At 34.6% G+C, this 215,698-nt stretch overlaps 5 protein-coding genes across 5 annotated transcripts; all 5 read left to right on the plus strand.

Moving 5' to 3' along the window:
• Window positions 1-24,087: 24,087 nt before the first annotated feature.
• LOC129928957 (uncharacterized) lies at window positions 24,088-46,370 on the plus strand. Its single transcript, XM_056045562.1, has 15 exons — window positions 24,088-24,240; window positions 24,352-24,390; window positions 26,455-26,544; window positions 26,692-26,754; window positions 28,362-28,479; window positions 29,352-29,461; window positions 29,578-29,617; window positions 30,237-30,325; window positions 33,000-33,043; window positions 33,174-33,283; window positions 35,638-35,750; window positions 36,600-36,737; window positions 38,582-38,636; window positions 38,817-38,980; window positions 46,242-46,370. The coding sequence occupies exons 1-15, from the start codon at window positions 24,088-24,090 to the stop codon at window positions 46,368-46,370; spliced, it is 1,455 nt and encodes a 484-aa protein (XP_055901537.1).
• A 108-nt stretch (window positions 46,371-46,478) lies between these two features.
• Window positions 46,479-64,763, plus strand: LOC106077270 (transient receptor potential cation channel subfamily M member 5-like). The gene is made up of 9 exons (XM_056045459.1): window positions 46,479-46,741; window positions 48,547-48,607; window positions 48,976-49,107; window positions 49,239-49,493; window positions 50,009-50,189; window positions 51,322-51,472; window positions 59,304-59,464; window positions 63,027-63,120; window positions 64,368-64,763. The coding sequence occupies exons 1-9, from the start codon at window positions 46,662-46,664 to the stop codon at window positions 64,456-64,458; spliced, it is 1,206 nt and encodes a 401-aa protein (XP_055901434.1). The 5' UTR covers window positions 46,479-46,661; the 3' UTR covers window positions 64,459-64,763.
• A 13,046-nt stretch (window positions 64,764-77,809) lies between these two features.
• LOC129921833 (uncharacterized) lies at window positions 77,810-95,135 on the plus strand. The gene is made up of 8 exons (XM_056004960.1): window positions 77,810-78,062; window positions 82,225-82,305; window positions 83,057-83,111; window positions 83,782-83,852; window positions 84,752-84,802; window positions 87,366-87,401; window positions 92,706-92,746; window positions 92,889-95,135. Exons 1-8 carry the CDS (start codon window positions 77,840-77,842, stop codon window positions 92,910-92,912), a joined length of 582 nt encoding a protein of 193 aa, XP_055860935.1. The 5' UTR covers window positions 77,810-77,839; the 3' UTR covers window positions 92,913-95,135.
• Window positions 95,136-102,025: 6,890 nt separating this feature from the next.
• Window positions 102,026-195,089, plus strand: LOC106052197 (transient receptor potential cation channel subfamily M member 1-like). The gene is made up of 34 exons (XM_056004107.1): window positions 102,026-102,271; window positions 109,452-109,878; window positions 110,017-110,046; window positions 113,883-113,972; window positions 114,322-114,439; window positions 117,140-117,249; window positions 117,365-117,404; window positions 118,851-118,939; window positions 119,670-119,713; window positions 119,853-119,965; window positions 131,223-131,329; window positions 133,391-133,528; window positions 144,078-144,132; window positions 144,331-144,497; window positions 148,926-149,032; window positions 149,138-149,404; window positions 150,344-150,404; window positions 160,491-160,622; window positions 161,034-161,276; window positions 161,695-161,875; window positions 167,457-167,604; window positions 167,896-168,056; window positions 170,042-170,135; window positions 170,898-170,941; window positions 172,189-172,233; window positions 173,938-173,984; window positions 176,353-176,366; window positions 177,975-178,405; window positions 181,308-181,394; window positions 183,842-183,892; window positions 190,066-190,116; window positions 191,924-191,959; window positions 193,496-193,536; window positions 193,662-195,089. The coding sequence occupies exons 2-33, from the start codon at window positions 109,792-109,794 to the stop codon at window positions 193,525-193,527; spliced, it is 3,420 nt and encodes a 1,139-aa protein (XP_055860082.1). The 5' UTR covers window positions 102,026-102,271; window positions 109,452-109,791; the 3' UTR covers window positions 193,528-193,536; window positions 193,662-195,089.
• Window positions 195,090-200,234: 5,145 nt separating this feature from the next.
• LOC129928958 (craniofacial development protein 2-like) lies at window positions 200,235-205,798 on the plus strand. Its single transcript, XM_056045563.1, has 2 exons — window positions 200,235-200,264; window positions 204,578-205,798. Exons 1-2 carry the CDS (start codon window positions 200,235-200,237, stop codon window positions 205,796-205,798), a joined length of 1,251 nt encoding a protein of 416 aa, XP_055901538.1.
• The last annotated feature ends 9,900 nt before the right edge of the window (window positions 205,799-215,698 follow it).

A 215,698-nucleotide genomic window follows, 5' to 3' on the forward strand; every position in this document is an offset into this window, starting at 1 on the left:
TGTCACCATAAGGATAAAAGCTGCTTATTTTTGTGCGTTTTGTCTGCTGGTCAGTCTGTCCGTCACGTTTCGATAAAAAAAAATAGAAGCTAATGAAAATCTGATTAAGCCTTCCTAAAAATAGCAATAAATTTAAATATCTATAATAGATTGTTCGGATGTTCTTGTGAAAAAGAAAGCAATGCCGAATATTGTTTGTTTGCTGTTCTAACTTATATTACATTTAATTTTCGTGCTTAAATGTTGCAAAAACTCACGATTGATAATATGTTGTTCCGTTTTTTTAAGTAAATAGTAGAATAATGCTAAATGAAAATCTCTATACCTACTTATATTTTATACCCTAACCCTAACTACTAGACATAATTTACCCGCGGCCCGCAGGTCTTAATTTGCGTATCACTGTCGATAAAGTCACTGGGAGTGTTTTGTAAACAATTAAACGAAATAATAATGCTATAAGAAAGTGAATGCGTGAATTAAAAAATAGTATTAATTAACCTGGAAGACCCAGTAAATGTCTACTTCATTTTTTATGTAATTTTTACCATCAATACCCAGTGGTCCATCTATGGAACACAAGGGAACACAAGGGAAACAACTATTATGTTAAATTTTTCTTCTTACTGAATAATATCCCTTTTGCATATAGCTACCTCCGTGTCAAGTTGGGAACTCAAATTTCGACTGAAAAAAATATTTAATTACTGCTTTATACAACGTAAGACAAAACGTTTTGTAAGTATTAAATATTTAAATAATGTATTTAATAATTATATATAGTATTTAATACGAATTAGTTCTCTGTTTAGTATTAATTACATTTTTAAAATCATTGGGTCATGGGTGACCCATTGGGGATTTAGTGCCCGAGCTCGTCAGTCTAGATCTTCTTTACAACAGGACCAGCCAAAAGTTTAAATTAGCACCGAATCTGAATTACGTTGTGCGGTACGGCAGGAAGAACCAAGCGGCGCAGACAGAACGTTTAACTGTGAATGCAGCCGGTACCTAATTTTATGTGCCGGTATTTTTAAGTGGGCCACACTTCCAGTGTTGTCTTGTTTACTTTTTTTCTTAATCACAGTACACTCAAAAGTGTTCAATCCAAAGTGTTTTACTAAGAAGGTAAAATTAGAGAAAAAAAAAAAAAGGGGAAAAAAAAAATGAAAGCATGGGAGGCGTTAATCTTCACAACTGTTTCATTGCCAAGCATTCATTTCACATAAGATCAAAGCGTTGGTATTTGTACATATTTTGGCAGACCATACGCATGATGTTTGTGAATGCTTGGCTCTCTTATCATCAGGCATGTCAGCTCATAGGGATGTCTAAAAAAGATGTGTTGAACCAACGCAACTTCCATACAAAACTGGCATCCCTTTTGATCAATTTACATGCGCATACACAAAAAAAAACGAGGAAGACCATCTTTAGAAGGTGCAACTGCAGGCCCATCAAGAAAGAAATCTGCCTTGAGACCTATGCCTGAACCAGAAGTCAGAACCGATGGCTTTTTCCACTTCCCAATAAAAACGGAAGATCGCCAGCGCTGCAAGTTGTGTAGCATGAAGACACACAACATTTGCGAGAAGTGCAAAGTATATCTGTGTTATACAGAGCTAAGAAATTGTTTTAGAAGTTTACATGTTTCTTAAATAAAATTTTCTAACATTCTAAATATATTTTTTTTATTTTCATGAAAATATAATGATTAATACCAACATAACCTAATACCAACATAACCCAGTGGGTCACCCGTGGAACAAATTGAAAAAGTAGGTCAAGGTCACGTGACGTTAAAAATTAATGTTGATATTGAATTATCAACATATTATATATATGTATACCAAAGGAAATAGTTTTAGAACCACTGTAAGATAATGTGGGACTTCAATCGACCTAAATCCATTTTTTAATAATAAAAACATTTGCTTGTAGGTCTACAAAGATTTATATCTAGAGTCTAGATATTATTATAAAAGATTTAGACCTACTATCGTAAGTGTGAATTCATTAACTCAAAAAATGTAATAATTATTGTATGTTAGTATATTTAATATCCCCCGTATAGAGCCTCATGTAGCCTGTCCAATCATAGTGTGTTAACATAGCGGTGTGCACGACACATGAAGGGGTGACTAAAAGCGATACAATATTTTTTATAATAAAATCGAACGCGTGAATGTAATTGTTTATATAACATTGTTTGTTTCATTTCATGTAGATCTAGAATCGACATAATTTGAATGCCACAGCAGTCTAGTCAATAAATAAAAACTTTGAGCCTATGTAGTAAAAGACTATACACTTTGTTGTCACTTTAAGGTTGTGTTTCCCTACATACTGTAGCCTGTAGTATTGACCTAGATACCGAGCCTTGATGAATGACGTATTGTGAACACGTCTAATGTATATGTGTAGCTATGTAATCAGGTCTAAATGCGCATGAGTAGATCTGAAAGAAAAAAGTCAATTTAAAGTAAAGACTTAAAATTAAACCTAATCGGTAGTTGTAGGGTAAAATACTTTAAAAACACAATTGAAAAAAATATATTATGTAAGTAGTTTATTTGTTTAATAATATGCCTTTATAATGCGTTATATTAGACCTCTAACTTTAATTTCATTCGTATCACTACGCGGTGGCGAGTTATGGAAAAGTGTGTCAATGCGGCTAAAGCTTTTCTCGCATTTAGAGCGAACGATTTTAGGTAAACAATGTTTTGTAAACTCATATTTGAAGGTTTATTTTAATTAAATAATGAAATGAATAGACACTAATTTGTATGTCCATGTGTAAAATTACAAAATTATGTTTTCTTTAATGAGAGCTAATTTGGATCTAACATCTCTTTCATCATTTAGACACAGCATGTAAACATGGCCTAGATCCACAAAATACTATAGCTGTAATAGATATGGTCTTTTTTTGAGGGTCTTAACTTTGTTTTAGGGCTACAATACATACACTACGGTCTAAGTTAGTACCCAAGAAACATTTCTGCCAGGTTTTATCAAGATTGGTCAAACGGTTTTTATTTATATTGGTCACATACATACATTGGAAAATGCGTCATTATAGTTTAATTACTAATACCAATATGCTCCGTATTTTCAAATTAAATCACATTTAAGTCAAATGACTTTTTTTTTCCAAAAATATCGACAATAGGCTGTTCAGGATTTTAAAATAAGAAAGTAATTTACTAGAAACAAATTTTGAAAATCACTTTTTAATCAAATTTTACATTTAATCGTCCTGCTGAGACATCACAAAAGACTTATTATCGGTAAAGAATGTTCCGGATTCCGTTCAGACAAAAGAAATCGACCAATATTACTTTAATTTATTACAAATTGTTGACAAATTATTCTGAATTTATTATGAAAACTCTACTAACACCAAAAAAAAAAAAAAACTATTTGAAATCCCTCTTCAAATAAATAAAACAACAACAAAAAAAATTCTTTGTAACACTTCACAAAAACGTATTTACGAAAATCAGTTGTTTTTATTTTAATGCAGAATATTTTATGTGTATTTATAAAAATGTTGTTTAATGTTACTTTTAGTCTATTCAGTCTAGCGGGAGGTTTGGACTAGGAAGTAGATTATCTTTAACATTAAAAAAACATCCCAAACATGTAAAACATTTTTAAAGAAAATATACACCATTTTTTACGACTCCTAATGAACCATAAATATTTTTACTTTCGACAATTTTAAAAAAAAAATTACAAATTACAAATTGAATATATATATAAATGATAGCTTGAAATAATATAGTGGTATTATCTGCCAAAATATACCACAATTTGTTACTGTATGGGGACAGTGAACAAATATATAGGTGAGTCTTAAATGACGTGCTCGTCGATGATTGTAGACTTGAATGACGTCAGATTCTGGGTCGAGTTGACATGTACAGGCACATCAGTTCCAGCTATAGTACCTCCGGGTTTGTCTCTGCTGTCTTCTGTTTCATCCACGCAGATGTACAAGGTTGTAGATGGTGATGTTAATACTGGATCTTAGGATGTCAGCAAAAATGTACAATGAAGCATTGACCTTGCTGTACAGATGTTAAGTCCCAATTAATCAATGACAAAGTAAATTATTTAACAAATATGGTTGTAGAAGAAATGATCAGTTTCTTGAATTTACTGCCTTGATAGCAAAAATAACTTCCATGTATAACAATCCCAGTCGTGTGTAGCGGTCAGTGTGTGTTCAGGTCAACAGGTGAAAAAGTGCAAGCTCAGGCCAGTCCAATGACAAGGGACTTGAATACGTGTGACTGGTCTCGCTTGAGTGTTAACGTGTTGACTGGCTTGTTACAGTTTAAATAGTAAATGTAGAATAAAATCAGTTGAAATGCTATCATAGTCACCTTAACTTGTACTTTTGAGAACAATCTTGACAGACTTCACTATTTGAATAGCGATCTTACTGGCGAAAAATAAGTCCGTTTTCTTGAGTTCCTGAGTGCTCCAAGAAGTCCGTGCTTGTCAAGGACACATACTGGCTACCAAAGACGTAAAAAAGGTTAAATGGTGTAATGTTGAAGAATGCGAATGTCGTGGAATGCTGGGCTCGTGCTTCATGGAGTACTCTTGACACGTGAGAAACATATATACCACAAATTGACTTAAGTCCGTTTCAGCAGACAAATATAAAGTTTATTATTTGACAACAATAATAATAATACTGCACTTCTTGTTAAAGCTACAAGTCAAGAAAATCTTATCCGCATAACAGCGGTATCAAAAAAATCCAATACTTAAACTCTCCAGAGTATATTAAAAATCACTCCCGCATCTCAGCGAGTAACACTGTACAAAATCATACAGAATAACTACTAGAAATACATGTCTCAAAAGACCACTGGCATGAACTGCCTAAAAGTTACTACCTAACTGTAAATACTGCTCGACTTTTCTAAGTCGCTACTGTCCGTCCCGGACCAAATTACTACTTGACCGCTAGGTCCATAGGATCACATGACTGAGTTGACTGAACTCAAAGTCAACTTTATTCATTCTACTTCCTGTTTTCTACATCAGAAATGCCACTTCTCTTAACCTCTTAACATGACGTGAACATTAAATCAGGCAATGTCAACTGAGACTGTGACAATATATATATATTGTTACAAATGACTGTGATAGGTAGAGGTCAACGTATGACCCCGGCGAGATAACACAGCAGCGGGTGTTCTCTGGAATGTACATGTATCAACAAAGACAGGATGTGACGTGTCCTTAAGTGTTATTCCAGAAGGTACTAGCAATGTCCAGTGACAGATAGAGGTCACAACTTGTGACCCCGGCAGCCGATGTTTTCTGGAATCTACATGTATAAACAAAGAGAGGATGTAACGTTTCCTCACGTGTTATTCCAGAGGATACTAGCCGTGTTTGTGCAACTTTGGAGATGCGATTAGGGACTCTATATAAGCCAGAGAGTTAAAGTGAATGTCAGTCGTGAACGAGTCGTGAGTGAGTCGTGACAGTCAATACAGACAATTTAAGACGTGTGCGGCTCTAGTGGAAGTGAAATGTGTACGACTCGATGCAAGTTAAACTAGGGTAGAGTTAACTGGAGTGGACTACTGTCGTTAAAGTCTATACAGCGAACTACAGTGGACTTGAGCCGTTACAGTCGATACAGTGGATGTGCGGCTCTGATTCGGTAGAGTTGAGTACGACTTGGTTCAGCTTTGGGAGACCTGGAGCGACACTGGGAAGTGTGTCGTTGGTCTGTTCTGTGGAATACGGCTCGATTCAAGTTAAGAATAGATGAATTGCAACGAAATGAAGAGATGAATTGCAACGAGGTATAGCTAACTGTAAACTGACAGATACTGTACAGTCTTCTACGCTACATGTTACAGTAACGAATTGTTAGAGTTAATAGTCATTAAAGTTATATGAAACTAAAAAGTTTAGTCGTCAAGTTCTTTGCTGTGTTTCTATTTGTGTGCCAACTAATACATCTAGCCAGAAGATTCAGAAATACGTAACAATATATATATATATATCCCAAATAGAAATCAAAACCGTTTGACCAATCTTGATAAAACTTGGCAGAAATGTTCCTTAGGTACAAACTATAACCGTAACGTATGTATTATATATATATATATATATATATATATATATATATATATATATATTCATATATTAGTACCCAAGGAACATTTATGCCATATTTTATCAAGATTGGTCAAACGGTTATGATTTCTATTCTTAACATACATACATACATATATAGATACATAGATACATACACCTTACTTTCTACTTTATAGTATAAAGAAGAAAATAATATGTGGAAGATCATGGGCGTAGCAAGGATTTTTCCCTAACCCTCCCCCCCCCCCCGCGAAAAAAAAATATGTATATGTATGTATGTTTGCGTGTATGTACATAGTCGTTATTACATTCTGACCTTTCCTGCTTTCGGAAGACGTTTATTGGGCCCTAGGATAGGCTCAACCTGGAGTTAGTGGGGAAATTGTAGACTCCCCGCCATTGCCAGCAAGGGGGTCTGGGGGAGCGATAGGAGCTCTAACCCTACCCCAGCCCCACCGCCAAGCACTAATTATGATATTGAAAGCCAAAAAAATGCATATTCTGAGGTATCTACTATTTCAAAAACCTAATGCGCTATTGTTATGACTTAGACCCTCCCGCGCCGTTCGGCGCATTTGCCGTCAAGCTGTATCTCTATAATGGACTTTAAAATCTGTCTTAGCCATCTTTGTTGAGCCACATTTAGTGTTTTTTAATTTTGGCAGATGACTTTCACTGCACTTTATTGGACTCCCGCCACTGGTAGAAATGTGTAACCTCTCTTGAATACGCTCTTGGAATTAAGTGACTGTAGTTTGTTTTACATTTTATATCGAAAAGGGAAGTTTTATCGTCAAAATCATCTGTTGGAGGTTTTAAACTAAAAAAACCTCTGGAGTTGTGTTGTTGTTTTTTAATTCAAAAGCCCATTTAGCTACGGTCATAGAATTTAGTAACTGTAGTTTGCTTTAAAATAATATTGAAGATAGATGTTTTCCACCTCAAAACTCTCTGTAGGGGGATTTTAAACTTAAAACCATCTGGAGGGGTTTTAAACTTTTTAAAAAGCCATCTTTAGGAGAGGGAATTAAACTCAAAACCCAAAATTGTCTTGGCTACGCTCAAATAATTTTAGTGTGTAATTTTGTTTTTTCATATTGAAGAGGGGGTTTATCGTAAATTTTGGAGGGAGTTTAAAAATCAAAATCTTCCATAACTGTGCTCGTGACATTTGGGGCATTGTCGTTTGCATTTTTTTTGTCTTGTTTTATAGAATTTAACTGTGAAAACCCCTGGTTGGGGGGTTTTAAACTCGAAACCTCCTGGTAGGGGGTTTTAAACTCAAAAGCCCCTTGGTAGGGGTTTTAAACTCAAAAACCCCTGGCAGGGGGTTTTAAACTCAAAACCTCCTTTGCTGTGCTGGGGCAAGTGATAGTTTAGTATTGAAATCTAACATAAAATAAACAAAATCAAAAGAAAAAAATAAATCACTAAATTCCGTTCCCACCCCCCAAACCCCCCCCCCCTGGCTACGTCCATGCGGAAGATTTTACAACTCAATTTATTTTCTTATTTGGTTATATATATATATATATATATATATATATATATATATATATATATATATATATATATATATATATATATATATATATGATCTTAGGCCTACAAGCCCATTTCAAGACGTCTTGACAAACACGAGGTTGATCTCAGGACTACAAGCCCATTACAAGTATATATATATATATATGAAGCCGACATTTACTGAATACGTTTTTTTTTTACTTTGCTACGTTATGTATGTATGTATCTATGTATATATCTATCTTTTTATTTATCTATCTATCTACCTCAGGGCGCGGGGACCCCCTTATGTCTCCCCCACACTCCTCCACACTGGATTGTTCAATTTTAAGTTGGCTATTTTAATGTGTTGTTTAATAAAAATAGCTCAACTTTATAACAAATGTTTACACATTTTTCATTGAAACTGACGCTATGTACACATGGTTAAGAACCTTGTATCACACAGCATTTTTAAAGTAAAACTATTTACATTCCAAATAACTATAAATAAGTATTAAGATTGAATATATTATTTAAAACATTTTATTTTCTATATAAGTTTGCTCTTTAAAAAATGATCTCGATAGGTCGGGTGGTGTCGGACGAGCATGGGCGCAATCACCTTTACCACACCACTAGATATTTATTTATGTATTTAGAATTATTAATTTCCTCTTCTATTTTAGTACTTTTATTTGCCTTTTTAATTCTCTTAAAATGGAAAAAATGTGAAGAAAGTGTTAAGTAGAAGTCAAACTTACAAGTAATAAGTTTGTTTGTAACTTAGTGAAGAGCTCTTCCTTCGTGATCGATCATTTCTTTTTAACTCGAAGATGAGCACATTTCTCATATACTACGGACTCGAAGATGAATGATAAGTCCAATCCTCCGTTTTTAAAAACCGGCCGCATACGTGGTGTGGTGATCTAATAGACGTCAGGTGAGCCGCAGTTTGCCTACTGTATAGATATACTGTTGTATGCAAATGTGACATGAAGCTACTCAAAATTGACACTAGCAATTGGGGAACTATAGGCACTGGATAGATCCAGCTAAAGAGCAAGCAAAGCATAAATGAAGGGTCGTGGATTACAGAAGTTGCACATACCAGAAGTGGAAAGTAGGGAAAAACGTAACGGAGTCATGTGATCACATATGCCCGACCATTAACTGCTTTTTTTACAAACGATTATATCAACTTTCTATCTTTCTATTTGGTAAAAAATTGAACAAGTTATCTTTCTCAGGCCTGTTCTTCAATCAAGTTGAGAATTCGCACAAATATCCATTGGTGTAAACAATAAATAAATAACCTATGTGTCAATTATATACTGGTTAATAATATTTTTTTTTAATACCACAAGGGAAATTAATCTTTTAGTTTTCACGGATGATTAAAAATGTTGAGTTTTGTCACATTAAATAATTGTACATATTATTTCTCCCACAACCATTCTTGGATCAAGTTAAAACTTTAAACAATTATTTTATGTACCTAAACACATAAATCAATTTGAAAATTAGCCAATAGTCAAGTGATTAATTTACAGGATTATTTTTTTTTTATATTTCGCTTATTGTATTATATTCATAGTAGCTTGTTAAGATCTGGATACGTTAGGAAGCGTTATTCTTTCCCCTATATTAGTGATTGGCTACTGCCAGCGGGCCACATCCTGTCTGTGAAAAGGTTTAATACGGCCCGTCACATGTTTTATGCATCAAATATAACGATTTCACTCATACCATAATAATTTCAGATTTTGATACGAGTTGAGACATTGTGCTTTCAGTTACTTACACAAGGGTGATTATTATTCTTATTATCTTGTGACAATGAAATAAAAATAATTGCATTATTTTCATTTCAATTCTATTTTCATTAAAATTTATGTATGCATTTCTGGTTCCTGTGTAACACAAAAATGAACATTTTGAAAGATTCCCATTGTGTTTTATTTACTTTATTTTTGAACATTGTTAAGGCGTCTTTTGCTATTGCCCAACCACCTTTTCAGATAAAACGTTACAGACTTAACAACAAACAGAGAGCAAACAAAAAATAGTCATTTTTAATGCAGACATGTAACCAATGCTATATCAAGTATATTCACTAATCCAAATAGTTCCCTTTGTATTTTTCATCTCAATCGTTTGAAAACAGGTTTTAAAAACTGCACCAGTCGGTAATGAAGTTCAACTAAACAGCACTTAACGTCTTACCACTTCATTTCATTCATAAAGTTCTACACCGTTTTTAAAATATATGGAAGAACGAAAAGAAAAGAATCGACGACAAGGGCTAACGTGATACCATATTACAGACTTTATTGATTAGTCACTAGCCTGGAGAATACAGTGGCTTAAGTTCAGTAACTATAAAGAAAATGTTTTATTGTTATGTGATCGGATTTTAAATTCTTTGGAGATAATAAAAAAGTACCATTTCAGTAGTCTTATTAAAAAAAAAAAGCCTACTTTGTCAACTTTCAGAAAGTATATATGTAAGTTAACACGGTTTATCTAAACTTTTACTTTTCATTAAATAAACTATTTTTTGTTTAGAAACTGTGAACATTTTAAGAAAGTACTTGGAAATTTGAGCCATATTCAGGTAAAAGTGGTTCAGTTCTTTTCAACTAATCGACTTCTTCTTAGAATTTGACTTTTTCCTTTTGGTTCAGCGTAAGAAAATTAAAACGTTCGCTACATTGTACCAGATCTTCCTTTCCCGTTATGCAGGTGTTAATGAATGAAAAGTTGGGGAAATCTTTTGAGAGATATTAAGTACAATTAGAATACTAAGGATCTCGCCGCTCTGCGCTTATAATTTATCCTCAACGGTCAAGGCGTGGTGGAAGTAGGGGAAGTCTATGGACGTCTATTGACTATTTCAATACTTATAATCATGCCGCTGATAACTTATATTTTCCGTTATCTTTATTGGCCAATCGTTTCTTGAATATGAGCTTGTCATTTCAAACCCTGATATAACATTTAATTTGTTCTAATTAATTAATTAATCTAATTAATTCTAACTTCAAGAAATACGCAACAATGGCCGAGAAATAACAAACGATGTACAGAAATATGAATTAATTCTGTACTTACTAAAAATAGCATATCTTATTGTTTTTAATTAACAGCAAATACAATATTTAGATGAGCTATCTATAGATGTTATATTTTAATGTTTTTAATGACATTGTATTTTATTCTCATGTAGTAGTAATATCCCGTGTATGCTACCCTGCTTCATAGTGGCGCCCTGGCGGAAACAGTCGTAGGAGAAAACGATTAGGCCAAAGGATAGTAAAACAAGACCCGTGGGGGTGCCTAAGGGGGTGCAAAAGCATCCTCATTCCACTTTGCGTAGTAGTAAAAAGTTTCCAACAACTTTGTCACAATCCAGGCGCTGTTCCTCAAGGGACCATTACATAAATGGCGTGTCCCCCACGGTTAGCCTGGTGTACGTTGAGCTGTCATATATATATATATTGCCCTGGGTGTGGCAAAATATGTAGATAACAGCTGGGGCTAGGTAGTCACAAGAAATGCTGCATTTCTCATTGATCGTCTCACTCAAAAACAAGCCTTATTATATGTATATTTATATATGTTGAAATAATTAAAAATTTAGTGTTGAATACATAATAAGCTCTCTTCCCCTCTCTCTCTCTCTCTCTCTTCTGCATATTAATCTCTCTGGGGGCTTGCTGGATGAGTGTTAAAGCGCTTGATTTCTGAACTGAACTGGAAGTTTTTTGGTTCGAATCTCGGTAAAGACTAAGATTTGTATTTTCGTGACTTCAGGACGCCTCAGTGTCCACCCAACACCAATGGGTAGTTGCTTTATTTCTCCTACCGTTAACCGTTTGCTCAAGGAAACAGATGACCTTGACATTATCTGTCCAATAGATCCCAAGGCCTGAAATGAAGTACTTTACTATCTACGTTTAGTCTATATTAAGTTGTGCTTAAAAACGTGTCATGTTTATATAATTGTAGAGTCCTCAATAACCTCATTTTGGAATTAGTCAAGTTGGCTGACATTTAGTTCTAGAGTTCGTCTTGCTCATTGTAGCGTCAATGTCACCTTATCGAGAGATGAACACACCATAAGATTGATTTCATGCTCTAGTTCCTGGGCCGATGACAAATGGTTCATTTGAATAAGCTGCTGTAAATCTGTTCTTGGAACTTCATTATAGGTTTGTTGTCATTAGTTACCAGAATGCAAACTTTTTGCTTTTGTTTTCAATGAGAATAAATCTATTTCCAAGGCTGTTTAGGTGGTGATAAAATAGTTAGAAAAATTTTTTTTAATAAGAAGTACATAAGTATAGAAAATTTGTTATAATAGAAAGACATTCATTTTAACAAACCGTTGCAATTATGCAGTCTAGGTAAATATAAATGTTTTCTATCTTTATTTTTAAATAGCAGTATATTAGTTGATTTTTTAATATTAAGGAAAAAAATGTAATATACTTACAGAGATTTAGTAATTAATTGTTGGTGATTAATTATTTTGTTTTATATTGAAAAAAGGGGAATAAATTATACTTAATGAGATGTGGATATATGTATGGATACAATCCCCTTATTAGGTTTTGACTTGTATTTTCTTCCATTTCCCATTTACAGATCAAGTTGACATGTTGCATCATGACTATACTTAGTCAATGCTAATACACGAATCAATCCAAAAAATTACCAATTAGTTAATCATTAAGTATTATTTAATTCATTTCGTTTTATATAGCAGAAAGGGAAATTAGCGGTTCTTTTCCTTAAATAAAGTTTGTTCTTCGGCTTGTTTTTTTTTTATATAAAACAATATCCGGAACAACTTTATAGGAATAGTATTGATTATCTAAAACTCTGAAGGAACATTTAAACATTTTAACGTGATTTACAGAAACCTCTTGCTGCTGAATTTTATTACCAAGATGTTTCCAGTTGCAGCAGATTTCGTTTGTTATTTGGCCTCCAGTAGGTATCGTGCCAAACAACTTACTAGGAAAAGAAAATACTGTCTTTCGTCTTTGGTACAAGAACACAGTGTACAGTGGTTCATTGACTTTCACAGATCCGATTTTCTAATGAAAAATACATCCTCGGTTTTATTTTTGTTTTTTTGTACACTGAAACATGAGTTTTTACACGGCCACCAGATGTATATGTACAGTAGCCTATTGTAGAAAAAATGAATACGTCATCGTCAAACTTTCTGGATGCTGATTGGCTGAAATTACTATACGAGCTAGGTCACAGTACAAAACAATCACAGAACCTCTTTTTTTTTCTATAGCGCACTAAAGTAACAGTATATTTTTTTAACACGTACACATTATTTTATACTGTACTGCGACATAACAGTACCGTATGACTACGTACACAATGATTTGATTCGTAGTGTCCGGCAACGTGTTCTTTTATTATGCCAAGGTGAACCGTTAAACAGTGATAGCCGGTTAGAATGTACAGTTGATAGAATGCCGTCTCTACCGAAACTGATTGGTATTCGAAACCAAAAATGTCATTTTCATAGCTTGCTTGCTAATTGGTATCATATAGATGCCAGGAAATGTTGAGTAAGAAGTTTTAGTTTATGAGAAGTGGTCTGGTTTTCGAACGCAGGGCTCCCTTAGGCGCTTGACCTGGGGTGGTTTCGCCACTTGCCACCCCTAACGCCGCTACTGCTGCGACTTATCCGTGTTGACGTACATTTAATAGCCGATCATGATATTGCGCGATTCTCCAATTAGAGACTACCGAAAGATCAAGCATGCCCAGGACATAACATTATTATTATAATCACACATTAACTTCAGTTATAACATTATTATTTTCTTATATTTTTTATAATACACTATATCAGTGATATGCAAATTAAGATCAGCGACCAGCGGGTAATATAAGGCTACTGTATTTATGAAGATAATTTTGCTTTTTTTATAAACTTAAATCCTGCCATATATTTTTATATTGCAATTTTAATATATAACTATATTATGTTTTTGTCATTTTATTATCATAATGTGAGTTGCTATGATGATAGCTTGGATTGTAGATAGGTTTTTATCACCATTACAATATATGTAATTGTGTGACCTGATAGTTGCGTATCGTTGTTCATTATTTTTATTTTATTTTATTTTAACTTTGTATTTGCACTTACATTTATATCACTTTTCAGCAAACGGGACATAGTAAGACATTTGATTTTATTTGCATTCAGTGTTAGGATTGTAACTTCGAATGCCTTTATAGAACTTGTGCTTATTGGCAAACTACTTAAATTGTTGTAAAATTCTTATCTGATGCGTTTCGACGTTAGCCCTTTACAATTGCCTCCTGTGCATCGAACGCTTCAATAATGTTTTGTCTAAACTCTCTCTCTTCCCAATTAAACTATTTTTCACCTATTTTTGACCAATGATTTACAGTTTGTTACGCTGAATCGACCACCCACACACACACTTGTGGACCAATATAGGCTCACTTTTCACTTTGTCGTCACCACCACTAAAAATAATTTTACACACGTAGCTTTTGGTTGGGCCTCCATTTTTGTTATAATTCTGGCGTCTTAAATATTGTTATAACCTTGTCATGCAGACGCGATCCATGATAGTGCTGATCGTGCGTGCTAGTAGAATCTAGATTGAGAAGGATTTTGATATTAATGGAAGAAGAGAACAAGTTTCGAAAAAAGTCTTAAGCTCATGAAGATACAATGCTCAAGGCAGATGTAGTTTTATGTATGTGTGATGTCCTTATGTAAAAAAATGTATATCGTTGAGTTGCATCAGTTAAGTTACTACAATATATTTTTTTAACGTTTGCCCACTAAATACAACATAATAAAGTTAAACATATATTTACTTTTTATACAATTTTATAAACGTATTCAGTGAATGACAAACAAAATAATTTTTTAAACAGTGGCTGCAAATGCAGTTTTCGCGCCTTAAGGAAAGGTACTCACACACACAAAAGTTTAAATAGCGTTTAAAAAAGAAATAAATTTTGATCTTGAACTTTTTAATAGCTTGCAAATAATAAGGATACAATGACTGTTTATGTGGAAACACAAATTCAAAATCGGCCCCTAAAGTGGTCCGCTCCGGCACAGAAAAAGGCAGATTTACATATTTTTAGAAAGAATATCAGAAACTATAAACTACAAACTATCAACAGCTACAACACTATCTCCGTCATTACAAAAAGAAGAGACCTCCTTTTGTATTGTTAATTCGTCTAACGACTAAATACCACAGGATAAGAAGATTTATTAATGTTACTATTAATACATTGTTAATAACTATATGTATTCGATGAGCTGATAGTTATATGATAGTTATTAAGATATAGTTAAATACTAGGTGTCACTTACGGAGAACGCATCAGTCGGGTTCTATTTTATTGTTTGCTTGCTTCGCTCATGAGGGGTTACAATTAAATTATACTTTTAATAACAATTATTACTAAACACACTTTAACTCCGACTACCCCTGGGATATAGATAATACTTGAATATCCAATAGAGCACTAATAATGACTTCAACAAGAATAAATATTACTACAAAACCACCAGTCCAGGAAGCGACTGTCCAACATTTCTGGACCGGGGATAAGATCTCACTAAGTAACACACTTTCTCGCACATTCATCGAAGACTAAACCATTCAGTTTATAACACGTGCAAGACTATTTACATTTATAATCTGGGAGTACTTAAACAATGGGATATAACGATCATACGAAAATATCAAAGTAACATATTCACTCTCGCCATACCTCCCCCTGAGAGCGTAACGAATGAAGAGATTAGAAACAGGATTAATACAGCTATTGGACCCCACAATGACCTGCTAACCATTGTCAAAAAAATCAAACTCTATGGCCAAATCAGAATTTCCTCAGGACTCGCAAAGACCTTTATTCAGGGAAGAAAATAATGAAGAAGATAGAGAAAGCGACATCAAAGAATAGACGGCCCTCTAAGTGAATGAAATTATATTAAAAGCAAAGAACAGAGAGTAATGGAGAAAAAGGGTAGACAGATCTTGTGTGATTCCCCAATGGTCTAACAGATTAAGGGATAGGTGACGGTGAAGGAGAAGTTAAATGTGAACCTGGCCTAACAGATGTTATTGAATGATTATCTAATTGTTCTAATTGGTTTGTAAATGACCTCCCTCCCATTTAAAGCCTCAACAAATATAACTCTTCCCTGGTATAATGCTCTTTAGTTAAGTGTTACAGATATGAAACACTGCTTTTTAATTGTTGTTTTAAATTAAGTTCCAGTTGTATGCATACTAAATATATCTTTTTCTGTTTAAAAATAAAAGTAAACTTTAAAAAAAAAATTCAGTGTAGGCTGGGTATTTCTTTGGGCTTTTAAAAAATATATAATCCCCGCATTTTAAAGAAATTTTTAGACTCGGCAATTTTTTTAAAATACTGACATAAAAAGAAATTCTGAGTCTCAAGACTTTAACCAACTGAAGACTGTAACCGGAATATCCATGGGACAAGGTGGGGCTGGCCAAAGGTTCATTCTCCGCCATCCACAGAGCTCTCCAAATGAAACTATTCTGCAGTAGAAAGCTTAAGGTGGATTGTGCCCTGGGTATGCCCTGTGGAATCGTCACATCCTGGATCTAGGCCCCTTTACGCTATCACATTCACCAGATCCAGAAAAAAAAACGTCATGATGGGTTTATATTCAGTAGTAGAGTGTAGTGAGACATAGACCTCCGTCTGGTATAGTGCAGTCCAGACATCCGTCAAAAAGCACATAGGGGGGGGGGGGAAGGTCCACTTTTATTCGCTTAGTGAAATGCAAGTGAAAAGATTTAAAAGATTAAATTACCATCTGAGCAAAATAAACCCCACACAACTTCCCCTTTGCAGACACTGCGCCCACTCTTATGAAACCGTAAACCATATCCTCTTTGAATGCCCCTCCCTAATCCACCTTAGGCAGACCCTTCTTCCACTACAGCCCAACATAACCAACACCCTGTACGGCAGTGCTGAACAACTGAAGAAAACATCACACTTTTTTTCCTTCGCACAGTCTGCAAAAGAGCTCACAACTCAGCAGCAATATAGCTGGCTAGAAGAAGAAGAAGAATTAAAAATATTTAACTTGTAATTTTTAAATTACTTAACTTAGTAATGCAATTTTTAAAATATTTTTTCTACAAATAATCTAAATTTGTTTGCATAAATGCAGTAAAAATATAATAAGAGATGAGATCTAAACAGGAAGGACTTAATTAAACAAAAGAGGTGTAACATAAAGGTATTATATTAATAATTTGCACTGTAGGGCATCAGTGCAACTCTACTTGTGTTTTACGTAATCAAGGGAGTTCTAATATGTCTTCCCTCATAAACATTAGTTTGTTATTCTGTAACACGAATAATCTAGATGGGCCACCAGCGAACCCAGAACTTTGGAGTTGCGTGTGCGATTTTTTTTTTTCCAAACCCTAACGCCCACTCAACCCTAACTCTATCCATAAACGCACGCACAGCATTTATATAAACTAGAGTAATAAATTCTAATACAAATAGTGTGGTTTTTTAAATGAAAATTCGTACACTTTCCCCTAAGGGGGGGGTGGTCGGCCTTTTGCGGGGGGGGGTGATAGCCCCTACCACCCCTTCTCCTTGAATTGCCAGTGACAAGGGTCTCTTGCGTATATACTATATATTTTATTAATGTTCAGAAGTCCCATCATTACTAATGTTCGTTTAAAAGTTTAGGCATGTAGATTTTATGTACATATAAAGTATATTTTTATTGTATCACTCTAAAACCTAAATGACCAGTCTGACTTAAGCTTAACATTGCATATAAAAAAGAAACATTACTTAACAAACAAACAAATGCATGTACTTTGTGTAGAAAAGATCTTTACAATGGCAAGCATACATTGCAGTAAATATAATGCCATTACATGTTTATAGTCGATCCATTAACACTATTTATTAATTCGAGGTATTGCCAGGATGGCCTGAGTTTTAAGTTCTGTCTATTTTCATTCCTTTATGTCTAACCTTGTTTGTGTTAAGACTAAGACTAGGACTAATACTGCTTTGTTGATTACAAGGATTTTTTTCTCATATACAGACAACACAACGAAACATACACATATTATAACAGACACAACAGAAAGAGTGCATTCAGCGACTACACACAGACATCTTGGTTCTTTTTACGTTCCCTGATCAACGAGTAACTTTGGTAAAGTCTGACCAAGTTAGGTACGAACGAGTTTTTGTACCGCTTTGTTCTTGTTTTTATTGACAGCAGACGTTCACTTCGCGACTACCTGACGTAGTTCTGTTGGAGGTGGTGGCTGTTGTCTTCCAAGATTTTTGCGTTTTTTTTTTAGAATTTTTTTTTTCAAAAAGTTCATTTAAATATGGTAAAGTTGTGATTGTAATTTTGATGCCCTTTTTATGATGTTTTCTAGACGGCACAACAGTATATATTGGTCATAAAACACTTATTTTTTATTTTTTTTTTTGTTAAATATTTAACTTTGACGAATTTTAAAGTTTACTTTCTTCTATTTGTCAAGAAAAAAAAATGTATATAATTATACTTATACTTTGGACTTATTTAGGCCGTAAACTTCTTTTTGTTTTTTTAATGACCTCTAACGTGCTATAGAAGACGTGCGTCCTAGATTAAAATCGCTAAGTTCAACCATCCATTCAGCCCTGGCCTCGAGTGAAAGAAGAGATCTATCCAAGCTTAACAGACAGCTACCTAACGAAACGTTTCATTGAACTGTTCAATCAGCTTATCGTGGCCTATTATTCTTAACGAGATAATTATCTTGGAGTTAGTACTTCTTATTTACATAATCAGTGTCAAAGTAATGACTGTACGTCTGCAAGACTAACAGGTCAACTGGAACTGTTGTCAGGTAAACTACTGAATACAAGCTTGACATTCGAAGTTATTGCTGTACTACTATTCATACCCAGAAAATATATTTGTACATGAGTTTAGTATATATATATATATATATATATATATATATATATATATATATATATATATATATATATATATATATATATATATATATATATATATATATATATATATATATATATATATATATGAATTGCAAAATTGTTTAAATAAAAAAAAAACTTTTATAAATCTATATCAATTAGTTTAGATAAGTTATCTGTTTAAATTTGTAATAGATCTAGACACGCATACATTAATGCATATATACACATATGCACACACACATACATACATACATACATAAGTACATACACACATAACTATAAGGCTTGTTTGCAAGTCCGAAGATTAGTGATGAATGCAGCATTTCTCTTGGCTACGCAGCACCAGCTGTGATCTACATATTTTGCCACATACATGTTTTACAAATATATACCTACTTATAAAATTAATAGTGATAGTTTTTAGCGGAAAGCCGCTTTTAGTTTTTGTGCTCTATTTGTCTGTCCTTCTGTCGCAAAAACTTCCATAACAACAATATATAAGTCATTGGTGCCGTTACTTTTGGAAGAGTCTTTTTTTTTCATCTTGTATGCTTCTGGTGCTACCTGTTTGAACTGAGAGACAGACACATTTACTGCAGTTATCGCTGTATACGTTGGCACAGTGTCATGGTTTCCTTTGCAAATAAACCTTATCCTCTTTCTGTTTACATATTTTGTATTGCCGAAAAAAAATGTTTTAACGATAGGTAATGGTGTAGCTGATAAGGCTTTGTGACCGACCTTGGTGTCCGCGAAAGTATCCGAGGAAGCCTAATTATGGTACGCTAAAAAATTCACATTTTCTGTCGCTAAGCTTCCAATTTCGCTCAACAGATATCCTTAACGATTCCGGTCCATATCGGAATACAGGTATACACGAAAGTTTTTAGTATGCACTATGGAAGAACCGAGATTTTATGACAATGTTCTTAGAAGTTAGTCTATAAATACATGCAATGGATGAAATACTTTTTGGTCTAATATCAGATGTTGTGGCTGAAAAAACTTTATCATATATCCACTTGTATTGAGTAAGTTCATTGTATTTTTTTCTCAATATCTTGGATAGTTGTAATTTTAGAGGATATTTTTAATTGTTAGAAGTAGACTATATCTATTGTTACAATAATATTGTTTTAGGGCCAGTGTCAATATGGCTTGAAACCATGTATATTAACTATGACTGTATCATCAAGAAGATAGAGTTGGTATATCTCAAGAAGTGAGGAACTAGAGATTGTTGTACAACAAGCAGTTGGTGAGTTGAGACATGTACAGCCGTATACTTCAAGATGATCATTTAGTCACTGCATCAGTAATGACAAATTTTGGATGTTTAGTGGAGTATATGCTAAGCAACAAGTATTTGAAGTGCACTTAATATTGCATAGGTATGGTAGGAAGGGGACAATAGTTTTTTCTTTAATAGCCTCTGTAACAAGAAAGTTGTATCCACGACTTTGAACCATAGGTGGCAGCTTGCATCCCCATTAAAAATTCCTACGGGCGCCCATGTATGTCTTATTCTGCTTTAATTTTATGTATACAATTTGTTTTGTAATTTTGCATAACGATAGAGCTATATCATATTGCTTTTTTAGCGGTCCCCCGTAAAGGGAAAAAGCCGCTATTAGGTTTGTGCAAAATGTCCGTCTGTCACACTCAAATATCGAAAACTAGAAGAGATATGAAAAATATTATTTCACCATTAAATGAGGCTTGAAAAGTTTAGGTGCAACGGCTTCTTTGGTTTTCTAAAAGCAAACCGTTTATTTTATAAAATTAAATTTTAATCAGATTTTCAATAGCTTTTAGTATTTTTTTTCTCGTTATTAACATGACGGACAAACAGACTGACAGACAAAAAAAAGCGTCTTTAATCCTTATATATATATATATATATATTCTGATATACATATTTAATCTAACTAGCCCATCAAATGAAATGCTACAATATCTCACTCGGTGCACCAATGCTCGTATAGAAGACATTTTTTTTAGTCTAACTAGTCCGTCTGACGAACTGATGGAGTTAATTCTTTAAAAGAAATGCTAAAATAAATCACTCGGTGCGCCAATGTCTATGAGCCCTCAACAAGCTGCTCGTATAGATGATTTTTTTTAGTCTAACTAGGCCGTGTGACTTAGTGGATTTTTTTCCTGTGACGTCATATGGAATAAATTCTTTAAATGAAAAGCTAAAACAACTCGGTATAGTAATGTTTATTAAACCTCGTAATGTGACTCGCATTTTCAAAACAAATATAAGCTAGATTTAGATCTAATCTAGATTTTTTACACTAGATCTAGATTTTTTTTCACTAGAGAGATTTTTTACACTAGATTTAGTTTTTTTTTTTTTACACTAGAGCTAGATTTTAAAAACTAAATTTAGATTTAAGTTCTAATTAAATTCAATGTAAAATCTAGATCTAGAATTTCTTGTTCTAGTTTAGAATGTTTGTTGTTTTACATGTTTCGGATGTTCTTTCAGAGTTAAGGTCCAAACCTCCAACAGGACGACGGGGGATGGGAGCGGGCAGGGTTTGAACCTTGGACCATCGATGGATACAAACGACAGTCCAGCGCGCAAACCGCACAACCAGACAGCCATAATTTAGTCTAGATCAAGTTCTATAATTTTAATTTCTAGACTTAAAGTGTAGACTTTTTTTTCTAAAGTCGAGATTGTCAATGTCAATATTGCAATGTTATAAAATACTAACATTAATCTACTATTTTAAAATTTAATATTTCAATTAGTTTATTAATTGATTATCTAGTGTTTTTTTCTACATAAATCTTATCTAAATTACATCTATATTATCCCAAATATATATTTTATATCTAGATCTAGTAGATATAGATCTTGAGAATGCTAAATTAGAAGTTTAATTTTGGTAGATCTACATCCTCATTCTAATTCCATTTAAATGAAAATGCTCTGACATAGTTTACATATCCGGTAGTTGTCATTCCGTAATAGGCTATTAGTTTGTAACCAGTTTGTCATTAAGTTAAGAGCAATGTCTGGTTGTGCGGTTAGCGCGCAGGAATGATTATTTCTACGTTCTGTTTCATACCATGCGTGTTGCCATCCTTAGTCGACCAGCGGGAGATTTTACACGGGGGCCGCCTCTGAGTTTGTGTGGCAACACAAACTTTACTTGTAATCTTGTTATTTACTCATTTACATTTGTTGAATTTATTTTCATGTAAATAAACTTATGTTATTTTCATAATAACACCTCTGGGCGTCACTTGTCACTATCATAATTTGTTTCTAGGTTTCAGACATCAACAAAAAAGCCATACATGAAATCCAGTTTAAGGTTCGCGGAAGTAACCTGTTGCCCTGTTCTACGCTAATTCGGAAATATAGTTTATAATCGGTGACTGTCAATCGCCATGTAGCTGTGGTGTCTTATCCAGTTTTGGATTTAAACTGTATATTAGATGATAGTGTGGGCATCACCTATAGTGGAAATTTTGTTAACTACGCGCAGGTTCGTTTTGTAGCCGATACTGTCAAATTTGTTAAAAATAGATAGCATCCTTACAGTTTAAGAATTGATATGATATATATTACAAAATATGCGATAGTCTATATTATAAATAGCCCAATGTCCTATTGTGTATAAAAAAAATACTTTAAATCTCATATTATAACGTACTCCATAACAGTAAAATAACTTTCTCCAAAGTATTAAAATATGTATACTTTGCTTTTTTTTTGTCGACTTACGCATCTATTCTGATTTATCAAACATTTTCTTATGGCAAGCATGTGTACTAACTTCCACTGCCAGAGAGTCGAATTTCATATAAATAAATATATATATATACTAGACATATGTTACCCGCGACCCGCGGGTCTTTATTTGTGCATTACTGTCGATATAGTCACTGAGACGAAATAATAATGTAATAAGTAAAGCGAATGTGTCAATGTAAAAATAGTGTGAATGAAGCTATCAGATCAAAATAGCTAATAGGGGAAAATCCATTTTTTTTTAAAATTAAAACATTTGCTTTTGAATAATCTAGTGGATTGGATTTAGATGTATGTTAAACGTAGCTAATGATCCTTTCACGTTATTTCTCTTTCGCTACGAAAATAAAATTAGGTTTGCGAAAATGGTTTACCCGAAGTCGATACATTCTTATCTATTAAAAACGAAAAGAGCGATAGCATTGTTAAATGAATGGGATTATAAAGTGAACAATTAAACGAAATAATTTTTAGTACGCGATTCATGAATGAATATAGATCTAGGCCTATCTCACCTCGGCTTCGCAGCTTTCGTAAACGAATGTAGATTTAGAAAACCAAATTTGAATGTTTATTTGATCAAAATATGAAATGAATGGACTTTAATTAATATATTTATACGTTAAAATAGTTGGATTAGAGTTTTAGATCTAGGGATGGTATTATAAAGTGAACAATTAAACGAAATAATTTTTAGTACGCGATTCATGAATGAATATAGATCTAGGCCTATCTCAACTCGGCTTCGCAGCTGTCGTAAACGAATGTAGCTTTAGAAAACCAAATTTGAATGTTTATTTGATCAAAATATGAAATGAATGGACTTTAATTAATATGTTTATGTGTTAAAGTATAAAACTATCTGTGCTAAGAGAAGTTTTATCATCTTAGAGTTGAATTAGAGTTTAAGATCTAGGAATGGGATTATAAAGTAAACAATTAAACGAATTAATTTTTAGTACGCGATTCATTACGGTATTGTCTAATGAAAGAATGTTCGTCAGGAAATCTGTAGTCACAGATATAAGGAACTAATTAATGTAAAAAATGCTTTTGAAACACAAAATTGAAGGTTAATCTATATTATAAAATGAAATCAATGGATCTTCTTTTGTATTTTCACAAAATTGAAGGTTAATCTATATTATAAAATGAAATCAATGGATCTTCTTTTGTATTTTCATGTGTCAAAGTAAAAAACTATCTGCGCAAAGTGTATTTCTTAAAATTAGATCTAGGTCTAAATCCTTTCATCTTTTCTCATGTCAACATTGTAGACATGGCCTAGATCCATAAAATACTATAGCTTTAATAGAGTCGGACAACTTTATTTTTTTTGAGGGTCTTAAGTTTGTTTTAGGGCTACAATACATACACTACGGTCTAAGTTGGTACCCAAGGAACATTCCTGCCTAGTTTTATCAAGATTGGTCAAGCGATTTTGATGTCTATAAGTAACATACATGCATACATACATACATACATACATACATACATACATACATACATACATACATACATACACCTCACATTCTACTTCATAATATATATATATATATGTTATATACTTTGCATTAACTAATAACAGTTTCGTTGTTTAAAAAAAAATAGAAATGGAAGGAGATGATGAAGAAAAAACTAGAAGCATTATTGATGCAAAGCGTAAATTGAATTCAGACAAGTCTGTTGCAAAGCATACATTAAAATCAGAAAAGCATGATGCAAAGCATACATTGAAATCAGACAAGTATCTTATATTTCATAAAGTATGTATAACGATATATATTTTTAAAATACATAAAATATAAATTGTTTTTTTTTAGATACTAAAAATCAAAATACTAATTTTAATTCACTCAAGTGATACATTTTTGCAGAAAGATAATAACAACACACAGTTGAACAAGAAAAACAAGGTAATATTATGTAGCATTTCAATAATTCTAATTAATTTCATTAGCTACTCACTTATTACATTGCACAATCACAATCAAAAGGGGTGTCGTGGCTTCCAAACCGGAGAGTTCGAATCCTGATGAAGACTGGGATTTTTTTTTCGGGATCATTATGGAGTCCACCCAACTCTAATAGGTACTTGAAACTTTTATGTATGTATGTATGTATGTATGTATGTATGTATGTATGTATGTATGTATGTATGTATGTATGTATGTATGTATGTATGTATGTATTTAGGTATGTATGTATGTAGGTATGTATGTATGTATGTATGCATGTATGTATGTATATGAAAAAAAAATTATCTAGTCATGACCAAACCGGCACACCAGGCATTTGCCCGAATGCCCATATAGCCAGTCCGCCCCTGAACATATGCATGTTGAAATCTTATTAACATTTGCGATCATACTTTATCAAATGTTTTGAGATAATTTTAATGTATTGTTTTAAAAAAAATATATGGTCATGGTCTCTATCTTTCTATCTATCTATCTATCTATCTATCTATCTATCTATCTATCTATCTATCTATCTATCTATCTATCTATCTATCTATCTATCTATCTATCTATCTATCTATCTATCTATCTATCTATCTATCTATCTATCTATCTATCTATCTATCTATCTATCTATCTATTTATCTATCTATCTATCTATCTATCTATCTATTTATCTATGTATTTATCTATCTATCTATCTTTCTATCTATCTATCTATCTATCTATCTATCTATCTATCTATCTATCTATCTATCTATCTATCTATCTATCTATACTTTAATACATATATATTGAAAATGTTGTCAAAGACTTGCTGGAGAACGGAAGAAGACGAGTAACAAACTCCTAAACCAGAAAGCTTCAGTCTGGAGTGGTTCGTTAGCCTAGCTTTGCTACCATCTACAAGATGGAAAACTCTGAATTTATACATCTGCTGCATTTCAGCTTAACCCAAACATTTCGCAGTCAACCTAAAGAAACATATGGCGACCAATAAGAAGTTTGCATTAAACAGTGCTACCCTTGCGGAGTCTGCGATGCCAGTGACTTTAAACTAGATCGGCACTTCTTTTTCTTACTTTTCGTTCCTTTGGATACATCAGCTTTCTGCCTATCCTACCCTGTCTATCCCCCCTCTCTGTATATATGTACGGCAAAAGGCGATAGAATGCCTGGCGTTTTTAGGCAAAATACGAAATGATTGCCAATTTCTTATATTGCCTATTCCTTGTTTAGAATGACTAGGCATGATTACTAGTTTTGCGTCAGGCAAAGTATAAAATGTCTTGATTAGAAATATTTTGATAAATTTAAACACACAAAAAAAATATTAAAATACATTGTTTAGAGACGATATCTGCATTGTACTACTTAAAATTTAATACAATATTAACAATAATTAATTTTAAAAATATTTGGTTCAAACCGGTTAGGAAACCGAGACCAATCGTCACAGAAGGCCAAAACACTGACCTGTAACGGGGGCCGATTTATAGTTCGTGTTTCCACACACACTGTCTTTGTAACCTTGTTTCTTTTTACTTTACTTGTTGTCTATTTTGTTAAGTCAAAGAGGACTGCTTGGCCATGATATTTTCTCGCAAGCGATGAAAGTGCCCGACCCAGCACAGCTGTCGAATGATAATTAAAGCTTTTATACTGAACACACCGGCCTCCAACATAACATAAGTAAAAGAATGACGGCTTAGCATAGTTGTCCTCCCTAATAACAATTAAGATCAACACAGGTGCCATTTTCCCTTCTATGTCATAGCGGAAAGTAGCTGGTAGCAGCTGATCTAAAAAAAAAGACAGAGAAAGCTGGGTCTGCATAGTCGTGTGAAACACTGCACTCGTGCTTATTCTTTGTAAGACTATGAAATTGTGTTAGGTCAATTAAAATACTTAGAGAGAGTATTTTGTAAATATATTGATAGAAATGTAAGAGTCAATTATTGTAACACACAAGGATCATACAATTGGTTGTTATAATTCTAACTTTTGTTATACTCCAAGGATAATGAGTCAACATTCCATTGCTGTTCCAGAAGAAATAAAGTGAAACCAAAGTCTGAAAAGAAAGAGAAGAACGAGAATGAATTTTTGGTAAATGTCATTTTGATTTGCACTAAAAACATTGTTTATGTATATATTGTGTTGGCTAGTTGACATTAAAGTACAAACATATATTAAAACCAGCGTAAATAAAATATTAAATCTTAAAATAATCTTCAATGATTTTTGTAATTTAAGCAAGTTTGTGATAGCACATCTAATCAAAAGGCTGATGATAAGGATACTGAAAAACCAATCAAGGTAACAATTGATAAGACAAATGTATTCTTTACACATACACTTTGAGAAGTTAACATAAATGGCAATGCTCTAAGCTCTATGAAAAGCTACCAATGTTTCCAATTATGTAAATAATTAGTACATTACACGTGATCAAAACATTGAGTGTGCTTTATCATTGATAATAGGCAAATATTTTTAAATAGTTCTTTGAAAGATTGGATTCTTTACTTGCGAGTGATGGGGAAAGAAAAAAGTATTTAAAAATAATTTTTAAAATAAAAATATTTTTTTTAGGATGAGGTGCTAGACCCTTTCTACGTACATTTAGTCAGGAATAAAATATGGAATTTCATTTTTAAAAGGTCATTTGTAAACGGCGTAGATCTACTCAATCTGTGTTTCTGTCTGTCTGTCACAGTTGTGTACACCTTATTTCTCTCACTCTCCATTGTGGAATCCATTTAAACCTTTTACTATTATCCATTGTCCCTATCAAAATATAAATCCATTTTGTCAAAGAACAAATAATTATTGGTAATTAATTTATTTAGTTGGAGTTGATAAAAGGAAATATTGAGAAATATGGCTAGAAATGTACAGTTCCTTACCTATATAAAAGCTTTTTTTTTAATTTTTAATTGTAAAGTTTAATACCTAACTGACTGACATATAGGTTATAAACTTGGTGGTGGCACAGAGAGGGGTAGTGGTGTGTGTGTAGTCAGCCGACGCAAATCGCCCCTGACCAGCGCAAGACGAGCGGTCAACCGTGACGAGCTACGAGCGGTCATCCGAGTCGAGTGTAAACAGGACGGTTCGAGTAGGATCGGCATCGTGAACAGAGCTCAGGAGCGTCACGAGAGTTGTAGTTATCTGACCACATAGAAACGTCGAGCGGCGTTCTGTCCGGTTCGAGAAGGCCAGTAGGGACCCTATATAGGAGCGGAGGTGTCGCAGTCAAGACGGTTCAGAAAGCGGGTTCACGACAGGAGTTCAGAACACGGTCGACTACAGCACAGTTCAAGGTGTGGTTCTGTACGGAGCATTACGACGGTTCAGTGCGGAGTACTGTCAAGTACAGTTGAGACGAACGGCGTCTTGATCTTGGTCTGTGATCGAGTCCGACACAACGAGCCCAAGTGTGTGAAGTCAGTCCCGAACTGTTGAACCCAGTGCAAGCCCGGAACGAGTCGGAGAGGCCAGTGCAAGACTTGATACGGCGGAACGGTGTTATCGAAGAGATATTTGTGCAGTCTTGTGTTACGTGCTACCAATTGTACAGTATTGGCTGTTTTTTATTCAACCATTAAAGTGTTACGTTACTTTGGAGCCCTGAGTTGTCAAGTTCTTTAAGTTGGTGGTGTATGGTGCAGTTTGCAGAGAGCCTGGATAGTGAGATTCGTAACAATATTGAGAAATATGGCTAGAAATGTACAGTTCCTTACCTATATAAAAGCTTTTTTTTTAATTTTTAATTGTAAAGTTTAATACCTAACTGACGGACATATAGGTTTAATTGCGGCATTATCCCTTTCGGGGGCCGCTAATATATGTTGTTTTTTTAAAGCATGAACGTTTTGTCCTAATCAACAAAGCGAATATATTTTATTTTAACATGTTAACAGTTGATTGTAAAACTTGTTGGGTCGGTTCTAGAAGAGTCTGATGAAGGCTACAGTATTGAATCTGAACACAACCTTAGGAATTTTCTTTTCATGCTTATTAATTTATTAAAAAAGGAAGGTAAGACTAAAGTAATTACAAATGATTGTTGAGTTTATGTATAACTTATTGTGAATAACACCTATGCCATAGAAAACACTATATGAAAAAACGTGTAATTGTTTATTCATCTCGCAACTGGCTTATTTATTACAGAGATTTAACATTTCAATCAAACTACTTCTTAATGTTTTATAACAAAGCTTAAATCAATTCACTCGGTATGTTTGTCTGGAAACAAGTTTCTACACTTTATTTATCCCACAACCAATCTTGTATTACGTGACAATTGTGCCTACTTATTTCTTGTACCTGACAAATAACAATTGATAAATTAAATACATTGTTTGGTATCGAACAGGGAAAATAACATTTAGTTGACAAATTTGGTGGCATAATTTGAATTAGTCCCTTCATGCTTTGTTTAGAGAAGTAGGCCATGACTTCCAGGAACAATACATACCTATTAAACCTTCTATTTTCATAAGCAATTTGTTGTCACGGTGGTTAGAGTTTTGGCTTGAGAAGGCTTGAGTCCTCGAAATCAAGACTTATTTTTTTTTATATTATTATTAATTATATTTATTTAAAAAAGCGATTAAGGTAATCTTCACCCAGATACCCCTCCCTCTTCCCTCTCCTTCTTTTCCCAACTAGTCGAGGTAAGTGGTAGACTCATAGCGCTTGTAGAAAGCTAAAAGCATGACATTGCGCTAAACTAAAACATTGTTTTAAAAAAATATTTTTAATCGCACAGATTTATTAATGTTAGTCTAGATTCTAGATCTATTACCAATTTAATTACAAGACTCATTCAAACTAAATGATAAAATTAAATTAAATTTTAGCTTTTTTTTAAACGTCTTTTGAAATAATTTTGTTTTGTTTTTCAGAATGTTGTCTTGTTTTGCCTAAAGGAAATAACAACACTTTGTATGAATTAGTTGAAACAATTATACATACTAAAAGCAAAGAATATGAAAATATTAAGTTTTCATCAGAGGTACAAATTAAGCGATAATTAAATTACAAACGTAAATCCTCTTTTAAATGGTAATTTACTGTTATTCAAATTATGTATTATAAACTTTAAGTTCGTTTTTAATTGTGTATTTACAGGACGACATTGTGAAATTAATAAGTGACTTCAGAACTATTGGTATGTTTTGTTGAATTACACTTTATTGCTTACATTAGAGTTTTAAGATATTATATATATATGTAAATTTAATTTTAAATTTTAAATACAATATTAAATTGTATATAAACATATTATATATAGAACAAGCGATCTGTAACTCCAACACATATCTGAATAGAGCATTACATAAAAAGGTTTTCTGTAAATATTAAATCCTATGATGTCTGCTATTTCACTAGCGATTTTTAAAAAATGCTCATGTCATACTTTTCTAAATTTGTAAATTTACATTAAATATATCTAATTCCTTTTATATTCAAAACTATTTTACTTATTGCATATTTTAATTTAAAAAAAAAAGCTATGCATATATTGCGAACTAGGAAGAATACAATATTTAAAGCTCATAAAACGTCCACCTGACACGCCCGCATAGAGAGCAATGTCCAATAATTTTAACAATGGAAAATTCATACTAATAAGAATCCAATGCATCAGACTTTTTTTACTAGCAAAGATGACATTTTGTATAACAAAGTTATGGATACATATATTTTTTGTATTGATCAACTTAACTATAAATATTAAATAACAGTTTGTTTGTTTATCAAAGAACTTTCCCAATCTATTTATGTAGAATGTCTCCTTGTTCACAACGGAACTCGTATGGATGGTAAAGAACTGGAAGAGTATACCGATAAGAATAACAACATAATAATTTTGAAGGTAATTGATTACGAAAATGCGTCTAATTGATACTCGTGAAAAAAAAAAGCTTTGTTAAATTAAAATGTCTTTACAAATATTGTGTTAATTAAAAAACTGCGAGGGAAGCATTAAAGAAAGGTTTGAACGTTTCATCAAAGATATTTATGTATTTTTATGTATATTTGGATTTTTACTTTGGGGATTCTTTGGATGCCTCTGAGTCTAATGGGACACCTAACATAAATTGGGAAAAAATAAAGGTTGTTGGTATCTGGCCACATGACAACCTTGTTAACCGTGAGCTATAGAAACATATGACTATTGATTACTAGGACTGAAAGGGAAAGTTTACTCTCTTTCTCTCTCTCTCTCTCTCTCTCTCTCTCTCTATCTATCTATCTATCTATCTATCTATCTATCTATCTATCTATTTATTTATATGTACATCTATATCTATCTATCTATCTATCTATCTATCTATCTATCTATAACAATATTTAAACAATGAACAGAAATTCCAAACTATGGACAAAAAAAAAACAACAGAAAAATACAACAAAAATATATTTACTAATAAATGAGCTTCATAACAAATATCTATGCCAAAGTAGACCACTAATAGAAATGTATACATTTTTTTTTGAAGACATGATAAAATGAACGTATATAATATGGCTACAACATTTGGCAATAAAACGTTCTGCTTTGGAAGTTTGCGTATTCATAATCACAACTGCTGATAAACAAGACTTGGAGAAAACCCTAACTGACGAGAACACAGACTACTTAAATAGTACAGCACAACAAATATTAAATTTGTCAATTGAGTCCTTGATTAACAGACTGTACTTTTATTAACTAAAACATTAAATATACAATATATTGGCGAGTCCAGCCATCAATAAACACAAGCTTAATTTCACATAATCCATTATACAAATCAATAAAATAATGCGAACATTTGGCGTAGCCCAGTGGGGGCGGGGGTTGGGGTTCAACCCCCCCCCGAAATGAAATCGGAATTTAGTGACTGATTTTTGGCTCTGATTTTCTTTATTTTAGGTGAGATTTTAATACTAAACTATCAATAACCATAGCACAGCAAAGGAGGTTTTGAGTTTAAAACCCTTTACTAGGGGTGTTTTGAATTTAAAACTCCCTACCAGGAGGTTCGAGTTTAAAACCCCCTACCAGGGGGTTGGAGTTTAAACCCCCCCTACCACGGGTTTTTGCAGTTAAATTCCCCACTTCTATAAGACAGCAAAAAAATGCAAACGACAATCATCCAAATTTTACGAGCACAGTTAAGGAAGATTTTGATTTTGGAACCCCCTCCAAAATTTACGATAAACCCCCTCCTCAATATAAAAAAAGAAAAATTACACACTCAAAATTATATGAGCGTAGCCAAAAGGGTTTTGAGTTAACCCCCACCCCCTCTTCAGTAGGGTTTGAAGCTAAAAAAATACCTCTTCAATACTCGGTATAAAAACGAAAATTACACACTCAAAATTTTAAATGGGATTTGACTCAGTTTTGAGTTTCATCGGCGTTTGAAGCTAAAAAATACCTCTTCAATATAAAAAAAAAAAAGAAAATTACAAACTCAGAAATCTATGAGCGTAGCCAAAGGGGTTTTGTGTTAAAACCCTCTGCAAGCGGCGTTTGAGGCTATAAAATATATCTTCAATGTAAGAAAAAAGCAAACTTCGCATTCAAAATGCTATGAGTGTTACCAATAGCAGTTTTGAGTTGAAACCTCCTTTTCAGAGTGGTTTGATAAAAAAAATACCTCTTCAATATAAAAAAAGCTAATTACACACTAAAATTATTTGAGCGTAGCCAATCCAATCGGGGGTTTTGAGTTTAAATCCTATCCTACAGACGACTTTTTAAAAAGTTTAAAACCCCTCCAGATGGTTTTGAGTTTAAATTCACCGACAGAGCGTTTTGAGGTGGAAAACCTATATCTTCAATATTTTTCTATCTATCTATCTATCTATCTATCTATCTATCTATCTATCTATCTATCTATCTATCTATCTATCTATCTATCTATCTATCTATCTATCTATCTATCTATCTATATATATATATATATATATATATATATATATATATTTATATATGATTAGCCATAAATTAATTGGTAATAAAACGTTTTATTTGATGTATAAAAGGAAAATAACTTCCTCATTATTGAGTGATATAGTTGTGAGTGCTGAGATGTTGCCTTTAGATAAGCTTTGTTGTTTTAAAGATTTAAAAAAAATAAGTTGCTTGTTTTGCATTTTTTTGTCCTTGTGAAAATACGGATAGTAACTGGAAAATAGAACGGCGCGCAGGATAAATAAGGTTGAGCACCAATGTTCTAAAGTGGTGGATACCTCTATAATTACAGGGCAGCTGCTGTTATATATTAAAACACTATAACTTAACGTGTGTGTATTATTTTACAAACTAATGCTTTTGTTTTTCTTATTATTTTTTTTATTTTTATAAAATGCGTAATTTGTATTTTCCATAAACAGAAAATATCCTAATTATCTATTTGAAAAGACAGAACAGAAGCTACTAATTTGCTGGCTTAGTATTTGATATACATCTGAAATATAAAATGAATACAAAAAATGGTGTAAAAAAACATGATATGATAAAACGATTTAAAATGTAACATTTATTTTAATTTCAGGAATCTGAAAATTCAACCAGCTTTGAAGAAGCCTTAAATGATAAGTAAATTGTGTTTATAATAGACATTCTTTCTATTAACTTTGAATTTGAATAATAACATCTAATGGTTGATCAGTTACATTTTAATTGTACTCCTTATAAATATCGATTTTTTTCCGTTTACCATATCTAGTGACGTATTGAAAGGGAAAGGCAAGACTGGGAAGAGTTACGTCACAATCGACATAAAAAAAACATCGACCGAAACTTCCATTGCACAGAACATATTAGATTCCTATTTGTGTAAGATCTTGTTACGTATTAACCGACTAAATTATACTTGAAATAAATAATATTTAAATATATACTTATCTGAATAAGAAATTTCTTAAATAATTAAAAGTTTAGATAAGAATAAATGATTGAAATACTATTTTTAAATATATAATACTTTAAATATGTTATACTTTAAATATTTTCACTAGCCCCTCCCCTAATGATTCGATTGACGCTAAATTTAAAGCGTTAATTTAATTATCATTTTTAACAACATTTAAAACAAAACATGTCGGTCATTGTTTTTTTTTTGTTTATTTTTAATTAATAAGGCAACACACACATACACACTATCGTAACCATGTTTTTTACTTCACGATTATAAAACACGTGCGTGTTGTATCGTTTTAGTAATATCACGTATAAATTTATTAACATTATTGCCCCTCCTTCTATTATTATCGCCCTACCATCAGACTTTTTATTTACTTTATTGACAAACTTGGCCAATGACCAACTTAACAGTGTGAGTTTATCGCCATTTTGTTCCATTCAAATAAAGCTAAATATTTATCTAGATAGAACGAGACGACAACATGGCTTTGTTGACCAGTCTAATTCACAATATTCTGCTTCAAACATTTTACAGAGACAACGGTCGTGAAAGAATAAATTGAGTTTCGGCACCGGACAATTTTTATTTTCGCAGAACAAACACATATTTCAAACAGACCATTTTTATGGATTGAATATAGCTTGAAGACAACATCTTCAAAAGCTGAGAGTCCTTTTCTACAAGTTTAGAAAACGCACACACTCAATCATAATGGTAACAAAGAAATGGTTTCAGTCTTCACACTTCCGTTCTCCGTATGTACCAAATTGTGTAACACTTTCTTCACATTCAAATTCATCAAGAAATCACACTTAATTAAGATATGTAGAACCAATTACTTTCTTTATTATATTCTATCAAATTTGTATTTCATGCTTCAGTCTTTTTGATTTTTATTTCATATGTATTGAAATTTGTTGCATGTCTAATATTATTACACACATAATTTTCTATTATGCTATTACAGATACATGACATAAAATTGTCTTTCAACTTTAGCTTTATATATATATTGCAATTTGTTTCACATTTAAAACTACTACCCTAATGATTTTCATATAATATAATAATTATTTATCAGGTCTCAGAATTGACATTTCATATGTAGTATATTTTTTGCATATAAATATTTTAACATATACGCAATTTTTAAATCCATACAAATGGTTAAAGAGTACGGGGGGTATTTTGTCACGTATTAATTTAAAATATTACATAATTTAAAATAAACTATGCCAAGGAAGGGATAACAAACTGCATGTGTCGGAAATACCCATGGCACACGCTAATCAAGCCATGACACACTTCATTTAAATAGGTGACACCTTACAGTAAGTGACTTTGATGGGTTGAAACAATTTCATTGGTTAAGCCAAGTGTCAAAAGTAAGGTCAAAAGGGTCGCCTTGGAGAAGCAGCAGTCTGTGATGTAAATCTTGTATAGATATGACTTATTTAAATTTTGAGTTAGAATTTGTAGAGATCAGTCTTGTATTTGTATTAAATCTAGTAGTAAAAGTGAATATATCATTATTGAACTTTGAAAGAAAGTTATTGTCTGAAACATTTTATTACTGCACATAGTGATCCCAAGTTTTGAATCAAATTTCTGTATTTGATTTAAAAGCGATCATCATTTATTAAATATGTATTTAGATCAAGAGAAATACATCTATAGAATCCTCGGTATCACGGTTACTTAATATCAGCGCCCCTGAAAATTCGGCAAAGATCAACAAAAAGTTCAACTAACAAAATTGCAACATACAACATGGACAGTTAAGCTCTTTAGCAGTGACATATTTAGCTGTGATAGTACCTAATATACTATTTTGTTATTCGCAAATGCAAGAAAATATATGTGAGACTTTTAGTATTAGTAGTGTGTATAGAAACGCACCATAGATGTCGGACTTTGAACACTACGTGTGACGTCGGTAGAGATTAGAGACTACCGATGTACATAAAGTTAGTTTGTGATAATTTTATTTAGGGATAATACGTATTTATGAACACAGACTTGACTGTGGCCTTTTCAGTATTAAACCATCATTTGTGAGTTATAAAGGTTTGGACTTAGCATCTTGGTCTTGATGGGCTTCAGTTCTTGTTAGTCGCACTGAATACACCCGCACAAGAAACTCAGACATCTCCAGAGTAATCTGTGGAAGTCAGAGAGACATCAACAACTACAAGACAGTAGGCTTATCACAAATAATAAAAACAAAGTAATTCATGTAGCTATTTTATTTCTTTGCGCCTTTTAGGTAAAGGTATTTTAGCATCTACGGATTTTCTTATACTGTGCATTCGGCTGAATCAGTTAGATCTTGCAGTTCAACATGGTGGACTGTGGAAGCTCGACTCACCGAAGTCTCAGGTATTTTAGTTTTATTCATATTGTTCCTAATTTAGATTATAAAATCGAAGTACTTCAATATAAAATAAAATAATGTTAACATCTAATGCCTTATTAGACTGAATGACAAAATAAGTACAGTTATAGATGGAGTGAAGTTAAAACATGTTTATCATTTCTATCCAAGTATAAATTGATCTCTATAGATTTTTATAGAAAATTAACAGTTAATGTATATTGATGAGTAAAGAATTAATAGCTCGTTGGCGACACGAGTAAAAAAATTAACCGTTTTAGTTTTCCAAAATAAAAAGTAAGTAAATGTAAATTTGGCTTGTGCACTAGCGATAGATCTAGAGTTAACATCGGTTGAATTCATACTTAGCGTAATTAGAATTTATTTCGCGGGTGGGGAATGGGTGTGGAGTAAAAAAGTTTTTTTTTTTATTTCAAAACTTATATCAACTCACTCAGTCTGTTTGTCTGTCTGGTAAAAAGTTTTTACACGTTATTTCTCCGGCATCCAATCTCAGGTCAGGCTCACGCGGCTCACGTTAACTATTGGTAATTAATTATTTGTTTGGTATGTCGAACAAGGAAAAAAAAATTATTTCACTGAAGAAGTGGTAAAGGCTTATTTATTTCTCTTTAAAAGTTACCATTCTAAGTTACAATATTTAACTGTAAAATCTTCTATAGGCTTAAGTAAATGACTAGCAGAGTAGTTAGCACATCGCCCCAAATTGGCGTGATCCATAAGTTCGAATTCAGGTTGTTATCCTGTTTATTTTTAGTGTTAAAAACACTATTTCTATGCTGCTTGTTTTATTTTGGTTAACAACTATGTCTTTTTGTGTCAACTCATTTAAGGCTAAGGATGACAAGAAGAACACCAGAAAACAGATTGTATTGCTTTCAAAAAATCTTGAGCGCTATGAGTTTATCAAATATCTTATACAACAAGGAATCAAACTAAAAGAATATTTAAAAATAGAGGATATCCTTGACGTAAGTAATATTTTTTGTTTAGAAACTTAAAGGTTCAAAAACAATTCGTTTTTTGTCTTTGTCCTTATTTGCATGTAATAGATGAGAACTATATATATAGAGGACAAGCGCATCCCGAAAGTCATCCTCTATGGACAACTCGCGACTGGCACAAGAAAAACTGGTCGCCCCCACCTCCGTTACATAGATGGAATAAATCGTGACCTCAAATCAGTGAACATCAATACTGACAATTGGGAAGACATAGCTCTAGACCGCACCAGATGGAGAGAGGCAGTGACCAAGAAAGCTATGGACAGTGAAAGTACATGGGTCTCAGCTCAGGAAGAAAAACGTACAATCCGAAAAACGGCCAGCTCCTCTACCATCAAAACAACAAAAGCCACCTTAATCTGCGCTATTTGTGGACGGGAGTGTCTCTCCAAAATAGGGCTCCACAGACACATGAGGAAGTGTGCTCTGAGATGAACCATAGTCGTTCTACGACTGAAGGAGGCCAATGATATATATATATATATATATATATATATATAGTCACATTCTGTAGAATACACATTTACATGAGTAAAATAAAGGTCACAGGCCTCAGGTCAACACATGACAACTTTTGACCAATCTGGGGTTACAAACTTCAGGCTGACACTAGCCACTTTTAGCCAAAAAAAAAAACAACAAAAGGGTCACGATGAACTATAGCTTCATAGAATCCCACCTATAGACATCCGTTTGGTAAAGCCCATCTGATGATTTAATACAGGTTGAATCCCTCAGAGACAAGGCTAAAAAATATGTAAAGCCCATCTTATGATTCAATACAGGTTGAATCCATCAGAGAAAGGTTACAAAAATATGTCACGTTTGGGAGTACCCCAGGATGCAGAACATCAGGTTAAAAATATACTGCCTGGAAATCATTTGAGGCTAAATCTACTTATAAATACCTTAAATACTATAATACTAAAGATATACTTAGCCCAAAAATTTCCAGAGCAGGGCACACTTCTCGGAGTACCCCATGACACACGACCACTAACAGAGAAAAATACTATTCACAACACAGGTCAAGTGGTCAAGCTGGTAACTCAGGAGCAAGTGGCAACTAAGCACAGTTTGCAAGGCCTTTTATAAACTACATAAGGGGAATCACTCCTAACTATATAACTAATCAAAAATAGTTAGTTCCCCATTATGTCACAGCCATATAAAATTAACTCTCAAGATTCTGAAATGTTTTTCTTAAATTTAAAACAAAGATTTTTTTTTAATACTTTCAACTTCTATGAAAAACTAACTATTGTAAAAGAAACGCAAGCTTAAAATATATAGCCATATTGCAAGTATCACTAGACTTGCAAAGACCTTCCTTCAGGGAACATTACCAGGAAAAAAAGAAGAGGCAGACAGAGATAGCGATGGGAAGACAACATAAAAGAATATAAGGGCCTACCATTGATATAGGATTTAAACAAGGCAAGGACAGGGGGGGAATGGAGAAAGACAGTCGACAGATCTTGCTTGGTGCCCCAACGGTCCAACAGACTAAAAGATAGATAAAGGTAAAAAGGTAAAATGAAAAAGATGTGGCTGATACTAGATTTTGACCACAAGAACCGGTTTATTGTCTGTTATAAAAATGTACGATAATTAGACATACATAACAAAAGGTCTTTCTATCTAACAGTATAACATCTTGCTAAGTTTGATCTACATTTTCTTTAATATTTTGTAGACCAAAAGGAATGTGATTCTATAGTTCTGATACGCAATGCATCTAATGGCTTAAAAAAATTGAACACAAGGGTCGGCGTGCTAACTTAATATTTTCTTCTATTTATCTCTTATAGGATGCAAAGAAAGACATAACCCATCTAAAAGATAAATATTTATTTCAAACAAAAGGTTTGTGTTTTTTTTTTCATGTATTTTTTAACATCTACCATGAATTTACAACATAGAGCCTCTAGATAAATTATGTAAATAAAAAAACAGGGGATTATTTATTTACATACACAGTTCACTAATCACACTGAGAGCTATTAAAATTATGTCAGGGAAGCATGATCTCTATTTTATTAATAGAACTTGATACAGAAGAACAGGAAAAACAAAAAAGCGATAATAATGTAGATGAAACTGATCAAAGCTCAAACACAAGAGATGATTCTGAAGAATGTAAGCTTTTTATCTGTGCAGTTCTAACTGAAAATTTTAAGTTGGCTTTAACATTATGGAGAACATTATCGGTAAGTGTAAGCTAATAACTCTAAGTTAGTTATTCTTTTCTTGATGGCAATGTAAATTTGAAAAGAAAAGTAGAATCGTCGAAAAAAAGACATCAATAGTTGTTTTTTTTGTTGTTGTTTTTTTAAATCAAAATGCATATACCAGCTAAAAAAAGACTTAACAGTTTTAAAATAATTTATCTATTTATAAAGGTATCCTTCACTTCCGTTGAGCCACCAAGATCCCTACTTTAGACATCTGGTTTTTTTCTTTAAAGCTAAGAGAAGTAACTAAACGAAGAACAAGATTTCAAAGAGAGTTAGTGTTATCAATCAAACAAAATCAGAGGCAGCCCCCATCGAATTCACCCAGGACTAGAAATATTCAAGCGATATTCTTGTTTTGATTGTTTAAAGTTAAAAAAAAACTCATTTGGCGTTATTTTTCACTTAAAAGCAAACAGAACAACACATCGTCAATGATAAGACTTTTATATTTCTTCTGGAATTAGAATTAAAAAAAAAAAGCTCCCTTAAAACTGATAACATGCGATTCGTACATTTCCCCAACTATTGCGCTTCATATTGTTACGTATTTCTGATCTTCTGGCAAAATGTACTAGTAGGCACACAAATAAAAACACTGCAAAGAACTTGACGACTCACTTTTCAGCTTTAAATATCTTTATTGAATAATAACTATAACAATTCGTCACTGTAACATGTAGCGTATACGTCTTACATCGACTGTATCGACTGTAACGGCTCAAGTCCACTTTCTTCTACTGTCTCGCACAGTAGACAACAGTAACGACGACTGTACTGACTCTTTTCACATCAACTCTCTGGTTTAAATAGAGTCTTTAATCGCTTGTCTATTGTTGCAAAAACACTGCTAGTATCCTCTATAACAACATGGGAGGAAACATCACATCCTGTCGCTGTTTATACATGTCGATTCCAGAGAACACCTGTTGCAGTGTCATCTCGCCGTAGTGACCTCTAACTATCACTGTTCATTTGTAACACTACCCCCTTCGTCCTCTGGAACAACACGTGAGGGCACGTCACATCTTGTCTTTGTTTACACACATAGATTCCAGATAACACTCGGTGCTGTGTCATCTCGCCGGGGTCACACATAGTGACCTCTACCTGTCACTGTTCATTCGTAACAATATATTGGAGAAGAAGAGTAGGAAATAAAAAAAACAACGCAGAAATAAGCTATTCCTCATGCTAGCTCCAAAATCTTCTTGGACCTGAATATATAGTTTTACTTATTGGGTTTTCAAAAGACAAAATCTTCTTTTTTGAATTAATGCCTGCATTTTATAAGATAAGATATTATAAATCTAGATCTAGATTATTTAATTTGTACATCTATACTAGATCTAGAATAGACTAGATCTGGAATAGATTTACATCTAAATCTAGACTAGATCTTTATCATTATCATCATTAAACTCCATAGGAGTGAGGACTTGAGAGGCTCAAATCCTCTCTTGCAAAGAGCCACCCTGGACAGAAATTCTGCTGGCATACATGTCGCCATACAGGTCGATACTTTTTGGTTTCCCAGACCTGTATAGACGGAGATCAGTAAGTCTTGGGCAGTCAAAAAGAAAATGAGACACGGTTTCCTCTTCTTCCCCGCAGCGAGGGCACGTGAATCTAAATTTGGCCTATGTTATATAGCCTGTTCAGGCTTTGACAGCCTCCAAGACGGAGAAGTGCGGTCAGGGCGCCTAATGCTCTCCCAGACTCCACTTGCGTTTTCTGACTTGTCCCAGCACCACTTTTCCATATCTGCTTTTTGAATTATAGCCACAGCATGATGAAGATTCACAGCTTGTTTGGTGGGTGATGTTTACCCTCCCTGGTGGACCAAGAAATCTAAATCTCTGCTAGAATTCTTATCACTTTACACGTTTAATCTTAAAATTACTAGTTCGAGCCAAAATTTTGATCAGGATTAGTAGGCCTACTGGATAATAGTGTATACTATGATGTTCACACCATATTCACTTCTGTTTAAATAATAAATAAAATGGATTTCGTATCAATTTTTTTTTAAACAACCTTTGAATCAATATTCTATTTCATGGGTTAGTAAATAAATGGAAAATATATTTTATAATGAGCCATCGATACTTTTTCCATTGTGACCTTAGATGCAAATAGTTTCAATGAGGTAATCCATGAATGGAGCTTAGTTAATGAAGAAGACTTTGACATTTTAGAAAAAAATTATCTCCCCTAAAGTTTTTCATTTAATTAAAAGTGACACATAGTCAATCTCAAAATCAAATGGTTTATTTTCGAAAAGAGAAAAAAAGTAGCCTTTTCATCAGAACTTTGAATGATATAAAATATCATGATGTCCGATATTCAATTTCTTTTGTTTTCGATATCTAAACTGGACGGATGGAAGAACGGACAGACGGACAACACAAAACTAATAGCGACTTTACCCTTGCGGCGGCCGCTTAAAATAATGACTAAACAAACACACATAAGTCACAGACTTTCATTACCTGTCAACTTTCCTACTTAAAAAAGGTATGGTTTACAAAACACACATTAAAACGTTGCTTCTTTGTCCTGTGTGTGTGTGTGTATGTATTTAATCATCATTACATACTGACCTTTCATTCTTCATTCGGACGTTATCTTGTGCCCTATAATAGGCTCTACCTTTAGTTAGTGGAATGACAGTACACACCGCCATTGATAGCTAGGGAGTCTAGGGGAGTACTGTGAGCTCCCCCAGCGGGGTTTCGGGCTGAGCCCCGGATCCAAACATTATTGCCGGTATTTTAAGCTTTAAAAAATGCATATTCTTAGGTATCTACAGTGCATTAGCCTGCTACTCTACCACTTACAAAAATCTAAAAGCACATCCTCTCTTCACTGCACTTAATTAATAGAGTCCAGCGACTGGTAGAAAATGGTAACTATAGTTTTCTTTAGTTTTTGTATTAGATGGGAAGGGTAACCACAAAAACCCTTTAGGCTACGCTCATGAAATTTGGTGACAGTAGTTTGCTTAATTTTTGTTTGGTTTAATTGAATAGGGTTTCAGCCTTAAAATCTCCTGGAGGGGGGATTTTAAGCTCAACCCCTCTCTCCTTGGATGCGCTGGGGCAGTAAAGTTTCTTTTTCAGACAATGAGGTCTGAGGCATCTGATTGTTTGAAACCTCATGTGTTATATTATATATGTAAATCAAATTTTCTTCAAATATATAACGTTTGATAGCGTATCGAAAACTTGATGTATGCTTGCGTAGGGTTACGAAATGTATTATATTTTACATGCATGATGTCTGAAAATTATAAACAATACAATAGCAGCATTAATGAGTTTTAAATGAATAAATTATGAAAATTTTGATTCTTTTTAGATTACAGAAGTTACTTCAAAAAGTAAGATACTTACTTTCGAAGCTTTTTATATCTCAATCTATTCATGCATGTTGTTCTGTCACTTAAACTATGCTAAGTCGTTGGTTTTCCTGTCTGACTTAGGAAACCCATGACCAATTATTTTAAATATAAATCTCCTTCCATTATCGAATGTGACAGCGCTATATAAAAACAGATGATTATTAAAAGAATTTCTGTTATTAATGACTTCTGGTTCATAATATGCATAAGTTTGTCATTAACAAGGTTACAAAAGACAGTTTGTGTGGAAACACAAACTCAAAATCGGCCCCCGAAGTAAAATGTTTTACATAATTCGGATAATCCTTCAGAGTTGAAGATAGTTAACTTCCTAGTCCAAACCTCCCGCAGGACGACGGGGGATGGGAGCAGGCAGGGTTTGAACCTTCGATCGTCGATAAATCCAAACGACAGTCCAGCGCGCAAACCGCACGACCAGTGGTCCACCCAGGTAGGCTTCAATATTTTCAGAAAGAAAATCCGAATGAAATGAGAGATAAGAATGGAGAAAGAAGGTGAACAGATCTTGTGTAGTGCCCAAACCGTCCCGCAGATCAAAGGATACGTGAAAGTGAATGTAAAGTTAGATGTGAACCTGGCCTAACTAGTTTGTGGTCTATAGGACAGATGATGTAAAGTTCATATGTTTTTGTGGCATACGGTTAACGAGGGTGTCATGTAGCCAGCACAACGACCAACCGCCTTTGCTTTTCCTCAACTAATGTCAGGTACCCATTAGAGCTGGGTAGACTCAGAAGTTGAAAAGCCCAGTCTTCACCAGGATTCGAACCCGGGACCCTCGGTTCGAACTAAATAAGTTAATTGTTTTGAAGAGGCTCAATCTCATATTCGAATCCTCAAATAAAAAAAAATAAAAATTTCCGCTATATAGAAAAAATGTTCACGAAAATGTTGTTTATAAGATTACTATTCGTCTTAAATTAGGTCTAACATATAATGCATACTAATTAGCTTTTTCTTATAAAAAACTGCTTGCATAATTAATTTTAAAAATTAGAATTTTCGCTTTCAGGAAAAAAAAAGTAGCCGTTGCATCAGAACTTTGAATGGTCTAAAATATTGTGAAGTCGGATTTTCAATATCTCTTCTAGTTTACGAGATCTAAACGGGACGGACAGACGGACAGACATTTCGCACAAAACTAATAGCGTCTTTTCCCCTTTCGGGGGCCGCTAATAATAATAGCAAAAAAAATATGTAGATCTAGTTCTAGAGTGAGATTTTTTTTTCATACATGCAATAATATTTTTTGTGTGTAAGCATAACTGTAGTATTTTTAGATTTGTTTTTACAAATAAACAAAAAAGAATGCTTTATCTTTACAAATCGCAGTAAGACGAACTCTATATTGATATTGAGATGTGAACAAGTTGTGTGGTTTTCAATTTCGCGCCTCTGTGTGTTTAAGTTAATTTCTATTAAGTATTGTTAAAGAGCTTATTTTTTTTTTTGTAGCCCCTATTTTTTTTCTGCGTTACACCAATGTTTTCTAACCTCTCTCATCCCTCGTTTTCTGTAACATTTTCAATGGAACCATCAAATGATTGGGGATGGAATGAGGAAAAACAAGTGGGAGTGCCATCAAACGTTCATGCTGACCAGCAAAATGATTAGGCCAAACACAACCTCAAAGACATCAAAGCAGACTATGCCGCTCGTACATATCAAAAAGTACTGTCTAACGTTTTGCAAACGATAACACTTACAGTGTATAGTTTGAATTTTTAAAAATATTATTGTTGAATTTGAAACACAATTAATTGTAAAAAAGAATTAATGAAAAAGTAAATTAAAACGTATTCGGGCATCTGTGTCTTGCTGCTGTCAAATTTTTGTTTAAGTTGTCTGCATTGAAAAAAAAATTCTTTGGTCGCGACCAGACCGGCCCATTTGGTGCCGGCCCACCAGGCATTTGCCCGTTTGCCCATATAGCCAGTCCGTTCCCTGATCGTGCACAATATACTTCACTCTCTGTCTACTAATTAAATGACAAATCAATTCGACTCTACACTTACTTTCTTAGGCAACATTGTCGTATATTTGTACGATTATACGTTACCTAGATGAGTTCGCTAAGATTACTAAAGGACTGGAAAGAAGCTAATGTCAACCCCTCCCTCCCCTATTTAAAAAAAAAAGATGAAAAATCAGACCCATGAGACTACAGACCAATACCACTTTCCAGTATCACATGTAAAATCCTAGAACACATAATATGTAGCAACATCATAAACCGCTTCGACATGCATAATGTCCTTACTCTATACCAACAGGGATTTACAAAATATAGATCATGTAAAACACAACTAATAGGACTAATTGATGATTTTTAAAAGGTTTAGACAATACTAAGCAAAATTTTCCCAAGACTTTGCACAAAGTTCACTACCATAGTTCGCTTAAAAAAATTAAATATTTCTGCATTAATGGTCCATTGCATCAATGGGTTAAAGATTTTCCGATAGGGAGAGAACAAACTGTAATAATAAATGGCTCTAAATCAACACCAATAACAGTAAACTCAGGTGTACCTCAAGTAACAGTCTTAGGACCACTACTATTTTTAATTTACATAAATGATTTACCAAATTGCATTATTTCAGGAACAAAAGTCAGAGTATTTGCAGACGATTGCATAATTTATAGAACAGTGATTCCCAATTTTTTTTGGGCTCGAAGACTTCTTGTCATGTTTTCCAGTTTTCGGTAGATCCCCTGGTTAGCTAATATTTCGGAATTGCAATTTTTTCAGATTTATGAACTTTCAATGTGTTCTTTCAATGATTTCTAAGGGACAATAAGAATTATGTTTATTATTGGTCTAATAGAATATAATCCTCTTTTTGGGACCCCTCAATTCAAGAAAACATTTAGAAACTGGAACAGACACAAGATAGATCAGTGAGATTCGTAACAAACGAATATTCACATTTGACTAGAATAAAATCTTTTGTAAAATCACTAAATTTAGAAAGCTTTCAAGACAAAAGACTGAACCATAATTTGATTGTCGCTATTTAAAAAAAAAAAAAGCCAAAATCTCAGGCATTAGCAAAGAATGTAGATCTTTAATAAAAAAAAAAGGCTTAAACTAAAACGCGAGCAACACTGCAACAGATCTGAACTTGTCTTGTTTGCGGCTAGCTTGCGATGTGAAGACTTCTTTGCATTCATCAAGATAATTAATGAGATTTCGACGCCGCTAAAACAAGTCTAAAAAAGTTCGACCCTATAACTATATCTAGCTATAATGAACACGTTATCCACCTTAATCCTTATTAACAAAAAAAAAATAATTACCAATTATTAATTCACTAATTGTTAATTTTGTTATTGATAAGAAATACCATTAACAATTATTTAAGAGGACTAAACCCGAAAAATTAAGCCATATTTATGAAAAATTAAGGATTAGATCCCTTGTTGATGTCAACAAAAATATTGAATTATCAATAATTAATGGACTAATTTTTTGTCTTTTAATTGATTCATGTCTTGTCTATGCCTATGATTAGTTTGCAAAGTTTAAACTTGATTCAAGATTAGGTATTGGAGAAATACATACCTTTTATCAGACAGACATACAGGCAGAGTGAGCTGATATAAGCTTTGTAACAAAATATTTCTCCATTTCCCTATTTTAGATTATTATTTGATCTCAAATAAAATGCTAAAGAGAAATCTGGACTATGAATGTATATAACGTGCGATATCGTATAAATTGTGCACTCTAAAATGTACTATTTTTTTGTAATGAACAATTGTAAAACTAATTTCCTCACGGATAAAACATTTTTTTCTTTTTTTTTTTAGAGACCAACTATAGCAGCACTGTATGCCATAGAAATAATTAATGATCTCAAGTTATTATATAAAAATGATCTCACTAACCACGTTTCTAAACTGGATAAAGAAATAAGATTTATACATTTTTTTAATTAAATATATTTGTTTTTGAATATAGTATATACTCATTGAGATTGAAGATTATATTGTTGTTGTTTTAACAGAGTTTGTTAACGAAACTCTTGTCACTTTTCTTTCAGAAACTTTGAAAACTTGGCCATATCCACACTGAACAAAACCTACGCTACAAATCCACACATTGTTTATGACTTGCTCATCTATAAGTTAAAAGGATCGTGGAATGGTTACAGCTGTGTGGACTTAGCGTTACTTAACAATCTTGGCAAATTTTTATCTCAAACACCGTGCATCCTGCTGAATAAAGAGATGTGGAACAATTGCACTGTTCCATCACACAGTAGATCTGAACAACCAAAACCGGAACTGGCAGAAACATCGAAAAAAAAGTAAAAAGTTTAATTATATTCTACTTTGAGGTGTTAATTCTAAAAACAAAATACTACAAAATGTAATTAATTATTTTATTACTATTTTTCTAGACAAAGTAAATTTAAGTTATTATTTAGAAATGAAAATGCTCATTTACGATGCACACACACTATTAGAAAATGTAGGTCACTTGTGTTTAAAAAAAAGAGGAAGAATTGATAAAGCGAATTATTTCAATAAGCATATAGTAGTTAGTGAAAAGATTCAGGAATGTAGAGTCAAAGTTCTTAGCTTTTTCACTTCCACTACTAATTTTTAACGGCCCCAGAAAAGTAAATAGCCGCTATTTGATTTGTGTGGTCTGTTTATCCGTCCGTCCATCCGCCCCGTTTAGATTTTATAAACTAGAAAGGAGAAGCAAAAATCGGACATCATGAAATTTTAGATCATGTTTAGCTGCCCCTGAAAGAGGAAAATACGCTATTAGATTTGTGTGAAATGTCTGTCCGTGTGGCCGTCAGGCCGTCCTGTTTAGATCTCGTAAACAAGAAAATTCGTCATCATAATATTTTAGACCGTTCAAAGTTCTGATGCAAAGCCTACTCTTTCATTTCTAAAATCACTTATGCAAGCAGTTTTTTCATAAAAATACATCACTTTAACAACTATTCACTATTAATATTAACAAACACTGGAGGCTCTTTGTTAGCGGAGATGATATTATCATATTTATCATATTTTTAACACTTTTATAATAACGATTTCAGATTTTTTGTCTTTTTTTTTTACATTTGTATTGTTAAATTATATAAGTTTTGTCATACTAATTACTACATTTACAAAAAAGCTATTTAGTATGCATATAAGTTGGACATAATTTAAAACAACAATTTATAAGTAGTTTTTTTTATATTATTGCATGAACTGCAGCACTGCACAACAACTGTTAAACACTTGAAAGGAATTTTTTTTAAGGAATTTATTTTCTTTAGGAATTAGAGATTGAACCTTTAATAAGCATTAAGATCAATAAGTTATTCAATTATAAGACATCAAGAAGGCAAGGTTCACATCCAACTTCACATTCACTTTCACCTATCCTTTGGTCTACTAGACCGCTGGGGCACCACACATTTGTCAACCTTATTTCTTTATTCTTCTCTTTCATTTGTCTTTGATAGAATTTCATTTTGATGTTCTATCTTAAATTATTGAAAACTCTTTTTTACCTGTCTGGGTGAACCACTTCGGGAGCCGATTTTGAGTTTGTGTTTCCACACAAACTGTCTTAGTAACCTTGTTATTTATTTTCTTTTTATTTTTTTTCCTGTTCTATTATATCCCCTTTTTTATTAATTTCATTTTTTTCTGGAATAGCGGGCTTGTATAAATAGGTTGCAATTGGTATTTTGTAGTCATGTAAAATACTGCACTCATCCTTGATCTTAGCAATCGAAGTTTATGTTTATATTTAAAGCAGATCCCAGTACTGAAACGCCGTATATATATGGCTCCTTTTGTCTCGAAAGGCACCAATGAAAGGGTGTGGTTCCCAGTACTGAAACGCCGTACCATAGTGTAAATACAAGTACTTATTAGACCCAGCAGTTGCAGTTTTTTCGTGTGCAGGCATTATAACGCCACCCTGGACCCTTTCAAATTCCCCTACCCCCTGACTACGCCCATGACAACAATTAAAGCCAATTATGCCAAACATAATGCATGCTATAATTCTCATTTGTTCCGATAACACAATTTTCTTATGAATTCTAAATGTAAAAACTAAAAATAATAAATAAATAAAATATAATTAATGTTTCAGTTTGTGCATTAGCATGTTCAGTAAACTACAAGTTCCGAGGGTGATAGCCTTTCTTCGATTTGTAAGTATTTATAATGGGATCTGATTATTAGTATTATTTTTATTGAAGCTAATTTGTTTTTTCCCATATGTTTGGCTTGTTATTATATAAAATTCCAAGATATGACTGCTAGTGCTCAGTTGCTAACACACGAAAGTAAACGAAGTAATCTTTTTTAAAATTTTAGTCTTCTGAAAAAAAATAAACAAAAAATAATTTAGAAAATATAATTACAAACGTTGCTTGTTGTCCACATTATTTCCCCTATAAAATCATACTGTGTGGGTACAATAGGAAGTTATGGGAAATTTGTTTCTAATTTTGAATGTGTATATATTTCCTAATTTGTGTAGTATTTCAAATTTAAGAAGTGTATCTCTTTACCACAGATATTTCACCTTATATTTCTGGGATTCTTTGCTATTTGGATAATCTCCTTTCTAGCAGTTAACACATTGCATTGGATTGAATGGGTACTTTTGACTTGGGTAATATTCTACTCAGCTGAAATCGTCAATCAGGTATTCAAATCACTTATAATATGTTCAAAAATATAAAAATCAACATAAAATGCATCCTTAATATAAAAAATCTAATTAAGCTTTATATAGAAATTACACTATATAATTACTTTCATTCAAATTACTTTCAGTGTATACGCAACGTTATGAGACACAGATGGTCATGTTGGAGTTTTATAGATCGCATAGAACTAGTTTCTGTTCTCTTATTTCTCATTTCCTGGATCTTACATATCGCTGCCTACATGCATCAGGACAAACAACAACTAATGGACTGCGTTTTAACATTGTTTAGTATTGACTTCATGCTCTTTTGTATTTATACATTAGAGTTCTGTTACATCACAAAATCATTAGGACCAAGGCTTATTGTTATCATAAAAATGGTATGAAAAAAATACGTTTTTTTAAAAATTGTTACAAATTGTTTTTAATTTTATAAACGGTATATAAAGTTTAAACTAAACAAAACTGATATGAATAGGTTATGTCATAATATCTTTTAATTTAGATTAATACAAACATATAACTAAAAGATGAAACATAATGGTTACGGCTGAAGGAGGCCAACAGTAAAAATGTCAAGGAGAAATATTTATTTCATCTGAGAGAAAATTTATTTTTAAAAAATATGAAAGACAATTTTTTTTTGATAATCTATAGTGTATATATGTAATATAATGAGATAGATAGATAGATAGATGGATGGATAGATAGATAGATAGATATATAGATAGATAGATAGATAGATAGATAGATAGATAGATAGATAGATAGATAGATAGATAGATAGATAGATAGATAGATAGATAGATAGATAGAAAGAGAGAGATATAGAGAGATAGATTCATTTATCACATTATTGATTGAGAAACATGATAAATATAATGTCTATTTCTAGGCTAAAATTTTGAGCCAGTTTCTACTCATCATTTTTGCATTCTTCATCGCCTTCGCTGTGTCTTCACAAGCTGTTCTATATCCTAAGACACAACTGACTGGTCTGTTATTTTTTCGAATTTTCAAACGACCTTTTTGGTCAGTGTTTGGAGATCTTACGTTGGACGAGCTTGATCCCAATGGTAAGCATATATATCTGCAAAATAGTTCCCATTAACTCATTTCACTGTGATTACGAGTTTGTTTGAATATAAAATTTACTAGACGTAAGTACCAATGCCACATTTCTGACATAAACAATAAAGTATCCAATAAACATGGGTAGCAGGATTTTTAAGGAAGACGAGTGGTTTTTTTTTTTTGGTGGGGTGAAATGTGTTCTTACTAGAAACGCATATAAACATACAGATATATACACACACACACATATATATCCATATGGATGGGAAGAGGGATAGTGTTGGGTGTATTCAGCTGACACAAAATTAGCCAATTTGTATTTTTGAGGAGGTTTTAAATCTTATCCCCACTTGATAGCGTTCGGTTGTCGAACCTCGAACCCCCTTAATAGGTAGCTAAGCCAAGTTCAAGCTGTCATTTGTTCAATCAGAAAAGCCTTTGAGGACCCTATTTAAAGAGTTATCATTTTCAACGCGGTTTGGATCGTATCAGAGTTCAGTTGTCAAGTTTTGATTTTCTTTTTTTGTAAGTGAGTTCACTAACTTCAACCGACCATGGCTACGCTTATAGAATTTGGTGACTGTTCTTTAACTTAGTTTTTATTGAAGGGAGAATAACGTTTAAACCCCCTTTGTAAGGGGGTTAAACTCAAAAACCAATTTGGCTACGCTCATGGAGTTTGTTGACAGTTGTTTATTTTTTTTTAATTATTTGAAGAAAAAAAAGTGGGAAAGTTAACATGAACCCCCTCCTCTTGGTAAGGCTAAAAAAATGTGTGAGTGTAGTATGCGTTAGTTTTGTATTGAAGAGGAGGTTTTTAATCTGATCCCCACATCCATTGTCAACGCTGGTAGAAGTGATGATTCAACAGTAAATCCCCCATAATAAAAAACATAATTGCTAAGACAAAACAGCAGTCACATTAGGCAGGAGTATAACCCTAATTCTTCATCTGGACACACCCATATCTATAATATATACATAAATAAACAGTACTGATATACAATGTTAGGTAGTATGTTAATTTAGTACTTGTAATAATTTAAATAATAATTTTAATTCATTTTATCTACACTTTATATATATATATATATATATATATATATATATATATATATGCTTTTTTTTCTTCAGCGGAATGTACTGATAATGCAACGTTGTACTACGATTATAAGCAGCTACGATGTCCTTCTGACGTGGGAAGTTACTACGTGCCAATAATTATGGGCCTCTATGTCATTATAGTTAATATTCTTCTGTTCAATTTAATCATCGCACTTTTCAAGTTAGTAAATTTCCATATATATATATATATATATATATATATATATATATATATATATATATATATATATACAGGGCCCGTCTTAGGCCACTGCAACCAATGCGGCCGCAGTGGCCTGCACTTTCATGGCCCCGCGCTAATTCTAGGAATAAGTTATAAAATTAAACCATTATAACTTATATTAAATGTTTCCCGCGTCCTCCTGATTTACCACGGAAATTTGAAAAAAAGACAAAATTGTCATATTGGGGTGTCATTTAATTACTTAAGTTCAAAAATTCACGAATATAGATTGAACGTTTTGGCAATACTTGCTATTGCTTTTGAGCGTGATCTATGTAGGAAACTGAAGTTTAATGATATTCTATATGACTTCGCTACACGCAAGTTAATTGGATTCTACTTAGTAAATAATGAATAAAAGACGAATTTATTTTCTAATACAAAACCTTAATTTGCACTTATTATTCTTATCCCTACCCAGACTGGGACCCGCGAAATTCTTCTCGCTTAGGGATCCTCAATTGTTATGAACAGCTATGTATATATATATATATATATATATATATATATATATATATATATATATATATATATATGCTTTTTTAAATTGTTTACTTCATTACATTGAGTTCATTGATAGACAGCTGACCACATTTAAAATACTATGGACGTAGGTTTAATGTCCGTTTTATGACACTACCTAGAGGTCACACCTTATGAGGGAACAGAGTTAGTTTACTTGGTAGTAAATTTTTACAAGGGGCTGGACTTCAAACCTCACCTCTACACGGCTAAGTAGGTATATTTCCAGAGGTAGAGGTTAACAAATCTCACCCACCTTTTATTTGTTTAGTCCCTCACATTGAGTTTATTGATGGACATGTGACCACAAGTCAGATACTATGGACGTAGGTACTCTCCAGAGGTCATACAAGGGAACTGTCACGAATCAAGTCTGTGACCTATTTCGACCAGTTTCAAGAAGTTAATTTTAGGTATCCAATCAAAGAAACAGGTTAAGGGAAACAAATAGCATACGTCAGCTTCTAGAAGGTCAAAGTTACTAATATAATTACGGGAGAAGTTTCCATGATTCTGGAATGTACGATTAAGAAAGGTATAAATTAAGGGAAAGTCAGTTAGACGGGGTCCTCACTATGTCCTCGATTAGTTATGGTTATACGTTTTGTGGTATTAGCGGGTCCATTAATTAAAGTTTTATTAGTTGAAGTTATACTAAGTGAAAGTTTCATGTATGTTTAAGTTTTATTTATGAAGTATCAAGTCAAGTTGTTGTTAGATTGAGAAGTTAATTCTATGTGAAAGTTAAAGAAGTATTATTTTAAAAGTTTTAAGAAAATTAAAGAGAGATGTCTCTTTCTTCACTTCATTGAATTGTCAAGTTTGATAATATTGTTATAAACCTGGTGGAGGCAGAGATAGGGATAGTGGTGTGTGTGTGGTCAGCCGACGCAAATCGCCCCAGGCCAGCGCTAGACGAGCGTTCAACCGTGACGAGTTACGACGATCGTCCGAGACGAGTATCAGCATGGTGGTTCGGGAAGGATCGACGCCGTGAACAGAGCTCAGGAGCGTCACGAGGGTTGTAGTCATCTGACACCCAGAATGGTCGAGCGACGTTCTGTCCGGTTCTAGAAGGCCAGTAGGGACCCTATATAAAGAGCGAAGGTATCAGAGACGAGTCAGTCACAACTTCCCGATCTACAGTTCGTTACAACGGCTCAGTACAAGTCCGAGGCGAGACATAGAGAGACCAGTGCAAGAGTTGATACGACGGAGAGATATTTGTACAGTCTTGTGTTACGTGCTGCCAATTGTACAGTATTGGCTGTTATTTATTGACATTAAACTATTACGTTATTTTGAAGCCCAGAGTTGTCAAGTTCTTTAAGCTGGTGGTGTCTGGTGCAGTTTGCAGAGAGCCTGGATAGCGAGATACGGCAAGTGTGATCGTCACAAGAACTGAGTTTGTTTACTTGTAGTAAATCTTAATTAGGGGACTGAGCTTCAAGTCACACCTCTGCACGCGTAACCGGACAATCAGTTTGCTTATTTGGAGAAAAATGTCAATCACGTGTCTGGACTATCAGCAACACCTCTACAAAAATGCTGAATTTGCTTACTTGAATATAAATCTCAATTAGCAAGCTGGACTAAGGGTCTAACACCTAAACCAGTGACTTTTAGCTACACAGAACACTAACCGGAGATTTCATAGCCTAGTAAGTCTTTTGTAGTAAAAAGTACAACGCTCAGTTTGTGTATATTAGGACACGACCAGGTCTATCTTAAAGGGAGTGGTAAACACCCCCTACTCATTATTTTATTTATTCATTGACTCTCATTTTAATAATAGTCATTGATCATTTTAAGCCAGAATGGATAGACGCAACATGCTAAGACAGCATACTGACACTGTAAATAAATATTACGATTCAATGACACTGGATAAACGCAACATGCTAAGACAGCATACTGACACTGTAAATAAATATTACGATTCAATGACCTTTTGTAACATGTTAACGTGAATATTGCTCCTCCGTTAAGTGTCTTGATTTAATAACAATATTCTTCTTAAGAATTTGAGAGTGTCAAGTAACTCATCGTTATTACTGCTAAAATTGCATAACAAATTGATCTATAATGCGCAATTAGATCTAGCAAAGAAAGAAAAATTTGCAGGATTGTTTAGAAACACTTGACTTCTGTACGGTGTACGGTTATAATAGATCTATATGCTTGACTGACCATGACAATGTGTTTTTTTTTCTTTGCCTGACCACTTAACATTATTGCGTATGCCTTAGAAAAAAATAAACGCGTGATGGTTGACACCATCAAATATACACACTACACTAGGACTACATGTGTAGGCTCACTACGTCTATCTGATGGGTTGTTAAAATCAGTTAAGCGCAGTCTATTTTTTGGGTAGGGAGGGTGTGTATGAGTATTTTTCTTCTATATTTAGTTTTCCTAATGCTCTTAGATCTATAGATCTATATAACTGTAAATCTAAACATTGATAGGCCTACAGACTACAATTTAGTCTATACTTCAGCATCTTCTAAGGCTCAAGCTGTAAATAGCTATAATGGATGTTCCCGCTGTTAATAAAATACCGTTTGCCGCAAATGAATTAATCTAAAAAAATAATAATTGACTTACAAACTTCACAGTCTAACTATTAGCTAACAGCTTCTTTCCGTATTGAGCCCTTCAAGCTGCCCAACGACCCCAGACATGTGCTTGAAACTAGTAGACCCCAATGCCACTAATTAAGTCGTTCATTTAACAATCTTCAAATGCTAGCACTGGAAACCATGAACGCATTCAAAACATTTTTGCATAAACTAATTGATCGGTATCGATAGATTCTGGAAGAACAGGCATTGAGCCTACATCGACTTTCTTACAATGTAGTCTTTGCAGTTTGATGCGGAGGCCAAGGCAGTATGCGAACCCTTAAACGTCATTAGCTCTCAACTCGGCAAGGGACAGTTTAGGGCAACAGAGATTGTTATGGTCACTGACTCAAAATCTGTATTACAGGCTTTGCAATGGACCATTGCCCCCCCCCCATTTTCGACACTGTCATCATGGCTTCACACAGCATAAAGCAACTCTATGGCAACCCTGTTATAATGCAGTGCGTACCGAGTCACATAGGTGTGACTGGCAACACTTTGCTGACTCCTTATCCCACCAAGGAGGGCAAATTCCACCCACCGAAAAGGCTGTAAGTTTCCATTATGCTCTGGCTATAATAAAAAAAAAGAGAAATGGAAAAGTTTTTTTTTTTGTTGAGTGCTTGGACAAGTTCCAAAAAGCCTTTGGAATCTGGGAGCTCATGATGAACCCTGACCGCACTTCCCCGTGGTGGAGGCTGTCCAGGCATGAGGTAGCCATTATAGCACAGTGCAGGACAGGCCATTGTCCTGTTAGCTCATATTTCTCACAGCTATGGCCAATTTACGATTTACGTGCCCCCCGCTGCGGGGAAACCGTGCCTCATATTCAGTTTGACTGCCCAAGACTTGCTAATCTTTGTCTCGACAGGTCTGAGAAACCCAAAATTTTTTATCTGTATGGTGACATGCATGCACTACGCAATACAGCTGGGTTTCTGTCCTGGTATTTTGCAAGAGAGGATTTGAGCCTCTCAAGCCCTCACTCAAGTAGAGTTTGAAGATGACGATGATAAGCCCTTGAAGCCAGAACCAGTAGCGGTCATTGACTTTAAATTACAAGGCGGATGTTTAGTTGTTGGTTTTTAATTCATGAACACATACATCCACCTTCTATACAAGTCAAATTGCACTTTACTTTTGAGACAATTACATTAGTAACCACTTCAATATATTTTTACATATTTTACATACCCCTTAACAGTTAGTTGCCTCGTATACTCACGCACACACATGTTACACTCATAAGTGTTTAATAGGACTATCTTTTTTATAAATAATGTTAAGCACTAATTCACCAATAAGTAACAGAGTTTAAAGCAATAAGGTTAAAAAAAGGATTAAAAAAAGAATATGCTTATATCTTTTAACAGTTTAGCGAAATATTCAGCAACATAGTTATTTACAAGACATGTAGGTATCCTGCACCGCTCAAATATCATCATTTTTTGCCATACCCGGCCCTATCCATCTCCGGCCGAATTTCAAAAAGTACTATGCGGTTTACCCTTTTATATATATATATATATATATATATATATATATATATATATATATATATATATATATATATATATATATATATATATATATATATATATATATATAGATAGATAGATAGATAGATATAGATATAGATATAGATATAGATAGATAGATAGATATGAAGATAGATAGATAGATAGATAGATAGATAGATATATAGATATATACTAGACAGACATTCATTACCCGAGGCCTGCGTGTCTAAGTTTGTCTTTACTATCCATCTCCGGCCGAATTTCAAAAAGTACTATGCGGTTTACCCTTTTATATATATATATATATATATATATATATATATAGATAGATAGATAGATAGATAGATAGATAGATAGATAGATAGATAGATAGATAGATAGATAGATAGATAGATAGATAGATAGATAGATAGATAGATAGATAGATAGATAGATATAGATATAGATATAGATATAGATAGATAGATAGATAGATAGATATGAAGATAGATAGATAGATATATAGATAGATATAGATATATACTAGACAGACATTCATTACCCGAGGCCTGCGTGTCTAAGTTTGTCTTTACTATCCATCTCCGGCCGAATTTCAAAAAGTACTATGCGGTTTACCCTTTTATATATATATATATATATATATATATATATATATATATATATATAGATAGATAGATAGATAGATAGATAGATAGATAGATAGATAGATAGATAGATAGATAGATAGATAGATAGATAGATAGATAGATAGATAGATAGATAGATAGATAGATAGATAGATAGATAGATATAGATATAGATATAGATATAGATAGATAGATAGATAGATAGATATGAAGATAGATAGATAGATATATAGATAGATATAGATATATACTAGACAGACATTCATTACCCGAGGCCTGCGTGTCTAAGTTTGTCTTTACTAATTTAGTAGATTGGATTTTTTAGATGTATGTTTAACTTAGCCAATGATCTTTTCAATTCTTTTCTCTTTCGCTTCGAAAATAAAATTAGTTTTGTAAAAATGGGTTCACCCGAAGCCGATACATACATATCTATTAAAAACGAAAAGAGCGATAGATTAAAAGTACAATTAAAACGGGTTTACCCGAATTATTAAATGAATGAGATTATAAAGTAAATAATTAAACGAAATAATTTTTAGTACGCGATTCATGAAAAAATATAGGCCTATCTTAACACTGTTTTGCAGCTTTCGTAAACGAATGTATTAAAAATGCTTTAGAAAAATATATTTGAATGTTAATTTGATCAAAATATGAAATAAATGGACTATAAATAGTATGTTCATGTTTTAAAGTATAAAACTATCAGTGCGAGGACAAGTTATAGATGTATCATCTTATAGTTGAATTAGAGTTTCAGAAATAGGAATGGACGGTCGTATGTAAACAAACCGTCATGGTCGCTGACCGCCGTCCATTTTTCCCCCCCACCTTTTTTTTTCTCTTTCCACTTGTGATTGAGATTATTATTTCCCCTTTTATGTACATTTTTATATTGCTACTATCAGCCATCTATTTTGCCATATCCCATTTGTCATCATCTCCCCATTGTGTTCTAAAGCAATTTCACCAATCTGACGAATGCACCTCAATCGAGGGAAGCTGCATGAGAGACATGTCCTAACTTGTCTTTAATTATCCGCAGCCTCCCTCAGGTGTCTGCCTATTTATTTGGCATTGTCCACCTAGTCAACTGCCTATTTCCTATTGAGAATCACGTATTGCCTATTTACCTTCCTTCGTACTTAGTGCTATTCAGCACTGCACTATTGCCTTCGTACTTAGTGCTATTCAGCACTGCACTATTGCCTACTTGCTATTGAGTATCATCTACTGCCTACGTGGATCTACTCAACTCTACTACTTGGCGCTATCGGATCTACTCGCCCGCCTATTCGACAGCCCACCTGTCAACTTATTTGGTGCGACGTCCCTATAGACCCAGATCTGTGCGAGACGTCATAGCTACGCCAAACCCTCTGCAACTCACTGGACTTATCCTTTTAATTACGCTGCCCAAGGCAGATCTGCTCTGCCCGCAGTACACTTGTGCCCACGGTAGCCGGCCACCCGCCCTATTGTGTCCACTACAGATATCAGAACTTTGGATTGAGACTCCACAAGAACTGTATCTCCGGCGTCCCTCTAGCCGTTAGAGCACCACCTCCAGCTGCAGAATCTCAAGCCAGGACACAGCCAGCTGCGACCCAAGCAGGACAACCAGCTAATTTCAGAAGACAAAGTGACATACTCTCTTATTAAGTGCAAGAGTGATGATTAAATATAGTATCCATTAGAGATAGATGCAAACCCTCCCCCTTTTATTCTTTTATGTAAATATTTATGTAAATAATTTTTTATGTAAATATTTTTAACTTTGTATCTTCCTTTCATTGCTTGTCTCGTTGCGGGCCTGCTACCGATTTATATGCTGACGGGTTGGTGTGTGATACCTTTCAAAAATAATCATCCCCTAGACATTAAACGCGCTAAACACACTTCACTTTCCCCAACCTGTCACAGGCTACAATACATACAAGACATAGAAGACAGCAAGCGTAGTACAAAATCTAATTCCAAGGATAGACGTAAGAATTTCAATCGAGACCTGCGTAAAACAGTTATTTCAGTGCAAAATATATAGGTCGCAACTGAGATTTCGAAAACGTATGAGATAATGTAATCCTCATTTATGTATATATATATCTATCTATCTATCTATCTATATATATATATATATATATATATATATATATATATATATATATATAGAGAGAGAGAGAGAGAGAGAGAGAGAGAGAGAGAGAGTGCTTTTTTTTTTTGTAAAAAAAGAATAAGTGACTCAGTGATGGATTTCCTAACTTGTAACTAGTATTGAACTACAAGAAAAGTCTTATTTTTTTCCCCACATTGAAAAAGGTTCGGGTACGCCGAACCGGTGCATATCATCATATATTTAATTTCCATATTAGCAAGAAATGTAGACTAAAATAAATATTTCTTGCATTATTTGTTCTATATTTGATATAACACTTTAAGTATATTTATTTATTTATTTATTTATTAGCTCTGCAATAAAAACAAACGAAGAGGAAGTGGAAGAATTATGGCATCGTCAGTTTATGTCATTTACCTGTGAACATAGTATACTTTTGTTTATGATACCACCAATTACATGGCTGTCTTGTCTTCTACAACAAGATGAGAACAGCAGACGTTATCCTTTCGGTATGCTCATGTTTATTATTTCTCCTTTATTAGTAGTATAATTATTATAAGTAATATGTATTTTCTGTTGTAGCTAAAACCTTGTTTCATTACTGAGCGAATTTCTAAACGAGGAGTCTTTAAGCTTATATAGTAATAGTTACATTTTTTTTTTAAAGAAATGGATATGAAATAGCATTACATAAATGTATATAAGCGATTGAGATTTTAAACCAATATTTAATATGGCTAACTAAATCTAACTAGAACTAGTGGACTATGTAGGGGTAGTTAGTAGACATCAATTGTCCATGTGGTCACTATTTGTTATACGTTAGGGTATTTTTCTAGTTCTAGTTCTGTCAATGCCAGAAGTCTAAATGTTTGTTTTCCTACTTGATTATTGCAACCAAATCAAAGAGATTCTTTCGTGTCTGGAGAAGTGCAGTAAGTCGCTTGCTCAAATCTCATATATTTCCCCCCTAGTTGTTAATGAAATTAAGTTTTAGAAAAGGTCAACGGATTTTTTTCTTTTTAGACCCAATAATTGAAGCTTGTAATGTAACATCACAGCCTTCTTTTGGTTAGTGAAGATTTCCAGATTTCAACAATGTTGAACAATGCAGGCGCATAGATTTTGTTGCTATGTATTGAATCCGGAACTTTTCTTGATAGTACATTAAGATCTCCTTTATCAAATGAGCCAATATCACTACTAGTGTATTTCAGGCTTAGCGACTCCATTCGTTTTGTCTCAAGGAAAAAGAAACAATTTCTATCTACGTGAAGTTTTTATTTTTAACTTTTTAGCGACCACGTAAGGGAAGAAAGAAGCTATTAGGTTTGTACAAAATATCCATCTATCCGACTGTCACACTCAATCTTAAAAACTAGAAGAGAAATGAAAAATAATATTTCACCATGCGATGCGGCTTCCAAAGTTCAGGTTTCTAACATCGCACAAACTCTATTTCTAATCTTGTTTTGTTAGAGCTTCTGTTCTCTACAATCTCTATGTTAAATCCAGTCTTATTTTAACAAAAATTATATGAACTCATTCTGCCTGGTAAAAATATGTACACGTAATTACTCCTAGACCATATCTCTGATCGATGTTGAATTTGTCCGTTATTAATTTTACATTCCAACACAACTAGTAAAAAGAAGTTTATCGTTTCAATAATAAAGTTTTTTTTTTCAAACTTAGGAGAGTAATTGTTCTTGACTCATGTGGTTATATAAGTTATTTTAACCACCTTTATACTTTATAGGTCTTCCTTTTGAAGTCATTTATTTTGCCTGACAATGCAAGAACTACTAAACGAAATTAACCGCTTCAATAATTAGATATTGGTATATATATATATATATATATATATATATATATATATATATATATATATATCATAAGCGTAGCCAGGGAGGGGGTTTTGGGGCTTAAACCTTCCCCCAGAAATGAAATCTTCCCCACGGGGGGGGAGAGGGACTTGGTGACTGATTTTTTGCTTTAATTTTTTTTTTATTTTAGGTTAGATTTTAATACTAAACCATCAATTGCCCCAGCGCAGCCAAGGGAGTTTTGAGTTTAAAACCCCTACCAGGGGGTTTTGAGTTTAAAACCACCTACCATGAGGTGGGGGGGGGGAAGACGGACTTTAGTGACTGAATTTTGCTTTGATTTTCTTTATTTTAGGTGAGATTTTAATACTAAACCATCAATTGCCCCAGCGCAGTTAAGGGAGTTTTGAGTTTAAAACCCTACTAGGCGGTTTTGAGTTTAAAACCCCCTACTTTGGGATTTTAAGTTTAAAACCCCTACCAGGGGTTTTTGCAGTTAAATCCCCTCTTCTATTAATTTAAAAACAAAACAAAAAACATGCAAACGACAATCTCCAAATTCCAAGAGCAGTTATGGAAAATTTTGATTTTAAAACCCTCTCTAAAATATACGATAAACCCCCTCTTCAATATGAAAAAAAAGCAAATCATGCACTCAAAATGTTATGAGTGTAGCTAAATTGGTTTTGACTTAGTTTTAAGTTTTAAATCCTCTACAGTGGAATTTGAAGCTAAAAAATACATCTTCATTAAAAAAGAAAAAAAAAACAAATTACACACTCTAAATACTATTAGCGTAGCCAAAGTGGTTTTGAGTTTAAACCCCCCGCCAGCGGGTTTGAAGCTAAAAAAAATACATCTTCAATGTAAAAAAAAAAACATTACGCACACAAAATGCTATGAGCGTTGCCAAAAGGGGTTTTAATTTTAAATTCCTTTCAGAAGAGTTTGATACTAAAAAATACCTCTTCAATATAAAAAAATCAAATTACACACTAAAATTATTTGAGCAAAGCCTATTGAGGGTTTTGAGTTTAAGCTCCTTTCCTCTAAATGGTTTGGAGTTTAAAATCCCACCACAGAGCATTTTAAGGTGGAAAACCTCTATCTTTAATTTTATACTAAAACAAACTACAGTTACCAAATTCTATGATCATAGCTAAATGGGGTTTTGAATTGAACAAAAAGACAACAAAGTCCTGAAATTTTTTAGTTTAAAACTCGCAACAGATGATTTTGACGATATAACTTCCATTTTTGATATAGAATATATAGCAAACTGCAGTCACCTAATCCCAAGAGCGTATTCAAGAGAGGTTACACATTTCTACCAGTGGCGGGGCTCCATTATTAGAGAGAAGTGAATAGTCATCTGCCGAAATTGAAAAACATTAAATGTGGTTCAACAAAGATGGCTAAGACAGATTTTAGGAGTCAGTTATTGAGATCGGGTCTAAATCAAGAAATTCCTATGTGAGTCGAACCATTAGTAAGATAGTGACAGAGCGTCGCATAAAGTTTGCTGGACATGTTCTCCGACAATATGAATTACGCATAAGAAGAGTTGCGATGACATCCTAGTACAGCTTGGCGCTACACATTCATGGAGGTTCTCAGAGCAGTTGGGAAGAGGCTTCAGACATTGCTAGTGACAGATTTTTGTGGAAACAGCTTGACGGCAAATGCGCCGAAAATCGCGGGAGGGTCTAAGTCAGTAAGAATAGCACATTAATTTTTGAAATAAGACTTTTTAATTGCAGGAAAATGCACTGTAGATAGTAGATACCTCAGAATATGCATTTTGTTCGGATTAATACCAGAAATAGTGCTTGGTGGCGGGGCTCCGCCTCGCGCTGGGGGATCTCCTAGCGCTACCCCAGACCCTCTTGCTGGCAATGGCGGGTTGTCAACAATTTTTAAAGTAACTACAGGAAGAACCTATTCTAGGGCACAATAAACGTGTTACAAATTAAAATATGAAAGCATCAGATAAATGCTATTCGCAAACGACTGTGGTCTAAATGCCTCAAACTAAAAAGAGCTTCAAAAGAGCCTGTCCCTCTTGGCCAAGGCCAGCAAAAAATCTCGGCCTCACCATAACTGTAAAAAGAGAAAGAATGGCTTCACTAATATAACTGATAACAATTTCAATTAAAGGATTCTTCTAAATAAAACTTGTTACATATGAAGTACATAGTCCAAAATAATAATTATTAAAACAATAATATATTTAATCTTTTATCAGATTTGGAAGGACAGGACCTTGAAAAAATGATTAAACTAGCAAGTATTGAGACAGAACAAAGAGACATGTATCTCAAAGAAGTGGAAGACATAAAGTGTGTACATCTAAACAATTTGGATTTATCTTTTTAAATATTTTTTTTTAATACTATACTAAAAACGGCAAAGATATTTCTGTTATGTTTCCAACTTACTTTATTCTCTGTACCCCTAGAGGAGCAAGCATAAGTCTACAAGCAAACCTCTCCAACGAAATATTTTTGCTTTGTAATGTCATGGGTAAAATGGTCTGAATCAAGGATGTTCTCCCACTATAAAGCTATTAACTTTTAATGCCTCTGTTTGTATACTTTGGAATTCTCAGTTTTGTTCTAAAGCTAGATCACTTGCCACATCAAACTTGAGAATTCGAGAAGTCGGGTCCAAATAGCATAACACGTTTATACCAAATAGTGTACTAATGGAAAAATGTAACTTTTATCTACTGAAATGTACTGAACCATACTAGTGTATTGAAATTTACTGGGTTTTTTTTACATATGGTACTAAGAAGCTTCTTACTGAACCTGTCACCAGGTCTTTCCAGATTATTAAATGTTTAAACCACTGGCCATCTGCATATTGTCTTTTTATATTAGTACGTTTGTTTTGTTTGTTTGTTTTACATATTTCGGATGTTCCTTCAGAGTTGAAGATAGTTTACTTCCTAGTCCAAACCTCCCACAGGACGACGTAGAATGGGAGCGGGCATGGTTTGAACCCTCGACCGTCGATAATTCTGAACGACAGTCCAGCGCGCAAACCGCACGACCAGACAGCCACTAGAGTGTATTGACTCATCTAGCTACCCACACAGCTGCCCACGCAGCTACTAACACAGTTACCCACACATCTACCCACACATCTACCCACACAGCTACCCACACAGCTACTTATGTCATCAGTATATTTATAAGCATCACATTTGTATTTAGTAATACAGAAATATCTAAAAGTTACAGTTTTTAACGAATCTGTGTTTAGATTTGTGTTCTCACACATAGTTCTCCACTACACACCCTCAAAAATGAATGTCCACAACCTTACTAAATAATGCGTTTCATTCTCAACTGACTTAGTTTGTATTTGCAATCACGCCAGGCACTTACGCTTACATAAAATGCGATTGTTACCAAAACAAGTTGAAAACAAAAAAAAATAAAAGATCACACAGGTGGACCCGAGTCCATCCACGCTCAAATGTTTAAGTATCTCTCTCTCTCTATATATATATATATATATATATACCAAATAATGACTTTTTTTATTTTATCAGGAAGTAACATGTATTTTTTTTCTACAGACAGAACACAATGTCTTTAGCTACACCTTCAGTAGTTTCACAAGGTATATTCTTTTCATCATATTTCTTCACAATATCCATTTTAAAATAAAGTTTTTTAACACGCTATAGACGCATAATTATGGCCGGAACACCACATTCTTTTCTCTATTTTAAATTTTGTATTGAACAGGCTACATTTTAACGATCAACCTAACATATCTGGAAGTAGTGTATATGCCACAAGGAAATTTTAAGACCAGCTCTCTTTTTAGTCTCTCTCTCTCTCTGCCTCTCTCTCTCTCTCTTCAATCTCTGGAACGCCTATTTATTTTTAACCTGCACATCCTTATTTCTTATTAATAGACTTTTGACTTGATGTGGAAAGACCCGCTTCATAATGCGCTTCATAATGCGCCCCCGACACATTCACGCAATCATATTTTGGGCTCGTTAATGTAGTAGCCATAGACATAAATAAATATAGACTGGAAGTAGGAAGTTTTTTTATTTGAGGGAAGTCAAATACGTTTTATTTACTATATCTATGTGAAAAAAATGGCGGTAGATAAAACTTAAAAAAACTTTGTCATATGTCTCTCTCTTAAAAACCTACAATTATAACATGTATAATACGTTTCACATGCAGGAAGTAAGAATACTTATTTATAGCAATTTTCTCAACTGTTAAGATGTCTCACAAATCTATATACATTTAAACAATAGTTTATGTGTCATTTTCTAAATAGGAAAACCAGGGCTGGGTTTTCGATTTTGTAAGACTCTGCAAAGGGATTCACCCACTTTTATTTGGGGGGATAATACATTTAAAAAAAAATTGTATACAGAAATAATTATATTTAATTAAAATATGAAAATTTGTAAAATAAATTTAAAAAACTACACGTACACCATTTTTCTTCCACCCTTAGACATGCTTTTGTACCTAATAATAATGTTGAATTATTTCTTTGGAACTAGTTTAGCTTTAGAAGCCTTATGAAAATCAATTTAAGGTCCCTCAATATTGTCAATTGTAGTCCCTCAGAATATATATATATATATATATATATATATATATATATATATATATATATATATATATATATATATAGCATGGGCGTAGCCAGGGGGGGGGTTCTTGGGGTTCAAACCCCCCCCCAAATGAAATCCCCCCCCTTGCGGGGGGGGGGGGAAACGGAATTAAGTGACTGATTTTTGCTATGATTTTGTTTATTTTAGGTGAGATTTTAATACTAATTCATCACTTACCACAGCACAGCCAAGGCAGTTTTGAGTTAAAAACCCTCTACCAGAGGGTTTTGAGTTTAAATCCCCTACCAGGGGATTTTGAGATTTAAAAAACCCGTATCAGGGGGTTTTGAGATACAAATCCCTCTACCAGGGGGCTTTGATTTTGTTTATTTTAGGTGAGATTTTAATACTAAATCATCACTTACCACAGCACAGCCGAGGCAGTTTTGAGTTTAAAACCCTCTACCAGGGGGTTTTGAGCTTAAATCTTCCTACCAGGGGGTCTTGAGATTTAAAAAAAACCTATGAGGGGGTTTTGAGATACAAATCCCTCTACCAGGGGGCTTTGAGTTTAAATCCCTATAGGGGGTTTTGAATTTTAAACCCCCTACCAGAGGTTTTTGCAGTTAAATCCCTCTCTTCTATAAAACAAAACAAAAAAAATGCAAACAACAATCCCCAAATTCCAACAGCACAGTTGAGGAAGATTTTGATTTTAAAACCCCCTCCAAAATTTACGATAAATCCCGTCTTCAATATAAAAAAAGCAAATTACACACTCAAAATTCTATGAGCGTAGCCAAAGGGGTTTTGAGTTTAAACCCTCCCCCTTCAGTTGGGGTTTGAAGCTAAAAAGTACCTCTTCAATATAAAAAAAAAGCAAATTACACACTATAAAATCTATGAGCGTAGCCAAAAGGGTTTTGAGTTTAAATCCCCCTCCTCCAGATGGCTTTTTCTTTAAAGTTTAAAACCCCTCCAGATGGTTTTGAGTTTAAAATTTCGCTACAGAGCGTTTAGAGTTGAAAACCTCTCTCTTCAATATTATTTTACAGCAAACTACAGTCACCAAATTCTATCATCGTAGCTAAATGGGGTTTTGAATTAAAAACAAAACAAAAAAACTCCAGAGATTTCTTATTCTTAGTTTAAAACCCCTCAACAAATGATTTGACGAAAAAACTTTCCTTTTCGATATAAAATCTAAAGCGAAATACAGGCATGTAATTCCAAGAGCGTAGTCAAGAAATTGAAAATCATTAAATGTATCTCAACAAAGATGGCTAAGACAGATTTTAGGAGTCAGTCATAGAGATCGGGTCTAAATCAAAGAAATCATATGCCGAACTGGGAGTCGAATCCTTAGTAAGGTTGTGACAGAGCGTCGCATGAGGTTTTGCGGGACATGTTCTCACACAAAATGAATTACACAAAATAAGAGTTGCGGAAACAGCTTGCCGGAAAATGCGCCGAACGGCGCGCGAGGGTCTAAGTCAGTAAGAATAGCACATTAGGTTTTTGAAATAAAACTTTTTAATAGCAATATAATGCAAAGTAGATACCTCAGAATATGCATTTTGTTGGCTTTCAATACCAGAAATAGTGCTCGGCGGCGGGGCTTCGCACCGCGATAAAGGAGCGCTGCGAACTCCCCAAGACCAAGGGCGGGGAGTCTAAAATAAACAATAAACGTCTTCCGAAAGGGTCAGAATGTAATAAAGATTAATTATGTACACACACACACACACACACACATATATATATATATAATTTTTTCCGCGGGGGGGGGGGGGTCGGATCCCCCCCCAAACCCTCTTCGAAAGAAAATCCTGGCTACGCCCATGATATATATATATTGTTACGTATTTCTGATCTTCTGGCTAAATGTACTAGTAGGCACACAAATAAAAACACTGCAAAGAACTTGACGACTCAACTTTCAGCTTTATAAAACTTTATTGAATAATAACTATAACAATTCGTCACTGTAACATGTAGCGTATACGTCTTACATCGACTGTATCGACTGTAACGGCTCAAGTCCACTCTCTTCTACTGTCTCGTACAGTAGACAACAGTAACGACGACTGTACTGACTCTTTTCACATCAACTCTCTGGTTTAAATAGAGTCCCTAATCGCTTGTCCATTGTTGCAAAAACACTGCTAGTATCCTCTGGAACAACATGGAAGGAAACATCACATCCTGTCGCTGTTTATACATGTCGATTCCAGAGAAGACCTGTTGCAGTGTCATCTCGCCGAGGTCACACGTAGTGACCTCTAACTGTCACTGTTCATTTGTAACACTGCCCCCCTTCGTAGATCTGTTCGTCCTCTGGAACAACACGTGAGGGCACGTCACATTCTGTCTTTGTTCACACACATAGATTCCAGATAACACTCGGTGCTGTGTTATCTCGCCGGGGTCACACATAGTGACATCTACCTGTCACTGTTCATTCGTAACAATATATATATATGTATATATATATATATATATATTACTTTGTACTTGCTGTCAAAATGATTCTCCTCTTTTTAAATCACCCTCCTTTCTGTCTAACAATGAGCTAGCACCTTATTTCAACGCAATTAGCCTACACAATTATAAAAATGTCTTGATGTGGCTACGATGTTTACTTAAAGTATTATTAACTATTCAACAGAAGCATTAAAACTCATTCAAGAAGATGTAAAATTGATAAAAGATAAGGTATGTTTTTATTTAATGTTTTCCTGAAAAAAAAACTAAATTAGTTTCACATTATGCAAAAGAAAAACAATTCATATCATCTTAGGTATTAAAATAACATACACGATAGAGTCTTTTATATAATATATACATATTGTTATAACTTCGCTACATTGCGTATGGTTGACAAGAACTCACTAATCAACCTTAGGGATTGACAGATGTACTACGTTTGCTGTAGGAATTGCCTAGATGAGTTCAACTATGTGCAGCTGAGGTAGAAACTCCAAGTCAGAGAGCTGATAATAATCAGCAACAAGAAGACACAAGAGTTTTTTTCCTGTAAGCTCTAATAGAGGGAGAGCAATGTCTTGACAACTACATGTTAAAAGTGGAAGACTCAATGAATGGTATACTAGAGTCAATGAACGTTAACATGAATGATATATTAGTCAATGAAGGAGTACATGGAAAAAAAAGGACAGATGTTAAACAAGAAGCACTAAAAGAAGACCTGAACTATAACAATAATTCAATGTACGTCATGAAGGGTGAACTGAACAATAAAGTAGGGAAGTATTGACATCAGGAAAATGTATGTGTCAGAAATGAAAAATGGTGCCGACTATTTGAAGGCAACACTAAGAATAGAAGTAACTGAATTGATGTCCAAGATAACATGGCCAAAGATTAAAATGTGACCTGTGGGACTATAACGCCTTTACGGGACGTACATTGAGAAAGTCTGCTGTAGAATAGTGTTGGACCAACTGCTCTGATGACAAACAAAGGTTTCGCCACTACCTCTTTATGTGTCAGATAGCTGACAAAAGTGATAACTGTCATGAAGATTAGAATGGAACGATCACGACATCGTCTTAGGAGCAGATTGCCCAATCGTGGGGAAAACGCTTGCTTACGTATGTTGCTCACACTGACCAACAACCACATGAACTGGACTATTGGATAAACTTTTAGGGTTGGATTTTCTTATTTGTTATTTAGCGGTTATGTGTAATTATTTAAATGCTTGCCGTAGATATATAATAAATAGATAGATGGACAATAGATAGATAGATAGATTGATAGATAAATAGATAGATAAATAGATAAATAGATAGATAGATAGATAGATAGATAAATAGATAGATAGATAGATAGATAGATAGATAGATAGATAGATAGATAGATAGATAGATAGATAGATAGATAGATAGATAGATAGATAGATAGATAGATAGATAGATAGATAGATAGATAGATAGATAGATAGATAGATAGATAAAGAATGTCTATCTTCATGACCATATATTTTTTTAAAACAATACATTAAAATTATCTCAAAACATTTGATAAAGTATGATCGCAAATGTTAATAAGATTTCAACATGTATATGTTCAGGGGCGGACTGGCTATATGGGCATTCAGGCAAATGCCTGGTGTGCCGGTTTGGTCATGACTAGAGAGTTTTTTTTTATTTTTTTTAGGACAACTAAAAAAAAAGTGACAGCAACAAGAAACAGCTTGATGTCCAACCAATTTTTGTTGTTGTTGTTTTTTGACAATTAATTTTATATGGAATTCAACAAGAATATAAAAATCTTTACACTATGCAAACTGTAGTTATTATCATTTGTGTGACAAGTCAAAAACTCGCTGTCAGAGTCACTCTAAATTATCACAGCATTAATTATTATTTTTCCTTATTTATTTATTTTATTTTAATTATTTGTCCATCCTACCCCTAAATCATTCACCCGCGCCACCTTTTCCTCTCCAGGCTAGACTTAGTTGACCACCTTGGAGATAGCTAAGGCGCGTCCTTTCATTTATCTGCCCTTGATCGGGGAAGGTAGACACACAATCTCTTTTGTCTTGCCCGCCGGATGTCTGAAGGACGGTCGCGGTTGACCCCACCTTGGTTTGAATACAAGCTAATCCTTCTCCCCCCCCTTCTCTCACGTCTCTCTTTGATCTAAGAGATTACCCTGGTCAACATACCGCGTGATACACCAAGGTGCGTCGCTCGTCGGACTCCACCCACGTGTAAGCTAATTCTTAGCCTAGGACGTTTCCTGTGTCCGCCCACATTCCCCAGGCCTGTATATAAGTAGAAATAAAGTCAGACCCTCTCTTTCATTCTCATACGAGCTATCGAGTCTGGACTACTTCGCACATTCTTTCTCCTAGAGGAATACCTGGTGGTAAGCCGAACTTAATCACAAGTTCCATCTTAATTAATCTGTGTATATTTCCATTGGATATTATCATGTGTATTTTGCTTAGTTCATTTATATTTAATTAGTGCATTGTGTATTTCTCACTGGCGTAAGTAGAAAACATAAACATGTGCTATGTATATATTCTAGTATTGCATTAATCTATTAATGCTACGTTGCTCAATTGACCATTGATGCAACCATGTATATATTTGTACACCTTATTTTATTTCCTTTATCTCGGTTGATCGCCTTGATGATCTTACTAGCGCACTGATACTGCGTCTAGAAGAGAGATACGAGTTATCTCCCCTGTATTGAATTATCTCCCCTGTAGTCATTTCACTCTTACGAGAGTTGCGCCCTCTCCATTCAAGCACGCTCCATTGTTCTCGACCCACGGTCATATGCAAACAAAGCGTCTCGGTCACTGACCACCGCCCAACTCACCCCCCCCCCTTTTCCTTCGCTATCCACCTGTGCTGTTTATTTGAGACTATTATTTCCCCTTCTATGTACATTTTTATATTATTATTTTCCCTCTTATGTACATTTTTATATTGCTACTATCAGCCATCTATTATTCCAAACCCCATTTGTCATCTTCTCCCAATTATGCTCTAAAGCAATTTTACCAATCTGACGAATGCACCTCAGTCGAGGGCATCGATAAGATGCATGAGAGACATGTCCTAACTTGTCTTTGTTTATCCGCAGCCTCCCTCAGGTGTCTGCCTATTTATCGGATTACTTACCTGCCTATTTATGTGCTGAGTGCTATCCAGCACTGCACTGTCCTACTGAGACCTGCCTATTTATTTGCTGTTGCTGTTCAGTGTCTACACGACACTACTCAACTCTACTACTTGGCGCTATCGGCATTGCCCGCCTATTCGACAGCCCACCTGTCAAGCTATTAGGTGCGACGTCCTTATGGGCTCAGGTCTGTGTGAGACGTCATAGCTACGCCAACCCTCTGCAACTCACTGGACATATCCCGTCAACTACGCTGCCCACGGCAGATCCGCTCTGCCCGCAGTAACCTTGTGCCCACGGTAGCCGGCCACCCGCCCTACTGTGCCCACTACAGATATTAGATTTTGGGGATTGAGACTCCACAAGAACTATATCGCCGGCGTCCCTCTATCCGCTAGAGCGCCACCTCCAGCTGCAGAACCTCAAGCCAGGACACAGCCAGCTGCGACATCAACAGGAATACCAGCTAAGTCAGAGGACAAAGTGACATACTCTCTTATTATGTGCAAGAGTGATGATTAAATATAGGATATATTAGAGATAGATGCAAACCCTCCCCCTTTTTATTATTATATGTATATTTATGTAAATAAATTTCCTTTATTTTAACTTTTGTATCTATCTTTCATTGCTTTGTCTCGTTGCGTGTCTGCTCCCGATTCATATGCTGATAAGTGGGAGTGTGATAGCATTAAAAATAATCATCCCCTAGACATAAAACGTGCCAAACACACGTCACATTTCCCCACTTGTCACAATTTGCAAAACGTTAGACCGTATTTTTTATTATGTAAAAGACATGGACTTCAACACTTCTTTGATGTCTTCGAGATTGTGTCTGGCGGAACATTTTGCCGGTCGGCGTGGACGTTTGATGGCACTCCCATTTGTTTTTGTTCTTCCCCCCCCCCGTCTTCTAATGTCTCCATTGACAATGTTACCGAAAAAGAGGGACGAGAGAGGAGAAGCTAAAAACATTGATGTAAAGCAGCAAAAAATAGGGGCGATAATAAGCTCTTTAACATTAGTTACCGGTACTACCTCTTACCTTTAAGACAAAGCTGCGAAATTGCAAACCACCCAGCTTATTCAAAGCTCAATATGGTTAAAAACTTGTAAGCCTATAGAGTTCTTCTTTTTTAGTTTTGTAAAGGGAAAAGTAAACATATTTTTTTTTGTTTTTAATAACATTTATAAAGGAAATAAATTGTATGTTTTTAAATAATTTAAATCTAGATATGAATCCAAAACTTTTTTTTGTTTTTGCCAATGTAATTAATGGCAAACTTTTGCTTAGTATGAAGTCATTAATGACGGCAATTCGTATAATAATGAACTGGTTTTATATAGCGCTGTCACATCCAATATATAATGTAAGGAGATTTATATTTTTTTTTATATGCTCAGAGCGCTATGTCCCAATCTTATTTGTGGATGAGTGGGGGGAGCAGGTTTTCCGAGCTGACTTTAGGCACTAAGTAAACGCAACTCTGCTTGAGTCGGGTGTCGAACCCTTCATAGGTAGTCAAGCCAAGTTCAAGCCTAGCCTCTCGACCACTCTTCCTAGTAGGTATATCTGTATTTCAACGTCTCAGAATCTTAATATTTTTTTGGCGTTTTTAACGCGGACACTTAGCATCTTTAGCAGGCTGGCAACACTTTCATGAAGTGTCCGCTTGTGGCATTCTCGTATTATATAAATGCAGCTCCGGAACTACGTCAGTACGTCTACTAAGGGCCTTAAAGAGAGTTGCCCGCAAGTTTTTTTTTTATGCAGGGGAATGGCTTTAGTCGTAGCTTTAATTTTCTTAACTCTTTCTAGTTAAGCAAAGTATTAAAGAAAAGAGCTAGTGCGCCCTCCTTTATTTTACTTATGTAATATTAAGAGCAATGTAAATTCTTGTTTCATGAAATAACAACTAAAGAAGAGAATAAACTATTGACTGTACACGTTGTTATTTCTATCCGTGCTACCTGTGCATTCCTCTACGGTCGAAAACACAAAAACAAACTGTAAACGTTTTGACTGTGGTTATCAAAACTGTCAATAACTTTACTTTTATCGTGCACATTGCTAAGAGTCTACTTCACTTTCCAGCATCGTTTTAGGAACCCTAGCAAATATCTGGTTTTGGAGCCCCGCTGGCACTGGGACTGTGCTAAGATCACAGCTTTCCTGCAAGCTTTCCATCAACCTGACACCCAATGGACCTTATTCACCAATCGTAAACAAACAGCATTTAGCCACGTGATTCTCTATCTCTTCTATACAAATTAGGCAATCCATTTTACAAGATATTAGAAGATCAGAATGAACATTAATGTCTTATGTTATCTATGAATTCATTTAGCTGCTCTGGTCTGCATGGTTCACTGTCTACTTCACTGCATTCCACTAACATGCACTGTTCACTGTTGCCGCCTATGTCTTAACGTTCCTACATAGTTCTCTATCTTGCCACTAACACAGGTCACATTACTTGTCTCAGGAACGATAATAGAGGCATACATACACTATAAGGAATGTCTTCCACTAACAGGAATGACCCTTTCCACAGTTTCCTCACAAGCCTTTTTCCTGACCAGCCAACCTTCACTTCTTCTCACCCGCTGACAACACTGGCAAGGATCCCTTCTACAACTCAGGTGGTTCTAAACTTCTAACCTATCTATAGTTTTGTTTCTCTATCTACGTATCCGGAATCAACAGTTCACCATCTTGTTTCTACACACTCACTCGCTTTTAGCAGTGCCCTGGTGCGCACCACATGCTTCAATATAGGAGCAGAGATATAAAAAAATATTTATTTCAAACTCATTAAGGCTGCTATTGTACTGTTAGTAGTTTTCAGACTACATACATGAACAAATGAGTTACAGTACGTAATCATACGCCAGCATACATCCAGTCTCCGATGCATTATCCAACTTTATCTACATATATTATACACATTTAGTATGTCATGCCATTTGTGGGCCGGGTTATACGGAAAATGCCCGGGCCAATTTTGATACCCAGTACGCCCCAGTATATGTTTATAATTATTTAATTAATGTAAATAACATTTAATGTTTCACCTGTTAAATAACTTTTTTTCAGTTATTAAAAGAAGGGTAAGTAGTGTAATAGTTAATTATGTGATTGTGTTGCAAGTGTGTGTGTCCTAGATCCTACATATTAAATTTAATGTTAACTATGAGATTGTATATTTCGGTTCTTTCATTTAAAATCCCACTGTAGATAGATCTCCACTCTCTTTTTCAACTCATTATACAAATATATATATATAATACAAATATAAGTATTCACCTTTTCTATTTACAAGATATCAAATAGTTGTTTCAATTTCTCATTAGCACTGTGCCTGCAAACAATTATTTTTAAGTGTAACTCACCTAATAACAGAGCCCAGGGCATTACACAAGTCAACACATAACACAAGTCAACACATAACACAAGTCAACACATCACACAAGTCAACACATCACACAAGTCAACACATCACACAAGTCAACACATCACACAAGTAGACACATCACACAAGTCAACACATCACACAAGTCAACACATCACACAAGCCAACACATCACACAAGTCAACACATCACACAAGACAACACATCACACAAGTCAACACATCACACAAGTCAACACATCACACAAGTCAACACATCACACAAGTCAACACATCAGACAAGCCTACACATCGCACAAGCCTACACATCGCACAAGCCTACACATCGCACAAGTCAACACATCACACAAGTCAACACATCACACAAGTCAACACATCACACAAGTCAACACATCACACAATTCAACACATCATACAATTCAACACATCACACAAGTCAACACATCACACAATTCAACACATCACACAATTCAACACATCATACAATTCAACACATCACACAAGTCAACACATCACACAAGTCAACACATCACACAAGTCAACACATCACACAAGTCAACACATCACACAAGCCTACACATCACACAAGCCAACACATCACACAAGCCAACACATCACACAAGCCAACACATCACTCAAGTCAACACATCACACAAATCAACACATCACACAAGTCAACACATCACACAAGCCTACACATCGCACAAGCCTACACATCGCACATGTCAACACATCGCACAAGTCAACACATCAAACATGTCAACACATAGAACAAGTCAAAACATTACACAAGTCAACACATCACACAAGTCAACACATCACAAGTCAACACATCACACAAGTCAACACATCACACAAGTCAACACATCACACAAGTCAACACATCACACAAGTCAACACATCACACAAGCCAACACATCACACAAGCCAACACATCACACAAGTCAACACATCACACAAGTCAACACATCACACAATACACTATATTTGATAAAAATGTACACATTCTTAAGTTTTTTAAAAGGGCAGTAAATAAAAACCTTATTTTAAGTTAATCTTTTAGTAGTCTTTTAGTACCGATACGTATAAGTCCAATTTAGAATAAAACAAAATTAGAACGACAGTTTGTGTAGAAACCCAAGCTCAAAATCGAAAATCTCCGCTCAGGCAGTTAAAATGCAGGTTTCAATATTGTCAGAAAAAATATAAACCATGGACTACAAACTATCAACAACTTTAAAAAATGTTATATATACCATTTTATTGTTCCACTAACGACTTAATCCCAAAGGATACGGATATTTATTAATTTTATTATTATTACACTGTTAATATTCATATGTATTAGATGATCTCTTGGTTATGAAGATATAGTTGAATCGCAGGTGTCACTTACAAAGAACTTATCACGGATGAAGAGAATGGAAACATGATTAATATAGCAATGAGACCCCAAGATGACCTGCTAACCACTTAAAAAAACGTTAACTGAAACTATATTGTCACATCACAAGGACCTCAGTACCAGTAAGAAGAGGAAGACAGATAAAGCAATTGGAAGAAAACATCAATGACTGAAATTGTATCAAATGCAAAGGACAGTGAGGAGTGGAAAAAGGAAGGCAGGCAGATCTTTTGTGGTGCCCCAAAGGTCTAACAGAGTAATGGATAGGTGAAGGTGAAGTTTAATGTTAACTTGGCCAAACTGATGTTATTGAATGATTATCTAATTGATCTAATTGTTTTATTAAAGGTCAATATCTCATTCAAAGTCTCAACAAATAAAACTTTTTCCTTTTAATTAGGTGAATAAATTGTATTGAGGTGTGCAATAGGTCACTTCTATAATATATAACACTGCTTGTTAATTGTTGTTTAAAATTATGTCCAGATTATATGCATATTAAATACATTTTTTTCTCTTTAAAAATAAAAAAAATTTTGTGTAAATATAAGTTATTTGAAGGTTACGATAACATAACTTAGTAATACAACTTTGAAAAAAAAATTCAAAAAGTCTAAAACCGTTTGCATAAATGTGTTAAAGATATTATTGTGACGGACTTCCTTACTACGTAGTCCTCCAATGTTTGTTACTATTAATAGTGAGTAGTTGTAAAAATGGTGCATTTTTATAAACAAAATGCTTGCTTTTACAAAAGTAAAAAGTATCGTTGCATCAGAACTTTGAATGGTCTAAAATATCATTTTCTTCGATTTTCAATTTCTGTTTAGTTTACGAGATCAGAACGAGACGGACGGACAGACAGACAGATCAAACAAAATTAATAGCGTTTATTCCCTTTTCAGAGGCAGCTAAAAAAAAAAGAACAATTATTACAGCACATTTAAAAATCATTTTCTTTAATATCTAATTCCATTAGCATCTGCATTTTTTCCCAGCACTCTCTCTCTCTCATCCCTCTCTTTCGACCTTTCTCTCTCATTCTCACTTTTTCTCTCTCTCTCTCTCAACCCTCTCTTTATCTCTCATCCCTTTATTTCTGTGTCTCATCCCCCTCTTTCTCTAGCTCTCATTCCTCTCTTTCTCTTTCATCCCTAAATATCATCACTCTATCTTCCCTCTCTCTCTTTCTCATCTCTCTCTCTCTCTCTAATCCCTATCATTTGTCCCAAGAGTTTTGTCGTAGAGGTACAGTGACAGTTTGTTATCAAATCTCTCCACTTTTCTTGGTCAGGAGCTGTTCTTAGCAGCGTGTCAAGACATAGGCCGGTCCATTTTTTTATGTTACGCAGCCAGCTTTTTTTTTCGACAACCCAGTTTTAGTTCTTCTTCCTCTCTCCTTTAATGACTTTGATAGAAAGATAGAAAGTCGTCTTAAAGTATACAATAGCTCAGAAATCGTGTCTTCACAGTATTGAGGAGTTCTTCCTTTTTGCAAGCCAGATAATTGACTTGTAGACATACTAAGGGATAGCTGAAGGTGAAGGGATATTTGGATAGTATTATTCTGATGAGTCATATATGATTGTGATGTCATAATATGCAATATGTCATGTCTACAGTTTTCAAAACTTCAAAGAGTGTTTATGTGATTTCATAACTAAATATTTCTTTCATCAGTTCAAAATAACTTTCTTTCTTTTTCTTTTCTGTCTCTCTCTCTCTTTCCAATTTTATATTTTATATTCCTTATTTTTTATTGTAAAACTTTTTTGGTTATTAAATTGTATTCTTTCACTGTTATTTTCATAGCATTTTAAGACTACATTATGGATGTTAACTGTGCTTTGTAATGAGATGAGAACAATGGTAGTAAGAGAGAGAGAGAGAGCGAGAGAGAGAGAGAGACAGAGAGAGAGCGAGAGAGAGAGACAGAGAGAGAGTACAACTGATTTAATATAGTTATATATGTATTCATTTATTCATTTATTTCATTTAAGCCCAATAACATCCGCGCCTAACTTAAATGGCGACGAACCTCAAGAAAAAGCAACAGTATATCGCCACATTGAAACTCAACCATCACCAACAAAAAGTTGTGACAAAGCAACTAGCACAGGATCCACAAAATACGAAATTGCAGAAACTCAAACATTGACATCAGAACACCGCGACATTGAAATCCAGACTGGTCAGTATTGTATGTCTTCCTTTACTAAACTCGTTCATCTTTTTACTTGAAGTGAACACATTTGAATTAAATAATACGAACAATAGAAAACAACAATATGATTGATTATTGTAAAAACTCAGAGGAATTGTATCTTTTGTATTATTTTACATGTTTCGAATGTACATTCGTCTACCACGTTAAAGGAGTGTCTATTCGCGTTGACCTTGGTGCTTACTAGATTTATTTGGGTGTTTTCTAGAACATGACTTCCATTTTTTCCCTAGGTTTATAGCTAAACCAAAAGAACGCGAGCTATATATCATGTTAAGTGTGAACAAGTAAGGCGTAGAGAAGCTGTGTTATGGCCATTTTCTTTTGTTTTGGTACAGAACAATAGACTTAGAAGATTCCATTCAGATAAAGGCACATTCCTTGTTCCATATGGTAGGACAAATTGGTACAAATGCTCTTTCTTCCCTAGAGCTATTAGAGCATGGAATGGGTTGCCTGAGCTAGCCAGGAAAACCAGTGACTAAATGTATGACGCGTAGGACGTAATCATCTTCTTTTTTAAAGTAACATCTGTATCATATAAGATAAGATAAGATAAGCTATCTAAACTGGAATTAGTTAGCCATTTCCTTTGAAAAGAAGACTTAACCTAACATATTTATAAATGACATCTGTGTCTATTACCTCACAACGTATTGTAACAATGGGCCAAACTAAATGCTTCATTGAAACTTTTATCAACTTTATTGGTTAACAAAAATCGTGTCACCTAGTAACACATTTTTCAACCATCAATTACAAAAATATTCATAATGTGTGTTTAAATGTATATATACTTCTGATGTTGTTGTTTTTAAAATTAAGCCACTTTAAAGAAAAGTACTATTATGAAATATTTTATTTATCATACTTTATGTATCATTCTTGACATAAGGTATATGGTGTGTGGTTGAGTGACAAGAGTGGCTTGGCTACTTATCAAATGGACTCGAGCACAAATATGTACACGCTCTCCCAGCGTCCCAACAAACATTTTGGACCTTAGTGCTCCGTGAAGGCTATGAAAAGAGTACTCACTATTAAATTATTGCAAGCATTAAAATACATTTCATAAAACGTCATCGTTTTTATTTCGTACATTAATAAAGAAAATACTCATACAAATACGTATAAAGATTGATTTATTATGGAACTAGGGAGGAAAATAAATTAAATTTGCCAATATATGATTAGTTATTGTGTTTTTATGCATAGACTTAAATATTTATTATAAATATACTGGTAACCGGAAACAAATTCTTATCCGCGATTGATTGATTTACATACCTATATATCATGGGCGTAGCCAGGGGGGGGGGGTTCTTGAGGTTCAAACCCCCCCCCCCCGAAATGAAATCCCACCCCCTGCGGGGGGGGGGGAACGGAATTAAGTGACTAATTTTTGCTTTCATTTTGTTTATTTTAGGTGAGATTTTAATACTAAATCATCACCTACCACAGCATAGTAGAGGCAGTTTTGAGTTAAAGACCCTCTACCAGGGGGTTTTGAGTTTAAATCCCCCTACCAGGGGGTTTTGAGATTTAAAAAAACCCTATCAGGGGGTTTTGAGATACAAATCCCTCTACCAGGAGGCTTTGAGTTTAAAACCCCCTGCAGGGGGTTTTGAATTTTAAACCCCCTACCAGAGGTTCTTGCAGTTAAATCCCCCTCTTCTATAAAAAAAACCCCAAAAAAAACGCAAACAACAATCCCCAAATTCCAACAGCACAGTTTACGAAGATTTTGATTTTAAAACCCCCTCCAAAATTTACGATAAACCCCATCTTCAATATAAAAAAAGCAAATTAGATACTCAAAATTCTATGAGCGTAGCCAAATGGGTTTTGAGTTTAACCCCCCCCCCCTCCCTCCAGCTAAAAAGTACCTCTTCAATATAAAAAAAGCAAATTACACACTATAAAATCTATGAGCGTAGCCAAAGGGGTTTTGAGTTTCAATCCCCCTCCTCCAGATGGCTTATTCTTTAAAGTTTAAAACCCCTCCAGATGGTTTTGAGTTTAAAATTCCCCTACAGAGCGTTTAGAGTTGAAAACCTCTCTCTTCAATATTATTTTATAGCAAACTACAGTCACCAAATTCAAAGATCGTAGCTAAATGGGGTTTTGAATTAAAAACAAAACAAAAAAACTCGAGATTCCTTAGTTTAAAATCCCTCAACAGATGATTTGACGAAAAAACTTTCCTTTTCGATATAAAATCTAAAGCGAAATACAGGCATGTAATTCCAAGAGCGTAGTCAAGAAAGTTTACAAATTTCTACCAGTGGTTTGGGCTCCATGAATAAAGTTGAAAGTTTTCTGCCGAAATTGAAAAATCATTAAATGTGTCTTAACAAAGATGGCTAAGACAGATTTTAGGAGTCAGTCATAGAGATCGGGTCTAAATCAAAGAAATCACATGCCGAACTGGGAGTCGAATCCTTAGTAAGGTTGTGACAGAGCGTCGCATGAGGTTTTGCGGGACATGTTCTCACACAAAAAGAATTACGCAAAATAAGAGTTGCGGAAACATCTTACCGGAAAATGCGCCGAACGGCGCGAGAGGGTCTAAGTCAGTTTTTGAAATAAAACTTTTTAATAGCAAGATAATGCACTGTAGATATCTCAGAATATGCATTTTGTTGGCTTTCAATACTAGAAATAGTGCTCGGCGGCGGGGCTCCGCCCCGCGCTGGGGAAGCGCTGCCAACTCCCCCAGACCCCCTTGCTAGCAAGGGTGGGTAGTCTACAATAAACAATAAACGTCTTCCGAAAGGGTCAGAATGTAATAAAGATTAATTATGTACACACACACAGACATATATATATATATATATATATATATATTTTTTTTTTTTCCGCGGGGGGCGGGGGGGGGATTCTCCCCCCCCCCTAAAACCCTCCCCGAAAAAAAATCCTGGCTACGCCCATGCTATATATATATATATTCTATAGATTTGTGTGTACGTAACTCTTTTTTTAAGCTCTAAGGGAAGTCGCATTCTGTCTTAGAAAAGTAATGATCTTTGGTTTTCAAAGTTTTTATATATGCATGTTTTTCGTATTTTCTAAACAGTCGTTTACCCCTGCAGCATTAAATCTTTGTTTAAAAAGTATATGATATGCATAATAGTATTTTGAACAAAATCTAACTCACTACTAAAACACGTTTGTTTCAGTTCAGGTATTCTGAACTTGTCTTGCGTATCCAAGACAGGTTACAACAATGCCACTTACCTTGCATCGTTTACACAACTGCTTAGCCACCGAACAATCCCAAGTCTCCTCTCCCCAGCACACACACACACACATATATGTGTGCTAGCTTTGAGTGCATTGAATGTACACAATAAAGGAAGTATTGATAGCTATGTTATTGTTTTTTTATTTTTATAGCATTGCATACTTTTTAAATAAGCTTCTCCATTAATAGCATACAGAATATGCCAGTATAGATCAAGCAAAAAAATGTTACTCTATGGCTTAAAACTTTATTAAATAACTTTATAACTTATTTAAATACAAAAGCTAAACTAACTAGCGGTAATTAAAAGATTTCATTTGAAGATCAATTGCCAAGCATTGGGATATTGTTGAATGTCTAGATTAAGTTTTTAAAATAGGAAACTACGTTCAATTAGCGTCATTGACATTTTGTTTATATTATCTCGTAATAATTTCCTGTAAAATTTTAAATTAACACCGGAATATGTCAACAAATTAATCGACTTTTCTTTAATATATTGTGTATTGTATTATTGTTTGTAAACGCCAGTACCTACAATATTAAATCTAGATGCAACCACAGGGCACATTAGGCATTTCTGACGTCACTCGATCTGGCGTATGAAGCTCTCCCTTAACACAGCTTGGGGTGGAGTATAAGAATATTGTAAAAATCTAAGGTTGAAGTTTAGATTACAGTGCAGCATGTAGTTTTGAGGGGGAAAAAATATACATATTTTATTTGGGTTATACGAGGTATCATTGTTTTCCAGGACACTTACTGTATTCATTTTTCAATTTTAAATGTTTAAATACCAGCACTTTCACTTACTTCACTTTTCTTTAATATATTTTATAGAATATGGCTGCCTTAAACATGTTTTTAAATTTTCATTAATGTTAGAATCAGTGAAGAAATTTTTTGGAGAAATATATAAGCCATTGAAGGGCCGTATTTCTGTTACACCAGTTTCAACAACTGCAAGTAAGATTTTAATATTTTTTTATTTCACTTTTACAATAGCCTTGGTTTAGCATACTTCTGTGTTACAAAGACATATACAAGACACACATATTTTAGAATCTGAAAGATTGGCTATTTATATTAGATGGACGTGTTCTTCTACATAGTTCGTCCATTGAGGTTCGATGATGACAACTTTGTCATCCAGGAGGCTGAGGACTATGTACTGGGGTTTTGTGCCTCCTCATGTGGCTGATAAGAACTATGTGAGCCCGGAATGTTCGGCTGCCCACTGGGCAAGTTATTCAGGCAAGAGCTAGTAAACAGGATAGCTCCATCTGGAATTCTTATATACTACTAGCGTGAAAAGATAGCTTTGTTAATTAATTATTAATTAATCTGCTTTAAAAAAAACACTATTAAATACAAGTTCATAAAAATATGCCTTTATTTTGAACAGGCAAATTGTATAACAAATTATTCTAAGATTATTAATTTAAAATAAAATTATGTTTTTTTTTTAATATGCATATTCAATATATTTAATTTATATATATCTCTATCTATAAATATATATCTCTATCTATAAATATATATCTATACCTATCTCTATCTATCTATCTATCTATCTATCTATCTATCTATCTATCTATCTATCTATCTATCTATCTATCTATCTATCTATCTCTCTATCTATCTCTCTCTATATATATATATATATATATATATGTATATATGTATGTATATATCGTGGAATTTTTTTCTATAACAGATTCAATTCTAAATGAAAGATATAACTGTTCCGCTAAAAGGCGTTTCTATGTTACGTAAGTATATTTTAAATTTATTTTCGAAATGTCTTCATTTGCTAGCTATGCCAATAGTACTGACTTTGGTTGAGAATTATACTTATTTAAGGTCAAGAATTTTGCAGTCCTTTGATTTTCAAAACACATCTATAGCAGCTAATTAAACCCTCCAAAGTAATAGAATAGTTGTTATTGATGATTACTCAAACTAAAAAAAAAATATATTTCCTATAACTGAATTGCATTGTAGTTAATTAACAGTTAATTTTATAATGAATAACATTGACCTTTACTATCTTTGTTTTACTTCACTTCCTATATTCCCTGGTTACTCCTGGGCCACATAAACATATGACCTTTATATCAAGCCCCTCATATATCGAATCAGTGCGTATTTTGTTATTATAGATTGGCGGAAAGGTTAATATTAAAAAAACACAATGTGGTCAACATTAGACGAATTCCTGTTCTTTTGTTTCTATACTTTACTTGTGTAATGTTTTAAATTCATCAATTCAGTTATGGACTTTTAATCATTACTTTAATACCTATAATAATATCATTTTTTTCTATATGACTAATAAAGAAAACTAGGCAAACTAAATTTCTCCAGAAGCACTCAAATTAGACATTAGGACACACCTCACTTTATAGATATTGATTATATTTACATTTTTTTAAAATACAGACGGTCTAACTACTCCGGATCAGATAGATGGGTTGTTAAAGGAGTACGAGTATTGAAACGAAACTTGAAAGGTAAACCTTTTGAAATGTTTCAAAAAAATAAAATTATATATAAAGAAATCTAGAATTTTCCAACTAAATTACAATCTTAAATAAATAAAACCAACTCACCTACCCTTTTTTTGACACTGCGCCCACTCTAATGAAACCGTTAACCATATTCTCTTTGAATGTCTGTTCCTAGTCCACCTTGGGCAGACACTACTACCACTACAGCCCAACTTAACCAACACCCTGTACGGCAGTGCTGAACAACTAAAAAAAACAGCACACTTTTTTTCCTTCGCACAGTCTGCAAAAGAGCTCACAGCTCAGCATCAAAATCTTCTAGTTTTACATTCTAGATCCATTTAAATGAAAATGCCAATAGCTCTGTTGGTAAACGTGCTGGGGCATTAAGCAGTCGAAGTAAGAAGTAGATACATGTTTTTTTCTTTTTCAATTATAAATAAATGCCAAAATATGATGTAAAATCGCTCTTCTGAAATGTTATACTAAAACGGTAGTTATCATGTCCAAATGTCAAAACATCACTTTATTATTAATAGGCTATTAGTTTTTTATTAAGTTAACAGCATCGCCTGGTCGTGCAGTATGCGCTTGACTGATTGTCTTGATGGTCCTGGGTTCATACCCTTTTCTCTACTATCCGCCGTCGTCCAGCTGGAGGTTTGGACTAAAAAATAAATTATCTTCAACTTTGAAGGAACAAGCAAAACATGTAAACATTTTTTTTTTGCAACGCCAAATGATATTTTGAAATATTATTACACTGTACAATGACAACAAAATCACGTCTTGAATATTCCTTGCTAATGGGCGGATCCGATGGAGGCCGCCTCAGTATTTGTATGATAACACAAACTCTCTTTGTAATTTTGTTTTTATATGTGAATTGTTTTTCTCTCTAGGTTGTGTGTCACGTTATTCTAAAAAGAAACAGTTCGAATACTTTCAAAGAGGTAAATGTTCTTACTTAGAGCCTTTTTGTTTATGTAGAAACTAAATACGTATTTGGAACTCTCCTGGATGGATAGTGACATTTCGTTTGTTTTTTTTTTCAACTCAAAACAAAGAACTCCATTAAAATCTAATGAAACCATCATTTTTATTCCGCTTCATGTTGAACAATGTTTCTCAAACTTTTTCTTAAATGGAACACTTCGCATGTTTTACTATTTAACGGCACACTTTGCATATTATTTTTAAATAGATTCCTTCCTGCGGTGGCTAACTAGTTCATTATTTCAGTAGTTCATGAAACACATATTCAGGTCTCGCGAACACAGTTTGAGAAACTATGATGTAGAACAAAGAATAAGGGAATGTTTGAAAGTATTGAATTCTCCTCAACCAAACAATTGAATCCTCCCCAGCCAAACAATTAAATCCTCCTCAGCCAAACAATTGAATCCTCCTTAGCCAAACAATTAAATCCTCCTCAGCCAAACAATTGAATCCTCCTTAGCCAAACAATTGAATCCTCCTTAGCCAAACAATTAAATCCTCCTCAGCCAAACAATTGAATCCTCCTTAGCCAAACAATCGAATCCTCCTTAGCAAAACAATTGAATCCTCCCCAGCCAAACAATTAAATCCTCTTTAGCCAAACAATTGAATCCTTCTTAGCCAAACAATTGAATCCTCTTTAGCCAAACAATTAAATCCTCCTCAGCCAAACAATTGAATCCTCCTTAGCCAAACAATTAAATCCTCCTCAGCCAAACAATTGAATCCTCCTTAGCCAAACAATTGAATCCTCCTTAGCCAAACAATTAAATCCTCCTAAGCCAAACAATTAAATCATCCTCAGCCAAACAATTGAATCCTCCTTAGCCAAACAATTGAATCCTCCCCAGCCAAACAATTAAATCCTCTTTAGCCAAACAATTGAATCCTCCTTAGCCAAACAATTGAATCCTCCTTAGCCAAACAATTAAATCCTCTTTAGCCAAACAATTAAATCCTCCTCAGCCAAACAATTGAATCCTCCTTAGCCAAACAATTAAATCCTCTTTAGCCAAACAATTAAATTCTTCTCAGCCAAACAATTGAATCCTCCTCAGTCAATAATTAAATCCTCCTCAGCCAAACAATTAAAATCTCTTCAACCAAACAATTAAATCCTCTTTAGCCAAACAATTACATTCTCCTCAGCCAAACAATTAAATCCTCCTCAGCCAAACAATTAAATTCTACCCAGCCAAACAATTAAATCCTCTTTAGCCAAACAATTAAATTCTTCTCAGCCAAACAATTGAATCCTCCTCAGCCAAATAATTAAATCCTCCTCAGCCAAACAATTAAATTCTTCTCAGCCAAACAATTGAATTCTCCTCAGCCAAACAATTGAATTCTCTTCAGCCAAACAATTGAATCCTCTTCAGCCAAACAATTAAATTCTCCTCAGCCAAACAATTAAATCCTCTTTAGCCAAACAATTAAATTCTTCTCAGCCAAACAATTGAATCCTCCTCAGCCAAATAATTAAATCCTCCTCAGCCAAACAATTAAATTCTTCTCAGCCAAACAATTGAATTCTCCTCAGCCAAACAATTAAATTCTTCTCAGCCAAACAATTGAATTCTCCTCAGCCAAACAATTGAATTCTCCTCAGCCAAACAATTGAATCCTCTTCAGCCAAACAATTAAATTCTTCTCAGCCAAACAATTGAATTCTCCTCAGCCAAACAATTGAATCCTCTTCAGCCAAACAATTGAATCCTCTTCAGCCAAACAATTAAATCCTCCTCAGCCAAACAATTAAATTCTTCTCAGCCAAACAATTTAATTCCTCATCTGTAAAAAAAAAATTGAATTCCCCACTGTAAATGAATCAAATCGGCCTCTGTGTAAGATTCGAACCCTACTCCAAAATAAAAACATCTTCTGTAAAGGATCAAATCCTGATTAGTGAAGAAAACAAAATCCTAATCTGTAAGAAATCTTATTCTAGTATAGTTTTTTTTTTCTTCGCTACCATTCTTAGTACTACATGTATTTTGTTCATTGTCGCATGAGACCAGAAAGTATTTCACATTCTTTTGTTATAACTGTCGAGGTTTATTGAAATGTTTATTCACAGACACTTGTTGATTTGAGTATGACATTTCCCTTTAAGTTGACCTTATTGGCTTTTCTAGTAACCTTTACTGAAGCCGAAAGATGCACATTTGATAAACTGAATAAATTGCGTTTCCTTCCGAAATAGCAATCCAATTTAATTAGGAAATATTTATATAGGTTACTTGTCCGCTTTAAATAGACTAAGGTTACAGAATGGATGCCACCATAACTAAAAGTTCAGATGTTATATAAATATAGTGACACTATGTTAAAATTGAATTTTATGTTAAATATGTCATTTTAGGCCATTTAATTTTTTAAAAAACTTTCTTTGTGTATAAGAGCTCTCTTGATATATATATTTATATTTATGTTGAATGTATATGAGTGTATGTTTAAAAATGTGTTAAATTCTCAAAACTTTTTTTTAAACAAATATGTTTTTTTCTTTTATGACAGCATATCGCGCTTACATCTCTAAGCAGAAATTGAATGGTAAATATTTTTAATTTATTTTTTTACAGTTATAAAAAAGAAATGTTTCAAAATTTGACTAGATGCGCTCTATGTTGTCTGTACAAGAACTACATGTGGTGTCTGTATGTGGAAGTGATATATTTTGTCTGTACAAGAACTGAATCCTGTATATGCGAACTACGTTTTGACAATATGTTCTGTTTGTAGAAAACCAACTAATCATCTGTAGATGAGCAACGTATTTACTGCAGAATAGCTACATTTTTACTGCAGAATAGCTACATTTTGACTGTAAAAGAAACAAGAACTACATATCGCCACTATACAGGAATACATTTTATTTGTAAAGAAACTACATATCGTCTGTAGAAGAACTAAGTTTGGCGATAAAATTACTAGATCGTGAATGAATACATCTTAGAGATAGGTATCAAACCTAACTTTTAATGTTCGGTTTCGGTTCGGTCAGATTTAATTCGAGTTTGGTTCAGTTTAACGATGAGTATTGTTAAGGGTCGGTTCTATCAGATCTAAAGTTCGGGTTCAGTTCTATCAGATGTAAAGTTCGGGTTCGGTTCTGTCAAATCTTAAGTTCGGGTTTGGTTCAATGTTATAATTAGGTAAGAGCGATGAACGTGCAGTAATGTTCCATTCAAAAATCATTAAATAAAAAAAAAACAACTAATTCCCAAATTTCTTCGAATTGAGGGTCATCTTTATTTCCGACACGCGATTCACGGGTCACATAGAAGAAAAAATACAAAAAAAAAAAAAAAAAAGAATATTTTTGTAGAAACCCGTGGTTATTATATTTACACTATTTCATGAAAGTTGGAATGTCAGGACTTTGATTACTTATTAATTAGTATTAAGTTTTATGGGTATTAGAATGTAATAATTATGGCAGTGTGTGTGTGTGTGTTAAAATTAAGTTTAATTTCTTTTTTACTTTATAACTCTATCAGTTCCAAGGCTTAGCCTAACAAGCACACCATACACACCCAGTTTTACGTAAATTAATAAACGATGTGTATGATCATCATCATCATTCCTTTGAGTTCCTCATGGAACATAGGGCCTCGACATAAACACGCCACTCTCCACGGTCTCTTGCTAGCTTTTTGAAGGTGTCCCAGCTCTTCCCGGTCTTCTCTGCTTCTTCAAGTACACTGCGTCGCCATGTTCTTTTTGGTCTTCCTCTGCGTCTTGTTCCTTGGGGGTTCCACTCTATGGCCTGCCTAGCTCTGTTGCTGGTATCTTTTCTAAGGGTGTGACCAATCCATCTCCACTTCCTCTCTAAGATCTGCACTTCTATATTTTTCTGTCCACTCATCTCCCACAGTTTGGTGTTTTCTACTTTGTCATACCAGTGTATTTTTAGGATATTTCTCAGGCATCTGTTGATGAAGGTCTGTATTTTTTTGTTGTTGTGGCTTCAGTTGTTCTCCATGTTTCAGAACCATACAGTAGGACAGCCTTGACATTAGAATTAAAGATTCTTAGTTTAGTCTTGTTTGAGATGTAAGGAGATTTCCAGGTTGGTTTTAGCTGTGTAAATGTCTGACGTGCTAGATTTATACGGCGTTTAATGTCTTCATCTGTTCCACCTGATATACTGACTACACTCCCAAGGTATATAAAATTTTCTACTTGGTCTATTGTCTGAGAATCCAATACTATGTCTCCACTTTGTTTATTGTTTACTTTAAGTACTTTAGTTTTTTGGTGGTTTATTTTGAGGCCTACTCTTTTTCCTACTTTGCTTAAAGCTGTGACCTTTTCTTGCATATCCTGTAGTCTGTGTGATAATAGGGCTATGTCATCAGCGAATTCCAGATCTTCCAGCTTTTGTGTGAGAGTCCATTGGATTCCTTTCCCTGCGTTAGAGTAGGCTTCTTTTGTGACCCAATCCAGTACTAGAAGGAACAGGAGTGGTGAAAGAAGACATCCCTGTTTGACTCCTGTTGTGACTGGAAATTCCTCTGACAGCTTGCCACAGTGGGTTACTTGGCAGGTGAAACCATCATAAAGGTTCTTGATTATGGTTATTATTTTATTGGGGATCCCATAATGTCTCATTACAGTCCAGATAGATTCTCTGTCGACACTATCAAAAGCTTTTTCAAAGTCAACAAAAGTTGCATAGAGAGGAGATTGCCATTCGACACATTGTTCTACAATTATCCTGAGTGTAGCTATTTGGTCAGCACAAGATCTCCCTTTTCTGAATCCGGCCTGTTCTTCCCTTAGGTGTTCATCACATGCTCCCTTTATTCTGTTTAGTAGGATTCTGCTAAAAATCTTGCTTGGTACTGACAGCAAAGTGATGCCTCGCCATTTCTCACATTGTGATAGATCTCCACTCTTTGGTATTTTAATTAGCAAGCCCTTTTTCCACTCACCCGGAGGTGTTTCTGTTAACCAAATTTTGTTGAATAGTTTGTGCATTTGATCAACTATTTCACTTCCTCCTTCTTTTAGGACTTCGGGTGGTATGTTGTCAATTCCAGCTGCTTTACCTGTCTTCATTTGTTTGAGTGCATTCCTTATATCTTCTTTTGTTATTTCTTCCATGTTTATGTCTAGTGTTGGTCCTGCATTTAGATCTGGTGGATTTCGTGGTTTAGGTCTATTGAGCACTTCTTGAAAATATTCTTTCCATCTTTCAAGTTGTTCATTTATTGAAGAAAGTAGTTTTCCGTATTTGTTTCGGACTGGAACATTGCAATTAGCCTTTTTGGTACTGAGAAGTTTGGTGATTTTGTATAGTTGTTTTATATCTCCTTTACCTGCTGCTTCTTCTGCCTGTTCTGCCAGATTATTGTAAAATGATCGTTTGTCTTGTCTAAGCATTTTGGTGACTTTCTGTGAAACTGCTTGGTAGTCTTGTTTTGATTGTTGCTTGTGGTTTCTTGTTTTTGCTAGGTTAACTGCCTGTTTAGCGCATTTCCTTTCTTCGATTAATTTCCATGTCTCGTCACTAATCCACTGTTTTTTCTTCTTAGGGTTAAGGCTTAGTACTTCATTGCTTGTTTCAGTAATAATTTCTTTGAAATTTTGCCAAGATTTATCGACGCTTTGTTTCTACTCATCTAGTTGTAGCACAGCAAATCTATTTTGAAGGGATAGTTGGAATTCCTTTTTAATCTGTGTGTTGTTGAGCTTGTCTAGGTCAAATCTTTTCCTTTTGTTTCTTTCTGTTTTATTGCTGGCCAGCTTCATTTTTAGTTTGGCAACAACTAGGTGGTGGTCTGAGCCAATATCTGCTCCTCTTCTGTTTCGTACATCTAGTAATGTGCTTCTCCAGTTCCGCCGTATGGTAATGTGGTCGATTTGATTCTCTGTTTTATTGTCTGGTGAAACCCATGTCACTTTGTGGCATTTTTTGTGGGGGAAAATGCTGCCTCCTATCACTAATTCATTAAATGTGCAGAAGTCTGCAAACATTTCTCCATTTTCGTTTATGGTGCCAAGTCCATGGGTGCCCATACTTTTCTCTCTCTCTCTGTTGTCACTTCCCACTTTGGCATTCAAGTCTCCCATGACGATCAAAACATCTCTTGTAGGTATTTTGTCAACTATACTTTGCAGTTGGTCATAGAATGTATTTTTTCAGTATCACTTGCAAGGTTGGTGGGAGCATAGCACATAATGATGTGAACATTTTTGAACTTAGACAAAAATTTGGATCTAATTATTCGTTCTGAAACTGGTTCCCATTCTAAAAGACTTTTGAAAGCTTCCTTGTTTAGTAGTAGTGCTACAACATTTTCATGTAAGTCATCTTCTTTTTCCTTTCCAGAGAAGAGAAGGGTTTCTCCTGATTGCAGTCTTGTTTCACCGAATGTGTTCCATCGAACTTCACTCATTCCCAGGATCTGTAGTTTGTAGTTGGCCATTTCCTTGGCAGTTTGTGCACATCTACCTGGTGTATGATGATTACAATTTAACTATAAATTTAATTCAAAGATATTTGTACAATAACATGACAAATGAATAATGTGAATGAAAAGTACATACGCATACATATACATGTGACATAATGTAAAGTTAATAATTCATAAGCTCAGTTCAATTAATACTTCAATAGTATTAAAACTAACCACCTTCTAGATCTAGTATGTTGTTTGATAACATTGACGTCAACAACATTCCAGTGTCCCAAAGATCCATCTATGTAACAAGTTTAGTTCACTTTATAAAAGGACGTTCAGGGTAATACAAAGATCTTCCTACCAAGAAGAATGATTATCAATGATGAGGGTAATACCAGAACAAAAAACCCAAAGGTAACACCAACACTAAAACACTGAAACCTAAAGCCCTATAGAAAACAAATAACAAATAATCTAATTTATAACTATAAAATACGACCAAATCTATAATAAAATAACTTTACAACGTAAAATGAAACTCACACTAAATAGTCATCTAAATATATATTCAAAGCAATCGTTAAGCCCATTTTCGCAAAACTAATTTTATTTTGGTAGCGCAAAAGAGAAAAAACTTGAAAGGATCATTAGCTAAGTTTAACATACATCTAAATCCAATCCACTAGATTATTAAACACAAACTTAGACCAGCAGGCCGCGGGTAATGTCATGCTAGTGTTACTATAAAACTAACTAGCTGCGACAAAGAATTTTTTCCGAAACCAATTTCTGAAAATCTCGCTGCATTGATGAGACATTGTGTCGGAGCACTAAATCTTTATTTGCTTGTAGTCTGTTGTTGAGTTCATTTAGATATGATATTATGTTAAATTAAAAATCCCAATCCCACAATTCTGAGAAAGTCATTAAGTTGAGATACTAAATTTCCATTCTTCGTCATAAAAATTTCATTTTCATGTCTCATATTGAAATAAGGTTTAAGAACCTTTCCTCTGCTTAACCAGCGCACTTCACTGGAAAATAAAAACAGTTTTTATGATCGAACTCGGAGTCAGACAATTCTTAGATTTTTTTTGTTTAACGCTTGAAAAAGTATAAAATGTAGTGCTTAACTTATTATATGGTCCTGATTCAACACCTTGCCACATAGGTTCCGTTTGACTTGACAATTTTTCTAATTACTCTTGCTGCCAGTTCTCTATGACATCTATCTTCTGGCTGTATCAGTAGTCACTCCCACTAATTTCTCACAAAGAAGAGAAACATCCTCTATGATGTCTGAAACTTCATCTCGGTTAACCGTTGGCACTTGACACGGTTGACCGCTCCTCTAAGGCTGGGTCTGGGCAATTTGTGTCCATTGACCACACACATACCCCCATTTATATCATCACATAAGTTATATATATAACTATTTATTTTTTAGAAATCAGAAAATTCTACAAGGAGCCAGTATTAGCGGTGGCGGTAAGTATTGTCTAGTAAATAAATTATGTTAAAAAGATTTATTAATTTAATTAAGTTTTGTTGCATTTTAAATTTAAAAGAATTCAATGTGTAACCCAATTGACGATGAAAACAAAGAAAGATTTGTGATTACTTTTCCCAGCCTATGTTAAAGCATTTGCATTAAAAAGAGGACATAAAAAGAGAATATGCAAGTTTAAATATTTAACATAATTAAAATCATTTAACTGTCTGTGTATATAATAAGATGTAATAAGATGTAATAAGATGTAGATCATTATACAACTATATCATATGGTATAAATTATTTTCAATTTATTTGTATAATGTCTAAAAATCTTTCTAATATTTAAATATTAAATTAAATGTAATCTTAAACATTGTGTAGCATAGAAGTTTTTTACTTAAGTATGGCAATTTAAAATGTTTTTGTTTTCTTTTTTTATATAAATTGAAGTTGTAAAATGAATTACACGTTTCGGATGTTCCTTCAGAGTTGAAGATAGTTTGCTTCCTAGTCCAAACCTCCCGTAGAACGACGGGAGGTGGGAGCGGGCAGGGTTTCAACCCGGGACCATCGATAAATCCAAACGACAGTCCTGTGCGCAAACCGTACGACCAGGCCACCAAGTTAGTCTACCTGTCCTACGATTAAGAAGATGATTCAAAAGAAATGTATTTTACAAGGCAACGCAATTCAATCTGTGGTTTTCGTATTTTTCACATGCGTCAAAGACAGAACGATTGTTTGCTAGGCATCAAGTAAATTCCTTCAAATTCTATTCCCTCCTGTCTTGGGCTTTATTTTAATCTTAGATTAATACAGAAAAGTTGAAAAAAAACATTCTTTGCTAGAGGCTCAATTTTGTAGTATATTTTTTATAGCACATTTTTTGTAACAAAATTTATCAGCACATTTTTATAGCACATTTTTGTAGCACATTTTTGTAGCAAATTATTCCACGACAGGAAAACTGCGAAAAATGCCAATAGCATTCAACAAGCGTCTATCTATAGATGTGGAAGAGACACGCTATTTTATAGCCTGCTACTCAAGGTCTATCATGTTTGGCGGAGATCATTCACGGCTATCTGCTTAACTCAGTTTAGTGATAATTTCTTTACGAGATGAATGGATCATACATTCTCTTCGCTTCTTTTTTTTATTCTAATTTTTCTAGTTTTATAGCTAGAGCAAACGGAACTACAACATAAGTATAATTGTTGATACGAGCTGTAGCTCATGCTAATAGGGAACTGGTAGCGAGTACTCATAGGCAAATTGAAGCTCTGGGACGATCATCTTTTTAGCTTAATGTGTGTGTGTGTTTACATTTATAATATGATTTTTTAAAAAGTATTTTTATTTCTCTGAAAATGTTTTTAATGTTTTTATAATCAATTAAATTAATGTGTATCTAACTTGCGTTTTAAAATTTATTTAAATACATTTTTATTTGCCTGAACTGTATCTTCCAAGTAGTTTGAGTCTTTCAGAAAGACTTAATGTGTCATGCTAAATAAATAAAGTGAAATATTATATTCTAAGCCTCGAAATCTACATGTATGATTCACCAAGAAGTTTTTAAATAAATTCTCAGCCACAGGACAGTTCAATCTATTTCATCATAGAGACAGCTGTTATTGTTTATACTAGTTTGAAAGAAAAAAAAATATTTTATATAATTGGTAATATATGTTCTTTGTTATGTATATGGAACACATTTCTTTTTTTTTTTAATATTTATTTAAAGCTACTGATTATATTAGTGTCATGTGCTTTCAAGATTTGTTACATTGCACTATACACATACATTGGGTCTTTGTCTTTCATAAAACTTGAAAAGTGTCTGAAAATATTTTTTCTTTGTAATTCAAGTATACAAAAATAAGCATCTTTTAAATAATAATAATAATAATAATAATTATTATTATTTTGTACTTTAAATTATTTATTAATTTTTATCTATGTGACTTTCAACGGATGGGAATTATAGCTGTCTAGAATATCACGAGTGTCACGTCGCGCTTAATTACTATATTGTTTGATAGAAAATGAAAATGGAATTTAAAAAATTGAAGTACTCAATTGTGGCTCTATGACTGCAGCATCTCTAAATCATGGTAACTAGGCAACAGCTAAAGGATGTGAGACCATCCAAACATGATGTTATTTGATGTTTTAGTTGATATTAAATTCTGAACCAAAACTTTGTTGATTAGCCAGATTAAAAAAAAAACAAAAAAAAAAACTCTTGCTCTCTGCACAAAATGCTCGAAAATATGCATTCGTAGTTATGTGAAACATTGCACTCATTCTTTTTGTTTTTTGGAAGACATTATTATTATTTATTATTTCAATACTACATGAAAAGTGTCTGAAAATATTTTTTCTTTGTAATGCAAATATACAAAAATATACATCTTTTAAATAAAAATAATAGTTTTTTTTTTCTTTAAATTATCTGCTATTTTTTTTCTATGTCACTCTAAACGGATGGGAATTATGGCAGTCAAGAATATCGTGTGTGTTATGTCTCGCTTAGTTCCGTTTGATCGTCTTAAGAGCTGAGCCAATGGCTCTTCGAGCTCTAAACTGTTTGAGCGTCAAACAGTAAACAAAAAAACCTGTGTGAACACACAGTTCTGTCTGGAAGAGACCCAAGTCAATGCCTATGTAAAGCATCGCTATTTCCGATGCATCTGGCCCCCAACGCATGGGCTGGACATGGCCAAGGTCCGAGTGCACCGGGAACCTCCGCCATTTTCCTTCGTTATACCAGGGTAACCGTTGGGGACTCGCCATTTATGCAACGGTTCCTTGAGGAACGTCGCATCAATTTGTGACAGGTTTGTGGGGACTCTTTAACAACTCCGCGCCGTGCAATGGGTGGACTCTCGTCTAACGGTGTGCATCCCCACGGGAGTTTTATTTTGCTACATATTTAGCCTAACCACTTCCTCCAATGGTCGTTTCCACGCGAGCGCCACAATGAGGCAGAGTAACATGCTCGCGCTTGGTTCCTGTATTGTTTGACAGAAAATTTAAATGGTTGTTGTTTATAAATGAGAGCACCCTATTTTCTATTTTAAAAAGTATAATTTTTTTTTATTTTTGAGAATGACATGTTATGGTAATTATTCTGATAAAAAATTATTGATGGCGACGCTAGCAATCGATGTAAGACCGACACGTTTTCAGTATCAACAAAATGGCGGAAGCCAAGGAGATACGAGATTTGTCTTGAAAAAAAAATTATTATGCCCTATGCTCCCCAAATGAAACACAGTCATATGAAAAAAAAATATATGGAATATGATCCACTAGCGCTTCTTCAATATTATTTACAGTTCTCGGAAATAATTGAACGTTATTAATTATTGTAATTTGAGATATCCATGATTTTAAATAAAACAACACATTTTTTAATACCATCGTCGTCCGTGCTACACAAAATAGTTTCGCGTGCCACCTTGGACACGCGTGACATAAGTTCGCCAGCCCTGGTCTATTTAAAGTTTAATTCAGAAGAATCGGATTTTGTCCAGACTTATCGAGCTTGTTGCATTTGCTCCCTGTAGAATCAACTTTCTGTTATACATTTCGTGTTGCAGTCATTTTAATGGGTTTGAAAAAGAGAAACTCGACTTTTAGATCATTAACTTTTAAACTACTTGGTCTCCATGTCGGCAAAGTTCGGATGCTGAATACCAAACTAACTTTGCAGTTATCTAAGTTACATAGATTCTGCTTACAGCCCTTAGTTACAAATGACATACTGTGATTTTTAAATATATTCTTGTACTAATAAAGTACTAATCAGTTAAAAATAATTAATGTGCCTTTGAAGTTTTCTATGGTAGAACCAATCTTATGGGTTATTCAATTCTGAAAATATTTTGCTTTAATTCACGGAATATTAAACGATAACCTTTAAACTACAATCACTTTTCACTTTCGTCATGAGGTTGCAATAAAAAATATTTATGATTCCGCATTCATTTACATCAATTTAAACTGTTAAAGACTATATATGCTGCGACAATTACAAGTTTAAAATCATTCTGATTAAGTTGTCTATCGTTGAATAACAACAACAACAAAATAGTCAAACTTCGAATGGGAACACATTCTACATTGTTATGTTTTATACGTTAGAATCAACAAAAAATGTATATTTTCTATGGTCTTAGGCCACCCACCGGCAAATCGTCATGCGACTCCCAAGGGTGTCGCGATCCACAGGCTGAGAACCCCTGGTTTAACAGGAAATAAATAGTTGTGTTTATTCACTAGGGCAAACACATAACATCCTTCAGCTTCCTAAGAGTCTTATTACTAAGTATACCAGTCCTTTGTTACTTAGCCCGAATGTGGACAACCGACAGCCTTTCCCGCTTCACTCAAGGTCACTACTACAACCTTCAGGCAGCACAAAAGTTGGCCTCTTAGTTTCCCAAACATTCAGACTCTTCACAATCCCTGATGCACTGTTCTTCTCTCCATCCTAGTGTCTTCCTGTTTACGTTCAACAGTGCGCTAGTGCGTGACAGGGTTTACTTAAGCTTGGCTGGACTTGGTTAGTGTGTTTCTTGACTTTGCTCGTTAGGGGGTACGAATACTCAATTACACTTATCAATACTTGTTTAGTTACTCGAATAAGAACAGTTTCCACTAGATACACATCAACTCCAACTCCAAATTTCCAGGAATATAACAATATTTAATATCCAATAGAGCTCAAATAAATATTAATAAACAAACACCAGTCCAGGAACATAATACAACTAACGAACTACCGATTCACTCTATCAACCAACGGAAACTCCCATTTAAATACATCACGTGTATACTGTTCACATTCATGCCTGGGGGGGGGGGAGAAGAGGAGTAATGAACAAAGGGATATAACTCTTTCATACTTAAATAGTACAAAGAAATAACACAATCACTCTTGCCATACCTGCCCCTGACATTGCGCATCTCAAGCACTGGTGCAAGGCAGGGTTACAACAGTACAGAAATTATACTTTTTAATTGTATTTTGTCAAATCTCTTCCCAGCCATTATGATATCGTCATACATATTTAGTTCATGTCTTTTTCTTTTTTTTTACATTGGTTAGTTGGTCTTTTGGGGTCTAATTGCCATTAATATTATGTTTCTAATCTCATATGTGATTCAGTCTTTTATATGATAACTAGGATCATGGGCGTATCCAGGGGGGGTCGAAATGAATCCTCCCCCCTAAGGGGGGGGAGCCGGAATTTAATGACTGATTTTTTGCTTTGATTTTGTTTATTTTAGGTGAGTTTTTAATACTAAACCATCACTTGCCCCAGCACAACCAAAGGGGTTTTGAGTTTAAAAACCCCTAACAGGGGTTCTGAGTTTAAAACCGCCTACCAGGGGGGTTCGAGTTTAAAAACCCCTACCAGGGGGTTCGAGTTTATAACCCCTACCAGATGGGTTCGAGTTTAAAACCCCCTACCAGGGGTTTTGAGTTTAAAACCCCCTACCAGGGGTTTTGAGTTTTAAACCCTCTTCCTGGGGGTTTCGCAGTTAACTCCCCCTCTTCTATAAAACAAAACAAAAAAAATGCAAACGAAAATCCACTAATTCCAAGAGTACAGTTAAGGAAGATTTTGATTTTAAAACCCCCTCTAAAATTTACGATAAACCCCCTCTTCAATATAAAAAAAAAGCTAATTACACACTCAAAATGTTATGAAGGGGTTTGTAGTTTAAACCCCCCGCCAGGGGGGGTTAAGGGTAAAAAATACATCTTCAGTGTAAGAAAAAAAGCAAATTACGGACTCAAAATGCTATGAGCGTTGCCAAAAGGGGTTTTGAGTTTAAACCCCCATTCAGAGGGGTTTGATGCTAAAAATACCTCTTCAATATAAAAAAAAAGCAAATTACACACTAAAATTATTTGAGCGTAGCCAATCCAATCGGGGGTTTTGAGTTTAAACCCCTCTTCTACAGATGGCTTTTTTTTTTAAATTTAAAACTCCTCCAAATAGTTTTGAGTTTAAGATCCCCCTACAGAGCATTTTGAGGTGGAAAACCCCCAATAGATGATTTTGACGATAAAACTTCTCTTTTCGATATAAAATCTAAAGCAAACTACAGTCACTTAATTCCAAGAGCGTATTCAAGAGAGATTACACATTTTTACCAGTGGCAGGGCTCCATTGATAAACTGCAGTGAATAGTCATCTGCCGAAATTGAAAAACACAAAATGTGGCTTTACAAAGATGGCTAAGACAGATTTTAGGAGTCAGTTATAGAGATCGGGTCTATATCAAGGAAATCCTATGCCGAACTGGGAGTCGACCTATTAGTAAGATTGTGAGAGAGCGATGCATGAGGTTTGCTGGACTTGTTCTTCGACAAAATAAATTACGCATAAGAAGAGTTGCAATGATATCCTAGTACAACTTGACGCCACTCATTTATGGAGGTCCTCATGGCAGGTGGGAAGAGGCTTCAGACATTACGAGTGACAGATTTTTATGGAAACAGCTTGACGTCAAATGCTCCGAACGGCGCAGTAAGAATAGCACATTAGGTTTTTGAAATAAAACTTTTTAATAGCAGGATGCAGTGTAGATACCTCAGAATATGCATTTTGTTGGCTTTCAATACCAGAAATAGTGCTTGGCCGCGGGGCTTCGCCCCGCGCTGGAGGAGCTTATAGCGTTCCCCCCAGGCCCCTTGCTATTAAATGGCGGGGAATCTACAATTTTATGGAAACAGCTTAACAGCAAATGCGCCGAACGGCGCGGGAGGGTCTTAGTCAGTAAGAATATCACATTAGGTTTTTGAAATAAAACTTTTTAATAGCAGGAAAATGCACTGTAGATACCTCAGAATATGCATTTTGATGGTTTTCAATATCAGAAATAGTGCTTAGCTCCTAGCGCTCCCCCAGACCCCATTGCTAGTAATGGCGGGGAATCTACAATTTTTCCACTAACTCATGGAAGAGCCTATTCTAGGTCACAATAAACGTCTTCCGAAAGAATGAAGGGTCAGAATGTAATAAAAGTTATGTACACACACACATACATACATAAAAAAAAAAATTCTCGGGGGGGGGGGGAAGAAAAAAAAATCCCCCCCCCCCAAACCCCCCCCCCCCCCGAAAAAAATCCTGGCTACGCCTATGACTAGGATCCTTCTATAACATCTCAAGTTCAATGCTGGGAAAATTGAATTTGAAAATAGTCGTCTTTCATTTATTTTTTCAAATGTAATGTCTGTCTGTCTGTCTGTTTGTACCAAATTTAGTGTTCATTTTTTCTCTCACATCCATTCTCGGATCCATTGGAAATTTAAGATTTTTATTGTACATAACAAAGCATAAATCAATTTAAAAATCATGAAAAAATCAACTATTTCTTTGTAATTATTATGTTAATCCGATATTAATTACATGTTATTGTACTGATAGATTTCGCTTTAAATGTACAGTTGTTTCTGTTTTACTTATATAAGCTTTTTTAGTCTTTTTTTTTAAACAAAACTTAAATTTACTATCCCTGTGTCTCTGTCTCTCTGTCTCTATGTCTCTGTGTCTCTGTCGCTCTGTCTCTCTATCGCTCTGTCTCTCTGTCTCTCTGTCTGGTAAAAAGTTTGAACATGTTTTGTTATACCACATACATTGTACAATCAAGTTGATGTACACAAGAAATGAATACATTAAAAATTATTTAAATATTTTATATATTTTATTTTATATATTATTTAAATATTGTTATTTCATTCATAAGACAATATTGTATGATAATAGATGTTCAAACATTGTGCTCTCAGTTACTTACACAAAATTGTCAATTTTAATAAAAAATAATCACTTATTTTTTATTAAAATGTTTTTTTAAAGAGTATATTTTTTTATATATAATTCCTATTCAAAACAAAAATTAATGTTCTGGGAAAATAACTATTGTGTTTAATTTACTTTATTTTTAAGTATTTCTAAGGCACCTTTCACTATAGCGCTATCACTCTTTCATACTAAATGTGACAGACTTAAAAACAAACAAACAGCGAAAAAAAGCACTTCCTTTAAACGGCAGATAGTAACAAATGCTATATCAAGTGTAATCACTAATCCAAATAGTTACATCTGTGTGTTTACATCTCAATCGTTTGAAAACAGGTTTTAAAAACTGCACCAGTCGGTAACGAAGTTCAACTAAACAGCACTTAACGTCTTACCACTTCATTTCATTTATAAAGTTCTACACCGTTTTTAAAATATATGGAAGAAAAGAAAAGAATTGATGACAATGGTTTACGCAGTTCTATCCCATCGGCCTCATTGATTAGACCCCTGCTTGGTAAATACAGTGGCATAGGTTTGGTGAGAATTAAAAAAAATGCTGCATTGACTATTGATCAATTTTTATTGTGATTCAGTTCTTTCCTAGAAATCGACTTCTTCTTAGAATTTGAACTTCACCTTTAGGTTTAGTGTTGAAAAAATAAAACGTTCGTTACAATGCACCAGGTCTTCCTTTCCCGTCTGGCACTGTGTTAATGAATGGAAAGTAGGAGAAGTCTTCTCTGAGATAAAAAATACAATTACAATACTAAAGATCGCGCCACTCTTCGTTTATTAATTATCCTCAAAGACCAATGTTTGGTAGAAGAGAGTAAGCCTTTTGAGAGATGACAAAGATTAGAATAGTTATGATCATGCCGCTGATAACTTATCTTCTGACGGCCATCTTTTACTTTATCTTTATTTGTCAATCATTCTTTCTTAAATATGAGCGTGCCATTTCAAACATTGATATAAAGTTGTATTTATTCTTCTAAAAGTTTATATTAAAAAAATAATGCAACACTGTCCAAGAAATTGCAAAACGATGTACAACAATTCAAATCACGTTTTCTGTACCTACTAACATTAGCCCATCATATTATTTTAATGAACAGGCACAATCAATTTTTACATTAGCTCTTTATCTATAGATGTTACATTTTTATGTTTTAACGACATTATATTCTATTGTTATTTATTATTTTGTCATTCTTTTTTCATATAAAAATAAATATATAAAAGTATAAGTTCATACTTTTGACAATCGATATACATAATTATAGTCATGGCTCAACAGAAGAAGTAAGAAAAGATTACTCTAGTTGGACTAGATTTACCCCACGTAACAATCGAACGTAATTATCAATAAATCAATATTGATCAAAAGCTGGTATAATATCAGAGAAACTCTCCATCATTACAAGTCGAAGTTACCTGAGCTTGAACTGGCTCTTTTTGCCACAATGCCATGATGTTAGATTGTCATATTATGTATAGGTCGATGTGGATACTGAGAAAAACTTTATAACTAACGATGTGGGAAATGAACAGAATATAGAGTGCAGTTATAAAGTAGTCAATAGACTTTCACAACTTAACTGTATTCCAAGAGAAAATAATCAAATTGTGCTCGAGATATTCAACGTTAGTTTTCAAACATTTCAAATAACATTTGGACCTTACAATGTGAGTTGGTTTTGTGTGTTTGTTTATATTATTACTTATTACTTTATATTAATTTATTTTAAACATGTCTGCACTAATGACTAAATTATACGTGTGGTATTTATTTGATTTACCTACATAAAACAATCAATCCAATAATCCATTTCTTTTTCTCTCTATCATTCTCTCTTTATTTTTAATGGTTTACAATACAACAAAAATATTCTAGGCATTTTCGCTAACATATCGATATCTCTATCTTTTCAATATTTTTTTTATTTTCTATTTTACTTGAACTAAATAATTATAATCAGTTTTAAAACCATTCTTAATTAAACTACTTACCATTTTTTTCCCTTTTATTTAGTCTTGGACTCGTGGGGTAAACCACGCAAAAGAGTTTGTATTACGTAGGCAACTACAAGCAGTGCAGGAAGGCCAGGGCTCCGTCAGTGAATAACGAACCAAATAGTATTGTAACGGAATATACTGTTTATTAGTGGACCCGAAAGGGAAAAAAAAACGCTATTAAATTTGTTTGGTCTGTCTGTCCGTCAGTCCGTCCCGTTTAGATCTCAGAAACTAGAACATAAAATGGAAATCGGACATCTTAATATTTTAGATCATTCAAAGTTCTGATGCAACGGCTACTTTTTTTCTTTTCCGAAAGTGAACCAGCTAATATTTAAAATTATATATGCAAGCAGATTTTTTTTTAAAGTTACACCACTTTTCAATGAAAAACTTCAGGGTAAGTAAGTCTTATTAAAAAGTTCACATGCTTCTTCATTAATAAATCAAGCTTTATTAATAGATTCGCGCATTTGTACAAAAAAAAAATTCTTCTATGATTACAATTGTAAAAATTATGAATGGATCATTATAAAATAGATTTACCATTTAGTAACTCATGGAATATAATACTGATTTAAATGTTGTTTTTAAAAAAGAATTTTAATACGAACTTCGTTTTAATTGTACGTTTAAAGAAAAACTTCTTGTATACCGAATCAGAAACCCCATTAGTAACAAACCATGCTGACAATTACTCCCTTAGAGCACGGAAGAGGAAGCGGGCAGTGAGTTGTAAGGTCGCCTTATCTCCGTACAAGGACATACCTCTTGCCCGCCAAGGACCAGTATTCTGTCTATCAATTCCTTGTCCCGAACGTCCCACATGCAGAGATCGAAATTCAGAAAAATTACGTGCTATCGTTGTCGTAGTTCAACTTCCAACGTCCAAAAGTACGCGCCTATTGGACAGTGCCCGACTCGGAACTTGGCTAGGTCTCTCTGCTCTACACGGCAGAGCTCACACCACGCATTTTTTTTTGTCTAGTCTACTCAACTTCCTGCGTAGCTCTCGGCCATTGTCGGAAGCGTCCCAATTGTCGTACCAAGGAGCCAACAAAAGGATGTCGGCTAGGAATCGTACCTTCGCGAGGGTGCACGGTTCATCATATAAGGTGCAGGTTGCCGCCGCGACCTTTGTTAAAAAATCAGCCGATTGATGACTGACCAGACCACAATGGGATGGGACCCACTGTATAAAACTATTTACATTGAGCTGTAGAAGTCGCTACACCACCGCGAGGAACGATTCTACCCTTCCGACGCCTGCAAGGTAACCTTCAAGGGCATTGAGGGCAGAGATGGAATCGGTGAAAATGACCACGTCCGCTAGGGTCTTGAATCTATTTTCGACTCTTTCCGCTACCCACTTTAATGCTACGAGCATTGCTTCCAACTCAGCTTCCGTGCTGCTTTTCCGATTGCAGGGTTTACTCAGCTCCACATTTTCGAGATTGCAAGAGAGTCGGACCACCACCCTATACCCAGCTCTAACAGTGCACGGAGCCATCCGTGGAGATAGTGGTCACTCCAGCCGGATACGAAGCAATAGTTTCTCTGGCTGCTTGTAGTAGCCGTGTAGGATCGCACCGCTTTGTCACATTCAGGTCAAATAGGCTCTTCTATACCGTCGGCATACCAAAAGCTTTGTAAGGGGGAAGGAACACGATGGGGAAACAGCAGCCCGCTCTAACGGTAAGTTCATCTCTCTAACCAGCCCACTTGCATGAAGCAGGGCCGGTTTTTTTAGACGTCTCTTGCCCTCCCATTTGTCGACCAGACTTCTGAGCGGGCATCCCTCCTCCAGCCGTCCGTATCTCTCGTGAGCTAGTAAGACGGCTCGCTCTCAGCTCAAACTCAACGGACATGATCTCGCAATGATCTCGCCTGCGGCAATGGACGTTGTGCGAAACGTTCCACATATGAGTTTGATGCCTTTATGTTGAACAGAGCACAAGGTCAATTTCTGATAGAGGATGACCCCTAGGTACTTGGACTTTTTGTCCCATGCCAGAATCTTGCCGTCCATCCAGGGCTCAACTGATTCCTTCCCTATATCGCGCCCTAACGTGAACTACGAGTAAACCAACTTTGAGCAGTTTACATTGAGGCCCCATAGCCTGGCGTAACAAGACACTGTCGTCAGTTCTTGCTCGAGAGTGCCAATGAGCTGCTGGCAATCCCTCCCCGACTCCCAAAGCACGGGAGCTTCTGACATTTTAAGAGGGCCAATAAGTCGTTGATGAACACAAGATGAGTGGACAACTAAGAGACAACCCTTGCGGCACACCCTGCTCCAGTGGAAGTTTCCTCGACACGTGCTTACCAACTCGTGTCTGTACTTAAACATATGAGAACCCACACCTAAGCTCATGAGCTTAAAAACAAACTTTATTGAGATCGATGAAAACCACTAGCGTCGACTGACTAGGTCAATTCTTGTTGCCTCACTGAAAGCCGTCTGCCACCTTCTGCATAAATAATGTCACCTGATCGATCGCAATTTAGTGCTGCCTGAACCCGCCTTTTTCAGGAGCATTGAGACCTTTCGTTTTCAGGAACCATAGGAGCCTTCTGTTGACCATGTGTTCTGCGGTCTTTTGGCGACAGGACGTTTTGGCGCGAAATACATTATGTACGTTTATTGTACTATTTCTTTAAAAAAAAATATTCATATTTATGTTTTGGATGTTTGTTTGTGTTTAGACATATTTTTCACGTACTATATGTAAATGAGTGTTTGTTTTTCACATCATTTTCTTTAATAAACATTTTGGCTTGTGTATGTGTGTTTATTAAGAGGCACAATTTTATTTTCAAAAACGTTTTTTAAGATATTACTTTAAAATTAAAAACAAAAATCGCGTGAGAGAGGGGATGGGTGGAGGAAAGAGTATATACAAGGAGTGAAATGTGAGCAGAAGAGAGGAAGCGGGGTAGGTGTCACATGTAATGACCATTCCAAAGGAGATGATCGCCAAACGACCAGTGCTCGGTGATGGTCTTGTCTTCATTTGCTTAACTTTACCAGCGCAATGCGAGATGTGTCACCCAAATCACCCCTACCCAATTTCTCAAAATATATCTTTTCATGTTAGATTTTGTACTGACCACATTCCGTGTCTTGATCTTTAAACCATGCAGCGTTTTGCTTTGGCCTTTCTGATGCTGTTAAAGGCTTTTGACATGTCGCTCCGTTTCGCTGACTTAGATATGGCCGCTATATCTGTGCAAATACTCCTTCTTCTTTAGCGCTATAAGAGCATGGAATGGGTTGCCTGAGCTAGCCAGGAAAACCAGTGACTTGGCAGAATTTAAGTCATTGGTTAATATGCATGACTAAATGCATGACGCGTAGGACGTTGTCATCTTCTTTTTTGAAGTAACGTCTGTATTATATAAGATGAGATAAGACCTATGACGTTTGTGACCTCCATTCCCTGAGCCGTTAGCAGGGTCGCTGCTGCTATTGGTTCTTTCGCCCTAGCCAATTTATTAAGGAGTTTCCATGCCTGCCATCAATCTCAGATTAATGTTTGGGTTGAATAAAATAAAATAAAATAAAAACATTACTTAGGAATATTTTGCGCATTTTCTTTTTGGTCTAGATGTAAATGCCGATCTTAAGAATAGCGTGTCGTAGATTCAAATATTTGCTTTACCAGAATTTTTCGGGGGCGGGGGGAATGGGCGGCGATACACACATTTCTTTTTTAGTCATTTGTGCTAATTAAGTTGTATAAATGAGGAATAGACAATTCTTTTTTTTTTTTTGTGTTTCTTGATTCAACATTAAGCGAATCAAAAATAATAATTTTATGCAAATTGTTTGCATTATTCTTGCTATAAGGAATAAGGTGTGTGATCTGTGCCTGAATGACAAAAGTGGTTTGGCTGCTTATCAAGTGGTCTTGATTCTAGCAGAAAATGTTTGTTACGCACATAAAGGAAAACAAGCTTCCAGATACCACCATCACATTTGACCTGTCAAAAAGATTGAACAATAAGAAGACTGAGATTTTTAATTTTTAGATCTTTGGCGGCTTGTGAGTCCACCCATCAACCCAGCTCTAATACCTGACATTATTTGGGGAAAGTAAGGCGTTTTGAAAGGGGAACTTAACTTTGTTGTGCGGTAGTTGAGTGATTAAGTGCTTAGTTTATACATATATATTTAAGAGAGAGAGAGAGAGTAGGAGAGAGAGAAAAGGAAAGCGCTAGCTAGATTTAGATGTAATCACATTTTTTAGACTAGATCTTATCTAGATTTTATAGACTAGATGTAGATTTGTGACCTATATTTTAATTTAAATCATTGTAAATTCTAAATCTAGAATTTCTAGGTCTAGTTCAGAAGAATATAGACTAGATTAAGTAGTCAAATTCTAGATTTACATTGTAGATTCTGAATTCCAGATGTCTAGATCGATATTGCATTGCTATAAAATATTAAAACTAATCTATTTTTAAGTGTCATGTTGCTTTCAGTCAACTAATAGATTATCTCGGCTTTATTTTTCACGTAAATCTAATCTAAATTAGGTAATCTTTACATAATCTGCCCCATAGAATGCAAGGTAGTACTTTACTTTCTTATGTTATATTAATCTGTGCTTAAGAATATGTGTCATGTTTAAACAGTTGTTGACTCCTCATTAACCCCATATTGCAATTAGTCAAGTTGGCTTACATTTAGTTCTAGTCTTCATTTTGCCTTTGTTGCGTCAATGTCATATTAACATGGAGATGAATACAACATATTGATTTTACGCTCTAGTTCTCAAGGCCAATGACAAAAGCTGTTCTTGGAACTTCCTTATAGGTTCGTTGTCATTAGTTACTAGAATGCGAACTTTTTTATTGGTTTTGTTTTGAATGGCAATAAATGTATTTGAATGGTTGTTTAGGTGCAAATAAAGTAGTTAGAAAAATGTTTAGATAAGGAATGCATAAGTATAAAACATTTTGTTATAATAGAAAATCTTCCATTCAAACAGATCGTTGCTATTTTGCATTCTGGATAAATATTTCATGTTTTCTTTCTTTCTGTTTATTAACACATTTCCTTTTTTTAAAAAATAAATCTGAAATAGAATGTAATATATATATATATATATATATATATATATATATATATATATATATATATATATATATATATATATATATATATATATATATATATATATATATATATATAGATGTTACTTTTAATTAAAACCACGTTTTCAACCTTGTCAATAGTATAGCATGAAATATGCTAAAAAAACACTACAAAAAGTGTGCTACTACATTTATTTTCAATGTGTTTTAAGTTGTTTTGCGTAAGTGAGAGAGTCAGTGATATGTCAGTCAGTAAGTCCATGGTAAGTGAGTCAGTGATATGTCAGTCAGTACATCCACGGTAAGAGAGTCAGTGATATGTCAGTCAGTACGTCTACGGTGAGTCAGTGCTATGTCAGTCAGTACGTCCACGGTAAGTGAGTCAGTGATATGTCAGTCAGTACATCCACGGTAAGTGAGTCAGTGATATGTCAGTCAGTACATCCACGGTAAATGAGTCAGTGATATGTCAGTCAGTACGTCCATGGTAAGTGAGTCAGTGATATGTCAGTCAGTACGTCCATGGTAAGTGAGTCATTGATATGTCAGTCAGTACATCCATGGTAAGTGAGTCAATGATATGTCAGTCAGTACATCCATGGTAAGTGAGTCAGTGATATGTCAGTCAGTACGTCCACTGTAAGTGAGTCAGTGATATGTCAGTCAGTACATCCACGGTAAGAGAGTCAGTGATATATCAGTCAGTACATCCACGGTAAGAGAGAGTCAGTGATATGTCAGTCAGTACGTCCATGGTAAGTGAGTCAGTGATATGCCAGTCAGTATGTCTACGGTGAGTCAGTGATATGTAAGTTAATACGTCTACGGTAAGAGAGAGTCAGTGATATGTCAGTCATTACGTCCACGGTGAGTCAGTGATATGTCAGTCAGTACGTCCACGGTAAGTGAGAGTCAGTGATATGTCAGTAAGTACGTCTACGGTAAGAAAGTCAATGATATGTCAGTCAATACGTCTACGGTAAGTGAGTCAGTGATATGTCAGTTAGTACGTTTACGGTAAGTGAGTCAGTGATTTGTCAGTCAGTACGATTACGGTAAGTGAGTCAGTGATATGTCAGTCAGTACGTCCACGGTGAGTCAGTGATATGTCAGTCAGTACGTCTACGGTGAGTCAGTGCTATGTCAGTCAGTACGTTCATACGTCCACAGTAAGTAAGTCAGTGATATGTCAGTCAGTACGTCCACGTTGAGTCAGTGATATGTCAGTCAGTACGTCCACGGTGAGTCAGTGATATGTCAGTCAGTACGTCCACGGTGAGTCAGTGATATGTCAGTCAGTACGTCCACGTTGAGTCAGTGATATGTCAGTCAGTACGTCCACGGTGAGTCAGTGATATGTCAGTCAGTACGTCCACGGTGAGTCAGTGATATGTCAGTCAGTACGTCCACGGTGAGTCAGTGATATGTCAGTGATATGTCTTATCCAGTTTTAGGTTTACACTTTTAAATAGATGATTATTTGGGCTTAACTATGGTATGAGCTTTGTTAACTCTACGCAGTAGTTTGGTCTGTTTTGTTGCCGATATTTTTAAATTAGTTAATTAATGAAAATTAGATAGCAACCTAACAGTTTAAGTAGAGTTTGATTTATATTCCAAAATATGCAATAGTTTATATTATAAATAAACCAATGTCTTATACAAAAATTACATTAAATTTCATTTTATAACTTACTAAATTATAAAATACATAAAGTATTATAATATGTAATTTTTCCTGTTTCAGAGATCTGTTAGTGATAAGCCAGTGAGTTGCATTTCGCTTATATAATACTGTAATAACTTAAGTGAGGCAACTCAACGAGGACATAGACGTTTATTTACATAAAGACATGACAAACACAAAGGGCATCAACCTTGAGTACAGCATCTCCATATTGGCTCTCTACTTGGGCGGAAATCGTTAGTCTCCTAATGTCAACATCCATCTTGCTTAGTCACAGATAGTGCGCACCTTCTTTCTGCACTATCTTGGATGGCGGTGCGCATGGCAAAGTCATAACAATACATACTTTGCAGTAACTAAGTAGGCCCACAATTTTTTTCGTTTTTTTTTTGAAATAGAAATGGAAGGGGATGATGAAGAAAAAACTACAAGCATTATGGATAAAAAGCATAAATTGGAATCAGACAAGTATCTTGTAGTTAAGAAAGTAAGTATATAGTTATGTTTTTTTTTATAATACATACAATATATATTTTTTAATAGTTAAAGTCAATGCACTAGGAGTATTATTTAGTTTAAAACAAAATACTTGTTTTAATTCACTTAAATGATAATTTTTTTGCAGAATGATGCGTCAATAAATAATAACAGACAGGTAAATAACTATATCATATAGCATTTCAATTTTTCTAATCGATTTCACTACTAACTTAATACTGTTTCTCACTATCCAGGCTTTCTGCCAACTGCACCACATGCCACAACTAACTTAAAGAACTTGACAACTCAGGGCTCCAAAGTAACGTAACAGTTTAATGTCAAATACATCAAAGCCAATACTGTACAATCGACATCAACATTAACACTTACAATACACAAATCTTGCCTCTGCTTTTTTTTTTTTTTTTTGCTTTTTTTTTCCCTCTAGGAAATACATTTTGGTTCTCTAAAAGAAGTACCACTTTTACAAAAATGTATATACATTTATTTTTATGGAAGAATAAATGAAATAAAATTTGACGTTAGTGGTATCATGTTTTTTCCTTTGATCCAGATAAGCGATAAAAACATGAAATAGTACTAAACAAATCGGAAAATATATTACCAATCGCACAGATTTATTGTTTTTGGATTCGATCTATTATACATTTTTAACATGGCTAATCAGAACTAATTGAAATATATATCCTTTAGTCTGTTGAATCGTTGCGCCATCACTCAATCTCTCTGCAAACTGCTTCACTTAACACTACAAACTCAAAACTTGAAAACTTAGGGCTCTGTAGTAACGCAACACTTTAATTTACAATAAATCACAATTAGTACTGAACTATTGGCAACACGTAAAACAGACTGTGCAAATATTTCACAGTTGACAACCGTTTGTATCAAACTCCACTGGACTCTCTGCTTCGTTCCAGACTTTCACCTGGTTCAGCTGTTAAGGCTGACTTCACACAATGGTCTCGTTGTCAAGACGTCGTCTCGTACTTGCGAGCTGTCTTGACTTTACTTCGCACTGAACCGTCGTTATGAATCGTAAATAACCAACCAAAATGCTGAAAAACACTGAACTGAACATAGCCTAGCTGTAGTGAGCCGTCCTATCAGTGACATCTTCGATCTTTATATTGAGCCCTCAAAGGCATTGTATAAGCTGGCGTAACGTCGCACAACACTTCTTATCTTATCTTATATTATACAGACTTACTTCAAAATGAAGATGATTACGTTCTATGCGTCATGAATCTAGTCAAGTATGTTAACCAATGACTTAAATTCTGCAAAGTCACTGGTTTTCGGAGCTGGTTCAAGCTACCCATTTTATGCTCTAATAGCACTAGGGAAGAAGGAGCACGTGTACACATTTGTCCTAGCATGTGGAACGAAGAATGTGACTTCTAGTTGATTACATGACCGTAGCTTACTTGATTGGTCTAAGTAGTGTTGACTTTAGATATTTCTTGAAGTAGCGTTTCTTTGTAGCGAACAAATTAAACAATTGTGAAATTGTTGTTGGCAGTAAGCGCGGTTGATCGCTCGTCTAGCGCTGGCCTGTGCAGATTTGCGTTGTCTGACTACACACTCTACCCCAATCCGTACATCCATAAAAGTTATAACTATACACATTTGCACCTTGTATGCTCTAAGTAAATGTGTACATTAGAGTAATTTTTTTGTGGTGTTGGGTTTTTGCAATTGTCTTAGCAATAGGGTTTGTTGGACTAGTCCGTTTCGTTTATTTGATTAAAAAGTATTGGGCCGGAAGTCGCTTTTTTCCCTATATATCTTTGTATTTTTGAGTTCTCTTTTTAAATTAAACTGACATTATTATGCTATAATTTTAAGTGTACCTGAAAGAGAAAAAAATTTTGCACAAAAATACGGGTAGTTGGAATGTAACCCGAAAGAAGCGCGTGAAACTACACATTTACAGTACTTTATTTGATATTTTACCCAAGATCTGTGTTGTTTTTTTAGGACTAGCTTATTTCATGTACCCGGCATTTTCCGAAACACAATTTCATACACAAAATAATTATTGAAAAAAATTGTAGTGATTTTAAACTTTAAATGATTACTTAAAAAGGTGTTACTCTAATCAATATTGAATATTAGTTTCTTATGAATGTCACTGTTTATTGTGTGTCTGTTCTAGTTTCTTAAATTTTTCTTTAGTAAAGGGGTCGTTTAATGGGTATACCTGATTTCTCCAAGCAGCCTTTGTAAAATATTGGTCCTAAATAATGCTATGTTTATAAACGAAAAATCGCATGGCTGCATTATGATGAATGTACGTTTTAGTACAATATATTTTATATTACTAGGTAACTATAAATAACCGCATAAATAGACGTAAGTTTAATTTTTTTTCTGTTAGATAAAGTCATATGGCAAATTTTTGTTTATATCCTAATTCTAAAAAGGAATAATAATAGAATTATACAGTAAAAATAATCACTACGTTTTTCTTTTAATAGTTCTGAAAGTCTAAGTTTGTGTTTTTGCAGATGTACACAAGCTACACTATGAGTCAGTCCGTCTCTTGTAATTGTTTAGAAATGAGTGTAAAAATGTAGGCTTCGATATTTTTAGCCTGAATTTAAGAAGTTACAAACTTCAAACAACTAATATATTGCCTCTTCCATAAAACTTTGTACTTAAAAAATAAATTTATCTAATGCTCGAAATCCTGCTTGTATATTGGGCCCTATTTAAATCGATCCGGTATCAATGTATTAAGTAGCAATAATCCCGCAAAAAAAATTAAATGAAAGAAGATTGAGATATACATATATTTTTGTGACGGTACGCACCGGTACGGGGTAAGGGCCCATTCAATGTCGGGAAAAATGATTACTTTTCTTGTAATTCAACGTTAATTGTTAATTTATTATTAGTTGAAAGTTAGGCAATCTATCACTGAGTACCGGAGCCTCTTTTTTATTTTTACAAAAAAAAAGCACTTTATATACTTTCAGCCGACATGCCGTATTATTAACAACACCTATATGTGAACTTCTCAATCATCTAGAGTCTTAAACAGTCATTATTTTTTACTAGATTTAAGTAGAGTCTAGACCTAGATTTAGTAGGCCTATTATTATAAAAAAAAATAATCAGTCATTATAGACATCATTCGCAATTGTATTATTAGGTCTAGGCATTGAAAAGTAAATCTATTAATAAATTATAATAGATCTAAGTCTAAGTACTAACTTATTAAATAATTCATTATAAGTAGAAGTTAGATCTAGATTGACTAGATTATAGATAGATCTATAGATAGATCTCTAGTTTAGTAGATTAAGTATAGAGTATAGTAAACGTATTACAGTATTATTAGATCTATGTCTTATGTCTATATCTAATAATCTAATAATTTAAAAACTTTAGTCTTTATTAATATCTAGACTTTTTAAAAATAAAAACTGACTATAGGCATAGCATAGTCTAGACTCGGCAATCTAGTCTCAAGATAGAATTTATACTATTACTAGATCTATTCGATTTTTATATATAGATCTAGACTAGAATTAGATTATAGATCTAAATATACTAATGGAGAGATGATATGAGGTGTTAGCTAATAGCGTTGCTCAAGAAACAAACCTGGGTTTTTCTAAACTCTAATACTTGGTATGTAATAGTAAAACAGCACCTACCTAAATAAATCGCAACTAGCAATCAAAAACCTATATTTATTGTAGTATATATAGGTCTGTGGTTGTATTTTATATAGTCTTCGTAACTTCTTCTATAGAGAAATGACTTTTGTAATTTCTTTTACTGAAAATTGGGCTAATCGCGTCTGACACATATATAATTTTTATGTTCAGCAACAAACCCTATTGAAAACCACATAATTAAATTTTGTTACATGTATTAAAAAACTTAGAGAGTGATTTATATATCTATTGAAAGAAACGTGAGAGTCAATTATTGTAACACAATTTGTTATAATAATCATAACATTTATTTTACTTTAAGGATAATAAGTCAACATTCCATTGTTGTCCAAGAAGAAATAAAGTGAAACCAAAGTCTGAAAAGCAAGAGAAGAAAGAGAATAAATTTTTGGTAAATGTGAATTAGATTTGCAATTAAACATTGACAATTTATATATTTTGTTAGCTAGTTGACACATCTTTAAAAAAAATTCAATTATTATTTTAATTTAATCAAATTGGTCATAAATCTAATTAAAAGGTGTGTATATATATATATATATATATATATATATATATATATATATATATATATATATATATATATATATATATATATACTGACGGACATACTGATGTGATTGGACTGCTACGTCTTCCTTTTCGGGGGCCGCTAAAATATGTTGTTTTGTTTCTTTAAACATAAACGTTATGTCCTAATCAAGAAAGCGAACATATTTTATTTTCACATATGTTAACAGTTGATTGTCAAACTTGTTGGCTCGGTTCTAGAAGAATCTGATGAAGGCTACAGTGTCGAATCTGAACATAACCTTCGGAATTTTCTTTTCAAGCTTATTAATTTATTAAAAAAAGAAGGTAAGTATTAAGATATCACAAATGATTGTTGAGTTTATGTATATCTTATTGTGACCATTTCCAGTTACGATGGAGTTTTTCTCTTTGTTTGTCAAGATGCAAGACATGAGAAATTGGGAATAAAAGACTTCTATAGCAATAAGATTGGAAACAAAGCTAGAGACGTCACAGTGCACTTTATAGTTTTTGACTTTATTAGCGCTTTAAAGACATATTCAGTTTTTCCCCCAATAGTGTTTTAATACATTGTGCGGCCGCCAAACAATCAGTCAAAAAAACCATGGTGTTAAAAAATAATTTTTTTTTGTTTTTTTTTAATAATATTTTTAAAAACCTCTTTGTGATACGTTCTATATGTAATTAAACAACCACATAATTAAAGAAAGAAAACCGTATACCTCTGTCTCATACAGTTATACATATAGGTGTGATTGCAACCTTTTTCCTTTGGGAGTTCGCTAATATATGTTTCATCAATCTGCTGTGCTTTATTCACTACCCTAAATTCTATTTCACAACCTACACCAACAGATCCAGCCTGTTAAACTGTTGTTCTGCACTCCTGACCTCACGTTATCCCCATTAGGATAAACCATTTACTGGCCAGGTACATGGGCGTAACTTACGGAAGACACTCATATATTTTAGGCGCTTAGGCGGCGTCTAAAATAGATAAACCAAACGGAGGTAACAATACCTGTGAAAGGCGAACAAGCAATATAAGTTAGTCGAGGCTGATACTGTAATAATAGGTAGTAGGCTAGTAGAAACTAACAAACACTTTTTTGTCTTTTTAAATGCCCTATATTCAAGTTAGATCGTCCATATATATAGGCCTAAAAGGAATTCAATTATCCCACCCCTATCTGTTAATGAGCACATTCTTTCAACATGCCAGCATTGTGGGTTACTGGGTTACAATAACAGGACGGAGCTGACAAGACAATAACATTTACTATCACAGATGCTGAACAAGAATTTTAATAGAAATGGAGGGAACCGGCGAATGTTAGTTAAATCACTTTGTTCGTAACAATCTCACGATCTCTAGTGCGTCCTGGAAGTAGTCTGTTTACATCGGCTGATATTTCGCTCTGGCTAAAACCTAGTCTTTTTTTTTTCCTAGTTACGTGTCAAAAGTCCCCTAATTCCGAAACAAATAATTAATTCTTAATCGTGCTATAACAAACACTACAACAAACATACGCACACCAAATTCTTTCACAACGCTGTGGTAAGTAAAAGTGGGACCCGCGAAAGTAATAAAAATAATTTAAATTATAAAACGCGTTGACAAAAGTATGTTAGCTCAAGGCTCTGTGATAACATAAGAAACATGATTATTAAAATGACAAATTGATCTTAAAATGTATGTTATTTTATTTGAATATTTTTTTTGTTTAGTACACTTTAGACTAATTCCTTTCCTTTTAACCGTAAAGTAATATCCAAACGTTCTTGACTTGAAATGTATATGTTTATATTAATCTATATGCAATGGTGTCATTAAGAGATGCGAGTGGGTGCGGTCCGAGCAGGGTTGCATTCATCATTGGTTGACAACCAAGTAGAAAATACATCGTACATAGATTACTAAAAAAAACTGAGTGAGTGTAGCTAGATACCCAACTCAACATCCTTCAATACAGACAACGAAATGTTTATATATTTTATTGTAATGTATTTCGGTAGAAATGTCGAAAACGTCTGGTGCTTCATTTTCATATTACTTTGAGAGGATACGCGAGGTGATTACACATGTATAGGCCTAAGAGATTAAATTATAAAATTAGGTAACTTTCTTCTAAGTGCTTTTTAAAAGTCATTTGAACTAGTTGGTATCATTTGTATTGGACTAAGAGACTGAAGTACTATGTTAATAAATGTTATATTTTTTTTATGAATAAGTCATTATAAGCCCTATAGTGAATAATGAATTTAAAATAATTATGAAAAAGGTTTTATACATCAAAAGCTGTTAAACTGTAAAATGACCAAAAAAAAAAAAAAATTATTATTTTGAAAATTCACCTAAAAACGATTACTAAATCTTCACCCAGATACACCTTCCTATTCCCCCTCCTTCCAGATAAGTGATAGGATCATAGATCATTCTTCTTCTTCTTGAAACTGTCAGGTAGAGTTAAGCCTTCAGCTCTTGGAACTCTAAGCCATCAAAAGTGAACAAGAGCTCCCTCTCACTGGCCTGAAAGAGAACAGTGTACACTGTTCTGTCTGACGGGTGGGTCAGACTCGCGGCAAGCGGCCGCGTAAATTTAGACCCCCGCCATTTTCCTTTTCTATACCAGGCTAAACGTGCGGGACACGCCATTTATGTAACGGCCTCTTGAGGAACAGAGCATTGATTGGGACAAGGTTGTGGGAGCTTTTTTTACAATTCAGCACAGTGCAATGAGGATGCTCTCGCACCCCCTTAGGCACCCCCACGGGAGTCTTGTTTTGCAACCCTTTAGCCTAATCGTTTCCTCCTACGATCGTTTCCACCCGGGCGCCACTATGAGGTGGGGTAGCATGCCCGGGTATATAGAGCATTCAGAAAGCTATAAGCATGACATTGCGCTAAACTAAAACATTGGTAAAATATTTAGAATCTCACAGATTTATTAATGCATGTCTAGATTTATTACAAATTTGATTACATGACTGATCCAAACGAAATATTTGTTTCTGTTTCTTCAGATTGTTGTCTTGTTTTGCCTAAGGGAAATAACAACACTTTGTATGAATTAGTTGAAAGAATTAGACAAACTGTAACTAAAGAATATGAACAAATTGTGTTTTCAACAGAGGTAAAACAAGGCAATAACTAAATTACACATACATTTTCTTGTTAAAAGTGTAACCTTTAGTTATTCAAATAATATAGATTAAACTTTCAATTTGTCCTTTATTTTGTATTAACAGGAAGACTTTCTGAAATTAATAAGTGGCTTCAGAACTCTTGGTAAGTTTTTAAAATACATTTGAGTTTTTAAAATATTATATGCATGTGTATATCCCTATATTCAGAAATGTGTTACTAATCACTTATCTTATTTTGAATAGTTATATAATATCGATAGATGAATTTAATATCTATAGAGAGTTCTGCTCTAAAGTAAATCCTGTGATATCTGCGATTTTACTGCTAGGTTTTAAAAATGCCATGTTATAAAAATTTGAATCTACATTAAGTGTGTCTAACTTTTTTTATACATAATTCTTTTACTTCTGAAACATTTTAATTAAATAAAACGAGTAATGCATATATTGCGAACTAGAAAAAATACAATATTTAAAGGTAGTAAAATAAAAATTAATTATGACTATCTTACCGCCACGCGTAATAGGAAATGTTACATTTCTACGAAAAAAAAAATCCACTCGCAAGCCACTTAGTGGTCTCAAATTTGTATTTGGCCTATGTACCTTTGTAAGTGATCGCCGTCTCGCTGGTCCTTAAAGCGTTACTTTGGGGTTCCTCTGTTACGTTATCGTTTACTACGCCGACAACCGTTTAGCTCTCCTAAAAAGAATGGCATGCGTTCGTTTAGTAATACAATATAAGTGCTCTGCCCAGCGTAACTATCGGACCTCAAAAAGTCTGTCCATACCGATTTTTGCAAAAACATCGCTGTTTGCAATGCGGTCTTACCACCGTATATTCCCATTTTACATATCTTAGAGTAAGCAGCATAATATTTATTTTTTGTTTTTATTAATTACAATATATATATATAATTTATATATACATATATAAAACAACATTTAAAAAAATGTATTTACACTACAGTTTAGACTTTTTTTTTCAAAAAATGGATTTCATGAAACCTTTAAAATACTAGGGCTATGTTTTGAAGTCTTAGAGGAAAAGTCCGCCATTTTTACTTAGTCCATGTTTTACCCTATAACCTAGAGATTTTGTATTATCTGGTGTTTAGTACTAAAGCCATAATAACTATATTTAATGCAAAAGAAATGTCGGAACGTTACCATTTGAGAAATTACACTGCAAAGACTTTCCACCTTGCATTTATGTATTTTTTTAGATTTGGTGTATTTTTATAAACAAATCGTTTGCCTAATTATTTTGATAATTTAAACGGTTTGCTTGAAGAAAACAAAAAATAACATTTGTTTTTTTTTTCCCTTCGTGTTTTTGAGATCTGAGTGTGGCAGACGAACAAGGTGGTCAATTTGCTCAAACCTAATAGCGGCTTTTCCCCTTTCGGGGGCCGCTAAAACTCAAATGCACAAACTATATTTTGACTATCCAAGATGAGATTTCGTATAAAAAAGTTATGAATAGTATGCATTGAATTATTTATTTTAAATTGATCAACTAATATATGGATTTTAACTAACAGCTTTTTAGTTTATTTAACTATATTTACAAAATATATTTGTCTAGAATGTCTCCTTGTTTACAATGGAGATCATATGGATGAGAAAGAACAGGAAGAGTATATCAAAAATAATAGAAATATCATAATTTTGAAGGTAATTGTTTACTAAAATGTTTCTAATTAATACTTGTTAAACAAAAACATGTGTTCAATTAAAAAAGTGTTTCCATAAGTTTTTCCTTAAGAGAACACTTTGATCTTTCTAAATATCTAATGGAACATATTGATTAAATATCTCTATAAAATCGATTAATTGTCACGGTACCCTACTCGTTAATTATTAAAGTAATTCGAGGAACACCTAATTAGGCCTCGCGGAACACTACTATTCCGCGGAACACAGTTTGAGAAACACTGAATTGAAATGTTTATACATAGGTTTCCTCATAGATAACTCATTCTACAGAAACTTTTTTTTTTCATTTTTTTTTATGTTGAACAGTATTTGTCTGTTTAATATGTATGTATGTATCTATGTATCTATGTATTACTATGTATCTGTCTCTCTCTCTCTCTCTCTCTCTCTTATGTATGAATGCTTTTTCCCACGTCAAAAATCACTTTCAAACTAATGCTTTTGTTAATATTTTTTCCTCATTTTATTTTAATTCTTATATAAAATTGCGTAAAAGATATTTGTTTCCATAAACAGAAAATATCTTTAATTATGTATTTGAAAACACAGAACAGAAAATTATACAATTACTAATTTGATTGTTAAGTAGCTCTAATACATCTGAAATATAAAATGAATAAAAAATGGTGTGAAAAAATCAAATGATATGATAAAATTATTTTAAAAGTAACAATTCTTTTAATTTCAGGAATCTGAAAATTTAACCAGATTTGAGGAAGCCTTAAGTGATAAGTAAATTATGTTTCTTCCTACCAACTTTGCATTTAAATTAAAAACATCTAATGTTACGATCAGATTTATATATATATATACATTTGGTTTATCAGTTATTATATGCCATATGAATAGAGATTTTGCATCCGTTTACCAGATCTAGTGACGTACTAAAAGGGAAAGTTCTTTCAAAGAATTACGTCACAATGAACATCAACCAAACATGGACAGAAACTTCCATTGCACAGAAGATATTACATTCCTATTTGGGTAAGATCTTGTTACGTAGTACCCGACAAAATTATACTTTAAATAAAAAAACAATTCAAATACATAATAATTTAAACAATAAAGACAATAAATAATTAAAATTTATAGTTGAAAATGCATTTTTCTCTGTTAGGGCAGTCACGCTTGCAAAGATGGATTGGTACCATGGCCTTTAACACTTACATTTGAAATCTGCCAGGAAAAGCGAACGAATCTTTCCTTTTTTTTTTTTTGAGAAACATGATAACAAGCCAACATATTTGTTTTTGGCTGTTTTAAAATAAAAACATAATTTTAAACGGGCACATCTGGTACCGCTCGACTCTTAAAATTAATGGTATAAACAGCAATTTTGAAATGATATTGATCGGTTAAAAAAAGGTTTTTACCATTATAAAGGATATTTTTGTTAGGAGAATGTATGGGAGTGACTAGTGATGACGTCTGACCCACTTTGTGGGGGGTCGTCATCAGAACCAGATTGCTGGATTGGCGACCCTCGCACAGAACAGTGGCAGTTACATTATAGAAATATGAGACAAGCTCCCCGCAGTTAGCACTGTCCTTGATCACTTATAGCTGGTGAGGAAGCTCGGGAACGGAGCGCTGTGTACGCGGCACGGCCCGGTCTGGCCCAGTCAATCAATATGGTCGTCTACCACTTAGAGCCCTCAAACAGGACATGGGATGAAGAATCCCAATGTCAAGGCCTGGTTGTTGGATAAAAGCCTTTCTAACTACCAACGGAAAGAACGGTGCCTATCGGCGCCTATTCCCTATTGGACTTGATTGAAGGTAAAGATGGCGTCAGAAGTAGGGTTAGATGCCATTTTGGTCTGAAAGCAAGAGCTTTAAGAAAATGTGTAAAGTCTAATGGAACCGATTTTCTGCGGTTTCATCGTTTTATTTACCAACTAAACTTCTGTGGCAAGGTTTTGAATCCTGACCATATAATGAGGTAGCAAATCATTTTTTTTATTTGAAATATTTACTCAGAGCAATCAAAAGCAAGTATTTCAACAGAACTATTTCTAAAGGTTGTGGGATTTGGCTATATTATGTTCAATACCAAACTGCAAGTTGATATCTCTTAGCATTTCTTATGCTGACATAAGCGCTTTCGAACGATATTGCAACTCTTCATTTAGCAGGGTAAGAGGTGCACCTTATCACTTTTTTGCCTGTATATATAGTTCGTCCATCGTGGTTCGATGATGACCACATTGTCATCTAGGGGGCTGAGGGCTTTGCACTGGGGTTTTATGCCTCCTCATGTGGCTGTGAGACCTATGTGAGCCCGGAATGTTCGGCCGCACACTGGGCAGGTTATTCCAGCTGGAGCTAGTGTCGTTTGTCTTGCTTTTCTTTTCTGGCGTTTTTCTTCTGCAAGCGTTGTTCTTTTTTCCTCAGCAACCTGTGTGCCAGTTTTCACAGCGCGACGCCATGATGCTCTGTCATGTGCCTCTGTCTCCCAGGTGCCTGGGTCTATGCTGAACGCCTTCAGAGAAGCTTTGAGGGTGTCCCTGAAGCGCTTTCTTTAACCACCTTGCGAGCGCTTTCCTTCGCTTAGTTGGCCATACAAGAGTCGTTTAGGATGCGGTGGTCTTCCATTCTGTAGACGTGACCTGCCCATCGCAGCTGCGACTGCATCAGGATTGTGTGGATGCTTTGCAGACATGCTCTTCGAAGGACTTCATTTTCTGGTATTTTGTCCTGCCATTTGACTTTTAGTATTTTTCTAAGACATGTCATGTGGAAGTGGTTTAGTTTCTTTGCATGTTTACTGTACACTGTCCATGTTTCTGAGGCATAGAGTCATGTGGGGAGGATGACGGCTCTATAGACCCTTAGCTTTGTGTTTGTGGTGATGCCACGTCTGTTCCAGACATTTGTAGAACGTCTGCCATAGGATGGACTGGCCTTGGCAATACGAAGAGCGATTTCACTATCGATTTTTCCATTTCTGGAGAGTGTGCTGCCAAGATATGTGAATTTGTCCACTGCGTTTATATCCTGTCCATTTATAGTGATGCTTGGATCCGAGTAGGCTTTCCCAGGAGCAGGTAGATATAAGACTTCAGTCTTGATCGTATTGATGTTAAGGCCAAAGTCTGAGCATGCTCTTGGCGATGCTCTGCAGATCGTTTTTAGAGCAGGCATTTAGGGCACAGTCGGCAGCAAATAGCAAGTCTCTGATTACTGCTGCATTTGTTTTTTTATTTTGCTTAAAGCTGCCTTGGGTTGAATAGGCCACCATCAAATCTGTATGATATATTTATACCGTTGTTTTCTCTATTTGTGAATGCATCTGTCAGCATAGCGGAGAACATGATACTGAACAGTGTAGGTGCTAGGACACAGCCTTGTTTTACCCCGTACTAGCCTGTACCAATCTGCAAAAATACAAGCAGCTAAATAGGTATATCACAAAATAAAGAAATAATCCTATTTCTGAGGCTATTGAAGGATTTTTCAATGTTATCTTCCCATTCCATCAGGCTTTTAATTGACAAACCTTAACAGTCTCAATACCAAAGAGAGAGTTTATCACCATTTTGTTCCATGCTAATCAAGCTAAATATTGAACCAGATAGAAGGAGACGATAGAAGGCCAGTCCATCCTGTCGGGACCATTCGTTCTAGAAGGCCAGTCCATCCTGTCTAGACCAGACGTTATAGAAGGCCAGTCCATTCTGTCTATACCAGACGTTATAGAAGGCCAGTCCATCCTTTCTAGACCAGACGTTTTAGAAGGCCAGTCCATCCTGTCTAGACCAGACGTTATAGAAGGCCAGTCCATTCTGTCTAGACCATTCGTTATAAAAGGCAAGTCCATTCTGTCTAGACCAGACGTTATAGAAGGCCTCACCACTGACCTGCAACGTCCATCCTTTCTAGACCATTCGTTATAGAAGGCCAGTCCATCCTGTCTAGACCAGACGTTATAGAAGGCCAGTCCATCCTTTCTAGACCAGACGTTTTAGAAGGCCAGTCCATCCTGTCTAGACCAGACGTTATAGAAGGCCAGTCCATTCTGTCTAGACCATTCGTTATAGAAGGCAAGTCCATTCTGTCTAGACCAGACGTTATAGAAGGCCTCACCACTGACCTGCAACGTCCATCCTTTCTAGACCATTCGTTATAGAAGGCCAGTCCATTCTGTCTAGACCAGACGTTATAGAAGGCCAGTCCATCCTTTCTAGACCAGACGTTTTAGAAGGCCAGTCCATCCTGTCTAGACCAGACGTTATAGAAGGCCAGTCCATTCTGTCTAGACCATTCGTTATAGAAGGCAAGTCTATTCTGTCTAGACCAGACGTTATAGAAGGCCTCACCACTGACCTGCAACGTCCATCCTTTCTAGACCATTCGTTATAGAAGGCCAGTCCATCCTGTCTAGACCAGACGTTATAGAAGGCCAGTCCATTCTAACTAGACCAGACGTTAAAGAAGGCCAGTCCATTCTGTCTAGACCAGACGTTATAGAAGGCCAGTCCATCCTGTCTAGACCAGACGTTATAGAAGGCCAATCCATTCTGTCTAGACCATTCGTTCTAGAAGGCCAGTCCATCCTGTCTAGACCATTCGTTCTAGAAGGCCAGTCCATCCTGTCTAGACCAGACGTTATAGAAGGCCAGTCCATTCTGTCTAGACCAGACGTTATAGAAGGCCAGTCCATCCTTTCTAGACCAGACGTTTTAGAAGGCCAGTCCATCCTGTCTAGACCAGACGTTATAGAAGGCCAGTCCATTCTGTCTAGACCATTCGTTATAGAAGGCCAGTCCATTCTGTCTAGACCAGACGTTATAGAAGGCCTCACCACTGACCTGCAACGTCACAATCTAAGAGCAGTTTAGACCAAGAGCTCTTTGCCATGTCATAGAATTCGGCAAAGAGTATCCTCTTGTACCTAGGCCATGAAAGCGCTTCACCCTTATCTGGGCAGGGCTACCCAGCCGCCAATAAATGGAAGTAGCGTTCTTTCTTCGTATCTTTCTTATCTTATTGTCACATTGTAATAGTGTTTTTTTTTTCCTTAACCAATCACATTTTTTTTCTCAGCTTCCAATTTCCTCACCGGCAAAAGCCGTCGTCACTTTATTGTCTCTTAAACGATTGACACTAAATTAACGTTTTTTTGAGGTCCTTTTTTATCCGATCTGAATGGTAAAATTTCTTATTGTCCAGTCGTTTGCCAGCATAACTGCTGGATGTTCCCGCTTCCTTTTCAATCCAATTTCCTCGGCGTAAATCAGCAAGAAATGATGTAGGTCCTGGAAAGACTCGTCTTGGTCATGCTGAGGCAGGCAGTCTGGTTGACGTCTGTTATGGTTTCAGAGTCATGCTGTTAATAAAAAGTCAGGCTAAAAATACAATGTAAAATTCAAAATTCTAAATCACATAATATGTAGCAACATCATAAACCACTTAGACAAACATAGTGTCCTTATTCCATACCAACATGGCATTGGGAAATATAGATTATGTAAAACACAACTCATAGGATTAATTGATGATTTTTCAAAACGTTTAGATAATAGTAAACGTTTACATAAATAAAGCTTTTGACAAAGTTTACCACCATAGTTTGCTTAAAAAAAGTAAAAATGTTAGCATTGATGGTCCATTGCCAAAGTTGATAAAAGATTTTATGATAGGGAGAGAACAAAATGTAATAATACATGGCTCTAAATTAAGGGTGCACCGGATAGTACTTTTTGATATCCGGCCGGAGCAGGATATGACCGGATAGTAAAATTTGATATTCGGCCGGGGCCGGAGCCGGAGCCGGATACATAAGTGTCTTGTTAATAGCTTGTGTTGCTGAACATTTTACGAAACTGTTAAATAACATACCTATATTGGTTGTTTTTTTTCCTTTTATATACCGTATTGTCTTAAACTCTGTTACTGATTGATTTATTCAAGCTTAACAGTATTTCTAAAAATCTGTATAGCATGAGTGTGTCTGTGTGTATGTACGATGCCACCAACTGTAAAGGATGTGTGTAGGAAGGTCAATGTAAATAATGTTAGTATATATTTAACTAGTTACTAATGTAAATCTCTCATAAGTAAATTGCAAACTGCCTTGTATAGTGGTCGGATGTATGTGTTCATGAATTTCAGACCAACAACCTGGTCAGATATACCTAGTGAGGTTACACATGTAGTCCTAGTGTAGTGTGTATAGTTGTTTGTGTTAACCATCACGCATTGTTTTTTCCTTGAGCATACGCACGCAATAGAGTTGGGTGTCAGTCAAAAAAGATAACACATTGGCATGGTCAGTCAAGCACATAGATAAATTATACCCGTCCACTAGTTAGAGGTCCAGCATATTGTTTCTTTGTTTGCTAGATCTAACTGCGGTACTATTATTCAATTTATTTTATGCGATTTTAAAATTTACTGTAAGGTTTTCCGTTATTTATTAAGTCAAAAGAATTAAACAATGAAATTAGCTTTCTTTCTAAAGGTTTTAATACAAGGCAAAAAAAAAATACACACACGCAAACATGCACATCTTTGTTTTATTTTATTGTGCAAAGAACGTACGTAAGAAACATTAAATGCAAAGAACGTATGTTAGAAAAAGCTTCCTTAATTATTACTTACAGTAACTGTTACAAAAGGGAACGATAGTAAGCCTATGGATGTCAGGTGTGTAAAAGTCGTCCTAGCCTGATACACAGTGGCTAAGTACGCATCTTAAGTAAAAAAAATTAGTAATAACAGGGAGTTAATTGACTGTCACAAATTATTAAGAATATTGTTATCAAATCAAGACACTTAACTGCAGGAGTAATATTCAAGTTAACACGTTAGAAAAATATTTATTGACAGTGTAATATCTTTGTTAGCACATTGTGTTTTTTTCATTCTGGCTTAAAAAAATGATCAATGTCTATCAATACATTGGGTGTCAAGTACCAACGAAATAAAGAGTAGGGGGTGTTTAGCTCTCCATTTCAAGATATAGCTCTGGTCGTGTCTTCTACAAAATAATTAGTTACTGGCTTACTGGGCTATATAATCGCGCGGTTTGTGTTCTGTGTAGCTAAAGGTCACTCGTTTAGGTGCGTGTGATCTTTAGTCCAGCTTACTTATTGAGATTTATGTTCAAGTAACTCGGCACACTTGAAAAGGTGTGGCCTCTAGCCCAACCACGTGATTAAGATTTTTCTCCAAATAAGCAAACTCTTTGTCCGGATACCCGTGTAGATGTTAGGCTTGAAGTCCAGTCTACCCCCCCCCCCAATTAAGATTAGCTATTAAGTAAACAAACATAGTTCCCTCGTGTGACCTCTAGAGAGTGCTTACGTCCATCGTATCTTACTTGGGGGGAGGGTGTTGTTCATCTCGAAATATACCTGGTTACCTTAGAGGTGTGGCTCTTGTAGTCCAGCCCCCTTAATAAAGATTAACTACTAAATAAACAAACTCAGTTCCCTCGAAAGGTGTGACCTCTAGAGAGTGTCAATACGCTGACAGTAAACTTACGTCCATCGTATTGAACTTGTGGTCACCTACCTATTAAAAAAAACTCAATGTGATGGACAAAACAAATAAAAGGGGTGGGAGTTGTTCATCTCTACCTCTGGAGATATACCTGCACAGCTAGACAGACATCTGGTCAGCATGACGTAGTCAAGAACTAACCTACTCAAAGGTCGAGACAAATTGAAAAAAAGTGTCAGCCATTGCTGCTCTGTATGTAAAGCGCATTTATGATGTAAAGTTTCATTTCATTTATAATAAGTTATTAACACGCCTTCTCTTTATAATAAACGATGTTTGGTGCATTATTCATAATGGCTCTATTTTTAAGCACATTATTTTGTTTTAATATAAACATTAATACATTCTACAACAGACATTAATGGAACGAGGTCCACTTTATGCATATTAAATATGTGTATTTTTTACTATCCGGTTTACTATCCGGTAGTGATATCCGACCGGAGCCGAATAGCACCGGATAGTAAAAAACGCCGGATATTCGGCAGAAGCCGGAGCCGGAGCGACTATCCGGTGCACCCCTACTCTAAATACACATATAACAGTAAACTCGGGGTTAACATAAGGAACAGTCTTAGGTCCACTACTATTTTTAATTTACTTAAATGATTTACCAAATTGCATTAGTTTAGAAACAAAAGTCAAATTGTTTGCAGACGATTGCATAATATGTTTAACATGTAAACAACAAAAGATACAGAAATTAGATGAATTACAGACATGGGGATCATATTGAAGCATGTCTTTCCACCCAGAAAAAAGTCAGTTGTTAAGAGTAACTAAAATATCTAACACAAATAAATTTCACTTATCTTATTCATGGTAAACCAGTAACGCAGACTAAAAACGCAAAATACCTAGGTGTTGTAATAAATGAAAAATTGTCATACAATCCCCATATTGATGAAACTATTAAAAAATAAAACAAGTCATTAGGTTAATTAGAAGAAATTTCTATAAATCAAATAAGAACGTAAAACTCAAATGTTATTTAACCATCGCATTCGGGGTCTGCCTTTGTGTCGCCTACCTTTGTTGTTTTCTTTGCCTTATTACAGAAAACAGCAAAGTCATTGAGATTTCTGTTATCTGACATTCTTTCAAGGTGACCTGCCCAACGTAGTCTGTTTGTTTTTTTTTAATTTTGGTCACTTTTTTGGGTCTTCATGTAATTGATCTATATCATGGTTAGTGCGTGTCCTCCACCCAGTTTCATCCTGTATGGCACCATAGATTTTCCTAAGAATTTGTGGTTCTCAAGTATTAAGTAAATTTTCTGATGTCTTAGTCAGTGTCCAAGTCTCACTTGCATACATTGCTGCTTGTCTAATTATGGTTTTGTATATTATTTTCTTGGTTTTCCTTGAAATTGTTGTCCTCTTAAGTAAACGTTGAGTGCTATAAATTGTCATTACGATGTACTTGGTTTTACTGTCATTGACCTCCAGTCCTGCTGGTCAAGATGCTTCTTCTAGTTGTGTGAAGGCTCTAGCAATGTCAGAGGTTCCTTTACCCTATAAGGAAATGTCATCGGCATAAGCATAAGGTATTGTAGAGGTTGGCTGTATATCGTCCCTGCTGGTTGTGGACCCATGTTTTCTCTTCTGAAATAATAGTAATAATTCCCCTTGCGTTAATGTGTATATTTCTTATAACTCTCTCCAGTGTCAAATTAAATAGCACGCAAGAAAGCGAGTCACCTGTCTTAATCCTCGTTTAATCCTAAATTCTCTTGAGTGTTCTCTTCGAATTATGACTATACTTTTTGAGTTGTTTAATGTCATAAGTCTTGTTAGCTTGTTAGTTATTCCAAAATCCTGTAGAGTGTCATATAGGTATTTCTTTCTGATACTGTCATAAGCCATTTTATAGTCTATAAAGAGTTGGGGGATTGGTATGTTCTTTTCATGGCATTTTTCTAGTATACATCTTAGTGTTAAGATATAATCGGTTGTAAATTTATTGGGTCTTAAACCACATTGGTAGTCACTTAAGATTTCTTTTAAGCCTAGACAGGATCTTATATGTCATATAGAGAGATCCCTTGTAATTACAGCACTTTAGCTTGGATCCTTTTTTGTGTGTATTGGGGTTATAAGAACTGTTTCCCTTCCTCCCAAATTCTTGATATTATTCTGTGTATTTGTAAGTCTTTCCCTTCATATTTAATTACTTGTGCTGTAATTTGGTCCTCTCCTGGTGCTTTGTGATTCTTCATGGTCCTAATTATTTCTGATGTTTCAATGAGTGTTGGTGGGTTCACTAAGGATCTGGTCCTCCATGTGGCAGTTCATATTCTCCATTGTTTCTATCTTCAGTGGTATTTAGGATCTCCTCAAAGTATTCAGCCCATCTCTCAATGACTTTGCTGTTTTCTGTAATAAGCTGACCATCTTTATTCTCACACATGTGTAATCTAGCTTGAAATCGTTTTTTGTTCAACTTTAATTTTCATATACATTCCTCTCATGTCTCCCGCGTTTGTTAATTCCTAAATTTGAGTAATCTTGGACTTTTCCCATTCCCGTTTTTTCTTTCTCACAACTTTTGTGGCCCTTTTTCTTCCTTCATTGTATTGCCTCCTAGTGTTTCTGGTTTCTCTCTGTAGCATTATCATTCGGGCATTGTTCTTCTCTTCTATAGTTTGTCTGCATTCATCATCATACCACCCTATTTTCTCGTTCTTTTGTTTAAATCCAACTACCTTTTCTGTTGTTCTTTTTATAGCATGCTTTATTATTTCCCAATGTTCATTTGTGTTATTTTCGCTGTCCTTTTCTAATGTTGTTAGTTAAGTTTGGAGTGCAATTCTATAAAATTCTGCCACCAGTGGATGCTTTTTTAATTTTTTGACTATCATACAGCTGTGCTATCTTTCTTTTGTAATTATGTATAGTAATTATTCTTTGTCTATGTTTAGCTTTTACTAGTAGGTGGTCTGAGTCAGCATTTGCTCCTCTGAAACTTTTTACGTCTAATATATCTGATCCGTGTCTCTTATATATAAGTATGTGATTTATTTTATTTTGGGTGTTGCCATCAGGTGAGATCCAGATTATCTTGTGAATATTCTTATGTTGTGTTCTTGTATTGCAAAAAAACATTCTTTTCCCTGATGCTAAATCCACTAATCTTATGCCATTATTGTTGGTCTCTTCATGTAAGCTTTTTTTGCCAATTGTTGGTCTGAATGCTGGTTCTTTTCCAATTTTTCATTGAAATCTCCTAGGACTATATTTATATCATGTTTTGTGCTTCATTATAAATTCTTTCCAGTCCATCATAGAAGGCTTCTTTTGTGTTATCATCTGCATCTTCAATAGGGGCATGAACATTGATAAATGATATGTTGAAGAATTATCATTTCAAGCATAGTGAGCAGAGTCTATCACTTACAGGTTTAAATCCAATGACATTACCTACCATTTCCTGTTTAACAGGCCAATAATAGAATTTGACCCCTCAACTAAAGAAAACAATAAGAAACTGGAACATACACTAAATAGAGCAGTCAGATTCATAACAAACAAATATTCCCAGTTGAGTAACACCTTCAGCAAAATAACTAAATTAAGAAAGCAATAGATAGAGCAGAGATAGATAAAAATATCGAAAATTGATTGTGTGTCATATAAAAAGATAAAAAGATTAAAGGAATTTGGATGACATTTTATTTTATCCCCGGTCACTTCATCCCCAATTAAATATTTTTTCTTCTACACTGTTTAGTTGTGCTGTTATGGCTTTGATTTTAATACCTCATTTCATGTAAAAAATAAATAGGCTGATATAGAATGCTTTTATTTACATCTTATTAATGCGTTTATAGTGTTTCCCCTTGGTTACAAATCTTATAATATATTGTAAATTTGGGTGTGTACTTAGCTATAGCGCTTATATTGAATGTGGTGAGTATAATATTATAATATCATGAGAATGACGTAATTATCAAAGGCCAAGATGTGGTGGAAGTAGTGGACATCTTCTGAGAGATGAGAACGATTAGAATACTAATGATCATGACTCTGATAATTCCTGACGTACATCTTTCACATTATTTTATTTTTCAATCGCTCTTTCTTGAAATATGGTTGTATTTTTTTTCTAATAAAAGCTGACTTCCCCCATCTTAGGATATCATGTTGCCTATAAAAGTTTTAAACATTAAAGTTATACATTGTGTTATAGGCAAAGAGAATTACAAACATTGTTCCGCAAAATGAATCGATGGATCGTATTCTGTTATTACAATAGCCTATCTGCTTTATATAGATGAACACATAAAAACTATTTTACATGACCTCTATATCTATAAATGTTATATTTCTGTAGTTTCTAGTGACCTTTAATTGTATTCTTAACAAATATATTACACTATTTGATATGTAAATAAAAATGAATATATTAAATATTAATTGTTTTATTAGTTCTACGATTACTCTTTGTTGGATAAAATGATCAGATAATGAAATGACCAGGGGATGAAATGACCGGGGATGAATTGGAATGAAATGACTGGGGGGGGGAAATGACGAGGGATAAAGTGACCGGGGATGAAATGACCGGGGATAAAATGACCATAACCAGATTTTTATAGGTTAAGAGATTTAGGGTAAATAAAATTGAGAAAGACTAAAAAATGATAACTAATATACCATTTTGTTATTCGCATATGCATGAAAAAAATTATAAGAAAGTAATTCATGTAGCTATTTTATTTCTTTGCGCAATTTAGGTAAAGGCACTGCAGAAGATTTTCTTTTACTGTGCATTCGGCTGAATCAGTTAGATCTTGCAGTTCAGCATGGTGGACTGTGGAAGTTCAACTCACTGGACTCTAAGGTATTAACTTTTTATCTAATTTTGAAACTATTATTGCAGTACTTTAACAGAACAAATAATAATTTTAACAGCTAAAACGTTATTACACAGAATGACAAAAATAACTACACTTATAGTAAAGGGCAAGACACAGTAGATAGTACACAATCTCAAAGAAATATCTGAATTGAACGTTAGCAAAAAAAAAATACAAGCTTGGATTCTCAACTTTCATATAAAACGCCCACAGTATGTAAAAGTGAACAGACATGTGTCAGACACGAGAGAGATTAGCACTCGTGAGCCGCAGGGGTGCGTCTTGCTACCAGTATTGCATACAACATACACAAATGACATTCAGAGCCTATCAGCTGACACTTCCATTGTAAAATTTACTGACGACACAGCCTCATTGCAATTGACGAAAATCTGTACCATTCAACAATTAACACTTTTTACCAATTATGTAAAGATAGCTTCTTAATTTTAAATGTTCAGAAAATTAAAGAAATGATAATATATTTTAGGAAACATAAACTCCATCTTGCAGAAACTCAGATAAACAACGGACGGTAGAGCAAGTGTAAAAATAAAAAATACCTAGGTACAACCATTAACAACATACTGAAATGGAGTAAATACTGTCCAAACCTTTACACCAAAAATGACCAACGACTCTTCTATCTTAGAAAGTTAAGGAACTTTGACATCGACAAAAAATATTTAAACTTGTGTATACAACCATCAGCAGTCTAATTAATTTGCCATCACCTGCTAGTATGGTAATACTTCACTGGCACAAAGACTTAGACTAAATAGACTAAATTCAAAAAGCATCGCATATCACTCGAACACAGCTACCATCTCTTGACACGCTTTTTCATGAAAGATGCCTTTTCAAAACGCTCACGATTCTTAAAGACAACCTGCATCCATTAAACCACTGTTACATAAGATCTGAACGAAGTGGTTTTCTCTTTTCCATTAGAACTAAAACAGAAATATCTAAAAACATTTGGTCAGAGTGTTACAAGATCATCTGTCGTTATCAAGAAGTAAATAGAATTCCATGCATAAAGCGCTGGTTGTGAGTGTGTTTGTGTTTCGTTTGTGAATGTTGTTCGTAGTTGCATCTATATTGTTATTGTTACAGTAGTTACGCTAAGGTTGTCAATTGTAGTAAAACTGAATTTCCATTTTATTGAATCAATAAAAATTATCTTACTTCACTTCGCTAATATATAAAAGCATTTAGGGACACGATCTGTATAAACAAGAATATCACCATAATTAGGTAACAAAACCCACTGTAAGAAAATATTATTCATTTAATTATTTCTTAAAGAGATCATCTAGAATCTAGATATAGACATATATTTATTTGTTTTTTTTTTATTTTATTTTTAACGGTCACCGAATGGGGAATACACGCTATTAGCTTTGTATGGTCCGTCTGTCTATCCGTCCGTTCCGTTGAGATCTAGTAAACTAGAAAAGATATTGAAAATCCAACATCATGATATTTTAGACCACTTAAAGTTGTGATGCAACGGATATTTTTTTTTCCTAAAAACGTAAAAACAATTTTTTTTTAAATCAACTATGCAAGCATTTTTTTAATTGAAAATATATCAGTTTTACAACAATAAACTATATATAGTAACAAACACAGGTGGCTATTTAGTAAGGGTTGTGACTATTTATCATATTTTTAACAAATTAATGCAATCAGTTTAAGATTTTTTGGCAAAAATTATTTTTTTTTACAAATGTATTACAGAATTAATAAACATTGTAACCTTGTTATTAATAAATTTTACAAAAGAAAACATATCTGGTTGTGTTTGTTTTTTTTAAACTAATTGAATGCAATTACACTTTGAATAAGTGTTTGTTTTTTTTTTTTAATTACTTTTAGGTTGTTTTTGTTCCATTATTCATTACATATTACGATAATAAGAGCAAAGTACTCGCTCATCAGCTTCATAAAGGAAAAATGGTCATAAAAAAATCAACACTATTTCTATGATGCTTGTTTTACTTTGTTTAACCACTATGTCTTTGTGTGTCAATTCATTTTAGGCTAAGGATGAGAATAAGCTCATAAGAAAACAGATTGTGTTGTTTTCCAAAAGTCTTGAGCGCTTTGACTTTATCAAATATCTTATACAACATGGAGTGAAAATAAAAGACTATTTAGAGAGAGACGATATCCTTGACGTAAGTAATATATTTTTTATTTGGAAACTTTAAAGTTAAAAAAAAATATTTTGCGGTCTTTCATTTTTTTTTCCTTGCAATAGATGAGAACAACCGTGTAATTTTAGACGCACTTATTGTTAAAAAAAAACAATTGTTAATTTGTGTACATATAATCATATATAGTTTCCACAACTTGTTTCCCTAAATGCGTCAGTGTTACTAGAATGCTAGGAAACATGTGTACTAGTGCTCCTTTTTCCCTAGTGTCATTAGAGCATTGTAAGCTTTGGGCAGGAGCGGATCGTTTCCCTTAGTAGGCTACCCATCTAGGAGACGGAAAACTCGGTATCCAAACCTCCGCTGCGTTGCGCTATATCTAAACACAGGAAAGGCTTCGTGAGGCAACTCTGAAGAGAAATCATGAGATGGTGACCCTTAGGCAGATAGTGGAACACTGTTCTACAGCCAGAGAGAACCTGCCGCGCTACTGATCCTAAACTTTATCGGATATTCCGTTCCATGGTCACATCTGTTGAATGGAGAAGAGAAAATGCTGTGTGGGCAAAATTGTTTCGACAATAAAAATTCACTAGCAGATCTAGAGAGGGTGTCGGACAAATTTTAGTAAAGATATCGAACAATTTGTACACGAATTTACTAATTATATACTAATTTATTATATTTCAACCTATTTTTAGATTATTTGCCCCTCCTCTCTAGTATGTTGGACGATTTAGTAGAGTTGGGAGGGGGTGATGACCTAAATCCCCCACATAAGCTTTCTAGTGGGGGTGGGCGGTCAAATTTATTTCTAGAAATTATAGTCTGTTAACAGATTAACAGATAAGATTAAAATTTGTCACTGATATTTAAACCCATCTTCTATATTATGTCATTAACCTGTTGGCTGATTTCTAGCTAAACAATTTGAGTGAGGAGGAGGTCAAATTTGTGTCGAGAAATCATAGTTTGTGAACAAAATTAGTTGAATATCTATAAAATATAAACTACTAGACATATGTTACCCGCGACCCGCGGGTCTTTATTTGCGCATTACTGTCGATATAGTCACTGAGAGTGTTTTGTAAACAATTAAACGAAATAAAAATGTAATAAGTACAGCGAATGTGTCAATGTAAAAATAGTGTGAATGAAGCTATGAAATTAAAATAGCTAATAGGCTTAACTCCATTTTTTCAAATGTAAACATTTGCTTTTAGGGCTACATATATTTGATTAAAATTTGAGATGAATAGACTTAATTTTGTATGTTCATGTGTTAAAGTATAAAGTAGATCTTAAGGTAGACATAGATCTAAATCTACACTAATCTAGAGTTAAAAATTTTTCTTTTATAGAGTTCATTCTGTGTTGCGCATGCGTGACCTTTTTTCATGAATGAATTTAGGCCTAACTCAACACGGCTATGCAACTTAAGCGAACAGCGAACGAATGTATTAAAAATGCTTTAGAAAAACAAATTTGAATGTTAAATTGATTAAAATATCAAATGAATGGACAATAATTAGTATGTTTTTGTGTTAAAGCACAAAACTATCTTTGCGAAAAGAACTTTTATCATCTTAGAGTCCAATAAGAGTTTTAGACCTAGACCTAGGAATAGACTCAGTAGAGAGATGTGTTAATGTGTAACCAATTGGTATTGTCTAATGAAAGAATGTTCGCCAGGAAATCTGTAGTCACATATATCAGGAACTAATTTATGTAAAAAATGCTTTTGAAACACAAAATTAAAGGTCAATTTCATTATATATTGAAATCAATGGATCTTCTTTTGTATTTTCATGTGTCAAAGTAAAAAAACTATCTGCTCAAAGTGTATTTCTTAAAATTAGATCTAGGTCTAAATCCTTTCGATCTTTTCTCATGTCAACATTGTTAACCATGGCCTAAATCCATAAATACTTTAGCTTTAATAGAGTCGCACAACTTTTTTTTTTGAGGGTCTTAAGTTTGTTTTAGGGCTACAATACATACACTACGGTCTAAGTTAGTACCCAAGGAACATTCCTGCCTAGTTTTATCAAGATTGGTCAAGCGGTTTTGATGTTTATAAGTAACATACATACATACATACACCTCACATTCTACTTTATAATATAGATTATTAATATTTGAACCCATTATTATGTTGCACCACACTCTAATCTTAAATTTTATCATTAGTAAATATAAAATGAAAAAGGGTTGTATCAGGTGGTAGGGACAATACATGCAATCACCCTCGGCCCATCAGATAAACCAATACTTTTTCTTTTGTATTTTAGTTATGAAATTATAAAATTTTTAAAAAGTCACTAATATAATTTAAATATGTTTTAAATTAAGTTCTTATATCGAGTAATCTCATCCCTATTTCTTTAATGCCAAATGCAATTATTTGCAGACATTATAAAAAAAAAGGAGCAAGTACTCTTACTTGATTAAAAGTTTTATTTTTACCGTCTCCTCCACTTTTCAGACGAAAACAAGACGTTTTAAAACAGAATAGACAATTATGGCGACAGAAATTATGTAATTGCACATACATTTATCATAATTATTTTAAGAAAGATTTTGTTTTGGAAAGTTTAGAATTCATAAGAAATTTATCTGTATAATATAAACAAATTGAGATGAGTTCTGAACCAAATATTCTTTTCCTAGTCGCCACATTGCAACCTTTACCAATCTGATATTATTATACTGTATAAATAAATGTGGGGCTATAACTCACTATTTCGTCTGCGTTTGTCATCGGCAGCATATTTTCTTTTGGTCTCAAATGTGTAACCTGCGGTCTTCGTGAATGACCTCCAGCTGTCTCGTTCCGACACCACATGCAGCCAGGTGCTCTCTTCTTCGGACTCAAAGACAAGCCTTATTATAACTCACTATTTATAATTGAATCCTTCCAATGCAAAAGTTTAGTAGAACCTAATTGGTAAAACACAAATTCTCCTCCCACTTTCGATTTTTTTTTTGTTTTGAGCTTTCAATTATAGTTCTGTTACAAAACGAAGTTAAAAATAAGCTTATTAAACAAAATGTATAAATATACATAAATATCACTAATAAATATATATATATATCATGGGCGTAGCCAGGGGGGTTTGGGGTTCAAACCTCCCCGAAAAGAAATCCCCACCCACAGGGGGGAATCAAAATTTAGTGACTGATTTTTGCTTTGATTTTATATATTTTAGGTGAGATTTTAATACTAAAACGTTACATGCCCCAGCGCAGCCAAGGGGGTTTTGAGTTTAAACCCCGTACCAGGGCATTTTGCAGTCAAATCCCTATCTTCTATAAAACAAAAACGGAAATAAAATGCAAGCAAAAATCCCCAATTTCCAAGAGCATAGCTAAGTAAAATTTTGATTAAAAAAAAACCTCCAAATTTACGATACCCCCCTCCTACAATATCAGACTATCCATACATCAGTCACCAGATTCTATCAGCGTAGCCTAGAGTGGTTCTTGTTTAAAACCCCCTTAAGCGAGATTATCGCTAAAAACCACCTCTTCAATACATAAAAGAAAATTACATACTCAGAATTCTATGATTCTATCCATTATGACAAGGATATATATGTTGCCTTTTAGTATCTCAGGAAAATGGCAAGCTATATTCAGTGCAATTCTCTGGAATGAAACACCTAGGTTTTACTGTTGTAGGGATCCCTTTGATTGACGCTGTGGTCCTTTAATTGTTGGACATCGGTCACATCTTATGCACCAGTCCTCTATGTCTTCCTTGTACTAACAGCATTAAAAAGCTCTTTCTTACTTTCTCCAACGTCTTGTTAATAACCAAGTGACCACCCGTGGATCCATTGTGCAACTTTTGGAGTACTTCTTAGATTCCAACTTTTGACATAACTATTTGTAATCGTGTTGATGTCCCATCAGTAGATTCCCACATACGCTTAAGAACATGGCTGGCTGCCTGGTCGTGCGGTTTGCGCGCTGGACTGTCGTTCGGATTTATCGACGGTCGAGGGTTCAAACCCTGCCCGCTGCCATCCCCCGTCGTCCTGCGGGAGGTTTGGACTAGGAAGTAAACTATCTTCAACTCTGAAGGAACATCCGAAACATGTAAAACAAAAAAACACTGTTTTCTACTACCGCTGAGGTCAACAACTGTGGCAGCGAGGAAGAGAAAACAACCGCTCTAGTAGTGTACTTTAGAGAAAAGGCTTTCATAGTACTACAATCCATTTCAAACCAGCAGGATTACGCTGCTCTCTTTCAGGCTATGGAGCTTCGATACGGTGACGAGCACTTACAAGAAGTTTATAGAATTCAGCTTAAGTCCAGACAACAGCGGTCGGTGAAACCCTACAAGAGTTAAAGAAGGACGAACGTCTTGCCCATCTGGCATACCCTACAGCAGCACAGGAGTTCCTCGAAGTAATCGTCACTAATGCCTTCATTGATTCAGTTTGGGACCCAGAGTTACGTAAAGTAATTAGCGTTAGTAGCAAGCGTAGTTTCATAATGAAAGGTGTAACTAACAGTGGGTAAGCTAACATTTTTCAATCGTCTTCTGGCATTCTTTTATCCATATGAACCTTTTTTTTTTCTGTTCTGTCTTAGAGAAGCCAGGAAAAATGCGTCGGTAATAAAAGCAAAGGCCCAAAAAAAACTTTCAATTCCTGTACACTTCCAGAGACAGGTCATTGCCAAACAGCTTCACCTTTGTCTGGATCTATGCTTATACCCTCGCTTAATAAGACATAGCCCACATATTTGACTTCTTGCTTGTATAGGTCATGCTTCAATGGGTTGAGGTTCATGCCCGCACTTCCAATCCTCTGAAATACTTCTCTCGATTATATTATGATCATTTTATCATGATATACTAGACAAGTATTCCAGTAAAGACCTCTTAAAACTTGCTCTATTAATCTTTCAAAAGTGGCTGCTTTATTGCATAAACAAAATGGCATCACTTTAATTTGCCACAGGACACGTCCAGCTGAAAAGGCCGTTTTTAGCGGCCCCAGTAAGGGGAAAAAGCCGCTATTAGGTTTGTGCAAAATGTCCGTCTGTCCGTCTGTCCATCTGCCTGTCTGTCCGTCTGTCCGTCTGTCACACTCAGATCTCGAAATCTAGAAAATATATGAAAAATATTATTTTATTATTAAATGCGGCTTCAAAAGTTCAGGTGCAACGGCTACTTTTGGTTTTCTAAAAGCAAACCGTTTAATTTATAAAATTAATTATGCAAGCGATTTTTTTCATAAAAATACACCAATTCTAAAACAATTACGTAAATGTAAGGGAGGCAATGTTACAATATGCTAACATAGATGGACAATTTTTGTGTATTTTCAGTCTCTGTGGCATTTTACGTCTCGAGAGACGATCTTTTCCCTTTGCAACTTCTTGTGTGACTAAAGAGGCCAATCTTTGAAACAAAGCTGCGATCGCAGGTTGGGCATATATAATCACCAGGCGCCGTTGCATTTTCACCCTTCTTTCTGCTTCTGTTGTGTATGACATCTGCAATCTGTGACCCTTCCTTTATGCTCTCTCTCCATGTGGATCTGTCCAGTGCCACCTCTTCCCAGTTGCCAGTGTCGATTTTGAAGAGCTTCTTGTCGCGTTTGCATACATCTGTATAACGTAAAAATGGGCGACCAGCGGCTCTCCTGCCTTCTATTAGATCGCCATACAGGATGTCCTGTGGAAGTCGACCTACTGGCATTCTACGAACGTGGCCAAGCCAGCCAAGGCGTCTGATGGTGATAACAGAGCGGATGTCCTGGCATCCTGCTCTATGTAGCACTTCCTCATTGGTTATCTTATCTTGCCACCTTATTTTATAGATCCGCCTTAGGCATCGGAGGTGGACGACATTCAGCTTTTTTTCCTGCCATGAGTAGGTTGACCATGTTTCACTTCCGTACAGCAAGGTGCTCAACACACAGGTCCGGTAGACTAGGGCTTTAGTACTGCTAGTCAGCAATATGTTGTCCCAATTGATTGTTCCGGATTTTTTTGTGCAAAACTAACCAACCCCAACAAATGTTTGTTTGCTCTTCTAATTTATATTACATTCAATTTCCATGATTAAACGTTGCAAAAACACATTATCAATAATATGTTGTTCCGTTTTTTATGTAAATAGCATATTAATGCTAAATCAAAATCTCTATACTGAATAATGCCTAATGATTGTTTGAAATCGCATAATTTACTAATATTTCACTTGTATTATTTGACAATGCGTCACTATAATTTGGTTATCAATATCAAAATGTTCCGTATTTTCATCTTTAAACACATTTTTAAAAATATCGACAATAGGTTGTTCAGGGCTTTAAAAAAAGTAATTTACTAGAATTTGATTACTGAAAATTACTTTTTAGACATTTAATTTTCTTGCTAAAACATAACATAGAAGTTTTGAAATCAATAAAAAAGATCCGGATTTTGTTTCTTACAAATCTTTGCCAGAAAATTCCGAATTTATTTAAAAATCTACTAACGCCAAATAATTGTTTGAACTCCCTTTTCTAATTAATAAACAAATAATCTTCTTATTTACGAAATAATGTTTTTACGGATTTTTAAGAAAAATATTTTAACTCACTACTCTCTTACAGTACATTTAACTTTCTACCTAAAACATGTAAAAATCTAATTATCGTTAATATTATGTTCCGATTTTTAAGGAAAACTGAATCCAAACACCAAAGTAAGGTATGAAAATCTCTCCACATGACTGTAGTACATCTAATTTTTATACGAGACCATCCAAAAAATTTAATTAACGGTACTACATTTATCTGAAATTCTTTTTTTCTTTTACTATTTATACAAACATCCGGAACAATCTATTATATAAACTTTTCAATTGTGTTCATATCTAAAAATTGTTGCGATGTTTTGAAACGTAAAATAAAGGTTAATCAATTTTTTTGTAACTTTTAGTTTTTTTTTATATCAAGATGACGGACAGACAGACTGACAGACAAAACGCAAAAACATTGCGGCTTTGATCCTTTTTAAATAAATTCTATTAGAACTCATTGCACCAATGTCTATGAACCCTTGTTAAATATCTCGTGTAAATAAAGACATTTTTTTATGTTACCGGTACTAGCCTATTGTGAGGTAATGAATTTTTTTTTCTTTGATGTCATATGAATGGACTCTTTAAATGTAGGCTAATATCAAAAGAACGCACTCGGTGCACCAATGTCTATTAACCCTCGAAAAATCGCTCGTATTAATGAAAACATATTTTAGTGTAACTAAGCCTTGTGACGTAGTGTTTTTTTTTTACCTTTGACGTCATATGGAATGAATTCTTTAAATGAAATGCTTAAAAACGCATTCGGTGCACCAAAGTCTATGAACACTCGATAAATGGCTCTTATTGATGAAGGCGATTTTTAGTCTAGCTAGGCCGTGTGACGTAGTGGTTTTTTTTCCCTCTGACGTTATATGGAATTAATTCTTCAAATGAAATGAAAAAAGAACTCGGTATAGTAATATTTATTAAGCCTCATTATGTGACTCGCGTTTAAAAAAGGAATGATATTTACATCTAATCTAGATTTTTTTAACTACAGTATATCTAGATCTCGATTTATATTCTAATTAAAATTATTTTAGAGTCTAGATCTAGAATTTATAGATCTAGTTTGAACTAAAATAGATTAGATTAAGATGTAGAATTTCAATTTCTAAACTTAAAGTGTAAAAAAAAAGTGTAGATTTTTATTTCCAAACGTTTTGATCAATATTGTAATGTTTTAATATACTAAAACTAATCTACTATTTTTTTTTAAATTTAAATTTAAATTTACGGCAAATGAATCTTTGAAACATTATTACTTTTGACCATCAAAATTAAATCACCTCTTGAATATTATTTGCGAATATGCAGATCCGACAGGGATCCGACTTCGACGGGGGCCGCCTCTGAGTTTGTGTAACACAAACTCTCTTTGTAATCTTGTTTTCTTTATTCTTGATTTGCATCATTTCCTGACAATATCCACTCTTGAGGTCTAAATTCGAGAAGACCCGTAATCAGGCGAGTGTGTTAGATGGGTTATCAATGCGGGAAAGAGGATACTGTCTTTCTTCTTGACATTATTCAATTCTCGGCTATCTATACCAAACCTCATACTCTCAACTTTATGTTTAACTAGCACAATTATTGAACAGAACGGACCTCTGGATGGCTCGATGACTCATTGTTGCTTCATACGGACCAGCATATCAATGGGTTCTTGCGGAGTTTTGTGAATGGTTCTATCATTTCCTGTAACAATAATGTGTTGTACAAGGTTTGTCATCCTGCAGTCAACCTTGTCATAATGGCATAATGTCCATAATTTCCAAAATTAATTTCTCAGCTTTATTATATTCTTCCATCGAAAGAGTTTCGTTCGTCTTTGTAACAAGTATGTGTCTCCGTGAGTTCTCCTTCGATTCCGTGTAAGTTGATGCCTCTGCGTCCAGACATTGTGTAATCAGATCCACAGAGTAACTGTTTGCTATTACACTTTCCGCTCGTAACCTCTTTTCCTGCGACTAAAGATTAATGACAGGGACCTTTTTATTATAAAAACTGACCACCAACGTCTTTACCACAGCGAGCATATTTCCTTTTCCTCTCGATATTACTTCGAGTTTCGTGCCGATCGCTTCGCAATTTTCTTTTACCTTTTCCCATATTATACATTCCGATAGTTCTGATATGGTCTTCTCTTCTACCAACAAAATTCTCTTTGCTTGATCGTCTCCCTTATAATACTCAAGTATTTTGTAATGTACCATTGGCCATGTTTAAAGACAATATAAACCAATGATACACTTGTAGGTAACAATGGCAATCAGGATCTTCTGATTGAATGGTTGGGCTTGAATTACGTAGTTTAGTCTGACCTGTCCCAAAACTGGTATAAGCTTGCCAGTGGCAGTTTTCAGTGTATATCCGTTTGTTTCTGTTATTTTCTGATCTCCAATATAATTGGTTCAATTTATCGAGATACCTTAGTGTCCAAAAGTAAAGCATAATACTTGTTGCCGATCATAACTTGTACCTTTAAACTTCTATTTCTTTCTAACACTGGGACAGAAATAACCGTTTAGGAGCCACTGAATACGGTGCTGCCAGTCTCCGCTCCTTGAAACCAAAACACATTAGATTCCCTTAATGCCATTTTGCTCTTCTTATGGCTGGCGACAACGACCCCAAAACATTCTTTAGGAATCTCTTTTGCATATAATCAGGTGTGTTGCAATTCCAGGAGCGAAAGGGTATTCTAATTTGTCTGGCATAGGGTCGCCGTTCGTCTCTGGTCTCTTCCACCACCCTTCTGACCAACCGTGCAAGATCCTCTTCATTGGGTCGTCTTTCGTCTATTATTGACCATCTTTCACTTCCTCAATCTTTTAACGTGTCTCTGCCTTGTGTCACAGTCTCGCATCTAATCACAGTGCGCAATGTAGCTCATAACCTCAACGAACAGATTATAAACTTTCACGTTTAATCATCACTAAGAAACTAGATCTAGAGCCAAACAAATAAAATCTAAAGCGTCCTTGGTTTCCTTATCTTCTTTTTTTCTCTATGGCGCACATAATTTGAGACTAATGAAAACGTGCAATTCAGGTTATATATAGTGTTACGATCTCTCCTACTATCCATGCTCTCTTCAACTGCACCACACGACACAACGAACCTAAAGAACCTCACAACTCAGGGCTCCAAAGTATCAGTCAGTTCTATTGCAAATACATTACAGACACTGTACAGTTGGCAACAATATTACACTAACTGTCCAAAAACCTAGCCTTGCTCCGCCTGACTTCCCACACCGTGCTTGTTTTCGCCTCGTACTGGTTACATTGCGAGGTAACGTGAAGTGAAGTGATTCTGACACACTCGCTCTTATATAGTGTCTCTACTTGCCTCGAACCTTCTTGACCACTCCAGTTGATCACTTTCGCCGTGACTTGCGTGCGTAATATTTACGACACTGGTCCTTGCCGCACTGGCGTGTACTGTCACTGGTCACGGTTGACCGCTCGTCCTGCGCTGGACTGTGGCTATTTGGGTAGGCTAAAAACACACAGCACTACCACCATCTGTGTCACCACCAGGTTTACAACACTATATATATATAATATATATATATATATATATATATATATATATATATATATATATATATATATATATATATATATATATATATATTTCGTATTTTATGAAGTCTCAATCTAAAGATTTTTCCTTATTTAAATTTACTTTTTTATCCTGGGAATCCCAGTAATCTATAAATAGTCTCCGTCTTCGCTAAAGTCTTATAATTTACGTAAATGTAAATAAAAATATTATATTTGTTCGTGAGCAGCAATCCTTAAATGTATTTTACTATACGTGCATAAGAGGGCATAAATAAAAAACACTAAAACAGTTGTTTTATTTTGATCTTATAAGTGATAAGAATGTTGAAAATGTTCACGTAAAATGCATGCATATTTTAAAAAAAATTCGTTTGCAAACATTATATCTGTTATAATTTACTTCTTATAGAATACAGAGAAAGACAAAACCCATCTAAAAGAAATATATTTATTTCAAACAAAAGGTTTGTTTTTTGTTTTGTTTTTTACATATGAAGTATTCAAAAATATGCCTTGAATTTAAAACATAATGTTTTTATATAAATTATTTGAATAAAAAAATGATTATTTAGGAACATATGAAATTTACTAATAACACTAAGCGTTATAAATATTATGTCTAGAAAGCATTATCTTTATTTAATTAATATCACTTGATACAGATGAACAGGGAGAACAGAAAAAGCAAAAGCTGAGATGCGATAACTATGACAAAACAAATGATCAAAGCTCAAACACAGAAAATGATTCCAAAGAACGCGATCTTTACATCTATGCAATCATAACAGAAAATTTTAAATTAGCTGTATTATTATGGAGAACATTATCGGTAAGTTTAATAATAAATAAGAATAAGTTAGTTATCTTTTTCTTGATAGTAGTTCAAATTTGGGCATAAAAAATCGTCAAATAAAATATATCCATATTTTTTTTTTCATTTTTTTTAATCAAAATTCATATACCAGCAAAAACAAAACACCACACAGATGATTCAAAGTAAATGATATATTTATAAGGGTATCCTTCCCCTTTCCGTTGAGACGCCGAGCTCACAACTTCAGGCGTTTCTCTGAAGCTAAGTGAAGTAGCTTGAAGAAGGACAAGATTAGAGAGAGAGTTAGTGTTATCACAAAAACTCAGAGGCGGACCCCATTGATTTCATCTATGGACCAGGAATATTTAATTTATAGTCTTGTTTTGATAGTTTAAAGAAATAACATTTTAAAAATTATTTTGCTTTATTTTTCATTTGAAAACAAACATATATAATGCAATAATGAAAAGCCTTACTGAGGCTAAGAATATGTAATTTAATAATACACAAAAAAGTAGCTCCCCCCCCCTTTTGAATCAAGATAAAAAAAAGAGTTCCAAATAAGTTCCCTATCTAAAAAAAAAAAAAAACACATCGATTTTGCAGCACTACCCTATAGAATTTCAGCTGGAAAGTAACATAAGCAGTAAATATAGTCTATCATAACACAAGTTAAAACTTGGTTAACACACCTGAAGATGGGAAACTAAAGTTAGCAGACGTTTTAGACAGACATCAATACTCAAAGATGGTAATTCATCAGAAGTAAGTTATTCAGCCATTATTTCATCTGCAAACAACAATCTGACTCTAAAGAATTTATTTCATAAAAATATGTAATACAATGTTATATGTCACAATGAAAAGTCATGTTCTTGGCACCCATAAGCGAATTATGTTTAACAAAAAGGGCTTAAAACTAATTTATTTTTAAACAACTAAACAAGCAAAATTATTTCTTTTAAAAAAAGGTTATGTCGAGGGGAAGAACCTACCTCTAACACTATATCAATAATGTACAAGTTATTTCACTTTTTCCATACCAAAAAAAAAAAAATTAATCGACTACTTGGTTATTTTTAATTGATTTATTTTTAGTTAGTTAAAATAAATAATTGTTTTAAGAATCAACTTAAACAGAGGACTCGTGTGGAAGAAATAGCATTAAAATTGTTTAAGATGACCTAACCCTAAAAATGAAGCCGTATCTGTGAATACTGAAGGATTAGTTTCCCTTGTTGGTTTCAAACAAAAAATTTAATTACCAGAAAATGATTTATTAATTTGCTACTTTTTCAATTGATTCATGTCTTGACTATGCTGTCAGGAGAAGGTATGGTGAGAGTGAATGTTTTTCTTTGTTGATATTTTTAGTATGAATAGATATATGAATGTGAATAGTGATGTGCGTGATAAGAACTGAATGGCTAAGTTTTCGTGAATGTGAGAGAGAATATGCTAGTCAGTGGAACCAGTCCAGGAAGGTTGGACAGTTGTTTCTTGAACTGGTGTTTGTGTACTTAAGATGTTTGTGCACTTAATATTTACTGAGAGTGTTGCTGTCAATGTGTGCTTAATTGGATATTAAAGTTATTATTATTGTCATGGATATCTAGAGTTAGAGATGTAGTTTATTTAGTATTAATTGATTGTTCTTGATTTACCCCTAATGAGCCAACAGCTAAGAAGAAAAGAACCTGACATATGCCAATTACTAATTGTGCAAGTTTCAACTTAATTCGAGAATGGATGTGATAGAAAAAAATTTACACACTTTTTATCAGACAGACAGAAAGACAGACAAATAGAATTAGTTGATATAAGCTTTCTAATTTTTTTTTCTCCATGTTCCTACTGTAGATTATTTTGCATTCCACACAAAATGTTAAAAATAATTGTTGGCTATGAATCCTATACTCTTAAGCGAGCAATTCTTGTATATATATATATATATATATATATATATATATATATATATATATATATATATATATATATATATATATATATATATATATATTCTATTTCGAAAACGGCTCTAACGATTTTCTTTAAAATTTCAAAGTTATGTGCATAATGGTGAGAAAAAAAAATTCAACTCATTGGCCACATAAGGAAAACTCTAAGTCGACCGTTATATCGGTTTGAAAATGGCTCATTATCGAAAAATTAATTTTGGCTAGAATGTTTTATGAATGAAATTTCTATATGACGTCAATGGGAAAACAAAACATGACACCGCTTACGTCACTAGGCTCACAGCAGTACACTAAAACATTTCTACGCAAACAAGAACAAGTTTTAATGATTCAGTTGGCGTAATGAAACATTTGCGCACCATCTCATTGTACATTGATCCAGTATGAAACTATGAAAGAAAAATAATGAAATTAAATATCTCTATGTAAGATTAGTTATTGTGTTTTAAAGGCTTTATAAATTGTTTACACTTTCATTGTGTGCACCCGTAGGTAGCTTTTACTTTGTTATTATTTTGCTGGTGAATAATTGCAACGTTTTTAAGCTTCGAAGTCTACTGTCCCATACCAAAACCTAGGAAATGGTCATAACACAGCTTATCTATACCTTTCTTGCACAACCAGGGCCGGTCCTAATATTTGCAGGGCCCTATGTGAAATGGATTGCGCGCGGACCAGTAAGGGTAGGGATAAGGATAATAAGTGAAAAATAAAGATTTTGTATTAGAAAATAAATTCGTATTTGCATTACATTTTTGTTAAATGAAAGCTGACGATGCCGTTGTTTTATATCACGCGTAGGACTAACGTTTACCATATTGATTGACACCCCAAAATGAAAATTTTGTTTTTTAAGGACATTTTTATGAGTTTCAGGAGATTTCCAGGAGCTCCTTGAAAACAAGGAGTCCACGGGAACCCTATAAATTATAATGGTTTAATTTAATAATTTACACCTAGAATTAGCGCGGGGCTTTTGAACCTTCGGGGTCCACTGCGGCAGCATAGACCTAAGGCCTAAGGCTGGCCCTGATGATATCCAGCTCGCGGTCAACAAATTTTTATCACGCTGCTGCTTTTTTTGGTTAACCTCGGTAAAACAGAAGTCATGTTCCAGAAGTCACCCAATAACTCAGCCCAAAGATCACCGCGCATAGACATCCCTTAAAGTGGTAGATAAAGTCACATTATCTGGGAAGCATAGTATAAACTGACGCTTTGCTTTAAAGAGAGGTTGATATGTGATCAGGGATAGTCGTGCTTGTGGACGTCTCCAAGTGATAGTGTGGCGAAATAAATCGCTCCGCCTGTCTACGATTTTACTGTGTTACTAGGTGCACGTTTTACACTATAACGTAGAGATTTTGTATCACTTGATGATTCTTACTAAAGCCATAATAATAAGGCTTGTCTTCGAGTCCGAAGATTAGTGAGGAATGCAGTATTTCCCGTGGCTGCGCAGCCCTATCTGTGACCTACATATTTTGCCACATCCAAGGCAAGCATAACCATTGTCCGCAGGTGGTCGATTTAGATTTTCTTTTCGCCGCCTGCGTTTGTCCTCGGCAGCAGATTTTCTTTTGGTCTCAAATGTGTATCCCGCGGCCTTCGTGAGTGACCTCCAGCTGTCTTAATCGGAGGCCGCATACAACCAGGGGCTCTCTTCTATGTCAGCCAAGGAAAGTTGACGCCTAAGCTGACCTTTGAAGCGTTTCCATGGGGCGCCTCTGTTACGTCGACCACCTTTTAGCTCACAAAAAAAAGACTGCTTTTGGCATACGTTCGTCTCCCATACGAGATACGTGCCCTACCCAGTGCAACTGTCAGACCATAAGAAGTCCCTCTATACAGTCCATACCGGCGTTGGAAAGGACATCGTTGTTTGTAGTGCGGCCCTGCCACCGTATGTCCATGATGGAGCGCAAGCATCTTTGGTGAAAGCACTCAAGAAGTCTTAGTTGTTTTCTGTAAAGTGTCCATGTCTCATAGACATAATGAATATATTAATTGCAATATTAAATGTCAGAAAGTAACCATTTTAGAAGTTACACTGCAAATACTTTCTTCCAAGCCTAAAATAGCCCAATAGTTTTACGCAAAAGAAGCAATGTAAAACGTTAAGACGTAAGCTGTGGTTTTCTATAGGCATACTGTTGGGGGGACTTTCTATTCTAATCGCCATGTACAATTACATTGAGAACTGACTAAACGAAAAAGCAACTCTTCGGATTGATAGTCTTTACACGATCGTTCATTTTCGTAATTACAACAATATTCCCAAAATGACTTCGGGTATATATCCTTCCTTAACAAATTATTCACCCGAGCAAGGCTCGGTCACCTGATTTTGTATATTATGTGCGCTATCGTATAAATTGTTTGCTGTAATAATGTACTGATATTTGCAATAAACAATTGTAAAACTAATTTCACTAATTTCATCACGGATAAAATTTTTTTTTAGAGACCAACTATAGCAGCACTGTATGCCATAGAAATAATAAATGATCTTAAGGCATTATACAAAAAGGATCCCAACGACCACGTTTCTAAACTGGATCAAGAAATAAGGTTCATACATATTTTTTATTCTAATATTTTTTTAATACTCATTGATAATAATATAATATATTGTTGTAGTTATAACAGATTTTTTAACGAAACTCTTTCTTTCAGGAACTTTGAAAACTTGGCCATATCCACATTGAACAGAACCTACGCTACAAATCCGGACATCGTGCATAACTTGCTCATCTATAAGTTAAAAGGATCGTGGAAAGACTATAACTGTGTGGACTTAGCGTTACGTAACAAACTTGGTAAATTTCTATCTCAAACACCGTGCATCATGCTGAATGAAGAGATGTGGAACAATAGCAGCGTTCCAAGGAACAATAGATTCGAACATGCTAAAATGGAAACGTCAGCAACATCAAATAAGAAGTAAAATAATTTAGATTATATATTTTACTTTAAGGTGTTAATTGTAAAAAAAAAACCACAAGATTACAATGACAGTTTGTGTTATCACCCAAACTCAGAGGCAGCCCCCATCGATTTTACCAATGGACCTAGAATATTCCAGCCATAGTTTTTTTGATCGTTAAAAATTATAAAATTGTAAAAAAAAAAAAAAAAAAAAAATTCATTTGGCGTTGTTTTTTCCCATGCAAGCAAAAAGAGACATCACTTCGCCTTTTAAAGACTCTTCAAACTTTTTTGAAAAAAGTAGATTGTGTTAACTAGTCACCAAAAAAAATTTGAAATCCTTCTATGCAGTGTCTGTGGCACCTGGTGAGGTAGTTAAGGGTGTCAGCCCTCCCCCATCAACTTTCTTCAATTATGTTCGAATAAACAGTAGTTCTAGTTAATTCTTTGTTAGCCCACTGGCAATGCTTATAGAATTTAGTGACTGTAGTTTGCTTTAGTTGAAAAGTTATTTTTTTTTTCAATCTCAAAACCATCTGGAAAGGCGATGTAAACTCATAGCTCGTCTTAGCTACACTTATAGAATCTGAAGATTATAATTTACTTTACATGTAGTTTGTCTGCGATGAGGCAAGTGATGGTGAAACTTAAACACTCAAATGTAACCAAATAATAAAAAATAAAGCAAACAACAGTCACAAAATTCACCCTACCCTATGCGGGGGATTTTATCTGGGTGGTGTGTGTACCTAAAATCCTCAACTCCCTGACTACGTCCGTGATAAAATTAGTTTTTAACTCCAAATGTTTTAGCCTAATACCAATGTCCAATTATGCAAAACATGATGCATCCTATAATTCTCATTTCTTCCGAAAACACTTTTCTTATAAATTCTTTTTTTTTTCGAAAAAATTAAACAAAAAAAATTAGAAAAAAAATTTTTTTTTTTCCAGTTGCTGCATTAGCATTATCAGTGAACTACGAGCTCCAAGAGTGATAGCTTTTTTTCGATTTGTAAGTATTTATAATGGAACCTAAGTGTTAGTATTATTTTTATTTAAGCTTTTTTCTTTTAATTTCTTTGCTTTTTTTAAGATTTACACTTTTTAGCGACCCCCTTAAAAAAAGCCGCTATTAGGTTTTTGCAAAATTTCCGTCTGTCCGTCAGTCACACTCAGATCTCAAAACTGTTTTTGTAAATTAAAAATCAATGCCAACGAATGTTTGTTTGCTCTTTTAACTTATATAACATTGAACTTTGCAAAAATACATGATCAATAATATGTTGTTCCAGTTTTTTAATCTAAATAGCATATAAATGCTAAATTAAAATGTCTTTACTGACTTATATTTCATTAACTATAAAGTTTTTTCGGACATTGTCTTATAAAAAATAAATTATGTCAAATGATATTTTGAAATAACAAAATTGACTTACATTACACTTATATTCTTGGAGAATACGTCACTATAGTTTAAGTAACGATTTCAAATTATTCCGTATTTTCAATTAAAAACATTTATGTAAAATGACTTTTTTTTTCAAAAATATTGACAAAAGGTTGTTCAGGATTTTAAAATAACAATGTTATTGACTAGAAACGATTTAAAAAATCAATTTTTGGACTTATTTTATATTTAATTTTCCTGTTGAAACATTTCTTTTTAAATCGTTAAAGAATGTTCAGGAATTTGTTTTGAAAAAGAAATCGACCTACTCTACTTATATTTTCCTACAAATCGTCGCCAAAATTGTTCCGAATTTTATATGAAAAATTTACTTACGCAAAATAACTGTTTAAAAAAATTAAAAAAATATATTTATATTCTTATTTACGAAACTCCTTTGTTTCAAATTAAAAGATACTACATTTAATTGTTTAGCTAAAACGTTACAAAACTGAAGTATGGTCTATATTAAGTTCATATTTTATGGAAAACAGCTTTCTAACAAGAAAGTATGACATGAAAATCTCTCCACAAGGCTATGGTAATGGTAAATCTGAATTTCATACGAGACCATCCCAAAAATTTTATTAACGCCATTAGATTTATCTAGAATTCTCTTTTCTCTTTGTAAATAAATAAACATACATAATGTTACGAATCTCACTATCCAGGCTTAATGCAAACTGCACCAAACACCACCAACTTAAAGAACTTGACAACTCTGGACTTGAAAATAACGTAATAAATTAATGTCAGTAAATAACAGCCAATACTGTACGATTGGCAGCACGTAACACAAGACTGTACCATCCCGTCTGACTGGGGGTAAAGAGGGGTTGTGCGTGTCTTCTCGATGCAGAGTACCTGGCACATCTCTTGGAAGATCTCGGATTCAAAGTTTCGGCCCTCGTCGGAGTGTAACTCTATGGGAGCACCGAATCCGCTAATCCAATTTTCTACAAAGGTTTCCGCTATGGTGGTGGCTTCTTTGTTTGGTATCGCATACGCCTCAGGCCACTTAGTAAAATAGTCGATCACCACTAGAACGTACTTGTTTCCTCTCTGGGACTCAGGAAACGGTCCGGCTACATCGATCGCTATTCTTTCGAAGGGGTTACCGACGTTGTATTGCTGCATACGTCCCCTCGTTCTCCTGTGCGGGCCCTTCGCTGCTGCACACGTGTCGCATCTTCGGCACCATTCTTCTACATTATCCCGGTAGCCGAACCAGTAAAACCACTGGCGTACTTTTTCAAAGGTCTTGTTGACACCTAAATGTGACCCACTAGAATTATTATGGATTTCTTGCAACACCTCAGCAACTCTCACTTTGGGCAGCAACATCTGTAAGCGATTGCATGTTCCATCTGCCGTTTCCCAGACTCTCTTGAGAACTCCATTGTCGATTGTCAGTGAGTCCCATTGCGCCCAATATGCCTTGGTTGCAGTTCCCTTATCAGAAAGGTGATGCCATTCCGGTATTTGCCCGTCTTCCTTCATAAGCAGAATGGGAGCCAGATCTTCATCTTTTAACTGGTCTTCTCGAATTCTTTCGTCGGACCATGACTCGGAAGCTTGTACCCCAAGACGTTGGCAATCAATGATACCCCCCTTTTCTTCAACCTTGCTGCAGTGTTTACATTCCATTCTGCAAGGCCGTCGAGACAGCGCGTCAGCATTCTGGTGAGTTTGGCCTTTTTGGTGCTGTGTCTCGAAGTAATAGGTTTGTAAACGTTCAATCCACCTGGCGACTTGTCCTTCAGGACAAGTAAATGACAACAGCCATTGAAGAGCAGCGTGATCTGCCCTAAGGATGAATTTTTGCCCTTATAAGTATTTGTGGAAATGTTGTATGGCATCCGTGACTGCCAGTAGCTCACGTCTTGTGACACAGTAGTTTCTCTCGGCTTTGGACAATATCCGACTAAAGTAAGCTATGACCCTCTCAATTCCATCTACCTTTTGGGATAAGACAGCGCCTATTCCAGTATTGCTCGCATCGGTGTCAAGTATGAACGTCTCGCCTGGTATCGGGTAGGCCAGAATGGGTGATGAAACAAGAGCCTTTTTAAATCGCTCAAAGGCCTCCTGGCATTCCGTTGTCCAAATAAACGGCCGCTTCGGTTCTGTCAATTGATGAAGGGCGCTACAGAGGCTAGAGAAGTTTGGTACGAAACGTCTGTAGTACGTGCAGAGTCCAAGAAAGCTTCTTAACTCCTGGATATTAGCGGGAATCGGCCATTCATTTACGGCTTCAACTTTATCCGGGTCTGTGCTGACTCCCTCCTTCGACACGATATGCCCAAGGTACTTGACGCTCCTTCTGAACAAGGAGCACTTCTTTGGATTCAATTTCATGCCAGCGTTTCTGATTCGTTCGAATACTTCCTTTAGGTTTGCGATATGTTCCTCGAAGGTTCTGCCTATAACAATAATGTCATCTAAGTAGACAAGACACGTGGTCCAGTTGAGTCCTCTTAACACATGCTCCATTAGTCTTTCAAAGGTGGCTGGGGCGTTGCAGAGTCCAAAAGGCATAACGGTAAATTGCCAGAGACCATTACCAGAAGAGAAGGCCGTTTTATCTCTGTCCTCGGGGTGTAGTCCTACTTGCCAGTAACCGCTCTACAGGTCAAGGGTGGAAAAGATCTGTGACTCAGCAAGTGTGTCCAATGTGTCGTCAATCCTAGGGAGCGGGTAGCTGTCGTTGTGTGTGGCGTCATTTAATAATCTATAGTCGACACAAAATCTCGTGGATCCATCTTTCTTCTTTACCAAGACGATGGGTGAACACCATGGACTGATGGATGGTTCAACAACCCCTTGCTGCCTCATCCGTTCTATGATGTCCATAGCTTCTTGGTGTTTTGCTAGCGGCAGGCGACGTGGTTGCTGTCGTATAGGCCTGGTGTTTCCTGTGTCTATTCGATGCTGGATTAGATTTGTCCGCCCAAAGTCCATTTCATCAGATGGCAATACGTCAGAAAACTCTCTGAGGAATTGTTCTGCTTTGGTGTACTGTTCTTTTGACAATATCGTTTTGACTTCTGTCAGAAATTTAGTAACCTGCGGTTCACTGGACTCGAGTCTTTCGACGGGGTTTTCACTTCTACAGTTTCTTATCATCTTAAGAGCATGTCAACCAGCGATGGTGCTACCTTCCCGCAAATGTTTCTCTACTGTACCGAGGTTCATAATTCTTACGGGTACCATTAGGTCTTATCCAATCGTGACTAGTGCCTTTCCTACTGCTATTCCGTTGTGGTTGGTGTAGAAGCTTTCTACCAGCGCTGTTCCTGTCGTGGGATAGCCGTCTTCAATTTTCCCCCAAATGATCATTTCAGACTTCGCAGGCAAGGTTGTATTTTCCACCAACTCAATCCTTCTGACTCGGCCATCTTCTTCATTCTCTTCGCCAAGCAAGGGTACTTCGAGGTCTCCACATTGTAACGTGCCTCCGCCGATATTTAAGGAAAAGCCATATTTCAGCATGAAGTCGAGCCCTATTATGCAGTCATCTGTGACGTCAGCAATCAGGAATTCGTGTTTGAATGACTGATTCCCGATCTCGACTGTTATGTCGATCAGGCCTTTTATGTGCATCAGTTCTCCACTGGCTGTTTTCAACGAGTAGGCTCTAACTGGCATTTTCTTTTGCTACTGTCCACTTTATCCGTCCGGATAACTGATCTTGAGGCACCAGTATCTAGAAGGAAGTGATAATTTAGACATCAATTTTTCTGATGATTTTCAGACTCTTACTCTGTCCTAGCACGGCGACCGGGATGATGGTTGTAGGGGCTCTCATTCTCTATGTCGCCGGGTTTCGCCCCTTGAAGCCGGCGCGTGCTAGTTTCCCTGGTAGCCCCGAGAATTTGGTCGTGCATACCTTTCTGATCTGTAATGGGTTCCAGTTTGTGCAAATCTTCTAGTGCAGCTTCTTTGTAAATGACCGAGTTCACCACAATTCCAGCATCGTACAGGAGCCCTAGGTTGATTTTCTGGTATCTGGTTTGTTCGTCGTTCGTCTAGTGCCTCTGTCACCCTTCTCACAAGTTGTGCGAATTCTTCTTCTTTAACTTCCAGCTTTCGGCCTTGATGAGTGCTCCCAGATGCGTCTTTAGCGGCTTTATATGAGAGAGCGTAAACGAGGGCTTCACTGGCCTTACGTCTACTAACTCTGATGGCTTTCTTTAACTCGGGGTCTCGAAGCGCATCAATGAAGGCGTCTGTGATAATGACCTCCAGAAAATCTTGTGCGGCGGTTGGGTAGGCTAGATGTGCGAGGCGTTCGATGTCTGTCTCTAGCTCCTGTAGTGTTTCGTTGGGGCGCTGTTGTCTGGTCTTTAGTTGCATACGATATACTTCTTGCAGATGTTCATCCTCGTATCGGAGTTCCATAGTCTGGACAAGGGCGGCGAAGTCTTGCTGGTTCGGTAGAGACTGTAGCAATTCGAAGGCTTTTCCTCTTAGGGATAACACAAGGGCTGTTGCTTTCTCCTCCTCACTGTTCCATTTGTTAACTTTGGCTGCTGCGTCAAATTGCTTCTTGTATACTGACCAGGACACGGAACCATCAAATAAGAGGGGCTTCATTTTCCCGGAGACTTCAGGTACAAATGACGTCATATCTGCTTCTGGTACATTTGTGTGCTTGCGTTGGACTTGTATCTTCATTTCGTCGATGGCCTTCTCTACTGCGTCGAGCCTCTGATTCATCTGCTCGTCAATTTTAGTGATTCTCTCCTCCACAGCATGTATGCGTTGGGTCATTACCAATAACTCCGTTTTGATTCCCGAGTCCATGGCGTCTATTTTGTAATTGGTGTTTCTTAGCTCCTCACGAAACGCAGCCATCTGCTCCTGTTAGCTACTGGCGATCTGTCCCTGCATAGCTGCCATCTGTCTCTGCATAGCTGCCATCTGTTCTAGCAAGTCCGGTTCAACTTCAAAAAGATATGTGTCCGGATATTCTTTTTCCTTCACCAGTTCTTCCCGAAGGCGTGCTTGTAACGTTTCTTTGTTTGCGATCGTCTTCAGATCTCGATTACGGAGTTCTTGCCTAAGTTTCTTCACAAGGAGTTGGTCTAGCGTTTTCGTAGTAGCCATTGCAGATCCCACTTCTGACACCAGTTGTTACGAATCTCACTATCCAGGCTCTCTGCAAACTGCACCATACACCACCAACTTAAAGAAAGTGACAACTCTGGGCTTGAAAATAACGTAATAAATTAATGTCAGTAAATAACAGCCAATACTGTACAATTGGCAGCACGTAACACAAGACTGTACAAATATCTCTCCGCCGTATCAACTCTTGCACTGGTCTCTCTATGTCTCGCCTCGGACTTGTACTGAGCCGTTGTAATGAACTGTAGATCGGGAAGTTGTGACTGACTGGTCTCTGATACCTTCGCTCTTTATATAGCGTCCCTGCTGGCTTTCTAGAACCGGACAGAACGTCGCTCGACCATTCTGGGTGGTCAGATGACTACATCCCTCGAGACACTCCTGAGCTCTGTTCACAACGTCGATCCTTCCCGAACCATCATGTTGACACTCGACTCGGCTGACAGTCGTAACTCGTCACGGTTGACCGCTCGTCTAGCGCTGGCCTGGGGCGATTTGCGTCGGCTGATCTTGGCGATCATCGACGACTTTCGACAGGTGTTGTTCCAGTGTTCGGTTAAATCGTTCTACCAACCCGACAGACTGGGGGTAAGGAGGGGTTGTGCGTGTCTTCTCGATGCCGAGTACCTAGCACATCTCTTGGAAGATCTTGGATTCGAAGTTTCGGCCCTGGTCGGAGTGTAACACTATGGGAGCACCGAATCGGCTGATCCAATTTTCTTCAAGTTTTTCCGCTATGGTGTGTCTTCTTGGTAATGGTCTCTGGCAATTTACCGTGATGCCTCTTGGACTCTGCAACGCCCCAGCCACCTTTGAAAGACTAATGGAGCATGTGTTAAGAGGACTCAACTGGACCACGTGTCTTGTCTACTTAGATGACATTATCGTCATAGGCAGAACCTTCGAGGAACATATCGCAAATTGTTTAACTTAATAATGTACACTTGGAATTAGCGCGGGGCCTATGAAAGCGCGGCGCCCACTGCGACCGCATAGGCTGCAGTGGCCTTAGGCCGGCCCTGTCTACTAGGAACTTTAACAATTCGTTCAATTCTGGTTGTCTTGACTGGCACAACAAGTTCTCTAGTCTGTCGCAACAGTTTGCAGTTCATTGTCTTCATCGGTATCTTAGTACCCAGAGATGTCTTCATCAAAAATCGTATTTATAAAGCGTTGATTTCTTCTGTATGTTTTTTCATCGTTTGTCTTTATGATGTAAGATCTGAGTGCTGAATGTTTTTTTTTATGACAACTGCTTTCTGTTATGTTTGACCTAGACGAACTCTCCGACAGAATATTCTTTAGGTAGTCTTGCTTTCGCATCGTATTTCACTTTGCTTTTCATCTGTCGTTCGTTGAGTAATGTCTCTGCATTTTCAGCTACCAAGGGTTTCAATAGTTTGGGATCAGTTAGAATGATTCCCTGAGTCTTCTACTCGTCAGCAGTTGTGATGGGATGGTGAATACAATAGTCCACTTCTCGGAGTATTTCTGTACTTGAGCATAACGAGATATGGATCTTTCCCACTTTTGTATGCTCTTAATCCTTTTGCTTTCGCACAAATCATAAACAACCAACAATGACGTAATACCATATAATATTAGCACAGAATCTTCTTCATGCAGTGGAAAAATCAGAATTTTTTGCCTATCTTGAATTCTGGTCAAAGCTCCTGCGCCCAATTAATATAGTTCAGAAGAAACTACATAAGTCTGGACTGCATATACGCGAAGCTGCTAAAGAAATTAGTACCTTTTCATGCTTTCTGTAAAATGATGAGAAACTGACTTAAACCTTATCCATCAAAAAAGCAAAATAAGGTAGTGAAAACTATGGATTCCCTGTAATCAAAACAACCAGAAGAAAGAAAAGAATGCACAGATTGCACGACGTGAAGCGATATCAATTTTGATTTGTCACTTGTGCATTATTTAACTAATAAACTACGGTATTAGTCATTAAAAGAGTCTTGAAGATAAGTTTTTGTTAAGTTTACTGATACACTCAACCAATTTGATTTGGGGCTTATATATTTTTGCCTACATTATCTCATGTCATATGTCAAATATTAAAATGCAAAGGGGCCCCCAAAGAGATCAATCCCTCCGGGCCCCAAATCCCCATTTATGCCCCTGCCTAATGGCATTCGATTCTTGGTCTTCCGTAGATATTGATGTTTTTAGATGGGAGCGAGTTGACGTTTTCATTTCCTCACAAGAGATTTTTTTCTTTTAATTGTAAGCCTGCGCATGCGTTGTGTTTGTGTCTAACACTCTAGCTTTGACATAAGCTCTTTCTAAAGTAAGAGATGTCTTTTCCAGTAGCCATTGTCTAGAAGTGTTGGATTCAAGACCAAATATAAAGGCGTCTCGAATACAAATGTCTCTGTGATGTTCGGCAGTTTTTTCTTTAAAGTCACAGTCCCAGGCCAGGCTTCGAATCTTTAGCATAAAGAACTCGACTGTTTTGGCCTAGCTGCTATTTAGATATAGCAACATACTGTCTAGCAAAAATGTCATTCTTTACCTAAATATAAGTAGTCTTGAGTGTGTCTATGGCCATCAAATAGGACGTTACATCACAGATGAGCATATAAACCGAAGCAGATAAATGATTTTTCAAAAACTTTAGTTTAAAGTCTTCGTTAATATCCTTAATGGACAAAAGAAAATTATAAAATGTTTCATACCAGTGGTCCTATTTTTCTGATGCCAGAGACGCATTAGGATCGATAACTAACTCTTTCTGTCTGAGTAATTTATCTTAGTTGATTAATAATTCCAACACTAATTCAGACACATAATGATATTAAAATTGTTATGAAATATAAAATACTAGGTAATTAGGTATTTACTTTATTGGCTTTATTCAACAGGATTAAAGAAAAAAAGTGAACTAATTTAAGCACGTCTCACATTGTTAAATTACTATAAACACACACACACACACACACACTGGACATGACCTTCTGACACGATACACGATAAACAAACGCAGAAAATAAACAAGTCAGTTACACAATAATATATACTAGGATTAAAGCCTATCAATGTTTATGAACCCTCAACAATATGCTCGTATTGATAAAGAAATTATTAGTCTAACTAGGCCGTGTGACGTAGTGGATTTGTTTCCTTCGACGTCAAATGGAAAAAATATTTTTAAAAAATGCTAAAATGCTCAGTATACCGATGTCTATGAACCCTCGACAACTTTATCGTATTGATAAAGACATTTTTAGTCTGATTAGCGGTGTGACAAAGTAGATTTTCTTTCATGTGAAGTCATGTGCAATGAATTCTAAATGAAAAAGCTAAAAGAACTGGGTACATTAATGTTTATTGAAACTCCTAATATTTCTTGTATTAAAAAAGACATACTAGATAGATTTACATCTAATCTAGACCTTTTACTAGATCTAAATTATTTTACACTAGGTCTAAAATTTTATAAATCTAGCTTTATTTTTTTAATAAATAATATTGTAGATTCTTGATTAGGAATTTCGAGGTCTAGCTTAGAATGATATAGACTAGGTCAAGATTTAGAATTTCTAGACTTAAAGTAAAAATTTTGATATTAAAATGTCTAGATGCTATAAAATACTAAAACTAATCTACATTTAAAATTTAATGTATCATTTAGTTTATTTATAAATTATCTAGGCTTTTTTTTTACATAAATCTTATCTAAATTACATCAAAATTATTCTCATTTTATATTTTAGATCGAGATCTAAAAAAATGTCTTCAGAGTGCTAAATCAGAAGTTTAGTTTAGGAAGATCAACATCCTCATTCAAGTTCCTTTTAAATAAAAAAAATGCCAATAGCTCTGTTAGTAATTTGTTGGGACATCGAGCAGACAGTGACGAAGTACAAGCTAAATAACTGCTATATACTTTTTTTTCAATTACAAATCAATGCCAAATTATTATTTAAAATCGCTTGTCTGACATATCGTACACATCCGGTAGTTGTCATACCATATTGTGTAAAGTATCTATTTAACAATAATAGCCTATTAGTTTGTTATAAGGCTAACAGCAATGTCTGGTTGCGCGGTTAGCTCGTTAGCATGATTATCTCGACGGTCCCATATTCATACCTTGCTCGCTGCCATCCACCGTTGTCCAGCGGGAGATTTGGGCAAGAAATTAAATTATGTTTAACTTTGAAGGATTATCCGAAACATGTAAAACATTTGTTAAAACGCCAAAAGAATCTTTAAAAAATCACTATTTTGACAATCAAAACAAAATCCCGTTTGTATATTCCTTGTGTAAAGGCGGATTCAACAGGGATCCGAAGGGGGCGTGTCTGAGTTTAAGTAATAACACATACTCTCTCTATAAAAAAAATTTAAGTTCAAACGTTAATGTTGCCCAAATCGTTTCCCAATAACACCATACTATTGGCGTATAAAAGAAGTTATGTTTTCTTTTCTAATTTTTAAAGTGTATGCATTTCCTAATTTGTCTAGAATTGTAAATTTAATAATAAGTGCATCTCTTTAACACAGATCTCTCACCTTGTGTTTCTGGGATTCTTTGCCATTTGGATAATCTCCTTTCTAGCAGTTGACACTTTACACTGGATTGAATGGGCACTTTTGATATGGGTAATATTCTACACAGCTGAAATTGTCCATCAGGTAGTCACATCGCTTGTAATTTACTCATAAACTTAATGTAGAAAAATTACATGACAAGCATTCTTAATATAAATAAGCTATATATGTGTGTCTGGATATAATTTCTTTTCACTCTACACCTCCTTCTTTCCATTCTCTAATCAAACTGAAGCTTCGTACAATAATATATGATATGAATATATGATATTGATATATTATATAGATAGATAGATAGATAGATAGATAGATAGATAGATAGATAGATAGATAGATAGAAAGAAAGAAATAAAGATAGATAGATAGATAAATACATTGATTGGTTGATCGATTGATTGATAGAGATAGAGAGAATGAAAATTGGCAGATTTACGGATCGATATTATATATATATATATATATTACTATAATTAATTTCATTCAAATTACTTTCAGGTTATGAGACACAGACGGTCATGTTGGAGTTTCATAGATGACATAGAACTAGTTTCTGTTCTCTTATTTCTCATTTCCTGGATCTTACATATCGCTGCCTACATGCATCAGGACAACCAACAATTAATGGACTGCGTTTTAACATTGTTTAGTATTGACTTCACGCTTTTTTGTATTTTTACCCTAGAGTTCTGCTACATCACGCAATCATTAGGGCCAAGGCTTATTGTTTTCATGGAAATGGTATGAAAAAAATGATAAATTAAAGTTGTTACATTTCTTTTAAACTTTAAAAACGGGATATAAAGATAAAAAATAAATAACAGATTAAAAAATATTTTTTTTTTAATTTGAGATTATTACAAATATATAAATAAATGATTAACTATTGTCGTTATGGCTGAAGAACTTCAACACTAGATACAAATAAATGTCCAAAAAATAAAAATTAATAATATTTAGGTCATCTGAGAGAAAACAAAAAATATGAAAAAATAAATTTTCTATAAACATTATATTAAATTTTATACATCCGGATATAATAGATATAATATATTAAAATAGATATATAAATATAAAGAGAAAGATAGATAGATAGATAGATAAATTGATAGATAGATAGATTCATTGATCATAATATTAATATAATGTCTATTTCCAGGCTAAAATTTTGTGTCAGTTTCTACTCATCATTTTTGCATTCTTCATCGCCTTCGCTGTGTCTTCACAAGCTGTTCTGTATCCTAAGACACAACTGACTGGTCTGTTATTTTTTCGAATCTTCAAACGACCTTTCTGGTCAGTGTTTGGAGATTTTACGTTGGATGAGCTTGAACCTAGTGGTAAGTAGACATATCTGCAACATATTTCACATTAATTGAAAAGAAGCAGATATTCTAAAAGTGTTAAGTTATTTCACTTGTTTAAAACTGTTAACATTTCTTACGACAACTGTTTGAATAGTAAATAGCAAAGCTACATTTTTTGACATAAATAATTAAACAACTGAGCTAAAGATGGATTTAATTTTGTAAAAAAAAAGGAGGAATTCAATTTGGTTTTCAATTTTCGATCTTAATCATATTATTATTATTAGTTATATGATATTTTTCTCTCTCTGTCTGTTTGACTCTCTGTCAGCATCTCTTTCTATAATGTGTGTGTGAAAAGTGAGATAGCCAGGATTTTTTTGTCTGGGGGGATTTTTTTATCCTCTCCCCCGCCATATATATTTATAGAATAAAATAAAGATTAATTTGGTGCACGTTCACACACACACAGACATATATATATATATATATATATATATATATATATATATATATATATATATATATATATATATATATATATATATATATATATATATATATATATATATATATATATATATAATTAGTCACATATATATATATAATATATATATATATACATATAATTCAACAATATACGTTAAATTCAAGAAAAGTATTTTTTTTTTCAAAAAGGCGCAGTTACGCCGTACCGTCACAAAAATATCTGGATATATATATATATATATATATATATATATATATATATATATATATATATATATATATATATACATATGTGTGTGTGTGTGTGTGTGTGTGTGTACCGAAATAATCTTTATTTTATTCTAACCCTTCACTATTTTGGAAGACTTTAATTGTACAGTGGAATAGGTGTTATTTGAAGACTGAAGGTTATCCGCCCATAATAGGCAAGGGGTCTGGGGGATATTTTTAATATATATATATGGAATTAAGTTATCAAATTATTATTGTATCTTATTATTTTTTGTATTAAGAAAAGTAATATTTAAAATGTGTAAAGATAACAGACTTCACAATACATCTAATTCCCGGCTTACACTATACACATTGCGTTCATTTTTGAAGTGTCCAAAAAAACGTGATCGTAGTCAGGATTTTTAAAGAGGAGAGGTGGTTTTGGTGGGGTGAATTTTTGTTCCCCTATACACATAAGAAAACACACATAAATATGGATACAAATAGGAATAGCATTTAACGATTGGCCGTGCTGCGACGCTCCGAGAAAAATCTAATGGAAACTCTACCTACTCCAGTCACCTCGGATAGAGTAGTATTTACAATAAACAAAAGACGTGTGACGTTCCGTCAGTTTCTGGAACGTTTTTGAGGACCATAACTAACGGAACGGATTTAGAGTTAAAATATTTTAGAATATAAAGTCTTAACATCAAACCTCTTATAGCTACGTTCGTAAAATGTACTAGCGATAGTTTTTCTTTTTTTATTAGTATTGAAAATTTAACATGTGAAACTCCAATGAGTTCAATAGTAGAATTTTGTGACTAGTTATCTTTATTGAAAAAAAAATGGGAGGGAGTTAAACATACAACATTTTTTAGCTAACCTTATGTAATTTAGCGACTGTAGTTTTCTTTTTCTTTTTATTAGAAAAGAATTTAAACTTCAACTTTCCATGCCCAGAGTCATAGTTGGTGACTGTAGTTTACTTTTATCGAAAGGAGTGGGGTTATGTTGAGGGATACTTTCAAATACTACTTTGGCAACGCCTAATGAAGTTGTTGCCATTTGTTTACTTTTTAAAAATTGAAGAATGGGGGGGGGGGTAACATCAAAAGCCCCTTGGTTAGGCTCATGGAAATAGGCTAGTGTCGATTGCGTTAGCTTTGCATTGAAGAGGTGGTTTTAAAGCACATCTATTGGTAATGCTGGTGCTAGTAATGGTTTTACGTTAAATCCCACCCTTAAACAAAATAAAAGAAAGCAGCAGTCATTACGCGAGGACGGGGTTAAGCTCACAATTAAACAATACTGATATATAGTATTACTGGAGAAGACGAAGAAAGCGACAATTGCTGAATGCAACATGGATGGCTCCGTCAAGCTCAAGAGGCAAGTTAACTGCCACCGATCGACATCCACCTACAGCGATGAAACTTCACAGCCATTGTCATCAGTTTGATTCTGTTCGGGACGGACAGATCTAAGGAGGGGGCAGTGTTATAAACCTGGTGGTGGCACAGATGGGGGTAGTGGTATGTGTGTAGTCAGCCGACGCAAATCGCCCCAGGCCAGCGCTAGACGAGTGGTCCACCGTGGCGAGTTACGACGGTCAGCCGAGACAAGTGTCAACATGACGGTTTGGGAAGGATCAGCGTCGCGAACAGCGCTCAGGAGCGTCATGAGGGATGTAGTTATGTGACGAGACTATAAACGTCGAGTAATGTTTTTTTCCGGTTCGAGAAGGCCAGCAGGGACCTTATATAAAGAGCGGAGGTGTCGCAGTAAAGACGGATCAGAGCCCGGTTCACTACAGTCCGGTCGACTACAGCACAGTTCAGTGTGGTTCAGCGGTGTGGTTCTGTACGGAGCATTACGAAGTTTCAGTGCGGAGTACTAGCAAGTACAGTTGAGACAAACGGCGTCTTGATCTTGGTCTGTGATCGAGTCCGACACAACGAGCCCAGTGTGTAAAGTCAGTCCTGAACTGTTGAACCCAGTGCAAGCCCGAAACTTGACGGAGAGACCATTGCAAGAGTTGATACGACGCTACTGTTGTACAGCCTGTGTTACGTGTTGCCTTTTGTTCAGTATTTGCTGTAATTTATTGGACGTTAAATTGTTACGTTACTTTGGAGCCCTGAGTTGTCAAGTTCTTTCAGTTGGTGGTGTCGTGTGGTGAAGTTTGCAGAGAGCCTGGATAGTGAGATTCGTATATATATATATTTATATATATTATGAGTTCATAGGATTGTTCTTTTTATATTAGGCCAAAGCTTGATATGGACAGATGCTAAAATATAATATTCCACCGGAGCTGAAAATGTGTTGCTGAGTTTTTTGTAAAACTGCTAAATAACTTACAGACATTTGTATTATTATTTGTATTTTTTTTTCTACATTATTGTTTTAAACTATGTAATTTTTTTTTAAACACTCCAGCATATTATTTCTTTGTTCGCTAGTTCAAATACTGGTAGTTTAGTTCACATTTTTAATGTGATTTTAAAATTTACTGTAAAGTGTTCGTTCCGTGTAATAATAATTCAATAGAATTAAAAAATGAAATTAACCGAGGCAAATAAATACAGGCACACACACACACACACACACACATCTTTGTTTTGTTTTATTGTGCAAAGAACATATGTATGAAGCATCTTCCTTTATTAGTACCGATTTCATCGTGGTTTCTGTCAATGTAATAAAAGGGCACGTTAGTAAGCCCGTGGGTGTCAGGTCGTACTGGCCTGATACACGTTGGTTAAGTAAGCATCGTAAGTAAAAAGAAAAACAACACAATTATAATGAGGAGTTAATTGCCATTCAAAAATTGTTAAGAATATCGTTATCAAAGCGAGACACTTAACCCAGGAGCATTATTCAAGTTAACACGTTAGGAAAAGTAATTCAGCTGTAAACATGTAATATTTATTTACCGTGTAATGTGATATCCTAGTATGTTGTGTTTATCAATTCTGTCTAAAACATAGTCAACGTCTATCAATAAAATAAGTTCCAAGGACATAAAAAATAGAAGAAGGGGTGTCAAGCTCTCCCTTCAAAGATAGGCTTGGTCGTAACTTTTACCTTAATATACCTAAATTATTGTCTTATTTTTTTTTCTACAAAAAAAATTAGTAACTGGCTTACTGGGCTATTAAATCTTGCGGTTCATCTTCTGTGTAGTAAACAGTCACTCGTTTAGGTGTCTGATCTTTAGTCCATCTAACTAATTTATATTTATTTATAAGTCCAGCCCCATAATTAATATTTACTAGCAATTAAACAAACTCAGTTCCCTAGTGTAACCTTTCGAGAGTGCATACCTCCATTCTATCTTATTTACCTGTCTATCAATAAGCTAAATGTAATAGACTAAACAAATAAATGGTGGGAGTTGTTCATCTCTATCTCTTGTGTAGAGTTTTTGCTTGAAGTCCAGCCCCTTAATAAAGACTTAGTAGCAATTGAAAAAACTCAATTCCCTCGTTAGTTGTGACCTTGAGAGAGTGTCAATATGCTGAAGGGGTGCACCGGATAGTACTTTTTGATATTCGGACGGAGCCGGATAAAACCGGATAGTAAAATTTGATATTCGGCCGGAGCTGGAGCCGAAGCCAAATACCTAAGTGTCTTCTAAATAGCTTGTATTGCTGAACATTTTACGAAACTGTTAAATAACATACCTATATTTGTTGGTATTTTTTCCTTTTATATACCTTATTGTTTTAAACTATGGTTGATTTATTAAAGCTTAACAGTATCTATAAACAGACATTAATCTGTGTAGCATGAGCGTGTCTGTGTGTATGTACGAGGCCACCAACTATAAAGGCTGTGTGTTGGAGGGTCAATGTAAAATATTGTAGTATATATTTAACTAGTTAATAATGTAAATATCTCATCTGGTTTGTATAGTGGTTGGATGTATGTGTTCAAGAATTTCTGACCAACAACAGGTCAACAGACTTGTAATTTTAAGTCAAAAGACCGCTTCTGGTTCTGGCTTAATACTGATAGCTGTTAATTAATAGTTGGAATATGAAGCGTAGTAGGTTATATATTTATTAATCCATTTGCGGCAAACGATATTTTATTAACAGCAGGAGCATCCATTATACCTACTTATAACCTGAACCTTAAATGTTGCGAAGCATAGATTTAATTGTAGTCTGTAGGCCTATTATTGATATCTATGTTTAGATCTACTGTTATATAGATCTAAGAGCATTAAGAAAACCAACTATAGAAGAAAAAAACTCATCCACACACTCCCTACCAAAAAAAAAATAATAAATAGACTTTGTGTTCGACTGATTGCAACAACCTGGTCAAATAGACGTAGCAAGCCTACACATTAGTAGTCCTAGTGTAGTGTGTATAGATGATTGTGTTGACCTTCACGCGTTTTTTTTTCCTTGGACATACGCAATAGTGTTAAGTAGTCAAGCAAAAAAAGATAACACATTGGCATGATCAGTAAAACATATAGATAAATTATGTCCGTACACTAGTTACAGAGGTCAAGTGTTTCAAAACATTCAAGCATATTTTTTCTTTGTTTGCTAGATCTAATTGTATGCTTTAGATCAATTTTTTTTTCTGCGATGTTAAACTGTGCTGTAAGGTTTTCCTTTATATATTAAGTCAATAGAATTAAACAATGAAATTAGCTTTTTTTCTAAAGGTTTTATATTTATACACACACACATACACACACACATATATAAATATATATATATATATATATATATATATATATATATATATATATATATATATATATATATATATATATATATATATATATATATATAGATAGATAGATAGATAGATAGATAGATACATAGATACATAGATACATAGATACATAGATACATAGATACATAGATAATTTTAATTTCAGAATGTACTTCTAATGCGTCAATGTACTTCGATAATGAGCAGCTACGATGTCCTTCTGAAGTGGGAAGTATCTACGTGCCAATAATTATGGGCCTCTATGCCATTATAGTTAACATTCTTCTCTTCAATTTAATCATCGCACTTTTCAAGTTAGTAAATAGACACGTACATATATAAATAAATTTTCATTATAACACACATGTGTAACTCAGACATCATCATATACCTAATCTTTAAAATGGTCACCACATTTGAAAAATATATTTTTAGCAAGTAATGCATTTGAAAAATTAGATAAAACTTTTAATGTACTCTATGTTTCTGCAAATATAGCATGCTTTTAGATATATTTTTTTTAAAGTAGATAAAAATATTATATATATAACGATGTAATATATATATGTGTGTGTGTATGTTTTTTATTATCTTATTTTTATTAGCTCTGCAATAAAAACAAATGAGCAACAAACGGAAGAATTATGGCATCGTCTGTTTATGTCATTTACCTGTAAACATAGTATACTTTTTTTTATGATACCACCAATTACATGGCTGTATTGTCTGCTACCAGAAGATGAGAACAACAGACGTTACCCATTCGGTAGGTTCATGTTTAGTATTACTCTTTTTATTTTTTACTATTATACTCAATATAGGTTAGGGTTAGAATCTACAGCCAACTGCTCCTTCATCGAGTTTTATCCTTCGTTCGCTTACGACACCATGTTATCTACCTTGTTTCCCATCCTGTTTATTTGTTCACACATTGCATCAATACCTTCCTGTATCTTACCATGAACTCAACAATCTCCGGCTTAAGTTCAAATAAGTAGGTGTCCGGATCTTCTTTTTCATCGATCAGGGCTTGCCGGAGATGAGCTATTAGCATCTCCTTGCTACCACCAAACCTAAGACGTCAGAAACATAGAACCTGCTTAAGTTTTTTAACTAAGAGTTGGTCTAGTTGTTTTAACCTCTATTAAGCCCACCTCTTGCACCAATGTAATAACTAAACGGATGCAACTCAACGAGGCAACGATGTTTATTTACACGCTGACATTACACATACATAACACAACGTCTGCCTTTAACACAGCATCTTAATATCGTTTCTAGACTAGGGCGTAAATCGTTCTCTCTCTTCTAATGCCAACATAATTCTAAGTTTAGTCCTAATAGAACGCACCTTCTGTACTATTTTGTATAGCGATGTGCATGGCGGGGTTATAATAGTACAAGTTTTTCTAAAGGCTAACATATATCGACACAACTATATAATGTACAGTGAGGTAGTAACTTGGTCTTTAAGGCAGATAATGTAGAGGTCATCTGTTTCTGTGGCCTACGGTTAACGAGGGTGTCATGTGACCAGCACAACGACCAACCGCCTTTACTTTTCCCCAACTAGTGTTAGGTACTCATAATAGCTGGTTGCACATTTAGGAGAAATTGTAAAACTAAATTATCAATTGTTTTAAAATGTTAACGAAACGGATAAACAGAACAACCAGTACACAATAGCAGCTTTTTACTGCAAAGTTTTATTATATATATATATATTGTTACGAATCTCACTATCCAGGCTCTCTGCAAACTGCACCGTACACCAAAAACTTAAACAACTTGACAACTCAGGGCTCCAAAGTAACGTAACACTTTAATAGTTGAAGAAATAACAGCCAATACTGTACAATTGGCAGCACGTAACACAAGACCGTACAAATATCTCTTCGATAACACCGTTCCGCCGTATCAACTCTTGCACTGGCCTCTCCGTCTCGTTCCGGGCTTTCACTGGGTTCAACAGTTCAGGACTGACTTCACACACTAGGCTCGTTGTGTCGGACTCGATCACAGACCAAGATCAAGACGCCGTTCGTCTCAACTGTACTTGATAGTACTCCGCACTGAACCGTCGTAATGCTCCGTACAGAACCACACCGCTGAACTGTGCTGTAGTCGACCGGACTGTAGTGAACCGGGCTCTGAATCCCTGCCGTGAACCTCCTTTCTAAACCGTCTTGACTGCGACACCTCCGCTCTTATATAGGGTCCTTACTGGCCTTCTCGAACCGGACAGAACGCCGCTCGACGTTTCTAGTGGTCAGATGACTACAACTCTCGTGACGCTCCTGATTTATGTTCACGACGGCGATCCTTCCCGAACTGTTCTTTTGACACTCGACCTGGCTGACAGTCGTAGCTCGTCACGGTTGACCGCTCGTCTAGCGCTGGCCTGGGGCGATTTGAGTCGGCTGACTACAGACACACCACTACCCCTCTCTGTGCCACCACCAAGTTTATAACAATATATATATATATATATATATATATATATATATATTATATATATATATATATATATATATATATATATATATTATATATATATATATATATATATATATATATATATAAATATATATATTGTGTGTGTATGTATATATTTGTATACATATATACTTTACTGGTATAAATGGTATGACAATTTCACTTAAATGATGCTTTTAAGGAATACGTGTTGCAATTTAAACGCAAAGTCAAAATAAAAATTATTAAAGCATAACACATTTGATTTTTTAACAGAAGTGGAAGGAAAGCACCTTGAACATATGATCACAATAGCAAGTATTGAAGAACAACAAAGAGACATGTACCTTATAGAAGTTGAAGACATAAAGTGTGTACATCTAAACATTTTTTATAGTTGTTTTTTACAATTAATTTCTGACAAGTTTATTATAATTTTTATTTTAATAAATGAATGTAAAAAGGCAAAGAAACGTTTGTTTTGTTATCTACCTACTTGAGTCTCTGTACCTATTGGGAGAAAGCAGAGGTACACAAACAAACCTCTCCAATGAAATATTTTTGCTTCGCAATGTAATGGACAATGGATATGCACTTGCTTCTCTTATAATTAATTGACTTAAGATATGTTATTGTGCCTCATGTTGATCTTTTCTACAACAACTTTTATTAAAGTGTACTGACTAGTCGTGCTTTTTATAGTTTTAAACTAGTTGGTGTTTAGATTTGTACACATACACATGGTTTTCCAATACACACTTTTAAACATAAATATCCAAACTTTTACTAAACAATACAATTTATTCTCCAGAAACTTTAGTTTGTATTCACAATCACGCCAAGCACTCACGCTTACATAAAATGCAATTTATCTATTCACATTCACATTTTAATATAAATCTCTACCCCTCTCTCTCTCTCTCTCTCTCTCTCTCTCTCTCTCTCTCTATCTATATCTATATCTATATATATATCTATATGTATGTATATATATATATATATATATATATATATATATATATATATATATATATATATTTATTTATATCCATATATATATATCTATATATATATATAATATGATTTTTTCATTTCATAATATAGTAACAAAAATTTATCTTTTTTTCCCTAGACAGAACAAAGTTAATATTGCTACATCTACAGTCGTTTCACAAGGTATATTCTGTTTATTTGCTTTCCACAATGTAAATTTTTATATACATTTTATTAAGTCAAAAGACGTATAATATATATTCTATTAGCAGTACCAATCTGCTAGACCTGTGAAACAACTTCTTTTTTTTTGTTCAGTTTGCAATGATTTGGCCACAAATGAACCTTCAACCTAACAATGTAGAACTCTGGAACCCCCATTTGTTTATGTTTTTTTTAACCGGAGCATTGCAATTTTTTGGACCTTTGATTTGGAAAGACCCGCTTTATAATATGTCCACAACACATACACGAAATAATATTTTGATCCCGTTAATTTAGTAGCATTTTTCACCTACCCTTCCCCCCTCCGTCAAAAACCAAAAAGTTAGTCTTTCGTACACTTTTCTTATCTTATCTTATCTTATAAAAATACAGACGTTATTTCATAAAAAATAATTACGTCATACGCGTTATGCATCTAGTCAAACATGTTAACCAATGACTTAAATTCTGCCAAGTCATTGGTTTTCCTGGCTGACTCAGGCAACCAATGCCATGCTCTGATAGAGCTAGGGAAGAAGAAGCATTGGTACTATTTGTCTTAGCATATGGAACGAGGAATGTGCGTTTATCTTTGTGTCTTTCTGAGAATTTTATTAGATTTTGTTTTTGTATTTGTATATGATGGATCAGTGTTTAATGTATAATAGCTACTTTACTTTAGAGTCTTTTGAGGTGTTACTCTAGTCAAATATGAATATTCATTTGTTAGGAATCTAACTGCTAAAAGAAAGCGGTAAAGATTTAGGCATATTAGAAATAATTAGACTTTGGGAAAAAGAAATAGTTAACATTAAACAAACAATTCGCTCTTTCTTTTTTAATGCTTTATAACTGGATTGTGACATTTTGGAAAAATACCAAAAAGAAAATAGAAAGTAGTAGTACAAAGCTTGCGGTTTTTCACTATTAGCTTTCATCAGGTATCGAATCTGTTATGACATTTTATGCAAATCAATACGGCTTGATCAATGTGTCAGTGAGTGGTATTTTAAAACATATAATAAATTACTTTTTAACGATTCCATTTTACTATTGAAACAAACTTTAAAAAAAAGGGAAAGAAAAATGTAAAAATAAATGTATCATTTAACTATAGCTATTGCAATTCTTTGCATTAACTATGTGAAGTAAAAAGTAGGCCTATGTTTTTGAATATGTTATTTCAGATACAACTTTACAAACTTTGTCATTTTATTCTCTCTTAGACACCTACAACTATAACACGTATAATACTTTTCACTCACAAGAAGGTAAGAACATTTATTTGTAGCAATTTAACCAACTGTTTAAAAAACTACAACATTAGGATATATGTTAACCAGGGGTGGGCAAATTACGATCCGCGGGCCAGATGCGGGCAGCAGCAGTGTTTTATACGGCCCGCCGGCACCAAAAGAAATCAGATGTGCCCACACATTACACATATAAAAATGCAAATACATTTAAATAAATAATTGTAATCATCTATAGATCTAGATCTACAATAGGTCTGAACCATTCGGAAAACGTTTATTGTGCCCCCCGCCGAGCACTATTTCTGGTATTGAAAGCCAACAAAATGCATATTCTGAGGTATCTACAGTACATTATCTTGCTATTAAAAAGTTTTATTTCAAAAACCTAATGTGCTATTCTTACTAACTTAGACCCTCTCGCGCCGTTCGGCGCATTTTCCGGCAAGCTGTTTCCAAAAAATCTCTCACTGGCAATGTCTGAAGCCTCTTCCCACCTGCTCTGAGGATCACAATGAAAATGTGGCGCCAAGTTGTACTAGGATGTCATTGCTACTCTTATTATGCGTAATTCCTTTTGTCGGAGAACATGTCCCACAAAACCTCATGCGACGCTCTGTCACAACCTTACTAAGGGTTCGACTCCCATTTCGGCATTTGATTTCTTTGATTTAGACCCGATCTCTATAACTGACTCCTTAAATCTGTCTTAGCCATCTTTGTTGAGCCACATTTAGTGTTTTTCAATTTCGGCAGATGACTATTCACACTTTATTAATGGAGCCCAGCCACTGGTAGAAATGTGTAACCTCTCTTGATTACGCTCTTGGAATTAGATGCATGCATTTCGCTTTAGATTTTATATTGAAAAGGGAAGTTTTATCGTCAAACTCATCTATTTAGGGGTTTTAAGTTTTTTTGTGTTTTTTTTTAATTCAAAACCCCATTTAGCTACGGTCATAAAATTTGGCGACTGTAGTTTGCTTTAAAATAATATTGAAGAGAGAGGTTTTCAACTCAAAACGCTCTGTAGGGGAATTTATAACTCAAAACCACCTGAAGGGGTTTAAAAAAAAAAAAACCATCTGGAGGAGGGAGATTTCAACTCAAAACCCCTGATTCGCTTAGCTACGCTCAAAGAATTTTAGTGTAATTTACTTTTTTTATATTGAAGAGATATTTTTTAGCATCAAAACAATCTGAAGGGGGATTTAAACTCACCTATGCCTACGCTAATAGTATTTTCAGTGCGTAATTTACTTTTTTTTTTAAATTAATATTGAAGAAGTATTTTTCAGCTTCAAACACCGCTGTCAGGGGGTTTTAAACTCACAACACCTTTGGCTGGCTACGCTCATAGATTTTATAGTGTGTAATTTACTTTTTTTTTATATTGAATAGGAACTTTTTAGCTTTAAACCCCAACTGAAAGGGGGGGGGGGTTAAACTTTAAACCTCTTTGGCTCATAGAATTTTGAATGTGTAATTTGCTTTTTTTATATTTTTATGATACTTTTTGGAGGGGATTTAAAGTCAAAATCTTCCTTAGCTTTTTTCTCTGAATTTGGGGATTGATGTTTGCATTTTTTAAATTTAATTTTGTTTATAAAAGAGGGGGCTTTAACTGCAATACTTCTGGTAGGGGTAGGGGAAACATAAAAATGTTTCGAATAGTTCCTATGAGTAGGATGTTTATTTTAAGTATAATTGACTATTCAACAGAATTATTAAAACTCGTACAGAACGATGTAACATTGAATGAAAAAAAGGTATTTTCTTATTTTATTTATTGTTTTAATGAAAAAAAATCTAAATGAGCCAATATTATATTTTGATAAAGAAAAATCTATTCATATCATTTTCAGTATTAAAAAACATGCGCGATAAAATGTATGTATCATATTTTGGCCAACATAATTTTATAACTCAGCTCCTCTGCATATGGTGCGCAAGAGCGCACTAATCAACCCTAGTGATGGATGGACAGATGTAAAGACGATTAAAAGACAGTGATTTTCGGCTATATTCTAGAGAAGTCGACAGCACTTTGACTTTATCTGATTTTTTATTTACTGATTATACTTATGTATAATTGTCTAATTTCGTTAAGTACTTGACATAGATTTACAATCTTTGGTGTCAGATATGCGATTTTTTTAACGCTCAGGAGGCTAGATGAGCTACACACAGCTGAAGTAGGAACTCCAAACCAGAGAGCTGATGATTAGCCGCGTCAAGGAGACACTCAGAGCTTGTTCCTTGCAATAGAGGTAGAGCAGTATCTGGACAGCTACATGGAGGACTCAATGAATGGTAAACTTAAGAGTCAATGAAAACGTACATGAATGATATATTAGTCGATAAAGGAGAAGAATAAAGAGACAAAATGTTAAACACAAGACTATGAAAGTGATTTGTAAGAAAGATAAAATAGAGGAAGAACTCAAGAATAAAGATGTGAAGTATTGAGCTTTATAAAATATTTTGTGTCTAAAATGAAAAATGATGCAGACGATTTGAAGGCAACACTAACAAAAAGTAACTGAACTGAGATCCCAGTTGACATGGCTGAGGATTATTGTGTTTTATGTGGGACGACATTGCTGATGATTATTGTGTTTTATGTGGCACGACATTGCTGAGGATTATTGTGTTTTATGTGGCACGACATTGCTGAGGATTATTGTGTTTTATGTGGCACGACATTGCTGAGGATTATTGTGTTTTATGTGGGACGACATTGCTGATGATTATTGTGTTTTATGTGGCACGACATTGCTGAGGATTATTGTGTTTTATGTGGCACGACATTGCTGAGGATTATTGTGTTTTATGTGGCACGACATTGCTGAGGATTATTGTGTTTTATGTGGCACGACATTGCTGAGGATTATTGTGTTTTATGTGGCACGACATTGCTGAGGATTATTGTGTTTTATGTGGCACGACATTGCTGAGGATTATTGTGTTTTATGTGGGACGACATTGCTGATGATTATTGTGTTTTATGTGGGACGACATTGCTGATGATTATTGTGTTTTATGTGGGACGACATTGCTGATGATTATTGTGTTTTATGTGGCACGACATTGCTGATGATTATTGTGTTTTATGTGGGACGACATTGCTGATGATTATTGTGTTTTATGTGGGACGACATTGCTGATGATTATTGTGTTTTATGTGGGACGACATTGCTGAGGATTATTATGTGTTATGTGGGACTATAACGACATGGCTGAGGATTATCAAGTGTTATGTAAGACTATAACTACATGGCTGAGGATTATTATGTGTTATGTGGGACCATAACGACATGGATGAGGATTATTATGCGCTATGTGGGACGACATGGCTGTATGCTGTATGGTCTCCTGTTATACAATGATAATTTAATAGATTAAAGCACATTTGTGACGTCACATAGAAATCCGGTTAATGTCTGACTGTTTAGTATGCGCAGGAAAATTACGTCGAAAAACAGCAATTACTAAGTTATAATTGCAAATAAAAAAAAAGAATCATATATTCATTATCTGTACATCAAAACACATATTATATCAAAAATTGTCAAAACCATCTGATTTTCCCTTTTAGGGGTGTTGGACCAACTGTGCTGATTACAAAAGAAAGTGTCGCCATTACTTCTTTATGTTAGTAGTTTATATGGATGGTCCTCCTTCAACCTTCTGCTGTATCTTTTAATAGCTTCTAATGCTGCTCTATTGCGCCTTAACTTAAGATATTCCTGCTAGGTGTTTTATTATGTTTATGATGCCTTTTCTTTTAAATCTGCCATAAAGTGTATTAGAGACAGTCTTTGGTCTATTTTTACACCAAGATATGTTGGATTTTCTTCTTTTATTTATTGGCTCTGAGTCTATATTTAGAATTTAGGTTTTTTTTTGTTTTTTTTTTTCTATTTTGTTGCGTGGCTAAAGATTGAATAAACAAACATAAACACATTTATAAATAGAGAATTTCAATTGTCACGACCTTATTGTTTTTTTTTTAAATAGAACCTAAAAATATTTTTAATTCAACATATATATTATTATTATTATAACATATATATTATAAATTTATTAAAAAAAAAACGTAATTTGTGTCACCTGTTAAATTACTTTTTTTTTCAGTTATTAGAAGAAAGGTAAGTAGTGCAATAAATAACACTACATGAAATAGCATAGCAATACTAATGTAATTTTATTCTGCTATTCCTTTGCTTATTAACTGCTTAAACTCTTAAATTCTGAAGCTGGGGTCCTGTGTTTGAATCTTGCTTAAGACAGGGAAATTTAAATTTCGGGATTCGGGATTAGTTCGTTAACCGCTAACCAAAGAAACAGATGACCTAAACATTAATTGTACCACTGATTTTAAGGTCTGTAAGGGAACTAAACTTTTATATTGAAATACGCAAACACAAAATGTACCCAGTTTCCCTAAATTAGACGCAGCATTTATATATTTCTATTAAAGCCTTTAATTATTGACCCTTTCCAAAAATTGACTTTAACGCTAAAATACCACTGAAGTACCACTTCCCTTTCTAAGTAAGCAAAAAATTCACATAAAAAAGCCACTTTCCTAGGCCCATGATAATATAGCTAATGTTGCTTCTCCTGGACCATGTCAAGTCATCTCCACTTCCATCCATTTCCCTTTTTAATCTTATTACTCCAAACCCGTGAACGAGAAAATCAACAGGCCCTAGAGGCTCAGACTTCCCCACTTCTTTGAATCCTGCCTTAGCGCCATGTCCTTCTATAGCTACCAAGTCTTCTAAATCCATTATTTATCTTTTTTGAAATGAAGGTATGTTGAGTTTCTTTTCTATTTCAATCGTAATCATATCTTATAAAGCTTATATACGCTTTATTTTTGTGTGTGCAAAGTTTATGTTAACTCATTTGTCTGTCTTTCTGATTAAATGTTTCTACAAGTAGTTACACATATGCTCGATCAAATTGAAACTTTACACCATTATTCATTGGCATAATCATTATATGACATCAGGCCAGGTTCACATTGAACTTCATTTTCACCTACCACTTTGTCTGCTGCACCGCTGGGCACCACCCAAGATCTGTCAACCTTCTTTCTCCATTCTTCTCATGTAAAAATGGCTATATGACCTACTTCCATACCAAGTTTTTTTAAGATGTTTTAAACGGCATCATCCATAAATACAGCATAGCAGATGATGAAATTCAAAGCAGGATGAACCTTGTATAAAAATGCATACCAAAATGATATGGTCATATTACAAGGTCGTTAGAGCTCACAAAGACCTTCTTTCAAGAAACGGTACCAGGAAAAAAGATAAGAGGCAGGCAAAACAATAAATATAAAATAATTGAGGATTTTTTATTCATTTCGAGACGGAAGTGGAGAAAAAAGGTGAAGTAGAGGTGAAGGGATATTTTTGTAGAATTTTTATGCCCAAATTCTTATATGCTTGTTATGTCCTTTTATGAAACATATGACCTATACATTTTGAAAACATTAAAATGTGTTTATAGGACTTAAAATAAAATATATTCTTTATTTCTCAATGACAAATGTATAAAAAAGATAGTTATTAATTTTTATTGTTCCACTTTTATATTTTATAGCGTTTTAAGTGTACATTATTGAGGTTAAGGTGCCTTAAAATAAAATGAGAAAGAGAGAGATGGGGGATAGAGAGAGTGCGAATCACGTGACAACTGATCTAATGTACTTATATTTATATATTTCTTTTTTTTTATTTAAGCACAATAACATCCACAACTAGCATAACTGACAACGAATTTCTATCACAATCAATTGGAAATTACAACAAAGTAACTGACAAATTCCAAAAAAGAAATAAAGAAGAAAAAACAAAAATATCACCAAAAGAATGTTGTGACAAAGAAACTGAAACAGATTCCACAAAATACAACAACGAAGAAACTAAAATACCACCAAAAGAAAGTTGTGACAAAGAAACTGAAACAGATTCCATAAAATACAACAACGAAGAAACTAAAATACCACCAAAAGAAAGTTGTGACAAAGAAACTGAAACAGATTCCACAAAATACAACAACGAAGAAACTAAAATACCACCAAAAGAAATTTGTGACAAAGAAACTGAAACAGATTCCACAAAATACAACAATGAAAAAACTCAAGAACACTGCGACATTGGTGCCCAAACAGGTCAGTATTTTATGACCCAAATAATCCTATATTTACAAAAGTCGATACACTTATTAATTTAAGTGAATACATTTTAAATAATATCAACAATTAAAAACAACAATATTATTGGTCAATGCAAAAACTCAAAGAAATGGGATCTTTTGTTGTATATTACATGTTTGAGATGTTCCTTCAGAGAAGATAATTTACTTCCTAGATAATTTCCCCCTCCTACTGGTCCACAAATGAGAAAAAAAATAGTGCCCTGAGCATGCAAGTAACGCTACATAAAAGCAATACTTATTTATTTATTTTTTTTTTAGTCCTAATGGAATGGGAGGGGGCAGAATTTGAACCTGGGACTATCGCTAAATCCGAACGAATAAATCCAGAAAGTCAATTGCGCAAACAGCATTGCCATGCAGGATGCCTTACCTCAAATGATTCTAAAAGATAGAAAACTTTGAAAATTAAATAATTCTACCAAAGTAACTTGTATTAAATACAGTGAAATTAAATTTTGTAAAGGTTGTATGCAGTTTCTAATTAGGTAGCTTGACTTGTTGCCGCTGCTGGCTAGCATCTGTGAAAGTTGAGCACTTTTGTAAGTCTCTCTTGACAGTACATAGCTTCTACAAGGAAAGTAATATGCATTACCTCCTTGTGGTGACAGATGGAAACTGATGCTTTGAAGCCTCATGCAAATCTGCAAGGATCTCGGAGAAGAGGTGGTCACAAGATGTGTGGCAGTCATGGCAGACGTCGTGCAGATACGCTCTGCTGCCACAAAACCAAAACCCTAGCTATAGATTAATAGCCTCACTGCCTTGTGAGGTCTAAGGCTAAGTGAGTAGAACCTAATAAAAACTCCAGTTATGAAGCCCGTAGGTAAGGGGGGGGCAGTAGAAAGACTACAGCTCTCTAATAAACTCCTACTGCTACCTGACCCCAAATAGCGATGGCGTTACATCCTTTGGACCGGTCAATATGAAAGAGAGGCGAGTTTCGACGTGATGGCCGCCGGGCACTCGCAAATTTACACCCATGATTTTCTCAATAATAGATAGGTCACTCCATCTCTAGCAGTATGTCTCTAAAATAAAAGAATGGTAGTTACCGGTAATCAGTTTCTAGGTGATTGGCGTATACTGAAACGCCAACGAAATGTGAAATATGCATTATGTGGGACAATACCTTTCTGACTAAGATAAACAAAGTCTTAGCATACCAGACCTGTGCGATGAGAACATTGTTATTTGGGAGTAAAATATGACCAACCTAATCATGGCAGGAAATAAAGCTAAATATCTTCCACCGCCGATGCCTAAGGCGGATTTTTAAATATAATAACCTCTAAAGATTTGCTACAAAGAGCAAAGGGCCAAGACTTTCGCTGTGTTTTCAGTAGCAGACTCCTTAGATAACTTAGCTAAGTTCATAGGATACCAGAAGGTCGACTTCAACAAGACATACTGTATGGCTATCGCCTAAAAAGTGAGATAAAGGAATTGTCCCAGATTGCAGATACCATACACAGCAGTAGAAGGGAAAGGGTGAAAATGGAACTCCGCCTAGTTATTAGATATGCCTTACCTGTGCATCAAGGATTGGTTTCTTAGGTCATAAAAGAAGTTGCAAAGGAAAATGAGCGTCTCTCGAGACTTAAAAGGCCACAGAGCTAGCTTTTTTTTCATTAGGTGTACAAAATAAAGGAAGTGTTAATAAACATTGTTTCTTTTAAATTTTAGAACTGCAGAATTTTGATATGCTTTTCCGTTTATAGCACACACACACACACACACAAACGTCAATAAAGAGCAAGCATTTTAATATTACTCTATGTCTTATTACTAATTTAAATACACAATTTAAACTGTACTGGGACATCGATCAGACGTTGACGAAGTACATACTCGATACCTGTTCTTTTTTTTTTATTTACAAATTAAAGCCAAAAGATTATCTAAAATCGCTCGTCTAACATATTGTATTTATTCGGTAATTGTCATGCCGAAATGTGCAATATATCTCTTTATCAATAATTGGCTTTTAGTTTGTTAAGTTGTGGCGGAGGTTTGGACTAGAAAGTAAAATATTTTTAAATTTAAAGAAACATCCAAAAAATGTAAAATATTTTACAGAATAAAAACAACATATTACAACGCCAAAAGAGTGTTTGTGTTTGAAACATTATTTCTTTTGAAAATCATATTAAAATGACCTTTTTGTGAATTCTTTGCAAATATGTGGATCTCATAGGGATCCGACGGGGGTCTTATCTGAGTTTGTAAGATAACACAAGCTCTCTTTGCAATCTTGTTAATACATTATATCTTTTTTTTATTGTTCGTAAACGCCAGTACCTAAGATATTTAATCTAAATACTTCCCCAGGGCATAGTTGTCATTTCTAAATGTCCTTTGCTCTGGCGTTTAAAGCTAGATGCTTTTTTCACTAACGCAGCTTGAGGTGTACTATTTGCTTATTTTACAAAAAGTAAGATTGAAGTTTAGGTTAAGATAAGATTGAAGTTTTGATTTTAAAAAAAATAAAGTACACACTATATTTAAGATTAAACTGTTATCACTTTTTTACAGGACAGTAAGTGTGTTTACTTTTAAAATTATATTTATTATTCTTCAAAATCTAATTATTATTTATAAAATGTATAAATACCTGAATAGCATTTTCGCATTTCTTTAAAAATATTTGATAGACAGTAAGGTGTCTTACTATTGTTTTAAAAATATTTGATAGACAGTAACGTGTCTTACTATTGTTTTAAAAATATTTGATAGACAGTAACGTGTCTTACTTTTGTTTTCAAAATATTTGATAGATAGTAACGTGTCTTACTATTGTTTTAAAAATATTTGATAGACAGTAACGTGTCTTACAATTGTTTTTAAAATATTTTCAGTAATACCAGAACCAATGATTGCATATAAAAAAAAATATCGTCCATTGGTGGGCCGAATTTCTGTTTCACCAGATTTTCCATCTACAAGTAAGGAATTCTGCTTTTAATTTCACTTTTACATTAACGTCGGTATAGGAAACCCAGGAACACCCCCTGGCTACGCCTATTATATATATATATATAGACATGGGATTGAACTAAAGAAAATAGCTCACCAACAGCTGGTATCTCCTCAATTACAGAACCACATTCCAATTATGATCAATTGATATCCCCGATAAAAAGAAATAACGTCACAATCTCCAAGTCAATTTTACATATTCCGATTTACTAATCAATATAAAACAATCCTCAATTCTCAGTCAAGAAATGCAAACTCATACCTCAAGTTTCTTAACATATTTATAGCATAAACAAAAATCCTGTAGTTAGCACATGGAAAAAAAAGGTTAGTTAGGGAGGAACAGGGTTACAACAATATATATATATTGTTAGGCTCTTCCGCGGTGTCTAGTACTTGAAATGTAACTAAGTCCAACTGGAGGTAACACTGAACTCAATACTTGAACAAAGAACGTTTAATACCAATAGAGGGAACCGTCAAATGTCATTTCTTCTAGCGCAATAAAATCCTTATCTTTGTTTCGATAGGAAAAGCTCCTTGTCTCATCAAATCCCAGAGAGTTCTTACTTTTTAAAGATCTATCACTTCATTCGTCACTAAGTAAAACTTTACCTAATTCCCGAAACAAATAACTTAATCCTAATCATGTCTTAACAATATATATATATATATATATATATATATATATATATATATATATATATATATATATATATATATATATATATATATTACGGAAAATAAAATATGCAAATTTTAAAAAATAAAATGCAATTATATCACTTTTATTTTCATTAATTAGATATAAGGTTTGCGTATTTATTCAAAGAATGAAAAGGATACATTATTTTTTCAAATCTTAATGGTGTGTTTTATATAATAGAGAGCCAGATTATAATATACAATTTAAAGAGTCAGTTATTAAGATTGGATCTCAATCAAGGAAATCCTATCTCGAACTGGAGATTGCCACTTAATGAGATTGTGACAGAGCGTCGCACGAGATTTGCTGGACATGTTCTCTGATAAATTGAATTACGTCCACAAAGACTTAAGATGACATGGGGGCCATTACAAGGAAAGCTGAAAACAGGGAAATCCTTGTATAACTCGCCACCACACTTTCAATGAGGACCTCAGAGCCATGTGTGAAGAGGCTTTAGACATTGCCAGCTACTTAATTTTGTGGAGACAACTGGCTGTCAGCCAATGCGCTGAACGACTTGCAGTCATAAGTAAAAATAACAGATTAGGTTTTTCAAATAAAATTTATTAATAGCAGTATAATACACTGAAGATATCGCAGAATATGCATTTGTTTTTGTTTTAAATACCGAAAATAGTGCTTGGCGGTGGGGCTTTGCCCCGAGTCTAGTTTGATGAGCTATCAGCGCTCCCCTAGACTCCCTTGATAACAAAGGTGAGGGTGTCCATTGTCTACATTTTTTATTACTCCAGAAAGAACCTTTTCTGGGGTACAATAAAATTTCTAAAGAATGAAGGGTAAGAATTTAACGAAGATCAATTATTTTCAAACACACACACACACATACTAATTTTTTTATTATGATATATATATATATATATATATATTTCGTGTTAGAACTCCCACCATAAAAAAAACAGGTAATCCTGGCTACCCCAATGATATAAATATAAATACTGGATTGGTTGAGAAATACGAGAACATGATTGTTCTAGACGTAATTTTAAAAACACATTTTTATCTAGAACAGCCCTTTAAATAGTATGAAAGTTCCTATTGATAATTATTTAAATTATAAACATTTCTCCTTCGTCAGGCTCGCATTTTTACAGAACTTTGCTTTTCTTTGTCTTACTGCACTTCCTAGATACCCTCGTTAACCCTGGGCCATATAATCAAATAACCTTTATATCATGTGTCTCATATATCGAAAAGTCTGGAAGTGTTATAAAAAATCGTATAATAAGTTCTAATTAAGTTGAGAAGGAATCTGTGATAAAAAAAAATCTCTTCAGAAGGTAAAAAGATCATTTATTTAAAAAAAAAACATCAATTAATCTTAGACATGTTACAGTTTATTTATTGCTATACACTATATATACACTATATATGCCTTTGTAATGTTTCAAATTCATAAAAACAGATCTATGTCTATAGTCAAGCAACATTACTTTAATACTTATATTAATATCAGCTTTATTATATAACATTACTAAAAAATAATATTTAAAAAAATTAGAAAAATCTTGATTTCTCTTAATTCCTAAAAAAAAAATAAAAAATAAGTTACTATAAAAAGCGTCGTTTCAATAAATAATGGATAAAGCACTCAATGTACACATTACGACAAACCCTTATATATATATGTATATACAATTATTGATTATATTTACATGTTGTTTTTTTCTCATTTATTTGGAGCAGATAGATGGGTTGTTAAAGGATTACGAGTTGTGAATCGAAGAGATATGAAAGGTAATTTTTTTGGATTTACAAAATAAATATAATTAGTGTTTTTGAATATATGTGGATATGTGAAGTCTAATCTGCGTCTTTTTAAGGTGTACTGTTCAGTGAATAGGTTGCGTGTTTCTGTACGTGTCAGATTACTGGCGAGATCTTGACTACAGACTTGCAGACGAATAATACAACTCCTCAAATAGAGGGTACAACCAACAGGCGTATGAAGTTTGACGGTTTAATTCACAACGGGAGCAGTCTAGTCTCAGTCACTTTTATATATGTGGTGGGTTTGGCACAGAACGAACTAAATGACATGACGAAGGCAACTCGTAGGACGATTCCAAACTGTTGATTATACATTAAAGACCTGCCAAAGGCAAACATAAAACATAATTACAAATAAACATAAACTAAACATAATTAATAGGCCTAAATACTAGATCTAACGAAAAACAAAAAGAAAATCTTATAGTGTGAACCAATCATCCCTTTTACAAACACAAGAGAGATATGGAACACCAAAAACATTAAAAAAATAAATGACAACATAGTTCTCTAAAAATAAATCAACTAGTTGTTCTACATAAAACTAACATATATATATATATACATTGTTTGAAGAGTTTCGCTCTTTACTTTCCTTACAAAAGACTACAACAATTTAATAGAACAAATATGTACACTCACAAATACACTGTTTTTTAGAAGCCAGTATTTACACACTGGTTGTAAAAATACATTTACAAGATGGACAGTTAGCATTCTATAGGAACTATTTCGTCTAGTGTACTACAGGAACGCATTTCAATAAATGAATTCATCCACATGCTGGCTTCTAAAAAAAAGAGTAGTCCAACATGAACAAAAACCGCGGTAGTGATATTCTATATAAACTACTAATTAAAATTACAATCTAATATAAATACGTAAAATGTGATTACCTGCAGCCATACGTAAACACATGGTGTAGAACCAGGCACAAAAGGGAGTAAAGACGACGTAGGCCCAGTAACATACGGACACTACTGTGACAAAAGATGCCGGTAGAATGGACAGTGCCCACGTTGTCTGCCTTTTTATGCGCGGACACAAGGTGCCATCTAGGGGGGAAGGGTCACCTGGATATCGGGGTGGCCGGTGTTTCCTGAAAAATAAATCCACTCCACTACATATACCATGACACCTTTATGAAAGCCTAGCCTCAACTGTCTAGCAAAGCTGCTGTCTCGCTTTGGATTTATGTCGTCACATTTATGCGTTCACTATCAGTCACCTAAATGTGGGTCTCTTCATATATATACATATAAATAAATATATATATATATTTATTTATTTACTAGCCAGATATTACCCGCGTCACGAGGGTCTTAAGTTTATATTACTAATATATTGTATTAGAAACAATTAAACAAAAGAATAATGTTAGAAATACAGCGAATGCGTGAAAATTTTTTAAAAATATTATTCATGGAGTTAAAAAAATAGCTAATCGAGCTGATTAAGAATAGCAAGTTTTCTGTTTGGTGCATGCGTGACCTTTCGGTAGTAACTAATGTAAGACTCGCGCGATATCGAACCTTTCGGCAAATTCGCAGCTATAGCAAACGTATGTAAGTATAATTTCTTAAAAAAACATAAAAACAAATGTGAAGGTTAATTGGATTAAAATATGAAATGAATAAAATATATTTAGAATGTTCATATGTTAAAGTAAAAAGTTTAGTTTTATTAAATAATGAAATGAATGGATGATATTTTGTATTTTTGTGTGTCGAAGTTGTGACAAGTCAAAAACTCGCTGTCAGAGTCACTCTAAATTATCACAGCATTAATTATTATTTTTCATTATTTATTTATTTTATTTTAATTATTTCCCCATCCTACCCCCAAATTCTTCACCCGCGCCACCTTTTCCTCTCCAGGCTAGACTTAGTTGACCACATTGGAGATAGCTAGGACGCGTCTTCCGACTTATCTTCCCTTGACCGGGGCAAAGATACGCACAGACTTTGATCTTATCGACAGGATGTCTGACAGCCGCAGTGGACACCACCTTGTGTGGAATGCAAGTCACTCCTCCCCCCCCCTTTCTCCTACTTCTCTCTTTGATCTAGGAGATTACTCGAGTCAAAGTGCCTCTCGACGCTCCCATCTTAAGTCTAATTCACCCACGTGTAAGATAATTCTTAGCCTAGGACATTTCCTGTGTCCGCCCACATTCTCCAGGCCGGTATATAAGTAGATTCAAATCAAGCCAGACCCTTTCACTCCTCTATCGCTGTCGATCGAGTCTGGACTATATCATTTATTCTCCCTCCTAGAGGAATACCTGGTGGTAAGCCGAACTTAATCACAAGTTCCATCTTAATTACTTTTGTGCTATTTCCATTGGATATCATCATGTGTATTTTGCTTAGTTCATTTATATTTAATTAGTGCATTGTGTATTTCTCACTGGCGTAAGTAGAAAACATAAACATGTGCTATGTATATGTTTTAGTATTGCATTAATCTATTAATGCTACGTTGCTCAATTGATCATTGATGCAACCATGTATATATTTGTACACCTTATTTTATTTCCTTTATCTCGGTTGATCGCCTTGATGATTTTACTATCGCACTAATACTGCGCTTAGAAAGGAGATATGAGTTATCTCCCCTGTATTGAATTATCTCCCCTTTACTCATTTTACTCTGAGAGTTGCGCCGCTTGAACGGACACACCATTCAAGCGCGCTCCATTGTTCTCGACCCACGGTCATATGTAAACAATCATCTGGGTCGCTGACCACCGCCCAATTCAACCCCCCCCCTTTTCTTTCTCTATCCACCTGTGTTGTTCATTTGAGATTATTATTTCCCCTTCTATGTACATTTTATGTTATTATTTCCCCTTTTATGTACATTTTGATATTGCTACTATCATCCATCTATTTTCCAAATCCCATTTGTCATCATCTCCCCCTTGTGCTCTAAAGCAATTTTACCAATCTGACGAATGCACCTCAGTCGAGGGCATCGATAGGATGTATGAGAGACATGTCCTAACTTGTCTTTATTTATCCGCAGCCTCCCTCAGGTGTCTGCCTATTGCCTATTTAGATGCTTAGTGCTATTCAGCACTGTATTTGCTACCGAGAATCACCTATTGCCTATTTAGTTGATATCAAGAATCACCTACTACCTTTGTGCTTAGTGCTATTCAGCACTGCCCTAGCTCACTGACCTGCCTCTTTATTCATTGGATCAACGATCTATTCACCTGCATTTGTGCTTAGTGCTATTCAGCACTGCACTTGCCTACTGAGATCTACACAACTCTACCACTTGGCGCTATCGGCATTGCCCGCCTATTCGACAGCCCACCTGTCATCTTATTAGGTGCGACGTCCCTATGGACTCAGGTCTGTGCGAGACGTCATAGCTACGCCAACCCTCTGCAACTCACTGGACATATCCTGTCAACTACGCTGCCCACGGCAGATCAGCCTCTGCCCGCAGTAACCTTGTGCCCACTACCGATACTAGAACTTGGGATTGAGACTCCACAAGAACTATATCACCGGCGTCCCTCTATCCGCTAGAGCGCCACCTCCAGCTGCAGAAACTCAAGCTAGGACACAGCCAGCTGCGACATCAACAGGAATACCAGCTAAGTCAGAGGACAAAGTGACATACTCTCTTATTAGGTGCAAGAGTGATGATTAAATATAGAATATACTAGAGATAGATGCAAACCCTCCCCCTTTTTATCCTTATATGTATATTTATGTAAATAAATATTCTTTATTTTAACTTTTGTATCTACCTTTCATTGCTTTGTCTCGTTGCGTGTCTGCTCCCGATTCATATGCTGATAAGTGGGGGTGTGATAGCATTAAAAATAATCATCCCCTAGACATAAAACGTGCCAAACACACGTCACATTTCCCCACCTGTCACAGAAGTAAAAAAAAACAATATTTGCAAAGTGAAGTTCTTAAAATTGGATTTAAATGGAACATGCATTACCTTTCGTTTTTGCATCATATAAATATGGCTATATGACCTAAATCCATGAAATAGTAATATTTTCAAAGAGCTGGGCAACTATTTTTTTAATGGTCTCAAGCTAGTTTACATAGTCACTGTTCGAAATAGTATCCAAGAAACATTTATGCCAAGTTTTATCAAGATTGGTCCAAAGATGTTGATTTCCATTCAATACATACTTATCACATACATTTCTGGGTACCTGACGTTATTTGGGGAAAAGTAAAGGATAGTTGGTCGTTCTGCTTGCTACATGACACCCTCGTTAACACATGAACTTTGCTACATAGATAACAAGGTCTGGAAGGGAACTTTACTTTACAAGGGGAAGACAGAGATAGAGACGAACAAGAGACAGTGGTTTCTGGCTAATTCTTGGAAATAGATGAAACTTTGTGTTATTTTAAAATTAAATTGTTCATTTTCTTCCGTTGAGAGCTTGACCTCAATTGACAACAAATATTGTCTACAAATGGGATTAAGCAGCCCAGAATAGGAAAGAACAAGAAAGACAAAGAAGTTAGACTAATTAAACTACATACAGGTGAAATAAATTGCGAGGCTTGAAAAACTTAGAAAGAAACAAATACATTCTGTACGTATGTCTGTGGCAAGTCTCTGATGAAAAAAGACGAATATCCTGACACCTTTATATTTGAAATAGAACCTGATATCTTTGAGATACTTGGAATGACGCATCAAAACATAAACTGGGTGAATGCAATCCTAAAACAAATTAGACAATTTGAGTCGAAAGTGGGTACACTGGAAGCCTTAAATAGTCTAGTTTGAAAAGCCGTTTCTTAAACTATGCTTCGGATGCATAAGCGGTTATGACGGAGGTTTTTGGGATTGTAATTATGGCTGTAACTGTGTTGGTGGCTTGTATTACTAGTGTGGATCTCGTTTTATTTCTTGCATATTTTAGCTTTTGAACTCAAATAATTTTTTTCATATAGTTGAAACATATATGTGTGTTTTTCCCAACCTGGCTTGTATAATGGTGAATAGTTGTATTAGAAACCTTTAGATGTGACGAGATCATTACTGATTTATTTAACACATTAAGAAATTAATTTCAATGTATCTATATATAATAATCTTCTTCCCTCAACAGTTTGGTCGAGAAGCAAGCAAGAAGTAAAGGAAAGATCACTCTGCGGATAGTCCACGAGAAAACAAGAAAAAAAGGGGGGGGGAGAACACGTAGACACAAAATAGCAGGGCCAGACAGTTGTAATATCACCTCACGTTAAAAAGTGGGGGGGGGGGAAATCTACTCTGTAGTAACTATCGAGGCCACAGAGCACGCTCAAGAGTTTGGACACAATGGAAGGATCACTCATTTATTTTTGCAACTCGGACAGAGGGAGTTATCCTAGGTAATTTACGAGGCGAAAAAAAGGCATCTTTCGTTTATATATTTCAGGAGCTTTGTATGAGTTTTCAAAAGATTTTAATAATTTCCGGATATTTCCAGGACTTTTTCGTATATTTTCCAATTTCAGGAGGTAGATTTCCAGGACCTCCTGCTAAATCAACAGGAGATCGCGGGAAATCTGTTATAAGTTATAAAATTGTTTAATTTAATAATTTATACACTAATAATACGCTACTAATACGCTAATTTTATTAGCGCGGGTCCTATAATTTAATTTAAATCACACAAGTGGGGCATAACAGCAAGACCAGAAAAGTAACATTAACTATTGCTACGATTATTTTAAAACTAGCTGGATATGACCCGCAGTCTGAAGCATTAGATTGGGTATTACTGATGTATTTGATGACATTTAGATCTTTGTCAAACATGGCAAATGTTCCATTAACATTTTTACAAACATTTTGCCACGAAAATAAAAGTAGGGTGTGGAAATTGGTTTACATGTTTATGGCTTATCGATTGTGGGCGTTAGGCATTAAACATAAACTACATACTCGCCATGATCAAGGAAACTTTTTTGCCAAGTTTTATTTCGATTGGTCCAACGATTTGGATTACATACATTTATGCAAACAAACAAACATAGATACATGCATTCTTCTTACTTTCAGCTTTATATTTTAGAAGATGAGTAACGCATTTTCTCTAAAATAAAATGCTGGTATTTTAAATGTTTTTTTTTTAATTCCCACGTTTTTCTCTCTAGATATTTTATCAGGTTTTCATAAAAAGAAACATTCTGGATACATTGAAAAAGGTAATTTTTGTTACCTAGATACGTTTTTGTTATGAAAAATTATAATTCTTACTCTCCTGGAAGGAGAATGTCATTATGTTGTTATTTTATTCAACTCAAAACGAACAACGCAATTAATGTCTATTGATACCATCCCATTTATGACGCTACTGTTGAAAAGTTTTTCCCAAATTTTTCCACAAACTTTTTCAACACAAATGTTGAATATTTAAAGGATTACTTTGCTTATATTTAAGAAAGATTGATTTACACGGTTGTCAAATATTTCAATAGTTCGTGGAATACCTTTTTAGATAACGCGGAACACTAGTTTTCTACGCGGAACACAGCTTAAATAAATTATTGCATTGCCTCCAGCCTACGCAGAGTAACACAAATCTTTAAACAAAATGCAGTCCAAAACCAGTCTAGGAGACGTAGATCACTGGATAAACTCTGACGTAAAATACTGAATAATTGAAAGTTTGAAAATTTAGAATCCTCCTCAGCTAAACAATCGACTTGTCTTCTGTGAAAGAATGAACTTATCTACTGTAAATGAATTAAATCAGCATCTGTGTAAGATTCAAACTTTACTCAAAAACGGAATCATTATAAGGATCGAATACTGATCAATGAAAAAAAAAACGTACTCTGTAAAAAATCACATTCTATTCTGTAAAACATCTGACTGCTACTCTACTTCTAGTCAGTATAAGAATTGAATACTTCTCAATTAAAAAACGGATGCACTTGTATTAAAACTGATTCTTCCACTGTAAAAGAGAAACTTGCTTCTGTTAGACAATTAAAACCACTTTTATACAGAATCGTATTCTCCACTATAAAATAATATAATACTCTAATGTTAAAAAAAAAACATAGTCTCCATCTTAGTAAAATCTATGGACAGAAATTATATGAATGTGCGAAATCATTTTTTTAAAACTTCCTCTGAAGCATTTGAAGTTTTTGAATTTGTAAGCCTACTAAGTAATTCTACCACCGAATGGATTGGAATTATAAATATATATAAATATTTATTATAAATGATGCATCTTACCTCTTATGTGCTTACCTTAATGAGGCTTTGATAAATTAACAATCGATGCGCAAATTTTTAAAAACCATTGAACTTTAAAGTCGATAACAAAATGAGGTAATAAAATGTTATTTTAACCGATAGAAATTTAACATCGAAAACTCTGGAATCACAACAAGCACTTTGATATTGTCTACGTTCATTCATAATACATAAAAGTCCGTTTTCAAACGTTTTGCGTGCTGTTGTAAACGACGGAATACTTGCAATACGCCTTACTAAACGCATTTCAAAGAGATATTGTCGAAGTTCATTAAAATGATTGTTATTTACAGACACTTGATGAATTGAGTGAGAAAATTCTCTTTAAGTTGAGCTTTTGGGCTTCACTGGAAACCGTATTTTGAAACCACAACCCAGGTCTTAGATAAAAATAATTGAATGTTTTTGTTTCCGAAATATCAATCCATTTTGTTTAAGAAATGTTTGGGTTAGTTTGCCTAACACTTTTAAATAGACACACATTACAGAAGGAATACCACCAGCACTAGAAATTCAGATGTTAATAAAGTTTATAAATGACAATAAAGTAACACCACCTAATGATCGAATTCTATTTTAAATAAGTCTTTTGAGGCCATTTCAAATACTTTTTAGAACTTCTTTTTTTATTAGAGCACGCTTGAAATAATATTTGTATGTATGTTAAATGCACATGAGTGTATGTTTAAAAATACATTTTTACTATGTAAGTTTTAAAATAACATTTTTGTTCATTTTTGACAGTATATCGCTCTTACTTCTCTAAGCGTAAATTAAAAGGTAAATATTTTACATTTATTTTTTTTATTAAGTTATTAACAGCATACGTATCAAAGTTTGACTCTAAAAGTGCTATATATTGTCTGTAGAGGAACTACATTTTCTGTGTGGAAGTGACATGTTTTGTCTGTAGAGGAACTGCATTTTCTGTGTGGAAGTGATATGTTTTGTCTGTAGAGGAACTACATTTTCTGTGTGGAAGTGACATGTTTTGTCTGTAGAGGAACTGCATTTTCTGTGTGGAAGTGATATGTTTTGTCTGTAGAGGAACTACATTTTCTGTGTGGAAGTGACATGTTTTGTCTGTAGAGGAACTACATTTCTGTGTGGAAGTGACATGTTTTGTCTGTACAAAGACTGCATTTTAACTGTTGACGAACAACGTTTTGACGCAAGAAGAACTACATTCTGTTTGTAGATAAACTACATATTAACTGTAGAAGAGCAACATTTTTATAGTACAATAGTTATATTTGACTGAAAAAAAAGTACATATGGACTGTAAATAGTAAACAGAAATGCATTTTATCTGTGAGAACTACAGAAGAAGAAATTATTTTGGAGATAAAAGAATTATCTTATGAATGACTAGATTTTAGAGATGGAAATTGAACATAACTATTAAAGTTCGTGTTCGGTTTGGTGTAATTTAAGATTTAGTTCTGTTCGTTAATGAGTATAGGTTTGGTTCTGTCAGATCTTAAGTTTGGGTTTGTTGTCCTTTTATGAAATTAGGGAATAGCACAAACTATTTACATGTAATCGTGTTCCAATCAATTTATTAAATTAAAATCTGATCCCCAATTCATTAAAAGTTAGTGACATTTTAATTTCCGACACTCATGTCACGGGCCACATAACAGAAATGATAAAAATATAATATTAAATAAAAAATAAATCACTTTTATTAGAAACCCGTGGATATTACACTTATACTATTTCATGGAATGTGTGAAATGTTTCGTAAATCAACTTCTGAAAATTTCGCTGCAAGTTAAAGCATTCAATCTAGATGCTCGTCTGTTAAACTTATGTCAGCTATTAAATACGTAATTATCTTCATTTGCTTGTAGTTTTGTTGTTGAGTTAATTTAGATATGATGTCCTGACACTTAAAAAAGCCAATTCCCACAATCGCAACGGAGTCGTTCAAATTAGGCATTACATTTTAATTTTCCATCATAAAACGTTCAGTTTCATGTCTCATAAAAAATGTTTTAGAACCCTTTCTCTGCTTAACCAGTGCACTTCAATGTAAAAATAGTCTCTATAATCGGACTCTAATTCTTTCAGAAAACTTTAAAGTCTTGTGGCTTAGCACATCAACACCTTGACACTTAGTTTCCGTTCAATTTGACATTTTTTTTTCTAATTACTGATACTGCCAGTTTGCAATGAATCTTCATCACGGTTGACCGTCGCTACTCGTCACGTTGACTCCCGTCTAGCGCTGGCACTGGGCAATTTGCGTTTGTTGACTACTTATCTATCCACACCACCATCTAGTTATAACAATATGTAACTTTATTTTTTTAGATATCAGAAAAGTTTTCAACTTCCCAAAATGAGCAGTGTATGTGAGTACTGTTCAGTAAATATGTTATGATTATGATAACCCTTTTAGGTAACATTGCTTTAGTAAAATGAATATTGTTATGTATTAAATTTGTAACTAAAAAAGAGTATATGATTTTTTTCCCAGCCTCTGCTACAACATGTGGAATAAATGGAAAACCTTGAAAAAATACAATATTCAAGTTTAACGTGTAAAATGTGGAACATAATGAAAATCATTTTAACATTATAATTTTTATTTCAATCGTGTATTGGAATGCACATGTATAAAAATATTGTATATATTATTTTTGTTTTATTTGTATAAGCGTGGTTGAGAGGTAAGTACGCTTGAACTTGGCTTGGCTTGGCTTGTCTACCTATGTCACCAAGTCACTGGTTTTTCTAGCTAGCTCAGGCAACCCAATCCATGCTCTAATAGCGCTAGGGAAAATGAGCTTGTGTAGAAATTTGTCCTAGTTTATTTTCTCTCTATATAATTAAAATTGTATTAAACCTTAAGACATGACGCAGTACGATCTGTGAGCTTCATAGTTTTCACATACAAAACAAATAAAACCATTGTTTGCTGGTCGTCCATTAAAGTTTTTTTTAATCTTTTTTTTTTCCAGTCTTCGCCGTTATTGCTTTTTTATTGGTAGTCTGAGATCTGTATCTAGCAACCTTAGTAAAATATATTAAGCTATCTTGATATGAAGCTTTTATCTATTATCTTTGAAGTCAATTCACGTATACATTTGGTGGGGCACATCTGTTACGCATCCTTACTTAACATACACTTGTGGAGCAACAGTCGAATATCAGTGACTCTCTACTGTCTACAGTAGAGTTTTTTTTACCGTGGTCTTAAAATCGATAGCCTTTAATGGAGAGTGCACTTCTTTGGTGGAAGTTTTATTGATTTTCAGTACCCACGTCTTAGACTTAGATGAATTAATACAGAAATGTTGAAAAACCACTGTTTAATAAAAGCTCACTTTTTTACCTAATTTTTAGCACATTTTATAGCAAATTTTTGTAGCACATTTTTGTTGCACATTTTTGTATCAAAGTATACCATGACAGCCTTATAAGAAAGCTGCGAAAGATGAAAATAACCTTCAACAATCAGCTATCTCCCTATCTCAAAAACATTACTACTTTTTATAGCGTGCTACTCTGAATCAAAACCTCCTTTGCCTTGGAAAAGGCTTCGGGAGACAACCCTGAGGAAAAATCTTAACCAGGTGACCCTTAGGCAGATTTTGGCACACCATGCTACAGCCTGGCAGAGCCTGCGGTGCTACTAATCGCAAACTGTTTCATTGCATGAATTGTACCTTTCAAGTAGTTTGAGTCTCTATAAAAAATTGAAGTGTAAGGCTAAATAAATATAGTAAAATATTTTTCTAAGCCTCAAACTCTATATGCATGATTCACCAAGCAGTGTATTTAATGAACACTTAGCCAGATGACAGTCCATTCTGTTTCTTCATATATACAACTATTATTTTATATGCTGTTTTGATTTAAATAAAATTTATTTGATGTGATAGGTAAATATGTTTTTTTGTTATGTATTTAGAATAGATTTGTTATTGTTTACATTTTTTAAAGCTATTGATTATATTTATGCAATAGCATAAGGATATGTGACCACCTAAACAGGATGTTATTAGAGTTATATTATAGATGATATGAGATACGGAGTTATTTCATTTCATCCAGGATCTTAATGATCTTTTGCAAGACTTTATAGAAGTTTCTTTGTTAAACTATTAAGTGAATGGAGATTATTAGATTATAGTCACATTTTAGACCTTGCAATCTACGAGGTAGACGATATTAAGGAAATCTGTTTGGGGCCGCAGAGGCTGAGTGTTTCAGCGCTTGGCTTTCGAATCTAATGTCCTTGTTTCGAATCTCGTGAAGACTGAGATTTTGAAATTCTGGATTTTTAGGGCGTCCCTGAGTCTACCCAGCTCTAATGGGTACCTGACTTTAGTTGGGGAAAGTAAAGGTGATTGGTCGTTGTGCTGGCCACATGACACTCTACTTGTTAACAGTTGGCCAAGAAAAGAGATGGCGAACACAAATATCCAAATTTAATGGTTTGATTATGGGGGATAACTGCATACCAATGACAATCTTTTAGGCGAGCTTAAAGGAGGACTGCTTAACGAGGTGACCCCCGTGAGTGATATAAATATCAACTCCATTGCCATCACTGGGATAGAGGACAAAAAGAGAATTCGCACAAAGGCTACGGGACAAACATGTAAGTTTGGAAGGATGGCCATTACTGAATTCAGGCGAGGAAACGGAAAGAAAACTTAAATGAACCGCAAGCTTAAAACGACTTTGTCTGCAAGAGATAATGGAAAATATGAAGAAGGCAAGAGGTTTTTGTAGTCATGTGAAACTCTGAATTTATCCTTTATCTTTGGAATCAAAAACTTTGCTATTTTTTATTATTATTTTAATAACGTGAAAAGTGTATGAAAATATTTTTTTTTCTTATTTAAATAGAAAATTAATAATATTTTAAATAACAAATTCTGTAAATTTTGTAATCTATGTCGCTTTAAACGAATGGAAATTATAGCGAGCTTTGAAAGTAGAATAACAATGTTTGTAGTTTAAAAATTTTATAAGAGCATCTTTTTCATTTTATATAGCAAGCTATTTCTAATGAAAAAGTTGTGTTTTTTTTCTAGTTGTCTACCTTGTTGTGTTTGTAATAACATAATCTTACAACACTTATAATAAATCAACGCAATGGTTGTTGTCGCATAGTATAGACAAGTGTCTATTTCTTTCTCCTAACTCTGTTTTTTTTTATTTCCTCTACTGGTAGTACGTGTACGGGGCGAGAGTGTCTTGTATTTTTTTTTGTTTTGAATTGTTTTGCTACGTCACAAAGCCCGGTGACATCTATGGGTCATTCTTTGTCATGAGGCAGTTCACCCTCTGAGTTTGGTTGTAACGGACGGTGTGTTGGCCCGTAAAACGTTATTTGTCTGTACCAGTTCAGTTTCTCGGACTTATTATTCAGTTGGATTTTTTGGGACCCCTGTTTAGGGTGAGTTATTCGTTTGTGATATCTATTATTGTATGCTGTATGAGGTTGTCACTATTTCTAGTTTTAGTGTAGAAGTTGAGAGTATTGTGTTTATTTCGTTTATAGGGTGCCAGTGTTGGAGTTGTGGGCGTCGCTTGCCAGTGTCATTGTCAAATTGGCGATTATCTGAGGTCTAACTTTACTATTACCGAGTTTGGCAGTTTTGTGACGCCCGTCGGTTAGAGCCTGATGGACCATACAACCAGGGTGACAAGTGATAACAGTAGCAAAGGTGATTAAATTAATTATTGTATAATATCTTTATATATACCTATTATATATATATATATATATATATATATATATATATATATATATATATATATATATATATATATATATATATATATATATATATATATATATATATATATATCTAATATATATATATTGTCTATTTATCATCCTCATTGTACATACACATATATGTTTCATACAATTAAAATTCATTTATTTTTGTTGTTATTTAAATTATTCACCTAGTTGTTTACTGTATGTACGACTGTGTGTGAGTGATGTTCTTGTCAGGTTGAACCCCGGGACCTTAATAGCATACAGCTGGTTAACAACCCAAATAAATCCTAAACCTGACAGTTGTAATTAAATCAACAACAAACAGTTAAAATGACGAACTAATTGAAGTATGTTTTGAACAAACAACAACAAAAGGCAACTCTACTTGGAGCCACTCAAAAAGCAAAAAAAGGTTACCACACGCATGAATTGGATACCGACAACAGAAAAGTCAAAAATGTATAAAGACATCTTTTAGAAACAATTGCATTTACTAAAACATTTTGTATAGTCTACTAATCACTCGCTGTCAGGACTATTTTTGGAATTAATTACAGTTATTAAAACATTATATTTTTCTTCTTAGCACACCTTCATGGACTCTCTGGTTTTGGAAGAAATTTTACCCGCTGCCGAGTAATAAAGCCTTAGATAAATTTCAACACATTTATTGCCAATCTACATAGTCACCTTACTGGAATAATACCGTTTTAAAAGGATAAAAAAAATCTAATTAAAAAAAAAAAGTAATAAGTTTCGTAACAAATGAGAAAACCTACATTTCGTAGGCTGTTTATGTTGCATACTGCAGCTTCAACATAACTTCAACATTACTCAGAATTCTATGCAATCAGCATAGTCTATATCTCAGTACCTAACGCTATCAACCAATTACCCACAATGAAGGAGCTAGACCAAGTACCAAATCAGTAATACCCAAACTAAGACACGCTGGTCATATTTTGTAAGAAATATATAAATCTAGATCTAGATCTTTCAACATTTTATGTGTAAATGATTTTATTTTATCTAGAAAAAAGATTAAACGTTTAAGATCTAGTAACCCATTAAAGCTATTAACTCCTTGTCGAGTCACCATTGAAAGAAAACGTAAATTTGACGACTAATAACGTATAAATATCTAAAAGTGGCATCGTTTAACAATATTATAATTTAACTAAAACACGAATTGCCTGTTTTTTACTGTAGAGCGCAATTTTGATTAGTCTCCTGTTTCTTCTGCTTTCACTTTTGTTTCAGCTTTAAGATATATGAATGTACACTTTGCGGCATAACTATCCTCAGACCTTTGTATAAGCGGTTGTATATATTTATCATCAGAAACCATTTAAAATGTATGTGTTCAGATAGGTTTTGCTTACAGTTTCGTCTAAACGTCTATAAAAAACTTGTACACGGATCTCAAAAACGGCTTCAACAATTTTTATACAAACTTAAAAGTTGATTGTATCGTTAGTAAAGAATTACTACCTTGTTGGCCACTCTTAGAAATGTCTAGATTGACCATTATAGTTTTTTAAAGTTTAAAAAATAAATAATTTTTAATTTAGCCAGATAAATAGAAGATAATATCTTGATCAGACTATATTATTTCGGTTAGTTTGGTATACAGTTTAATAAATTAGTGTCCAGAATAAAATAGCGCACCGTCTTCTATATCTAGATCTCAAGGCCTATTACTGATAACCTAGTTAACTCAAGACATATGATACGCGCTATTTTGCCACTGCAGCCCATGCAACTGCAGTGAGGCTCGCACTTTCATTGGACCCGCGCTAATTCTGGATACATAAATTATTTAATTAAACCATATTATAAATTATAAAAGATTTCTCGCGGCCTCCTTATTTACCACGAGCATCTGGAAATCTTCTAAAATTGCAAAAAATACACGAAAAAGTGCTGTAAATCTCCAGAAATTATTATTATTCAATATTGAAAACGCCGATCCTATGCGCAATAAAAAAAAACTGCATTATCTAATATCCTTAAATATGGATTCTGGTGATAGAAGCATTTGGCGCCTCAAACGTTTTTGAAGAATTTCTTGAGGTCAACAATTCTCGTAGATAGATTGAAACATTTGGTAATTCTTGCTATTGAGCGTGATCTATGTAGGAAAAAAAATTCTTATGATATACTGCATAACTTCGCTACACGCAAGGCTAGTGTAGTACTTCTGTGCGTAGTCAAGAATGGATTAAAATGCAAAGATGAATTTATTTCCTAATACAAATTCTAAATTTTCACTTATTATCCGTATCTTTACCCAAACTGGGCCTTACGAAATATTAAAGCCTGAATGTCGTTCATTAATTGACCTAAATTTAAACATTTAATGCTAGGATTATTGACACTGATAGATAGCAAACATAAGTAGCCAATATCCAGCACTATGTGATACAACTATAGTTTAGTTATGTGAGCATTTAGGTTCTCTACTAGAAGATTGTAATCGTTTTTTTTTTGTTTTTTTTTTTTTCGCTTGTTTTTTATTCGCTGATTTTTTAGTTAATTTAATTAGTAATAATCACTTTACATTATGTCAGTTGAATAAAAAGGATTCTATACTCCTGTGTTCATATATTTTAGCAAAACTTCTTCATTAGATATTTACAATATGAATGAATCAACAGATGAAGAACTCTATAATATCAACTCAGACTATTTACTAGATGTGAGTGATAATGTTTATACTGCATTAGACATATTGTGTTCCAGTCCAATTTCTAGCTTGGGTAAGTTTCATTGGAAACGTTCTCAATATTTCTGTTTTGTCTCAGCAAGGGATGATGGATACAACCAGTTTACTTCTTCTCTACCTCGCAATATCAGATTTCATGTTTTCTATTTTGACTGTTGCTTTTCGAATGTCTAAAATTGTTTTCTATTTAAATAAACATTTGTCAGTTACAATACTATCTTACTTTGTATTTATTTTTAATAACGTTAAGGTCTCGGCTTTATATTCAAACACATATTTTGTAACTTTTGTATCCGTTGAAGGAATGATTGATGCCTGTTTTCATTTTCATGTTTCTAGAATAATAAGATGTTATAGAATAACATTATGTGCATTTGTTATAACGGTAATTATGTTTCTAATACAAGTGCCTCTGTATGGCCTTGTTTATTTACATATTTATACTGTAGACAATGAAACTGAATATAGGAGAATAATTATTTTTATAATAACTGAATTTTAGATGGATTTTTATTTATGTACATTTGTCAACTTGTACTCTATGGTTATTGCTACAATTATTGTTATAGTTTTTTTCAATAATGACCATAACTGTGATCAAGACGTCAGCAGTAAGTAAAACAATTGTGTTAGAAAATGCAAGACCCAAGAAAAGAAATGATAGATGTATAAAAATAAGTTTATGTTTGTTGACATTTTAATAAGATTTGTTCTTGTACCTTCTGAAACAAGAGACATAAATTGATACTTTCATCCGTTGAAATTCTTTATGCAGTGAACTGTTGATTCAATTTTATAATGTACGTATTAACAAGTCTAAAGTTTGACAAGACATTAAAAAATTATGTTGTGGTTTTGAACAAAATACACATTTTTAATTAAAACGAACATAAATAACATGTATCCCTGAATCAATGTATATCTTATCTTAAATTTAAAGAGATTTTATTTTATTATTTATTTTATGTCATGGATGCAATTTTGCTATTTCTACTAACCATTTTGTAATGAAAATAAACTTGCTTCATTAATACACATAGTTATAATCCTTTAGTTCATTTATCGTAACTAAGAAGAAATGTTAAGAATTTGTTTCAAATATAAATGTTTTATTGACATCCTGATACTTGTGTTATGTATTTTAAAAATAAGATAAGATAAAATAACATATTGATAAAAACAAATTCAGTTTGACTACATATGACAACCTCAGTGTAACAATAACATGCACATACGAACAACATTCACACGGAAAAAAACACATAGACACTCTTAAACAGTCTTATCAATAGACGTCTATGTATACATGTATACTGCCCGATAAATAAAAAGGCACGCATAAATACTCCCCCACCCCCAATTTAATTTCTTTTAGTCCCCATTTTTCCAAGCTCTTTCATCGTGCAATCTAACGCCTCCCCTTTCAGCTTTTGAAGAACGACAAGAAAAGAATCGAGGACAGGGTCTCACGTGGTTCCACTGAGCAAACATTATTGATTAAACAAAGCTGTCTGGTGGTATAGATTTTGTGACTGTAAAAAAACAAACTGTTACATTGCATTGATTCAGATTTTACAATCTATGGAAAGACTAAAAACATGTTTTCACTATTCCCATTCAATAAAAAAAACTTTTTTGAAAACTCTCAGAAAGAAAAATACGTCAGCCATTTCGTTTTTAGAAACTGTGCCTATCAGTTGTAAAGAATATATTATCAGTTGTACACTTAACTTTCAGGGTCTTTAAAAAGCCCATAGTGATTTGAAATTTGAACCATATTCTGGAAAATGTGTCCCAGTTCTTTCTGTGTCTCTCATTTGTAAAGAATATATTATCGACTTTGCAAATAACTTTCAGTGTCTTTAAGAAGTCATTGGAGATTTTAAACATATTTTGTAAAATGAGCCAAAGTATTTCATATTAATTGACTTCTTACAATTTGACCTTCACCTTTTAGTTCCAAGAAGTAAAATTAAAAACCTTCGTTACAATGTATCAGATATCCCATATCCAGCTAATATATATATATATATATATATATATATATATATATATATATATATATATATATATATATATATATATATATATAACGGTAATTATAACGGTATATGGTATACAATTGTATAGTATTAAATAATTGCATTTTAAATTTGGTTTTAAATTAGAAATAAAAGCAGTATATCAATGATAGTTTTATGTTTTAATATTTTAACTTATTTTAATATTTTTCATATTTAAATCTCATTTTTGTATCTTAATAAATAGAAAGAAATGTTGCAATTTGAGTAGATAGTTAGACAACGGAAATCTATTTTATAATCTACAACATTTGAAGACACTGTCAACTGCTTAAGATGTATAGAAATGTTTAAATGGATTGAAGCTTGGAAGCCTTGGTTACTGGGTGGATCAAAAAATTTTAAGTATAATTTGGGCAATGTCTTTCAAACCCTTAAACAAATAAGCTCTCTCTTTCTCTCTCTCTCTCTCTCTTAAAAGTATGTTCAAGAATCATATTTAACTTTGAGACACGATTTATAAATGCTTTTAGTGACGTTCCTGTGGCGAGGTTTTTTAATATTTTAAACTAATTTGGTTCGTTTACTCTAGGGGAAGTAATTTTGAGTTTTTTCCCTCTCACATAAAACAACATAAACCAAATATATATTTAACATATGAATGATTTAATAAAAGAAAATAGTTTGGGTATTGGGTTGACAGTGTCAGTTTAATGGATTGATCTCATCACAGATTGCATATAGAGGTGTGAATAAGTGTTTCTATTTTTATTTCTTATCTTTCACTGCTGGTTGGTTGGCCGCTGGACTCGTCCGTATAATAGATGCAGGATGGTCTCGGGACTGATCTTCTTTCACTTGTAGAGAGAGGATGTTTATTCGTAGAAGTTTATCGACTTCAGCGAAAGGTGGGAAGGATATTTTCTAGGTTGTCGACAGTGGGCAGCAAACAGCTGAAGCCGGGTACTGGGCAGTTGACACTGGGCAGCAGGTGTTGAAAACTGAGCAATTCACTGGGCACTGGCCGAGGGCGATTGGTAGGGGGCACCACAGAGATTCCTTCTCGCTGACAGAGAGGGGGTAGTTCTGGTATTTCGGCTCAGGTTTGGTGACGCTGCAGACCCCGTTGATGCTAAAGGTCTAACAGGTGCAGACGGTGCAGATCTAGTGGTTATAATAACTGCCCGTCTAGTGTGCTTAATATTGCACAACAGGCGCCTAAGCTTTAGCCATGCCTAATAAATGAAGAGATCTGTCGGGTGTGAGCGTCTGTTAAAGTTTCAGTACACTCTTATATAGATTGGGCCTTAAACTTATTAGCATAGCCACTAGTGTCGGATCAAATGGATTGGGGGTATTTTGAATTTTATTTTAAATTAACATTCATGCTTGACCCAATGAAATTATAACTTCTAAATTTTACCCGCGTCCAGTAGAATTGAACCTTGAATTTTATTAAGCTCACAAATGGGGCCCTATCTAAACTTGTGTTCAGGTCAGGAGTTAACTAAGGTGGCAATTTGGAAAATTATTTTTTCCCTAGTAACTGCTTGGACGAGAAGATGTTACTACCTGGCTCTATTGTTGAGCAATGTTTTTCTTTTTATGGACCGATGTGTCCTGCCCGAGAGGGGATAGTACAAATATCAATCTCGGTGCTCAGCTCGAGAAATTATGTACTTCGGTACTATGCATTGTAGAAATTATGGAATTATTTCAATAGCAAATAATGCATTAATACTCTATTGTGTTTGGTGTTCTAATGTATATTGTTTTAAATAAAGGAACTGTGACGTTCCGTAAAGGCTTGCATATAAAATTTCATTTGCGCTTTAAAACGTTGGAGAGAAAGTTTTGCTGTTAGAATTTTATATTTTTCATCCTTTGACCAGCTTGACCAGGTGTATTAAAGCGCAAGAACTCATCCCGTTTGACCTTTCTTCAACTAACTACCTCCCCCCCCCCGCGTCCAATAAAATATTAATGCAATATTTGCCAATGAAATAATTCCATAATTTCTACACTGTATAGTACCGAAGTACAAAATGTATTTTTTTAAAATTAACTATTCAGTCAGATTTTGTCAATGAAATAAAACACCACTTTTAAAAACAAACTTTAGGGGAGGTAAGTTTTAAATTGTTTTTAAATTCATTAATTACTATATTTCATTCATAGATTTGCACAAAATAATTTGCATCAAAGGTCACAATTGAACAAGTATCAATGAATTATAAAATATATGTTTAATTTATTAACTAACTCAATGAATGAAACACTGATTTAAATGTTTCATTAAAAATATATTTTATACGTACTTAGCTTTAATTGTAAGTATACAAAAGAACTATTTTTATAACGCGCTATCTTTACATACCATCATTACATACTTGACTACAGTCTGTATTGTACGAAATAGAGCGTAGATCTAGATCTAGATTTAGAAATAAATATTGTAATAATTTGAAATAAATCTATAAATTGTTAAGGCAATGGCTTAACTTCTATAAACCTAATAGGTGAAAATAAGTGTATAGAAGTATCCCATTAAAATCGAATCGGACGCGATCAGCATGATGTAAAGTAAATAAAGTATTACTTATGCTAATTCTGATCATATTATTTATTCTTTGAAATACAGACATTGCGTGAAAAAGATGTTTCTAGGTCAATACGTGTTAACCAATGAATTAAATTCTGGCATGTCATTGTTGTTTTTTTTTTACTAATTTAGTCAATACATTCAATGCTATAATAGCGTTAAGGAACAATGAGCATTGCTATAAATTTGGTCTACAGTATATGCAACAGCGAATGTTTCTTTATCTTTGTGTCTAATCGACCTAAATCCATTTTTTTAAATAAAATTATTTGATTGTAGGCCTATATATATTTATTTCTAGAAAAAGAGGAGGATAGTTCCTCTTACCATAGGCGCATGGAATGTGCGCACACTACTTGACAACGACACATCTGATAGACCACAAAGACGAACTGCACTAGTAGCCAGGGAGCTCCACAGATACAACATAGACATAGCAGCACTAAGCGAGACTCGGCTTGCAGATGAAGGTGAACTCTGCGAAAGAGGAGCTGGATATACTTTCTTCTGGAGCGGTAGAAGCACTGAAGTACGAGGTGAATCTGGAGTTGGCTTTGCTATAAAAACATCAATAGTATCTAAACTAGTCGGGCCTCCCAAAGGAATAAGTGATAGGCTCATGACCCTAAAGATGCCTTTACAAAACGGAAAGAAACATATTTCCATTGTTAGCTGTTACGCACCCACCATGACTAACCCAGATGATGTCATAGCAAAGTTTTACGAAGAACTAAACTCCACCTTGCTTAATATTCCAAAAACAGAAAAGCTACTCATTCTCGGTGACTTCAACGCAAGAGTCGGCTCTGACCATCACATCTGGAAAGGTGTCTTAGGTAAATTTGGGATAGGTCAATGCAACAGCAAAGGATTATTACTACTCCAGACCTGTGCTGAACACAAGCTGCTCATATCGAACACAATATTCAGTCTTCCAATGAGAAAGCGAACTTCCTGGATGCATCCCCGCTCAAGACACTGGCACCTCATAGATTACGTCATCACCAGACAATCTGACCGTCTGGACATTCGTGTCACCAAATCTTGCTGTGGTGCAGAGTGTGGAACAGACCATCGCCTCATCATCACAAAACTAAACATTCGTATCCAACCAAAGAGACGTCCGCAAAAATCAAAACCCCTAAAAAGGCTAAACACGGCCAGCTTAGCAGATGACAAAACTGAAAAGTCGATTGCAGATGCAATAGAGAACTGCCTTAAGTCCACCGTTCTAACTGAATCAAATGTAGATAAAAGCTGGGAATGCTTCAAAGAAGCTATCTATAGCACAGCATTAAACATACTCGGTCCTATGGAGAGAAAGCATCAGGACTGGTTTGATGAAAACAGTATTGAGATCAGAAAACTATTAGACGAAAAGCACAAGCTCCACAAATTGTGTCTGAACAACCCCAATCCTTGCACGCATCCTTCTAAATCGGCTTATGCAACACATAGAATATGGTCTACTACCAGAAAGCCAGTGCGGCTTCAGAAAAGAGCCGTGGAACCATTGTCATGATCTTTGCAGCAAGGCAGCTCCAGGAAAAATGCCAAGAACAAAATGCTGACCTGTTCTCAATATATGTCGACTTAACAAAGGCATTCGACACTGTTAGCAGAGAAGGACTCTGGAAGATCATGTCAAAGTATGGCTGTCCACAAAAATTCATAACCATGGTGAGACTATTTCATGATGGCATGAAGGCTCGTGTCCAAGAAAGTGGAGAACCATCAGAGCCCTTCGAAGTATCAAACCTGGGTAAAACAAGGCTGTGTCCTCGCACCTACACTGTTTAGTATCATGTTCTCCGCTATGCTGACAGATGCATTCACAAATAGAGAAAACAACGGGATAAATATATCATACAGATTTGATTGTGGCCTATTCAACCCGAGGCGGCTTAAAGCAAAATCAAAAACAAATGCAGCAGTAATCAGACACTTGCTATTTGCTGATGACTGTGCCCTAAATGCCTGCTCTGAAAACGATTTGCAGAGCATCGCCAGTGACTTCTCAAGAGCATGCTCAGACTTTGGCCTTACCATCAATACGAACAAGACTGAAGTCTTATATCTACCTGCTCCTGGGAAAGCCTACTCTAAATGGACAGGATATAAACGCAGTGGACAAATTCACATATCTTGGCAGCACACTCTCCAGAAATGGAAAATACGATAGTGAAATCGACCTGCGTATCGCCAAGGCCAGTGCATCCTATGGCAGACTGTCTACAAATGTCTGGAACAGACGAATATCACCACAAACACCAAGCTATGGGTCTACAGAGCCGTTATCTTCCCTACATTGCTCTATGTCTCAGAAACATAGACAGTGTACAGTAAACATGCAAAGAGACTAAACCGCTTCCACATGACATACTAAATGTGAAATGGCAAGACAAAATACCAGATACAGAAGTCCTTCAAAGAGCGTGTCTGCAAAGCATCCACACAATCCTGATGCAGCCCCAGCTGCGATGGGCAGGTCACGTCTACAGAATGGAAGACCACCGCATCCCAAAACGACTCTTGTATGGCCAACTAAGCAAAGGAAAGCGCTCGCAAGGTGGGCAAAGAAAGCGCTTCAGGGACACCCTCAAAGCTTCTCTGAAGGCGTTCAGCATAGACCCTGGCACATGGGAGACAGAGGCACACGACAGAGCATCATGGCGTCACGCTGTGAAAACTGGCGCACACGTTGCTGAGGAAAAACGAACAACGCAGGCAGAAGAAAAACGCCAGAAAAGAAAAGCAAGACAAACGGCACTAGCTCCAGCTGGAATAACCTGCCCAGTGTGCGGCCAAACATTTCGGGCTCACCAGCCACATGAGGAGGCATAAAACCCCAGTGCAAAGCCCTCAGCCCCCTGGATGACAAAATGGTCATCATCGAACCACGGTGGACGAACTATTTTTCTAGATTTAGGGTCTAGATACAATTATAATAGATGTAAAACTATATATTATAAAAGAGAGTTCAAAGGCTTAATTAGCTTATTAATTATTGTGTGTTAATATATTTAAAATCCCTTTTATAGAGCCCTTCTTGCCTGTCCAGTCGTAGTGTGTATACTCGGATCATGTTCGATAAACGCGACACATAAATGGAACTATTATATTGTATGTCAACGCGGCTAAACTCACATTTTGCAGCATTAGCGAAAGATTTTATAAAAAAAATGTTTTAAATTGAAAGTTTAATTTTATTAAATAAAAAAAAGGAAGGGACTAGATTTTTTTCGAGGCTTTTGACCAAATTCTCCACCATAATTTGCTTAAAAAAATAAAATATATAAACATTAATGGTCTATTGCATCAGTGGATTAAAGATTTTTTGCAGACGATTGCATAATATATAGAAAAATAAAAACAACACAAGATACAGAAATTTTACAAAGAAAAGTAGATGAATTACAGAAATGGGAATTGAATTAAAAAATGTCTTTCAACCTAGAAAAGGACAGTAATTAATAGTAACAAAAAAAAACTTAAACAAATTAATTCCTCTTATCTTATTCATGGTAAACCAGTAACTCAGGTTAAAAAACTCAAAATACCTAGGTGTTATGATAAAGGACAAACTGTCATGGAATGCTCATAATGACGAATCTATCAAAAAATCAAACAAAGTATTAGGATTTATTAAAAGAAATTTGTATAAATCAAATAAAAACACAAAACTAAACTGTTATTTAACCTTGGTTAGGCCAATAATGCACCCTCTGTCTGGGACCCCTCAACTCAAGAAACATTAAAAAACTGGAACAGAAACAAAATAGAGCAGAATATTTATATTTGAAAAAAAAATCAATAAATTTAAAAAAGCTTTCAGGATAGAAAACTTAAAAGTGAAGTAGCAATTGTACATAAAACACTGAATCATAATCTTGAAATATAAAAACAAAATTTAATAAAATACTCTATTTGACACAAAGATAAAGGCACATTCCTCGTTCAATATGCTAGGACAAATACTCCTTTTTCCCTAGTGCTATTAGAGCATGGAATGGGTTGCCTGAGCTAGCCAGGAAAACCAGTGACTTGGCAGAATTTAAGTCATTGGTTAATTGCACGATTAAATGAATGACGCGTAGGACGTAATCATCTCCTTTTTTGAAGTAACATTTGTATCATATAAGATAAGAAGATAAGATATTTTGTATTTTCATGTGTCAAAATAAAAACCCTGTTTGCAAAGTGTAGTTCTTAAAATTCAATCTAGATCCTTTCGGTCTTTTCTCTTGTATACACGGCTATATGACCTAGATCCATAATTAATAATGTTTTCATAGAAGTGGGAATTTGTTAGAGGGTCTTATTATTTTTTAGGGCTACTTTGCATACGTTACTGTTCCAGTTAGTAACTAAGGAATATTTATGTTTTATCAAGATTGGTCAAATGGTTTTAGTATATATTCGGGACATACCTTCATTCATACGTTCAGATATACATACATACATACATACATACATATATACATACATACATACATACATACATACATACATACATACATACATACATACATACATACATACATACATACATACATACATACATACATACATACATACATACATACATACATACATTCGCATTACTTTATGCTTTATATTATAGATTGCTACTTTTGAGTTTTCTATCCTAAAGTTTCTCTAAATTGAGAGATTTAACTAAAGGTGTTACTCTACTCAAATCTAGTTTTTAATGTTTTCTTGTTTTGAGAAAGGTCTTAAAGAGAGGGTGCATATTTTAGTATTGGCCTATCTAAAGATAAGTAACATTTTAGTTTAATGTTATTATTTCATTTGTAGTAAATTCTTTTAATCCCTAAAGCTTTATTTGATTTTTAATTGTTTTATCTATATAGAAATTCCATGGCAGTTTTCCATTTATTATAACACCTAGGTCTTGCTCGACAGACTAACTCACTCTTTAGTAGACGAGCCTGTAGAAATGCACCTGACATGATATTTGTTCTGCGAAAAATACAAGAAAAATGCAAAGAGCTGAACCTAAACCTATACGTTGCGTATGTGGATTTAAACAAGTCTTTCGACACCGTCAGTCGCAAAGATTTTTGGACAATTTTAGCAAGTCAGGATGCCCACCTAAGTTCCTATCCATTCTCAAGCAGTTTTAGTGGGACAAAAAAGGCCAGATCAAACACAATGGTGACTTGTCTGATCACTTCCCAAAGAAAATGGCTTGAAGCAAATCTGTCTACTTGCTCCTACTCTATTCACTATCTTTTTTGGCGTAATGCTGGGTCAAACTAGGTAGCGATTACACGAAAGCATCTGCATTAGGTTTCGTTCGGACGGCAATGTGTTCAATCTTTGACGTCTACTATCCCATACAAAAACAAAGATTATAGTCATAGAGAAGCTTCTCTATGTCGAGAATTGCGCTTTGCTAGCTCACAATGAACATGATCTCCAGAACGCGGTCAACGAATTAGCATACGCTGACACCTCTTTCGGTGTATCTATAAGCCTTGGGAACACAGTAGTCATGTTTCAGAAGTCACCCAATAAACCTATTCATCCCTAAAGATCACCTTGACATTGTAAACCACTTCACATATCTAGGTAATATAGTATCAAATGTATCCTCGCTTTCAAGGGAAGTTGATATCGTCTGGGTAGGGCCAGAAGCGATTTTGAACGCCTTCAGGCGAGAGATGACGGAATAAATCGTTCCACCTGTCTACCATGCGGTGGTTCTCTCAATTCTTCTATATGGATTTGAGATATGGGTAACATGGGCGTAACCAGGGGGGGAAAGGTTTGGGGGTTCAACCCCCCCCCCTCCCGAAATGAAATCCCCCCCGCAGGGGGGGATCGGAATTAAATGACTGATTATGACTGACTGATAGGTGAGATTTTAATACTAAACCATAACTTGCCCCAGCACAGCCAATGGTTATTGAGTTTAAATCCCCTACCAGGGGGTTTTGAGTTTAAAACCCCTTACCTGGGGGTTTTGAGTTTTAAACCCCTTCCAGGGGGTTTTTAGTTTAAAACCCCCTACCAGGGTTTTATTGCAGTTAAATCCCCTCTTCTATAAAACAAAACAAAAAAAAACAAACTACGCACTCAAAATGCTATAAGCATTCTTAAAAGGGGTTTTGAGTTTAAACTCCTTTCAGGGGGGTTTGATGCTAAAAAATACCTCTTCAATATAAAGAAAAAAGATATACACACTAAAATTATTTGAGCGTAGCCAAGCCTATTTAGGGTTTTGAGTTTAAACCTTTCTCCAATAGATGTTTTAAAGTTTAAAACCCCTCCAGATGGTTTTGAGTTTTAAATCCCCCTACAGAACGTTTTGAGTTGGAAAACCTCTCTCTTCAATATTATTCTAAAGCAAACTACAGTTACCAAATTTTATGACCGTAGCTAAATGGGGTTTTGAATTTTAAAAAAATACAATAACTCCTGAGATTTTTTAGTTTAAAACCCTCAACAGATGGTTTTGACGATAAAACATCTCTTTTCGATATAAAATCTAAAAAAAACTACAGTCACCTAATTTCAAGAGCGTATTCAAGAGAGGTTACACATTTCTACCTGTGGCGGGGCTCCATTAATAAACTGCAGTGAATAGTCATCTAGCGAAAATGAAACCTTAAATGTTGGCGAACTGGGAGTCGACCCGTTGTTAAGATTGTGATAGAGCTTCGCATGAGGTTTGCGGGACATGTTCTCCGACAAAATGAATTACGCATAAAAATAGTTGCGATGACATCCTAGTACAACTTGGCTCCACACATTCATGGAGGTCCTCAGAGCAGGTGGGAAGAGGCTTCAGACATTACCAGTGACAGATTTTTGTGGAGTAAGCTTGACGGCAAATGCGCCGTACGGCGCGGGAGGGTCTAAGTCAGTAAGAATAGAACATTTTAGTTTTTGCAATAAAACTTTCTAATAGCAGGAAAATGCACTGTAGATACCATAGAATATGCATTTTGTTGGCTTTTAATACCAGAAATAGTGTTTGGCTGCGGGGCTTCGCCCCGCACTGGGGGAGCTCCTAACGCTCCCTCAGACCCCTTTCTAGCTATAGGGAGAGTCCAAATTTTTTCCAGGAAGAACCTATTCTAGAGCACAATAAACGTCTTCCGAAAGAATGAAAGGTCAGAATGTTATAAAGATTATGTACACACACAAACACATACATATAGATATTTTTTTCGCTCGCGGGGGGTGGAGGGGGGGGAGGGTGGTCGGGGGGGGGAAGGAAAAAAATTCCCCCCCAACCCCCCCCCCCCCCACCTGATGGGTAATATACATAAAGCAACTAGGACTACTTGAGCGCTTTCATCAAAGATGCTTGCGCTCCATCATATATATACGGTGACAAGACTGCTTTACAAACAGCTATGTCTTGAGAACGCCAGTATTAACAGCATATGGACCTAAAGATTCGCTGGGCAGGGCATGTTGTCGTGCGTGCGTGAAGTTTTCTTTTTGTGTTTAATATTTGCGTTTTCGTGTATAGGAAGTATTTTGTATTAGGCACGTTTTGTTGTCTAGAATATTGTGTATTTGTATGCTTACGTTATCCTTAGTTTTACGCAGTGGAGAGAGCTTCTGTTGTTAGTTGGTTAGCTTGTTTTCTGTTTTCCCGTTTTAACAGTACGTTAGTACATAGCTTTATTAAGTAGGCTAATCTTTCGGTACGGGTGTCGCTAATGAAAATTTCTTTGTTGTATCGGCATCGCTAGATCTACGTTTTGTATTCGTTTCAGGGAGTTAGGCTTTGGGCTATGGGGAAGAGTGTCGCCTTTCCGCCCTTGGAGTCGTAAGGTTGTTGGAGGTGTATTAAGTTGATATTCTGTAGGGCGCCGAGATGGAGTGTGCGTGTGGAAGGTGTATGTCACGTTTCACTTTAAAATAATCACATATAAATTTGAAATAAACCTGAGTCTAAATGTAAATCTGGTAGAGATAGGACGTACTTTAGTTTTGAGTTAGAATTAGTAGAGAAAAATATTGTAGTAAACTTGAATATTTCTATTATTGTACTATGAAAAAAGTTATTCATCTGATACAATATTATATCTGTACATTTTGTATATACAGTGATTCCTAGTTATTGAATTAAAGTTTTGTATTTGATTTAAAAAGGATCTTCATTTATTGAATCTCTAAGACAGTATTTCGATCTAGAGATCTATAGAATCCCCGGCAAGTCACAAAATCTTGTTTTAATAACTTAAGCACATCTCAGCACCAAGATCAGCAAGAGCACTATTAACGAATTAGCACCTTCAAACACACGAAGAAGAACTGTGATAATTTCTGGTATCTTTACTGTGACTGTGTGTTATTGTTATTTGAACAATTATAAATGTCCCGTTCACCACCGTGAAGTGGATGTCTATGAAAATATCTTGTTACTTTACAATTATCATATTATATATGATATTGTTTGTTTTGATCACATTGTTTGTTTTGATCAATTGTTGTTTAATCAATGATTTAGTTCGATCTTATCTTCGGTATTCGTATTCCATTTAGTTCGTGGTTCATATGCTAATATTCTTTGTTTTGGTTTACACTGTCCGGTGGGGGAATCCAGAACACGTATCCCGCATGGAGACGAAAGTATGCCAAAGGCAGTCTTTTCGTGAGCTGAAAGGTGGTAACAAAGGTGCCCCACGGAAACGCTTTGAACTTGCTGACACAGAAGAGAGCACCTGGTTGCATGTGCCCTCATAACAAGAGCTTGATGTTACTCACAAAGACCGTAGGATACACATTTGAGACCAAAACAAAATCCGTTGCCGAGGACAGACGCAGACGGCGAAAAGAGAATCTAAATCGACCACTTGCGGACAATGTTTATGCCTGGCAAGGAATGGATGTGGCAAAGTATTTAGCTAACAGCGGGAAATACTGCGTTTCTTACTACTATTCAGAATCGAAGACAAGTCCTATTATTATAACTCATAAGTATTTTCGTTTTTAGTCTATGTTTTAATAAATATATAAATCATCTAAGTAATTTGAAAAATAATAGTGGACCTAAGACTGTTCCTTTATTTATACCTGAGTTTACTGGTATTGGTGTTTATTTAGAGCCATTTATGTTCTTTTCAGCATCTGAAGACCTATTTAATACCGCAAGACATGTAATAGTTGTAAGTTGTCCATATTCTTAATTAGACGTTAACTATAGATAATATATGCATTAACTATATTTTAATTACCTATTTTTAGGACTTACAAACAAAGAAGATTGTTTTAATAAATCTCAACATTGACGTAATATACATAAATACTGCTAAGGCTGTTTATATGGCTCTCTGAACTCAGCAACTGGCTCATGTACTTGAAAATTATCTTTTGAGCGAGGGCTTTAGAAATTTAAATTTTTTTTTTGCCAAATACACAAACAATAACCATTATGCTAGAATAGCTCATGTATTCACCATACAGTTCAAAAATGTGGTTTCCAAGATTTTTTTAGATTCGATACGAAAATAAAAAATCAGGCACCCGAAAAAAAAAAAAAAAAAAAAACATTTTCTCTTTTCCCCTTACTCGCAGCGGGGTACCGTAATATGGCTAAGACTTGCAAAATGTGTGCTAACTAGAAATGGCCCGCTTAAATGTTGTAATAATAGCTTGGCCTAGGTCACATTTAGCAGGTGTTGTGTGAAAGCTTTACGACGTCAAATGGATAACTATAAAGGGTCTGTTTATTGATTTATATAGCTTATGAATGATTTTGATATGAAATTAAGAAGCCAAAGAAAAGTTACGTGACTATATGTAAATTTATTTTTTAGGGGTAAAAAGCTAGAAAGTGAAGTCGGAATTTTCATGCTAGAAGTACACGTTTGTTGTGTTGGAAGGTCGATAATAGTGGTGCGTTGTAATCCAAAGTAACAAACTACAAATCATGGGCTAAAATTAAGTTTTGGGAGCTATAAAAATTCACCAAAATATTTTGTGGGCATTTGATGCGCAGGACTTAATAATGAAAAAAAAAATTGGGGTCGGAAAGCATCAGACAGCCTTTCAAGACAAAAAAATACTCATATATAATAAGTATAACAATTTTATAAGGCGTAGGGTGGGAAGAAAATAAGTGATAAAATAATCGAATGTACAGCCTGAAGCATGGGCGTAGACAGGATTTTTTTCGGGGGGGGGGGAGGGTTTGAATGGATGGATGTGTGTGGTGTACATAATTTATCTCTATTACAATCAGGTTGCTGTGAAAATTTGTATCAATTTAGAGAGTGTTCCTTAATGTGTTTCACGGAAACCTGTGTGTAGTCGCTGAATGAACTCTTTATGTTGTCTGTTGTATTTATGTGTATTTTTCTGTTGTGTTGTCTTTATATGAGAAACGAGTCCTTGTAATCACAACACATTTCCGTAAAACTCAATAAAGCAGTCTTAGTCTTAGTCTTAGTCTTTCCTTAGCACTTTTGGAGCTCAAAAGTGCCCTACTTCTTTCTATCATTGTGTCTGCCTCCTCTGCCTTCATTGATCATCACTCTGTCTCCTTATAAAATCTCATTACGTCCTAGACCAGTATGTTTGCCGTGGACTGTAACGGGTAAGGGGGGATAAAGAGATCCTGGTGTTTGAGTGGTGGCTATCTAAGGATAAACCACCTCAACACAATACTTTGGTACCAAGTTCCCCTAGACCTGAGGCCCAGATGGCCCGCTCTGTTGCAACCGGCTGGTCATGCCAAGCTAACGAGCTGGAGGGCGGTGGCTGGAGGGTCAATCAGGGAGCTGCTGTATCGGACACATAACCGATGCAGCAGCTGACTGAGTATAGCACCTGTGTAGCCCTGGCGGGCTCATTCTGGACATCCGAATAGCCCGTCCCCTTGTTGGAATCGATGGCGGGTGGGGAGCACAGGTGCCGAACTAACAAGAATATATATGGATAAAAAAAAACCAATAAACTACTTGCCCCAGATTTAGGTCTGGGCAAGAGACGCCGTCTTGAGGCAAAAAAAGAGGAGGCCACAAAAAGCTGTACTACCTGGCCATCATTTTTGGTGGTCAGGTGCACAGAGGAAGGGAAAAGCCTGACAAAGCTGAGCCCTTTCCTTATTTATAAGGGACTCAAGTCAGTAGTGGGAGAGCCCAAGAGTGTGTCTAAGCTACACAGATCGATAGAACTTCTTGTAGAAGTAGATAGCAAGATACACTCTGATGGGCTTTTAAGATGCAGAGGACTCTGTGATCTCCAAGTGGAAGTCATGCCACACAAGAGTCTGAACACCAGCGAAGGTGTATCAGCTCTAGGGACCTACTGGAATGCTCCGAGAAGGAAATAGTGGAGGACATTGAAGGAGTCACCCATGCCCGGCGCATTATCAGGCGCAGGGATGGTGAGGAAGTCAAAACCGCCACTATTATTCTCACATTCGAAACTAGGA

This window comes from Biomphalaria glabrata, chromosome 11 (assembly GCF_947242115.1).
Source record: "Biomphalaria glabrata chromosome 11, xgBioGlab47.1, whole genome shotgun sequence".
NCBI classification, from domain to species: Eukaryota; Metazoa; Mollusca; class Gastropoda; family Planorbidae; genus Biomphalaria; species Biomphalaria glabrata.

Excerpts from the sequence above, each read along its gene's own strand:
- LOC129928958 (XM_056045563.1), top strand. The coding sequence starts at position 200,235 with ATGACCATAACTGTGATCAAGACGTCAGCA. Across the intron at positions 200,265-204,577 it reads CTGTGATCAAGACGTCAGCA|AAAAAGAGGAGGATAGTTCC; the intron begins GTAAGTAAAACA and ends ATTTATTTCTAG.
- LOC106052197 (XM_056004107.1), top strand. The coding sequence starts at position 109,792 with ATGGAAGGGGATGATGAAGAAAAAACTACAAGCATTATGGATAAAAAG. Across the intron at positions 119,714-119,852 it reads GAGGAAGCCTTAAGTGATAA|ATCTAGTGACGTACTAAAAG; the intron begins GTAAATTATGTT and ends TCCGTTTACCAG. Across the intron at positions 144,498-148,925 it reads TATTATGGAGAACATTATCG|AGACCAACTATAGCAGCACT; the intron begins GTAAGTTTAATA and ends ATTTTTTTTTAG.
- LOC106077270 (XM_056045459.1), top strand. The coding sequence starts at position 46,662 with ATGTGGAACAATTGCACTGTTCCATCACACAGTAGATCTGAACAACCA. Across the intron at positions 49,108-49,238 it reads CAGCTGAAATCGTCAATCAG|TGTATACGCAACGTTATGAG; the intron begins GTATTCAAATCA and ends AATTACTTTCAG. Across the intron at positions 59,465-63,026 it reads CAGCAGACGTTATCCTTTCG|ATTTGGAAGGACAGGACCTT; the intron begins GTATGCTCATGT and ends ATCTTTTATCAG.
- LOC129921833 (XM_056004960.1), top strand. The coding sequence starts at position 77,840 with ATGTATTCATTTATTCATTTATTTCATTTAAGCCCAATAACATCCGCG. Across the intron at positions 78,063-82,224 it reads CGACATTGAAATCCAGACTG|AATCAGTGAAGAAATTTTTT; the intron begins GTCAGTATTGTA and ends CATTAATGTTAG. Across the intron at positions 84,803-87,365 it reads GTTCGAATACTTTCAAAGAG|CATATCGCGCTTACATCTCT; the intron begins GTAAATGTTCTT and ends CTTTTATGACAG.
- LOC129928957 (XM_056045562.1), top strand. The coding sequence starts at position 24,088 with ATGGAAGGAGATGATGAAGAAAAAACTAGAAGCATTATTGATGCAAAG. Across the intron at positions 24,241-24,351 it reads AGTATCTTATATTTCATAAA|AAAGATAATAACAACACACA; the intron begins GTATGTATAACG and ends ACATTTTTGCAG. Across the intron at positions 36,738-38,581 it reads AAATAGAGGATATCCTTGAC|GATGCAAAGAAAGACATAAC; the intron begins GTAAGTAATATT and ends TATCTCTTATAG.